General features: G+C 47.5%; 4 protein-coding genes across 15 annotated transcripts in view; 3 read left to right on the forward strand and 1 right to left on the reverse strand.

The window, feature by feature from the left end:
* Positions 1–6,047, forward strand: part of PNLIP (pancreatic lipase) — a 17,810-nt gene extending 11,763 nt beyond the window's left edge. Inside the window, exon 13 of the mRNA XM_072129278.1 lies at positions 5,946–6,047. Coding sequence (XP_071985379.1) covers positions 5,946–6,009 — 64 coding nt within the window. The 3' untranslated portion in view covers positions 6,010–6,047. The remainder of the gene's footprint in view (positions 1–5,945) is intronic.
* Positions 6,048–25,277: 19,230 nt separating this feature from the next.
* On the forward strand, positions 25,278–137,890 carry LOC140105763 (alpha-2-macroglobulin-like protein 1). Of its 7 annotated transcripts, none has more exons than XM_072129833.1 (39): positions 25,278–25,324; positions 28,592–28,667; positions 46,593–46,776; positions 46,968–47,133; positions 48,633–48,685; positions 49,693–49,713; positions 50,420–50,573; positions 52,412–52,496; positions 52,671–52,812; positions 53,705–53,819; positions 55,207–55,319; positions 55,926–56,093; positions 57,049–57,267; positions 57,566–57,623; positions 57,718–57,860; positions 58,210–58,359; positions 59,207–59,389; positions 64,814–64,877; positions 66,318–66,383; positions 81,721–81,777; positions 82,971–83,064; positions 83,362–83,587; positions 88,740–88,866; positions 90,034–90,155; positions 110,701–110,752; positions 114,013–114,096; positions 114,599–114,775; positions 114,895–114,976; positions 115,646–115,802; positions 118,036–118,110; positions 118,197–118,359; positions 121,337–121,548; positions 121,705–121,920; positions 131,823–131,932; positions 133,315–133,405; positions 133,855–133,923; positions 134,031–134,133; positions 137,322–137,360; positions 137,524–137,890. In XM_072129833.1, exons 1-38 carry the CDS (start codon positions 25,315–25,317, stop codon positions 137,357–137,359), a joined length of 4,425 nt encoding a protein of 1,474 aa, XP_071985934.1. In that variant the 5' UTR covers positions 25,278–25,314; the 3' UTR covers position 137,360; positions 137,524–137,890. The 7 variants fall into 7 exon arrangements, with proteins under 7 accessions (XP_071985934.1, XP_071985931.1, XP_071985932.1 ...); XM_072129830.1 differs by lacking the exon at positions 66,318–66,383 and adding an exon at positions 75,150–75,230; XM_072129831.1 differs by lacking the exon at positions 66,318–66,383 and adding an exon at positions 75,150–75,230 and having other exon boundaries at positions 137,531–137,890.
* Positions 137,891–139,534: 1,644 nt separating this feature from the next.
* Positions 139,535–227,932, reverse strand: LOC140105956 (pancreatic triacylglycerol lipase-like). 6 transcript variants are annotated; one of them, XM_072130084.1, is made up of 14 exons: positions 227,689–227,932; positions 188,284–188,327; positions 179,431–179,479; positions 175,896–176,044; positions 165,757–165,882; positions 159,891–160,025; positions 159,626–159,734; positions 157,507–157,605; positions 157,143–157,271; positions 153,854–153,972; positions 153,649–153,769; positions 151,875–151,986; positions 141,860–142,021; positions 139,535–139,653 (listed from the first exon to the last, which is right to left on the reverse strand). In XM_072130084.1, exons 1-14 carry the CDS (start codon positions 227,690–227,692, stop codon positions 139,587–139,589), a joined length of 1,425 nt encoding a protein of 474 aa, XP_071986185.1. In that variant the 5' UTR covers positions 227,693–227,932; the 3' UTR covers positions 139,535–139,586. The 6 variants fall into 6 exon arrangements, with proteins under 6 accessions (XP_071986185.1, XP_071986186.1, XP_071986187.1 ...); XM_072130085.1 differs by lacking the exon at positions 227,689–227,932 and adding an exon at positions 227,510–227,618; XM_072130086.1 differs by lacking the exon at positions 227,689–227,932 and adding an exon at positions 227,510–227,526 and having other exon boundaries at positions 188,284–188,344.
* Positions 227,933–238,975: 11,043 nt separating this feature from the next.
* LOC140106757 (pancreatic lipase-related protein 2-like) lies at positions 238,976–281,301 on the forward strand. Its single transcript, XM_072131373.1, has 13 exons — positions 238,976–239,076; positions 239,725–239,773; positions 239,856–240,007; positions 240,675–240,800; positions 243,969–244,103; positions 246,108–246,216; positions 271,375–271,494; positions 271,568–271,696; positions 272,569–272,687; positions 273,422–273,551; positions 273,718–273,829; positions 276,743–276,910; positions 281,076–281,301. The coding sequence occupies exons 2-13, from the start codon at positions 239,725–239,727 to the stop codon at positions 281,158–281,160; spliced, it is 1,434 nt and encodes a 477-aa protein (XP_071987474.1). The 5' UTR covers positions 238,976–239,076; the 3' UTR covers positions 281,161–281,301.
* The last annotated feature ends 7,057 nt before the right edge of the window (positions 281,302–288,358 follow it).

The following is a 288,358-nucleotide window of genomic DNA, read 5'->3' on the forward strand; positions in this document are numbered from 1 at the left end:
AGGATCAGTTTTAACTTGTTCAATGCCAGCGAAGCGTAGGACCCGTGGGTCTCCTCCATGTTGCCTTCTAACGTGATCGATTAAACGAGGGCAACCCTCCCCCGTAACGATCGATTTGTAATGTTCTCTGAATCTAACATATAGTCTACGTATGGTTTTCCCAATGTAAAAGAAATTGCATGGGCAAAAAATAACATACACTATATACGTGGATTTACATGAGATAAAGTGTTTCACCTTATACGTAATACCTCCCAACTGTATGATTTTGAGTTGGCTGTTAAATTCACAGAATTTACACGAACCGCATTTAAAATTACCTATAGGGGTGCTTTTCTCTAGCCACGTTTGGGACTGTGTGGAAAAGTGACTACGTACCAGCATACCTCGTATTGTGGGGCACCGTCTAAAGGCAACACATGGACGTTTACCAGTAATATCTTTTAATTGGGGATCCCGACTTAGGATACCCCAATTCCTGGAGATTGCTTGACGTATGGCTGGTTCACATGGGCTGAATTCGAAAGAAAAGGTGAACTTGTTACTGTCATCAACGGGTCTGTGGCACCCTGAACTGTTTCTACATCTACGTTTATTCTTAGTGTGTAGCAGTTCTTTTTGAGACAGTGCGGCGACCTTTGTGTAAGCCTCTAGGACGGTCTCGCTAGGGTAGCCCCTCTCCATCAGTCGTTCCCCCAATTCTCTGGCTTGTAAAAAGAACAGAGTGTCCTCGTTGTTAATACGTCTGAGTCTTAGGAACTGAGCATATGGCAGACTTTTTTTCGTATGGAATGGGTGATAGCTGTCAAAGTGTAAGAGCGAATTAGTGGCTGTCTCCTTTCTGAACGCCGAGGTACATAGCTCACCCTGATTCTCAAAAACTTTAACGTCTAAAAAGTCAAGGGTTTTGCCACCATAAACGGCGGTAAAGCTCATATTCATATTATTATTTGTGTTGAGATACTCAACAAATTCAAAAAATTTGGGGCGTGTGCCCTCCCATACAATGAACACGTCATCTACATAACGATGGTAAGCCTTAATGTTCGAGGCGTAAGGGTTGTCCAGAGAGTAGACACAGCGATCCTCGAGAAATGCGAGGAAAAGGTTGGCAAAAGTACAGGCCACAGGAGTGCCCATCGCCGTGCCCACTCTCTGGACAAACCAACGACCATCGAACAAGAAGGCGTTGTGTGACAACACAAACAATAAACCCTCGCAAACAAAATCAATGAATTGGGGGCTCTTATTGGCGTTAGCCAATAAATGACGAATACACTGTACACCCAGATTCTGGGGAATACGAGTGTACAAACTCTCGACGTCAATGGAGGCTAGGGTGTAACACTCTTTCCAACATGTGTCTCTCACCACTCTAAGGAATGAGTTGGTATCTTTTAGATACGATGGTATGTCCCTTAATGTAGCGCGAAGTAGCCAGTCAAGGTACTGTGACAAGGGTTCGGTGAGAGACCCGATCCCAGCCACAATAGGGCGACCGGGGGGACTGATTAACGACTTGTGTACCTTAGGTAGAAAGTACCAGACAGGATGTCTAGGACTTTCGGGAAGTAATTTGATGGCGGTATGTTCAGATAGAAGGCCTAATTCCACATTCTTTCTAAGGAAAGATCGTAACAAGGTTTGGTATCTGAGGGTCGGGTTGCAGGTAAGGGGGGTATAGGTAACAGAATCACCTAATTGTCTGGCCGCTTCCTTCCTGTAGTAATCGCTGGTCGTGATGACCACATTACCCCCCTTGTCCGCCGGCTTCACAACGACATCCTTAAGAGATTGAAGCCAACGTAGGGCCTGTTTTTCGCCCGTTGTTAAATTACTACGGGAAACTGGATAAATAAGGGCCCTAACATCGTCTCTAACACGTTGGCAAAAAATGTCGATAGAGGAACCGGCAGACAAGGGAGGACAGAAAGTGGATCTAACGCCCTGTTTGAAAGCTTCAACTTCCATCTCTAACTCCCCATTACTGTCTACTAATGATGTATCCAGTGACATAGTATTCTCCAGGCTAAGCAAACACTCAATAGCTGGTAGATCCAAATGTGAAGTAACGTTATGGGGGGAGAAACCAAGTGGTCCCACCACCGCTGGGATCTCACCCTCCTTGTAATTTCTTGCGGTTCTCTCGTAGTCCCCGTGATCACCACCCTGAAAGAACTTATACAAGTTTAATTTACGTATGCTTTTAAACAAGTCAACTTCAAATTGTATGGGGTCAAAAGAATTAGTGATAGAAAAATTCAGACCTTTCTTAAGAAGAGACATGCAATCGTTAGACAGGATAAGGTTAGTGAGGTTAACCACGTTACTGGCCCTGACCGCATTGGCAGGTGTAGGGCTATTACTTCCCGACCCAAAGGTGGGGGGAGACTTAAATAATGTAAGGTTAGTCAGATGTTCCGGGCAGTCCAGATGGGCCAACGATATGTTCCCCCGACTGACTGGGTCATCTGTTGCGAGGTTAGACAAGTTAGTAGACACATCAAGAGAGCTGGAAGAGTCACCTACAGGCTTCATCGCCACGAGACCTGCTTCCTTTTCCGATACGGATATCTGTTTCTTTTTCCTCCATCTCCCCCTCCGGATGCGCCTCCTAAAGGGGCCGCCGACATTGTGATATCCATCGTATTGGCTCCGCTACTTGCGGGGGCTGTTGTAATCATCTCTCGGTCTGTGGAACGGTCATCAGACAGACTGGAGTCCGATTCTGTGGTCCAAAATTCGGAATTTTTAGCCTTTCTTTTTCTTTGGTTATTCGTGCCTTTTCTAGGATTAAATCTTTTAATAGGGTTCCATTCAAAGATGGAGCCTTGTTCGAAATCGATTTTGTCACGCACAAATTTATCTCTCTTTTTCTCTTTTATGTCCATTTGCGTGATTACCAACTTCTTTTCCAGTTTTTTTGCAAAAGTAGAAAAAGCATCCTCTCCCAATCTAGTTCTGAGTTCCGTCCTCGCTTTACAGAGTTCGTCGGTAATTGCTGCATATTCCATCTCATTTCTGCTCAACACCAATCGCATCAAGCTTAGGGAATGTTCCAGATGTAGGTCTTTCCATTTTTTAATGAAAACTGGGTCCTCAGCATACTGGGCCGGGGTTTTGTACACTCTTAGGCCTCTTGGCACGCGGTTGCTCTCGCTATAGGACCTCAACGAATGATTGGTCCAAAATAGTCTCACTTCTTTATCGGCCAAGATCAACACCCGGTGTTCCAGAGCTTTAGTGCTCATTATCAGTAGATTGTCCTTATTGTTGCATTCCTTGAAAAAGGCACCCGCATCTTCTCTGCCTGTACTAAGAAGCACCTCTGGCGGTTCCATACCTGTCAAATTTTCCATTTTTGCCGTAGTATAAAATATATATGAATTCACAGTCCCTGGTGTAGGGCAAGTCGGTGTGCTCCAAGACAGCGTACGTAAGGATAGTCAAAAGTTCAATAGACAAGTAGAGCAAGGGTCCGGCACCATCCGACCACTACAGCACAAATCACCAGCGTTTTCCGGCAGGAATACAGGCAGGATATAGTAGCCTTATGACATAAACTCACATCACGGTGGTGCTCAGCAAGAGCGAAGACAATCCAAGTAGTAAAAACAAAGTGTAGCGGCACTCACCAGAATCGTGCGTAAAGTTCAATTTATTGAGGTGCGTACATACAGCAGAGCGGGGCCAGGCGACGGGCCGTTTCGCGCTAGTCCAGCGCTTTCTCAAGCCAAATGACGTCGTCTTCCGGTGCGGCGCACAATATATGCGCCCGAGCCGGTCGGCGTCGTCATAGTGACAAAGATACAACAACGAAACATACATGTGAATGTGAAAGTAAAAACAGTACAGAAGTACAAAGATAAAAACAAATCGGCGAAAAGCGCCAGTACTAGGACCTACTGTGGTAAGTATAGATATAGCACAGGACACAATTTATACATAGCTACTCACATCACATACCCTAAATAACGGACCCAGTTATTAACATGAATCCGACAAGTGCGAATGGATCCAAAAAATATATTGGTAACCGAATTGTTTACAAAAAGCAGCTATAATCATTTCTGTCATTTAGGCCAAGCGTGCCAGTGGCATTAAAGCGAATAATTTGTCTACTCTCCTGCCTAAGCAACTGTTTTTTCCTGTCCCCACCCAAAGGATCAGTTTTAACTTGTTCAATGCCAGCGAAGCGTAGGACCCGTGGGTCTCCTCCATGTTGCCTTCTAACGTGATCGATTAAACGAGGGCAACCCTCCCCCGTAACGATCGATTTGTAATGTTCTCTGAATCTAACATATAGTCTACGTATGGTTTTCCCAATGTAAAAGAAATTGCATGGGCAAAAAATAACATACACTATATACGTGGATTTACATGAGATAAAGTGTTTCACCTTATACGTAATACCTCCCAACTGTATGATTTTGAGTTGGCTGTTAAATTCACAGAATTTACACGAACCGCATTTAAAATTACCTATAGGGGTGCTTTTCTCTAGCCACGTTTGGGACTGTGTGGAAAAGTGACTACGTACCAGCATACCTCGTATTGTGGGGCACCGTCTAAAGGCAACACATGGACGTTTACCAGTAATATCTTTTAATTGGGGATCCCGACTTAGGATACCCCAATTCCTGGAGATTGCTTGACGTATGGCTGGTTCACATGGGCTGAATTCGAAAGAAAAGGTGAACTTGTTACTGTCATCAACGGGTCTGTGGCACCCTGAACTGTTTCTACATCTACGTTTATTCTTAGTGTGTAGCAGTTCTTTTTGAGACAGTGCGGCGACCTTTAGACGGTGCCCCACAATACGAGGTATGCTGGTACGTAGTCACTTTTCCACACAGTCCCAAACGTGGCTAGAGAAAAGCACCCCTATAGGTAATTTTAAATGCGGTTCGTGTAAATTCTGTGAATTTAACAGCCAACTCAAAATCATACAGTTGGGAGGTATTACGTATAAGGTGAAACACTTTATCTCATGTAAATCCACGTATATAGTGTATGTTATTTTTTGCCCATGCAATTTCTTTTACATTGGGAAAACCATACGTAGACTATATGTTAGATTCAGAGAACATTACAAATCGATCGTTACGGGGGAGGGTTGCCCTCGTTTAATCGATCACGTTAGAAGGCAACATGGAGGAGACCCACGGGTCCTACGCTTCGCTGGCATTGAACAAGTTAAAACTGATCCTTTGGGTGGGGACAGGAAAAAACAGTTGCTTAGGCAGGAGAGTAGACAAATTATTCGCTTTAATGCCACTGGCACGCTTGGCCTAAATGACAGAAATGATTATAGCTGCTTTTTGTAAACAATTCGGTTACCAATATATTTTTTGGATCCATTCGCACTTGTCGGATTCATGTTAATAACTGGGTCCGTTATTTAGGGTATGTGATGTGAGTAGCTATGTATAAATTGTGTCCTGTGCTATATCTATACTTACCACAGTAGGTCCTAGTACTGGCGCTTTTCGCCGATTTGTTTTTATCTTTGTACTTCTGTACTGTTTTTACTTTCACATTCACATGTATGTTTCGTTGTTGTATCTTTGTCACTATGACGACGCCGACCGGCTCGGGCGCATATATTGTGCGCCGCACCGGAAGACGACGTCATTTGGCTTGAGAAAGCGCTGGACTAGCGCGAAACGGCCCGTCGCCTGGCCCCGCTCTGCTGTATGTACGCACCTCAATAAATTGAACTTTACGCACGATTCTGGTGAGTGCCGCTACACTTTGTTTTTACTATTTTTTTTAATAACATCCAATTGAAGAAATGTTTATATATGGAAGATTAGTGAAACTGAATGTGAGTGCCCAGACGAGAATACCCCTTTAACTTTGGCAGGGGGGGTACAGTCCCTCACAACCTCCGCAAACACAGAGGTGATGGGGCAGGTTTAACCTTTTGTAACCTTGCCTTACAGATACAGATTCTGCGGCAGCGGCACAGTCCGAGAGGAAATTCTGCAGACTCTCAATCCATGTTAAATCTGATGCTCAGTCCGTGAAATAAAATAAAATCTGCAAATTGTCTCTGTTATTCTTCCATTCAAATTCACCAAAACTATTGCAATCCACTGCAGCAAGATTTAACCTCCGACAAGCAAAGGATGGAAGATAGAACTGCCCCAGGCAACAGAATGTGGGGTTAGTAGTCAGCGATGAGTCTGTACCCCAGTTGTCAGTGTGTCCTGTCCCCCCATATGCACAACCATAGCATCTGTTACAAAACTGGTCCTGATAAATCTCCCCCTACATGTTTGTGCAACATCCCCCACCGGGGAATAGCCTTTTCTTGGGGCCTGGAGGCAGCCGGGGCCCAGAATACCGGAGTGGCTGTCGGTTGCGGCCTAGGCGCGCTGATGTCACGGTGCTTGGTATGGGGACTGGAGGGCTGTCCTACAGCCTGGCAGGTCTCCAGCAGGTGGTGTGTGCAAGAAATATGGAGGGAGAGGCTGATGAAATGGTTTGTTGCCTCCCTGAGGCAACCCCTGTGGTGTCTGGAAGATCAATCCCTGGGTGATGGATGGGGAAGCCCTTGGTGGCAAGCAGCCGTATCCAGGGATCAGACGGAGGCAACATTGTGCAAATCAACAGTTCTTTGTTCGCTCAACATCAGGCAACAGCCAAACGATAGCAGCAGATTTAGAAAGCTGGAGGAGTCATGGAGAGCCGGTCCACATGAAGGTTACACACAGCCTGGTAGTAGCTTTAGGCTGGAATGGTAGAGATGGAGCTGAGTCCGGGTGGTGGATCTCAGTGCGTTAATTTAACGCGAAACACCGGCGGCTCGTTCCCGATCGCAGGCGTTTCCATAGAAACGCTGATGCGATCGGGCCGAGGCCCGCCCCGGTGGGCGCAACTTTGTCTGCGTTTGCAAGCGCAGACAAAAGCCGGCCTAAGAGCTCTTGACACAGAAAGTGCACTATTCGCAACTTCCACCTTGCAGGGGTGTTGCAATTGCACTTGATTTTTTTCCCACATCTCTAAGAGTGCTGACGGTTTTTGCTCTTACTCCGTGTTGATAAACACAAACCTAAACACCACTGATGTAGAACCATCACATATGCAACATCCCCCACCTGGGCCTGACCTCCATTAAGAACTGCAATTTAATCTGGAACTTTTCAGCCACAGGAGCATCCAACCAGGGACCTTGTGACAGATTTGGATTGACATAAATTAAACATGGCACATCCATCCCCACCCACACACAAACAGGAGAGGGTGTCAGGGACGGTATTGGGCCTTCTGGTGCTGTGAACACATGGCCTTGAAGTGACCTGGTTTTCTGCACAGATGACATATATGGGGTTCACCCAATGATGTGGAGGGGGGAGCATGGGCAGGTGCTCCTTGGGGCAGGGATATCAGGTATGGTTTTGGTTTTACCCCCTCTCCAGCCAGTAGGTTTCTTGCGTCCAGTTGCTGCTGTACGCATCGGCCGGGACAGCTGTTTCCAGAGCCTTCTTTGGCTTCTTTGGAGGTGCTGCTATAATTCGTCTGGGCAATTCCACAAAAACTGCTCGATGGTGATTTGCTCCTTCAGCTGTTGGAAGGTGGTAAGTCCCCGTCCTGTGGTCCACTGCTCTGAGGAGGGCCCTCATGTGGTCAGTCCATCTGTCAGCTTTTTCCGGTAGGATTCAGGGATAGGTTCTCTTTAACAAATCTAAGATCCCTCTAGTAGAAGGCAGAACGGCACTGGTCATACGGAAGAGACAGGAAAGTACAGAGGTGTCTTCTGTAAGTCACCACATTGTTACATACTGGGGCACATTTACTTAGCAATCCGCTGGAGTTTACCGAAAGTGTATTCTCCGATGATAACGCACTGTGCCGCGATTCACTAATATCGTGCGCCCAATATCCTGCAGGTGTCGCTTCCCTACTCAGGTCTGGGGAACATGGGGTGCATGTAAGTGCTTGGGCTTGCAACACAATTTGAAAGTTAAATCCCTCGCTCAGTCCGAATCAGTCAGATCGTCTGACGGCCCACCCCCAATTTGTGTCGCATGGAAGCAGTGCAGCCACGCTAAAAAAACGATCGCATGTGCCAAAATCCCACTGCAGACACCTGTAATCCCCGAAAAAGGCGAACTGTCTGACGAAAATGAGCAGCGCAACCCTTAGTAAATGAGCCCCACTATGATTATGAAACGCATATGTGTTTTGGCCAAGGCCTATCCCTGTACAAACGCAGAGCTAGCGGTAGGCGTGACCGCACCGTCAGATTGGAACTTGTACAAGTACTTGTAGAAGGAAAAGCCTGGTCTGGGGAATCTGATTTAGACATGTCTTTGGCTAAAATGTGGGATTCCAACGGTGGAATCATCTTGGAAGCCAGGGCTTTTTGGTCCAACACAGCCTGCTTATCCAGTCTCCCAAGGGCGAACATCGGGCACTCTTGCTTTTTCGGAACAGCTCAATTTAACGGACTGAAAAAGACATTCACAAAAGCACCTGCGGCACAATAATGGATATGTGTGCAAAGACTGGCAAGGATTTGGAAAGTGCACTGACGTCTTGTTCACCAGCGATAATAAATCTGCCCCATTGTCCAAGTTTGTAGGAAATAGTCTGTTGCTGTTTTTGGAAGAAAATAGCCAATCCTGGACCACCCCTTTAATGCCTATACTGTGAGGGGTAATACAATAAGGTCATCAATATTATATCTGCAGGAATCAGAGAAACCAGCAATAGATTTAAGTCTCCATGTCAGGAAATGATGGGAGTTGTAGTATAGTATCAGGATAATTACCTTATCTTTTGCACTGCATTGTATGGATGGCAGATCGCTTACTGACGGAGTGTTGCCCATATGCCAGCGTCTATCGGCAGTGCGTCAGCCGGATTTATAGTTTTCCGGATTTATTGCGTTATCTGGAGAAAATCCAGGTAATTCCTGTGTCCACAATTGTCGTTTACTTTGCGGCTGTGGCAGGAAATCTGCGGCTATTAGTGAGATCTGCAAAAACAGAGGGCTGACAGCTTCTGAATACTGAGCCAAGAGGTTAACCCTGTCACTGCTGTGGACTAACAACGACTCCTAGCATTAATTGGGAGTTGTAGTTTGACAATAGAGATTGTAGGGTTGTAACAATTTACATCAACCGGATTAGTCATAATGAATCTCCCCTACTATTGCCCACATTATATAGTCCCGGGAATAAATGATAGTATCTACAGCTGCCACAACTTATTATATATACCACACCCCCTGATCTATAGGACGCTTCTAATTTATATACATATCCATTTTATTTATATACAGTTCCCCTAATATATTTATAACAGCCCCCATATACATAGTCCCAAATTAAATTACATACAGCACTCCATACAAGGCCATCCCCTATACACAGATTTCCCATAGACAGTATACAGAGGCACACCTCCCCCAGTAGTTACATGTAAACAGCCATAACACCCAGAGAAAAAAAAATATCCGTACTACCAGTGGTGAAGGGTTATGCTTTAAATAGTCCACTTTGGGTGGACTATTTAAAAATAATAGATGTGTCCTCACCACCTCCGTCACTGCTGGTGTCCCCCACCCCGGTCCATGTCATCCAAGCCCCTGCCTATCTCCTAGCTAAGTGGTAAAAGAAAATGTGGCCATAGACCAATAAACCACAACCATTCCTCCCTAGACATACCCTAGGGGGAAAACCACAAAATCTTTTTCATATAGATCCAGCTTCCTGATTTTTCATGCCCATATTTTAAAAGCCACCATTTTTTTGTCCTACTGGCTGTTGCCAAAGAACCCACCATGGGCATGCTGCCCACACACGCACAGAAATACCAGAGGACAGGGAACAGACCACCTTATGTAAAACACCCATTAGGGCACCTTAATAAATATCCAAGAATCAGGCATTTGGTATAGAATCACACAATTGTGAGCCCTGGAAACTGTATGCCCAGCTGGACTCCCAGCTGGCAGGTCGGCCAACCGAGCAAACAACATCTCAAGTCTTCCACCTTTCCGCCTGTTGTAACTTGAAACTAACTATGAAATAGAAAGGAAAAACATTACAAAAACATAATATCTCGTCATAAAGGTAAGCAATAGGGGAGGGGTAAGAGCCCACCAACCCTTTTAAAGTGCAACAGTACCCAAATTTTAAACCATTTTACATCTTAAAATGTCAGCCCCCAGTCAAGGGGTACCTCTGTTAAGCAGTCAGGTGTACCCCACAAATAAGCAACTTTTGAGAGACCAAAGTTAAAGGGGTTATCCGAGTTTAAGAAACGACTTAGGGCTGGGGTGGGCTATTTAAAAAAAATATATGTGTACTTACGTCCTCCGTTGCTGCTGATGTCCCGTGCCGTGGTCTGTCTAATCCGTGCCCCTGTTTGTTTACACCTCCAACCTAGACGAGGCCAATGACCTCTGCACCAAACGCAAACATCGTACCATTCCAGATCCCATAAGTGTCCCTGACACGGCAATGGATTCTTCGCAGCCACAAGGGACACTGTAGCCCGGATTAATGTGATAATATGGGATCATTCTACTGCGTTGCTGATGCCTACAGGAAACCAGCATATATGTTCTAACTTATCAAAAGTTAGAAGAGAGTAAAGAGTTAATGAATCACGTGTTTACACGTCCATATGATGTGTCCCCAAGATATCACCAGCCATGTCTTCATATATGATGCATTAACCGAGGATGATTCCAGGAATATCCCACAGCTGGACTGCTGCCCAGTGCTATGTGCCAGGGGTTCATTTACTTTGGGTCAGAGCTGCAGACAATGTCACCACCCTCCACATAATTCATCATATATTGAATGGAGCATTATTTCTGTTATTAAAACAATGAATAGCATACAGTAAAATATAAAGGTGACGAGTGAATCTAAAATAACCATACACAACACTGAAGATTCATAGTCACGTTGTGTATACGTTATTTATAGATATACTATACCGATTCTGAGTTACATCCTGTAGATCTTTTATTTTATATAAAAATGAAAAACTTTACAATCATAAACGTAAATCAAGCCATAACTCCTGGCAAAATAAAGCAAAAGAATAATACTATAAACTAAAATAGACTTACAAAGACCTTCTGGCCCAGCCACACACACACCACACACTCAGCATGAAAGCAAGCAAAACCTTCACCTTGTCCCACAACCTAAGTTTTTTTTCTTTTTTTTCCCCAATAAATGACTAAACAATACAAAGCACAAAAAGACACAAACATAAATAACAATAAATATAACTAACTAAATCCCCACACCCATCAACCCCAGAAGTTTGCGTTGAGTAGTCCAGACCAGCGCCCAGGATCATAGGGGAAGATTTACTTACCCGGTCCATTCTCGATCCAGCGGCGCGTTCTCTGCGCTGGATTCAGGTCCAGCCGGAATTTATTAAGGTAGTTCCTCCGCCGTCCACCAGGTGGCGTTGCTGCGCTGAAAAGCATCTGAGCGCGCTGGAATTCACCGAGGCCGGCTGAGTGAAGGTAAGCGCATCCCGAGCGACACATTTTCCGTTTTTAAATGCGGCGGTTTCTCCGAATACGTCAGGTTTTCCTTCAGCCACGCCCCCCGATTTCCGTCGCGCGCATGCCGGCGCCGATGTGCCACAATCCGATCACGTGCGCCAAAATCCCGGGGCAATACAGGGGAAATCGGCGCAAATCGGAAATATTCGGGTAACACGTCGGGAAAACGCGAATCGGGCCCTTAGTAAATGACCCCCATAGTGTCCAAATCCCGTCCACGCCCCTTCCCAACCTAATCCCTACACCCCAAACCAACTTACATACACAAATACTATAACAATTTATATAAAACAATACACTATAACACACATCACATCTCTAAACAAATACAAACCACATAAAGCCCAGGTTCGGCGCCTGCAAGCCCCTACATCACTACATGCCCAGAACACAAAACAAAAATCTACTGGGCAGCAACAGCCCAACACCAGGAGCGGAGATAACAGACTAAGGGACACTAAAGGAGAACCCCCTCCAAAGGAGAGAGGCCCTCCCCGTGCCCAGCCTCTCATACTCCAGAGAGCGCACCTTCACCAGGTCACCCAGAATGTTCCTAACCACCTCATCCACCGGGAGGATTTTACGCTGCGTCGATACTAAACACCGTGCGTTCCACGTGTGGTACCTGACCACTAGACTAACTAGGAATAACGTGCAGCGGTCCCGGCCACCCAGGCCTCTGAATGCTCCATAGGCCCACTCCGCATAGGAGAGACCGGCCAACCCGGGCCAATGGATGGAAGCGCCCACCCGGCTGTACACCTCTGTGTTAAAGGGGCACTGAAGCAGGAAGTGGTCCATGCTCTCCAGCAGACCACCGCACTCCTCCTGGGGACAACCCCTTTCCTCAGAGCTCCTACACTTCAGATTGTCCCTCACACACAGCTTTCCATGGAAGCAGCGCCAAGTCAAGTCCCAAAACTTCAAGGGGATCCTGATAGAATTCAAAAGACTTAAACTCACCCCAAGATCCCGACTTGGGCAATCCCTGAGGGCCAGGGGCTTCTAGAATTGGACAAACCGAACCCTCTTGTCAAGAAGTTTCCTCGACATGGTCCTCATCTCCTGGTCATGGTCCTGGTCCACATTCCCAGACCCAAACGACGAATCACCTTCAGAACCGGGGCAGCGTAGGCTGGAAGATGTTCACTTGATCTCATTGTTTTTGATGTATTTTTGTAAGGGAAAAGCTCTCATTTTTAAAAGTCCTTTTGAATAATAACAGTATATTTTGGCAGAGGTTACCTGCATTATTTTAAAAATAGAATTAAAGGTTTATATTTTAATGTATTTCGAGTCCTACTGTGATTATAGGTACATTTAAGAAACATTTGTTCATCACATCTCCCTGACGGATTTATGGTCAGTTACTGTGAATCATTTTTGAGATTTTTGATAATACATTAGATGCAATATTTAGAATACGTGGCTCTCTGAGGCTAATGAGCTATTCTCAGATAGAAGTTTAAGTACTGGGAACAATCTGACTCCATCTCCATCTATAAAAAGACACAGGTAAAACACTTTATCAGTGTTAGAAGGAACATACAAAATCGTGGTGTGAACTTCAATCCCTTAATAATGACATTAAGAATTGTATTGTACCTAGAGGATACAAATGACTCCAGCAGAAATCTTGTTCATATAGATCCAGCTTCCTGCTTTTTCATGCCCATATTTTAAAAGCCACCATTTTTTTGTCCTACTGGCTGTTGCCAAACAACCCGCCATGGGCATGCTGCCCACACACGCACAGAAAGACCAGAGGGCATTGAACAGAACACCTTATGTAAAACACCCATTAGGGCACCTTAATAAATATCCAAGAATCAGGCATTTGGTATAGAATCACACAATTGTGAGCCCTGGAAACTGTATGCCCAGCTGGACTCCCAGCTGGCAGGTCGGCCAACCGAGCAAACAACATCTCAAGTCTTCCACCTTTCCGCCTGTTGTAACTTGAAACTAACTATGAAATAGAAAGGAAAAACATTACAAAAACATAATATCTCGTCATAAAGGTAAGCAATAGGGGAGGGGTAAGAGCCCACCAACCCTTTTAAAGTGCAACAGTACCCAAATTTTAAACCATTTTACATCTTAAAATGTCAGCCCCCAGTCAAGGGGTACCTCTGTTAAGCAGTCAGGTGTACCCCACAAATAAGCAACTTTTGAGAGACCAAAGTTAAAGGGGTTATCCGAGTTTAAGAAACGACTTAGGGCTGCGGTGGGCTATTTAAAAAAAATATATGTGTACTTACGTCCTCCGTTGCTGCTGATGTCCCGTGCCGTGGTCTGTCTAATCCGTGCCCCTGTTTGTTTACACCTCCAACCTAGACGAGGCCAATGACCTCTGCACCAAACGCAAACATCGTACCATTCCAGATCCCATAAGTGTCCCTGACACGGCAATGGATTCTTCGCAGCCACAAGGGACACTGTAGCCCGGATTAATGTGATAACATGGGATAATTCTACTGCGGGGGGCCTGTAATTCTACAGGCCCCCCGATTTCTGTCGCGTGAAAGCCGGCGCCAATGCACCACAATCCGTTCGTGTGTGCCAAAATCCCGGGGCTATTCGGTGCAAATCGGAAATATTCGGGAAACCCGACGAAAGTGCCGCATTCGGACCCTTAGTAAATGAGCCCCATTGAGTGAACAATTGAAGATGTAAAAACATTAATTAAAAAAAGAAATAAATTACACAGGAAAACAAGGCAAAGGAACAAATATACAAAATCAGAATACCAGAAACAAAAACTGAAAAGGGAAGTCCAAGGCCCGGCTGGCAGGAAAGCTGAATTTTGGGTTCTGGGACGAAGATGCTCTGTGAATTTACTAACTCAGTGAGATTTTAATATTATCAGGGTGAGGGAGAGCAGGAGGTATATCTCTAGTGTGTTAAAGTGTTACACTCTTTGAGCGCTCCCTCATCTGTGGTGGCCTCTATATACATATTAGTCGGTTGGGTGACTGGACATACACATACAGCCATACTTCCCCCGATTTGGACCAGATTATTGCACCACACGCACTCCCATATATTCAGCTGGCTATCTATATGCTTCTCATGCCACTAGCTGAACGCTCACTATCTCAAGCATTCATGCCATATTCACAATCTACAGCTTGACAGCATATCGTTCTAATCGCTATTTAACTTGATTATTATTTCAGACCTCTCCCTCACTAATTAAAAAGCCTAACATCGGCATCCCCCTGACATGTTTCACCACCTAACGTGGCGTCATCAGGGGTTTTGGGCAAAGACTACGGTTGGATGCTGAGCAAGAGGTTTTAAAGCCTCTGCTATGATGTCAAAAAGGAGGTGAGTGTATATTATCCAATAGAATCCGTAGGTACGTCACCCCCCCCTCCTATCTGATTGGTCAGACATTTGTGTACCCAAGTACATCGACATATTATGACGCATGCGCCGTCATATTGGCCCGTCATGGCGCATGTGTGAACACTCAGATTTTATGACAATGGGTGTCATAGCGCATGTGTAGGTACTTAGAATCCGTATAAATGAATGTTGTACTTGATTATCCATAGAAGGCCAGTGATCCACTGTACCTTTTAAGAGATATACTAGTATAACTCTCGTACCTAAGACCGTATCCTCCTGTCTACATTAATCCATATGTCTCGTAGGACCCATCATACATGGCCATTAGTAAAACTATACATTTTACCACCAAAAACTGGGAAAACCTATTGACTCAAGTATAAGCCTAGGGTGGGAAATGCATTGGTCACAGACTCCCCAGTATATAGCCGGCCAGCCCCTGTATATTGCCAGCCAGCTCTCAGTAGTATATAGCCAGCCAGCCCTCGGTAGTATATAGCTAGCCAGTCCCCTGTAGTATAAAGCTAGCACCCTGTAGTATACAGCCAGCCCCCTATAGTATATAGCCAGCACCCTGTAGTATATAGCCAGCCCCCTGTAGTATATAGCCAGCCCTCTGTAGTATATAGACAGACAGACCCTGCGGTATATAGCCTGCCAGCCAGCACCTGTAGTATATAGCCTGCCAGCCCCCTTTAGTACATAGCATGCCAGCCCCCTTTAGTATATAGCCTGTCAGGTAGCCCCCTTAAGTATATAGCCAGACACCCCCCTTTAGTATATAGCCTTCCAGACAGCCAAGTGTAGTATATAACTTGCCAGCCCCCAGTATGGCCATCACATAAAAAAAATAAACGGAGTACTCACCATTCCGATGCCCCGGGCAACTCCTCTTCTGTCTTCATGTGCTCGGGTACCGGATCCAGGTCTGCGACAGCTTTGTGCACACGTCAGCTGCTGCTGACATCACAAGGAGCACGAAGCTGCGGCGGACCTGGATCCGGCGCCCGCACACATGAAGACAGAAGAGGAGCTGCCCGGGGCGTCGGAATGGTGAGTACTCTGTTTATATTTTATATGTGTTGGCCATACTGGGGGATGGCTGGTTATATATATTTTTTATATACCTGGGTTATAAGCCGAGTGGGGAGTTTTCAGCACAAAAATGGTGCTGAAAAACTCGGCTTATACTCCAGTATATATTGTATTATGTGTAAACGGGCTGTTTTAGTGTAGCAATTCTTGAGTAAGTGAGGATAGTTTATCTGATATCATGCCAACATGTTTATTGAAAATATCTCTGCCATAAAGAACTTACTTCCTAGATAAATGAATGCATTATGTGTGTGGATACACTACGTGTGGGCTTGTGCAATGTGTGTATTGGATCAGAATATGTTTACTTTAGTATATAATTGCCATAAGGTACATACTGTTTATTTACATTAAATCTTTATATGAGCAGATAATCTCATCCTGTGCAATCCATGCGCGTGACTAGAGTACATCTACCTCAATATACAATATTTCATCATTTTTTAATGCTGGATATATGCAATGGTGGAACTAGATATCTACAATGTGGTTTAGAAACTAAAAGGTGCAACATTCATTCATAAAATTCCGACCCCTTTGAGGTGTACCCAGATTTATGTGTACTGCATATACTCGAGTATAAGCCGACCTGAGTATAAGCCGAGACCCCTAATTTTACCACCAAAAACTCGGAAAACCTATTGACTCGAGTATAAGCTGAGGGTGGGAAATGCATTGGTCACAGTCTCCCAGTATATAGCCAGCAAGCTCCCTGTGGTATATAGATTGCCAGTCCCTTGTAGTATACAGTCAGCAAACCCCACGTAGTATAGAGCCAGCCAGCCCCCATGTATTACACAGCCAGCCCCATGTAGTACACATCCAGCCAGCCCCATGTAGTACACAGCCAGCCTCCATGCAGTATACAGCCAGCCCCATGTAGTATACAGCCAGCCAGCCCCATGTAGTACACAGCCAGCCAGCCCCATGTAGTACACAGCCAGCCAGCCCCCAGTAGTACACAGCCAGCCAGCCCCCTGTAGTATATAGCTTGCCAGCCCCATGTAGTACACAGCCAGCCCCATGTAGTATACAGTCAGCAAGCCCCATGTAGTGTACAGCCAGCCAGCCCCCATGTAGTATACAGCCAGCCAGTCGCATGTAGTATACAGCCAGCCAGCCCCATGTAGTATACAGCCAGCCAGCCCCCATGTAGTATACAGCCAGCCAGCCGCATGTAGTACACAGCTAGCCCCCAGTAGTATATAGTTTGCCAGCCTGATGTAGTATACAGCCAGCCAGCCCGATGTAGTATACAGCCAACCAGCCCCATGTAGTACACAGCCAGCCCCATGTAGTATACAGCCAGCCGCATGTAGCATACAGCCAGCCACCAGTAGTATATAGCTTGCCAGCTGCATGTAGTGTACAGCCAGCCCCATGTAGTATACAGCCAGCCCCCAGTAGTATACATCCAGCCCCATGTAGTATACAGCCAGCCCTATGTAGTATACAGCCAGCCCTATGTAGTATACAGCCAGCCCCATGAAGTACACAGCCAGCCAGCCCCATGTAGTACACAGCCAGCCCCCATGTAATGCACATCCAGCCAGCCCTACGTAATGCACAGCCAGCCCCATATATTATACAGCCAGCCGCATGTAGTATACAGGCAGCCAGCCCCATGTAAAGCAAAGCCAGCCAGCCCCATTAAAGCAAAGCCAGCCAGCCCCCATGTAGTATACAGCCAGCCAGACCCATGTAGTATACAGCCAGCCAGTCCCCTGTAGTATACAGCCAGCAAGTCCCCAGTAATATACAGACAGCCCCATGTAGTATACAGCAAGTCAGCCCTATGTAGTATACAGCCAGCCCCCAGTAGTATACAGCCAGCCCCCATGTATTACACAGCCAGCCAGCCCCATGTAGTACACAGCCAGCCCCATGCAGTACACAGCCAGCCTCCATGCAGTATACAGCCAGCCCCATGTAGTATACAGCCAGCCAGCCCCATGTAGTACACAGCCAGCCAGCCCCCAGTAGTACACAGCCAGCCAGCCCTATGTAGTATATCGCTTGCCAGCCCATGTAGTATACAGCCAGCCAGCCCCATGTAGTATACAGTCAGCCAGTGTACTGCATACACTCGAGTATAAGCCGACCTGAGTATAAGCCGAGACCCCTAATTTTACCACCAAAAACTCGGAAAACCTATTGACTCGAGTATAAGCCAAGGGTGGGAAATGCAATGGTCACAGCCTCCCAGTAAATAGCCAGCAAGCCCCTGTGGTATATAGATTGCCAGCCCCTTGCAGTATACAGTCAGAAAGCCCTATGTAGTATACAGCCAGCCAGCCCCCATGTATTACACAGCCAGCCAACCCCATGTAGTACACAGCCAGTCAGCCCCAGGTAGTACACAGCCAGCCTCCATGCAGTATACAGCCAGCCCCATGTAGTATACAGCCAGCCAGCCCCATGTAGTACACAGCCAGCCAGCCCCCAGAAGTACACAGCCAGCCAGCCCCCAGTAGTACACAGCCAGCCAGCCCCCTGTAGTATATAGCTTGCCAGCCCCATGTAGTACACAGCCAGCCCCATGTAGTATACAGTCAGCCAGCCCCATGTAGTGTACAGCCAGCCAGCCCCCATGTAGTACACAGACGGCCAGCCCCATGCAGTATACAGCCAGCTAGCCCCATGTAGTATACAGCCAGCCCCCATGTAGTAAACAGCCAGCCAGCCACATGTAGTACACAGCTAGCCCCCTGTAGTATATAGCTTGCCAGCCCAATGTAGTATACAACCAGCCAGCCCCATGTAGTACACAGCCAGACAGCTGCATGTAGTATACAGCCAGCCGCATGTAGTATACAGCCAGCCGCCAGTAGTATATAGCTTGCCAGCTGCATGTAGTGTACAGCCAGCCCCATGTAGTATACAGCCAGCCCCCAGTAGTATACATCCAGCCCCATGTAGTATACAGCCAGCCCTATGTACTATACAGCCAGCCCTATGTAGTATACAGCCAGCCCCATGAAGTACACAGCCAGCCAGCCCCATGTAGTACACAGCCAGCCCCCATGTAATGCACATCCAGCCAGCCCTACGTAATGCACAGCCAGCCCCATATATTATACAGCCAGCCGCATGTAGTATACAGGCAGCCAGCCCCATGTAAAGCACAGCCAGCCAGCCCCCATGTAGTATACAGCCAGCCAGACCCATGTAGTATACAGCCAGCCAGTCCCCTGTAGTATACAGCCAGCAAGTCCCCAGTAATATACAGCCAGCCCCATGTAGTATACAGCAAGTCCCCAGTAATATACAGCCAGCCCCATGTAGTATACAGCAAGTCAGCCCTATGTAGTATACAGCCAGCCCCCAGTAGTATACAGCCAGCCCCCATGTATTACACAGCCAGCCAGCCCCATGCAGTACACAGCCAGCCCCATGTAGTACACAGCCAGCCTCCATGCAGTATACAGCCAGCCCCTTGTAGTATACAGCCAGCCCCATGTAGTACACAGCCAGCCAACCCCATGTAGTACACAGCCAGCCAGCCCCCAGTAGTACACAGCCAGCCAGCCCTATGTAGTATATAGCTTGCCAGCCCATGTAGTATACAGCCAGCCAGCCCCATGTAGTATACAGTCAGCCAGTGTACTGCATACACTCGAGTATAAGCCGACCCGAGTATAAGCCGAGACCCCTAATTTTACCACCAAAAACTCGGAAAACCTATTGACTCGAGTATAAGCCAAGGGTGGGAAATGCAATGGTCACAGCCTCCCAGTAAATAGCCAGCAAGCCCCCTGTGGTATATAGATTGCCAGCCCCTTGCAGTATACAGTCAGAAAGCCCTATGTAGTATACAGCCAGCAAGCCCCCATGTATTACACAGCCAGCCAACCCCATGTAGTACACAGCCAGTCAGCCCCAGGTAGTACACAGCCAGCCTCCATGCAGTATACAGCCAGCCCCATGTAGTATACAGCCAGCCAGCCCCATGTAGTACACAGCCAGCCAGCCCCATGTAGTACACAGCCAGCCAGCCCCCAGTAGTACACATCCAGCCAGCCCCCTGTAGTATATAGCTTGCCAGCCCCATGTAGTACACAGCCAGCCCCATGTAGTATACAGTCAGCCAGCCCCATGTAGTGTACAGCCAGCCAGCACCCATGTAGTACACAGACAGCCAGCCCCATGTAGTATACAGCCAGCCAGCCCCATGTAGTATACAGCCAGTCAGCCCCCATGTAGTATACAGCCAGCCGCATGTAGTACACAGCTAGCCCCCTGTAGTATATAGCTTGCCAGCCCGATGTAGTATACAGCCAGCCAGCCCCATGTAGTACACAGCCAGCCAGCCCCATGTAGTATACAGCCAGCCAGCCGCATGTAGTATACAGCCAGCCGCCAGTAGTATATAGCTTGCCAGCTGCATGTAGTGTACAGTCAGCCCCATGTAGTATACAGCCAGCCCCCAGTAGTATACATCCAGCCCCATGTAGTAACCAGCCAGCCCCATGTAGTACACAGCCAGCCCCCATGTAACGCACATCCAGCCAGCCCTATGTAATGCACGCCCAGCACCATGTATTCTACAGCCAGCCGCATGTAGTATACAGGCAGCCAGCCCCATGTAATGCACAGCCAGCCAGCCACATGTAGTATACAGCTAGCAAGTCCCCAGTAATATACAGCCAGCCCCATGTAGTATACAGCAAGTCAGCCAAATGTAGTATACAGCCAGCCCCCAGTAGTATACAGCCAAACAGCCCCCATGTATGACACAGCCAGCCCCATGTAGTACACAGCCAGCCCCATGTAGTACACAGCCAGGCTCCATGCAGTATACAGCCAGCCCCATGTAGTACACAGCCAGCCCACCCCATGTAGTACACAGCCAGCCAGCCCCATGTAGTATACAGCCAGCCAGCCCCCATGTAGTACACAGCCAGCCAGCCCCATGTAGTATACAGCCAGCCAGCCTCCATGTAGTATATTGCCAGCCCCATGTAGTACACAGCCAGCCCCATGTAGTATACAGCCAGCTGCATGTAGTATACAGCCAGCCAGCCTCCATGTAGTACACAGCTAGCCCCCGTCGCATATAGCTTGCCAGCCCGATGTAGTATACAGCCAGCCCCATGTAGTACACAGTCAGCTAGCCCCATGTAGTATACAGCCAGCCAGCCGCATGTAGTATACAGCCAGCCCCATGTAGTATATAACTTGCCAGCCACATGTAGTATAAAGCCAGCCCCATGTAGTATACAGCCAGCCCCATGAAGTACACAGCCAGCCAGCCCCATGTAGTGCACAGCCAGCCCCCATGTAATGCACAACCAGCCCCATGTAATGCACAGCCAGCCCCATGTATTATACAGCCAGCTGCATGTAATGCACAGCCAGCCCCATATAGTATACAGCCAGCTAGCCTCCATGTAGTATACAGCCATCCCCATGTAATATACAGCCAGCCAGCCTCATGTAGTATACAGCCAGCCAGCCCCATGTAGTATAAAGCCAGCTAGCCCCATGTAGTATAAAACCAGTCATCCCCCTGTAGTACACAGCCAGCCAGCCCCATGTAGAATACAGCCATCCAGCCCCCTGTAGTACACAGCCAGCCCCATGTTGTTGTAGACAGCCAGCCCCCAGTACTATACAGCCAGCCATCCCCCGGTAGCATATACGCTGCCAGCCCCATGTAGTATACAGCCAGCCAGCCCCATGTAGTATACAGCACATTAAAAAACATACTTACATACTCACCTTCAGGCAGTCCCGATGCCCGGCGTAGCTCCCCATGCTCCGGTCCTCGCGGCTCCTCTTCTTTCTTCTCTTTGCTGTTACAGCTGGCAGAGAAGCGTCCATGCGATCTGCCGGTCGGCACACATTATGACGTCATCAGCAGCAACAATGCCGCATTATAGTGTGCGCCGGCTGGCAGATCGTGTGGACGCGTCTCTGCCGGCTAATACAGCATCGGGGTTTATTTTTTTTATTGACTTGTGTATAAGCCGAGGTGAGGTTTTTCAAAACATTTTTTGAGCAGAAAAACTCAGCTTATACACAAGTATATACGGTATTTATGGTTTGAGACCTATTTATGTATATTTTTGCATTTCTGGATTTTGACCCCTGAAGAGCTGATAATTGTTTGGCGGAATGTGTAGGGTCTTATTTTCTAAGTCTGGATTACCAGTGAGGGGTTTTTTTTTAAAATGTTCACCTGGTCTCATTGGTTTTGATGCATTGTTGGAAGGGAAAGGACCTTTATATAGGCCTTTTGAATAAAAGGGACACCATAATAGTATATTTTGGCAGAGTTTATCTGCTTTATTTAAACTATAGAATTAAAGAAAATCTAACATTTGCTTTATGCATTATGAACTAAACATAGCTGGAGAATGCTGTAGTTACACTGATGTAGAAACATATCTTGTCATCTTGTTTAATCCCTGAATTGAGTGGTTTTGCTGAAAAAATTATTCTAAAATTTTGGTGCTTCTGTGGCTGGCTCGGCGCTTCTCCTCTTACCCTATGCACTGGTTCAGATAATGATGTAATCACTGTGTTGTCCCTGACAGGCAGAAGTAATCAATCGCTGCACCATCCCCCAGCTGCTGTGTATGAGTCATCCAGCTCAGGTTGATTAGATCTGTCTGGACAGTACTGGAGGCTCTGTATGTACTGTGTTTATTGTTTTTTGAACAAAACCACTTGGATCAGGGACTAAACAAGATATGTTTCTGCATCAGTGTAGCATTCTCAAGGTGTGTTTGGTTCACAATGCATACAAACAAATAGAAAATTTCCTCTAGAGGTTTATCTTTTAATATGTTTCTAGTTCTTCTGTGAATATAGGTTTTTAAGAAACGTTTGTATCACATCTCCCTGTTGGATTTATGGTCAGTTACTCTTAATCCCATTCCTAGAAGAAAGGCCAGAACCATCCCCTTCATGAGTTTACCCAAGGAAGAGCCCTCTATTCACTAGGAATACCACAGGGTTGACCATACACAACCCTCCTTGTCTCCTCGTGCGGTAAGTAACCTCCCTCTTGATTAGGTTCAGCTTATTCCCCCATAACAGCTGGAAGAACAGACTATACACCCAAGTCCAGAGGGGTTCCGGCAAGATGCACACACTGCCCAGATATATAAGCAGCGGAAAAGGTAGTTTTTGATCAGGTTCACCCTTTCCCTGAGGTTCAAGAACCAACCCTTCCGCTGGTCCGTCTTCTGAGCGGCGATCTTAAGCCCTATTACACTTAGCCCGTTTGATCTTGGACCCAGAAGCCTCTGAGTAGCGGTGACATCATCGGCATACGCTACAACCCTTAGAGTGCCTTCCGGTGCCGCCTGGCCCATCCCGACACCCACCGATGGCCCATGATCAACCCTCCTTAGGAATGGGTGGATCGCAAACACGTGGAGCAGTGGGTTTGAAGGAAAACCTTGGGGAACACCAAACCCAACCTCAAAAGAGCAGCCAATTCAACCGCTCACAAGCAGGAAACTCTCTGAACCAACGTACAAAACATTTAGCTAATTGACAAACTCGCATACCTCAGGCCATACCTCAGAAGGACAGACCAGAGGTACTCATGGGTATCCCGATCAAACGCTTTTGCATGATCCAAGAACAGCAAGTTCTTCCCATGACCCGCCCCGCCTTGCTCCACTGCCTCCCGGACACAAATCTCAGCACTAAATGTACTGCGGCCTGGAACAGAGCAGTGCTTTTTGGCGCCACGCTTAGGCTTTTCCTGAAGCCATGCTCTATTATCCTCAAGAGTCAGGAGTCTGAGGATATGGCTCCTTCCTCTCTCTCAATCCTCCTGACCTTCTCATCCAGTAGATCATTCTGTTTAATACTCCAGTGCTGCACTCACTATTCTGCTGCTGGTGCAGTCACTGGGGCTCATTTACTAAGGGTCCACGGAGCGCATTTTCGTTGGGTTTCCTGACGATTTCCATTTTGCGCTGAATTCCCCCGGGATTTTTGTTGCACACGATCGGATTTTGGTGCATTGGCGCCGGCTTGCATGCGACAGAAATCGGGGGCGGGCCATCAGAGAACCCGACGGATTCGGACAACGCGCGGGATTTGACATTTAGAAATGTGTCGCAAGACAGGCACTTACAAGCACCGGGAAGAAGCAGGTGAACCTCGGCGCAGAAGCGACGGATGCAGGAACTCGGGCGCACAAGCTTAGTGAATCAGGGCAGACCCGAATCCTCGTCGGACAATGCACCGCGGGATCGTGACAGAACCGGGTAAGTAAATCTGCCCCTAGTGTACATACATGACATTACTTATCCTGTACTGATTCTGAGTTACATCCAGTATTATACTCCAGAGCTGCACTCACTATTCTGCTGCTGGTGCAGTCACTGTGTACATACATGACATTACTTACCCTGTACTGATCCTGAGTTACATCCTGTATTATACTCCAGAGCTGCACTCACTATTCTGCTGCTGGTGCAGTCACTGTGTACATACATGACATTACTTACCCTGTACTGATCCTGAGTTACATCCTGTATTATACTCCAGAGCTGCACTCACTATTCTGCTGCTGGTGTAGTCACTGTGTACATACTTATCCTGTACTGATCCTGAGTTACATCCGATATTATACTCCAGCGTGCAGGATACATGAGGGGGATACGTATATAGAATGATGAGCTCCAGCGACTATTCAGCTGGAGAGCAGAATGACCTAATTGCAGAAAATCAGGAAATTATTGGTGGACATCCCCTTTAAAGGAAACCTACCACTTCTGAAGGTAGGTATGAGATGTAAACACCGGGCACCAGCTCAGGGTGAGCTGGTGCCGGAGCTTACCTTAGCTAGTGTTTTAAACCGCAATATCGCGGTTTAAACACATTTTGATCTACAGCCCCGAGGTAGCTTCGGCGCTGCGCGCGTCCATGCGCGCCCCCATAGGAAGTGCCGGAGCCATCAGTCGCGCACGGCCGCGCGCAGCGCCTAAGCTACCTCGGGGCTGTAAATCAAAATGTGTTTAAACCGCGATATAGCGGTTTAAAACACTAGCTAAGGTAAGCTCCGGCACCAGCTCACCCTGAGCTGGTGCCCGGTGTTTACATCTCATACCTACCATCAGAAGTGGTAGGTTTCCTTTAAGCTCTAAACTTTTTAGATCCCTTACAGTCATTGTGTGACACCAGGGTAGGTGAAACATAGGAACAGGTGATCTGAGGGCACAGAGTTGCATTCGAGCCAAGTTTTTAATAAAAAGTGGTGACTAGGGAGGAGCTTTCATGTCATCACTGTCCTGACAAACAATGAATCTTAAAACCCCGGAGAACAGGACAAAGTAGACAGACGAGGAGAAGACATGCAGCAAGGTGAGGAGGACACAGGGATCCTGAGGGTCTGGAGTAGAGGCGGGTCATGTAGCATGGAAAATGATTCTGTACACATCATAATTTTAAGAAAACTTCTCCAACTTTATGGCTATTTTTAACATTTTCAATATTATATTATATTCATTAAAAAAATCTCTAGTCAAAATTTTTTGACGTTTGATGTGAGATGTATCATGAAGGTTCACACTGATGAGGCTTCACAGGGTCAACCCCTATACGTCACTGACTTTGAACTTTGACCCAATTGCTTGGTCTTCTTAAATAACGAGAGGTCCACAATATTGTATAGATTATTAGTTGATGCACCCTCAGGACGGACCTCACATACCAGAACCTTAAAGGAAGTTTAACCTCTACAAGAACGCAAAACATATCCTGACCCTTTACAAGACTCCAAAACAAATACAGATACCCCAGAATACATACAGGGCCCATACTAGACCCCTTATATAAAAACAATCCACAACCTGACTTATAAATCTTTATGTTGACCAAAACTAGGCAGCAAATAAAATGGTTATCCCATGATCTAGTTCCATTAGATTGTGTTCTTACATATTTTTGTGTACCGTAATCTCTGATTGTTTTCTGTTTTCCACAATGTATTGCACAATAGAGTTTTGAAGTTTGCAGATAATATCAAGATCTGTAAAGAAAGTAAAACACTGGGTCATTGCATAATATTACAGAGGAGGATAGTATGATATTACAGAGGGATTTGTGGAAGCTGGAGAATTGGGCAGAGAAATGGCTGATAAAGTTTAATTAAGGTAAATGAAAGGTTAAGCACTTGGGACATGGAAACAAAGATTAGAATTGTGTTCAGTCAATTGCTGGATAAAACTGCAACAGAAGAAGACTTGGGGGTATTGGTGGATGGTAAGTGACCATTGCCTGGTAGCTGCTTATAAAGCAAATACAATTATGGGAGGGGGAGAGGAATACATTCTCATGATAAGGACATGAGAATACAAGGTACATGCCCTTGTAGATATCACTGGTCAGACCACACATGGAACAGTTTTGGGAAACAGTGTATATAAAGAGAACTGGAACTGGTGCAGCGGAGAGCAACCAAGATTATTTGGGGAATGGGGGGACTACAATATAATAATGCATTACTAAACTTGGCTGAAGGGAAACCTCCTTACAATGTACAAATATTGAAACGGTCGGTACAAGGATCTTTCCAAAGATCTTTTTCCTCATAGAGGAGAGGAGGTTCTACCATCACCATAGACAGGGGGCATCCTCTACACCTAGAGGAGAGGAGGATCTACCATCACCATAGACAGGGGGCATCCTCTAAACCTATAGAAGAGGCGGTTCTACCATCACCATAGACAGGAGGCATTCTCTACGCCTAGAGGAGGTTCTACCATCACCATAGACAGGGGGCATCCTCTACACCTAGAGGAGAGGCGATTCTACCATCACCATAGACAGGGGGCATCCTCTAAACCTAAAGGAGAGGAGGTTCTACCATCACCATAGACAGGGGGCATCCTCTAAACCTATAGAAGAGGCGGTTCTACCATCACCATAGACAGGGGGAATCCTCTAAACCTATAAAAGAGGTGGTTCTACCATAGCCAATGGGCATCCTCTACACATAGAGGAGAGGCTTTACCATCACCATGGACAGAAGGGCATCTTCTTCACCTAGAGAAGAGGCGATTCTACCATCACCATAGACAGGGGGCATCCTCTACACCTAGAGGAGAGGCTATTCTACCATCACCATAGGCAGGGGGCATCCTCTACACCTAGAGGAGAGGAGGTTCTACCATCACTATAGGCAGGGGGCATCCTCTACACCTAGAGGAGAGGAGGTTCTACCATCACCATAGACAGGGGGCATCCTCTACACCTAGAGGAGAGGAGGTTCTACCATCACCATAGACAGGGGGCATCCTGTACACCTAGAGGAGAGGAGGTTCTACCATCACCATAGACAGGGGGCATCCTCTACACCAAGAGGAGAGGAGGTTCTACCATCACCATAGACATGGGGCATCCTCTACACCTAGAGGAGAGGAGGTTCTACCATCACTATAGACAGGGGACATCCTCTACACCTAGAGGAGAGGAGGTTCTACCATCACCATAGAGATGGGGCATCCTCTACACCTAGAGGAGAGGTGGTTCTACCATCACCATAGACAGGGGGAATCCTCTAAACCTATAAAAGAGGTGGTTCTACCATAGCCAATGGGCATCCGCTACACATAGAGGAGAGGCTTTACCATCACCATGGACAGGGGGCATCCTCTACACCTAGAGGAGAGGTGGTTCTACCATCGCCATAGACAGGGGGCATCCTCTACACCTAGAGGAGAGGAGGTTCTACCATCACCATAGACAGGGGGCATCCTCTACACCTAGAGGAGAGGCGATTCTACCATCACCATAGACAGGGGGCATCCTCTAAACCTAAAGGAGAGGAGGTTCTACCATCACCATAGACAGGGGGCATCCTCTAAACCTATAGAAGAGGCGGTTCTACCATCACCATAGACAGGGGGAATCCTCTAAACCTATAAAAGAGGTGGTTCTACCATAGCCAATGGGCATCCTCTACACATAGAGGAGAGGCTTTACCATCACCATGGACAGGGGGGCATCTTCTTCACCTAGAGGAGAGGCGATTCTACCATCACCATAGGCAGGGGGCATCCTCTACACCTAGAGGAGAGGAGGTTCTACCATCAGCATAGGCAGGGGGCATCCTCTACACCCAGAGGAGAGGCGATTCTACCATCACCATAGACAGGGGGCATCCTCTACACCTAGAGGAGAGGAGGTTCTACCATCACCATAGACAGGGGGCATCCTCTACACCTAGAGGAGAGGCGGTTCTACCCTCACCATAGACAGGGGGGATCCTCTACACCTAGAGGAGAGGAGGTTCTACCATCACCATAGACAGGGGGCATTTTCTACACCTAGAGGAGAGGAGGTTCTATCATCACCACAGACAGGGAGCATCATCTACACCTAGAGGAGAGGAGGTTCTACCATCACCATAGACTGGGGCCATCTTCTTCACCTAGATGAGAAGCAGCTCTACCATCACTATTCTATTCTAGCAAACATTGCATCATATTGTGATCTGTCCATAATCTCTCTAGGTGGGTCAGATGGTGCCCCTTGTGTATCCATATGCCATCAGCTGTGCCACCTCTAATACACCATCCGAATAAGGTACCTGCCATTTACGTCCTCTTACATATCTTTCATTTCCAGGTATGGGCTCCAACATGCGGCTGCTGTGTCTGTTTCTCTCCATCGGAATTAACCTGGTTTATTCTAACAAAATCCCGTAAGTACATCTAGTGGCAACACCCAGAGGAACCTGGTCGATGGTGGAGAGATATGGCTGGGTGTAAGATTATGCAGGGGCCAATGGATGGTGCAGAGATATGGCTGGGTGTAAGGGACTACATAGGAGCCGCTGGATGGTGTAGGGATATGGCTGGCTGTAAGGGACTACATAGGAGCCGGTGGATGGTGCAGAGATATGGCTGGGTGTAAGGCTCTGCAGGGGCTGGTGGATGGGACAGGGATGTGGCTGGGCGTAAGGCTCTGCAGGGGCTGGTGAATGGTGCAGGGATATGGCTGGGTGTAAGGCTGTGCAGGGGCTGGTGGATGGTGCAGGGATATGGCTGGGTGTAAGGCTCTGCAGGGGCTGGTGGATGGTGCAGGGATATGGCTGGGTGTAAGGCTCTGCAGGGGCTGGTGGATGGTGCTAGGATATGGCTGGGTGTAAGGCTCTGCAGGGGCTGGTGGATGATGCAGGGATATGGCTGGTTGTAAGGCTCTGCATTGGCTGGTGGATGGTGCAGGGTTATGGCTGGGTGTAAGGCTCTGCGGGGGCTGGTAGATGGTGCAGGGATATGGCTGGGTGTAAAGCCCTGGCAGAGCCATTGCATGGTGCAGGGATATGGCTGGGTGTAAGGCTCTGCAGGGGCTGGTGAATGGTGCTGGGATATGGCTGGGTGTAAGGCTCTGGCAGAGCCATTGTATGGTGCAGGGATATGGCTGGGTGTAAGGCTCTGCAGGGGCTGGTGAATGGTGCTGGGATATGGCTGGGTGTAAGGCTCTGCAGGGGCTGGTGTATGGTGCAGGGATATGGCTGGGTGTAAGGCTCTGCAGGGGCTGGTGGATGGTGCAGGGATATGGCTGGGTGTAAGGCTCTGCAGGGGCTGGTGGATGGTGCAGGGATATGGCTGGGTGTAAGGCTCTGCAGGGGCTGGTGGGTGGTGCAGGGATATGGCTGGGTGTAAGGCTCTGCAGGGGCTGGTGGATGGTGCAGGGATATGGCTGGGTGTAAGGCTGTGCAGGGGCTGGTGGATGGTGCAGGGATATGGCTGGGTGTAAGGCTGTGCAGGGGCTGGTGAATGGTGCAGGGATATGGCTGGGTGTAAGGCTGTGCAGGGGCTGGTGGATGGTGCAGGGATAAGGCTGGGTGTAAGGCTCTGCAGGGGCTGTTGAATGGTGCAGGGATATGGCTGGGTGTAAGGCTCTGAAGTGGCAGTTGAATGGTGCAGGGATATGGCTGGGTGTAAGGCTCTGCAGGGGCTGGTGGATGGTGCAGGGATATGGCTGGGTGTAAGGCTCTGCAGTGGCTGTTGAATGGTGCAGGGATATGGCTGGGTGTAAGGCTCTGCAGGGGCTGGTGGATGGTGCAGGGATTTGGCTGGGTGTAAGGCTCTGCAGTGGCTGTTGAATGGTGCAGGGATATGGCTGGGTGTAAGGCTCTGCAGGGGCTGGTGAATGTTGCAGGGATATGGCTGGGTGTAAGGCTCTGCAGGGGCTGGTGGATGGTGCAGGGATATGGCTGGTTGTAAGGCTCTGCATTGGCTGTTGGATGGTGCAGGGATATGGCTGGGTATAAGGCTCTGCAGGGGCTGGTGGATGGTGCAGGGATATGACTGGGTGTAAGGATCTGCAGGGGCTGGTGAATGGTGCAGGGATATGGCTGGGTGTAAGGCTCTGCAGGGGCTGGTGGATGGTGCAGGGATATGACTGGGTGTAAGGATCTGCAGGGGCTGGTGAATGGCGCAGGGATATGGCTGGGTGTAAGGCTCTGCAGGGGTTGGTGGATGGCGCAGGGATATGGCTGGGTGTAAGGCTCTGCAGGGGCTGGTGGATGGTACAGGGATATGGCTGGTGTAAGGCTCTGCAGGGGCTGGTGGATGGTGCAGGGATATGGCTGGGTGTAAGGCTCTGCAGGGGCTGGTGAATGGTTCAGGGATATGGCTGGGTGTTAGGCTCTGCAGGGGCTGGTGGATGGTGCAGGGATATGGCTGGGTGTAAGGCTCTGCAGGGGCTGGTGGGTGGTGCAGGGATATGGCTGGGTGTAAGGCTCTGCAGGGGCTGGTGGATGGCGCAGGGATATGGCTGGGTGTAAGGCTCTGCAGGGGTTGGTGGATGGCGCAGGGATATGGCTGGGTGTAAGGCTCTGCAGGGGCTGGTGGATGGTACAGGGATATGGCTGGTGTAAGGCTCTGCAGGGGCTGGTGGATGGTGCAGGGATATGGCTGGGTGTAAGGCTCTGCAGGGGCTGGTGAATGGTTCAGGGATATGGCTGGGTGTTAGGCTCTGCAGGGGCTGGTGGATGGTGCAGGGATATGGCTGGGTGTAAGGCTCTGCAGGGGCTGGTGGATGGTGCAGGGATATGGCTGGGTGTAAGGCTCTGCAGGGGCTGGTGGATGATGCAGGGATATGGCTGGGTATAAGGCTCTGCAGGGGCTGGTGGATGGTGCAGGGATATGGCTGGTGTAAGGCTCTGCAGGGGCTGGTGGATGGTGCAGGGATATGGCTGGGTGTAAGGCTCTGCAGGGGCTGGTGAATGGTTCAGGGATATGGCTGGGTGTTAGGCTCTGCAGGGGCTGGTGGATGGTGCAGGGATATGGCTGGGTGTAAGGCTCTGCAGGGGCTGGTGGATGGTGCAGGGATATGGCTGGGTGTAAGGCTCTGCTGGGGCTGGTGGATGATGCAGGGATATGGCTGGGTATAAGGCTCTGCAGGGGCTGGTGGATGGTGCAGGGATATGACTGGGTGTAAGGATCTGCAGGGGCTGGTGAATGGCGCAGGGATATGGCTGGGTGTAAGGCTCTGCAGGGGTTGGTGGATGGCGCAGGGATATGGCTGGGTGTAAGGCTCTGCAGGGGCTGGTGGATGGTACAGGGATATGGCTGGTGTAAGGCTCTGCAGGGGCTGGTGGATGGTGCAGGGATATGGCTGGGTGTAAGGCTCTGCAGGGGCTGCTGAATGGTTCAGGGATATGGCTGGGTGTTAGGCTCTGCAGGGGCTGGTGGATGGTGCAGGGATATGGCTGGGTGTAAGGCTCTGCAGGGGCTGGTGGATGGTGCAGGGATATGACTGGGTGTAAGGATCTGCAGGGGCTGGTGAATGGCGCAGGGATATGGCTGGGTGTAAGGCTCTGCAGGGGTTGGTGGATGGCGCAGGGATATGGCTGGGTGTAAGGCTCTGCAGGGGCTGGTGGATGGCGCAGGGATATGGCTGGGTGTAAGGCTCTGCAGGGGCTGGTGTATGGTACAGGGATATGGCTGGTGTAAGGCTCTGCAGGGGCTGGTGGATGGTGCAGGGATATGGCTGGGTGTAAGGCTCTGCAGGGGCTGGTGGATGGTGCTGGGATATGGCTGGGTGTAAGGCTCTGCAGGGGCTGGTGAATGGTTCAGGGATATGGCTGGGTGTTAGGCTCTGCAGGGGCTGGTGGATGGTGCAGGGATATGGCTGGGTGTAAGGCTCTGCAGGGGCTGGTGGGTGGTGCAGGGATATGGCTGGGTGTAAGGCTCTGCAGGGGTTGGTGGATGGCGCAGGGATATGGCTGGGTGTAAGGCTCTGCAGGGGCTGGTGGATGGTACAGGGATATGGCTGGTGTAAGGCTCTGCAGGGGCTGGTGGATGGTGCAGGGATATGGCTGGGTGTAAGGCTCTGCAGGGGCTGGTGAATGGTTCAGGGATATGGCTGGGTGTTAGGCTCTGCAGGGGCTGGTGGATGGTGCAGGGATATGGCTGGGTGTAAGGCTCTGCAGGGGCTGGTGGATGGTGCAGGGATATGGCTGGGTGTAAGGCTCTGCAGGGGCTGGTGGATGATGCAGGGATATGGCTGGGTATAAGGCTCTGCAGGGGCTGGTGGATGGTGCAGGGATATGGCTGGTGTAAGGCTCTGCAGGGGCTGGTGGATGGTGCAGGGATATGGCTGGGTGTAAGGCTCTGCAGGGGCTGGTGAATGGTTCAGGGATATGGCTGGGTGTTAGGCTCTGCAGGGGCTGGTGGATGGTGCAGGGATATGGCTGGGTGTAAGGCTCTGCAGGGGCTGGTGGATGGTGCAGGGATATGGCTGGGTGTAAGGCTCTGCAGGGGCTGGTGGATGATGCAGGGATATGGCTGGGTATAAGGCTCTGCAGGGGCTGGTGGATGGTGCAGGGATATGACTGGGTGTAAGGATCTGCAGGGGCTGGTGAATGGCGCAGGGATATGGCTGGGTGTAAGGCTCTGCAGGGGTTGGTGGATGGCGCAGGGATATGGCTGGGTGTAAGGCTCTGCAGGGGCTGGTGGATGGTACAGGGATATGGCTGGTGTAAGGCTCTGCAGGGGCTGGTGGATGGTGCAGGGATATGGCTGGGTGTAAGGCTCTGCAGGGGCTGGTGAATGGTTCAGGGATATGGCTGGGTGTTAGGCTCTGCAGGGGCTGGTGGATGGTGCAGGGATATGGCTGGGTGTAAGGCTCTGCAGGGGCTGGTGGGTGGTGCAGGGATATGGCTGGGTGTAAGGCTCTGCAGGGGCTGGTGGATGGTGCAGGGATATGGCTGGGTGTAAGGCTCTGCAGGGGTTGGTGGATGGCGCAGGGATATGGCTGGGTGTAAGGCTCTGCAGGGGCTGGTGGATGGTACAGGGATATGGCTGGTGTAAGGCTCTGCAGGGGCTGGTGGATGGTGCAGGGATATGGCTGGGTGTAAGGCTCTGCAGGGGCTGGTGAATGGTTCAGGGATATGGCTGGGTGTTAGGCTCTGCAGGGGCTGGTGGATGGTGCAGGGATATGGCTGGGTATAAGGCTCTGCAGGGGCTGGTGGATGGTGCAGGGATATGGCTGGGTGTAAGGCTCTGCAGGGGCTGGTGGATGATGCAGGGATATGGCTGGGTGTAAGGCTCTGCAAGGGCTGGTGGATGGTGCTGGGATATGGCTGGGTGTAAGGCTCTGCAGGGGCTGGTGGATGATGCAGGGATATGGCTGGGTGTAAGGCTCTGCAGGGGCTGGTGGATGATGCAGGGATATGGCTGGGTGTAAGGCTCTGCAGGGGCTGGTGGATGGTGCAGGGATATGGCTGGGTGTAAGGCTCTGCAGGGGCTGGTGGATGGTGCTGGGATATGGCTGGGTGTAAGGCTCTGCAGGGGCTGGTGGATGGTGCTGGGATATGGCTGGGTGTAAGGCTCTGCAGGGGCTGGTGGATGGTGCTGGGATATGGCTGGGTGTAAGGCTCTGCAGGGGCTGGTGGATGGTGCAGGGATATGGCTGGGTGTAAGGCTCTGCAGGGGCTGGTGGATGATGCAGGGTTATGGCTGGGTGTAAGGCTCTGCAGGGGCTGGTGGATGGTGCTGGGATATGGCTGGGTGTAAGGCTCTGCAGGGGCTGGTGGATGGTGCAGTGATATAGCTGGGTGTAAGGCTCTGCATTGGCTGGTGGATGGTGCAGGGATATGGCTGGGTGTAAGGCTCTGCATGGCCTGGTGGATGGTGCAGGGATATAGCTGGGTGTAAGGCTCTGCAGGGGCTGGTGGATGGTGCAGGGATATGGCTGGGTGTAAGGCTCTGCAGGGGCTGGTGGATGGTGCAGGGATATGGCTGGGTGTAAGGCTCTGCAGGGGCTGGTGGATGGTGCAGGGATATGGCTGGGTGTAAGGCTCTGCAGGGGCTGGTGGATGGTGCTGGGATATGGCTGGGTGTAAGGCTCTGCAGGGGCTGGTGGATGATGCAGGGATATGGCTGGGTGTAAGGCTCTGCAGGGGCTGGTGGATGATGCAGGGATATGGCTGTGTGTAAGGCTCTGCAGGGGCTGGTGGATGGTGCAGGGATATGGCTGGGTGTAAGGCTCTGCAGGGGCTGGTGGATGGTGCTGGGATATGGCTGGGTGTAAGGCTCTGCAGGGGCTGGTGGATGGTGCTGGGATATGGCTGGGTGTAAGGCTCTGCAGGGGCTGGTGGATGGTGCAGGGATATGGCTGGGTGTAAGGCTCTGCAGGGGCTGGTGGATGGTGCAGGGATATGGCTGGGTGTAAGGCTCTGCAGGGGCTGGTGGATGATGCAGGGATATGGCTGGGTGTAAGGCTCTGCAGGGGCTGGTGGATGGTGCTGGGATATGGCTGGGTGTAAGGCTCTGCAGGGGCTGGTGGATGGTGCAGTGATATAGCTGGGTGTAAGGATCTGCATTGGCTGGTGGATGGTGCAGGGATATGGCTGGGTGTAAGGCTCTGCATGGCCTGGTGGATGGTGCAGGGATATAGCTGGGTGTAAGGCTCTGCAGGGGCTGGTGGATGGTGCAGGGATATGGCTGGGTGTAAGGCTCTGCAGGGGCTGGTGGATGGTGCAGGGATATGGCCGGGTGTAAGGCTCTGCAGGGGCTGGTGGATGGTGCAGGGATATGGCCGGGTGTAAGGCTCTGCAGGGGCTGGTGGGTGGTGCAGGGATATGGCTGGGTGTAAGGCTCTGCAGGGGCTGGTGGATGGTGCAGGGATATGGCTGGGTGTAAGGCTCTGCAGGGGCTGGTGGATGGTGCAGGGATATGGCTGGGTGTAAGGCTCTGTGGGGGCTGGTGGATGGTGCAGGGATATGGCTGGGTGTAAGGCTCTGCAGGGGCTGGTGGATGATGCAGGGATATCGCTGGGTGTAAGGCTCTGCAGGGGCTGGTGGATGGTGCAGGGATATGGCTGGGTGTAAGGCTCTGCAGGAGCTGGTGGATGGTGCAGGGATATGGCTGGGTGTAAGGCTCTGCAGGGGCTGGTGGATGGTGCAGGGATATGGCTGGGTGTAAGGCTCTGCAGGAGCTGGTGGATGGTGCAGGGATATGGCTGGGTGTAAGGCTCTGCAGGGGCTGGTGGATGGTGCAGGGATATGGCTGGGTATAAGGCTCTGCAGGGGCTGGTGGATGGTGCAGGGATATGGCTGGTGTAAGGCTCTGCAGGGGCTGGTGGATGGTGCAGGGATATAGCTGGGTGTAAGGCTCTGCAGGGGCTGGTGAATGGTTCAGGGATATGGCTGGGTGTTAGGCTCTGCAGGGGCTGGTGGATGGTGCAGGGATATGGCTGGGTGTAAGGCTCTGCAGGGGCTGGTGGATGGTGCAGGGATATGGCTGGGTGTAAGGCTCTGCAGGGGCTGGTGGATGATGCAGGGATATGGCTGGGTATAAGGCTCTGCAGGGGCTGGTGGATGGTGCAGGGATATGACTGGGTGTAAGGATCTGCAGGGGCTGGTGAATGGCGCAGGGATATGGCTGGGTGTAAGGCTCTGCAGGGGTTGGTGGATGGCGCAGGGATATGGCTGGGTGTAAGCCTCTGCAGGGGCTGGTGGATGGTACAGGGATATGGCTGGTGTAAGGCTCTGCAAGGGCTGGTGGATGGTGCAGGGATATGGCTGGGTGTAAGGCTCTGCAGGGGCTGGTGAATGGTTCAGGGATATGGCTGGGTGTTAGGCTCTGCAGGGGCTGGTGGATGGTGCAGGGATATGGCTGGGTGTAAGGCTCTGCAGGGGCTGGTGGGTGGTGCAGGGATATGGCTGGGTGTAAGGCTCTGCAGGGGCTGGTGGATGGTGCAGGGATATGGCTGGGTGTAAGGCTCTGCAGGGGTTGGTGGATGGCGCAGGGATATGGCTGGGTGTAAGGCTCTGCAGGGGCTGGTGGATGGTACAGGGATATGGCTGGTGTAAGGCTCTGCAGGGGCTGGTGGATGGTGCAGGGATATGGCTGGGTGTAAGGCTCTGGAGGGGCTGGTGAATGGTTCAGGGATATGGCTGGGTGTTAGGCTCTGCAGGGGCTGGTGGATGGTGCAGGGATATGGCTGGGTGTAAGGCTCTGCAGGGGCTGGTGGATGGTGCAGGGATATGGCTGGGTGTAAGGCTCTGCAGGGGCTGGTGGATGATGCAGGGATATGGCTGGGTGTAAGGCTCTGCAGGGGCTGGTGGATGGTGCTGGGATATGGCTGGGTGTAAGGCTCTGCAGGGGCTGGTGGATGATGCAGGGATATGGCTGGGGGTAAGGCTCTGCAGGGGCTGGTGGATGATGCAGGGATATGGCTGGGTGTAAGGCTCTGCAGGGGCTGGTGGATGGTGCAGGGATATGGCTGGGTGTAAGGCTCTGCAGGGGCTGGTGGATGGTGCTGGGATATGGCTGGGTGTAAGGCTCTGCAGGGGCTGGTGGATGGTGCTGGGATATGGCTGGGTGTAAGGCTCTGCAGGGGCTGGTGGATGGTGCTGGGATATGGCTGGGTGTAAGGCTCTGCAGGGGCTGGTGGATGGTGCAGGGATATGGCTGGGTGTAAGGCTCTGCAGGGGCTGGTGGATGATGCAGGGTTATGGCTGGGTGTAAGGCTCTGCAGGGGCTGGTGGATGGTGCTGGGATATGGCTGGGTGTAAGGCTCTGCAGGGGCTGGTGGATGGTGCAGTGATATAGCTGGGTGTAAGGCTCTGCATTGGCTGGTGGATGGTGCAGGGATATGGCTGGGTGTAAGGCTCTGCATGGCCTGGTGGATGGTGCAGGGATATAGCTGGGTGTAAGGCTCTGCAGGGGCTGGTGGATGGTGCAGGGATATGGCTGGGTGTAAGGCTCTGCAGGGGCTGGTGGATGGTGCAGGGATATGGCTGGGTGTAAGGCTCTGCAGGGGCTGGTGGATGGTGCAGGGATATGGCTGGGTGTAAGGCTCTGCAGGGGCTGGTGGATGGTGCTGGGATATGGCTGGGTGTAAGGCTCTGCAGGGGCTGGTGGATGATGCAGGGATATGGCTGGGTGTAAGGCTCTGCAGGGGCTGGTGGATGATGCAGGGATATGGCTGGGTGTAAGGCTCTGCAGGGGCTGGTGGATGATGCAGGGATATGGCTGGGTGTAAGGCTCTGCAGGGGCTGGTGGATGGTGCAGGGATATGGCTGGGTGTAAGGCTCTGCAGGGGCTGGTGGATGGTGCTGGGATATGGCTGGGTGTAAGGCTCTGCAGGGGCTGGTGGATGGTGCAGGGATATGGCTGGGTGTAAGGCTCTGCAGGGGCTGGTGGATGGTGCAGGGATATGGCTGGGTGTAAGGCTCTGCAGGGGCTGGTGGATGATGCAGGGATATGGCTGGGTGTAAGGCTCTGCAGGGGCTGGTGGATGGTGCTGGGATATGGCTGGGTGTAAGGCTCTGCAGGGGCTGGTGGATGGTGCTGGGATATGGCTGGGTGTAAGGCTCTGCAGGGGCTGGTGGATGGTGCAGTGATATAGCTGGGTGTAAGGCTCTGCATTGGCTGGTGGATGGTGCAGGGATATGGCTGGGTGTAAGGCTCTGCATGGCCTGGTGGATGGTGCAGGGATATAGCTGGGTGTAAGGCTCTGCAGGGGCTGGTGGATGGTGCAGGGATATGGCTGGGTGTAAGGCTCTGCAGGGGCTGGTGGATGGTGCAGGGATATGGCTGGGTGTAAGGCTCTGCAGGGGCTGGTGGATGGTGCAGGGATATGGCTGGGTGTAAGGCTCTGCAGGGGCTGGTGGGTGGTGCAGGGATATGGCTGGGTGTAAGGCTCTGCAGGGGCTGGTGGATGGTGCAGGGATATAGCTGGGTGTAAGGCTCTGCATGGCCTGGTGGATGGTGCAGGGATATGGCTGGGTGTAAGGCTCTGCAGGGGCTGGTGGATGGTGCAGGGATATGGCTGGGTGTAAGGCTCTGCAGGGGCTGGTGGATGGTGCAGGGATATGGCTGGATGTAAGGCTCTGCAGGGGCTGGTGGATGGTGCAGGGATATGGCTGGGTGTAAGGCTCTGCAGGGGCTGGTGGGTGGTGCAGGGATATGGCTGGGTGTAAGGCTCTGCAGGGGCTGGTGGGTGGTGCAGGGATATGGCTGGGTGTAAGGCTCTGCAGGGGCTGGTGGATGGTGCTGGGATATGGCTGGGTGTAAGGCTCTGCAGGGGCTGGTGGATGGTGCAGGGATATGGCTGGGTGTAAGGCTCTGCAGGGGCTGGTGGATGGTGCAGGGATATGGCTGGGTGTAAGGCTCTGCGGGGGCTGGTGGATGGTGCAGGGATATGGCTGGGTGTAAGGCTCTGCGGGGGCTGGTGGATGGTGCAGGGATATGGCTGGGTGTAAGGCTCTGCGGGGGCTGGTGGATGGTGCAGGGATATGGCTGGGTGTAAGGCTCTGCAGGGGCTGGTGGATGATGCAGGGATATCGCTGGGTGTAAGGCTCTGCAGGGGCTGGTGGATGGTGCAGGGATATGGCTGGGTGTAAGGCTCTGCAGGGGCTGGTGGATGGTGCAGGGATATAGCTGGGTGTAAGGCTCTGCAGGGGCTGGTGGATGGTGCAGGGAAATGGCTGGGTGTAAGGCTCTGCAGGGGCTGGTGGATGGTGCAGGGATATGGCTGGGTGTAAGGCTCTGCAGGGGCTGGTGGATGATGCAGGGATATCGCTGGGTTTAAGGCTCTGCAGGGGCTGGTGGATGGTGCAGGGATATGGCTGGGTGTAAGGCTCTGCAGGGGCTGGTGGGTGGTGCAGGGATATGGCTGGTTGTAAGGCTCTGCGGGGGCTGGTGGATGGTGCAGGGATATGGCTGGGTGTAAGGCTCTGCAGGGGCTGTTGGATGGTGCTGGGATATGGCTGGGTGTAAGGCTCTGCGGGGGCTGGTGGATGGTGCAGGGATATGGCTGGGTGTAAGGCTCTGCAGTGGCTGGTGGATGATGCAGGGATATCGCTGGGTGTAAGGCTCTGCAGGGGCTGGTGGATGGTGCAGGGATATGGCTGGGTGTAAGGCTCTGCAGGAGCTGGTGGATGGTGCAGGGATATGGCTGGGTGTAAGGCTCTGCAGTGGCTGGTGGATGATGCAGGGATATCGCTGGGTGTAAGGCTCTGCAGGGGCTGGTGGATGGTGCAGGGATATGGCTGGGTGTAAGGCTCTGCAGGGGCTGGTGGATGGTGCAGGGATATGGCTGGGTGTAAGGCTCTGCAGGGGCTGGTGGATGGTGCAGGGATATGGCTGGGTGTAAGGCTCTGCAGGGGCTGGTGGATGGTGCTGGGATATGGCTGGGTGTAAGGCTCTGCAGGGGCTGGTGGATGATGCAGGGATATGGCTGGGTGTAAGGCTCTGCAGGGGCTGGTGGATGATGCAGGGATATGGCTGGGTGTAAGGCTCTGCAGGGGCTGGTGGATGATGCAGGGATATGGCTGGGTGTAAGGCTCTGCAGGGGCTGGTGGATGGTGCAGGGATATGGCTGGGTGTAAGGCTCTGCAGGGGCTGGTGGATGGTGCTGGGATATGGCTGGGTGTAAGGCTCTGCAGGGGCTGGTGGATGGTGCAGGGATATGGCTGGGTGTAAGGCTCTGCAGGGGCTGGTGGATGGTGCAGGGATATGGCTGGGTGTAAGGCTCTGCAGGGGCTGGTGGATGGTGCTGGGATATGGCTGGGTGTAAGGCTCTGCAGGGGCTGGTGGATGGTGCAGTGATATAGCTGGGTGTAAGGCTCTGCATTGGCTGGTGGATGGTGCAGGGATATGGCTGGGTGTAAGGCTCTGCATGGCCTGGTGGATGGTGCAGGGATATAGCTGGGTGTAAGGCTCTGCAGGGGCTGGTGGATGGTGCAGGGATATGGCTGGGTGTAAGGCTCTGCAGGGGCTGGTGGATGGTGCAGGGATATGGCTGGGTGTAAGGCTCTGCAGGGGCTGGTGGATGGTGCAGGGATATGGCTGGGTGTAAGGCTCTGCAGGGGCTGGTGGGTGGTGCAGGGATATGGCTGGGTGTAAGGCTGTGCAGGGGCTGGTGGATGGTGCAGGGATATAGCTGGGTGTAAGGCTCTGCATGGCCTGGTGGATGGTGCAGGGATATGGCTGGGTGTAAGGCTCTGCAGGGGCTGGTGGATGGTGCAGGGATATGGCTGGGTGTAAGGCTCTGCAGGGGCTGGTGGATGGTGCAGGGATATGGCTGGGTGTAAGGCTCTGCAGGGGCTGGTGGATGGTGCAGGGATATGGCTGGGTGTAAGGCTCTGCAGGGGCTGGTGGGTGGTGCAGGGATATGGCTGGGTGTAAGGCTCTGCAGGGGCTGGTGGGTGGTGCAGGGATATGGCTGGGTGTAAGGCTCTGCAGGGGCTGGTGGATGGTGCTGGGATATGGCTGGGTGTAAGGCTCTGCAGGGGCTGGTGGATGGTGCAGGGATATGGCTGGGTGTAAGGCTCTGCAGGGGCTGGTGGATGGTGCAGGGATATGGCTGGGTGTAAGGCTCTGCAGGGGCTGGTAGATGGTGCAGGGATATGGCTGGGTGTAAGGCTCTGCGGGGGCTGGTGGATGGTGCAGGGATATGGCTGGGTGTAAGGCTCTGCGGGGGCTGGTGGATGGTGCAGGGATATGGCTGGGTGTAAGGCTCTGCAGGGGCTGGTGGATGATGCAGGGATATCGCTGGGTGTAAGGCTCTGCAGGGGCTGGTGGATGGTGCAGGGATATGGCTGGGTGTAAGGCTCTGCAGGAGCTGGTGGATGGTGCAGGGATATGGCTGGGTGTAAGGCTCTGCAGGGGCTGGTGGATGGTGCAGGGATATGGCTGGGTGTAAGGCTCTGCAGGGGCTGGTGGATGATGCAGGGATATCGCTGGGTTTAAGGCTCTGCAGGGGCTGGTGGATGGTGCAGGGATATGGCTGGGTGTAAGGCTCTGCAGGGGCTGGTGGATGGTGCAGGGATATAGCTGGGTGTAAGGCTCTGCAGGGGCTGGTGGATGGTGCAGGGATATGGCTGGGTGTAAGGCTCTGCAGGGGCTGGTGGATGGTGCAGGGATATGGCTGGGTGTAAGGCTCTGCAGGGGCTGGTGGATGATGCAGGGATATCGCTGGGTTTAAGGCTCTGCAGGGGCTGGTGGATGGTGCAGGGATATGGCTGGGTGTAAGGCTCTGCAGGGGCTGGTGGGTGGTGCAGGGATATGGCTGGTTGTAAGGCTCTGCGGGGGCTGGTGGATGGTGCAGGGATATGGCTGGGTGTAAGGCTCTGCAGGGGCTGTTGGATGGTGCTGGGATATGGCTGGGTGTAAGGCTCTGCGGGGGCTGGTGTATGGTGCAGGGATATGGCTGGGTGTAAGGCTCTGCAGTGGCTGGTGGATGATGCAGGGATATCGCTGGGTGTAAGGCTCTGCAGGGGCTGGTGGATGGTGCAGGGATATGGCTGGGTGTAAGGCTCTGCAGGAGCTGGTGGATGGTGCAGGGATATGGCTGGGTGTAAGGCTCTGCAGTGGCTGGTGGATGATGCAGGGATATCGCTGGGTGTAAGGCTCTGCAGGGGCTGGTGGATGGTGCAGGGATATGGCTGGGTGTAAGGCTCTGCAGGGGCTGGTGGATGGTGCAGGGATATGGCTGGGTGTAAGGCTCTGCAGGGGCTGGTGGATGGTGCAGGGATATGGCTGGGTGTAAGGCTCTGCAGGGGCTGGTGGATGGTGCTGGGATATGGCTGGGTGTAAGGCTCTGCAGGGGCTGGTGGATGATGCAGGGATATGGCTGGGTGTAAGGCTCTGCAGGGGCTGGTGGATGATGCAGGGATATGGCTGGGTGTAAGGCTCTGCAGGGGCTGGTGGATGATGCAGGGATATGGCTGGGTGTAAGGCTCTGCAGGGGCTGGTGGATGGTGCAGGGATATGGCTGGGTGTAAGGCTCTGCAGGGGCTGGTGGATGGTGCTGGGATATGGCTGGGTGTAAGGCTCTGCAGGGGCTGGTGGATGGTGCAGGGATATGGCTGGGTGTAAGGCTCTGCAGGGGCTGGTGGATGGTGCAGGGATATGGCTGGGTGTAAGGCTCTGCAGGGGCTGGTGGATGGTGCTGGGATATGGCTGGGTGTAAGGCTCTGCAGGGGCTGGTGGATGGTGCAGTGATATAGCTGGGTGTAAGGCTCTGCATTGGCTGGTGGATGGTGCAGGGATATGGCTGGGTGTAAGGCTCTGCATGGCCTGGTGGATGGTGCAGGGATATAGCTGGGTGTAAGGCTCTGCAGGGGCTGGTGGATGGTGCAGGGATATGGCTGGGTGTAAGGCTCTGCAGGGGCTGGTGGATGGTGCAGGGATATGGCTGGGTGTAAGGCTCTGCAGGGGCTGGTGGATGGTGCAGGGATATGGCTGGGTGTAAGGCTCTGCAGGGGCTGGTGGGTGGTGCAGGGATATGGCTGGGTGTAAGGCTGTGCAGGGGCTGGTGGATGGTGCAGGGATATAGCTGGGTGTAAGGCTCTGCATGGCCTGGTGGATGGTGCAGGGATATGGCTGGGTGTAAGGCTCTGCAGGGGCTGGTGGATGGTGCAGGGATATGGCTGGGTGTAAGGCTCTGCAGGGGCTGGTGGATGGTGCAGGGATATGGCTGGGTGTAAGGCTCTGCAGGGGCTGGTGGATGGTGCAGGGATATGGCTGGGTGTAAGGCTCTGCAGGGGCTGGTGGGTGGTGCAGGGATATGGCTGGGTGTAAGGCTCTGCAGGGGCTGGTGGGTGGTGCAGGGATATGGCTGGGTGTAAGGCTCTGCAGGGGCTGGTGGATGGTGCTGGGATATGGCTGGGTGTAAGGCTCTGCAGGGGCTGGTGGATGGTGCAGGGATATGGCTGGGTGTAAGGCTCTGCAGGGGCTGGTGGATGGTGCAGGGATATGGCTGGGTGTAAGGCTCTGCAGGGGCTGGTAGATGGTGCAGGGATATGGCTGGGTGTAAGGCTCTGCGGGGGCTGGTGGATGGTGCAGGGATATGGCTGGGTGTAAGGCTCTGCGGGGGCTGGTGGATGGTGCAGGGATATGGCTGGGTGTAAGGCTCTGCAGGGGCTGGTGGATGATGCAGGGATATCGCTGGGTGTAAGGCTCTGCAGGGGCTGGTGGATGGTGCAGGGATATGGCTGGGTGTAAGGCTCTGCAGGAGCTGGTGGATGGTGCAGGGATATGGCTGGGTGTAAGGCTCTGCAGGGGCTGGTGGATGGTGCAGGGATATGGCTGGGTGTAAGGCTCTGCAGGGGCTGGTGGATGATGCAGGGATATCGCTGGGTTTAAGGCTCTGCAGGGGCTGGTGGATGGTGCAGGGATATGGCTGGGTGTAAGGCTCTGCAGGGGCTGGTGGGTGGTGCAGGGATATGGCTGGTTGTAAGGCTCTGCAGGGGCTGGTGGATGGTGCAGGGATATGGCTGGGTGTAAGGCTCTGCAGGGGCTGTTGGATGGTGCTGGGATATGGCTGGGTGTAAGGCTCTGCGGGGGCTGGTGGATGGTGCAGGGATATGGCTGGGTGTAAGGCTCTGCATTGGCTGGTGGATGATGCAGGGATATCGCTGGGTGTAAGGCTCTGCAGGGGCTGGTGGATGGTGCAGGGATATGGCTGGGTGTAAGGCTCTGCAGGAGCTGGTGGATGGTGCAGGGATATGGCTGGGTGTAAGGCTCTGCAGTGGCTGGTGGATGATGCAGGGATATCGCTGGGTGTAAGGCTCTGCAGGGGCTGGTGGATGGTGCAGGGATATGGCTGGGTGTAAGGCTCTGCAGGAGCTGGTGGATGGTGCAGGGATATGGCTGGGTGTAAGGCTCTGCAGGGGCTGGTGGATGGTGCAGGGATATGGCTGGGTGTAAGGCTCTGCAGGGGCTGGTGAATGGTTCAGGGATATGGCTGGGTGTAAGGCTCTGCAGGGGCTGGTGGATGGTGCAGGGATATGGCTGGTGTAAGGCTCTGCAGGGGCTGGTGGATGGTGCAGGGATATGGCTGGGTGTAAGTCTCTGCAGGGGCTGGTGAATGGTTCAGGGATATGGCTGGGTGTTAGGCTCTGCAGGGGCTGGTGGATGGTGCAGGGATATGGCTGGGTGTAAGGCTCTGCAGGGGCTGGTGGATGGTGCAGGGATATGGCTGGGTGTAAGGCTCTGCAGGGGCTGGTGGATGATGCAGGGATATGGCTGGGGGTAAGGCTCTGCAGGGGCTGGTGGATGGTGCAGGGATATGGCTGGGTGTAAGGCTCTGCAGGGGCTGGTGGATGGTGCAGGGATATGGCTGGGTATAAGGCTCTGCAGGGGCTGGTGGATGGTGCAGGGATATGGCTGGGTGTAAGGCTCTGCAGGGGCTGGTGGATGGTGCAGGGATATGGCTGGGTGTAAGGCTCTGCAGGGGCTGGTGGATGGTGCAGGGATATGGCTGGGTGTAAGGCTCTGCAGGGGCTGGTGGATGATGCAGGGATATCGCTGGGTGTAAGGCTCTGCAGGGGCTGGTGGATGGTGCAGGGATATGGCTGGGTGTAAGGCTCTGCAGGAGCTGGTGGATGGTGCAGGGATATGGCTGGGTGTAAGGCTCTGCAGGGGCTGGTGGATGGTGCAGGGATATGGCTGGGTGTAAGGCTCTGCAGGGGCTGGTGGATGATGCAGGGATATCGCTGGGTTTAAGGCTCTGCAGGGGCTGGTGGATGGTGCAGGGATATGGCTGGGTGTAAGGCTCTGCAGGGGCTGGTGGGTGGTGCAGGGATATGGCTGGGTGTAAGGCTCTGCAGGGGCTGGTGGATGGTGCAGGGATATGGCTGGGTGTAAGGCTCTGCGGGGGCTGTTGGATGGTGCTGGGATATGGCTGGGTGTAAGGCTCTGCGGGGGCTGGTGGATGGTGCAGGGATATGGCTGGGTGTAAGGCTCTGCAGTGGCTGGTGGATGATGCAGGGATATCGCTGGGTGTAAGGCTCTGCAGGGGCTGGTGGATGGTGCAGGGATATGGCTGGGTGTAAGGCTCTGCAGGAGCTGGTGGATGGTGCAGGGATATGGCTGGGTGTAAGGCTCTGCAGTGGCTGGTGGATGATGCAGGGATATCGCTGGGTGTAAGGCTCTGCAGGGGCTGGTGGATGGTGCAGGGATATGGCTGGGTGTAAGGCTCTGCAGGAGCTGGTGGATGGTGCAGGGATATGGCTGGGTGTAAGGCTCTGCAGGGGCTGGTGGATGGTGCAGGGATATGGCTGGGTGTAAGGCTCTGCAGGGGCTGGTGGATGGTGCAGGGATATGGCTGGGTGTAAGGCTCTGCAGGGGCTGGTGGATGGTGCAGGGATATGGCTGGGTGTAAGGCTCTGCAGGGGCTGGTGGATGGTGCAGGGATATGGCTGGGTGTAAGGCTCTGCAGGGGCTGGTGGATGGTGCAGGGATATGGCTGGGTGTAAGGCTCTGCAGGGGCTGGTGGATGATGCAGGGATATCGCTGGGTGTAAGGCTCTGCAGGGGCTGGTGGATGGTGCAGGGATATGGCTGGGTGTAAGGCTCTGCAGGGGCTGGTGGATGGTGCAGGGATATGGCTGGGTGTAAGGCTCTGCAGTGGCTGGTGGATGATGCAGGGATATCGCTGGGTGTAAGGCTCTGCAGGGGCTGGTGGATGGTGCAGGGATATGGCTGGGTGTAAGGCTCTGCAGGAGCTGGTGGATGGTGCAGGGATATGGCTGGGTGTAAGGCTCTGCAGTGGCTGGTGGATGATGCAGGGATATCGCTGGGTGTAAGGCTCTGCAGGGGCTGGTGGATGGTGCAGGGATATGGCTGGGTGTAAGGCTCTGCAGGAGCTGGTGGATGGTGCAGGGATATGGCTGGGTGTAAGGCTCTGCAGGGGCTGGTGGATGGTGCAGGGATATGGCTGGGTGTAAGGCTCTGCAGGGGCTGGTGGATGGTGCAGGGATATGGCTGGGTGTAAGGCTCTGCAGGGGCTGGTGGATGGTGCAGGGATATGGCTGGGTGTAAGGCTCTGCAGGGGCTGGTGGATGGTGCAGGGATATGGCTGGGTGTAAGGCTCTGCAGGGGCTGGTGGATGGTGCAGGGATATGGCTGGGTGTAAGGCTCTGCAGGGGCTGGTGGATGATGCAGGGATATCGCTGGGTGTAAGGCTCTGCAGGGGCTGATGGATGGTGCAGGGATATGGCTGGGTGTAAGGCTCTGCAGGGGCTGGTGGATGGTGCAGGGATATGGCTGGGTGTAAGGCTCTGCAGGGGCAGGTGGATGGTGAAGGGGCCATAGGGGAGGTCAGTGTAAACTGCGTCTTTTTTCCCAGGTGATTGTACCAATTTTTTGTTGTTGCAGGAAGTTTGGACTCTTCATCACCCCGGACCTTTATTTCCCCTCCACGGACAAATTCTGCCTGCTCTCCACCCAGGACCTACAGGAATACTCACATATATCTGTGGATCTGAAGACCTCATCTGGAAGTGTGACCCTGTATACGGTGCAGCCAGACAGCCCCACATGGCACTGCCAGTCATTCCAGGTGCTGACCCCTGACCTTGTGTCCCCCCTATACTATGATACAATGTAACACATACTCCATAGGTATCCAGCAGCTGTACAAGGAGTCTCATCCACTCCTTTACCAGTATCACACCTACAGATACATGTATACAGCTAGGACCCTTCATCAGATGTGTACTATGAATTAAGTAACACCACTCTGTTTCCCAGGTTCCTGAACCATCATTCGCCTCTGAGAAAGTCACCATCTCCGTCCAAGGACAGAAGAAGGAGGGCAGCAAGATTGAGTTCAGCTCCAAGGAACTGACCATGAGGAAGAAGAGCACCGGGACCCTCATCCAGACCGACAAGTCCATCTACAAACAGGGGCAAAAAGGTGAGCAGCAAGATACTATATGTATATGGGAGACAGAGGTCTATACCAGCAGCAAGATACTATATGTATATGGGAGACAGAGGTCTATAACAGCAGCAAGATACTATATGTATATGGGAGACAGAGGTCTATACCAGCAGCAAGATACTATACATATATGGGAGACAGAGGTCTATAACAGCAGCAAGATACTATACATATATGGGAGTCAGAGGTCTATACCAGCGGCAAGATACTATACGTATATGGGAGACAGAGGTCTATACCAACAGCGAGATACTATACCTATATGGGAGACAGAGGTATATACCAGAAGCAAGATACTATATGTATATGGGAGACCGAGGTCTATACCAACAGCGAGATACTATACCTATATGGGAGACAGAGGTATATACCAGAAGCAAGATACTATATATATATGGGAGACAGAGGTCTATACCAGAAGCAAGATACTATACGTATATGGGAGACAGAGGTCTATACCAACAGCGAGATACTATACCTATATGGGAGACAGAGGTATATACCAGAAGCAAGATACTATACATATATGGGAGACAGAGGTATATACCAGAAGCAAGATACTATACATATATGGGAGACAGAGGTCTATACCAACAGCGAGATACTATACCTATATGGGAGACAGAGGTATATACCAGAAGCAAGATACTATACATATATGGGAGACAGAGGTATATACCAGAAGCAAGATACTATACATATATGGGAGACAGAGGTATATACCAGAAGCAAGATACTATACGTATATGGGAGACAGAGGTCAACAGCGAGATACTATACATATATGGGAGACAGAGATCTATACCAGAAGCAAGATACTATACCTATATGGGAGACAGAGGTCTATACCAGAAGCAAGATACTATACATATATGGGAGACAGAGGTCTATACCAGAAGCAAGATACTATACATATATGGGAGACAGAGGTATATACCAGAAGCAAGATACTATACATATATGGGAGACAGAGGTATATACCAGAAGCAAGATACTATACATATATGGGAGACAGAGGTCTATACCAGAAGCAAGATACTATACGTATATGGGAGACAGAGGTATATACCAGAAGCAAGATACTATACGTATATGGGAGACAGAGGTCTATACCAGGGAACTTTCTAGGTTGTTTAGCCAACAGGGCGAACCTCAATATTTTGCACTCCAAATAAATAAAACCATTATATACAGATCTCTTGAATAATGTCCTTATATAACGTAGACATGGACGCTGTCATACTCACATGCAGCACACACATGGACGCTTTCATACATATATACACAACACACATGGACCCTTTCCTACACACAATCAGTACACATATGGACGCTGTTATACGCACTGTTATAGACACTCACACAGACTATTATCTCCATCCCACACCGCTTGCCACCAATGTGAAGGAAAACGTGACGTTTCAGACCCCCTGATTTTACCCATAATGCATCATTTACAATCTTTCCCCCAGTCATGTTTCGTATGGTTACCCTGAATCAGGACCTGGAGGTGCTCAATAAATCAGTAAGTGCAATGTATATCATATTATATCACAAGATATTATATTATATTACATCAGAATAATTAGTCAGCTGAAGGGGCTTTTTCCAAAATCAGGTGACCACCTCTATCTTAACAATGGCCCACTTACCAGGCTGCAGGCAAGGTTCTAGATGTAGGCCCACATACAGTATATTAGATACTTGTGGCTTATTCTTAGAATTTGCCTGAAATGTGTAAAAGTTGTGGGGGTGACTGCCTCTGAATAAAGAAGGGAGGGAGCACGGTGTGAGTGCTGAAACGAGACTGGCCACCTGTACAGAAGGGTGAAGTAGCAGTGCGAGAGTGTTGAGAGGAGATTGTCCCTGGATAGAGAAGGGAGGGGGAGCAGTTGAGAGTGCTGAGAGGAGACTGTCCCTGGATAGAGAAGGGAGGGGGTGCAGTGTGAGAGTGCTGAGAGGAGACTGTCCCTGGATATAGAAGAGAGGGGGTGCAGTGTGAAAGTGCAGAGAGTAGACTGGCCCTGGGTACAGAAGAGAGTTGGAGCAGTGTGAAAGTGATGAGAGGAGACTGACCACCTGTACAGAAGGGAGAGGGATCAGTGCGAGAGTGCAAAAAGGAGACTGTCCCTGGGTACAGAAAAGAGGAGGAGTAGTGTGAAAGTGCTGAGAGGAGACTGTCCCTGGTTAAAGCAGGGAGAGGGAGCATTGTGAGAGTGCTGAGAGGAGATTGTCCCCTGACAAAGCAGGTAGAGGGAGCAGAGTGAGAGTGCTTAGAGGAGACTGTCCCTATAGAAATATGGGAGGGAAAAAATCTTCCTGTTCATGAAAAAGCAGAAAAATTCAAGATATCACAAAGTTTAATTGAATTATATGAGAAAAGTGTTCATAAGGCCATGTAATAAAGTCTGGAAGTTATTACCGTCTGGATGTAAAAGAGGTTTGATTTGAACTGAATGTCAGACGTTCTACTGGGTGGTTTGATCATGTTGCATAAATTATATGGTCTCTCCTGTTCTTTTCTCTTCTTAGTACCCTCTGGTCGAGCTGCAGGTGAGAATCTTCTCTTATTATTAGTGCAGTCCTTGTTCCTTCAAGAGACATACACAAGACACGGCGGAGGGGCCCTAGAAGGGGATCTTACAATAATAGGGGCCATTATTAAGATGACAGACCTCACAGAAAGGGACCTAGTAACTCAATCATAGCAGCCCCCAGTGAGGAGACCGATACATCACATAGGGGTTCCCCATCATAGACACAGACATCACACTCTGGTGGCATCTTAGGCTCCCACTTAGGCAGCACAGACAACAATTTTGGAGGCCCCCATTTAGGAGACACAAACAACAATGAGTTACCTGCCAAGTGATATCAACCTCACAGACAGGGCAAATTTATCTTTAGAGGGGACCCCCACTCAGTACACACTGACATCATAGAGGGGACCCCCACTCTGGACACACTGACATCATAGAGGGGACCCCCACTCTGGACACACTGACATCATAGAGGGGACCCCCACTCTGGACACACTGACATCATAGAGGGGACCCCCACTTGGTACACTCTGACATCATAAAGAAGGCAACACAGCCAAGCAGTGAGCTGATTAAGCAGCTCATCTAGTGATGGTGCAGCTTGTGCTGGGATTTACTGCTGTGAGAGAGAACCAGCTCCTGGGGCTGAGAGCCGTTTCTTTAGACTCAATTCAGCGGATGTGTAGGCAGTTCATCCATTTTATAATTCTGACCCACAGGATTCTCAGAAAAACCGTGTGGCCCAATGGAAGGACGTTCATGCCAAATCACAGATTGCAGAACTTTCTTACGAGATGCCCCATGATGCAGCGCTGGGAACCTACAGTATACAGACCGAGGATGCAAAAGTTTACTTCATTGTGGCCGAATATGGTAATGTAGATGCATTGGGGCACATTTACTAAGGGCTTTGCGCCGCACTTTTGTCGGACTGTGCACGTTCTTCTAGGCTAAAATGTCTGCGCCGCTATTGTGTCGCACGCAACGCTTTTTAGGGGGCGTGATGTTGGTCGGTCCATCTGATTCGGACTGAGGGCTTGCAAATTGTGTTGCACGCTCTATGTGCACCACAAAAAAAGATGGTGAACTCTGTCGGACCAGTGTGGGGAAGCGACAGATTCATGATTTCTGGCACACGTTCTTAGTGATTCGCCGCACCCAACATTATACACGGAAATACATTATACACATTATACACGGAAACTTTTAGTGCATTTTTGAACTTTCTAAGTAAATGTGCCCCATTGATGTATCAGTGCTGAACACACAGTGATAACTCTCTAAGTACAGATCATGTAGCAGATATGTCCTGCAGTCCTATGTAACACCACAGATAACACAGTGATATCCCTGAGTACAGATCATGTAGTAGATGTGTCCTGCAGTCCTATGTAACACTACAGATAACACAGTGATATCTCTCTGACTACAGATCATGTAGTATATGTGTCCTGCAGTCCTATGTAACACCACAGATAACACAGTGATATCTCTCTGAGTACAGATCATGTAGTAGATGTGACCTGCAGTCCTATGTAACACCACAAATAACACAGTGATATCTCTGAGTACAGATCATGTAGTAGATGTGACCTGCAGTCCTATGTAACACCACAGATAACACAGTGAGATCTCTGAGTACAGATCATGTAGTAGATGTGACCTGCAGTCCTATGTAACACCACAGATAACACAGTGATATCTCTGAGTACAGATCATGTAGTAGATGTGTCCTGCAGTCCTATGTAACATCACAGATAAGACAGTGATATCTCTCTGAGTACAGATCATGTAGTAGATGTGTCCTGCAGTCCTATGTAACACCACAGATAACACAGTGATATCTCTGAGTACAGATCATGTAGTAGATGTGACCTGCAGTCCTATGTAACACCACAGATAACACAGTGATATCTCTGAGTACAGATCATGTAGTAGATGTGACCTGCAGTCCTATGTAGTAACACCACAGATAACACAGTGATATCTCTGAGTACAGATCATGTAGTAGATGTGCCCTGCAGTCCTATGTAACACCACAGATAACACAGTGATATCTCTGAGTACAGATCATGTAGTAGATGTGACCTGCAGTCCTATGTAACACCACAGATAACACAGTGATATCTCTGAGTACAGATCATGTAGTAGATGTGACCTGCAGTCCTATGTAGTAACACCACAGATAACACAGTGATAACACCACAGATAACACAGTGAGATCTCTGAGTACAGATCATGTAGTAGATGTATCCTGCAGTCCTATGTAACACCACAGATAACACAGTGATATCTCTGAGTACAGATCATGTAGTAGATGTGACCTGCAGTCCTATGTAACACCACAGATAACACAGTGATATCTCTGAGTACAGATCATGTACTAGATGTGACCTGCACCCAATATGTAGCCTGGGATTGGGGTAGACATGATCTCCTGTTAGTACCACCTCAGAGGTCACCACCACCAGTCAGCGTCTTCCCGCCACAGTGGACAGGGCAATTTGTTGAATGTAAAAATATTTAGACAAAAGGTCGGGATAATTCAGAGAAGGACTGTATGATTTTGGGAGGATTTGAGATGACCTTGTTCACATTGTACATATCACAGTAATATCAGGACCGGTTCTTCTCCAGCGATGCCTTGCTATGTTATCATGATTTGTCCATTGGTGGCTTCATATGTGCATCTCTCTTGTGTGTCACCTTAGTTCTTCCAAAGTTTGATATAGTTATCGATGCTCCACGTTCCATCTCGATAAAGGACAACAAAGTCTCCATGTCAGCATCAGGCGTGTAAGTTCCCTTTCAGTGAATTTCAGTACACAAACATTTGAGGTCCTTATCTCCTGGTAGTCCTCCTGTATATTTACTGTCTTGTGTTGGGACTCTGTACTACTTTGTCTTCATTCATGTTGGTACTTTGTCTTCATTCTTGATGCTGATTCTTTCCTTTCTGCTACATTGTAGATACACACATGGGGGAAAAGTGCACGGAAACGTCACCCTTAAAGTTTGTCAAAAGAAGAGGCCGAGATACTGGTACTGGTGGAGATCCAACGAGAAAGATGAAGATCAGACCAAGGACCACTGTTACATTCACAATGCCAAGGTAACGGGCAAGGAGCAGTGAAGAGGCACAAAGCCAAAACGGGATCCGGTTCTCTAGAATAGAAAACTCTTTTAAACCTGAGGGTCCCCTGAAAGATCAGATGGAGAAGGACCCTGTCATTGGATGTTAGTTGTTGTTACTAATGGACACCAATCATTAGGTGACCCCAGGGTTGGGATCCTTATAGGTCCTTAATCTCCTTAATATTTCAGCTATTTAAGATCTTTTTCATGTCAACTTTTTAAAAATATATTCTCCAAATAAAATTTGTGAATAGAAATGATTACGGTACCTCTATAAGGGGTTATTAATGGGGCAGAGCTTCACAGATGCAGGTGGTCCCTGACTTACAGACGACCCTGAGTTACATACAGACCCCGCTGCCCGTGGTGACTTCTGGTGACTGCCCGTGGTGACTTCTGGTGAACTCTCTGGATGCTGATCCTTTATCGATCTTTGGCCCCAGCCTGCAGTGATCATCTGTAAGAATTATCGAAAGGGTTTGCAGTGAAGCTTTATTGTTAATCCCTGTTCCCATGACAGCCCAAAATTTTGTAAAAATTGTCACAGGGATAAAAAAAAAAAACCTTTGTCTGGAGTTACAATGATAAAATATTCCAGTTTCAACTTACATACAAATTCAACTAAAGAACAAATATACATATACTGATGATTTTGCTTTTATTTGACTTTTTTTTACCCCTTTATGTCAGAAAAGAGAATGTTGTGTCCTTTTAAAGGTAAAGAAGAGACTTTACCACTGGCAGGGCCATGCTGGGTCTAGGTTGTCGGGTCACATGACCAGGGTGGTGGCACCTCTATAACTCCACGACTTGGTGCTGCTGATGGATCCTCACCAGGAAGTCTCTCTCAAACTAAATTCTCTTCACAGACCGACAGCTCCGGGAAATTGACATCAGAGATGGATTTATCTCAGTTCCGTTTACACGATTCTGACTACGAGAGAAAACTGGAGGTGGAGGCATCACTGGAAGAAGAAGGGACAGGTAATACATTGTACAATTGATTGTCACTGCCAGGATCAGCTCCAGGTGTCAGTAGACCCCTGGGCGACAGAACCTCAATGGGCTTCTTTGCTGTGACCTCACATGGCAGCATTCAAATACTCAGAAACTAAAACAGTCCCCTGCTCCCCAAAATATCCCTAGTTTATTATACAAAACAGCCCCCTCATGGGTATTTTATATAAAGCCCCCCTCGCCCACTATGGATTCATTAGATACTGCTCCCTTCCCCCCTATGGATACCTTTTGTACAGCCTTATGTGGCTCCCCCCCAACAGTTTGGGGCCCCAGCACTTGCCCGAGTATGCCCCGTGCTGGAGCCAGCCCTGGTCACTTCATCATCTCTCCTACAATTGGTCACTGTTACTGTTTTAAATCAAATCAAGGTAGGGGCTCACTTAAAGAAACCCTACCACAAAATTATATCAAAAGGGCTCAAAGTCTGAGGTTTCAACACACAATCCCCATCTTTCCAGGTCTGTGTAGGCCTTGGTATGGTAAAACATTGTTGATTATTGATGAGAACATGCGGCATCCGGACCCTTAGTAAAGGAGCCTTATTGATTATGGATCTTCTGGAACTTCCTAATCCTGTACTTTTATGGTGGACTAAGTATATACTCAATGTCATAGTAATATAGTCATAGTAGTATACTGATATTGTACAAGCTGGAGACTTGCCCACGCCACCACAGTATAACAGTGTAACATTTCATAGGTCTATCCGGTATAGTGAATGTCACTAACAAATATTAATTTGAAATAGAAAAGTTATAATTTAATATTAAATAAAGAAAAATCCTAAAGGCTGTGTCCTAATAAGAGCGCAAGGTTTCCTTATCTGCTCATCCTCCTCCTGCATTTTTACATTGAAATTTTACCTTACTTCCATCTTGCAAACAGGACAGACAGAAGCTAAATGAGGTGTCAGACTACACAGAAGTCTTTGGGAAGGGGAGGGGGGAGCAGCAAGTCACAGAAGCTAGGACTCCCAGCAGCTACATCACAGGCAGACACTATATAGATGAAAGCGGCCGGAGAATAATGATTACATAATGTCCAAAATAAAGAGACACAGACTAATTGATGGTCATCATGAGTTTTCAGAGCATAATAAGTTTTTATTTCTAAAATTTTTTCTTAATTTTAATACAAAACTATAACATAGCAAATCAACAGACTACGGCACAGCATGATATCAAAAGACAGCAACTTCCTTCCTTATTTGTCTGCAGCAGAGATCTTGAAAATGGTTAGAAATTGTATTATATCTGCAGGTGTAATAGACAGGAGTTGGATGTTGGAGACACCATCATCTTCTTATAAAGGTTTTGGTCCTATCATCACACTTTTTCTCTCATTTTCTCAGATGTAAAATCAAGTGCTCCAAAAATGACCATCAACCTTGAGTCCCAGCTTACCAAACTGTCATTCAAAGAGACCAAGAGATATTTCCATCCCGGTGCACCTTACAGAGGAAAGGTGAGTGGCACACATGAGAAACTGTGGCTTAGGAGGACCCAACCTGTCCTATAACTCAATAATGTGAATGGATGCCATGTAATGCCTCATTTCTCCAGTGGTGGCACTGTTAATTCAACAGCAGATTATCACTAATCAATGGGGCCCAGATGGAAGATTATGGGGCACATTTACTTACCCGTCCCGCCGCGATCCCTGCTGTGCGTTGTCCGACGAGGATTCGGAGCTGCCGCGATTCACTAAGATCGTGCGTCCAATTTCCTGCATGTGTCACTTCCCCGCTGAGGTCCGCCGGAGTTCACCATCTTCTTCCTGGTGCATGTAAGTGCTGATCTTGCGACACAATTTTTAAATTCCGCGGTTTGTCCGAATCAGTCGGGTTGTCTGACGGCCCACCCCCCGATTTGTGTCACATGCAAGCTGGCGCCGATGCGCCACAATCCGATTGCGTGTGCCAAAAACCCGAGCCAATTCGGCGCAAAAAGGAAATATTCATGGAACTCGACAGAATCGCGGTCCGCGGACCCTTAGTAAATCTGCCCCTATGTATTAATAGGTGTAGAGGAAATCTCCTCTGTGAGAATTTGTGTATTTTCTTGCCCTCAGTTGGTACTGGAGTCTTATGATGGAAAACGTCTCAGTGATCAGAAGGTCCATCTCAGCATCAGAGCTAAAGGACAGACAATGAAAGAGACCTACGTGACTGACTCAGCGGGGGAGGTCTCATTTCAGCTGCCCACCTCAAAATGGGGCAAAGGCTCTGTCTCACTAGAGGTAAGTGAGGAGATCCACCTACCAACCCTAATCTGTGACCCACTACAAGGAGAAATAAAGGAGGTTCTGCCAGGGTTATTCAGGTGGTTCCTCCTTAAAAGGAGACAATTGTTGACTATAGCATGGTAAGGCCCGCAGAAGCCTAGAAGTTAGATGAGGCACAAAAATACTAGGTATCCGGCACAGGTATTGCTCCCCGTTACATAAATTGGCACTCTAATAGTGATGGACATTCTGCCTCTTTAGCTGGATGTTAGGCCCCACTCAACGAAAAGAGATGGCTCTTCTGTCTCCTTAATGGCTCCCTATTAAGTGTAATATAGGGAGTCTTTGTTAAGGGGCAGAATCAGTCATTAAGGGGCAAGGTTAACCGAGCCAATGGGTTCCTTGACCGGATCGGTTCTCCGATGGGAGCCGGCTCCCATTATTCACTGAAAAGAGTCGTCTCGGTCGTGAAAGACCGATCACTACACTTAAATCTTACAAACCTGACGGAGACCTCCACAAGATGGATGTGTATCTGTCGATGAAAAGAATAAGGGCAAAGAGATTCCAGCACAGAAAAGTTGTGTCCATTCAGTCAGGTAGAACGACCCTAACCCTATATAGCAGGTGGATCAGAACTTGATCACTGGCGCATTTACAAAGCTAAATACAAAATAATGGAGGGGACGATTGTTCACATTCCTTCATAATCAGGGTCATGAAGAACTAAAGAAGTAACAAATTATCTGACAAACCAATGTATTATCAATGTGTGTAAAGAGCCCTTCATCTTGTACACCGGACCTGGACTTGGTCCAATACGTCAAATATTGTTTCCTGTGTTCCATACCTTCTACCCTCCTCTCAGGAGACTTGCTAACACTAGTATTCCAATGGGCTCACACCATCACTCAACTCTATAACCCCATATAATGTAAATTTTTGACATTTTTTAACTTCCTTATTTCAGGCCTCGACTGATGAGAAGAATGAACCCTATGTCTCCGGCAAGGTGTCTGTCCGCCATGGCAGAGCCTATCTGTACCTTAATGACATCCATACAACGGCCGCTAGCTCGGTATACATCCAGCCAGTTAAGAACCCGGCAAAGAGTGAAGAGAACGTCATGGTGACCGTCGATTTCACCCTAGGGGAGGATGAGAAGGACGAAGTTGACTTTTACTATTTGGTGAGAAAAGCTGAAATAAATTCAATTATAACTCTGATATTCAAACTTTAAGACCCCAAAGTAGAACTTTGTGTGTACAACAATTGTAACAAACTCTCTGTGTGTTCAGGAATAGGTTGGTTGTACATTTCCTGATTTCAATCATGCAGTATATTATGAAGAAATATGGGACTTTCAATTATACATGATCCATAGGACCGGTGTGACTAGAGCAGATGTTTGACAGCAAGTGACTGACGTCTAGAATTTGTCCTCATCCTTGTCCTCCTCAGTATCTTAAGCTTTCCTTCTCTTTTAGGGTCTTGCCGACAACAGAGTGACCCTCGGAGGCCAAAAGACAGTGAAGAAGTCAGACTGTATGTCATCTCCCCTGCAGATCCCTGTCTTCTGTAGTCCACTGTCATGGTTCCATTCATGAGTTTGATTTCTGTATTTTTTCCCATTTTCCAGCTCCCTCTGGATCCTTCCAGTTAGCTCTCCCAGTTGTGGACATTTCTCCGTCTGGAAAGTTACTGGTTTTCATGGTCTCCCAGTCTGGTGGAATCGCTTTAGATACGTCAGAAGTCCAGATCACAGCTCCTTTGAAGCATAAGGTGAGTGTCTCTTCAAGGCACTACAAGTCACTATTCGAGGAGAGGTATGAAATTTGTTCTTCATGTTGGGAGTAGACACTGGAAAATACAATTTGTAGGAACTTCTGGTTGTTTCATAAGGCATAGTCCCCAAATTTCAAGCTTGTCTTGATGTCTGGGTCTATGAGTAAGTGTCCAAGGCAATGAAAGGTTCCCTATGGTAGCCCACGGCAATGGGACATCCTCACATGTCTTGTTGTTACTGGAGGATAGACGTTATTCCTGGATGGGGATAGTTGTCTGAAATCCTCCACATGATGAGGGTCTACATTTTCTGTATTATAATGTGTCCCTTGTTTGTCACCTGCAGGTCAGTCTGAAATTCTCAGAGGATGAAGTTCTACCTGGATCAGATGTTCAGCTTCATCTCCAGGCCAATGGTGGCTCCATGTGTGCTGTGAGGGCTGTGGATAAGAGCGTAGTCATGATGAAACCTGAAGCTGAACTGACGGAGAGCAAGGTACTGGTGACATCCACATTGTACCAGAAAACTCACATTAGGGTGAATCTCAAGAATGTAAAATATTATGGAAAAAAGGAGGGATAAAAATCTAATATAGTGATAGTAATATATATATATATATATATATATATATACACATTACTAGGACCAATTTAACTAAAAACATACAGTACCAGAACCAAGATAAAGACATACATACAGAGCTGGAACTTAAGAAGCATGAGCGCCACATTTATCAGAGTGGGGCACATTTACTTACCCGTCCGGAGGAGTTCACAGAAAGTGCATTGTCAGACGATAATGCAATTTGCTGCGATTCACCAAGATCGTGCGCCCGATATCCTGCACGTGCCTCTTCCCCGCTCAGGTCTGACGGAGTTCACCTTCTTCTTCCTGGTGCATCTAAGTGCTTGACCTTGTGACACAATTTGAGTAGCCTCTTACATTTTCTTCTTCTACTTGGTCGCCATGTAGCTTCTTCCAGCCACAACACGTGGCTTATATATATTTGGCAACATAACTTTAGGTTCCTCACTTTATCAATATCTCCTCAAGCAGGGATGAAGGGGGCACTAAAGGCTGAGCTGTTGGACCCCATTGAACTTTTTTTGGTCTATTATATAGGGTGAGGTGATGTGATGTTTCAGTTTTATATATTTATATGTAAATCTTGAGAAGGGTAGTTTAATATTTGCCTCAATGGATAAGTAATTGATTGTAATGATCCAGTTCCATTCACTCTTATCGGTTTTCCTTTATACTGCCTAACTCCATGTAAAAGGAATAAGAATTGTCCCTATAGATGTATATGACAATATAACAAGGATGACTTCTCTCCTCACAGATAAAGAACCTGGTGCCGGTACAAAAGACCCGGATATATTCACAGGGTCTGGACTACAAGTACTGCAGAGATAAAAAACAGGAGGCCAAAAACAGTGAGGACTCTGACACATCAGATGACTGGGGCTGGTGGGGAGGATATTCATACCCAGAGAAGAAGAAGGACTTCATGAATGTCATCGAGGTCAGTCTCACACAATGGGGCACATTTATTGGAGCCCCTGTGCCAGTTTTTCTCTGACTTTCCACGTTCTTTTTAGTGGAAACTGCTTGCACTTGTATTTATAAAGTGTCTGCACACATCTGTGTCGTGGCTGCTCTATACCAGACGCAACACAAATTCCGCACTGGAGGGGCGTTCTGGTGCAGACAGTGCGACACATTTATCATGCAAAGGCCGACACAAGTGTGTCACGCGTCTTGTGTTAGAGGTGCACCAAAAGAAAAGTTGGTGCACTCTGTTGGATCAATGCAGGGGGCGCCACAAATCATGAATCTGGTGCCCCCTGCAGACATCACAGGCAAACTGCACATGGTACAGTTTGTGCGGTTTTTGATAAATGTGGTCCAAGGTCTACAAAGATACTTTGTATATGATGTATTGGAAGTGCACAGTACCCCTTCTCCTGTATATATATATATGAACAGTGCACAGTACCCCTTCTCCTGTATATATATATATATATGGACAGTGCACAGTACCACTTCTCCTGTATATATATGGACAGTGCACAGTACTACTTCTCCTGTATATATATGGACAGTGCACAGTACTACTTCTCCTGTATATATATGGACAGTGCACAGTACCACTTCTCCTGTATATATATGGACAGTGCACAGTACCACTTCTCCTGTATATATATGGACAGTGCACAGTACCACTTCTCCTGTATATATATGGACAGTGCACAGTACTACTTCTCCTGTATATAAATGGACAGTGCACAGTACCACTTCTCCTGTATATATATATATGGACAGTGCACAGTACCACTTCTCCTGTGTATATATATATATATATATGGACAGTGCACAGTACCACTTCTCCTGTATATATATATATATGGACAGTGCACAGTACCACTTCTCCTGTATATATATATGGACAGTGCACAGTACCACTTCTACTGTATATATATGGACAGTGCACAGTACCACTTCTCCTGTATATATATGGACAGTGCACAGTACCACTTATCCTGTATATATATGGACAGTGCACAGTACCACTTCTCCTGTATATATATGGACAGTGCACAGTACCACTTCTCCTGTATATATATGGACAGTGCACAGTACTACTTCTCCTGTATATAAATGGACAGTGCACAGTACTACTTCTCCTGTATATATATGGACAGTGCACAGTACCACTTCTCCTGTATATATATATATATGGACAGTGCACAGTACTACTTCTCCTGTATATATATATATGGACAGTGCACAGTACCACTTCTCCTGTATATATATGGACAGTGCACAGTACCACTTCTCCTGTATATATATGGACAGTGCACAGTACCACTTCTCCTGTATATATATATGGACAGTGCACAGTACTACTTCTCCTGTATATATATATATATATATGGACAGTGCACAGTACTACTTCTCCTGTATATATATATGGACAGTGCACAGTACTACTTCTCCTGTATATATATATATATATGGACAGTGCACAGTACTACTTCTCCTGTATATATATGGACAGTGCACAGTACCACTTCTCCTGTATATATATATGGACAGTGCACAGTACTACTTCTCCTGTATATATATATGGACAGTGCACAGTACTACTTCTCCTGTATATATAGATGGACAGTGCACAGTACTACTTCTCCTGTATATATATATATATATGGACAGTGCACAGTACTACTTCTCCTGTATATATATGGACAGTGCACAGTACTACTTCTCCTGTATATAAATGGACAGTGCACAGTACTACTTCTCCTGTATATATATGGACAGTGCACAGTACCACTTCTCCTGTATATATATATATGAACAGTGCACAGTACCCCTTCTCCTGTATATATATATATATGGACAGTGCACAGTACCACTTCTCCTGTATATATATGGACAGTGCACAGTACTACTTCTCCTGTATATATATGGACAGTGCACAGTACCACTTCTCCTGTATATATATGGACAGTGCACAGTACCACTTCTCCTGTATATATATGGACAGTGCACAGTACTACCTCTCCTGTATGTATATGAACAGTGCACAGTACTACTTCTCCTGTATATATATATGGACAGTGCACAGTACTACTTCTCCTGTATATATATGGACAGTGCACAGTACTACTTCTCCTGTATATATATGGACAGTGCACAGTACCACTTCTCCTGTATATATATGGACAGTGCACAGTACCACTTCTCCTGTATATATATATGGACAGTGCACAGTACCACTTCTCCAGCATATATATAGACAGTGCACAGTACTACCTCTCCTGTATATATATGGAAAGTGCACAGTACCACTTTTCCTGTGTATATATATATATATGGACAGTGTGCAGTACTACTTCTCCTGTATATATGGACAGTGCACAGTACCACTTCTCCTGTATATATATATGGACAGTGCACAGTACTACTTCTCCTGTATATATATGGACAGTGCACAGTACTACTTCTCCTGTATATATATGGACAGTGCACAGTACTACTTCTCCTGTATATAAATGGACAGTGCACAGTACTACTTCTCCTGTATATATATGGACAGTGCACAGTACTACTTCTCCTGTATTTATATGGACAGTGCACAGTACTACTTCTCCTGTATATATACATGGACAGTGCACAGTACTACTTCTCCTGTATATATATGAACAGTGCACGGTACGACTTCTCCTGTATATATATGGACAGTGCGCAGTACTACTTCTCCTGTATATATATGGACAGTGCACAGTACTACTTCTCCTGTATATATATATATGGACAGTGCACCGTACTACTTCTCCTGTATATATATGGACAGTGCACAGTACTACTTCTCCTGTATATATATGGACAGTGCACAGTACTACTTCTCCTGTATATATATGGACAGTGCACAGTACTACTTCTCCTGTATATATATGGACAGTGCACAGTACTACTTCTCCTGTATATATATGGACAGTGCACAGTACCACTTCTCCTGTATATATATGCACAGTGCACAGTACTACTTCTCCTGTATATATATGGACAGTGCACAGTACTACTTCTCCTGTATATATATATATATGGACAGTGCACAGTACTACTTCTCCTGTATATATATGTACAGTGCACAGTATCACGTCTCCTGTATATATATGGACAGTGCACAGTACTACTTCTCCTGTATATATATGGACAGTGCACAGTGCTACTTCTCCTGTATATAAATGGACAGTGCACAGTACCACTTCTCCTGTATATATATGGACAGTGCACAGTACTACTTCTCCTGTATATATATGGACAGTGCACAGTATCACGTCTCCTGTATATATATGGACAGTGCACAGTACTACTTCTCCTGTATATATATGGACAGTGCACAGTGCTACTTCTCCTGTATATAAATGGACAGTGCACAGTACCACTTCTCCTGTATATATATGGACAGTGCACAGTACCACTTCTCCTGTATATATATGGACAGTGCACAGTACTACTTCTCCTGTATATATATGGACAGTGCACAGTACCACTTCTCCTGTATATATATGGACAGTGCACAGTACCACTTCTCCTGTATATATATGGACAGTGCACAGTACTACCTCTCCTGTATGTATATGAACAGTGCACAGTACTACTTCTCCTGTATATATATATGGACAGTGCACAGTACTACTTCTCCTGTATATAAATGGACAGTGCACAGTACTACTTCTCCTGTATATATATGGACAGTGCACAGTACCACTTCTCCTGTATATATATGGACAGTGCACAGTACCACTTCTCCTGTATATATATATGGACAGTGCACAGTACCACTTCTCCAGCATATATATGGACAGTGTGCAGTACTACTTCTCCTGTATATATGGACAGTGCACAGTACCACTTCTCCTGTATATATATATGGACAGTGCACAGTACTACTTCTCCTGTATATATATGGACAGTGCACAGTACTACTTCTCCTGTATATAAATGGACAGTGCACAGTACTACTTCTCCTGTATATATATGGACAGTGCACAGTACTACTTCTCCTGTATTTATATGGACAGTGCACAGTACTACTTCTCCTGTATATATACATGGACAGTGCACAGTACTACTTCTCCTGTATATATATGAACAGTGCACGGTACGACTTCTCCTGTATATATATGGACAGTGCGCAGTACTACTTCTCCTGTATATATATGGACAGTGCACAGTACTACTTCTCCTGTATATATATATGGACAGTGCACCGTACTACTTCTCCTGTATATATATGGACAGTGCACAGTACTACTTCTCCTGTATATATATGGACAGTGCACAGTACTACTTCTCCTGTATATATATGGACAGTGCACAGTACTACTTCTCCTGTATATATATGGACAGTGCACAGTACTACTTCTCCTGTATATATATGGACAGTGCACAGTACCACTTCTCCTGTATATATATGGACAGTGCACAGTACTACTTCTCCTGTATATATATGGGCAGTGCACAGTACTACTTCTCCTATATATATATGGACAGTGCACAGTACCACTTCTCCTGTATATATATGGACAGTGCACAGTACCACTTCTCCTGTATATATGGACAGTGCACAGTACCACTTCTCCTGTATATATAAGGACAGTGCACAGTACTACTTCTCCTGTATATATATGGACAGTGCACAGTACCACTTCTCCTGTATATATGGACAGTGCACAGTACTACTTCTCCTGTATATATATGGACAGTGCACAGTACTACTTCTCCTGTATATATATATATATATATGGACAGTGCACAGTACTACTTCTCCTGTATATATATTGGCAGTGCACAGTATTACTTCTCATGTATATATATGGACAGTGCACAGTACCACTTCTCCTGTATATATATGGACAGTGCACAGTACCACTTCTCCTGTATATATGGACAGTGCACAGTACCACTTCTCCTGTATATATAAGGACAGTGCACAGTACTACTTCTCCTGTATATATATGGACAGTGCACAGTACCACTTCTCCTGTATATATGGACAGTGCACAGTACTACTTCTCCTGTATATATATGGACAGTGCACAGTACTACTTCTCCTGTATATATATATATATGGACAGTGCACAGTACTACTTCTCCTGTATATATATTGGCAGTGCACAGTATTACTTCTCATGTATATATATGGACAGTGCACAGTACCACTTCTCCTGTATATATATGGACAGTGCACAGTACCACTTCTCCTGTATATATATATGGACAGTGCACAGTACCACTTCTCCTGTATATATATGGACAGTGCACAGTACCACTTCTCCTGTATATATATATGGACAGTGCACAGTACCACTTCTCCTGTGTATATAGACTATGCACAGTACCACTTCTTATGATTGTGATGTCTTCTCTCCAGGATTTTGGTTGCTATTTTCTGACCAGTTTGGATGTTGTTGCCCCGACCACCTGCAGATGGCAGAGTAAGTAGCCTTTTATATCACAATGTATTGATGGCGTCACCTCTGCCTGTGACTCCGATGGTGACACTATGGGGTAGGCAGGATCCTTCCCCCGTCATTATGAGGTGAGTTTCATATATACATGTGATGGTTGGACAATGTGACCTGATGCTGGATTATTGAATTGTATATGACTGTGGTCTCCTATATTACCCCCTATATGGCTAATGCCAGTGAGCGCCCCCCTGTTACCCCCCGGTGGGGTATGAACATAACTGCCCTTCATATCAAGCCTCATCCCCTCTGCCCTTACATGTATAATACGGTGAACCCCAGTTTTGAAAAATATGGGGGTCTACGCACTGTCATGCCACATAATTAGGGGTGTAGCCAACACTGACATTAGCTTTGTCTTCCTGAATTCTCTGGATATGAAAAATTTGGGGTAGCAATGTATGGACTATATATATATGTATGGATTGTCTGGAGATCACAATGCAGCAGCTCTACAGCCCCCCATATCTAAGCCCCTTGGAGTATGAGTGTGGGGACCCTAACATAACGTAAGATTATTGGTGGTCCAGCAGTCCAGGGTCAGACATTGTTAGTCATTATAGAATCCATACTGGGCGCTAAGACTGTGATCAGATCAACACCAGCCCCAGGAGGTAATAACATAGCGACTGCCCAAATATGACCGTCATACAATGAGAATTACAAAATAATAATAATAATAAAAACACATAAATTATTGATTAACATTGACTAACTCTTTGTGGTAATTATGGAAGGAAAGCAGCTACTCACATGTTATAGTAAGCAGCGGCGATCACTGGACGGCACCGGCACCACACTGTGGATAGAGCTGTGAGGGGGCTTGTTTATTGCAGGATGAGATGTAGTTTATATTTTACTTTTCAGCTGATTCTGGGTATCAGAATATCACTTTGTGTCACCTTTTAAAGGTGAAAAATACAACTTTTAGTATGAAGATATACTGAGAATCACAACTTTTTGATTTTTTTTTGCCAATGGAGCTGCGTGAGGGCTTGGTTTTTGCAGACTGGCTGCTCTGTTGGTAATATATTAGCAGAACGTAATAGACTCTTATGATATCGGGTTTGTGTTAACCTGGTGGCTACCCATAATAGTGTCACAGCAGTCCAGAAAAAGGGAGAGAGATGTCGTGTAAACTAAGAAAATGAAGGACTGAAAGCCAAGATGGCAACAAGAGTATAACAATGAATACATGGAAAGTGTCATATCAGTAATTGTACTGGTTAGGTTCAATGGGCGCATGCAGGTATACGGGACACATCTATAGTAAGTATACACCATATATACATGAACTGGTCTATCAATTTGTCAGGACCTATATGACCACTATATGACTATATACGACCCATAATATATCCTTCACACTACACTCTATATATTAACCCCTTATTTATTCTCCACTAGGAGAAATAACGATGTTAAAGGATATGACAATGAATAAACCGGCCATGACAAGACCAACACCGAGAGGTTTATAAATATTCACCCTATATCCAACCCTACATTCTGTATACTGACCCCTCCTCATATATTCCCCACATTACATTCTATGCTGACCCCCCTCATATATCCTCCACACTACATTCTATATACTGACCCCCTCATATATCCTCCACACTACATTCTATATACTGACCCCCTCATATATCCTCCACACTACATTCTATATACTGACCCCCTCATATATCCTCCACACTACATTCTATATACTGACCCCTCATATATCCTCCACACTACATTCTATATACTGACCCCCTCATATATCCTCCACACCAGGGCCGATTCTAGCATATTTGCTGCCTGAGGCGAATATTAAAATGCTGCCCCCCCCCGTTAAGTAAATCCTAAAACTTTACTAACAACCCTACAGGCAGCTCCCTGACACTGTGTGACTGACTACAGGATCTGAGAGGCATTAGTGGCATCTAGTACCTTATAGATGACAATCCCTTCCATCAGGAGGACTTTATTCCGGGTTCTCCAATCCATGACGTATCACGGCCAGATATCTTCAGCTCCGTGCAGCATCTCCACCCGGCGTCCCTAAAAATACCACAGTCACTTACAGTATAAAGTCTCCTGGATAACAACACTGCGCTCCTAAATAATATATACCCCTCACAACACAACTGACCGCACTCTCCCCACATATAACACATCCCTTCATTATCCCTGCTGTCATATATTTAAAGGCCTCGTTATTCACCACCCAATTAAATTATATACAGATCCCCTACAGCTTAAATAAAATCTTGCCCCACATATACATCCCCCAGCTTAGTAATATACTGTATCCCATATACATCCCCCCAGCTTAGTAATATACTGTATCCCATATACAGTCCCCCCCCAGCTTAGTAATATACTGTACCCGATATACAGCTCCCCCAGCTTAGTAATATACTGTATCCCATATACAGCCCCCCCAGCTTAGTAATATACTGTATCCCATATACATCCCCCCAGCTTAGTAATATACTGTATCCCATATACATCCCCCAGCTTAGTAATATACTGTATCCCATATACATCCCCCCAGCTTAGTAATATACTGCACCCCATATACAGCCCCCCAGCTTAGTAATATACTGTATCCCATATACATCCCCCCAGCTTAGTAATATACTGTATCCCATATACAGTCCCCCCCAGCTTAGTAATATACTGTACCCGATATACAGCCCCTCCAGCTTAGTAATATACTGTATCCCATATACAGCCCCCAGCTTAGTAATATACTGTATCCCATATACATCCCCCCAGCTTAGTAATATACTGTATCCCATATACATCCCCCCAGCTTAGTAATATACTGTATCCCATATACAGTCCCCCCCCAGCTTAGTAATATACTGTACCCGATATACAGCCCCCCCAGCTTAGTAATATACTGTATCCCATATACAGCCCCTGCAGCTTAGTAATATACTGCACCCCATATACAGCCCCCCAGCTTAGTAATATACTGTATCCCATATACATCCCCCTCCCAGCTTAGTAATATACTGTATCCCATATACAGCCCCAGCTTAGTAATATACTGTACCCCATATACAGCCCCCCCAGCTTAGTAATATACTGTATCCCATATACAGCCCCAGCTTAGTAATATACCGTACCCCATATACAGCCCCCCAGCTTAGTAATATACTGTATCCCATATACATCCCCCAGCTTAGTAATATACTGTACCCCATATACAGCCCCAGCTTAGTAATATACTGTACCCCATATACAGCCCCAGCTTAGTAATATACTGTACCCCATATACAGCCCCCCCAGCTTAGTAATATACTGTATCCCATATACAGCCCCCCAGCTTAGTAATATACTGTATCCCATATACAGTTCCCCAGCTTAGTAATATACTGTATCCCATATACAGTTCCCCAGCTTAGTAATATACTGTATCCCATATACAGCCCCCCAGCTTAGTAATATACTGTATCTTATATACATCCCCCCAGCTTAGTAATATACTGTATCCCATATACAGCCCCCCAGCTTAGTAATATACTGTATCCCATATACATCCCCCCAGCTTAGTAATATACTGTATCCCATACACAGCTCCCCAGCTTAGTAATATACTGTACCCCATAGACAGCCCCCCAGCTTAGTAATATACTGTATCCCATATACTGCTCCCCAGCTTAGTAATATACTGTATCCCATATACATCCCCCAGCTTAGTAATATACTGTACCCCATATACAGCCCCCCAGCTTAGTAATTTACTGTATCCCATATACAGCCCCCCAGCTTAGTAATATACTGTACCCCATATACAGCCCCCCCAGCTTAGTAATATACTGTATCCCATATACAGCCCCCCAGCTTAGTAATATACTGTATCCCATATACAGCCCCCCAGCTTATTAATATACTGTATCCCATATACAGCCCCCCAGCTTATTAATATACTGTATCCCATATACAGCCCCCCAGCTTATTAATATACTGTATCCCATATACAGCCCCCCAGCTTAGTAATATACTGTATCCCATATACAGCCCCCAGCTTAGTAATATACTGTATCCCATATACAGCCTCCCAGCTTAGTAATATACTGTATCCCATGTACAGCCCCCCAGCTTAGTAATATACTGTATCCCATATACATCCCCCCAGCTTAGTAATATACTGTATCCCATATACAGCCCCCAGCTTAGTGATATATAATATATAGCATCCCCCCAGTATAAAATAATTATAGCCCCAAATCCCCAAATAAAATATAGCATCCCCTCCCCCTAGTATAAAATAATTATGGCCCCAAATAATATATATAGCATCCCCCCCCCCTAGTATAAAATAATTATGGCCCCAAATAATATATATAGCATCCCCCCCAGTATAAAATAATTATGGCCCCAAATAATACATATAGCACCCCCCCCCCCTAGTATAAGATAATTATGGCCCCAAATAATACATATAGCACCCCCCCCTAGTATAAGATAATTATGGCCCCAAATAATACATATAGCATCCCCCCCCCCCCAGTATAAGATAAGTATGGCCCCAAATAATACATATAGCATCCCCCCCTTAGTATAAGATAATTATGGCCCCAAATAATACATATAGCACCCCCCCCTTAGTATAAGATAATTATGGCCCCAAATAATACATATAGCACCCCCCCCCCTAGTATAAGATAATTATGGCCCCAAATAATACATATAGCACCCCCCCCTAGTATAAGATAAGTATGGCCCAAAATAATACATATAGCATCCCCCCCCCCAGTATAAGATAAGTATGGCCCCAAATAATACATATAGCACCCCCCCCCAGTATAAGATAATTATGGCCCCAAATAATACATATAGCACCCCCCCCCCCTAGTATAAGATAATTATGGCCCCAAATAATACATATAGCACCCCCCCCTTAGTATAAAATAATTATGGCCCCATATGATATCTATAGCGTCCCCCCCTCCCCCAGTATTAAACGTTTTCTAGCCCTGTATAGTACCCCCCCCCCCTCCCAGTATAACATAAAACCTCCCCACATTTAATTAAAGTACTCGAAAAATAATAAAATCATACTCACCTGCAGGCAGCTGCTCCCTCGGCGCGGCTCCGGTCTTCACGCGGCCTTCACTCCGGTCTTCCTGCGTGCCGCGGCTCCGCACAGTGACACAGGCGCATGACGTCATGACGCTTGTGTCACTGCTTAGGACGGAGCGCGCAGCTGCCGGAAAGGCGCTGCGTCACTCCGCATATAAATCGCGCCTGTGTCTTAAAGAGACAGGCGCGATTTATTTAGCTGGTGGGCGATTCGGGCGTTAATGGACGCCCGAATCGCCCACTTTAGAGCGGCAAATTTCGCCGCCCTTTACAGGGACCCGCATTCTGCCGCCTGAGGCGAGATTTTCATCTCGCCTCATGGCAGATGCGGCCCTGCTCCACACTACATTCTATATACTAACCCCCTCATATATCCTCCACACTACATTCTTTATACTGACCCCCTCATATACCCCCCACACTACATTCTATATACTGACCCCCCTCATATATCCTCCACACTACATTCTATATACTGACCCCCTCATATATCCCCCACACTACATTCTATATACTGACCCCCCATATATCCTCCACACTACATTCTATATACTGAACCCCCTCATATATCCTCCACACTACATTCTATATACTGACCCCCTCATATATCCTCCACACTACATTCTATATACTGACCCCCCTCATATATCCTCCACACTACATTCTATATACTGACCCCCCTCATATATCCTCCACACTACATTCTATATACTGACCCCCTCATATATCCTCCACACTACATTCTATATACTGACCCCCCTGATATATCCTCCACACTACATTCTATATACTGACCCCCTCATATATCCTCCACACTACATTCTTTATACTGACCTCCCTCATATATCCTCCACACTACATTCTATATACTGACCCCTCATATATCCTCCACACTACATTCTATATACTAACCCCCTCATATATCCTCCACACTACATTCTATATACTGACCCCCCTCATATATCCTCCACACTACATTCTATATACTGACCTCTCTCATATATCCTCCACACTACATTCTATATACTGACCCCTCATATATCCTCCACACTACATTCTATATACTGACCTCTCTCATATATCCTCCACACTACATTCTATATACTGACCCCTCATATATCCTCCACACTACATTCTATATACTGACCTCTCTCATATATCCTCCACACTACATTCTATATACTGACCCCCTCATATATCCTCCACACTACATTCTATATACTGACCCCCTCATATATCCTCCACACTACATTCTATATACTGACCCCCTCATATATCCTCCACACTACATTCTATATACTGACCCCCTCATATATCCTCCACACTACATTCTATATACTGACCCCCCTCATATATCCTCCACACTACATTCTATATACTGACCCCCCTCATATATCCTCCACACTACATACTATATACTGACCCCCCTCATATATCCTCCACACTACATTCTATATACTGACCCCTCATATATCCTCCACATCACATTCTATATACTGACCCCCCTCATATATCCTCCACACTACATTCTATATACTGACCCCCCTCATATATCCTCCACACTACATTCTATATACTGACCCCCCATATATCCTCCACACTACATTCTATATACTGACCCCTCATATATCCTCCACACTACATTCTATATACTGACCCCTCCTCATATATCCTCCACACTACATTCTATATACTGACCCCTCCTCATATAACCTCCACACTACATTCTATATACTGACCCCCTCATATATCCTCCACACTACATTCTATATACTGACCCCCTCATATATCCTCCACACAACATTCTATATACGGACCCCCTCATATATCCCCCACACTACATTCTATATACTGACCCCCTCATATATCCTCCACACAACATTCTATATATGGACCCCCTCATATATCCCCCACACTACATTCTATATACTGACCCCCCTCATATATCCTCCACACAACATTCTATATACTGACCCCTTCTCATATATCCTCCACACTACATTCTATATACTGACCCCCTCATATATCCTCCACACTACATTCTATATACTGACCCCCTCATATATCCTCCACACTACATTCTATATACTGACCTCTCTCATATATCCTCCACACTACATTCTATATACTGACCCCTCATATATCCTCCACACTACATTCTATATACTGACCCCTCATATATCCTCCACACTACATTCTATATACTGACCCCTCATATATCCTCCACACTACATTCTATATACTGACCCCCTCATATATCCTCCACACTACATTCTATATACTGACCCCCTCATATATCCTCCACACAACATTCTATATACGGACCCCCTCATATATCCCCCACACTACATTCTATATACTGACCCCCTCATATATCCTCCACACAACATTCTATATATGGACCCCCTCATATATCCCCCACACTACATTCTATATACTGACCCCCCTCATATATCCTCCACACAACATTCTATATACTGACCCCTTCTCATATATCCTCCACACTACATTCTATATACTGACCCCCCTCATATATCCTCCACACAACATTCTATATACGGACCCCCTCATATATCCCCCACACTACATTCTATATACTGACCCCCTCATATATCCTCCACACAACATTCTATATACTGACCCCCTCATATATCCTCCACACTACATTCTATATACTGACCTCTCTCATATATCCTCCACACTACATTCTATATACTGACCCCTCATATATCCTCCACACTACATTCTATATACTGACCCCCTCATATATCCTCCACACTACATTCTATATACTGACCCCCTCATATATCCTCCACACTGTATGCTATATACTGCCCCCTCATATATCCTCCACACTACATTCTATATACTGACCTCTCATATATCCTCCACACTACATTCTATATACTGACCCCTCATATATCCTCCACACTACATTCTATATACTGACCCCCTCATATAACCTCCACACTACATTCTATATACTGACCCCTCATATATCCTCCACACTACATTCTATATACTGACCCCCTCATATAACCTCCACACTACATTCTATATACTGACCTCTCTCATATATCCTCCACACTACATTCTATATACTGACCCCTCCTCATATATCCTCCACACTTTATTCTATATACTGACCCCCCTCATATATCCCCCACACTACATTCTATATACTGACCCCTCCTCATATATCCTCCACACTTTATTCTATATACTGATCCCCCTCATATATCCCCCACACTACATTCTATATACTGACCCCCCATATATCCTCCACACTACATTCTATATACTGACCTCCCTCATATATCCTCCACACTACATTCTATATACTGACCCCCTCATATATCCCCCACACTACATTCTATATACTGACCCCTCATATATCCTCCACACTACATTCTATATACTGACCCCCTCATATATCCCCCACACTACATTCTATATACTGACCCCATCTCATATATCCTCCACACTACATTCTATATACTGACCCCCTCATATATCCTCCACACTACATTATACTGCCCCCCTCATATATCCTCCACACTACATTCTATATACTGCCCCCTCATATATCCTCCACACTACATTTTATATACTGACCCCCCTCATATATCCTCCACACTACATTCTATATACTGACCTCCTCATATATCCTCCACACTACATTCTATATACTGACCCCCCTCATATATCCTCCACACTACATTCTATATACTGACCCCCTCATATATCCTCCACACTACATTCTATATACTGACCCCCTCATATATATCCTCCACACTACATTCTATATACTGCCCCCCTCATATATCCTCCACACTACATTCTATATACTGACCTCTCTCATATATCCTCCACACTACATTCTATATACTGACCCCTCATATATCCTCCACACTACATTCTATATACTGACCTCCCTCATATATCCTCCACACTACATTTTATATACTGACCTCTCTCATATATCCTCCACACTACATTCTATATACTGACCCCTCATATATCCTCCACACTACATTCTATATACTGACCCCCTCATATATCCTCCACACTGTATGCTATATACTGCCCCCCTCATATATCCTCCACACTGTATGCTATATACTGCCCCCTCATATATCCTCCACACTACATTCTATATACTGATCCCTCATATATCCTCCACACTACATTCTATATACTGATCCCTCATATATCCTCCACACTACATTCTATATACTGACCCCCTCATATATCCCCCACACTACATTCTATATACTGACCCCCTCATATATCCCCCACACTACATTCTATATACTGACCCCCTCATATATCCTCCACACAACATTCTATATACTGACCGTCTCATATATCCTCCACACAACATTCTATATACTGACACTGCGACACAGACGTGCGACACAATTTGCAAGTTAAATACGGCGTGCGGTCCAAATCAGTCGGACCGACCGCCGGCATGCCCCCTAATTTGTGTCTCAAGGGACTGACACTTGAGAAAGTGTACACATCAGGTGTTTTTGATGACTTATGGGCCAGGTCCGGTCAGACAAAGGGATAAGGTCCAGATTACAGTAAAATCAAAGCGGTTCATAATAACAGAAATCTAGAAGCCACTGCAGAGGTATAATGTAACTCATGAGGGGGCTGTATATGAGTAAACTATGAGGGGTCTGTCTGGGATGCAAAGTCTGTCGCACGCCCCATTGTTAAAGGTGCACCACAAAAAAGTTGGTGAACTCTGTCGGGCCTGAGCGGGGGAGTGACACATTCATGATTTCTGGCGCACGATCTTAGTGAATCGCTGCACGCAGCATTATAGACGGGCAGAGCGCTTTTAGTGAAGTTTTAGTGAAATTTTTTGTTAACCCTTTCTGTTTCATTATAACTAAGAACAATTATTTACTATCCCGGGAAATGGCAGGAGCTACAGCTAGTAGCTAAAGTTCAGGTCTTTTCAGTCTTTTCTTAAACCCAACCACAAGCCGCCATGATGAAGCGCTGGATTTCTGAAGGAGCGTGCACTGACCACCGCTCTGTACTGATATTAAGGACAATCCTTGCAGATTTGGAAATGTTAACACCTATGTGTCAGCTGTATGTGTCTGTCTTTTATAAAATGTTATTATATTCCTCTATTAGGTATAATGCCGAGAGGGAAGATTCCCATGGCTGCACCAGGATTAACAACCAATGCAGTGGGATCAATATTGGGTTCACCAGGTGTCTGATATCCTGTATATACCAAGCCCCCCATAAACCCCCAACTACATTCTATATACTGACCCCCCTAATATATCCTCCACACTACATTCTATATACTGACCCCCCTAATATATCCTCCACTCTACATTCTATATACTGACCCCCCTCATATATCCTCCACACTACATTCTATATACTGACCCCTCATATATCCTCCACACTACATTCTATATACTGACCCCCCTCATATATCCTCCACACTACATTCTATATACTGAGCCCCATATGTCCCCCATACTACATTGTATATACTGACCCCCCTCATATATCCTCCACACTACATTCTATATACTGACCCCTCATATATCCTCCACACTACATTCTATATACTGACCCCCCTCATATATCCTCCACACTACATTCTATATACTGACCCCCCTCATATATCCTCCACACTACATTCTATATACTGAGCCCCCTCATATATCCTCCACACTACATTCTATATACTGACCCCTCATATATCCTCCACACTACATTCTATATACTGAGCCCCATATGTCCCCCATACTACATTGTATAAACTCACCCTTATATATCCCTCACTCTATTCTATATACTGACCCTCCTATATCCCCCACACTACATTGTATATACCAACCCCCATATACCCCTCAATCTACATTCTATATACCCCCTACTACATTCCATATATTGACCCTTATATATCCCCAACTCTACATTCTATACACTGAAGCCCCCCAAATATTGTTAATTGGAACAAAACTTATTGGATATTTTAAACTTAAATAATAAACTGAAAAGTTGGGGGTGTAATATTATTCGGCCCATTTACCTCCAGTGCAGCATACTCCCTCCAGAAGTTCAGTCTCTGATCTCTGAATGATCCATTGTCGTCCTAAATGACTGATGAGGAGAAATATAATCCCCCTGTGTGTAATCAGGTCTCCGTATAAATCCACCTGCTCTGTCATAGTCTCAGGTTCTGCATCATGAAGGAACCCACCAGGCAGGAAGTTTAGAGTCGGATTTGGATCCAAAAGATTTCACAAACTTCAAACAACCTAAGGAGCCGTGTGCAAGTGTCATATTGTAACGGAAGAAGTATCAGACCCTGCAGATCTACTAAGACCCGGCCGTCACTCTAAACCTTATTCTCTTATAAGGAGAAGACTGATCAGAGATGCAGCCAAGAGGTCCACGATCCCCCTGGATGAGCTGCAGAGATCTACAGCCGAGGTGGGAGAGTCCGTCCATAGGACAAGAATCAGTCACTGCACAAATCTGCCCTTTATGGAAGAGCAACAAGAAGAAGCCATTTCTCACAGATATCCAGAAAAAGACACTGGGGAGTCACCAAACATGTGGAAGAAAGTGCTCTGCTCAGAGGAAACCAAAATCAAACTTTTTTGCCACAGCCAAACAATATGGCAACACAGCTCATCCTACTGAAAACCCCATCCCCACTGTCACACATGGCAGGGGCACCATCCCCACTGTCACACATGGCGGGAGCACCATCTCCACTGTCACACATGGCGGGGGCACCATCCCCACTGTCACACATGGCGGAGGGCACCATCCCCACTGTCACACATGGCGGATGGCACCATCCCCACAGTCACACATGGCGGGGGCACCATCCCCACTGTCACACATGGTGGGGGCACCATCCCCACTGTCACACATGGCGGATGGCACCATCCCCACTGTCACACATGGCGGGGGCACCATCCCCACTGTCACACATGGCGGGGGCACCATCCCCACTGTCACACATGGCGGGGGCACCATCCCCACTGTCACACATGGCGGTGGCACCATCCCCACTGTCACACATGGTGGGGGCACCATCCCCACTGTCACACATGGTGGGGGCACCATCCCCACTGTCACACATGGTGGTGGCACCATCCCCACTGTCACACATGGTGGGGGCACCATCCCCACTGTCACACATGGTGGGGGCACCATCCCCACTGTCACACATGGTGGGGGCACCATCCCCACTGTCACACATGGTGGGGGCACCATCCCCACTGTCACATATGGTGGGGGCACCATCCCCACTGTCACATATGGTGGGGGCACCATCCCCACTGTCACACATGGCGGTGGCACCATCCCCACTGTCACACATGGTGGGGGCACCATCCCCACTGTCACACATGGTGGGGGCACCATCCCCACTGTCACACATGGTGGGGGCACCATCCCCACTGTCACACATGGTGGGGGCACCATCCCCACTGTCACACATGGTGGGGGCACCATCCCCACTGTCACATATGGTGGGGGCACCATCCCCACTGTCACACATGGTGGGGGCACCATCCCCACTGTCACATATGGTGGGGGCACCATCCCCACTGTCACACATGGCGGGGGCACCATCCCCACTGTCACACATGGTGGGGGCACCATCCCCACTGTCACACATGGCGGTGGCACCATCCCCACTGTCACACATGGCGGGGGCACCATCTCCACTGTCACACATGGTGGTGGCACCATCCCCACTGTCACACATGGTGGTGGCACCATCCCCACTGTCACACATGGCGGTGGCACCATCCCCACTGTCACACATGGCGGGGGCACCATCCCCACTGTCACACATGGCGGGGACACCATCTCCACTGTCACACATGGCGGTGGCACCATCCCCACTGTCACACATGGTGGTGGCACCATCCCCACTGTCACACATGGCGGTGGCACCATCCCCACTGTCACACATGGTGGGGGCACCATCCCCACTGTCACACATGGCGGGGGCACCATCCCCACTGTCACACATGGCGGGGGCACCATCCCCACTGTCACACATGGCGGGGGCACCATCCCCTCTGTCACACATGGCGGGAGCACCATCTCCACTGTCACACATGGTGGGGGCACCATCCCCACTGTCACACATGGTGGCGGCACCATCCCCACTGTCACACATGGCGGGGGCACCATCCCCACTGTCACACATGGTGGGGGCACCATCCCCACTGTCACACATGGTGGTGGCACCATCCCCACTGTCACACATGGTGGTGGCACCATCCCCACTGTCACACATGGTGGTGGCACCATCCCCACTGTCACACATGGCGGTGGCACCATCCCCACTGTCACACATGGCGGGGGCACCATCCCCACTGTCACAAATGGCGGGGGCACCATCCCCACTGTCACACATGGCGGGGGCACCATCCCCACTGTCACACATGGCGGGGGCATCATCTCCACTGTCACACATGGCGGGGGCACCATCTCCACTGTCACACATGGTGGTGGCGACATCTCCAGTCACACATGGTGGTGGCGACATCTCCACTGTCACACATGGTGGGGGCACCATCCCCACTGTCACACATGGTGGTGGCGACATCCCCACTGTCACACATGGTTGTGGCACCATCCCCACTGTCACACATGGTGGTGGCACCATCCCCACTGTCACACATGGTGGGAGCACCATCTCCACTGTCACACATGGTGGGGGGCAGCATCATGGTTTGGGCTTTTCTTCAGCAGGGACAGAGAAGATGGTTAAAATTGATTGGAAAATGGAGCCAAATACAGGACTATTCTGGAAGAGAACCTGTTGGTGTCTGCAAAGGACCCGAGACTGGGACGGAGATTAAACTTCCAACAAGACAATGATCCCAAACATAAAGCAAAATCTACAATGGAAGTTCAAAATATCCAATAAATTTCATTCCACTTGTTGATTCTTCACCAAAAAATTTAAATTTTATATCTTTATGTGGCAAAAGGTAGAAAAGATTAAGAAGGCTGACGACCTTTGTAAGTCCCTGTAACACAGAATGTATATGCAGCTCTGGAAGTGCTGCTGAGGGAACAGAATGTTAGGGGGATCAGAGACAAAACTCCAAGTCCAATAGTTCTGAGATGAGAATCTCATTTATTGTATGAAGCACATATCAGGTACCTCCATTTAGTTGGTACAACACAAAGCAAGTCAGTTGTGGGAGCAAGTAAACTGTGCAAAGATGGAGCTGCTATGACCTGTGGAACAATCTATGGGCCCTGTGGTCAGAGTGTCAGTAATGGGGTGACCACCCTGGTGGCATCCATACATTCTCTGCGTGCCTCTCTCTATATGTGACCTAGTGCCATGAATGTATACGGCCAGTAATGATAGTGGTTGGAATATAATCTACAACTGAACTTTAATGTCACTCTACTCACCAGGACGCCGCGTGTATAAAGCGAAGAGGCCTCAGGGAGTAGCACCCGGAGCAACTATGGAAGCTTCTGCAGAAGAAGGTCCAAGCCTGATAACATTTACTAGATACATGAGACCTCCACATGACATTCTATATACTGACCCCCCTCATATATCCTCCACACTACATTCTATATACTGACCCCCCTCATATATCCTCCACACTACATTCTATATACTGACCCCCCTGATATATCCTCCACACTACATTTTATAAACTGCCCCCCCCCTCATATATCCTCCACACTACATTCTATATACACCCCCCTCATATATCCTCCACACTACATTCTATATACTGACCCCCTCATATATCCATCACACTACATTCTATATACTGACCCCCCTCATATATCCTCCACACTACATTCTATATACTGACCCCCCTCATATATCCTCCACACTACATTCTATATACTGACCCCCCTCATATATCCATCACACTACATTCTATATACTGCCCCCCTCATATATCCTCCACACTACATTCTATATACTGACCCCCCTCATATATCCTCCACACTACATTCTATATACTGACCCCCCTCATATATCCTCCACACTACATTCTATATACTGCCCCCCTCATATATCCTCCACACTACATTCTATATACTGACCCCCCTCATATATCCTCCACACTACATTCTATATACTGACCCCCCTCATATATCCTCCACACTACATTCTATATACTGACCCCCCTCATATATCCTCCACACTACATTCTATATACTGACCCCCTCATATATCCTCCACACTACATTCTATATACTGACCCCCTCATATATCCTCCACACTACATTCTATATACTGACTTCTCTCATATATCCTCCACACTGCATTCTATATACTGACCCCCCTCATATATCCTCCACACTACATTCTATATACTGACCCCCCTCATATATCCTCCACACTACATTCTATATACTGACCCCCCTCATATATCCATCACACTACATTCTATATACTGCCCCCCTCATATATCCTCCACACTACATTCTATATACTGACCCCCCTCATATATCCTCCACACTACATTCTATATACTGACCCCCCTCATATATCCTCCACACTACATTCTATATACTGACCCCCCTCATATATCCTCCACACTACATTCTATATACTGACCCCCCTCATATATCCTCCACACTACATTCTATATACTGACCCCCCTCATATATCCTCCACACTACATTCTATATACTGACCCCCCTCATATATCCGTCACACTACATTCTATATACTGACCCCCCTAATATATCCTCCACACTACATTTTATATACTGACCCCCCTCATATATCCTCCACACTACATTTTATATACTGACCCCCTCATATATCCTCCACACTACATTTTATATACTGCCCCCCTCATACATCCTCCACACTAAATTCTATATATGACCCCCCTCATATATCATCCACACTACATTCTATATACTGACCCCCTCATATATCCTTCACACTACATTTTATATACTGCCCCCCCTCATATATCCTCCACACTACATTCTATATACTGACCCCTCCTCATATATCCTCCACACTACATTCTATATACTGACCTCCCTCATATATCCTCCACACTACATTCTATATACTGACCCCCTCATATATCCTCCACACTACATTCTATATACTGACCCCCTCATATATCCCCCACACTACATTCTATATACTGACCCCCTCATATATCCCCCACACTACATTCTATATACTGACCCCCTCATATATCCTCCACACTACATTTTATATACTGTCCCCCCTCATATATCCTCCACACTACATTTTATATACTGACCCCTTATATATCCTCCACACTACATTTTATATACTGACTCCCTCATATATCCTCCACACTACATTCTATATACTGACCCCCTCATATATCCCCCACACTACATTCTATATACTGACCCCCTCATATATCCCCCACACTACATTCTATATACTGACCCCCTCATATATCCTCCACACTACATTTTATATACTGCCCCCCCTCATATATCCTCCACACTACATTTTATATACTGACCCCTTATATATCCTCCACACTACATTCTATATACTGACCCCCTCATATATCCATCACACTACAGTCTATATACTGACCCCCCTCATATATCCTCCACACTACTATATATATATACACACACACACATCTTTCATATATCCATTAGCTGTGTATGTGATGTAAATGTTCTATTTATATTCTGTTCTACTATATCCATATAGGAAGTATTGTTATGGATTCTGAAGCAACATCTGGAGGGAGCCCAATGAGTGAAAAAGGTCTGTATATTCTAACCCTGCCCCATCACATATATATTTCCTCCACACTACATTCTATATACTGACCCCCTCATATATCCTCCACACTACATACTATATACTGACCCCCCTGATATATCCTCCACACTACATTCTATATACTGACCCCTCATATATCCTCCACACTACATTCTATATACTGACCCCTCATATATCCTCCACACTACATTCTATATACTGACCCCCCTCATATATCCTCCACACTACATTCTATATACTGACCCCCCTCATATATCCTCCACACTACATTCTATATACTGACCCCCCTCATATATATCCTCCACACTACATTCTATATACTGACCCCCCTCCTATATATCCTCCACACTACATTCTATATACTGACCTCCTCATATATCCTCCACACTACATTCTATATACTGACCTCCTCATATATCCTCCACACTACATTCTATATACTGACCTCCTCATATATCCTCCACACTACATTCTATATACTGACCCCCTCATATATCCTCCACACTACATTCTATATACACCCCCCTCATATATCCTCCACACTACATTCTATATACTGACCCCCTCATATATCCTCCAGACTACATTCTATATACTGCCCCCCTCATATATCCTCCACACTACATTCTATATACTGACCCCCCTCATATATCCTCCACACTACATTCTATATACTGACCCCCTCATATATCCCCCACACTACATTCTATATACTGCCCCCCCATATATCCTCCACACGACATTCTATATACTGACCCCCTCATATATTCTCCACACTACATTCTATATACTGACCCCCTCATATATCCCCCACACTACATTCTATATACTGACCCCCTCATATATCCCCCACACTACATTCTATATACTGACCCCCTCATATATCCTCTACACTACATTCTATATACTGACCTCCCTCATATATCCTCCATACTACATTCTATATACCGACCCCCTCATATATCCTCCACACTACATTCTACATACTGACCCCTCCTCATATATCCCCCACACTACATTCTATTTACTGACCCCCCTCATATATCCTCCACACTACATTCTATATACTGACCCCCTCATATATCCTCCACACTACATTCTATATACTGCCCCCCCCCCCCCCCCCATATATCCTTGTGGTGAGTGAAGCCTCTTCTCTCCTCCTCCCTCATTAGACTTTGATGCTGATGATGTTGATGATGGTGGGAGCAGTTCTGGGCCTCGCGTCTTATTCCCGGCCACTTGGCTGTGGGAGCTGAAGGAAGTGCCGTAAGTCTTTTTGTCCTGATCATTTCACTCTCGAATTAGATACTTTACTTTGCTCGTCCCATTGAATCCTGTCAGATATAGTCAGTTATGATCCAGCCACTGCTCCTTGTAGCATATCTATCGAGCATTCATCCTGCAGACTTGTCTGCTCGCTCCAAAATTACTCTATAAACGCTCTATTTTTCCTTATTGATCCCCAATCGAGGAACAGTGTACATTGATTGTGTCTCATTAATCCTGAAAAAACCAGAGGGTCTTCATGTTCTCATATTGCCTCCCTTCCTTCATTGTCCACAGTAAATCTGGTTCTGCTGAGATGAAAGTGTCTGTCCCAGATACTATGACGGAGTGGAGCACCCAGATGCTCTGTGCTGGACCTGGAGGTCTAGGTCTCTCTCCAACTGTTCACCTCAAAAGCTTCCAGCCCTTCTTTATAGATCTCACCCTACCTTACTCAGTGAAGAGAGGAGAAAGCTTCCCACTCAGAGCCTCAGTCTTCAACTACCTGAGTCATCCTATGATGGTAAGTGTTCTCCTGGTGTGTGCCCTGGACCCCTCCAAAAAAAACCTCGACCACCTCTAGAATGTAACTAGAGCAGCCCAAAATCCCATGTGATGCCACAAGTAACCGTGATACGACCCAGTAGTGGTGTTTTGTCTAAATGTGTCACCTGCTCCTAACTGCACCCTGACGCAATAAAGAAAGATGTGAGGTAGGTAGGAATGAGGATACATTGTACATAAACAATCAAAGCCATTTACTTAATCAAACAGTTGAAATTTCACGCAGTACCTTCAGAACTGTGCTAGGTATAGGATAGTGTGCCCACCCCAATATGCCATAGTTGATAAGGTTGAAAAAAGACGCACGTCCAAACAAATGTTTTTTTTCCATAACCCTTGATATTTTTGTTCTCAAGAAAGACATTCAGCCCTCTCTCCAAAATGTACAAAGAATCCGTGATAACAACCTCCTGCGGCAGAGAGTTCCATTAACTCACTACTCTTATAGTAAAGAATCCCTGTTTATGGCAATGGTAGAACCTCCTCTCCACTAGGTGTAGATGATGCCCCCTGTCTATGGTGACGGTAGAGCCTCCTCTCCTCTAGGTGTAGATGATGCCCCCTGTCTATGGTGATGGTAGAACCTCCTCTCCTCTAGGTGTAGGGGATGCCCCCTGTATATGGTGATGGTAGAACCACCTCTCCTCTAAGTGTAGAGGATGCCCCCTGTCTATGGTGATTGTAGAATATCCTCTCCTCTAGGTGTAGAGGATGCCCCATGTCTATGGTGATGGTAGATCCTTCTCTCCTCTAGGCGTAGAGGATGCCCCCTGTCTATGGTGATGGTACAACCACCTCTCTAGGTGTAGAGGATGTCCCCTGTCTATGGTGATGGTAGAACCTCCTCTCCTCCAGGTGTAGAGGATGCCCCCTGTCTATGGTGATGGTAGAACCTCTTCTCCTCTAGGTGTAGAGGAGGCCCCCTGTCTATGGTGATGGTAGAACCTCTTCTCCTCTAGGTGTGGAGGATGCCCCCTGTCTATGGTGATGGTAGAACCTCCTCTCCTCCAGGTGTAGAGGATGCCCCCTGTCTATGGTGATGGTAGAACCTCCTTTCCTCTAGGTGTAGATGATGCCCCCTGTCTATGGTGATGGTAGAACCTCCTTTCCTCTAGGTGTAGAGGATGCCCCCTGTCTATGGTGATGGTAGAACTGCCTCTCCTCTTGGTGTAGAGGATGCCCCCTGTCTATGGTGATGGTAGATCCTCCTCTCTTCTAGGTGTAGAGGATGCCCCCTGTCTATGGTGATGGTAGAACCTCCTCTCCTCTAGGTGTAGATGATGCCCCCTGTCTATGGTGATGGTAGAACCTCCTCTCCTTTAGGTGTAGAGGATGCCCCCTGTCTGGTGATGATAGAGCCTCCTCTCCTCTAGGTGTAGAGGATGCTCTCTGGCTATGATGATGGTAGTACCTCCTCTCCTCTAGGTGTAGAGGATGCCCCCTGTCTATGGTGATGGTAGAACCATCTCTCCTCTCGTTGTAGAGGATGTCCCTGTCTATGCTTATGCTAGAACCTCCTCTCCTCTAGGTGTAGAGGATGCCCACTGTCTATGGTGATGGTAGAACCTCCTCTCCTCTAGGTGTAGAGGATGCCCCTGTCTATGGTGATGGTAGAAGCGCCTCTCATCTAGATGTTGAGGATGCCCCTGCCTATGGTAGGTGTTAGAACCGCCTCTCCTCTAGGTGTAGAGGATGCCCCCTGTCTATGGTGCTGGTAGAACCGCCTCTCCTCTAGGTGTAGAGGAGGCCCCCTGTCTATGGTGCTGGTAGATCCTTCTCTCCTCTAGGTGTAGAGGATGCCCCCTGTCTATGGTGATGATAGAACCTCCTCTCCTCTAGGTGTAGAGGATGTCCCTGTCTATGGTTATGGTGGAACCTCCTCTCCTTTAGGTGTAGAGGATGCCCCCTGTCTATGGTGATGGTACAACTGCCTCTCCTCTAGGTGTAGAGGATGCCCCCTTTCTGTGGCGATGGAAGAACCTCCTCTCCTCTAGGTGTAGAGGATGCTCCCTGTCTATGGTGATGGTAGAACCTCCTCTCCTCTAGGTGTAGAGGATGCTCCCTGTCTATGGTGATGGTAGAACCTCCTCTCCTCTAGGTGTAGAGGATATCCCCTGTCTATGGTGATGGTAGAACCTCCTCTCCTCTAGGTGTAGAGGATGCCCCCTGTCTATGGTGATGGTAGATCCTCCTTTCCTCTAGGTGTAGAGGATGCCCCTGTCTATGGTGATGCTAGAACCTCCTCTCCTCTAGGTGTAGAGGATGCCCCCTTTCTATGGTGATGTTAGGACCTCCTCTCCTCTAGGTGTAGAGGATGTCCCCTGTCTATGGTGATGGAAGAACCTCCTCTCCTCTAGGTGTAGAGGATGCCCCCTGTCTATGGTGATGGTAGAACCTCCTCTCCTCTAGGTGTAGAGGATGCCCCCTTTCTATGGTGATGGTAGAATCTCCTCTCCTCTAGCTGTAGAGGATGCCCCCTGTCTATGGTGATGGTAGAACCTCCTCTCCTTTAGGTGTAGAGGATGCCCCCTGTCTATGGTGATGGTAGAACCTCCTCTCCTCTAGGTGTAGAGGATGCCCCTGTCTATGGTGATGGTAGAAGCACCTCTCATCTAAATGTTGAGGATGCCCCTGCCTATGGTAGGTGTTAGAACCGCCTCTCCTCTAGGTGTAGAGGATGCCCCCTGTCTATGGTGCTGGTAGAACCGCCTCTCCTCTAGGTGTAGAGGAGGCCCCCTGTCTATGGTGATGGTAGATCCTTCTCTCCTCTAGGTGTAGAGGATGCCCCCTGTCTATGGTGATGATAGAACCTCCTCTCCTCTAGGTGTAGAGGATGCCCCTGTCTATGGTGATGGTAGAACCTCCTCTTCTTTAGGTGTAGAGGATGCCCCCTGTCTATGGTGATGGTAGAACCTCCTCTCATCTAGTTGTAGAGGATGCCCCCTGTCTATGGTGATGGTACAACTGCCTCTCCTCTAGGTGTAGAGGATGCCCCCTTTCTATGGTGACGGAAGAATCTCTAGGTGTAGAGGATGCCCTCTGTCTATGGTGATGGTAGAACCTCCTCTCCTCTAGGTGTAGAGGATATCCCCTGTCTATGGTGATGGTAGAACCTCCTCTCCTCTAGGTGTAGAGGATGCCCCCTGTCTATGGTGATGGTAGAACCTCCTCTCCTCTAGGTGTAGAGGATATCCCCTGTCTATGGTGATGGTAGAACCTCCTCTCCTCTAGGTGTAGAGGATGCCCCCTGTCTATGGTGATGGTAGAACCTCCTCTCCTCTAGGTGTAGAGGATGCCCCCTGTCTATGGTGATGGTAGAACCTCCTCTCCTCTAGGTGTAGAGGATGCCCCTGTCTATGGTGATGGTAGAACCTCCTCTTCTCTAGGTGTAGAGGATGCCCCCTGTCTATGGTGATGGTAGGACCTCCTCTCCTCTAGGTGTAGAGGATGTCCCCTGTCTATGGTGATGGAAGAACCTCCTCTCCTCTAGGTGTAGAGGATGCCCCCTGTCTATGGTGATGGTAGAACCTCCTCTCTTCTAGGTGTAGAGGAGGCCCCCTGTCTATGGTGATGGTACAACTGCCTCTCCTCTAGGTGTACAGGATGCCCCCTGTCTATGGTGATGGTAGAACCTCCTCTCCTCTAGGTGTAGAGGATGCCCCCTGTCTATGGTGATGGTAGAACCTCCTCTCCTTTAGGTGTAGAGGATGCCCCCTGTCTATGGTGATGGTAGAACCTCCTCTCCTCTAGGTGTAGAGGATGTCCCCTGTCTATGGTTATAGTAGAACCTCCTCTCCTCTAGGTGTAGAGGTTGCCCCTTGTCTATGGTGATGGTAGAACAATCTGAGAATGTGCCATTAAGGACACTAAACCAATTTCTAACCCAAATACACAGCTTTTCCTATACCAACCTTTTATGGAAATTTATCAAATGCCTTAAAAAAGTCCAGGTACAGAATTTCTACAGCCTCCCCCAGGTTCACTCTAGAAGGCGATCAGATTAGTCTGACAGGACAGATCCCTTATACACCGATACTGATGCTGGGTTATAAGGTTATGTACAGTGAGATACTTCATGATAGCATCACTAAAAAACCCCTCAAATATTTTCCCCACAACCAATGTTAAACTTACAGGCCTGAAGTTTCACTTTCCTATGCACCGGTCCAGTGGGACAGAACCTGGGCCTAGCAATTTGTCTATCTTAGTGGTTTTGAGGCAGTGCCGCACTTTTCCTGGGTTCATCTGATGACATTTAAAACAGAATTAAAGTCATGTGACCAGGATGACATCATCTAAGGCTCCGCTACAACATGGATAGGCCCCGGTAGGTGGATGTTGCACTTTTAAAAGGTTTAGGTGCCGAATAAGCTGCTCCTTGCTCAGCTACAAAATCTATGGCTGCAAAACCTAGTGCATAATAGTCATCGTACTGCGCCCCCTACTGGATCCAAAATAGAATTCATCATACCATGCCCCCCTACAGGACCACACCCCAGAATAGAACCATTGGGGCACATTTACTTACCCGGTCCAGCCGCGATCCAGCGGCGGATTCTCCGACGCTGATTCGGGTCTGTCCGGGATTCACTAAGGTAGTACACCCGATGTCCACCAGGTGTCGCTGCTGCGCTGAAGTCCGTCGGAGTTCACGATCCTATCCTGGGTGCAGGTAAGCGCGTGTCAAGACACATTTTTTAAAAAAATTTGGCGTTTTTTCCAAATCCTTTGGGTTTTCCGGCGGCCATGCCCCTGATTTCCGTTGCATGCATGCCAACATGCCACAATTCGATCGCGTGCGCCAAAAACCCGGGGCAATTCAGAGAAGAACGGTGCAAATCGGTAATATTCGGCTAACCCGACGAAAAATAGCGATTTGGTCCCTTAGTAAATGACCCCCATTATACTGGACCACCCCATAACAGTACTCATACTACTGTGTCCGCTACTGGACCACCCCTTTTAGTAGAACTCATTATACTGGGCCCTACTGGACCAACCCCCCAAAATAGAACTCATCATATTACGCACCCTATTGGACCCAGCCACCAGAAAAGAACTGATAATTTTACACCATGTTTCTATATTTCAGTTTCTTATTTGGTTCACAGATCTCCGCTTCTCTACCGTCCTCGGATCAGTTTGAAATGAAGAATAGCGAAACAACAACAAAAATCTTCTGCCTCCCCGCAGGGGTGAAAAAGACCATTTCATGGGAGGTGACTCCAACTGTCATAGGTAAAGTGCAGGAACATCATCTATTACTGCTGAAAATCATCTGTCTGTCTGCCTGTATATCATGTGCAAGAGGTAGTCACTGCCCCACCCCCTGCTTGTATAGCCTGTGTGAGAGGTAGTCACAGCCCCACCCCCTGCTTGTATAGCCTGTGTGAGAGGTAGTCACAGCCCGCCCCCTGCTTGTATAGCCTGTGTGAGAGGTAGTCACAGCCCCGCCCCCTGCCTGTATATCATGTGCAAGAGGTAGTCACAGCCCCGCCCCCTGGCTGTATATCCTGTGTGAGAGGTAGTCACAGCTCCACCCCCTGCCTGTGTATCCTGTGTGAGAGGTAGTCACAGCCCCGCCCCCTGGCTGTATATCCTGTGTGAGAGGTAGTCACAGCTCCACCCCCTGCCTGTGTATCCTGTGTGAGAGGTAGTCACAGCCCCGCCCCCTGCCTGTATATCCTGTGTGAGAGATAGTCACAGCCCCGCCCCCTGCCTGTATATCCTGTGTGAGAGGTAGTCACAGCTCCACCCCCTGCCTTTATATCCTGTGTGAGAGATAGTCACAGCCCCGCCCCCTGCCTGTATATCCTGTGTGAGAGGTAGTCACAGCCCCGCCCCCTGCCTGTATATCCTGTGTGAGAGGCAGTCACAGCCCCGCCCCCTGCCTGTATATCCTGTGTGAGAGGTAGTCACAGCCCCGCCCCCTGCCTGTATATCCTGTGTGAGAGGTAGTCACAGCGCCGCCCCCTGCCTGTATATCCTGTGTGAGAGGTAGTCACAGCCCCCCCCTGCCTGTATATCCTGTGTGAGAGGCAGTCACAGCCCCACCCCCTGCCTGTATATCCTGTGTGAGAGGTAGTCACAGCGCCGCCCCCTGCCTGTATATCCTGTGTGAGAGGCAGTCACAGCCCCACCCCCTGCCTGTATATCCTGTGTGAGAGGTAGTCACAGCCCCGCCCCCTGCCTGTATATCCTGTGTGAGAGGTAGTCACAGCCCCGCCCCCTGGCTGTATATCCTGTGTGAGAGGCAGTCACAGCCCCCCCCCCCCTGCCTGTATATCCTGTGTGAGAGGCAGTCACAGCCCCGCCCCCTGCCTGTATATCCTGTGTGAGAGGTAGTCATAGCCCCACCCGTTCAGTGTTTGATATGTTTATATACGTGTGATTTCTATGTTCCAGGGCAGATGAATGCTACGGTCATTGCTGAAGCTATTAAGAGCGGAGAACAATGTGGGGAGCAGAAAACCTTGATCCCCAAAAGAGGCAGCAGAGATGTAGTAATCCATTCTGTGCGAGTGGTGGTGAGTGCTGGGGGTGGACTGGTCTCATACTCAGGGGTGTAACCAGCAGAGGCTGGGCCCCATAGCAGACCTTTGAATGGGGCCCCCTTTCACATACACATACACAATCACAATAAATTTTACACTCATACACTTGTCTACACATTCATACATATGCAACATCCCCCACCGGGGCCTAGCCTTTTCTCGGGGCCTGGAGTCAGCCGGGGCCCGCAGTACCTGAGTGGCTGGCGGTTGCGGCCTAAGCACGCTTGTGTCTCGGTGCTTGGTATGGGGAACCGGAGGGCTGTCCTACAGCCTGGCAGGTCTCCAGCAGGGTGGTGTTGGCAAGAAATGATGAGGGAGAGGCTGCTATAGCGGATCTCCCTGGGGCAACCCCTTAATGTCCCGAGTGTGAGTCTCTGGGTGATGGACAGGGTGCCGGTGATGAAGGCAGCCGTATTAGCAGGGACCAGACAGAGACAGAAGTTGAAGAAAACAACTTACAGTTCTTTATTTGAACCGGCAGGAACCGCAGCAACGTGCCTTTAACAGGTAGATGGAGTGCTGAGATGTGAGTTGGAGGGAGCCTCAGGAGATAGTTCACCAGCCTGAATGTAGAGGGCAGGCTGGGAGGCAGCTGTGTCCTGGTAGGAAGCTTCAGCTTGTCCTGTAGGGCTTCAGGTATCACCTTTAAAGGTAAGATGATACCCCTTTTCCTCACTACACTAACTCTAGTCTGATGCTCCACTCTTCAGAGGCAGGGGCTAGGCTCTTCCTGCTCTGGTATGGGCTAGACAGAGATTACTCACTCACTCACTGATCTCTAGGATTCTCCTACAACAGAATCTCTCTGAAAAGATCCAAAATCCTCCAGAACATTCCTGGCCAGGGGGTTTTATTACCTTCCTTTGGTCAGGTGGTGGCTGCTCCTCCAATCACATCTCAGCTTACAGAGCACAGGATGTAACACAGATCATTGGACAATAGCATCTGGCATCATACAAAATACTTAACCTCTGCCTTGCCAGGCAGGATTCACCACTACAATATCCCCTATGTCCTGTCAGGACCATGTAGTGTAATGTGGATACATGCAGGTGGGACGTATTCGCAAACACTCCTTCGCCATTGCATCGGCGAGGGTGTTGCATACCCCGGGGGCAATTGAAAGAGCCGCCCTCGGCTCGACTACAGATGGCTTGAGGGGGCAGAGGTGGATAAGGGCACTTCTGGGAAGTGCAGGCTATGTGAGGTGTAGGGACAAACCGCCCATGGTCCTGGAGACAGGCACCTGGGTTGGTGTCGGACTAAGACAAAACATGTAAGTGCTTGACAGTTGGTCGCTGACGCCATTAAACCGAACTGTACAGTAGGAAAGGTGTGGTGTCATGTCCTGTAATCCACTCCTTGCACCAAGGCCTGTATATTTGTTATATCAACACTTCTTCCCTGGCGGCAATTATATAGTGTGTATATCTGCATTGCGTTAGCATATGCGACACGAGTACCTCCTGACTGACATCCTTACCCACAGTATGGGTGGCATCCAGGTGCTAACTCTGTAACACCCCCGGTCCCCGAAGGACCCGCAGTTTACGGACTACCCCCACGTGCAAACCTCGGTTTGAGGGATAAGGTAGCGGTCAGTGTTTTACAAAAAGACGGTCCGACACAGCCACACTACAACCTGTAAAGCCTATGAAAGGGTTAATGCAGACTACTGGCATATCTTCTGACAGTGTGCAAACAGGTTAATTCACATTGGCTTAGAAGCCCAATGGGTACACATCTTGAAACGTTACAAACGTTACAGAGGTAGATAGGCTACTCAGGGTAGCAAGATAGTAAATGTCTCTTTACCTGAAAAGGAAAGGCATAAAGAAGTGCAAACATAATGTCCGTACCTAAAAGGAAAGGCATTAAGTGCAAAATAAGTAGTCAATAGCAGTAGCAACTTTTCCTTGGAGTTGGCAAAAGTCTCACAGAAGGTCTCTAGTAACAAAGTCCATCTTCTGGGTACAGCCCTTGAGGTGGGGAAAAGTGCACTGAGAAGCAAAGGGTCTCCTCTTTGTGTAGAGGGACAGAGTCATTTGGTAGAAATCTCTGCTGTGGCAGAGGAAGGGGTGCTATCATAGCACATGACAATAATCAGTTCAAGGTATGTCTCTTGACTGAGATAAATAGGGATGAGAGTCTCAGGAAAGTCTCTGTCTCTTTAGGGAAAATGGAGATAAATACACAATATATACACATGGTATAGTACCTGAAGTGGGCTACAGCCCTTCAGGGGTTAGTCAGATGCACCTTCGCTGGGTTCAGCAGGGACAGGATCCAGCTCCAGCAAGGAATCCTGTGCGTCCACAGCGGGAGTAGGTGCCGGCTGGGGACACCCGGTGGCAGTAGCGGGTACTGCAGATGCAGCAACATCCTCCGGACCTTCAGGGGGAGGAGCGCTGTCGCCCGGGGTGTCGGCTGTTCCAGCCGGGGGCTCAACTGAGCCAGGGACCACGGAGGGGTCCAGAAGAAAATAAACAGGAACCCGCGGCAGCGCCGCAGCTCCTTCCAGCTCCGGTTCTTCTGGGGCCGGGACATCACCCCACTGGTAACCGGCAAGTGGAGAAGTAGGCCTCGTTGGAACCTCCGGACAAGGTTCACTAGCCGGGATGTCTTCTCCCACAGAAGAGTCGTGGGACCTGGCAATGCTCCCGGCAGGGAAGACGGTGGGGGTGGCGCCCTGGATCATGCCCGGCCCATGGATGGAAATGGGACCCGTACTCACGATTACCGTGGATGGAGCATTCACGTGGGTCACCGCCCGGGGACTCGCAGCCGAGGAAGAAGAGGTGTTCGGGGACTCCGGCCACTTGTCGTCCTCATACAGCTCATCGCACGATGGGTAGCGGTCCTCATCGGAGTCCGGGATCCGGATCACACCAGCCGCCCATGGTCCTCGGGGCCCCTCCTGCAGGGAGAACTCAATGCACTCGCCTGGCTTCAGATTGTGCAGGTTTTCCGGAAGGTCAGGCCTCTTGACAGACCGGCGGGGAATAAATACCTCCCGTCCGGTGTAGTCCTGGGTGGCGAAGCCATAGCCACGCTGCCGGTCGAAGAACCGGACCATGCCGGTGGTGCGGTTTTGCTTCACCCAGGCTCCCTCTTTAGACCGGCCGGCCATGTAGCGCTGGGCCTCCTTCTCTCGGCGTCGCTGTTCCGAGACAGCGTCTCGGAGTCGCCGGCGGAGGGCCTTACCTCGGCCTTGAGGCTGCGGAGGTGCCGGTGCTGGAGGAGGTCGCTCCGGTGTAGGCTCGGGTCTCTCAGGTTGTCGGGCAGGTGCCGGAACTGGAGTCGGAGCAGCCGGAGGGTCAGGAACCACCACAGCAGGGCTGGCAGGCTGGTCGGCAGGAGCGGTGGGCCTCGGTGCAGGTCGCACGGCAGCAGTAGGCCCAGGCATTGGCTCGACGGGAGTCGGGGCCTCCCCACGTGGCGCCTCCACGTGGGTCCGTGGTACCAGCATGGTAGCCGGGAGAGGCACGAGGAACCGCCCGGGTGGTACCTGGTGCTGCGTCACCGTTTGGAAATACGTCCTGGTGAAGGGGGGAATGGCAGAGGACCCCACATGGTGCTGACCTCACTCTCCAAGATCAGCACGAGTTCTGGCGTTTCGTTGAGGCGGGGCAGGAAGTCCGCCTCAAGCCAGTGGGAGGAGTCCAAGTCCTTCCTGCCAAGAGCTGTGGCGGGCTCTAATTTTTCCTGCGCCACAGGAGGCGGGGTTCGCGCCATTCGCGCGTGGGCGGAGTTTGGTGAGTCATCTGGGTTTCCCGCCAGTGAAGGTTTTGGCGGGCTGGAATTGCTTGCTGCGCCACAGTTTCTGAGGTAAAAATCTTCAGGCGCGGCAGCGCCGGATGTAGCAGAGCTGGTACAGTTCTTGCAGGGATTAACCTCTTGAGTGCTGGAGCGGTGCTCGACAGCACGTGGCAGCATTAACACAGTTCAATCCAGAAATACACAATCACTTGGGCCTAAACCCGGATGGCAGCAGGGTTAGGCAGCACAGTCTTTTCAATAAAGGAAAGTCTTTAATGCCGTAATAAGGCACAGAAGTATCAATCCTGTTCGTGACGCCACTTGCAACATCCCCCACCGGGGCCTAGCCTTTTCTCGGGGCCTGGAGTCAGCCGGGGCCCGCAGTACCTGAGTGGCTGGCGGTTGCGGCCTAAGCACGCTTGTGTCACGGTGCTTGGTATGGGGAACCGGAGGGCTGTCCTACAGCCTGGCAGGTCTCCAGCAGGGTGGTGTTGGCAAGAAATGATGAGGGAGAGGCTGCTATAGCGGATCTCCCTGGGGCAACCCCTTAATGTCCCGAGTGTGAGTCTCTGGGTGATGGACAGGGTGCCGGTGATGAAGGCAGCCGTATTAGCAGGGACCAGACGGAGACAGAAGTTGAAGAAAACAACTTACAGTTCTTTATTTGAACCGGCAGGAACCGCAGCAACGTGCCTTTAACAGGTAGATGGAGTGCTGAGATGTGAGTTGGAGGGAGCCTCAGGAGATAGTTCACCAGCCTGGATGTAGAGGGCAGGCTGGGAGGCAGCTGTGTCCTGGTAGGAAGCTTCAGCTTGTCCTGTAGGGCTTCAGGTATCACCTTTAAAGGTAAGATGATACCCCTTTTCCTCACTACACTAACTCTAGTCTGATGCTCCACTCTTCAGAGGCAGGGGCTAGGCTCTTCCTGCTCTGGTATGGGCTAGACAGAGATTACTCACTCACTCACTGATCTCTAGGATTCTCCTACAACAGAATCTCTCTGAAAAGATCCAAAATCCTCCAGAACATTCCTGGCCAGGGGGTTTTATTACCTTCCTTTGGTCAGGTGGTGGCTGCTCCTCCAATCACATCTCAGCTTACAGAGCACAGGATGTAACACAGATCATTGGACAATAGCATCTGGCATCATACAAAATACTTAACCTCTGCCTTGCCAGGCAGGATTCACCACTGCAATATCCCCTATGTCCTGTCAGGACCATGTAGTGTAATGTGGATACATGCAGGTGGGACGTATTCGCAAACACTCCTTCGCCATTGCATCGGCGAGGGTGTTGCATACCCCGGGGGCAATTGAAAGAGCCGCCCTCGGCTCGACTACAGATGGCTTGAGGGGGCAGAGGTGGATAAGGGCACTTCTGGGAAGTGCAGACTATGTGAGGTGTAGGGACAAACCGCCCATGGTCCTGGAGACAGGCACCTGGGTTGGTGTCGGACTAAGACAAAACATGTAAGTGCTTGACAGTTGGTCGCTGACGCCATTAAACCGAACTGTACAGTAGGAAAGGTGTGGTGTCATGTCCTGTAATCCACTCCTTGCACCAAGGCCTGTATATTTGTTATATCAACACTTCTTCCCTGGCGGCAATTATATAGTGTGTATATCTGCATTGCGTTAGCATATGCGACACGAGTACCTCCTGACTGACATCCTTACCCACAGTATGGGTGGCATCCAGGTGCTAACTCTGTAACACCCCCGGTCCCCGAAGGACCCGCAGTTTACGGACTACCCCCACGTGCAAACCTCGGTTTGAGGGATAAGGTAGCGGTCAGTGTTTTACAAAAAGACGGTCCGACACAGCCACACTACAACCTGTAAAGCCTATGAAAGGGTTAATGCAGACTACTGGCATATCTTCTGACAGTGTGCAAACAGGTTAATTCACATTGGCTTAGAAGCCCAATGGGTACACATCTTGAAACGTTACAAACGTTACAGAGGTAGATAGGCTACTCAGGGTAGCAAGATAGTAAATGTCTCTTTACCTGAAAAGGAAAGGCATAAAGAAGTGCAAACATAATGTCCGTACCTAAAAGGAAAGGCATTAAGTGCAAAATAAGTAGTCAATAGCAGTAGCAACTTTTCCTTGGAGTTGGCAAAAGTCTCACAGAAGGTCTCTAGTAACAAAGTCCATCTTCTGGGTACAGCCCTTGAGGTGGGGAAAAGTGCACTGAGAAGCAAAGGGTCTCCTCTTTGTGTAGAGGGACAGAGTCATTTGGTAGAAATCTCTGCTGTGGCAGAGGAAGGGGTGCTATCATAGCACATGACAATAATCAGTTCAAGGTATGTCTCTTGACTGAGTTAAATAGGGATGAGAGTCTCAGGAAAGTCTCTGTCTCTTTAGGGAAAATGGAGATAAATACACAATATATACACATGGTATAGTACCTGAAGTGGGCTACAGCCCTTCAGGGGTTAGTCAGATGCACCTTCGCTGGGTTCAGCAGGGACAGGATCCAGCTCCAGCAAGGAATCCTGTGCGTCCACAGCGGGAGTAGGTGCCGGCTGGGGACACCCGGTGGCAGTAGCGGGTACTGCAGATGCAGCAACATCCTCCGGACCTTCAGGGGGAGGAGCGCTGTCGCCCGGGGTGTCGGCTGTTCCAGCCGGGGGCTCAACTGAGCCAGGGACCACGGAGGGGTCCAGAAGAAAATAAACAGGAACCCGCGGCAGCGCCGCAGCTCCTTCCAGCTCCGGTTCTTCTGGGGCCGGGACATCACCCCACTGGTAACCGGCAAGTGGAGAAGTAGGCCTCGTTGGAACCTCCGGACAAGGTTCACTAGCCGGGATGTCTTCTCCCACAGAAGAGTCGTGGGACCTGGCAATGCTCCCGGCAGGGGAGACGGTGGGGGTGGCGCCCTGGATCATGCCCGGCCCATGGATGGAAATGGGACCCGTACTCACGATTACCGTGGATGGAGCATTCACGTGGGTCACCGCCCGGGGACTCGCAGCCGAGGAAGAAGAGGTGTTCGGGGACTCCGGCCACTTGTCGTCCTCATACAGCTCATCGCACGATGGGTAGCGGTCCTCATCCGAGTCCGGGATCCGGATCACACCAGCCGCCCATGGTCCTCGGGGCCCCTCCTGCAGGGAGAACTCAATGCACTCGCCTGGCTTCAGATTGTGCAGGTTTTCCGGAAGGTCAGGCCTCTTGACAGACCGGCGGGGAATAAATACCTCCCGTCCGGTGTAGTCCTGGGTGGCGAAGCCATAGCCACGCTGCCGGTCGAAGAACCGGACCATGCCGGTGGTGCGGTTTTGCTTCACCCAGGCTCCCTCTTTAGACCGGCCGGCCATGTAGCGCTGGGCCTCCTTCTCTCGGCGTCGCTGTTCCGAGACAGCGTCTCGGAGTCGCCGGCGGAGGGCCTTACCTCGGCCTTGAGGCTGCGGAGGTGCCGGTGCTGGAGGAGGTCGCTCCGGTGTAGGCTCGGGTCTCTCAGGTTGTCGGGCAGGTGCCGGAACTGGAGTCGGAGCAGCCGGAGGGTCAGGAACCACCACAGCAGGGCTGGCAGGCTGGTCGGCAGGAGCGGTGGGCCTCGGTGCAGGTCGCACGGCAGCAGTAGGCCCAGGCATTGGCTCGACGGGAGTCGGGGCCTCCCCACGTGGCGCCTCCACGTGGGTCCGCGGTACCAGCATGGTAGCCGGGAGAGGCACGAGGAACCGCCCGGGTGGTACCTGGTGCTGCGTCACCGTTTGGAAATACGTCCTGGTGAAGGGGGGAATGGCAGAGGACCCCACATGGTGCTGACCTCACTCTCCAAGATCAGCACGAGTTCTGGCGTTTCGTTGAGGCGGGGCAGGAAGTCCGCCTCAAGCCAGTGGGAGGAGTCCAAGTCCTTCCCGCCAAGAGCTGTGGCGGGCTCTAATTTTTCCTGCGCCACAGGAGGCGGGGTTCGCGCCATTCGCGCGTGGGCGGAGTTTGGTGAGTCATCTGGGTTTCCCGCCAGTGAAGGTTTTGGCGGGCTGGAATTGCTTGCTGCGCCACAGTTTCTGAGGTAAAAATCTTCAGGCGCGGCAGCGCCGGATGTAGCAGAGCTGGTACAGTTCTTGCAGGGATTAACCTCTTGAGTGCTGGAGCGGTGCTCGACAGCACGTGGCAGCATTAACACAGTTCAATCCAGAAATACACAATCACTTGGGCCTAAACCCGGATGGCAGCAGGGTTAGGCAGCACAGTCTTTTCAATAAAGGAAAGTCTTTAATGCCGTAATAAGGCACAGAAGTATCAATCCTGTTCGTGACGCCACTTGCAACATCCCCCACCGGGGCCTAGCCTTTTCTCGGGGCCTGGAGTCAGCCGGGGCCCGCAGTACCTGAGTGGCTGGCGGTTGCGGCCTAAGCACGCTTGTGTCACGGTGCTTGGTATGGGGAACCGGAGGGCTGTCCTACAGCCTGGCAGGTCTCCAGCAGGGTGGTGTTGGCAAGAAATGATGAGGGAGAGGCTGCTATAGCGGATCTCCCTGGGGCAACCCCTTAATGTCCCGAGTGTGAGTCTCTGGGTGATGGACAGGGTGCCGGTGATGAAGGCAGCCGTATTAGCAGGGACCAGACGGAGACAGAAGTTGAAGAAAACAACTTACAGTTCTTTATTTGAACCGGCAGGAACCGCAGCAACGTGCCTTTAACAGGTAGATGGAGTGCTGAGATGTGAGTTGGAGGGAGCCTCAGGAGATAGTTCACCAGCCTGGATGTAGAGGGCAGGCTGGGAGGCAGCTGTGTCCTGGTAGGAAGCTTCAGCTTGTCCTGTAGGGCTTCAGGTATCACCTTTAAAGGTAAGATGATACCCCTTTTCCTCACTACACTAACTCTAGTCTGATGCTCCACTCTTCAGAGGCAGGGGCTAGGCTCTTCCTGCTCTGGTATGGGCTAGACAGAGATTACTCACTCACTCACTGATCTCTAGGATTCTCCTACAACAGAATATCTCTGAAAAGATCTCCAAAATCCTCCAGAACATTCCTGGCCAGGGGGTTTTATTACCTTCCTTTGGTCAGGTGGTGGCTGCTCCTCCAATCACATCTCAGCTTACAGAGCACAGGATGTAACACAGATCATTGGACAATAGCATCTGGCATCATACAAAATACTTAACCTCTGCCTTGCCAGGCAGGATTCACCACTGCAATATCCCCTATGTCCTGTCAGGACCATGTAGTGTAATGTGGATACATGCAGGTGGGACGTATTCGCAAACACTCCTTCGCCATTGCATCGGCGAGGGTGTTGCACATATATACACACATAAGTATATACACATCATATACACACATACAGTATATACACATCAACATATACAACATACTCACAGATATGCGCACACATCCTTTATATACACTTATATACAGATATACAGGTGGTCCCCTACTTAAGGACACTCGACATACAGACGGACCCCACTACCCCCTTTGACCTCTGAATGCTTTACTATAGTCCTAGATTGCAATAATCAGCTGTAAAGTCTCTGTACTGAAGCTTTATTGATAATTCTTGGTCCCATTATAGTAAAAAAAATGTAAACTACAATTGTCACTGGGGCAAAAAAAAATTGTCTAGAACTATAATTATAAAATATACAGTTTCGACTTACATACAAATTCAACTTAAGAACAAACCTATGGACCCTATCACATATACAGCATATATACACACATCTAGCATATACAACATACACACACATATACAGCATATATACACACATCCATTATATACACGTACGTAGAGATATACAGCATATATACACACATCCATTATATACACGTACGTAGAGATATACAGCATATATACACACACCCAGTATATACTTGTACATACACATATACAGCATATATACACACACATCCAGTATATACAACATACACACACATATACAGCATATATACACACTCATCCAGTATATACAACATAGACACACATATACAGCATATATATATATATATACACATCCAATATATACAACATACACACACATATACAGCATATATACACACTCATCCAGTATATACAACATAGACACACATATACAGCATATATATATATATATATATATATATATATATATATATATATACACACATACAGTATATACAACATACACACACATATACAGCATATACGTGTATATTAGAGATGAGCGAACATGCTCGTCCGAGCTTGATGCTCGGTCGAGCATTAGGGTACTCGAAACTGCTCGTTACTCGGACGAATACTTCGCCCGCTCGAGAAAATGGCAGCTCCCGCCGTTTTGCTTTTTGGCGGCCAGAAACAGAGCCAATCACAAGCCAGGAGACTCTGCACTCCACCCAGCATGACGTGGTACCCTTACACGTCGATAGCAGTGGTTGGCTGGCCAGATCAGGTGACCCTGGGATAGACTAGCCGCTGGCCGCGCTGCTCGGATCATTCTGTCTCTGGATGCCGCTAGGGAGAGAGCTGCTGCTGCTCAGGGAAAGCGTTAGGGTGTTCTATTAGCTTACTGTTAGGCAGGAGTGATTCTCAAAGAACCCAACAGCCCTTCTTAGGGCTACAATAACGTTCTACTTTTTTTATTTTAATTTGCATCTTTTACCATTTTGTGAGGAATTAGCAGGGGGACTTGCTACCGTTGTGTTTAGCTCTTAGTGGCACACATATCCATAGCAAAGACCGAAGTGGGAAAATTCAGTAGGGGTTGGATTTCTATTAGGCAATAACTCAGTGTCATCTCATCTGGCATAGTACTGTGCTTCCTTTGATACTTGGCTAGAAAATAGCCATAGGAGAATACAAACAGCTTCTTGAAGCCTACAGTAGCGTTCTATATATTTGATTTCTGGTTGATCTGCTGGTGACTGTAGTTTCTGCAGTGCATGTACTTGCCAATTCTGAGCAATTTGTAGTGGGACTTGCGACCGCTGTGTTCTGCGCTTAGTGGCGCACATATCCATAGCAAAGGCTGAAGTGGCAAAATTCAGTAGGGGTTGGATTTCTATTAGGCAATAACTCAGTGTCATCTCATCTGGCATAGTACTGTGCTTCCTTTGATACTTGGCTAGAAAATAGCCATAGGAGAATACAAACAGCTTCTTGAAGCCTACAGTAGCGTTCTATATATTTGATTTCTGGTTGATCTGCTGGTGACTGTAGTTTCTGCAGTGCATGTACTTGCCAATTCTGAGCAATTTGTAGTGAGACTTGCGACCGCTGTGTTCTGCGCTTAGTGGCGCACATATCCATAGCAAAGGCTGAAGTGGCAAAATTCAGTAGGGGTTGGATTTCTATTAGGCAATAACTCAGTGTCATCTCATCTGGCATAGTACTGTGCTTCCTTTGATACTTGGCTAGAAAATAGCCATAGGAGAATACAAACAGCTTCTTGAAGCCTACAGTAGCGTTCTATATATTTGATTTCTGGTTGATCTGCTGGTGACTGTAGTTTCTGCAGTGCATGTACTTGCCAATTCTGAGCAATTTGTAGTGGGACTTGCGACCGCTGTGTTCTGCGCTTAGTGGCGCACATATCCATAGCAAAGGCTGAAGTGGCAAAATTCAGTAGGGGTTGGATTTCTATTAGGCAATAACTCAGTGTCATCTCATCTGGCATAGTACTGTGCTTCCTTTGATACTTGGCTAGAAAATAGCCATAGGAGAATACAAACAGCTTCTTGAAGCCTACAGTAGCGTTCTATATATTTGATTTCTGGTTGATCTGCTGGTGACTGTAGTTTCTGCAGTGCATGTACTTGCCAATTCTGAGCAATTTGTAGTGAGACTTGCGACCGCTGTGTTCTGCGCTTAGTGGCGCACATATCCATAGCAAAGGCTGAAGTGGCAAAATTCAGTAGGGGTTGGATTTCTATTAGGCAATAACTCAGTGTCATCTCATCTGGCATAGTACTGTGCTTCCTTTGATACTTGGCTAGAAAATAGCCATAGGAGAATACAAACAGCTTCTTGAAGCCTACAGTAGCGTTCTATATATTTGATTTCTGGTTGATCTGCTGGTGACTGTAGTTTCTGCAGTGCATGTACTTGCCAATTCTGAGCAATTTGTAGTGGGACTTGCGACCGCTGTGTTCTGCGCTTAGTGGCGCACATATCCATAGCAAAGGCTGAAGTGGCAAAATTCAGTAGGGGTTGGATTTCTATTAGGCAATAACTCAGTGTCATCTCATCTGGCATAGTACTGTGCTTCCTTTGATACTTGGCTAGAAAATAGCCATAGGAGAATACAAACAGCTTCTTGAAGCCTACAGTAGCGTTCTATATATTTGATTTCTGGTTGATCTGCTGGTGACTGTAGTTTCTGCAGTGCATGTACTTGCCAATTCTGAGCAATTTGTAGTGAGACTTGCGACCGCTGTGTTCTGCGCTTAGTGGCGCACATATCCATAGCAAAGGCTGAAGTGGCAAAATTCAGTAGGGGTTGGATTTCTATTAGGCAATAACTCAGTGTCATCTCATCTGGCATAGTACTGTGCTTCCTTTGATACTTGGCTAGAAAATAGCCATAGGAGAATACAAACAGCTTCTTGAAGCCTACAGTAGCGTTCTATATATTTGATTTCTGGTTGATCTGCTGGTGACTGTAGTTTCTGCAGTGCATGTACTTGCCAATTCTGAGCAATTTGTAGTGGGACTTGCGACCGCTGTGTTCTGCGCTTAGTGGCGCACATATCCATAGCAAAGGCTGAAGTGGCAAAATTCAGTAGGGGTTGGATTTCTATTAGGCAATAACTCAGTGTCATCTCATCTGGCATAGTACTGTGCTTCCTTTGATACTTGGCTAGAAAATAGCCATAGGAGAATACAAACAGCTTCTTGAAGCCTACAGTAGCGTTCTATATATTTGATTTCTGGTTGATCTGCTGGTGACTGTAGTTTCTGCAGTGCATGTACTTGCCAATTCTGAGCAATTTGTAGTGAGACTTGCGACCGCTGTGTTCTGCGCTTAGTGGCGCACATATCCATAGCAAAGGCTGAAGTGGCAAAATTCAGTAGGGGTTGGATTTCTATTAGGCAATAACTCAGTGTCATCTCATCTGGCATAGTACTGTGCTTCCTTTGATACTTGGCTAGAAAATAGCCATAGGAGAATACAAACAGCTTCTTGAAGCCTACAGTAGCGTTCTATATATTTGATTTCTGGTTGATCTGCTGGTGACTGTAGTTTCTGCAGTGCATGTACTTGCCAATTCTGAGCAATTTGTAGTGGGACTTGCGACCGCTGTGTTCTGCGCTTAGTGGCGCACATATCCATAGCAAAGGCCGAAGTGGCAAAATTCAGTAGGGGTTGGATTTCTATTAGGCAATAACTCAGTGTCATCTCATCTGGCATAGTACTGTGCTTCCTTTGATACTTGGCTAGAAAATAGCCATAGCAATAGGATAGCATTGTTTGGTTTTAAAAACTCAAAAAAAAACAAAAAACACAAAAAAAAAAAAAAAAAACACAAAAAAAAACAAAAAAAAGTAAAAAAAAAAATAAAGTTATAACTCTCATTTTAAAAATGTTTAACCCGAGGGCTAGGGGTAGAGGACGAGGGCGGGGACGTGGGCGTCCAACTACTGCAGGGGTCAGAGGCCGTGGTCCTGGGCGGGGTGAGACACCACCTGCTGATGAGGGAGCAGGGGAACGCCGCAGAGCTACACTCCCTAGGTTCATGTCTGAAGTTACTGGGACTCGTGGTAGAGCACTGTTGAGGCCAGAACAGTGCGAACAGGTGATGTCGTGGATTGCTGACAATGCTTCGAGCAATTTGTCCACCACCAGTCAGTCTTCCACGCAGTCCACCCATGTCACCGAAATCGCCACTCCTCCAGCTCCTGCACCTCAGCCTCCTCCCCCCCAGTCTGCCCCCTCCCAGGAAAATTTGGCATTTGAACCGGCATACTCTGAGGAACTGTTTTCTGGACCCTTCCCACAGTCACAAACCACTTGTCCGGTTGCTGCTGAGCAATTTTCCGATGCCCAGGTTTTCCACCAGTCACAGTCTGTGGGTGATGATGACCTTCTTGACGTAGTGGAAGTGTGTAAAGAGGTGTCCGACGATGAGGAGACACGGTTGTCAGACAGTGGGGAAGTTGTTGTCAGGGCAGGAAGTCCGAGGGGGGAGCAGACTGAGGGATCGGAGGATGATGAGGTGACAGACCCAAGCTGGGTTGAGAGGCCGGGTGAACACAGTGCTTCTGAGACGGAGGAGAGTCCTCGACCTGAACAGGTTGGAAGAGGCAGTGGTGGGGCCAGACGGAGAGGCAGGGCCAGAGCTGGTGCATCAGCGCCACTGTCAACTAGTGAAGCTCCCGTGGTGAGGGCTCTTGCGGCGAGGGCTAGATCTTCAGAAGTGTGGAGGTTCTTTAAGGAAACACCGGATGACCGACGGACTGTGGTGTGCAACATTTGCCAAACCAGGCTCAGCAGGGGTTCCACCACTACTAGCTTAACTACCACCAGTATGCGCAGGCATATGAATGCTAAGCACCCCACTCAGTGGCAACAAGCCCGTTCACCTCCGGCCGTGCACACCACTGCTCCTTCCCCTGTGTCAGCTGCTAGTCAGCCCCCTGCCCAGGACCCTGCCACAAAAACCCCATCGTCGCCTCCACGATCCTCCACAGCATCCACCAGCGTTCAGCTCTCCATACCCCAGACGCTGGAGCGGAAACGCAAATATAGTGCAACCCACCCGCACGCCCAAGCCCTTAATGTGCACATCTCCAGATTGCTTAGCCTGGAGATGCTGCCCTATAGGCTAGTAGAGACCGAGGCCTTTCGCAACCTCATGGCGGCGGCCGCCCCTCGGTATTCGGTCCCCAGCCGCCACTACTTTTCCCGATGTGCCGTCCCAGCCCTGCACCAGCACGTGTCAGACAACATCATCCGTGCCCTGACCAACGCCGTTTCTGACAAGGTCCACCTGACCACGGACACGTGGACGAGTGCTGCCGGGCAGGGCCACTATATATCGCTGACGGCACATTGGGTTAACTTGGTGGAGGCTGGGACCGAGTCTGACCCTGGGGCTGCTCATATACTGCCGACGCCGAGGATTGCGGGGCCTACCTCGGTCCAGGTGTTTCAGGCCTACTATGCCTCCTCCTCCTCCCACCCCTCCTCCACCTCCTCCTCCGAACTACCATCCGTGGGCACGGCGCCATCAGTCGGTAGCTCTAGGCACAGCAGCAGTGCCGTCGCTAAGCGACAGCAGGCGGTGCTCAAACTGCTGAGCCTAGGCGACAAAAGGCACACCGCCCAAGAGCTATTACAGGGCATCACGGCGCAGACTGATCTGTGGCTGGCACCGCTGAACCTCAAGCCGGGAATGGTTGTGTGTGACAACGGCCGTAACCTGGTGGCGGCTCTGCAACTCGGCAGACTGACACATGTGCCATGCCTGGCCCATGTGTTAAATCTGATAGTGCAGCGTTTCCTCAAGACATACCCCAATCTGTCTGATTTGCTCACGAAGGTGCGCCGCATCTGTGCGCATTTCAGGAAGTCCAGCCCAGATGCTGCCACTCTCAGGGCAGCGCAGCGCCGCCTCCAACTGCCCGCTCACCGACTGTTGTGCGACGTGCCCACGAGGTGGAATTCAACACTGACCATGTTATCCAGAGTTTACCAGCAGCGCAGAGCGATTGTAGACTGCCAGATGTCAACTTCCACCAGAACTGGTAGTCAGGTCAGTCAGCTTCCTCAAGTCTACAATGAGGAGTGGACGTGGATGTCTGATATCTGTCAGGTGCTGAGTAACTTTGAGGAGTCAACACAGATGGTCAGTGGCGATGCCGCCATCATCAGCCTCACCATCCCGCTGCTTGGCCTGTTGAAAAACTCTCTGGTCAGCATGAAGTCGGAAGCTTTTCGCTCGTCACAAGAGACGGGGGAAGAATATTCCCTTGTTGATAGCCAAAGCACCCTGAGGTCTGTTTCTCAGCGCATATCGGAGGAGGTGGAGGTGGAGGAGGATGAGGAGGAGAATGTTGGCGAGACACAAGAGGGGACCATTGTTGAGTCCTTCACTGTTCAGCGTGTATGGGCAGAAGAAGAGGAGTTGGAGGAGTTGGAGGAGGAGGAAATGGACAGTCAGGCCAGTGAGGGGAGTGAATTCTTACGCGTTGGTACTCTGGCGCATATGGCAGATTTCATGCTAGGCTGCCTATCCCGTGACCCTCGCGTTCAAAGAATTTATTCCAGCACCGATTACTGGGTGTTCACTCTCCTGGACCCACGGTACAAGCAAAATCTTCCCACTCTCATCCCTGGAGAGGAAAGGAGTGTGAGAATGCATGAATACCAGCAGGCCCTGGTGCACAAGCTGAAACAGTATTTCCCTTCTGACAGCGCTAGCGGCAGAGTGCGTAGTTCTGCGGGACAAGTAGCGAGGGAGAGTAGGCGAGCAGGCAGCTTGTCCAGCACTGGCAAGGGTACGCTTTACAAGGCTTTTGCCAGCTTTATGTCACCCCAGCAAGACACTGTCACCTGTCCCCAGTCTCGGCAGAGTAGGGCTGATCTTTACAGAAAGATGGTGAGGGAGTACGTAGCTGACCATACCATCGTCCTAAATGATCACACAGCTCCCTACAACTACTGGGTTTCAAAGCTGGACATGTGGCACGAACTGGCGCTGTACGCCTTGGAGGTTCTTGCCTGCCCTGCCGCTAGCGTCTTGTCCGAGCGGGTTTTCAGTGCAGCTGGTGGCATCATCACCGATAAGCGTACACGCCTGTCGACTGACAGCGCTGACAGGCTGACGCTTATTAAAATGAATAAAGGCTGGATTTCTCAGAATTTCCAATCTCCACCAGGTGAAGGAAGCTCAACCTGAATAATTGATCCACTCCTCCTCCTCCTCCTCATTTTCCTCCTTCTCCTCCTCTTTGTACAGTAAAGCAGAGGAAAATGGCTATTTTTTGACAGGGCCCACTGGCTCTTGCTATAGTACTTCATGCATTTAATTTTTCTGGAGGGCCACCTACCCGGTCCTCTGTTTGAAACAATTTTTGTGAGTGCCACATACAGGCACTCAATCTATTCCATTTTTCTGGAGGGCCACCTACCCGGTCCTCTGTTTTAAAAAATTTTTGGGACTGCCACATACAGGCACTCAATCTATTCCATTTTACTGCAGGGCCACCTACCTGCTCCTCTGGTTTGAACAATTTTTGGGACTGCCACATACAGGCACTCAATCTATTCCATTTTACTGGAGGGCCACCTACCTGCTCCTCTGGTTTGAAACATTTTTGGGACTGCCACATACAGGCACTCAATCTATTCCATTTTACTGCAGGGCCACCTACCTGCTCCTCTGGTTTGAAACATTTTTGGGACTGCCACATACAGGCACTCAATCTATTCCATTTTACTGGAGGGCCACCTACCTGCTCCTCTGGTTTGAAACATTTTTGGGACTGCCACATACAGGCACTCAATCTATTCCATTTTACTGCAGGGCCACCTACCTGCTCCTCTGGTTTGAACAATTTTTGGGACTGCCACATACAGGCACTCAATCTATTCCATTTTACTGCAGGGCCACCTACCTGCTCCTCTGGTTTGAACAATTTTTGGGACTGCCACATACAGGCACTCAATCTATTCCATTTTACTGGAGGGCCACCTACCTGCTCCTCTGGTTTGAAACATTTTTGGGACTGCCACATACAGGCACTCAATCTATTCCATTTTACTGCAGGGCCACCTACCTGCTCCTCTGGTTTGAAACATTTTTGGGACTGCCACATACAGGCACTCAATCTATTCCATTTTACTGGAGGGCCACCTACCTGCTCCTCTGGTTTGAAACATTTTTGGGACTGCCACATACAGGCACTCAATCTATTCCATTTTACTGCAGGGCCACCTACCTGCTCCTCTGGTTTGAACAATTTTTGGGACTGCCACATACAGGCACTCAATCTATTCCATTTTACTGCAGGGCCACCTACCTGCTCCTCTGGTTTGAACAATTTTTGGGACTGCCACATACAGGCACTCAATCTATTCCATTTTACTGGAGGGCCACCTACCTGCTCCTCTGGTTTGAAACATTTTTGGGACTGCCACATACAGGCACTCAATCTATTCCATTTTACTGCAGGGCCACCTACCTGCTCCTCTGGTTTGAAACATTTTTGGGACTGCCACATACAGGCACTCAATCTATTCCATTTTACTGGAGGGCCACCTACCTGCTCCTCTGGTTTGAAACATTTTTGGGACTGCCACATACAGGCACTCAATCTATTCCATTTTACTGCAGGGCCACCTACCTGCTCCTCTGGTTTGAACAATTTTTGGGACTGCCACATACAGGCACTCAATCTATTCCATTTTACTGCAGGGCCACCTACCTGCTCCTCTGGTTTGAACAATTTTTGGGACTGCCACATACAGGCACTCAATCTATTCCATTTTACTGGAGGGCCACCTACCTGCTCCTCTGGTTTGAAACATTTTTGGGACTGCCACATACAGGCACTCAATCTATCCCATTTTACTGGAGGGCCACCTACCTGCTCCTCTGGTTTGAAAAATGTTTGGGACTGCCACATACAGGCACTATCCAAATTAAATTGTCTCCATAGCAGCCTCCACACGTTGTCTCCATTGCTACCTCCAAAAGTCGTCCATATAGCTGCCTCCATACATCGTCCCTTTATCAAACGAGGTGTGTCAGGCAGAAATTTGGGTTGTTTTCATGGATTCCACATCAAAGTTGTTAACTTTGTCGCCACCCTGCTGTGTAATCCCCAAAATATACTGGCAAACTTTTACCATTTAGGGATATTATTTCAGCGCTTCTTGCGCATCTGTTTACATTCCCCTCACCCGGCATATCCTAAACTTATAAGAACGCTACTACACTTGATCTTATACAAAAGGTTCTTAGAAGTGCTGTTTGGGGAGTAGCCTAGAGACAGGGGCTTGGATTGGCGAAAGCTCGCCTGGCAGCGGAACGCCAGCTCCATGCGCATCATGCGCTTCTTGCGCATCTGTTTACATTCCCCTCACCCGCCATATCCCAAACTTATAAGAACGCTACTACACTTAACTTGGTGCAGGCTGGGACCGAGTCTGACCCTGGGGCTGGTCATATACTGCCGACGCAGAGAATTGCGGGGCCTACCTCGGTCCAGGTCTCAAAGGCCTACTATACCTCCTCCCACCCCTCCTCCTCCTCCGAATTACCATCCGTGGGCATGGCGCCATCAGTCGGTAGCTCTAGGCACAGCAGCAGTGCCATCGCTAAGCGACAGCAGGCGGTGCTGAAACTGCTGAGCCTAGGCGATAAAAGGCACACCGCCCAAGAGCTATTACAGGGCATTCCACATCAAAGTTGTTAACTTTGTCGCCACCCTGCTGTGTAATCCCCAAAATATACTTGCAAACTTTTACCATTTAGGGATATTATTTCAGCGCTTCTTGCGCATCTGTTTACATTCCCCTCACCCGGCATATCCTAAACTTATAAGAACGCTACTACACTTGATCTTATACAAAAGGTTCTTAGAAGTGCTGTTTGGGGAGTAGCCTAGAGACAGGGGCTTGGATTGGCGAAAGCTCGCCTGGCAGCGGAGCGCCAGCTCCATGCCAAGATCCAACTAACATAGTTTTAACTGCAGCACCTTTAATCTACTACTAGTTCACTGCCTCCATACATGGTCCCCTTATCAAACGAGCTGTGTCAGGCAGAATTTTGGGTTGTTTTCATGGCTTCCATGTTAACTTTGTCGCCACCCTGCTGTGTAATCCACAAAATATACTGGCAAACTTTTATCATGTACCGATATTATTTGAGCGCTTCTTGCTCACCTCCTTTGGTTCCTCTCTGCTACCCATTGGTTTGAAGCCTGAGTCCATTTAGGGTATGTTGCCATGCCTGCCGCTGCTGCCGCTGCCTCTGCATGCCGTCCCCTATAGTGTCAGGGTCAATTATTGGATGTTTTAGATGCTATCTAGCTTCATTCTGTCACTCTGTCATGGCCATGCTGTTGCCCATAATTTTGGCATAATGGTGCGATTATGCAGCCTCAGAGGCATCCATGCATGCTGCCCCTGCTGTTTCCTGTCCATTTCCGTGGTGTTTCCATCCTTTTCTGAGGTTCCCAGGTGTTTGGCCAAGCTTCTCTGTGCAGAGCCTTGGTCCCCTTGAAAAATGCTCGAGTCTCCCATTGACTTCAATGGGGTTCGTTATTCGAGACGAGCACTCGAGCATCGGGAAAAGTTCGTCTCGAATAACGAGTACCCGAGCATTTTAGTGTTCGCTCATCTCTAGTGTATATACATACACATCCAGTCAGCAGCAGTCAGGAGATGGACAGCCGAATTATACTTCGATAATGATGTGCCCCCTGGCTCGTCCCACTACCTCTCTGTCCCCCTCATATGCTGCGGCCTGGGGGCACATCATTAACAAATTATAATTTGTCTGTACGTCCTGGGCCTGGGGCCACTCTGGCTTCACAGTTAATAAATGGTACCTCGCCCGTCCATCGCGGGCCCCCTGCTCCCTGGCCCCTCACAGAGACTCCTAGATTCATAAATCTGTAGTCATCATCTCTGTCACCATACTGACTGTCAGATATGACTTATATTCTTTGTAGGTTGTCACTTTGGAACAGATAGAAGAGGATGATGAAGTGACAGCTGTGCCTACACAAGGGGCAACCAATATGGCCGCTCCTCCACCTGTAATGTTCACAGCAACAAATATATAACTGACGGCCATTTATTTTACATTTTCCTTTCAGCCCGAGGGGACATTAGAGGAGCAGACACACAACTCACTGCTGATAAGTAATGGTAATCCTCCAGATGTCTCTTCTTACAGTGCAGTCTCTACTTCCCTGTGCAGTCCCTTCCTTCAGTAGATATCCTTCCCTGTACTGTCTTTTTCTCCTGTGCAGTCTCTTCCTGTGCACTGCCTTCTGTGCAGTCCATTTCTCCCATGCATTCTCTTCCTCCCGAGCAGTCTCTATTTTTCCTGAGTGGTCTCTCCATCAGTGCAGTCCTTTTCTCTAGTACATCTCCTTCCCTGTGCGGCCTCTTCCTCCTGTGCAGTCCTTTCTTCCTAAACAGTCCTTTCCCTCCTGTGCAGTCTCTTCCTCCTGTGCAGTCTCTTCCTCCTGTGTAGTCTTTTCCTCCTGTGCAGTCTCTTCCTCCTGTGCAGTGTCCCCTACTCCCATGAAGTCTCTTTCTCTGGGCACCTCTTTCCTCATTTGCATTTCCCTCCTCTTCTTCACCATTTCTCTGGTGTAGTCTCTTCGTCCAGGACAGTGGGGCTCATTCACTAAGGGTCTGAATCGCGAATATTTCCGATTTGCGCCGAATTGCCCCGGGATTTTGGCGCACGTCATCGGATTGTCATCGGCGCCGGCTTTCACGCGACAGAAATTGGGGGGCGTTGACATTGGACAACCCGATGGATTCGGAAAAAACGCAGAATTAAAAAAAAAATTGTGTTGCAAGAATAGCACTAACATACATCGCGGCGAAAAAGGTGAACTCTGGAGGACTTCAGCGCAGCAGCGACACCTGCTGGATATCGGGCGCACGACCTTAGTGAATCCCGGCAGACCCGAATCAACATCGGACAACGCGCCGCGGGATCGCGAATGGACCGGGTAAGTGAATGAGCCCCATTATTTCCTTGTTTGCAGTCTTTTGCTCCTGAGCAGTCCATTTCTTTTGTGCTGTTACTTTTGTCCTGCTTTGCCTGAGGTGTCTCTTCATCCATTATTTACCAAAAAAGGCATATAGAGTCTCACCGCAACTCATTAGTCAAATTAAAACTTCACTTTTATTAAATTCTTTTAAGAACAATTTATTCTTTCCCAAATATTGTATGCACAAATTGTATTAAAATACACCTAGGTCGTTGTGGAAACTTTAATGTGTGGTATGGAGTGTTTTTTCGACAGCTATCGTGTGCACCACAATCCCGGGGCAATTCAGTGCAAAACGGAAATATTTGGGAAACCCGACGAAAGTGCGGCGTTCGGACCCTTAGTAAATGAGCCCCAATCTCTTTCTCCTTTGCATTCCCATCCTCCTTTGCAGTTCCTTCCTACTATGCAGTCTCTACCTAGTTTGCATTCTCTTTCTTATGTGCAGTCTCATCTTCCTGTGTATTCTCTTCCTTCTGAGCAGTCTCTGCTTTTCATGAGTGGTCTCTTCTCTTCTCCTCTCTTCAGTTTCTTCCTCCAGTACATCTCCTTCCCTGCATAGTCCTTTCTTCCTGTGCCGTCTCCCATACAGTATTTTCCTCCTGTGCAATCTCTCTCTCCAGTACATCTCCTTCCCAGTGCCGTCTCTTCCGCCTGCGTAATTTCTTCCTACTATCAAGACTCTTATGACTTTGCAGTTTCTTCTTTCCGTGCAGTTTCTGCCTCCAAAGCAGTCTCTTCCTTGTGTGCAATACTTTACCCCCGTACCCCCGATCCTAAAGGTAGAAATGAAATTCCCCCGCCCCATAAGAAAGAAACTGGCCAACAGCTATGGAAACATCTACAATTAGGCCTAGCCGGGAATATAGTTTAAAAAACAAAAATATGTCCCTCCAGTGAAAATACCTGCGATGCGTATACCAAAAATATAAACCTGCCAAGAATGTAGCATAAATATATCCCAGTAGTGTATAGCCTGCTTCCCCATATAGTGTATAGCCTGCTCCCCCCTGTAGTATATAGCCTGTCCCCCCTGTAGTGTATAGCCTGCTCCCCCCTGTAGTGTATAGCCTGCTCCCCCATGTAGTGTATAGCCTGCTCCCCCATGTAGTGTATAGCCTGCTCCCCCTGTAGTGTATAGCCTGCTCCCCCTGTAGTGTATAGCTTGCTTCCCCATATAGTGTATAGTCTGCTCCCCCCTGTAGTATATAGCCTGCCCCCCTGTAGTGTGTAGCCTGCTCCCCCCTGTGGTGTATATAGACAGCCAGCCCCCCCCTGTAGTGTATAGCAAGTCTTCCACCCCTGTAGTATATAGCCAGCCTACCACCCCTGTAGTATATAGCCAGCTTGCCCCCTCTGTTGAATATAGCCATCCCGTTTGTAGTATATAGCCAGCTTGCCGCCCCTGGATTATTAAGCTAGCCAGCCCCCCTGTAATGTTTAGCCTGCTCCCCCATGTAGTGTATTGCCTGCTCCCCCCTGTAGTGTATAGCCTGCTCCCAGCTGCAGTATATAGCCAGCTCTCTTCTTTAGTACATAGCCAGTCTGTACCCTGTAGTGTATATAACCAGCCTGCCCTTCCTCTAGTATATAGCCAGCCTGCCCCCTGTAGTGTATGTAGCCAGCATAGCCGCCTGTAGTGTATATAACCAGCCTGCCCTTCCTCTAGTATATAGCCAGCCTGCCCCCTGTAGTGTATATAGCCAGCCAGCCCCCATGTAGTGTATAGCCAGCCTTACCTCTGTAGTATATAGCCATCCTGCCCCCTGTAGTACATAGCCATCCTGCCCCCTGTAGTGTCTATAGCCAGCCAGCAGCCAGCCCCTCCTCAAGTATATAGACAGCCTGCCCCCCCCTGTAGTATATAGCCAACCAGCCCCTCTGTAGTGTATAGCCAGTCTGTCCCCTCTGTTGTGTATATAACCTGCCCCCCTGTAGTATATAGCCAGCCTCCCCCCCCCTGTAGTGTATATAGCCAGCCTGTCCTCTCCGTAGTATATAGCCAGTCAGCTGCTCTGTAGTGTATATAGCCAGCCATCCCCCTGTACTGTATATAGCCAGCCCCCTGTAGTTTATAGCAAGCCTGCCCCCCCCTGTAGTGTATATAGCCAGCCCCCCTGTAGTGTATAGTCAGCCAGCCCCCTGTAGTATATAACTAGCCTGCCCCCCCCCCCAGGGTGGGAGGGGAGGGTAGCCAACCCCTCATCCCAGCCCTAGCCTTCATTATCAGTTGTCCCATTGATAGAACCTATTATGAGACCTCAGTATTCACCATCATTTGTTCCATCCATCATCCATAGATCCTGATGTTAGACCCAAGCCTTCACCTCAGCTTTCATTGTCCAGTCAGACTAGATCCGCTGGGAATGCGACCTAGTAATTCTGTTTTTCTTTAAGGAAATCCTGTATCAGAGACAGTGAAGTTTGAGCTTCCATCCTCCTACGTTCCGGGATCGGAGAAAGCCGTCATTAGTATTTGCGGTAAGCAGAAAATAGTAACATGAAAATATTGAGGGTGTTCTCTGATAGGACCACAGAAATCATCTGTGATCTGTGGAGCATGGTGGCACTTAGTGCATAATTTTTCCCCCATAGCGCCCTCACAAGGGAAATCAGGAACTACTATGTTCTATGTAGCTCCTTTCCTCTGAGCGTTATTTATCCACGATCCCTCTCCACCACCAATCAGGTGGATAACACTGTGACCTACCTAGACATGGTTCAGACCAACTTTCTCCATCATAGCAGTGGTGTCCGCTTGGCCTCTCATCTTATGCCCCAACCAGTCGGTGTGACTTGTGCAGTCCATGCCTCAATGGTTTAGACCTACAGTATCTTTGGGGTGTTCTACACAAGGTTGTGAATATGACCTGCATGTCTTTGACCCATTCTATAACATTATTCTGCTATTTTTATGCCTTCGCCCCAAGGGGAAACACAATAAATCTCTAAGAGCTTTATCCATCTCTTTTCCCTGGATCAGGAGACATCATGGGACCATCCATGAATAACATTGCTGACCTCTTGGCCATGTCGTACGGCTGCGGTGAGCAGAATATGGTTCTTTTTGCCCCCAATATCTACATCCTTAAGTATTTGACGATGTCAAATCAATTGAACCCTACTGTGCTGTCAAAAGGAAAGGACATGTTGGAAAAGGGTGAGTGCACATTGTCTTCTATGGAGACATTGACTATGAGACATATGAGGTAGTAAAACCATAGGTCTATATGGGCTCCATATATGGTCTGGATATATTTCACTTCCTGTATCTTTCAGGTCACGCACGACAACTTAAGTATATGCGATCTGATGGGTCATTTAGCGCCTTCGGTTTGAGTGATCTAGAGGGCAGCACATGGTGAGTATGAAGAGTTTCAATGATTTAGTCCTTATTGGCTTCTCCACTGTAAACAATCGTCTATGGGATCTAAGGGTTTAGCGTTGACCAAGATGAGTCCTCCTGCTGGACTCCCAGCCATCTGCTGTAGCCTGTGGGGAAACCCTAGCAGGAAGTGCAATTTTTCCCTGCAGTGCCCCCACAGGGGAAATCAAGCATTGCAGAATGTCCAGTCACCTCAATGGGCTGTCTCTCCACAATGAGAGGGACTCTATGTAACTTCTCTGCACAGATTAGGATCCTGAAAAGGGGACCCCAATCTTTTACCCCACAATTCCTACAACTAAATCTGAAGGGAGAAAAATGATCACCCAAGATTTGGAATTCCAATGATCACCTAGTCCTACGGTATCTGCTCATTGAGGCACCATATCTCTCCTGGTCCACCTATTGGCTACCACTGGAGACGTCCCTTCCACCTCCGAGGAACTAAGCATATTGTTCCCATCCATCCCCCAGAGCATGTGACCCTTCTCTCCTGTACAAATTAACATGGAAGATTTATGGGTAATGGATCCTTCTTTCCTGGGGTGCTTCTTTAAAGTGGAACCCCAGACAGTTGTGAATGGGATGTCATCTCTTGTGTAGCTTTCCATGGCTCTGCTTTAACCCTACGTGTGACATCTCCAGGCTCACGGCTTTTGTAACGAAGACTTTAAGCCAGGCCAGAAATTTAACCTTCATTGATGAGGACAATGTCAAACGAAGCATGGACTGGCTGAAGACACAGCAGAAGCCCGATGGTTGCTTCAAGGCGACAGGTCGGCTCCTTAACAATGGGATGAAGGTCAGTGATGTTGTGTATGTAGCTTAGAGAGTCACCTGTATAGCAGAACCTCACACTATGACCACCTGGTCACTGGAGGCACATTGTAAGCAGAGGTCCAATGCTGCAGCTTTCAGGAATAAAATAATTTATTTCAGCATATTTCTCCCTGTGTTCTGTGACTTCTGCTGAGAGAGAGAGAGGAGGAGGAGCTGCAGCATATCTCTCCCTGTGTTCTGTGACTTCTGCTGACAGAGAGAGGATGAGATGCAGCTTTATTCTCCCTGTGTACTGTGACTTCTGCTGAGAGAAAGGAGCATGAGCTCCAGCTTATCTCTCCCTGTGAACTGTAACTTCTGCTGACAGAGAAGAGGAGGAGCTGTAGAATAGGTCTCTCTTTGACTTCTTCTGAGAGGTGAGGAGGACCTGCAGCATATCTCTACCTGTGTACTGTGACTTCTCCTGAGAGAGAGGAGGAGGAGCTGCATCATATCTCTCCCTGTGTACTATTACTTCTGCTGATAGAGGGGAGGATGGGCTGCAGCATATCTCTCCCTGTGTACTCTGAATTTTCCTGAGAGAGAGGAAGATGAGCTGCAGCATATCTCTCTCTATGTGTACTGTGACTTCTGTTAAGAGAGGAAAATAGAAAGAAAGAGACACGGGCGGCGCCCCTAGTGCAATATGATACTTAGAGAGGAATAATTGAAGTTTGTGAAATCTGCTCACCTGGTGACACCTTGTGTCTAGTGCGTTGGAGCAGAGGTTGGAGATATGGTAGAGTGGGTATGCAGCGTTTAACCGGGTTCCGGTACTGGGTGGTGCCGGATGGTACAGTGTATAAAGGTAGGGTGGCGAAAGTGCCGGTTTGTTGTAGGACGCGCTTCCCAAAATTAGAAAGGATCCGATATCAACTGCTTGGTTTTGATGAGGTTTTTATTCGGTTTATAAAATTGGACTACGCGTTTCGGGGGAGGTCTACCCCCTTCATCAGGTCCGTAAGATTTACTAAACAGAAATAAAATGGGACGTATATATACACATGTAGATAAAAATAGTGATAAAGTAATAAAGTAGGTGTCAGTACATGGTAAAGCGAATCAATAGATACATAAATGGATAGATAAATAAATAAAAAGAATATAAAATATATATAAACATATATGTAAATATTATATAAACATTGCATGGAGAATAGATGTTTAATTTGTATGGATTGAGGGATATGGGGAGTATAGCTGTGCGAAAAAATTGTCAATCTGGTGGAGGTATAAATGATTGGAGGCAGATGTGCTTGTTGTGGGGATAGATGGATATGAACAGATATGAATGAGTGGACAGATAGATGGACAGATATGGGATAGATACATGTAAAAAGGAGAGATATAAAAACATGGGGAATTACCTGTAGGGTAAAGTTGTTAGGAAAAGCTGATGGGATAATTAGTGGTCCAACAGGGGTAAGCTATTAAGGGAAATGGAGGGGAAAGGGTTAGAGTCTGAGACAAATAATGGCAGAGTGGGGGATTGCTGGGGAACTTACTTGGTCCAGAGTATGCTGGAGTATTTACCATGTACTGACACCTACTTTATTACTTTATCACTATTTATATCTACATGTGTATATATACGTCCCATTTTATTTCTGTTTAGTAAATCTTACGGACCTGATGAAGGGGGTAGACCACCCCCGAAACGCGTAGTCCAATTTTATAAACCAAATAAAAACCTCATCAAAACCAAGCAGTTGATATTGGATCCTTTCTAATTTTGGGAAGCGCGTCCTACAACAAACCGGCACTTTCTGTTAAGAGAGGGAGGAGGAGATGCATCATATCTCTCCCTGTGTGCTATGACTTCTGCTGAGAGAGGGAAGGATGAGCTGAATCTTATTTCTCCCTGTGTACTGTAACTACTGGTGAGGGAGGAGAAGGAGCTGCATCATATCTTTCACTCTGTTCTGTGATTTCTGCTGAGAGAGAGGAGTAGGAGCTGCAGCATATCTCTCGCTGTATGTGAACATCACACCACATTTTTGATTCCTCACCTTCAATGTGGATCTGCAGCTGCAGGAGGAGGGAGATTGATAGTTTTTATCACTTACAATCCAATTTTTATTCCCAGCAGTTCTAATGCTCGATTCCTTTCCTCATCTGCGTGTTTGTGGTTGGGGAGTTCTGCTCTTACTGTGAGGATTCCCTCCCTGTGTGGCTCACAGTTTGTATTCTTTACTCTTATCATGTGTCTTCCTCAGGGCGGGGTGAATGATGAGATTACTCTGACTGCGTATATTATTATTGCCTTATTGGAGTACCCCCTGGAGTTCAATGTAAGTGACACCCATTCTTCTAGAAGGTTTTGGGGGTGATAACCTGCGCCATCTCCTCACCGGGAACTCCTCTAATTCTGCTGCAGGATCCTGTAGTGATGAAGGCCCAGGAGTGCATTGCCGCTGAGTCTCTAGATTCTGCCAGCCTCTACAAAATGTCTCTGAAGTCCTATGCATTCACCCTGGCCGGGGATATGGAGAAAAGAGCAGCCACCCTGGAAAAACTGGAGGAAAAAGCCCAAAAGACAGGTAAAGACCACACAAAGCCACAAGCATCTCCTCTCTGTATCACCGATGTATCTACAGCAGCATCACATGTATCACTGATGTATCTACAGCAGCATCACATGTATCACTGATGTATCTACTGCAGCATCACATGTATCACTGATGTATCTACTGCAGCATCACATGTATCACCGATGTATCTACCGCAGCATCACATGTATCACTGATGTATCTACTGCAGCATCACATGTATCACTGATGTATCTAGTGCAGCATCACATGTATCACTGATGTATCTACTGCAGTATCACATGTATCACTGATGTATCTACTGCAGTATCACATGTATCACTGATGTATCTACAGCAGCATCACATGTATCACTGATGTATCTACTGCAGCATCACATGTATCACTGATGTATCTACTGCAGTATCACATGTATCACTGATGTATCTACTGCAGCATCACATGTATCACTGATTTATCTACTGCAGCATCACATGTATCACTGATGTATCTACTGCAGTATCACATGTATCACCAATGTATCTACTGCAGCATCACATGTATCACCGATGTATCTACTGCAGCATCACATGTATCACTGATGTATCTACTGCAGAATCACATGTATCACTGATGTATCTACTGTAGTATCACATGTATCACTGATTTATCTACTGCAGCATCACATGTATCACTGATGTATCTACTGCAGCATCACATGTATCACTGATGTATCTACTGCAGCATCACATGTATCACTGATGTATCTAGTGCAGCATCACATGTATCACTGATGTATCTACTGCAGCATCACATGTATCACTGATGTATCTACTGCAGCATCACATGTATCACTGATGTATCTACTGCAGTATCACATGTATCACCAATGTATCTACTGCAGCATCACATGTATCACCAATGTATCTAGTGCAGCATCACATGTATCACTGATGTATCTACTGCAGCATCACATGTATCACTGATGTATCTACTGCAGCATCACATGTATCACTGATGTATCTACTGTAGTATCACATGTATCACTGATGTATCTACTGCAGTATCACATGTATCACTGATGTATCTACTGCAGTATCACATGTATCACTGATGTATCTACAGCAGCATCACATGTATCACTGATGTATCTACTGCAGTATCACATGTATCACTGATTTATCTACTGCAGCATCACATGTATCACCAATGTATCTAGTGCAGCATCACATGTATCACTGATGTATCTACTGCAGCATCACATGTATCACTGATGTATCTACTGCAGCATCACATGTATCACTGATTTATCTACTGCAGCATCACATGTATCACTGATGTATCTACTGCAGTATCACATGTATCACCGATGTATCTACTGCAGCATCACATGTATCACTGATGTATCTACTGTAGTATCACATGTATCACTGATGTATCTACTGCAGTATCACATGTATCACTGATCTATCTACTGCAGCATCACATGTATCACCGATGTATCTACCGCAGTATTGCATGTATCACTGATGTATCTACTGCAGTATCACATGTATCATTGATGTATCTACTGCAGCATCACATGTATCACTGATTTATCTACTGCAGTATCACATGTATCACTGATGTATCTACTGCAGCATCACATGTATCACCGATGTATCTACTGCAGTATCACATGTATCACTGATGTATCTACTGCAGTATCACATGTATCACTGATGTATCTACTGCAGTATCACATGTATCACTGATGTATCTACTGCAGTATCACATGTATCACCGATGTATCTACTGCAGTATCACATGTATCACCGATGTATCTACTGCAGCATCACATGTATCACTGATGTATCTACTGCAGTATCACATGTATCACTGATGTATCTACTGCAGTATCACATGTATCACTGATGTATCTACTGCAGAATCACATGTATCACTGATGTATCTACTGCAGTATCACATGTATCACTGATGTATCTACTGCAGTATCACATGTATCACTGATGTATCTACTGCAGTATCACATGTATCACTGATGTATCTACTGCAGCATCACATGTATCACTGATGTATCTACTGCAGCATCACATGTATCACTGATGTATCTACTGCAGTATCACATGTATCACTGATGTATCTACTGCAGTATCACATGTATCACTGATGTATCTACTGCAGTATCACATGTATCACTGATGTATCTACTGCAGCATCACATGTATCACTGATGTATCTACTGCAGCATCACATGTATCACTGATGTATCTACTGCAGCATCACATGTATCACTGATGTATCTAGTGCAGCATCACATGTATCACCGATGTATCTACTGCAGCATCACTGCAGCATCACATCACCTGTATCACTGATGTATCTACTGCAGCATCACATGTATCACTGATGTATCTACTGCAGCATCACATTTATCACTGATGTATCTACTGCAGTATCACATGTATCACTGATGTATCTACTGCAGTATCACATGTATCACTGATGTATCTACTGCAGTATCACATGTATCACTGATGTATCTACTGCAGTATCACATGTATCACTGATGTATCTACTGCAGCATCACATGTATCACCAATGTATCTACAGCAGCATCACATGTATCACTGATGTATCTACTGCAGTATCACATGTATCACTGATGTATCTACTGCAGTATCACATGTATCACTGATGTATCTACTGCAGTATCACATGTATCACTGATGTATCTACTGCAGTATCACATGTATCACTGATGTATCTACTGCAGCATCACATGTATCACTGATGTATCTACAGCAGCATCACATGTATCACCAATGTATCTACTGCAGTATCACATGTATCACTGATGTATCTACTGCAGTATCACATGTATCACTGATGTATCTACTGCAGTATCACATGTATCACTGATGTATCTACTGCAGTATCACATGTATCACTGATGTATCTACCACATTTTTTTGATTCCCCTTTGCAGGTGGGTTAATGTACTGGACTCAGGAGACTAAACCCCAATCCGAATCCTATTGGTCAAAGCCGAATTCAGTGAATGTGGAGATGACGTCGTACGTCCTACTGGCCCTGGCATCTTCTAAAAACCCAACAAAGAAAGATCTGGGGAATATGGGGGCAATTGTGCGCTGGTTATCGAAGCAGCAGAATCCTAAGGGCGGCTTCAGCTCCACGCAGGTAAGTGGCCTCATGTATGTACAGCAGGAGCTGCTTCCAGTCAAGCTCTTCTACACATAGTACCTTCTCTGGAGGACCAATGTCTTCTCATGTCATGCACTTGGGTGTGTGGAGTAACATGCACACCCCCTCACCTTGTGTTTCTCTCCTCCTCAGGACACGGTGGTCGCCCTTCAAGCTTTGTCGCTGTATTCTAGTAAAACATACAGCAAAGCAGGAGAAATGACCGTAGATGTCACCACAAAGAAAGGCTTCCACCACCGCTTCCACGTGGATAGTGGCAACCGCCTGCTCCTGCAGAAGAAGCAGCTCCCTGAGGTCCCAGGGGAATACACGGTGACCGTGTCTGGAAATGGGACCATAATGATGCAGGTATGAAGGAAGGGCTCCGGGGAGGACTGGGTCCTTTCACATATAGATCTTGCTTTTAGGGGCCTCTGCTCAAATTAAGTTTTTACAAGTAACCGGGACCTGCGTACTGCAGCATCTAGGAACCAGGCATCCCTGGATATGGGGTTGATGTATAGAGCATGCTCGTATATATTGGGTGACATGCAATGTCCTCCTACTAGGGCCTGACCTAATGGCTTGGGGGCACCTGGATTCCCCTGGTACCAGAGTGGCCGGCTTTAGCATGACCTAGCGATTGACTGGTCATGGTGACTTGGTCCCGGTGGAACAGGCCTTGTCCACACAAGGCAGGTCCAGCAAGAAAAGGTAGAGGCCCTCGATGTTAGTGGCAGCCAGGGATTATACGTAGAGACGATAAAGAACATCAACTTAAAGTTCTTCTATTCCAGAACTTCAAAACAGCAACAATAACAGGCTCTGGTAGAGGTCCTGTATGTCAATTTCGGAGGAAGCTGGTTGGTGTGGTGTGGTCTGGTAGAAAAAGCTCACAGCTAAGATTCGGAAACTTGGGGCTAGAGAAGATAGAAGCTGCCTTGTCAGCAATGATGGAGCTGGCTCTGGAAGGTAGATTCCTGCGGCAGGCCTGATGGGGTGGGATTTCCTTCAGATATAAGATGGCTGTAGCAGGATTATTGTCTACTGGCCGTGTGTCCTGTAGCAAGATTCACTAAGAACTATCTGGAACCCTAGCCGTAGGGTGTATTCATCAACTTCCAGGAACGTCCAGGAATCCACCAATCCGCAAAACTTGAGGCAGATCAAAGATTCACATTAATCACTCAACAGTTCTGATTGGTTAACAATCAAAGCCTCCCTTCCCAGGCAGATATTATACAGCTGCATTACCAGGTATAGACAGTAGATGGCGCACAGAGGTGATCAGGCTCTATGGACAGATACCAATCTAATAGGATTTCATATTGCCAGAGCTATTACACAGGCATCTCTGCATACGCATATGAGAATACTGGGGTGATGAATAGAGCGACATCTCAGGACCAGGAATCCCTGGATATTGGGGTGATGTATAGAGCAGCATCTCAGGACCAGGAATCCCTGGATATTGGGGTGATGTATAGAGCAGCATCTCAGGACCAGGAATCCCTGGACATTGGGGTGATGTATAGAGCAGCATCTCAGGACCAGGAATCCCTGGACATTGGGGTGATGTATAGAGCAGCATCTCAGGACCAGGAATCCCTGGATATTGGGGTGATGTATAGAGCACCATCTCAGGACCAGGAATCCCTGGATATTGGAGTGATGTATAGAGCAGCATCTCAGGACCAGGAATCCCTGGATATTGGAGTGATGTATAGAGCAGCATCTCAGGACCAGGAATCCCTGGATATTGGGGTGATGTATAATGTGGCAGGTTGTAATTTGGGGGTGATATATAATGTGACACGTTGTAATTTGGGGGTGATATATACTGTGACACGTTGTGATTTGGGGGTGATATATAGTGTGACACGTTGTGATTTGGGGGTGATATGTAGAGATGAGCGAGCACTAAAATGCTCGGGTACTCGTTATTCGAGACGAACTTTTCCCGATGCTCGAGTGCTCGTCTCGAATAACGAGCCCCATTGAAGTCAATGGGAGACTCGAGCATTTTTCAAGGGGACCAAGGCTCTGCACAGGGAAGCTTGGCCAAACACCTGGGAACCTCAGAAAAGGATGGAAATACCATGGAAATGGACAGGAAACAGCAGGGGCAGCATGCATGGATGCCTCTGAGGCTGCTTAATCGCACCATAATGCCAAAATTATGGGCAACAGCATGGCCATGACAGAGTGACAGAATGAAGCTAGATAGCATCTAAAACATCCAATAATTGACCCTGACACTATAGGGGACGGCATGCAGAGGCAGCGGTAGCAGCGGAAGGCTAGAGAGTGGCATGGCGACATACCCTAAATGGACTCAGGCTTCAAACCAATGGGTGGCAGAGAGGAACTAAAGGAGGTGAGCAAGAAGCGCTCAAATAATGTCGGTACATGATAAAAGTTTGCCAGTATATTTTGTGGATTACACAGCAGGGTGGCGACAAAGTTAACATGGAAGCCATGAAAACAACCCAAAATTCTGCCTGACACAGCTCGTTTGATAAGGGGACCATGTATGGAGGCAGTGAACTAGTAGTAGATTAAAGGTACTGCAGTTAAAACTATGTTAGTTGGATCTTGGCATGGAGCTGGCGCTCCGCTGCCAGGCGAGCTTTCGCCAATCCAAGCCCCTGTCTCTAGGCTACTCCCCAAACAGCACTTCTAAGAACCTTTTGTATAAGATCAAGTGTAGTAGCGTTCTTATAAGTTTGGGATATGGCGGGTGAGGGGAATGTAAACAGATGCGCAAGAAGCGCTGAAATAATATTGGTAAATGATAAAAGTTTGCCAGTATATTTTGTGGATTACACAGCAGGGTGGCGACAAAGTTAACAAGTTTGTTGTGGAAGCCATGAAAACAACCCAAAATTCTGCCTGACACAGCTCGTTTGATAAGGGGACCATGTATGGAGGCAGTGAACTAGTAGTAGATTAAAGGTACTGCAGTTAAAACTATGTTAGTTGGATCTTGGCATGGAGCTGGCGCTCCGCTGCCAGGCAAGCTTTCACCAATCCAAGCCCCTGTCTCTAGGCTACTCCCCAAACAGCACTTCTAAGAACCTTTTGTATAAGATCAAGTGTAGTAGCGTTCTTATAAGTTTAGGATATGGCGGGTGAGGGGAATGTAAACAGATGCGCAAGAAGCGCTGAAATAATATTGGTAAATGATAAAAGTTTGCCAGTATATTTTGTGGATTACACAGCAGGGTGGAGACAAAGTTAACATGGAAGCCATGAAAACAACCCAAAATTCTGCCTGACACAGCTCGTTTGATAAGGGGACCATGTATGCCTACAGTTCATGCCAGTCGCTGCACTGGCTGCCAGTCTCCTTTCGAATACAGTTTAAAATAATAACCCTCATCCATAAAGCTCTGTATAATGCTGCACCCCCCTACCTCTCCTCTCTTATCTCAGTCTATCGCCCAACCCGTGCTCTTAGATCCGCCAGTGATCTTAGATCAACCTCTACCCTAGTGCGGACCTCCCACTCGCGTCTCCAAGACTTCTCTAGAGCTGCACCAATTCTATGGAATGCTCTGCCCCGGACTATCAGACTAATACCTAACCTCCAAAGTTTCAAACGTGCTCTTAAAACCCATTTCTTTAGGCAAGCCTATAACACTCATTAACTGCATGAAGTTTTAACTCTTCTACTAACCCGTCCTGTGTCGTCCTCCCATCTGTTATCCAGCAACCAACAGGCACCAGACTTCTCTGCAGTCCCATTCACCCTGGACCTGGTATATAAGATGACGGCTGAGTGGTTCAAGCGACAGCAATTCCATTTATTATATTTTGTTCTATTCCCTAAGAAGAATGGCTTGACCATTAAAAATTCTTTTACCTCGTGTTACCCCATCATCTTCATAAACTGTAAGCTCTGGCGAGCAGGGACCTCACTCCTGTTGTTCCATACAAATGTTGTGCTCTGTTACATTACATTTGTATTTGTTTCCTATGATTTGTAAAGCGCTACGGAATATGATGGCGCTATATAAATAAAGATTATTATTATTATTATTATGGAGGCAGTGAACTAGTAGTAGATTAAAGGTGCTGCAGTTAAAACTATGTTAGTTGGATCTTGGGATGGAGCTGGCGCTCCGCTTCCAGGCGAGCTTTCGCCAATCCAAGCCCCTGTCTCTAGGCTACTCCCCAAACAGCACTTCTAAGAACCTTTTGTATAAGATCAAGTGTAGTAGCGTTCTTATAAGTTTGGGATATGGCGGGTGAGGGGAATGTAAACAGATGCGCAAGAAGCGCTGAAATAATATCGGTAAATGATAAAAGTTTGCCAGTATATTTTGTGGATTACACAGCAGGGTGGCGACAAAGTTAACAAGTTTGATGTGGAATGGCCTGTAATAGCTCTTGGGCGGTGTGCCTTTTATCGCCTAGGCTCAGCAGTTTGAGCACCGCCTGCTGTCGCTTAGCGACGGCACTGCTGCTGTGCCTAGAGCTACCGACTGATGGCGCCATGGCCACGGATGGTAATTCGGAGGAGGAGGAGGTGGAGGAGGGGTGAGAGGAGGAGGAGGTATAGTAGGCCTTTGAGACCTGGACCGAGGTAGGCCCCGCAATCCTCTGCGTCGGCAGTATATGACCAGCCCCAGGGTCAGACTCGGTCCCAGCCTGCACCAAGTTAAGTGTAGTAGCGTTCTTATAAGTTTGGGATATGGCGGGTGAGGGGAATGTAAACAGATGCGCAAGAAGCGCTGAAATAATATCCGTAAATGGTAAAAGTTTGCCAGTATATTTTGTGGATAACACAGCAGGGTGGCGACAAAGTTAACAACTTTGATGTGGAATCCATGAAAACAACCCAAATTTCGGCCTGACACACCTCGTTTGATAAGGGGACGATGTATGGGGCAGCTATATGGACAACTTTTGGAGGTAGCAATGGAGACAACGTGTGGAGGCTGCTATGGAGACAATTTAATTTGGATAGTGCCTGTATGTGGCAGTCCAAAAAAGTTTTCAAACCAGAGGAGCAGGTAGGTGGCCCTCCAGAAAAATGAAATAGATTGAGTGCCTGTATGTGGCAGTCCAAAAAAGTTTTCAAACCAGAGGAGCAGGTAGGTGGCCCTCCAGAAAAATTGAATAGATTGAGTGCCTGTATGTGGCACTCCCAAAAATTGTTTAAAACAGAGGACCGGGTAGGTGGCCCTCCAGAAAAATTAAATGCATAAAGTACTATAGCTAGAGCCAGTGGGCCCTGTCAAAAAATAGCCAGTTTCCTCTGCTTTAGTGTACAAAGAGGAGGAGAAGGAGGAAAATGAGGAGGAGGAGGAGTGGATAAATTATTCAGGTTGAGCTTCCTTCACCTGGTGGAGATTGGAAATTATGAGAAATCCAGGCTTTATTCATCTTAATAAGCGTCAGCCTGTCAGCGCTGTCAGTCGACAGGCGTGTACGCTTATCGGTGATGATGCCACCAGCTGCACTGAAAACCCGCTCGGACAACACGCTAGCGGCAGGGCAGGCAAGAACCTCCAAGGCGTACAGCGCCAGTTCGTGCCACATGTCCAGCTTTGAAACCCAGTAGTTGTAGGGAGCTGTGTGATCATTTAGGACGATGGTATGGTCAGCTACGTACTCCCTCACCATCTTTCTGTAAAGATCAGCCCTACTCTGCCGAGACTGGGGACAGGTGACAGTGTCTTGCTGGGGTGACATAAAGCTGGCAAAAGCTTTGTAAAGCGTACCCTTGCCAGTGCTGGACAAGCTGCCTGCTCGCCTACTCTCCCTCGCTACTTGTCCCGCAGAACTACGCACTCTGCCGCTAGCGCTGTCAGAAGGGAAATACTGTTTCAGCTTGTGCACCAGGGCCTGCTGGTATTCATGCATTCTCACACTCCTTTCCTCTCCAGGGATGAGAGTGGAAAGATTTTGCTTGTACCGTGGGTCCAGGAGAGTGAATACCCAGCAATCGGTGCTGGAATAAATTCTTTGAACGCGAGGGTCACGGGATAGGCAGCCTAGCATGAAATCTGCCATATGCGCCAGAGTACCAACGCGTAAGAATTCACTCCCCTCACTGGCCTGACTGTCCATTTCCTCCTCCTCCAACTCCTCCAACTCCTCTTCTTCTGCCCATACACGCTGAACAGTGAAGGACTCAACAATGGTCCCCTCTAGTGTCTCGCCAACATTCTCCTCCTCATCCTCCTCCACCTCCTCCGATATGCGCTGAGAAACAGACCTGAGGGTGCTTTGGCTATCAACAAGGGAATCTTCTTCCCCCGTCTCTTGTGACGAGCGCAAAGCTTCCGACTTCATGCTGATCAGAGAGTTTTTCAACAGGCCAAGCAGCGGGATGGTGAGGCTGATGATGGCGGCATCGCCACTGACCATCTGTGTTGACTCCTCAAAGTTACTCAGCACCTGACAGATATCAGACATCCACGTCCACTCCTCATTGTAGACTTGAGGAAGCTGACTGACCTGACTACCAGTTCTGGTGGAAGTTGACATCTGGCAGTCTACAATCGCTCTGCGCTGCTGGTAAACTCTGGATAACATGGTTAATGTTGAATTCCACCTCGTGGGCACGTCGCACAACAGTCGGTGAGCGGGCAGTTGGAGGCGGCGCTGCGCTGCCCTGAGAGTGGCAGCATCTGTGCTGGACTTCCTGAAATGCGCACAGATGCGGCGCACCTTCGTGAGCAAATCAGACAGATTGGGGTATGTCTTGAGGAAACGCTGAACTATCAGATTTAACACATGGGCCAGGCATGGCACATGTGTCAGTCTGCCGAGTTGCCGAGCCGCCACCAGGTTACGGCCGTTGTCACACACAACCATGCCTGGCTTCAGGTTCAGCGGTGCCAGCCACAGATCAGTCTGCGCCGTGATGCCCTGTAATAGCTCTTGGGCGGTGTGCCTTTTATCGCCTAGGCTCAGCAGTTGGAGCACCGCCTGCTGTCGCTTAGCGACGGCACTGCTGCTGTGCCTAGAGCTACCGACTGATGGCGCCATGCCCACGGATGGTAGTTCGGAGGAGGAGGTGGAGGAGGGGTGGGAGGAGGAGGAGGCATAGTAGGCCTGAAAGACCTGGACTGAGGTAGGCCCCGCAATCCTCGGCGTCGGCAGTATATGACCAGCCGCAGGGTCAGACTCGGTCCCAGCCTCCACCAAGTTAACCCAATGTGCCGTCAGCGATATATAGTGGCCCTGCCCGGCAGCACTCGTCCACGTGTCCGTGGTCAGGTGGACCTTGTCAGAAACGGCGTTGGTCAGGGCACGGATGATGTTGTCTGACACATGCTGGTGCAGGGCTGGGACGGCACATCGGGAAAAGTAGTGGCGGCTGGGGACCGAATACCGAGGGGCGGCCGCCGCCATGAGGTTGCGAAAGGCCTCGGTCTCTACTAGCCTATAGGGCAGCATCTCCAGGCTAAGCAATCTGGAGATGTGGACATTAAGGGCTTGGGCGTGCGGGTGGGTTGCACTATATTTCCGTTTCCGCTCCAGCGTCTGGGGTATGGAGAGCTGAACGCTGGTGGATGCTGTGGAGGATCGTGGAGGCGACAATGGGGTTTTTGTGCCAGGGTCCTGGGCAGGGGGCTGACTATCAGCTGACACAGGGGAAGGAGCAGTGGTGTGCACGGCCGGAGGTGAACGGGCTTGGTGCCACTGAGTGGGGTGTTTAGCATTCATATGCCTGCGCATACTGGTGGTAGTTAAGCTAGTAGTGGTGGAACCTCTGCTGATCCTGGTTTGGCAAAGGTTGCACACCACAGTCCGTCGGTCATCCGGTGTTTCCTTAAAGAACCTCCAGACTTCTGAAAATCTAGCCCTCGCCGCGGGAGCCCTCGCCACGGGAGCTTCACTACGTGACACATTTGGCGCTGATGCACCTGCTCTGGCCCTGCCTCTCCGTCTGGCCCCACCACTGCCTCTTCCAACCTGTTCTGGTCGAGGACTCTCCTCCGTCTCAGAAGCACTGTGTTCACCCAGCCTCTCAACCCAGCTTGGGTCTGTCACCTCATCATCCTCCGATCCCTAAGTCTGCTCCCCCCTCGGACTTCCTGCCCTGACAACAACTTCACCACTGTCTGACAACCGTGTCTCCTCATCGTCGGACACCTCTTTACACACTTCTTCCACTACGTCAAGAAGGTCATCATCACCCACAGACTGCGACTGGTGGAAAACCTGGGCATCGGAAAATTGCTCAGCAGCAACCGGACAAGTGGTTTGTGACTGTGGGAAGGGTCCAGAAAAAAGTTCCTCAGAGTATGCCGGTTCAAATGCCAAATTTTCATGGGAGGAAGCAGACTGGGGGGGAGGAGGCTGAGGTGCAGGAGCTGGAGGAGTGCCGATTTCGGTGACATGGGTGGACTGCGTGGAAGACTGACTGGTGGACAAATTGCTCGAAGCATTGTCGGCAATCCACGACATCACCTGTTCTCACTGTTCTGGCCTCAACAGTGCTCTACCACGAGTCCCAGTAACTTCAGACATGAACCTAGGGAGTGTAGCTCTGCGGCGTTCCCCTGCTCCCTCATCAGCAGGTGGTGTCTCACCCCACCCAGGACCACGGCCTCTGACCCCTGCAGTAGTTGGACGCCCACGTCCCCGCCCTCGTCCTCGTCCTCTACCCCTAGCCCTCGGGTTAAACATTTTGAAAATGAAAGTTAAAACTTTAATTTTTTTTTAACTTTTTTTTGTGTTTTTTTGTGTTTTTTAGTTTTTAAAACCAAACAATGCTATCCTATTGCTATGGCTATTTTCTAGCCAAGTATGAAAGCACACTGCTATGCCAGATGAGATGACGCTGAGTTATGAAAAAATAAACGTAAAATAAAAAGGAAATGGCAGACTGTGCCTAATTGAAATCCAACCCCTAATAAATTTTCCCACTTCGGTCTTTGCGATGGATATGTGCGTCACTAAGCGCTAAACACAGCGGTCGCAAGTCTCACTCCAAATTCCTCACAATTGGCTAGTATATGCACTGCAGCAAGGACAGCCACCAGCAGATCAACCAGAAATAAAATATATATAACGCTATTGTAGGCGTAAGTAAGCCGTTTGGATTCTCCTTTGGCTATTTTCTAGCCAAGTATGAAAGCACACTGCTATGCCGGATGAGTTATGAAAAAATAAACGTAAAATAAAAAGTAAATGGCAGACTGTGCCTAATTGAAATCAAACCCCTAATAAATTTTCCCACTTTGGTGTTTGAGGTGGATATGTGTGTCACTAAGAGCTAAACACAACGGTAGCAAGTCCCCCTGCAAATTCCTCACAATATGGTACTAGCTGCACTACTAGTGCCAGCAAGCCCAGCCACAAGCAAACAAAAAAAAAAAAGTATAACGTTATTGTAGCCCTAAGAAGGGCTGTTGGGTTCTTGTAGAATCACTCCTGCCTAACAGTAAGCTAATAGAACACCCTAACGCTTTCCCTGACCAGCAGCAGCTCTCTCCCTAGCGGCATCCAGACACAGAATGATCCGAGCAGCGCGGGCAGCGGCTAGTCTATCCCAGGGTCACCTGATCTGGCCAGCCAACCACTGCTATCGACGTGTAAGGGTACCACGTCATGCTGGGTGGAGTGCAGAGTCTCCTGGCTTGTGATTGGCTCTGTTTCTGGCCGCCAAAAAGCAAAACGGCGGGAGCTGCCATTTTCTCGAGCGGGCGAAGTATTCGTCCGAGCAACGAGCAGTTTCGAGTACGCTAATGCTCGAACGAGCATCAAGCTCGAACGAGTATGTTCGCTCATCTCTAGTGATATGTACTGTGGCATGTCATGATTTGTCGGTGATATATACTGGGGCACGTTGTGATTTGGGGGTTATATATTGTGGCACGTTGTGATTTGGAGGTGATATGTACTGGGGCACCACAGGATATGGAGGTGATGTGGGGGAGAGGTCTGGATTTTGTGATTCAGGAGGAGGAAAGAAAGTTCAGAGGCCGGCACTGCTCGCACCAGAGTACATAAATGAACACCTTCTGTAGACCAAAGGCAGGAGACTGGGCATTAGGGAAAACAAAGCAGTCCAGGGTGCACGTCCAATATATGCAGACAGATAAGGCGAAACAAAAGAGGGAAATGCGGCACTCACCGGAATGATGAAAAAGCGCTTTCTTTATTATTGCTGTAGAGGTGCAGAGCAGAATGAGGAGCTGCCTCGCCAAGGCGACGGGCCGTTTCGCGTGCAAACACGCTTTCTCAAGCCTTCCTGGATTTTGTGACCTGTCTGTAAGCTCTCTGGTGCCTTCTTGTTTTCTGCACAGGCCGTCCAGAGCCATAATGTAAATCCTAAAGCCGGAGAAGACGCTTTTGAGATGTCAGCAGAACTTTCATGTGTGAATAGCAACTTACTGCAGATCTCCGTGGGGTTCAGGTAAGAGATTGCATGTCTACAGTGATATCGATTACCCAATTAACCTGTCTGTAATAGTCTTCTATACAGTAGAGGCACACTTCATTTGTAGTTCACAGTCTCAGGTCCTTCATGTACTGGAGTGCTAGCTCAGTTAGTACACATTTCTAAATCTCCAATATCCAATACCTATAAGTGTCTAGTACCCTGTCAGAACCTCTGAGATCATGAATAAGACATAAAGGGGCTCATTTACTAAGGGTCCGAATCGCTCACTTTCATTGAGTTTTCCGACGATTTCCGATTTGTGCCGGGATTTTGGTGCATGCAATCGGATTGTGGCGCATTGGCTTGCACGCAACAGAAATGGGGGGGAGGGGGCTGGCAGATTCAGAAAAAACGCGGAATTTAAAAATTTTAAATCAGCACTTACATGCACCGAGAAGAAGAAGGTGAACTCCAGCGCACCTTGGCTCAGCAGCGACACCTGGTGGATATTGGGCACACGACCTTAGTGAATCCCGGCATACCCGAATCCTCGTCGAAGAACGCGCCACTGGATCACGACTGGACCGGGTAAATAAATGAGCAGTGTACATTGCATTTGGTGCTGAACTTCTTATAATTAAGGCTGGACTTTTATCACTCAATGAGGTACATTTACTAAGGGTCCGCGGAGCGCATTTTTGTCGGGTTTCCTGACTTCTTCCATTTTGCGACACATTTAACTGGGGTTATTGGGGCACACAATCGGATTTTGGAGCAACTGCACCGACTTTCATCCGACACAAATCCGGGGGCGTTACCTTTGGACAACCCGAATGATTCGGACTGAGTGCGGGATTTAACATTCAAAATTGCACCAGGAAGGTGAACTCCGGCGGACCTGAGCGGGGAAGTGACACATGCAGGATATCGGGCGCACGATCTTAGTGAATCGCGGCAACCCCGAATCCTCGTCGGACAACGCACCTCGGGGATCACGGGTAAATAAATGTGCCCCTATGTCCCATACAGCTATGGTGGAGATCCTGTTTGAAGACTTCAAGGTGGTTTTCCAGAATTTGGTACCTAATGGTAAAATGATCTCATGTTGGTTGCTGTATCTCTCTCTAAAGAGCAACACTGGCCTATCGCCTACTAGGCGATCCCACCCATAGGTCCTTCATGATCTGCAAGTACCTCTGTATAAGGCTACATGCACACTGCCGTTGCCTGCCGTACCGTAGCATGGCGGGCACACGGCAGCACGCGGGGAGAGGAGGAGGAGGTGGCGCACGGCCCCGTAACATGGGAAAAGATAGGACATGTCGCCCATAGAAGTGTATCGTATTTGGCCCTATATACATCCCCCATACATGTGTGTGAATGTAGCCTAACTGTGTATTCTCCTGCCTCTCCAGATATATTGGAAAACGTCCTTCTACCAACATGGTCATTATGGAAATAAACATGTTGTCCGGCTTCCTGCCCCAAACTGAGTCCATAGATAAAGTAAGATTAATAAAAGATTTTATAGCAACTGCTCAGATGCTCTATAACATGCTGCATGCCGATAGGACACTATAAATAACCTGCTCAGCTCCTCCTGCTCTATAACATGCTGCATGCAGATAGGACACTATGTACAATCTGCTCAGCTTCTCCTGCTCTATAACATGCTGCCTGCAGATGGGACACTATAAATAACCTGCTCAGCTCCTCCTGCTCTATAACATGCTGCCTGCAGATAGGACACTATGTACATTCTACTCAGCTCCTCCTGCTCTATAACATACTGCCTGCAGATAGGACACTATATAAAATCTGCTTCGCCTGCTCTATAACATGCTGCCTGCAGATAGGACACTATGTACAATCTACTCAACTCCTTTTGCTCTATAACACATTACCTTTAAGACTACGCATGGACAGAATATAAAGTTGTAGGTCAAATTTTGCAGCTGGAGAAACATCCAATGGTGAAGAGAGTGGAGAAGAGAGAAGATGCTGTGTCCATTTATATAGAAAAGGTGAGAAAACTCTTATAATGCCTGATCCCTGGAGCAAGAGTATGATACTGCACTACGGTATATGTTCTCCGTCCTCCATGCTTAGCGCTGCTCTCCCATCTCCTCAGGTCACCTCTGAGCCACAGACCCTGCAGCTCCAGGCCGAGCAGAACGTCCCAGTGACCGGCCGGAAACCTGCCATCATCAGTATCTACGATTACTACATGCCAGGTGAGGTATATACAGGTGATGTATACACCCAGGCCCCTAGCCGCTGTCTGCTCTGCCTCCATGATGAACACTACAGGTCCATACATGGTGGAGACACCAGCTGAGAACATCACCTGAAGTGGGAAGTATTAAAACTTCTACATTATTTAATGTATATCACTGGTGGCCAATGCAGGGACCATCACATGACTACTGTATCAATGCAAAGTTTTTCCATGGTGAAGGACCTTTGATGATGTCATGTTTTTCCTGCTTATGAAACCTTCCCATATTCTCCTAGAAGGAGGAGAATACATTTTGGATAGGATAAACTGGACCTGGTCCTGGGCTTATGTGGTTGCTACAGATCAGTAAAAGATACCTGTAAGATTGCAAACAGAGCTAGCGTGGACCCTCCGTATGTGATGGGGCAGTGACCAGTGTGGCCCCTCAGTACATGATGGGGCAGTGACCAGTGTGGCCCCTCAGTACATGATGGGGCAGTGACCAGTGTGGCCCCTCAGTACATGATGGAGTAGTAACCAGTGGGGACCCTCAGTATGTGATAATAGAGCAGTGACCAGTGTGGACCCTGAGTACATGATGGAGCAGTGACCAGTGTGGACCCTCAGTACATGAGGGAGAAGTGACCAGTGTGGACCCTCAGTACATGATGGAGCAGTAACCAGTGTGACTCTCAGTACATGATGAAGCAGTGACCAGTTTGGACCCTCAGTACATGATGGAGCAGTGACCAGTGGGGACCCTTAGTACATGATGGAGCAGTGACTAGTGTTGCCCCTCAGTACATGATGGAGCAGTGACTAGTGTGGACCATCGGTACATGATGGAGCAGTGACTAGTGTGGCTCCTCAGTACATGATGGAGATGTGACCAGTGTGGATCCTCAGTACATGATGGAGCAGTGACCAGTGTGGACCATCAATACATGATGGAGCAGTGACCAGTGTGGACCATCAGTACATGATGGAGCAGTGACCAGTGGGGACCCTCAGTACATGATGGAGCAGTGACCAGTGGGGACCCTCAGTACATGATGGAGCAGTGACTAGTGTGGACCCTCAGTACATGATGGAGCAGTGACTAGTGTGGACCCTCAGTACATGATGGAGCAGTGACCAGTGTGGCCCTCAGTACATGATGGAGCAGTGACCAGTGTGGACCCTCAGTACATGATGGAGCAGTGACCATTGTGGACCCTCAGTACATGATGGAGCAGTGACCAGTGTGGACCATAAATTCTCTTCATAATTATTATGAAGGACTGTGAATGAGGGTCTTTGTCAGTCAGATGTCATGGTGATGATGATGATATGGAGGCCACTGGTTGGGTGGAGTGCGGCCATGACTTACAGGTCTGGGAAGGGTGGACCCTCAGTACATGATGGAGCAGTGACCAGTGGGGACCCTCAGTACATGATGGAGCAGTGACCAGTGGGGACCCTCAGTACATGATGGAGCAGTGACCAGTGTGGACCCTCAGTACATGATGGAGCAGTGACCAGTGGGGACCCTCAGTACATGATGGAGCAGTGACCAGTGTGGACCCTCAGTACATGATGGAGCAGTGACTAGTGTGGACCCTCAGTACATGATGGAGCAGTGACCAGTGGGGACCCTCAGTACATGATGGAGCAGTGACCAGTGTGGACCCTCAGTACATGATGGAGCAGTGACTAGTGTGGACCCTCAGTACATGATGGAGCAGTGACTAGTGTGGACCCTCAGTACATGATGGAGCAGTGACCAGTGTGGACCATCAGTACATGATGGAGCAGTGACTAGTGTGGACCCTCAGTACATGATGGAGCAGTGACCAGTGTGGACCCTCAGTACATGATGGAGCAGTGACCAGTGGGGACCCTCAGTACATGATGGAGCAGTGACCAGTGTGGACCATCGGTACATGATGGAGCAGTGACCAGTGGGGACCCTCAGTACATGATGGAGCAGTGACCAGTGGGGACCCTCAGTACATGATGGAGCAGTGACCAGTGGGGACCCTCAGTACATGATGGAGCAGTGACCAGTGTGGACCATCAGTACATGATGGAGCAGTGACCAGTGTGGACCATCAGTACATGATGGAGCAGTGACCAGTGGGGACCCTCAGTACATGATGGAGCAGTGACCAGTGGGGACCCTCAGTACATGATGGAGCAGTGACTAGTGTGGACCCTCAGTACATGATGGAGCAGTGACTAGTGTGGACCCTCAGTACATGATGGAGCAGTGACCAGTGTGGACCCTCAGTACATGATGGAGCAGTGACCAGTGTGGCCCTCAGTACATGATGGAGCAGTGACCAGTGTGGACCCTCAGTACATGATGGAGCAGTGACCAGTGTGGACCCTCAGTACATGATGGAGCAGTGACCAGTGTGGACCCTCAGTACATGATGGAGCAGTGACCAGTGTGGCCCTCAGTACATGATGGAGCAGTGACCAGTGTGGACCCTCAGTACATGATGGAGCAGTGACCATTGTGGACCCTCAGTACATGATGGAGCAGTGACCAGTGGGGACCCTCAGTACATGATGGAGCAGTGACCAGTGTGGACCCTCAGTACATGATGGAGCAGTGACCAGTGTGGCCCTCAGTACATGATGGAGCAGTGACCAGTGTGGACCCTCAGTACATGATGGAGCAGTGACCAGTGTGGACCATCAATTCTCTTCATAATTATTATGAAGGACTGTGAATGAGGGTCTTTGTCAGTCAGATGTCATGGTGATGATGATGACATGGAGGCCACTGGTTGGGTGGAGTGCGGCCATGACTTACAGGTCTGGGAAGGGTTAAGAAAATGGGCAGGCAGTATTTCTAGGTTGGGGGTGGATGAAGTAGCGAAAAGTGATAGGGGGTTTCACATGTAGGGGGAGAAGTTATTGAGGGTTTATATGGTCTGGTAAGGAGGGAACGCCATCTTTTGGCCTAGAAAAATTGTTATTATTTGCTAATTTGGCCTTTTTAGATTTTTCAGACTGTATCTTCAAAAATGTCAATCAAGCTGTGACCATTCCGATTCAACATCCTGTGTCATTGTTGGATTTTAGTTTGGTGGTGGTTAGGCAGTTTTTGCTTCTCCCTTTCAAGGCCCGTTGGCCGTAGGATAGTCATGTTGATGTGGTTGTGCTGTGGCTTCTCTTGTCTTGTTCTCTAACTTGTCTTTTCTTATTGTATTGCAGAGGAAAGGAAGACAATCAGCTACTTGAAGGACTGCTGAGGTGAGAGTGGGATCTTGGGTGCCGGCCCTACTGTGGTGACCACCTCTGGTCTCCTAATCTATAGACTTGTCCTTTCTGTTCATCTTCTCCAATGTCTTCACTCTCCTTCTGTGATAACCTTCTTACATTGTGAGAAGACATCTAACCACTGTTATATCTCCAGCCACCAGCAATGTCCCCAGGATCAACCCACATCCATCCACCCAACTCTTCTTCTCCCTCATGTGATGGCCTATAGTCAGACGGCCTGTACAAAGCCCCTGCTCACAGCTGCGGTTCACTTCATATGAAGAAACATCTCATCACCCTCAGTTTCCAAAGATGGAAAGAAGATGATTTTCCATATGGTGGTTTCCTCTTCCTTCTACTGAGACCTCCAGTGATTGTGATGTTTGAGGGATTCCAGTATGAGATGTTCAGCTCCTCCAGGAACCTTGTGACCTTATCTGACTTTTTAATTTTTTTTACAGGGATGTTTGTGGCTATGGGGTCCATCAATTTCTTCTCTTGAATAAAAATTCAGTGCTTTACCCTCCCATGTGTCTTATTACTCAGGGGACACTCATCATATGTCAGCCTTAAAGGGATCCTCAAGGATTACTAACTTTTTGAGCTGACTGTGAGCTCAGAAAGTTGTCGCACTGTTTTTGAAGGAAAGGCGATATGTTTTTGTAATCCTGAAAAATCCCCTTAACTAAAGAAAAAATAGAGACTTAGATGTGTTATTGATTTATGAGAAAGGTAGACAGGACAGGCAGTTTTAAGAACTTCTTTTGGGGTCTGATCAGCTCAAAGATTTATTTTTAGACAACACCCCCCCCTCCAAAATATTGGTAAAGTTTTGTGTTCATTTGTCAATAAGTGCAGTCGTCAGTTATTATTATGGTATTCAGGCTGGGGGCGGGGCTGTGACCACCTCTCACACAGGATATACAGACAGGGGGCGGGGCTGTGACCACCTCTCACACAGGATATACAGGGAGGGTGTGTGGCTGTGACTGCCTCTCACACAGAATATACAGGCAGGGGGTGTGGCTGTGACTACCTCTCACACAGGATATACAGGGAGGGGGTGTGGCTGTGACCACCTCTCACACAGGATATAAAGACAGGGGGTGTGGCTGTGACTACCTCTCACACAGGATATACAGGGAGGGGGTGTGGCTGTGACCACCTCTCACACAGGATATACAGGCAGGGGGCGGGGCTGTGACTACCTCTCACACAGCATATACAGGCAGGGAGTGGGGCTGTGACTACCTCTCACACAGGATATACAGGCAGGGGGCGGGGCTGTGACTACCTCTCACACAGGATATACAGGCAGGGGGCGGGGCTGTGACTGCCTCTCACACAGAATATACAGGCAGGGGGCGGGGCTGTGACCACCTCTCACACAGGATATACAGGCAGGGGGTGTGGCTGTGACCACCTCTCACACAGGATATAAAGACAGGGGGTGTGGCTGTGACTACCTCTCACACAGGATATACAGGGAGGGGGTGTGGCTGTGACCACCTCTCACACAGGATATAAAGACAGGGGGTGTGGCTGTGACTACCTCTCACACAGGATATACAGGGAGGGGGTGTGGCTGTGACCACCTCTCACACAGGATATACAGGCAGGGGGCGGGGCTGTGACTACCTCTCACACAGCATATACAGGCAGGGAGTGGGGCTGTGACTACCTCTCACACAGGATATATAGGCAGGGGGTGGAGCTTTTACTACCTCTCACACAGGATATACAGGCAGGGCTTTGACTACCTCTCACACAGGATATACAGGCAGGGGGCGGGGCTATGACCACCTCTCACACAGGATATACAGGGAGGGGGTGGGGCTGTGACCACCTCTCACACAGGATATACAGGCAGGGGGCGGGGCTGTGACCACCTCTCACACAGGATATACAGGGAGGGGTGGGGCTGTGACCACCTCTCACACAGGATATACAGGCAGGGCGTGTGGCTGTGACTACCTCTCACACTGGATATACAGGCATGGGGCGGGGCTGTGACTACCTCTCACACAGGATATACAGGCAGGGGGCGGGGCTGTGACCACCTCTCACACAGGATATACAGGCAGGGGGCGGGGCTGTGACTACCTCTCAAATAGGATATACAGGTAAGTGGTCAGAAGCAATAGATAAATAAGACAACAGACAGATGCATGATAATTGTGCGGTTTATTAGTGGTCTCCTCTGTGACGAGCATGGAGTTACTTGCAGGGTCTCAGGGTCTGGGTCCCTCCATATTTTGTGGTTTCGTTCCCGCAGAAGTTGTACCTTGCAGGGGATACAGAAGAGAGATGTGTTACCAGGGCTGAGACAACTTGTAGGCCTCGGGCACCCCCTGGCAAGAGCTGAGAGCGTCGCTCTGTTTATAGTCTATACCCTCAATGTACACACAGCGCCACAAGCCGGGGGGCCCTGGAGAGGAGAGCTACTAGTAAGGAGGAGATGTATATTTTACAGTAAGGAGGAGAAGTATATGGTATAGTATGGAGGAAATCTACTAGTAAGGAGGAGATGTATAATGTATAGTAAGGAGGAGATGTATATGGTATAGTCAAGAGGAGATGTATATGGTATAGTCAAGAGGAGATGTATATTGTATAGTACGGAGGAAATCTACATGTAATACATTGTTACTCTGCATAGATTTTTCTCTAGCTTTGGCCTCATACACATGACCATTTTCTGGGGATGGGGGCTAGCTAGTGTTTCATTGGCGAACACACATCTCCATGAATTCCCTGTGTATGAGCCGACTGCCGCAGATTATGGAGCAGGTCCATGTTTGTGGCTCTTGCCGTCTCTTCTGATGACAAACAAATGGCAAAGAACACACCTCAGGTCCATTATTAGCGGCCAGTGTTACGCATGTATGTTCCGATGGAGGAGGCCTTTGGCTATGGATTCCACATACAAGCAGAGATATACAACAAAATGGCCCACACTTTTTACTATCGTCCCTGCCCGACTTAATTTTTTTAAATAAACACTTCCCTGCTCCACCGCCCTCCTCAGCTGGCCGTCCCAGGCACTGTCCCCAGTGTCTAGTTGTAAAAAAGGCCCTGTGTGTGCAGTATAGTGAATGCAGGTTTATTGATGTGTATGAGATACTGGGAGTACAGGGATAAATGTGTGTGTGAAATAGTGACTGTAGGTAAAAATGTATGTGTCATAGAGACTGTAGGTATACATTTATGTGTGCGTTATAGTGACTGCAGGTACATATTTATGTGTGCGTTATAGTGACTGCAGGTACATATTTATGTGTGCGTTATAGTGACTGTAGGTATACATTTATGTGTGCGTTATAGTGACTGTAGGTATATATTTATGTGTGCGTTATAGTGACTGCAGGTACATATTTATGTGTGCGTTATAGTGACTGCAGGTACATATTTATGTGTGCGTTATAGTGACTGTAGGTATACATTTATGTGTGCGTTATAGTGACTGTAGGTATATATTTGTGTGTGCGTTATAGTGACTGTAGGTATACATTTATGTGTGCGTTATAGTGACTGTAGGTATACATTTATGTGTGCGTTATAGTGACTGTAGGTATATATTTGTGTGTGCGTTATAGTGACTGTAGGTATATATTTATGTGTGCGTTATAGTGACTGTAGGTATATATTTGTGTGTGCGTTATAGTGACTGCAGGTATATATTTGTGTGTGCGTTATAGTGACTGCAGGTATATATTTGTGTGTGCGTTATAGTGACTGTAGGTATATATTTGTGTGTGCGTTATAGTGACTGTAGGTACATATTTATGTGTGCGTTATAGTGACTGTAGGTACATATTTATGTGTGCGTTATAGTGACTGCAGGTACATATTTATGTGTGCGTTATAGTGACTGTAGGTATACATTTATGTGTGCGTTATAGTGACTGTAGGTATATATTTGTGTGTGCGTTATAGTGACTGTAGGTATACATTTATGTGTGCGTTATAGTGACTGTAGGTATACATTTATGTGTGCGTTATAGTGACTAGGTATATATTTGTGTGTGCGTTATAGTGACTGTAGGTATATATTTATGTGTGCGTTATAGTGACTGTAGGTATATATTTGTGTGTGCGTTATAGTGACTGCAGGTATATATTTGTGTGTGCGTGATAGTGACTGTAGGTATATATTTATGTGTGCATTATAGTGACTGTAGGTATATATTTATGTGTGCGTTATAGTGACTGTAGGTATATATTTGTGTGTGCGTTATAGTGACTGTAGGTATATATTAATGTGTGCGTTATGGTGCACATTTTCTTTTTGCCTCATCATAGCCCTTTATGTTACATGTGATTGGCTGAATAATAGGTGTCACTTATCTCATCTCCACGTGTTCAAGAGTAGCACAAAATCTCACCCAATTTCTTAGTAAACCCCCGCCATTAGCAGTGGGATTCTATATGATTAAATAGACACCATATAGTTTCCATTCACACTCCCTATTACAAGACAGGATACATACTGCGATCCGGTGTTCCCAAATATCAGGACCATAAGATTCACTGACAGGTTCTGATTAAGGAGAGAGGACAACAACGGGAGGGTCACTGTGATCCGAGCAATAGGAGGAGGGAAGCGAACGTCTATGAAGGCCGAGTACGTCGCACCACCAGCCACCGTCCCACTGCAAATACAGAAGAGAAGTAGTACTGTGCACTGTCCATATATATACAGGAGAAGTGGTACTGTGCACTGTCCATATATATACAGGAGAAGTAGTACTGTGCACTGTCCATATATATACAGGAGAAGTAGTACTGTGCACTGTACATATATATATACAGGAGAAGTAGTACTGTGCACTGTCCATATATATATACAGGAGAAGTAGTACTGTGCACTGTCCATATATATACAGGAGAAGTGGTACTGTGCACTGTCCATATATATACAGGAGAAGTGGTACTGTACGCTGTCTATATATATACAGGAGAAGTAGTACTGTGCACTGTCCATATATATACAGGAGAAGTAGTACTGTGCACTGTCCATATATATACAGGAGAAGTAGTACTGTGCACTGCCCATATACATATATACAGGAGAAGTAGTACTGTGCACTGTCCATATATATACAGGAGAAGTAGTACTGTGCACTGTCCATATATATACAGGAGAAGTAGTACTGTGCACTGTCCATATATATACAGGAGAAGTGGTACTGTACACTGTCTATATATATACAGGAGAAGTAGTACTGTGCACTGTCCATATATATACAGGAGAAGTAGTACTGTGCACTGTCCATATATATACAGGAGAAGTAGTACTGTGCACTGTACATATATATATACAGGAGAAGTAGTACTGTGCACTGTCCATATATATATACAGGAGAAGTAGTACTGTGCACTGTCCATATATATACAGGAGAAGTGGTACTGTGCACTGTCCATATATATACAGGAGAAGTAGTACTGTGCACTGTCCATATATATATATACAGGAGAAGTAGTACTGTGCACTGTCCATATATATACAGGAGAAGTGGTACTGTGCACTGTCCATATATATACAGGAGAAGTGGTACTGTACACTGTCTATATATATACAGGAGAAGTAGTACTGTGCACTGTCCATATATATACAGGAGAAGTAGTACTGTGCACTGTCCATATATATACAGGAGAAGTAGTACTGTGCACTGTACATATATATATACAGGAGAAGTAGTACTGTGCACTGTCCATATATATATACAGGAGAAGTAGTACTGTGCACTGTCCATATATATACAGGAGAAGTGGTACTGTGCACTGTCCATATATATACAGGAGAAGTGGTACTGTACGCTGTCTATATATATACAGGAGAAGTAGTACTGTGCACTGTCCATATATATACAGGAGAAGTAGTACTGTGCACTGTCCATATATATACAGGAGAAGTAGTACTGTGCACTGCCCATATACATATATACAGGAGAAGTAGTACTGTGCACTGTCCATATATATACAGGAGAAGTAGTACTGTGCACTGTCCATATATATACAGGAGAAGTAGTACTGTGCACTGTCCATATATATACAGGAGAAGTGGTACTGTACACTGTCTATATATATACAGGAGAAGTAGTACTGTGCACTGTCCATATATATACAGGAGAAGTAGTACTGTGCACTGTCCATATATATATACAGGAGAAGTAGTACTGTGCCCTGTCCATATATACAGGAGAAGTGGTACTGTGCACTGTCCAAATATATACAGGAGAAGTAGTACTGTTCACTGCCCATATATATACAGGAGAAGTAGTACTGTGCACTGTCCAAATATATACAGGAGAAGTAGTACTGTGCACTGCCCATATATATACAGGAGAAGTAGTATTGTGCACAGTCCATATATATACAGGAGAAGTAGTACTGTGCACTGTCCATATATATACAGGAGAAGTAGTACTGTGCACTGTCCATATATATATACAGGAGAAGTAGCACTGTGCACTGTCCATATATATACAGGAGAAGTGGTACTGTGCACTGTCCATATATATACAGGAGAGGTGGTACTGTGCACTGTCCATATATATACAGGAGAAGTGGTACTGTGCACTGTCCATATATATATACAGGAGAAGTAGTACTGTGCACTGTCCATATATATACAGGAGAAGTGGTACTGTGCACCACCCATATATATACAGGAGAAGTAGTACTGTGCACTGCTCATATATATATACAGGAGAAGTAGTACTGTGCACTGTCCATATATATACAGGAGAAGTAGTACTGTGCACTGTCCATATATAAACAGGAGAAGTAGTACTGTGCATTGTCCATATATATACAGGAGAAGTAGTACTGTGCACTGTCCATATATATACAGGAGAAGTAGTACTGTGCACTGCTCATATATATACACAGGAGAAGTAGTACTGTGCACTGTCCATATATATACAGGAGAAGTAGTACTGTGCACTGCTCATATATATATACAGGAGAAGTAGTACTGTGCACTGTCCATATATATATACAGGAGAAGTAGTACTGTGCACTGTCCATATATATATACAGGAGAAGTGGTACTGTGCACTGTCCATATATATACAGGAGAAGTAGTACGGTGCACTGTATATATATATATATATATATATATATATATATACAGGAGAAGTAGTACTGTGCACTGTCCATATATATACAGGAGAAGTAGTACTGTGCACTGTCCATATATATACAGGAGAAGTAGTACTGTGCACTGTCCATATATATACAGGAGAAGTAGTACTGTGCACTGTCCATATATATACAGGAGAAGTGGTACTGTGCACTGTCCATATATATACAGGAGAAGTAGTACTGTGCACTGTCCATATATATATACAGGAGAAGTAGTACTGTGCACTGCCCATATATATACAGGAGAAGTAGTACTGTGCACTGTCCATATATATACAGGAGAAGTAGTACTGTGCACTGTCCATATATATACAGGAGAAGTGGTACTGTGCCCAGTCCATATATATACAGGAGAAGTGGTACTGTGCACTGTCCATATATATACAGGAGAAGTAGTACTGTGCACTGTCCATAAATATATACAGGAGAAGTAGTACTGTGCACTGTCCATATATATATATACAGGAGAAGCAGTACTGTGCACTGTCCATATATATACAGGAGAAGTAGTACTGTGCACTGTCCATATATATACAGGAGAAGTAGTACTGTGCACTGTCCATATATATACAGGAGAAGTAGCACTGTGCACTGTCCATATATATACAGGAGAAGTAGTACTGTGCACTGTCCATATATATACAGGAGAAGTGGTACTGTACACTGTCTATATATATACAGGAGAAGTAGTACTGTGCACTGTCCATATATATATATATAGGAGAAGTAGTACTGTGCACTGTCCATATATATACAGGAGAAGTAGTACTGTGCACTGTCCATATATATATATATAGGAGAAGTAGTACTGTGCACTGTCCATATATATACAGGAGAAGTAGTACTGTGCACTGTCCATATATATACAGGAGAAGTAGTACTGTGCACTGTCCATATATATACAGGAGAAGTAGTACTGTGCACTGTCCATATATATACAGGAGAAGTGGTACTGTACGCTGTCTATATATATACAGGAGAAGTAGTACTGTGCACTGTCCAAATATATACAGGAGAAGTAGTACTGTTCACTGCCCATATATATACAGGAGAAGTAGTACTGTGCACTGTCCATATATATATACAGAAGAAGTAGTACTGTGCACTGTCCATATATATACAGGAGAAGTAGTATTGTGCACAGTCCATATATATACAGGAGAAGTAGTACTGTGCACTGTCCATATATATACAGGAGAAGTGGTACTGTGCACTGTCCATATATATACAGGAGAAGTAGTACTGTGCACTGCTCATATATATATACAGGAGAAGTAGTACTGTGCACTGTCCATATATATACAGGAGAAGTGGTACTGTGCACTGTCCATATATATACAGGAGAAGTAGTACTGTGCACTGCTCATATATATACAGGAGAAGTGGTACTGTGCACTGTCCATATATATATACAGGAGAAGTAGTACTGTGCACTGTCCATATATATACAGGAGAAGTAGTACTGTGCACTGTCCATATATATACAGGAGAAGTGGTACTGTGCACTGTCCATATATATACAGGAGAAGTAGTACTGTGCACTGCTCATATATATACAGGAGAAGTGGTACTGTGCACTGTCCATATATATATACAGGAGAAGTAGTACTGTGCACTGTCCATATATATACAGGAGAAGTAGTACTGTGCACTGTCCATATATATACAGGAGAAGTAGTACTGTGCACTGTCCATATATATACAGGAGAAGTGGTACTGTGCACTGTCCATATATATACAGGAGAAGTAGTACTGTGCACTGCCCATATATATACAGGAGAAGTAGTACTGTGCACTGTACAAATATATACAGGAGAAGTGGTACTGTGCACTGTACATATATACAGGAGAAGTGGTACTGTGCACTGTCCATATATATACAGGAGAAGTGGTACTGTACACTGTCTATATATATACAGGAGAAGTAGTACTGTGCACTGTCCATATATATACAGGAGAAGTAGTACTGTGCACTGTCCATATATATACAGGAGAAGTGGTACTGTGCACTGTCCATATATATACAGGAGAAGTGGTACTGTGCACTGTCCATATATATACAGGAGAAGTAGTACTGTGCACTGTCCATATATATATACAGGAGAAGTGGTACTGTACACTGTCTATATATATACAGGAGAAGTAGTACTGTGCACTGTCCATATATATACAGGAGAAGTAGTACTGTGCACTGTCCATATATATACAGGAGAAGTGGTACTGTGCACTTTCCATATATATATATACAGGAGAAGTGGTACTGTGCACTGTCCAAATATATATACAGGAGAAGTAGTACTGTGCACTGCCCATATATATACAGGAGAAGTAGTACTGTGCACTGTCCATATATATACAGGAGAAGTAGTACTGTGCACTGTCCATATATATACAGGAGAAGTGGTACTGTGCACTGTCCATATATATACAGGAGAAGTAGTACTGTGCACTGTCCATATATATATACAGGAGAAGTAGTACTGTGCACTGTCCATATATATACAGGAGAAGTGGTACTGTGCACTGTCCATATATATACAGGAGAAGTAGTACTGTGCACTGCTCATATATATATACAGGAGAAGTAGTACTGTGCACTGTCCATATATATACAGGAGAAGTGGTACTGTGCACTGTCCATATATATACAGGAGAAGTAGTACTGTGCACTGCTCATATATATACAGGAGAAGTGGTACTGTGCACTGTCCATATATATATACAGGAGAAGTAGTACTGTGCACTGTCCATATATATACAGGAGAAGTAGTACTGTGCACTGTCCATATATATACAGGAGAAGTAGTACTGTGCACTGTCCATATATATATACAGGAGAAGTGGTACTGTACACTGTCTATATATATACAGGAGAAGTAGTACTGTGCACTGTCCATATATATACAGGAGAAGTAGTACTGTGCACTGTCCATATATATACAGGAGAAGTGGTACTGTGCACTGTCCATATATATATATACAGGAGAAGTGGTACTGTGCACTGTCCAAATATATATACAGGAGAAGTAGTACTGTGCACTGCCCATATATATACAGGAGAAGTAGTACTGTGCACTGTCCATATATATACAGGAGAAGTAGTACTGTGCACTGTCCATATATATACAGGAGAAGTGGTACTGTGCACTGTCCATATATATACAGGAGAAGTAGTACTGTGCACTGTCCATATATATACAGGAGAAGTAGTACTGTGCACTGTCCATATATATACAGGAGAAGTGGTACTGTGCACTGTCCATATATATACAGGAGAAGTGGTACTGTGCACTGTCCATATATATACAGGAGAAGTGGTACTGTGCACTGTCCATATATATACAGGAGAAGTAGTACTGTGCCCAGTCCATATATATACAGGAGAAGTGGTACTGTGCCCAGTCCATATATATACAGGAGAAGTGGTACTGTGCCCAGTCCATATATATACAGGAGAAGTAGTACTGTGCACTGTCCATATATTTACAGGAGAAGTAGTACTGTGCACTGTCCATATATATATATATACAGGAGAAGCAGTACTGTGCACTGCTCATATATATACAGGAGAAGTGGTACTGTGCACTGTCCATAAATATATATATATATATATATATATATATATATATATATATATACAGGAGAAGTAGTACTGTGCACTGCTCATATATATATAGGAGAAGTGGTACTGTGTACTGTCCATATATATACAGGAGAAATGGTACTGTGCACTGTCCATATATATATATATATATATATATATATATATATATATATATATATATATATATATATATATATACAGGAGAAGTAGTACTGTGCACTGTCCATATATATATACAGGAGAAGTAGTACTGTGCACTGCCCATATATATACAGGAGAAGTAGTACTGTGCACTGTCCATATATATACAGGAGAAGTAGTACTGTGCACTGTCCATATATATACAGGAGAAGTAGTATTGTGCACAGTCCATATATATATACAGGAGAAGTAGTACTGTGCACTGCCCATATATATACAGGAGAAGTGGTACTGTGCACTGTCCATATATATACAGGAGAAGTAGTACTGTGCACTGTCCATATATATACAGAAGAAGTAGTACTGTGCACTGTCCATATATATACAGGAGATGTAGTACTGTGCACTGCTCATATATATACAGGAGAAGTAGTACTGTGCACTGTCCATATATATATAGGAGAAGTGGTACTGTGTACTGTCCATATATATAGGAGAAGTGATACTGTGCACTGTCCATATATATATACAGGAGAAGTAGTACTGTGCACTGTCCATATATATACAGGAGAAGTGGTACTGTGCACTGTCCATATATATACAGGAGAAGTAGTACTGTGCACTGCTCATATATATATACAGGAGAAGTAGTACTGTGCACTGTCCATATATATACAGGAGAAGTAGTACTGTGCACTGTCCATATATATACAGGAGAAGTAGTACTGTGCACTGTCCATATATATATACAGGAGAAGTGGTACTGTACACTGTCTATATATATACAGGAGAAGTAGTACTGTGCACTGTCCATATATATACAGGAGAAGTAGTACTGTGCACTGGCTATATATATACAGGAGAAGTGGTACTGTGCACTGTCCATATATATATATACAGGAGAAGTGGTACTGTGCACTGTCCAAATATATATACAGGAGAAGTAGTACTGTGCACTGCCCATATATATACAGGAGAAGTAGTACTGTGCACTGTCCATATATATACAGGAGAAGTAGTACTGTGCACTGTCCATATATATACAGGAGAAGTGGTACTGTGCCCAGTCCATATATATACAGGAGAAGTGGTACTGTGCCCAGTCCATATATATACAGGAGAAGTGGTACTGTGCCCAGTCCATATATATACAGGAGAAGTAGTACTGTGCACTGTCCATATATTTACAGGAGAAGTAGTACTGTGCACTGTCCATATATATATATACAGGAGAAGCAGTACTGTGCACTGCTCATATATATACAGGAGAAGTGGTACTGTGCACTGTCCATATTTATATATATATATATATATATATATATATATATATATATATATACAGGAGAAGTAGTACTGTGCACTGCTCATATATATATAGGAGAAGTGGTACTGTGTACTGTCCATATATATACAGGAGAAATGGTACTGTGCACTGTCCATATATATATATATATATATATATATATATATATATACAGGAGAAGTGGTACTGTGCACTGTCCATATATATACAGCAGAAGTAGTACTGTGCACTGTCCATATATATACAGGAGAAGTGGTACTGTGCACTGTCCATATATATACAGGAGAAGTGGTACTGTGCACTGTCCATATATATACAGGAGAAGTGGTACTGTGCACTGCCCATATATATACAGGAGAAGTGGTACTGTGCACTGTCCATATATATAGGAGAAGTGATACTGTGTACTGTCCATATATATATATATATATATATATATATATATATATATATACAGGAGAAGTAGTACTGTGCACTGTCCATATATATACAGGAGAAGTAGTACTGTGCACTGTCCATATATATACAGGAGAAGTAGTACTGTGCATTGTCCATATATACAGGAGAAGTGGTACTGTGCACTGTCCATATATATACAGGAGAAGTAGTACTGTGCACTGTCCATATATACACAGGAGAAGTAGTACTGTGCACTGTCCATATATATACAGGAGAAGTAGTACTGTGCACTGTCCATATATATACAGGAGAAGTAGTACTGTGCACTGTCCATATATATACAGGAGAAGTAGTACTGTGCACTGTCCATATATATATATATAGGAGAAGTAGTACTGTGCACTGTCCATATATATACAGGAGAAGTAGTACTGTGCACTGTCCATATATATACAGGAGAAGTGGAACTGTGCACTGTCCATATATATACAGGAGAAGTAGTACTGTGCACTGCCCATATATATACAGGAGAAGTGGTACTGTGCACTGTCTATATATATATAGGAGAAGTAGTACTGTGCATTGCTCATATATATACAGGAGAAGTAGTACTGTGCTCTGTCCATATATATACAGGAGAAGTAGTACTGTGCACTGTCCATATATATACAGGAGAAGTAGTACTGTGCACTGTCCATATATATACAGGAGAAGTGGTACTGTGCACTGTCTATATATATACAGGAGAAGTGGTACTGTGCACTGCTCATATATATACAGGAGAAGTAGTACTGTGCACTGTCCATATATACAGGAGAAGTAGTACTGTGCACTGCCCATATATATATACAGGAGAAGTAGTACTGTGCATAGTCTATATATATACAGGAGAAGTAGTACTGTGCACTGCTCATATATATACAGGAGAAGTAGTACTGTGCACTGTCCATATATATACAGGAGAAGTAGTACTGTGCACTGCTCATATATATACAGGAGAAGTAGTACTGTGCACTGTCCATATATATACAGGAGAAGTAGTACTGTGCACTGTCCATATATATACAGGAGAAGTAGTACTGTGCACTGTCCATATATATACAGGAGAAGTAGTACTGTGCACTGTCCATATATATATATATATACAGGAGAAGTAGTACTGTGCACTGTCCATATATATATACAGGAGAAGTAGTACTGTGCACTGTCCATATATATACAGGAGAAGTGGTACTGTGCACTGTCCATATATACAGGAGAAGTAGTACTATGCACTGTCCATATATATACAGGAGAAGTGGTACTGTGCACTGTCCATATATATACAGGAGAAGTGGTACTGTGCACTGTCCATATATATACAGGAGAAGTGGTACTGTGCACTGTCCATATATATACAGCAGAAGTAGTACTGTGCACTGTCCATATATATACAGGAGAAGTGGTACTGTGCACTGTCCATATATATACAGGAGAAGTGGTACTGTGCACTGTCCATATATATACAGGAGAAGTGGTACTGTGCACTGTCCATATATATACAGGAGAAGTGGTACTGTGCACTGTCCATATATATACAGTAGAAGTGGTACTGTGCACTGTCCATATATATACAGGAGAAGTGGTACTGTGCACTGTCCATATATATACAGGAGAAGTGGTACTGTGCACTGTCCATATATATACAGGAGAAGTGGTACTGTGCACTGCTCATATATATACAGGAGAAGTAGTACTGTGCACTGTCCATATATATATATATACAGGAGAAGTAGTACTGTGCACTGTCCATATATATATACAGGAGAAGTAGTACTGTGCACTGTCCGTACATACAGAATAGAAGAAGATGGTAAAAGGTACAGTCAGCATACAGTGAAATATTACTGAGTGATTATTTTATAGTCACGTGTATATTGTGTGCTCGTGAGAGACATTCGAGGAGTTATATAGGGTGACTTGGATTGATCCGAGGGTTACGGCGTTGCCCTGGGTCTGCACGGTGGCGTTGTATCTCCAGCCTGTAGACATATAGAGCAGCGGTTATGTGACATATGGCGGCAGATTAGGGACAGAACCTGCATGAATAGGACTAAGCAGGAAACTACATAGAGGCATACAGTATGTATATGTAACAGGTTATCCTTTAGAAGACATCTACCACCAGGATGAAGGATTGTAAACCCAGCACACTGGCATACTAGTGTGCGCCCCCTCTGGAACAAACTGCTCTTTTTTAGCTTTTTCTGTCCTGGTTTTTACAAAAAAAGGCTTTTAAAATTATGCAAATGAGTCTAAAGGGCTCCCCATTACATAGGTGTAAATGGAGCCTGGATCCCCTTAGGTTCATTTGCATATCTTCTTAAGACTTTTTTTCTTAAAACCGAGGGCATAGGAAGATTACAGAATAGCAGATCCTGCCAGAGGAGACACTTCAGTATGTCAGTGTGCTTGGTTTACAATCCTTCATCCTGGTGGTAGATCTCTTTTAACATAAATGAAAGAGTCCACAATTCTGTTCATCCTGCTCCTCCTGGTTCATAAATGAAAAGTCAGAACTACTGTACAGTGACAGCACAGCAGGAGCTAGCAAGCATAGGGATAGAGCAAGGTATAACTTCACATCATAGAGTCACTAAATAATGTAAGGGAACTAAAGAAACTCTAATATATCAGAGGAAAGGACTTCTTCCTCCACTTATCAGGCTCCATTCATTGATGACAGATTGCCAGTTCTCTCTGTGCCTGTGTCATCTCTATCCCTTTGTAATCCAGACACTATGGAGAAGTAATGACCTGTACTGATGGGAATAAAGCACATGGGGTGAGATAGAAGCTTCCTATTTTCCCCAGCAGCCTCTGTCTGCTTATGTGTCTCTTCTCTGTCACTAAGATAAAGCAGCAGCAGGATTATAAAGGACATTATATAGAAGTAATGACCTGTACTGATGGGAATAAAGCACATGGGGTGAGATAGAAGCTTCCTAATATCTCCAGCAGACTCTGTCTGCTCATGTGTCTCTTCTCTGTCACTTAGATAAAGCAGCAAGATTATAAAGGACATTATATAGAAGTAATGACCTGTACTGATGGGAATAAACCACATGGGGTGAGATAGAAGCTTCCTAATATCTCCAGCAGACTCTGTCTGCTCATGTGTCTCTTCTCTGTCACTTAGATAAAGCAGCAAGATTATAAAGGACATTATATAGAAGTAATGACCTGTACTGATGGGAATAAAGCACATGGGGTGAGATAGAAGCTTCCTAATATCTCCAGCAGACTCTGTCTGCTCATGTGTCTCTTCTCTGTCACTTAGATAAAGCAGCAAGATTATAAAGGACATTATATAGAAGTAATGACCTGTACTGATGGGAATAAAGCACATGGGGTGAGATACAAGCCTCCTATTTTCTCCAGCAGCCTCTGTCTGCTTATGTGTCTCTTCTCTGTCACTTAGATAAAGCAGCAGGATTATATAGGACATTATAGAGAAGTGATGGGGATAAAGCACATGGGGTGAGATAGAACCTTCCTATTATTAGTGCTGTTTCTCTTTTCTTTATCTCCTCCCATCTCTATAGACCTGAGAAGTGGAATGGAGGCCGAGCCTTCTGGCAGGATGCATGAAATCAATGAGAAGCTTTCAGTTCTTGTGCGTTTGTACTTTGGCGCAGACTTACGTGCGTAATCACCGCGGGGGCCGGTGATCAGGTAATACTTCCTGCAGGATGTGGTGTTCCTGCGCTTGTTGAAGTAGCTCATCAGGGAGCAGGTGTCATTTTGGCAGGGGAATCCAGCGCCCTGGTGGGGAGGGGATTATTAGTGCTGTCCACAATCTGATGATAAATTCCCTGGTGGGGGCTCGGGGCTTTGAGGGGGACTTACCTTCTTGAACGAGTCCTCGTCGTCAGCGCAGTAACCCATGAAGCCGTCGGGGTTGAGAATCGCTGCTATTGAGACCTTGTAACTGAAAACGTGATTACACAGGACAGCGTCTCGAGTAGCTGGTGGGAGACAAGGATGGACCATTCATGGTCAGAGATAGTTGGCAGTAGGAGTTTCCATGTAGATGACCTTCCCTCTCCTAACATTTCCCCATGACTCCCCTCATTAGGTTTCTCTATGCCCAGGGGGGATCCTAGCCTCTCTGCCTGAAGTGAATTATATTAAAGAGCCCCCCCTCCCCCTCGGATAAGGATTTATATACTGGGCTTAATGGAAATAATCAATTGGGGAACCCACGGATCACAAAATTGGTAGAGAAGCCGGTCACCCATGCTCCCTGCCATATAATGTGCCCTTTCCAGCAGCCCCCGGTCTACAATGCCCCCTTTCCTGCAGCTGCCCCCTTTTCTGGGGTCTGTCTTTATAAGAAGGGGCTACAGGACAATATATTGCCCCTTTTTCTATAGCCCCACAAACCTATATTGTCCCCTTGTCTAGGAAAAAATATAAACATATTGTATATACCTAAGTATATTAGCAAAGACACCTAATTTTACCACAAAAAAATGGGATAGCTTATTGGGGCACATTTACTTACCCGTCCCGATCCGGAATGTCCGACGAGGATTCGGGTCTGCCGGGATTCACTAAGGTCGTGCGTCCAATTTCCTGCATGTGTCGCTTCCCCACCGGAGTTCACCTTCTTCTTCCCGGTGCATGTCAGTGCTGATCTTGTGACGACACAATGTAATTTTTAAATTGCGTGGTTTGTCTGAATCAGTCTGATTGTCCGACGGCCACGCCCCCCTGATTTGTGTCGCATGAAAGCTGGCGCCGATGTGCCACAATCTGATCGCGTGCGCAAAAAACCCAGGGGAATTCAGCGCAAAACTAAAAAATTTGGGAAAAAAGACGGAAATGCGTCCAACAGACCCTTAGTAAATGTGCCCCATTGACTCCAGTATAAGCCTAAGGGTCCATTCACATGCGGTATGCCCGCCGTGCGGGCATACCGCCGTGTGCTGGAGTGGAGGAGGAGGTGACCCCTCCTCCCTCCATATAGAATAGCGGCGCACGGCCGTACACACGCCGAAAGATAGAGCATGCTCTATCTTTTTGCAGTGTGCGGCCCGGATCGGTGCCACACATGTGTGGCACCGTATCAGCGCCACGCCGCTATTGCCGTCTATGGGGACGTACATGCGGCCGCAAATTGAAAGGGCCAATGCAGAGCCATCCCTTGCTAATGAATAAATAACAATATGCAACACCCCTGCCAACGTGTAGGCAAGAGAGTAGTTGCGAATAAGGCCCTTTATCCGTCAGGATCCATTTAGTGAGTCTGATTAACTCACCCAGGGATAATGCAGGGAGATTTCAGGTAATAGCAGCTGGGACTCTGCCTGGATAGGCAACAGTTAAGTTGGTATAGAACGTTAACCAATGAGTTGGCTGTATTGTAAAGTGGAGTGTGATTGGAGAGGTGCTACCACCTGACCAGGAGAATAAAACCCCTGTGCAGGGGGAGCACATGGTCCGATTTCAGTCCTAGCTGGTCTTAGTACAGACTCTTGGACCTCATTCTCCTTCTCAGGAACCTGCTCTTTAGAATCTACCAGCAGTTCAGACCACATGGTCTGAGTGAAGAGAGAGTCAGTGCACACCTTCAGTGCTGACACTTATCCTAATCCCAGACCAGAGTCAGGAGTCTCTAACCCAGAGCTGCAGCTTCCACAGTTTGGACACAGATCCATCCCAGGCTGCATCTACTACCAGGCTGGTGCACTATTCCTGAGGACCTCTCTCCACGACCACTCCAGTACCAGGATCTGCTGTTGACCGTTTAGGCCCTTTGCCTGCTGTTTAAAGTTGAATAAAGACTTGTGAGTTGATTTGCACAACGTTGCCTCCGTTTGATCCCTGGATACGGCAGTCACCACCACGGGCTACCCATCCATTACTCAGGGACTTATCTTACAGACACTCAAGGGTTGCCCCAGGGAGAAGCAGTACATCAGCCTTTCCCTCCATATTTCTTGCATTCACCACCCACTGGAGACCTGCCAGGCTGTAGGACAGCCCTCCGGTCCCCATACCAAGCACCCTAGGCTGCAACCGCCAGCCACTCCGGTATTTTTGCCCCGGCTGCCTCCAGGCCCCAAGAAAAGGCTAGGCCCCGGTGGGGGATGTTGCAAAGATATGGATAAATCACCCTAATTCCCCTCCCCCCATTAATGAATTTGTCCTGAGCAGTGCCCCTTACAAAAAACAACAACTCTATACTCCGGCTTCTTCTTCCTGTGGCTTCGTCTTCTCTTACTGCCAGTGCCCACACGCATACACTGCAAACGTCACATGGTCGCGACACTTCATGACATCACTGAAGGGACTATGAGACTTTTGCAAAAGTCCCAAGTCATGACTGGGACATGAGTCATGACTGTTTAAGGCAGATTAATGAAGAGCTGGAAATAGTCCTGTGAGACTTTTTAGCAAAAGTCCTAAAAAACCTAAATGCCACTTTTTGGAGACTTCTTTTAAGCCAAAAAAGCCCAGGAAAACCAGTGATAAATACCCAAAAGAGAATGGAGGCTCACACCACCTAAATGTCGATTTCTTCAACTCCCGCCAGGAGAAATAATGCTAGCAGGGGAGGTTCCACAGGTGAGGTGGGATGCGTGTTACGGGGCCGTATATGAGGTGGGTGGGCGGTCCGGCCCACATGTGAGTTTGGTTGGCCGGTCAGGAGAGGGAAAGATTAATTATAATTTGTTAATGATGTGCCCCTGGGCCCGTCTCCCTAACTCCCCTGACGTGCAGGCTGCAGCATATGAGGTGGTGGGATGGGCACGGGGGCACATCATTAACAAATTATAATTTGTCTGTCTGTCCTCGGCCTGGGGGCCGCTCTGGCTTCAGGGTTTTGGCTTCCTGCTGATGTATGTCATGGGCCCCCTGCTCCCAGGCCCCGTAGCAGTCGCTACAGCTGTTGTTATGCCACTGATTGTACCAACCTCTTACCTGAGAACAGGATCCTGACCGCAGCATCTAGTGGGTTATGTACTGTTATATCGTCTGGTGTGACCCATCGGTGGGGCTGTATGGTGGATTACTGAAGAAATGGGGGCCCCATGCATCAGGACCTCAGCTATTGTCCATTCATGATGCTCTAAGGCCCAGACGAGGCTCCATCCTGTTATCCCTCATTTTCATCACATCGGGCACTTACCTATCAGTAGACCTTTAGTTAAGTCAAAGTCTAAAATCTGGCTCCCATCACACCCCGGCATCTGCTTGCCTCCGTTTGGGAAGAAATCCACGTGACCGACTAAGGTCTGAATCCCGAGGCCCACAGTACCTGAAGTGATAGAGGAAGAGGGGTCATCCGTGACAGTGAGGTATCTGTGGTCCTTCTTAAAGGGGCGGTACAGAGCAACAATCACAAACCTTCTGTTAAATACTCTTTAAATTGTGACAGAAAAACTGCAGAAATGTCAAGAGAAGACAAAGGAAAACTACAAACCCCCTGGGACTGACAGATCAGGTGGTACCACCAAGTATTGGGCAAATACCCCAAGACGCCTATACCCCACCTGTATCTGTGTGAACAGCCATAACAAAGTTGGCATCGCCAGCATCAATGGTAACTTCTTTAGGTTGACCCTGAAACAAGGGACGCGCTGGATCCAGGACTGCACAATAGTAAAAAAAAAAAAAATTAAAATATCACGAAAAACATTGTAATAATAATATACAAATTTCATGTACTGAAAATTAGAATCATAACCCCTGACATTGCAGCATGGAGCAGATCAAGACCTAACAACAGACTTGTGTCATGTGTATTGTGAGGTTCTGCAGGAGCTGAGGTATCTATTGTGCATTTGTAGCAGCTGCTGGTGGGTGTGTTGTGAGATTTTGTTGCAGCTGAGGTGTGTATTGTAACGTTCCCTGGCGTCTGTGGTGCGCATTGTGGGGGTCTGGAGCAGCTGAGGTGTGTATTGTAACGTACCCTAGCATCGGAGGTGTGTATTGTAACGTTCCCTAGCATCTGAGGTGTGTATTGTAACGTTCCCTAGCATCGGAGGTGTGTATTGTGAGGTTTCTTAGCATCTGAGGTGTGTATTGTAACGTTCCCTGGCGTCTGTGGTGCGTATTGTGCGGGTCTGGAGCAGTTGAGGCGCGTATTGTGAGGTTTCTTAGCATCTGAGGTGTGTATTGTAACATTCCCTGGCGTCTGTGGTGCGTACTGTGAGGGTCTGGAGCAGCTGAGGTGTGTATTGTGAGGTTTCTTAGCATCTGAGGTGTGTATTGTAACGTTCCCTGGCATCTGTGGTGTGTATTGTGAGGGTCTGGAGCAGCTGAGGTGTGTATTGTGAGGTTTCTTAGCATCTGAGGTGTGTATTGTGAGGTTTCTTAGCATCAGAGGTGTGTATTGTAACGTTCCCTAGCGTCTGTGGTGTGTATTGTGAGGGTCTGGAGCAGCTGAGGTGTGTATTGTGAGGTTTCTTAGCATCTGAGGTGTGTATTGTAACGTTCCCTGGCGTCTGTGGTGTGTATTGTGAGGGTCTGGAGCAGCTGAGGTGTGTATTGTGAGGTTTCTTAGCATCTGAGGTGTGTATTGTGAGGTTTCTTAGCATCGGAGGTGTGTATTGTGAGGGTCTGCAGCAGCTGAGGCGCGTATTGTAAGGTTTCTTAGCATCTGAGGTGTGTATTGTGAGGTTTCTTAGCATCGGAGGTGTGTATTGTGAGGGTCTGCAGCAGCTGAGGCGCGTATTGTAAGGTTTCTTAGCATCTGAGGCGTGTATTGTAACGTTCCCTGGCGTCTGTGGTGCGTATTGTGAGGGTCTGGAGCAGTTGAGGCGCGTATTGTGAGGTTTCTTAGCATCTGAGGTGTGTATTGTAACGTTCCCTGTCGTCTGTGGTGTGTATTGTGAGGGTCTGGAGCAGCTGAGGTGTGTATTGTGAGGTTTCTTAGCATCTGAGGTGTGTATTGTGAGGTTTCTTAGCATCGGAGGTGTGTATTGTAACGTTCCCTGGCGTCTGTGGTGTGTATTGTGAGGGTCTGGAGCAGCTGAGATGTGTATTGTGAGGTTTCTTAGCATCTGAGGTGTGTATTGTGAGGTTTCTTAGCATCGGAGGTGTGTATTGTGGGGGTCTGCAGCAGCTGAGGCACATATTGTAAGGTTTCTTAGCATCTGAGGCGTGTATTGTAACGTTCCCTGGCGTCTGTGGTGCGTATTGTGAGGGTCTGGAGCAGTTGAGGCGCGTATTGTGAGGTTTCTTAGCATCTGAGGCGTGTATTGTAACGTTCCCTGGCGTCTGTGGTGCGTATTGTGAGGGTCTGGAGCAGCTGAGATGTGTATTGTGAGGTTTCTTAGCATCTGAGGTGTGTATTGTGAGGTTTCTTAGCATCGGAGGTGTGTATTGTGAGGGTCTGCAGCAGCTGAGGCACATATTGTAAGGTTTCTTAGCATCTGAGGCGTGTATTGTAACGTTCCCTGGCGTCTGTGGTGCGTATTGTGAGGGTCTGGAGCAGTTGAGGCGCGTATTGTAAGGTTTCTTAGCATTTGAGGCGTGTATTGTGAGGGTCTGGAGCAGTTGAGGTTTGTATTGTGAGGTTTATTAGCACCTGAGGTGTGTATTTTGAGGGTCTGGAGCAGCTGAGGTGTGTATTTTGAGGGTCTGCAGCAGCTGAGGTGTATATCTCACCTATAATAACAGCAATTCTCGGTCTTCTCTTGCCCGCTTCCGCCACGACCAGGCCTCCGAGACTGTGACCAATCAGTATCATTCTGGAGAGCGAACAGTTAAAATTGTCCTAGAGACAATAGCATGAGATGTGACCAGTGTAAGGACATTATAGGAGGGATTCCTAATAACGGGGCAGGGTAGACTTTATTCTGTCCTGGCAGGCATTGTATATAGTATATAATAGGTGTATGCAGTATCCTGAGCCTTCCCGGCCTCTACTCACTTTAATGATATTGATAAAGTAGCCAATCTCTCCCCCGGCAACCTGGACATTATTTATCGCCTGTAAATAGATGGCGCTGGACCCCCCACTCCAGTCCACACAGATGCAGTTGATGTTCACCACCGCGAGAAGACTCTGAAAACAAGGGGTGCAATACAACATTACCTACAGTATATCAGGACAGGGACCAGAGGGACCAGGGACTGGAGGGGGGAAAGAGGAGTCTGGAGGAGGAAGAGGACAGAGGAGTCTGAAGGAGGAGGACAGAGGGGTCTGGAGGAGGAGGAGGACAGAGGGGTCTGGAGGAGGAGGAGGACAGAGGGGTCTGGAGGAGGACAGAGAAGTCTGGAGGAGGAGGAGGAGGACAGAGGGGTCTGGAGGGGGAAGACAGAGGGGTCTGGAGGAGGAGGAGGACAGAGGGGTCTGGAGGAGGAGGAGAACAGTGGGGTCTGGAGGAGGAGGAGGACAGAGGGGTCTGGAGGAGGAGGAGGAGGACAGAGGAGTCTGGAGGAGGAGGAGTACAGAGGGGTCTGGAGGAGGAGGAGGACAGAGGGGTCTGAAGGAGGAGGACAGAGGAGTCTGGAGGAGGAGGAGGACAGAGGGGTCTGGAGGAGGAGGAGGACAGAGGAGTCTGGAGGAGGAGGAGGACAGAGGGGTCTGAAGGAGGAGGAGGACAGAGAAGTCTGGAGGAGGAAGAGGACAGAGGAGTCTGGAGGAGGAGGATACAGAGAGTCTGGAGGAGGAGGACAGAGGGGTCTGAAGGAGAAGGAGGACAGAGGAGTCTGAAGGAGGAGGACAGAGGAGTCTGAAGGAAGAGGACAGAGGAGTCTGAAGGAAGAGGACAGAGGAGTCTGAAGGAGGAGGACAGAGGAGTCTGAAGGAGGAGGACAGAGGAGTCTGAAGGAGGAGGACAGAGGGGTCTGGAGGAGGAGGACAGAGGGGTCTGGAGGAGGAGGACAGAGGGGTCTGGAGGAGGAGGAGGAGGACAGAGGAGTCTGGAGGAGGAGGAGGACAGAGGGGTCTGGAGGAGGACAGAGGAGTCTGGAGGAGGAGGAGGAGGACAGAGGGGTCTGGAGGAGGAGGACAGAGGGGTCTGGAGGAGGAGGAGGACAGAGGGGTCTGGAGGAGGAGGAGAACAGTGGGGTCTGGAGGAGGAGGAGGACAGAGGGGTCTGGAGGAGGACAGAGGAGTCTGGAGGAGGAGGAGGAGGACAGAGGGGTCTGGAGGAGGAGGACAGAGGGGTCTGGAGGAGGAGGAGGACAGAGGGGTCTGGAGGAGGAGGAGAACAGTGGGGTCTGGAGGAGGAGGAGGACAGAGGGGTCTGGAGGAGGAGGAGGAGGACAGAGGAGTCTGGAGGAGGAGGAGTACAGAGGGGTCTGGAGGAGGAGGAGGACAGAGGGGTCTGGAGGAGGAAGACAGAGGAGTCTGGAGGAGGAGGAGGACAGAGGGGTCTGGAGGAGGAGGAGGACAGAGGAGTCTGGAGGAGGAGGAGGACAGAGGGGTCTGAAGGAGGAGGAGGACAGAGAAGTCTGGAGGAGGAAGAGGACAGAGGAGTCTGGAGGAGGAGGATACAGAGGGGTCTGAAGGAGAAGGAGGACAGAGGGGTCTGAAGGAGAAGGAGGACAGAGGAGTCTGAAGGAGGAGGACAGAGGAGTCTGAAGGAGAAGGAGGACAGAGGAGTCTGAAGGAGGAGGACAGAGGAGTCTGGAGGAGGAGGAGGACAGAGGGGTCTGGAGGAGGAGGAGAACAGTGGGGTCTGGAGGAGGAGGAGGACAGAGGGGTCTGGAGGAGGAGGAGGAGGACAGAGGAGTCTGGAGGAGGAGGAGTACAGAGGGGTCTGGAGGAGGAGGAGGACAGAGGGGTCTGGAGGAGGAAGACAGAGGAGTCTGGAGGAGGAGGAGGACAGAGGGGTCTGGAGGAGGAGGAGGACAGAGGAGTCTGGAGGAGGAGGAGGACAGAGGGGTCTGAAGGAGGAGGAGGACAGAGAAGTCTGGAGGAGGAGGAGGACAGAGGAGTCTGGAGGAGGAGGATACAGAGGGGTCTGAAGGAGAAGGAGGACAGAGGGGTCTGAAGGAGAAGGAGGACAGAGGAGTCTGAAGGAGGAGGACAGAGGAGTCTGAAGGAAGAGGACAGAGGAGTCTGAAGGAGGAGGACAGAGGAGTCTGAAGGAGGAGGACAGAGGAGTCTGAAGGAGGAGGACAGAGGGGTCTGGAGGAGGAGGACAGAGGGGTCTGGAGGAGGAGGACAGAGGGGTCTGGAGGAGGAGGAGGAGGACAGAGGAGTCTGGAGGAGGAGGAGGACAGAGGGGTCTGGAGGAGGACAGAGGAGTCTGGAGGAGGAGGAGGAGGACAGAGGGGTCTGGAGGAGGAGGACAGAGGGGTCTGGAGGAGGAGGAGGACAGAGGGGTCTGGAGGAGGAGGAGAACAGTGGGGTCTGGAGGAGGAGGAGGACAGAGGGGTCTGGAGGAGGAGGAGGAGGACAGAGGAGTCTGGAGGAGGAGGAGTACAGAGGGGTCTGGAGGAGGAGGAGGACAGAGGGGTCTGGAGGAGGAAGACAGAGGAGTCTGGAGGAGGAGGAGGACAGAGGGGTCTGGAGGAGGAGGAGGACAGAGGAGTCTGGAGGAGGAGGAGGACAGAGGGGTCTGAAGGAGGAGGAGGACAGAGAAGTCTGGAGGAGGAAGAGGACAGAGGAGTCTGGAGGAGGAGGATACAGAGGGGTCTGAAGGAGAAGGAGGACAGAGGGGTCTGAAGGAGAAGGAGGACAGAGGAGTCTGAAGGAGGAGGACAGAGGAGTCTGAAGGAAGAGGACAGAGGAGTCTGAAGGAAGAGGACAGAGGAGTCTGAAGGAGGAGGACAGAGGAGTCTGAAGGAGGAGGACAGAGGAGTCTGAAGGAGGAGGACAGAGGGGTCTGGAGGAGGAGGACAGAGGGGTCTGGAGGAGGAGGACAGAGGGGTCTGGAGGAGGAGGAGGAGGACAGAGGAGTCTGGAGGAGGAGGAGGACAGAGGGGTCTGGAGGAGGACAGAGGAGTCTGGAGGAGGAGGAGGAGGACAGAGGGGTCTGGAGGAGGAGGACAGAGGGGTCTGGAGGAGGAGGAGGACAGAGGGGTCTGGAGGAGGAGGAGAACAGTGGGGTCTGGAGGAGGAGGAGGACAGAGGGGTCTGGAGGAGGAGGAGGAGGACAGAGGAGTCTGGAGGAGGAGGAGTACAGAGGGGTCTGGAGGAGGAGGAGGACAGAGGGGTCTGGAGGAGGAAGACAGAGGAGTCTGGAGGAGGAGGAGGACAGAGGGGTCTGGAGGAGGAGGAGGACAGAGGAGTCTGGAGGAGGAGGAGGACAGAGGGGTCTGAAGGAGGAGGAGGACAGAGAAGTCTGGAGGAGGAAGAGGACAGAGGAGTCTGGAGGAGGAGGATACAGAGGGGTCTGAAGGAGAAGGAGGACAGAGGGGTCTGAAGGAGAAGGAGGACAGAGGAGTCTGAAGGAGGAGGACAGAGGAGTCTGAAGGAAGAGGACAGAGGAGTCTGAAGGAAGAGGACAGAGGAGTCTGAAGGAAGAGGACAGAGGAGTCTGAAGGAGGAGGACAGAGGAGTCTGAAGGAGGAGGACAGAGGAGTCTGAAGGAGGAGGACAGAGGGGTCTGGAGGAGGAGGACAGAGGGGTCTGGAGGAGGAGGACAGAGGGGTCTGGAGGAGGAGGACAAAGGGGTCTGGAGGAGGAGGATAAAGGGGTATGGAGGAGGAAGAGGACAGAGGAGTCTGGAGGAGGAGGAGGACAGAGGAGTCTGGAGGAGGAGGAGGACAGAGGAGTCTGGAGGAGGAGGAGGCCAGAGGAGTCTGGAGGAGGAGGAGGACATAGGGGTCTGGAGGAGGACAGAGGGGTCTGGAGGAGGAGGAGCACAGAGGGGCCTGGAGGAGGAGGAGGACAGAGTAGTCTGGAGGAGGAGGAGGACAGAGGGGCCTGGAGGAGGAGGAGGACAGAGGTGTCTGGAGGAGGAGGGGGGCAGAGGGGTCTGGAGGAGGAGGAGGACAGAGGGGCCTGGAGGAGGAGGAGGACATAGGTGTCTGGAGGAGGAGGGGGGCAGAAGGGTCTGGAGGAGGAGGGCGGCTGAGGGGTCTGGAGGAGGAGGAGGGCGCAGGGTTCTGGAGGAGGAGAAGGATGGAGGAGGAGGAGGACAGAGGGGTCTGGAGGAGGAGGACAGAGGAGTCTGGAGGAGGAGGATACAGAGAGTCTGGAGGAGGAGGACAGAGGGGTCTGAAGGAGAAGGAGGACAGAGGAGTCTGAAGGAGGAGGACAGAGGAGTCTGAAGGAAGAGGACAGAGGAGTCTGAAGGAAGAGGACAGAGGAGTCTGAAGGAAGAGGACAGAGGAGTCTGAAGGAGGAGGACAGAGGAGTCTGAAGGAGGAGGACAGAGGAGTCTGAAGGAGGAGGACAGAGGAGTCTGAAGGAGGAGGACAGAGGGGTCTGGAGGAGGAGGACAGAGGGGTCTGGAGGAGGAGGACAGAGGGGTCTGGAGGAGGAGGACAAAGGGGTCTGGAGGAGGAGGACAAAGGGGTATGGAGGAGGAGGAGGACAGAGGGGTCTGGAGGAGGAGGATAGAGGGGTCTGAAAGAGGACAAGGTCAGAGGAGTCTGGAGGAGGACAGAGCAGTCTAGAGGAGGATGAAAGAGGCATATAGAGGAGAAGGATGGCAGAGGGGTCTGGAGAAGGACAGAGGAGTCTGGAGAAGGAGGACAGAGAGAGTCTGGAGAAGGAGGGCAGAGGGGTCTGGAGGAGGACAGAGGGGTCTGGAGAAGGAGGACAGAGGGGTCTGGAGAAGGAGGACAGAGGGGTCTGGAGAAGGAGGACAGAGGGGTCTGGAGGAGGAGGACAGAGGGGTCTGGAGGAGGAGGACAGAGGGGTCTGGAGGAGGAGGACAGAGGGAGTTTGGAGGAGGAGGACAGAGGAGTCTGGAGAAGGAGGACAGAGGGGTCTGGAGGAGGAGGACAGAGGGGTCTGGAGAAGGAGGACAGAGGGGTCTGGAGGAGGAGGACAGAGGGGTCTGGAGGAGGAGGACAGAGGGGTCTGGAGGAGGAGGACAGAGGGAGTCTGGAAAAGGAGGACATAGGGAGTCTGGAGGAGGAGGACAGAGGAGTCTGGAGAAGGAGGACAGAGGGAGTCTGGAGAAGGAGGACAGAGGGGTCTGGAGGAGGAGGAGGACAGAGGGGTCTGGAAAAGGAGGACATAGGGAGTCTGGAGGAGGAGGACATAGGGGTTTGGAGAAGGAGCACAGAGGAGTCTGGAGAAGGAGGACAGAGGGAGTCTGGAGGAGGAGGACAGAGGAGTCTGGAGAAGGAGGACAGAGGGAGTCTGGAGGAGGAGGACAGAGGGGTCTGGAAAAGGAGGACAGAGGGAGTCTGGAAAAGGAGGACATAGGGAGTCTGGAGGAGGAGGACAGAGGGGTTTGGAGAAGGAGGACAGAGGAGTCTGGAGAAGGAGGACAGAGGGGCCTGGAGGAGGAGGACAGAGGGAGTCTGGAGAAGGAGGACAGAGGGATTCTGGAGAAGGAGGACAGAGGGAGTCTGGAGAAGGAGGACAGAGGGATTCTGGAGAAGGAGGACAGAGGGATTCTGGAGAAGGAGGACAGAGGGAGTCTGGAGAAGGAGGACAGAGGGATTCTGGAGAAGGAGGACAGAGGGATTCTGGAGAAGGAGGACAGAGGGAGTCTGGAGGAGGAGGACAGAGGAGTCTGGAGGAGGATGATGGAGGAGTCTGGAGGAGAAGGAGGACAAAGGAGTGTAGAGAAGGACAAAAGGGGTCTTGAGGAGGAGACGGAAAGAGGAGTCTGGAGGAGGAGGAATCTGTTGATCTTTAGTTTATTGTACATCTCAGGTACCTGGCACATTGTCAGCAGCCAGGCGTCACGTCCGGTCTCTATGTATCCATGGACTATGAACACGGTGTCTCTGCTGCAGTTAAAATTGGAATGTCGAATGGAGGAAAGATTCCTGGCGCTGATCACCTGGAAAAAAGAAACCCACATAGAGAGTGACCCCTGTAATATAGAGAGTGACCCCTGTATAGTGAGCTATGACCCCTGTAATATAGACGGTTATGACCCTTATATAGTGAGCTATGACCCCTGTAATAGACAGTTATGACCCCTATATAGTGAGCTATGACCCCAGTATTATAGACAGTTATGACCCTTATATAGTGAGCTATGACCCCTGTAATATAGACAGTTATGACCCCTATATAGTGAGCTATGACCCCAGTATTATAGACAGTTATGACCCTTATATAGTGAGCTATGACCCCTGTAATATAGACAGTTATGACCCCTATATAGTGAGCTATGACCCCAGTATTATAGACAGTTATGACCCTTATATAGTGAGCTATGACCCCTGTAATATAGACAGTTATGACCCCTATATAGTGAGCTATGACCCCAGTATTATAGACAGTTATGACCCTTATATAGTGAGCTATGACCCCTGTAATATAGACAGTTATGACCCCTATATAGTGAGCTATGACCCCAGTATTATAGACAGTTATGACCCCTATATAGTGAGCTATGACCCCTGTAATACAAACAGTTATGACTCCTGTATAGTGAGCTATGACCCCTGTAATATAGACAGTTATGACCCTGTTAGGGATTTTTATGCAGGGCCCCAACAGCCCTCTTGACTTTTGTAAGGTGAGTCCTAATTAACCCTTTGAGGGAGGATGAGATAGCTGCCGGCAGCGAGCTGACAGAGTAAATGAAAGACACAGTCGGTCTTCCGATGCACTCACATCAAACTCTTTATTTCAAACAGATACAGCTGTATTTTAACACATAGAGATCAGCATTTGGGGTGTTGTATGAATGGAGATAAGGCACTTAGATTCTATTGGCCATTATGCTTTTGTACCAGCACATTCTGGGAAAAATGACTAGGCCTTGTTTACAGCCATGCTTATCTACACAATGGCTCCTAGAAGCTTCTTCATAACCAAAATAACTAACAAGAATACAGAGGCCCGAAGGACGGTAAGAAATGCCAAGGATATTGTGAAAAGGCAAACAACAGTTTAAATGAGAAAAATAGCTGAATTAAAACATTTAACTCTATAGCTTCTAAAAGGGAAGCATACCCCCCCCCCCCAAGGTGGTCGCTGTATCTAAGATGGCGGACATTAGTCAAGATGGCGTCCGAAACCAGTGCGACCTCCTTAACACCCCTATATAGTGAGCTATGACCCCTGTAATACAGACAGTTATGACCCCTATATAGAGAGCTATGACCCCTGTAATATAGACGGTTATGACCCCTGTTTATTGAGCTATGACCCCTGTAATATAGACTGTTATGACCCCTATATAGTGATCTATGACCCCTGCAATTTATAAAATTATTACCTCTGTATAGTGAGCTATGACCCCTGTAATATAGACAATTATGACCCCTGTATATTGAGCTATGACCCCTGTAATATAGACGGGTATGACCTCTATATATTGAGCTATGACCCCTGTAATATAGACGGGTATGACCTCTATATATTGAGCTATAACCCCTTTAATATAGACGGTTATAACCTCTGTATAGTGACCTATGACCCCTGTAATATAGACAGTTATGACCCCTGTATAGTGAGCTATGACCCCTGTAATATAGACAGTTATGACCCCTGTATAGTGAGCTATGACCCCTGTATAGTGAGCTATGACCCCTGTAATATAGATGGTTATGACCCCTATATAGTGAGCTATGACCCCTGTAATATAGACAGTTATGACCCCTATATAGTGAGCTATGACCCCTGTAATACAGACAGTTATGACCCCTATATAGGGAGCTATGACCCCTCTAATATAAACGGTTATGACCCCTTGTATAGTGAGCTATGACCCCTGTAATACATACAGTTATGACCCCTATATAGTGAGCTATGACCCCTTTAATATAAATGGTTATGACCCCTATATAGTGAGCTATGACCCCTCTAATATAGACAGCTATGATCCCTATATAGTGAGCTATGACCCCTGTAATATAGACGGTTATGACCTCTGTATAGTGAGCTATGACCCCTGTAATACATACAGTTATGACCCCTATATAGTGAGCTATGACCCCTTTAATATAAACGGTTATGACCCCTATATAGTGAGCTATGACCCCTCTAATATAGACAGCTATGATCCCTATATAGTGAGCTATGACCCCTGTAATATAGACAGTTATGATCCCTATATAGTGAGCTATTACCCCTGTAATATAGATGGTTATGACCCCTATATAGTGAGCTGTGACCCCTGTAATATAGATGGTTATGACCCCTATATAGAGAGCTATGACCCCTGTAATATAGATAGTTATGACCCCTATATAGTGAGCTATTACCCCTGTAATATAGACAGTTATGACCCCTATATAGTGAGCTATGACCCCTGTAATATAGATGGTTATGACCCCTATATAGTGCGCTATGACCCCTGTAATATAGACAGCTATAATCCCTATATAGTGATCTATGACCCCTGTAATATAGACAGTTATGACCCCTATATAGTGAGCTATGACCCCTGTAATATAGATGGTTATGACCCGTATATAGTGCGCTATGACCCCTGTAATATAGACAGCTATGATCCCTATATAGTGATCTATGACCCCTGTAATATAGACAGCTATGATCCCTATATAGTGAGCTATGACCCCTGTAATATAGACAGTTATGACTCCTGTATAGTGATCTATGACCCCTGTAATATAGACAGTTATGATCCCTGTATAGTGAGCTATGACCCCTGTAATATAGACAGTTATGACTCCTGTATAGTGATCTATGACCCCTGTAATATAGACAGCTATGATCCCTATATAGTGAGCTATGACCCCTGTAATATAGACAGTTATGACCCCTGTATAGTGAGCTATGACCCCTGTATTATAGACAGTTATGATCCCTGTATAGTGAGCTATGACCCCTGTAATATAGACAGTTATGACTCCTGTATAGTGATCTATGACCCCTGTAATATAGACAGCTATGATCCCTATATAGTGAGCTATGACCCCTGTAATATAGACAGTTATGACCCCTGTATAGTGAGCTATGACCCCTGTATTATAGACAGTTATGATCCCTGTATAGTGAGCTATGACCCCTGTAATATAGACGGTTGTGACCCTTATATAGTGAGCTATGACCCCTGTAATATAGATGGTTGTGACCCCTATATAGTGAGCTATGACCCCTGTAATATAGATGGTTATGACCCCTATATAGAGAGCTATGACCCCTGTAATATAGATAGTTATGACCCCTATATAGTGAGCTATGACCCCTCTAATATAGACAGTTATGATCCCTATATAGTGAGCTATGACCCCTGTAATATAGACAGTTATGACCCCTATATAGTGAGCTATGACCCCTGTAATATAGATGGTTATGACCCCTATATAGTGCGCTTTGACCCCTGTAATATATACAGTTATGACCCCTATATAGTGAGCTATGACCCCTGTAATATAGATGGTTATGACCCCTATATAGTGCGCTATGACCCCTGTAATATAGACAGTTATGACCCCTATATAGTGAGCTATGACCCCTGTAATATAGATGGTTATGACCCCTATATAGTGAGCTATGACCCCTGTAATATAGATGGTTATGACCCCTATATAGTGAGCTATAACCCCTGTAATATAGAAGGTTATGACCCCTGTATAGTGAGCTATGACCCCTGTAATATAGATGGTTATAACCCCTATATAGTGAGCTATAACCCCTGTAATATAGACAGTTATGACCCCTATATAGTGAGCTATGACCCCTGTAATATAGATGGTTATGACCCCTATATAGTGAGCTATGACCCCTGTAATATAGAAGGTTATGACCCCTGTATAGTGAGCTATGACCCCTGTAATATAGATGGTTATGACCCCTATATAGTGAGCTATAACCCCTGTAATATAGAAAGTTATGACCCCTGTATAGTGAGCTATGACCCCTGTAATATAGATGGTTATGACCCCTATATAGTGAGCTATGACCCCTGTAATATAGATGGTTATGACCCCTATATAGTGAGCTATAACCCCTGTAATATAGAAAGTTATGACCCCTGTATAGTGAGCTATGACCCCTGTAATATAGATGGTTATGACCCCTGTATAGTGAGCTATGACCCCTGTAATACAGACAGTTATGACCCCTGTATAGTGAGCTATGACCCCTGTAATATAGAAGGTTATGACCCCTGTATAGTGAGCTATGACCCCTGTAATATAGATGGTTATGACCCCTATATAGTGAGCTATAACCCCTGTAATATAGACAGTTATGACCCCTGTATAGTGAGCTATGACCCCTGTAATATAGAAGGTTATGACCCCTGTATAGTGAGCTATGACCCCTGTAATATAGATGGTTATGACCCCTATATAGTGAGCTATAACCCCTGTAATATAGATGGTTATGACCCCTATATAGTGAGCTATAACCCCTGTAACATAGACGGATATGACCCCTGTATAGTGAGCTATGACCCCTGTAATATAGAAGGTTATGACCCCTGTATAGTGAGCTATGACCCCTGTAATATAGATGGTTATGACCCCTATATAGTAAACTCTATAACCCCTGTAATATAGATGGTTATGACCCCTATATAGTGAGCTATAACCCCTGTAACATAGACGGTTATGACCCCTGTATAGTGAGCTATGACCCCTGTAATATAGATGGTTATGACCCCTATATAGTGAGCTATGACCCCTGTAATATAGATGGTTATGACCCCTATATAGTGAGCTATAACCCCTGTAACATAGACGGTTATGACCCCTGTATAGTGAGCTATGACCCCTGTAATATAGATGGTTATGACCCCTATATAGTGAGCTATAACCCCTGTAACATAGACGGTTATGACCCCTGTATAGTGAGCTATTACCCCTGTAATATAGACAGTTATGACCCCTATATAGTGAGCTATGACCCCTGTATTATAGACAGTTATGATCCCTGTATAGTGAGCTATGACCCCTGTAATATAGACGGTTGTGACCCTTATATAGTGAGCTATGACCCCTGTAATATAGATGGTTGTGACCCCTATATAGTGAGCTATGACCCCTGTAATATAGATGGTTATGACCCCTATATAGAGAGCTATGACCCCTGTAATATAGATAGTTATGACCCCTATATAGTGAGCTATGACCCCTCTAATATAGACAGTTATGATCCCTATATAGTGAGCTATGACCCCTGTAATATAGACAGTTATGACCCCTATATAGTGAGCTATGACCCCTGTAATATAGATGGTTATGACCCCTATATAGTGCGCTTTGACCCCTGTAATATATACAGTTATGACCCCTATATAGTGAGCTATGACCCCTGTAATATAGATGGTTATGACCCCTATATAGTGCGCTATGACCCCTGTAATATAGACAGTTATGACCCCTATATAGTGAGCTATGACCCCTGTAATATAGATGGTTATGACCCCTATATAGTGAGCTATGACCCCTGTAATATAGATGGTTATGACCCCTATATAGTGAGCTATAACCCCTGTAATATAGAAGGTTATGACCCCTGTATAGTGAGCTATGACCCCTGTAATATAGATGGTTATGACCCCTATATAGTGAGCTATAACCCCTGTAATATAGACAGTTATGACCCCTATATAGTGAGCTATGACCCCTGTAATATAGATGGTTATGACCCCTATATAGTGAGCTATGACCCCTGTAATATAGAAGGTTATGACCCCTGTATAGTGAGCTATGACCCCTGTAATATAGATGGTTATGACCCCTATATAGTGAGCTATAACCCCTGTAATATAGAAAGTTATGACCCCTGTATAGTGAGCTATGACCCCTGTAATATAGATGGTTATGACCCCTATATAGTGAGCTATGACCCCTGTAATATAGATGGTTATGACCCCTATATAGTGAGCTATAACCCCTGTAATATAGAAAGTTATGACCCCTGTATAGTGAGCTATGACCCCTGTAATATAGATGGTTATGACCCCTGTATAGTGAGCTATGACCCCTGTAATACAGACAGTTATGACCCCTGTATAGTGAGCTATGACCCCTGTAATATAGAAGGTTATGACCCCTGTATAGTGAGCTATGACCCCTGTAATATAGATGGTTATGACCCCTATATAGTGAGCTATAACCCCTGTAATATAGACAGTTATGACCCCTGTATAGTGAGCTATGACCCCTGTAATATAGAAGGTTATGACCCCTGTATAGTGAGCTATGACCCCTGTAATATAGATGGTTATGACCCCTATATAGTGAGCTATAACCCCTGTAATATAGATGGTTATGACCCCTATATAGTGAGCTATAACCCCTGTAACATAGACGGATATGACCCCTGTATAGTGAGCTATGACCCCTGTAATATAGAAGGTTATGACCCCTGTATAGTGAGCTATGACCCCTGTAATATAGATGGTTATGACCCCTATATAGTGAGCTATAACCCCTGTAATATAGATGGTTATGACCCCTATATAGTGAGCTATAACCCCTGTAACATAGACGGTTATGACCCCTGTATAGTGAGCTATGACCCCTGTAATATAGATGGTTATGACCCCTATATAGTGAGCTATAACCCCTGTAACATAGACGGTTATGACCCCTGTATAGTGAGCTATTACCCCTGTAATATAGACAGTTATGACCCCTATATAGTGAGCTATGACCCCTGTATTATAGACAGTTATGATCCCTGTATAGTGAGCTATAACCCCTGTAACATAGACGGTTATGACCCCTGTATAGTGAGCTATTACCCCTGTAATATAGACAGTTATGACCCCTATATAGTGAGCTATGACCCCTGTAATATAGATGGTTATGACCCCTATATAGTGCGCTATGACCCCTGTAATATAGACAGCTATAATCCCTATATAGTGATCTATGACCCCTGTAATATAGACAGTTATGACCCCTATATAGTGAGCTATGACCCCTGTAATATAGATGGTTATGACCCGTATATAGTGCGCTATGACCCCTGTAATATAGACAGCTATGATCCCTATATAGTGATCTATGACCCCTGTAATATAGACAGCTATGATCCCTATATAGTGAGCTATGACCCCTGTAATATAGACAGTTATGACTCCTGTATAGTGATCTATGACCCCTGTAATATAGACAGTTATGATCCCTGTATAGTGAGCTATGACCCCTGTAATATAGACAGTTATGACTCCTGTATAGTGATCTATGACCCCTGTAATATAGACAGCTATGATCCCTATATAGTGAGCTATGACCCCTGTAATATAGACAGTTATGACCCCTGTATAGTGAGCTATGACCCCTGTATTATAGACAGTTATGATCCCTGTATAGTGAGCTATGACCCCTGTAATATAGACAGTTATGACTCCTGTATAGTGATCTATGACCCCTGTAATATAGACAGCTATGATCCCTATATAGTGAGCTATGACCCCTGTAATATAGACAGTTATGACCCCTGTATAGTGAGCTATGACCCCTGTATTATAGACAGTTATGATCCCTGTATAGTGAGCTATGACCCCTGTAATATAGACGGTTGTGACCCTTATATAGTGAGCTATGACCCCTGTAATATAGATGGTTGTGACCCCTATATAGTGAGCTATGACCCCTGTAATATAGATGGTTATGACCCCTATATAGAGAGCTATGACCCCTGTAATATAGATAGTTATGACCCCTATATAGTGAGCTATGACCCCTCTAATATAGACAGTTATGATCCCTATATAGTGAGCTATGACCCCTGTAATATAGACAGTTATGACCCCTATATAGTGAGCTATGACCCCTGTAATATAGATGGTTATGACCCCTATATAGTGCGCTATGACCCCTGTAATATAGACAGTTATGACCCCTATATAGTGAGCTATGACCCCTGTAATATAGATGGTTATGACCCCTATATAGTGCGCTATGACCCCTGTAATATAGACAGTTATGACCCCTATATAGTGAGCTATGACCCCTGTAATATAGATGGTTATGACCCCTATATAGTGAGCTATGACCCCTGTAATATAGATGGTTATGACCCCTATATAGTGAGCTATAACCCCTGTAATATAGAAGGTTATGACCCCTGTATAGTGAGCTATGTCCCCTGTAATATAGATGGTTATAACCCCTATATAGTGAGCTATAACCCCTGTAATATAGACAGTTATGACCCCTATATAGTGAGCTATGACCCCTGTAATATAGATGGTTATGACCCCTATATAGTGAGCTATGACCCCTGTAATATAGAAGGTTATGACCCCTGTATAGTGAGCTATGACCCCTGTAATATAGATGGTTATGACCCCTATATAGTGAGCTATAACCCCTGTAATATAGAAAGTTATGACCCCTGTATAGTGAGCTATGACCCCTGTAATATAGATGGTTATGACCCCTATATAGTGAGCTATGACCCCTGTAATATAGATGGTTATGACCCCTATATAGTGAGCTATAACCCCTGTAATATAGAAAGTTATGACCCCTGTATAGTGAGCTATGACCCCTGTAATATAGATGGTTATGACCCCTGTATAGTGAGCTATGACCCCTGTAATACAGACAGTTATGACCCCTGTATAGTGAGCTATGACCCCTGTAATATAGAAGGTTATGACCCCTGTATAGTGAGCTATGACCCCTGTAATATAGATGGTTATGACCCCTATATAGTGAGCTATAACCCCTGTAATATAGACAGTTATGACCCCTGTATAGTGAGCTATGACCCCTGTAATATAGAAGGTTATGACCCCTGTATAGTGAGCTATGACCCCTGTAATATAGACAGTTATGACCCCTGTATAGTGAGCTATGACCCCTGTAATATAGATGGTTATGACCCCTATATAGTGAGCTATAACCCCTGTAATATAGATGGTTATGACCCCTGTATAGTGAGCTATGACCCCTGTAATATAGATGGTTATGACCCCTATATAGTGAGCTATAACCCCTGTAATATAGATGGTTATGACCCCTATATAGTGAGCTATAACCCCTGTAACATAGACGGATATGACCCCTGTATAGTGAGCTATGACCCCTGTAATATAGAAGGTTATGACCCCTGTATAGTGAGCTATGACCCCTGTAATATAGATGGTTATGACCCCTATATAGTGAGCTATAACCCCTGTAATATAGATGGTTATGACCCCTATATAGTGAGCTATAACCCCTGTAACATAGACGGTTATGACCCCTGTATAGTGAGCTATGACCCCTGTAATATAGATGGTTATGACCCCTATATAGTGAGCTATGACCCCTGTAATATAGATGGTTATGACCCCTATATAGTGAGCTATGACCCCTGTAATATAGATGGTTATGACCCCTATATAGTGCGCTATGACCCCTGTAATATAGACAGCTATAATCCCTATATAGTGATCTATGACCCCTGTAATATAGACAGTTATGACCCCTATATAGTGAGCTATAACCCCTGTAACATAGACGGTTATGACCCCTGTATAGTGAGCTATGACCCTGTATTGGTCGGCAAAGTGTATTTAGTGGTACATATAAATCACTGGGTCTGCAAGACGAAAAGACTGAAGAATAGTTTTGTCCCATTTTCTATTACTGAGATGCAGGTAGCAGAGATACTAGTGGATTATTATTATTATTATTATTTATTTTTTGATTCGTTTCTTTTTAGTGTTTAAATAATATTGATGTTATTATTAGGTTTGTGTTGGTTTATGTATGTGTTGTGTGCAGTATTTCCTCTTTGGGGACAATAAAGTCATTATTATTATTATTATTATTATAGTGACTCGTATAGTGAGGAGGAGATAAATAGATGATCCTGGATAAATCAGAGCAGAGGGATCGAAAATAACAAGAGGATATGATAAGCACAGAAAGATTCTAAAGACATTCACTGCAGCACAGAGTATTTAAGGAGGTCACTTACCTGATAGCTGTCGGTGTTATTCACAGTGAGCAGCAGAAACTGAGTGTTAATGGATTCAGGAGATTGTGCAGGGATGGAGGGTCTGGTTAAGCTGAAGTATGGATAATTGCTAAAGACGCATCCAAAATCGTAGCATTTTGGCTCATCGCCTAAACCACAAAAGACGTGTTATACACCATTTATTATTTTGTATAGTATATAAAGGTGTTATCCATATGTGCAGTATCTAGAGGTGTTATCCATATGTGCTGTATATAGAGGTGTTATCCATATGTGCAGTATATAGAGGTGTTATCCATATGTGCAGTATATAGAGGTGTTATCTATATTTGCAGTATATAGAGGTATTTATATGTGCAGTATATAGAGGCGGTATCTATATGTGCAGTATATAGAGGTGTTATCCATATGTGCTGTATAGAGAGGTGTTATCTATATGTGCAGTATATAGAGGTGTTATCTATATGTGCAGTATATAGAAGTGTTATCCATATGTGCAGTATATAGAGGTGTTATCTATATGTGCAGTATATAGAGGTGTTATCCATATGTGCTGTATAGAGAGGTGTTATCCATATGTGCAGTATATAGAGGTATTTATATGTGCAGTATATAGAGGTATTTATATGTGCAGTATATAGAGGTGTTATCTATATGTGCAGTATATAGAAGTGTTATCTATATGTGCAGTATATAGAGGTGTTATCCATATGTGCAGTATATAGAGGTGTTATCCATATGTGCTGTATATAGAGGTGTTATCTATATGTGCAGTATATAGAGGTGTTATCCATATGTGCAGTATATAGAGGCGGTATCTATATGTGCAGTATATAGAGGTGTTATCCATATGTGCTGTATAGAGAGGTGTTATCTATATGTGCAGTATATAGAGGTGTTATCCATATGTGCTGTATAGAGAGGTGTTATCTATATGTGCAGTATATAGAGGTGTTATCCATATGTGCTGTATATAGAGCTGTTATCCATATGGACAGTATATAGATGTGTTATCTATATATGCAGTATATAGAGGTATTGGGGGTCATTTACTAAGGGCCCAATTCGCGTTTTCCCGACGTGTTACCCTAATATTTCCGATTTGCGCCGATTGTACCTTAATTGCCCCGGGATTGTGGCGCACGCGATCGGATTGTGGCGCATCGGCGCCGGCATGCGCGCGACGGAAATCGGGGGGCGTGGCCGAACGAAAACCCGACGTATTCGGAAAAACCGCCGCTTTTAAAAAAAAAGTGTCGCTTGGGAAGCGCTTACCTTCACTTGGTCCGAGCTGGTGTATTCCGGCGCGTTCAGCAGCGCCACCTGGTGGACGGCGGAGGAACTACCTTCATAAATCCCATGCGGACCCGAATCCTGTGCAGAGAGCTGGATCGCGAATGGGCCGGGTAAGTAAATCTGCCCCATTATCTATATGTACAGTATATAGAGGAATTAACTATATGTACAGTATATAGAGGTGTTATCTATATGGACAGTTTATAGAGGTATTATCTATATGTGCAGTATATAGAGGTATAAACTACATGTACAGTATATAGAAGTATTATCTATATGTGCAGTATATAGAGGTATCTATATGTACAGTATATAGAGCTATTATCTATATGCACAGTATATAGAGGTAATATCTATATGTGCAGTATATAGAGGTATAAACTACATGTACAGAATATAGGGGTATTATCTATATGTGCAATAGATAGGTATTATCTATATGTGCAGTATATAGAGGTGCTATCTATATGTGCAGTATATAGAGGTATTATCTATATGTACAGTGTACAGAGTTATCTATATGTACAGTATATAGAGGTAACATCTATATGTGCAGTATATAGAGGTATTATCTATATGTGCAGGATATAGAAGTGGATCTATATATGTGTTATCTGTTATCTACATATATCCATCATATGTATGTGCAGTATATGGAGGTATTATATGTATACAGTATGCAGAGGGTTCTTTCATACCTTCTAAGCCACGCCAATTGCCCCACCCACAAGCATAGTGTAATATCAATCTTAATGGCCCCCTTACTGTGGCCAATCCCCTTTTGGGCCCATATAGTACCTGCTATTGCAATATATAAATCCTCTCTTTAATTTTATCCTCCCTTTACGTCTGTTTTTTTCACTTTTATTTATCTTCCAAAACTTATACATCCTGTCCTCCAGTCTTCTCGTTTCCTCCAGTCTTCTCATTTCCTCCAGCCTTCTCCTGTCCTACAGCCTCCTCCTGTCCTACAGCCTCCTCCTGTCCTACAGCCTCCTCCTGTCCTACAGCCTCCTCCTGTCCTACAGCCTCCTCCTGTCCTACAGCCTCCTCCTGTCCTACAGCCTCCTCCTGTCCTACAGCCTCCTCCTGTCCTACAGCCTCCTCCTGTCCTACAGCCTCCTCCTGTCCTACAGCTTCCTCCTCTCCTACAGTCTTCTCCTGTCCTACAGTCTTCTCCTGTCCTACAGCCTCCTCCTCTCCTACAGTCTTCTCCTGTCCTCCAGCCTCCTCCTGTTCTCCAGTCTTCTCTGTCCTCCAGCCTCCGCCTGTCCTACAGCCTTCTCCTGTCCCCCAGCCTCCTTGTATCTTCCAGTCTTCTCCTATCATCCAGCCTCCTCCTTTCTTCAAGCCTTCTCCTGTCCTCCGGTCTCCTCCTGTCCTCCGGCCTACTACTGTCCTCCGGCCACCTCCTGCCATCCGGCCACCTCCTGCCATCCGGCCACCTCCTTCTGTGTCCTCCAGGCTACTCCTTATTCTGTAGGTCACCTGTCTTCCAGCCTTCTCCTGTAGCCTCATGTCCTCCAGCCTTCTCCTCCTGTGGCCTCTTGTCCTCCAGCCTGCTCCTTCAGCCCCCTGACTTCCAGCCTCCTCCTACTCCACCCTGTCCTCCAGCCTTCTTCTGTTTTCCCCTGTATTCAAGCCTCCTCCTGTGGCCCCCAGCCCTCTATCCTTCTCTTCCTGTCGCCACCTGTGGGTATTAAACAAAAAAACCCTTACCTTCCCTCTTTCCCACACAGCAGTCATCTTCTCTCCAGTCTCTCCTGGGTTCAGAGTGTAACTCCGGGAGGGGCGGGGCCAGTTAAGGGGCAGAGCTACCTTCTCACATGACTCGTGCAGACATCATGTGAGGAGGTAGCAGGGGCTGATCCCACCTCCTCCTAGCCCTGATGCATCGGCTTCTCTGCAGTTGTAATGTACAGGACCAGGAGGAGGAGGGACAATGCGGGAGAGAAGGGCAGCCCGGGACATTCTCCCAGCAGCCCATGACGTCGGGATAGTACCCAAAAACCCAGGACTGTCCCACCGAATCCGGGACTAGTATCCAGGAAGGTATGGATCCTATGACGGGCATTTTGATTTTAATGAATCCGCCCACCCCCAAGGTGTCTAAGCTGAGAGTTGTAGTGATTGTGTGTTGTATACAGTACAGCAGTGATCTCAGGGCATGCTGGGAGTTGTAGTGATTGTTTGTGCTATAGACAGATCTAACAAAGCTCAAGATGATCAGATCTCTTACCACACACAATGGCCACCATAGAGAGGAGCATCAGGAGTCGCCAAATCATCTGGAAGGTAAAACATTGAGGGTCACACACAACACCCAGAGGGGTTTATGGTCTATGAGGTTTTATAGAACTTTGGTTCTTCACTTGTTATGAGTTCATTAGATTTTTGGAGTTTTGTATTTTATGGCTTTTATTGGGTTTTGAAGGTCTTTCAGTTTTCCTATAAAATTCTATAGGGTTTTATATAGTTCGTAGTGGATTATTTGGTTCTGTTGGATTTTATAGGGTTTATTTTTATTTTGCATTTTTGGCATCTTTTGAATCCCTGTCCAGTTTTATGAAAGTTTATTGGCTTTTACAGAATTCTTTAGGTGAAATACTGTTTTTAGTTACATTTATTAGGGTTTCAGTATATTTTATGTGGTTCCACAGAGTTTTAACCCCTTAAGGACGCAGCTAATTTGTAGCTTAAGGCTCAGCCCGATTTTTTGGATTGTGACCTGCGTCGCTTTATAGTTATAACTTTTGAACACTGTTACTTATCTAAACGATTCTGAGATTGTTTTTTCCCCCACATGTTGCAGTTCATTTTATTAGTGGTAAATTTTGGCTGATAAGTTTTGCGTTTATTTACAAAAAGAAAGAAAATATTATGAATTTTTTGAAAAATTTGTCATTTTCTAAATCATTGCGTTTTCAGGCAGATAGATTTACCACCTAAATAAGTTGCTAAATAACATTTCCTATTTGTCTACTTTACATTTTCATAATTTTTTAAATGTCTGGATAATTTATTTTGAGGTCACGCGGCTTACAAATTGAATATCGCTTTTCCGGATTTTCAGAATTGACTATTTTGGGGATAAATACAGTTTGGAATGAAATTTTACATATTTAGCATCAAAACCCCCTATATAACCAAGCCATTTTCAGATCTGCACCCCTCAAACTATCAGAAACAGCATTTACAAAGATTGTTAACCCCTTGATCCTAATTGAATCAAAATGGAGGTGAAATTTAGAATGGTCCAATTTTGTCGGTTATACGTTCATTTAGCCCTAAAATTTACACATTTCCAAAAGATAAAAAGAGAAAACCCACCATACAATTTGCTCTATAATTTCTCCCAAGTGCAGAGACCCCCCACATGTGGCCGTGACTTGTTTTATGGGGGCACAGCGAGGCGCAGAAGGGAAGGAGCGCCCTGCAGCTGCCAGGATTTTAGTTTCCTCATTGGCCCCTTTTGAGGGCTATAAAATTTTTTCTTTTTCGTTATTGGGGCCATATGACGGCATTTGTTTTGCGGGATGAGATGCTTTTTCCAGTGTTACCATTTTGGGGTTGGTATCACCTATTGTTAAAAATTTAGGAACTTTTTTTTGAGGGCAGGAGTAGAAAAGCATCAATTCTGTACTGGATTTTTTACTTTTTTTTTTGGTTTTCCCCATATAAAGTAGCACTAGAAGGGAGTAGGTATAATACAAAGATAAAATCTAACTTTTAATCAAAAACCATTAATATTCCAATAATGTGTCACATGTCTAGTGTCATTTTATATAACACCAATGCCTGTTTGCAGAAGTGCTCCACATAGATAAAAATTACTTACTACGTCCGGGTAAGAAGAATGCAAATCAATCGACCGCTAAGTAAACTGCCCGGAACCCGGCACGTTACTAGTGCGCATGCGCCGGTAAGTGCGGGGAGGTTTCGTTACCAATGCGTTGCCATAGCAGCGCTTTGACGTCCCATCCCTTAGTGGGCGTGTACACCATTTGTGACAGGTAGCCATAGCTGGCTAATGGCAAGACAGCCAATGGGATTCGTTCAATCCACGCCAGGTACAAATAAGGCTGTAGAACAGTTTAACCGAGTTGCGGCGCTGGGATTGTACGATAAGAATCGCCGCTCATGTCTGTAAAAATATGCATAATATCAGATATATATCGCGCTAACTCGCGCCGGACACACCAATGACCGATTATCTGGCGTTTTCACGCCGTGTTGAGCCAAATACAGTGCCCTTGTTAAAGGCTGGCGCCATATGGCTCTTTGGTCTGGATGGGGAATGGCCCTAATGTCGTTCACTACCTGGAGCGGGACCTTTGCCTCCGTTTTAGTTTACAGTAGAGGGAGTAGACCCGTAGTTGTGGGTTCACGTGTCTGGTCCAGAGGGGCCTTGGGTTAATTTGTGAGGCTACCGATTGAAGTTAAAGGAAGGGTGTGAAGATCAATTGATCATTCAGACCCCCCGGGTGGACGGTGTTGAGTGTGAAAATCCACCTTGCCTCTTTCTGGAGAATGATCTTATCCCAATTGCCCCCACGTATCGGGGAGGGACCACCTCAATGCCCATGAAATGCAGTACCGATGCATCGCCATCGTGGTACATTGCCACATGGTTAGACAATGGTTTGTCTAGCCCTGAGGTCATTGGCTTGTCTATGGAACTCACTCAGGGAACTACAATTTCTACGTGCCCGTAAATACTGACCCTTTGGGATTCCCTTCCGTAATGGGAAAGGGTGGTGACTGTCCCATCTAAGCAGCGAATTCGTCGCTGTTGGTTTCCGATAAATAGAGGAATGAAGTGTCCCATCCTGAGATCTTGTAATAAGTACATCCAGAAAGGGAAGGCTGGTAGTGTGGCTTTCACAAGTAAAAGGGAGCCCTATATGATATGATATGGTTAAGGGTTTCCACAAATCTCTCAAATTCAGATGCTTCACCTTTCCAGAGAACGAAGATGTCGTCGATATAACGTAAAAATAGGTCAATTTTTTCTGTTCCTGCAGGTGGACTGTCGCCAAAAACACAGGTGGCCTCCCACCTGCCCAGGAGTAAATTTGCGTATGAGGGAGCGCATGGGCTCCCCATTGCCGTACCCCTGAGCTGGTGGTGGATTAGGCCATCGAACAGGAATACATTTCTAGTGAGTGTGAACTGTAGGAGATCACGGACTAGTGTGCTATGAGCCCGGTACTGAGTACCCCTGGTAGAGAGGAAGTGCTCCACTGCCTCCAAACCCTTGCCATGGGGGATGGAGGAGTAGAGCGCCTCCACATCTATGCTACAGAGTAGGGTATTGGGTTCTGTTGTCATCCCCTCGATATGGCGTAAACGGTCCGCCGTGTCTCTTAGATAGGAAGGTAAAGAGTAGACAAAGGGTTGGAGCACAGTATCAATGTAAATGCCAATGTTTTGACATAGCGAGTTCACTCCTGACACTATTGGTCTTCCTTTTAGGGGTGTTACCCCTTTGTGGACCTTAGGAAGACAATAGAAGGTCGGCATTACCGGTTTGTTGGTAACCATGAACTCGAACTCGTCATCACTGATGAGTCTCTGTGACCTGGCTTCCTCGAGAATACCTCGAAGTTCCATCTGACAATCGTTCAACCGGGTTGGACTTTAAGACTTCATAACCCGACCTATCATTTAGGAGGTCCCTGCACATCTGTGCATAGTCAGGGGTGTCCATTATCACGATATTCCCGCCTTTGTCCGAAGGCTTAATTGTGACAGACCTATCTTTTTCAAGTCTACAGAGAGCCGTCATCTCCTCCTTGGTACAGTTGTATATTTTGTTGGTAGGTTGGATCTTCTTAAGGTCCGAACAAACCAGCTCAACAAACACATCGATGCACGAGATGTCACCCTGGGGAGGCATTTTAGTGCTTTTATTTTTAAGAGTGGTGAATGGACCCTGACCCTCTTCTATAGGGTCCGAGTGTGCCAAACTCTCTAACAGTCTCACATCATCTACCATATCGGGGGGGATGCCCAACTCTCTGCTCGATTTTTCCTTTTTCTTTTTAAAGAATTTTTGCCAGTGAAGTTTGCGGGCGAACAGGTTAACATCCTTCGTCCAGACTAAGTGTGATGCGTAAGCCCCTATGGAGAATGTTATTTTTGAGGTAGTTTTCTAGACTCTGGGCCTCCCACCACGATGTACAGTGATCTTTGTAGAAACGGGTGAGGTCTTTAAAAGCTGTCTGGAAAGAAGGAGTATATTTGTTCTGTATCAGATCCTTCTCCGAAAAGACATCTTTTGCCTCAGAGAGCCATTGCTGTCTGTCAATTCCTGCTGATAGAAAACCTGCCATATCGTGGTAAAAATAAATACAAATATAATAGCAGCCAAATGACCGTTGACTAACTCACCAAACAAAATTCGGATAAAGTAGTGAGTATAATACAAAGATAAAATACAACTTTTAATCAAAAACCATTAAAATTCCAATAATGTGTCACATGTCTAGTGTCATTATATATAACACCAATGCCTGTTTGCAGAAGTGCTCCACATAGGAAAAATCGAGCAGAGAGTTGGGCATCCCCCCCGATATGGTAGATGATGTGAGACTGTTAGAGAGTTTGGCACACTTGGACCCTATAGAAGAGGGTCAGGGTCCATTCACCACTCTTAAAAATAAAAGCATCTCGTGCATCGATGTGCTTGTTGAGCTGGTTAAATCGGACCTTAAGAAGATCCAACCTACCAACAAAATATACAACTGTACCAAGGAGGAGATGACGGCTCTCTGTAGACTTGAAAAAGATAGGCCTTCGGACAAAGGCGGGAATATCGTGATAATGGACACCCCTGACTATGCACAGATGTGCAGGGACCTCCTAAATGATAGGTCGGGTTATGAAGTCTTAAAGTCCAACCCGGTGAACGATTGTCAGATGGAACTTCGAGGTATTCTCGAGGAAGCCAGGTCACAGAGACTCATCAGTGATGACGAGTTCGAGTTCATGGTTACCAACAAACCGGTAATGCCGACCTTCTATTGTCTTCCTAAGGTCCACAAAGGGGTAACACCCCTAAAAGGAAGGCCAATAGTGTCAGGAGTGAACTCGCTATGTCAAAACATTGGCATTTACATTGATACTGTGCTCCGACCCTTTGTCTACTCTTTACCTTCCTATCTAAGAGACACGGCGGACCTTTTACGCCATATCGAGGGGCTGACAACAGAACCCAATACCCTACTCTGTAGCATAGATGTGGAGGCGCTCTACTCCTCCATCCCCCATGGCAAGGGTTTGGAGTCAGTGGAGCACTTCCTCTCTACCAGGGGTACTCAGTACTGGGCTCATAGCACACTAGTCCGTGATCTCCTACAGTTCACACTCACTAGAAATGTATTCCTGTTCGATGGCCTAATCCACCACCAGCTCAGGGGTACGGCAATGGGGAGCCCATGCGCTCCCTCATACGCAAATTTACTCCTGGGCTGGTGGGAGGCCACCTGTGTTTTTGGCGACAGTCCACCTGCAGGAACGGAAAAAATTGACCTATTTTTACGTTATATCGACGACATCTTCGTTCTCTGGAAAGGTGAAGCATCTGAATTTGAGAGATTTGTGGAAACCCTTAACCATAATCATATAGGGCTCCGTTTTAATTGTGAAAGCCACACTACCAGCCTTCCCTTTCTGGATGTACTTATTACAAGATCTCAGGACGGGACACTTCATTCCTCTATTTATCGCAAACCAACAGCGACGAATTCGCTGCTTAGATGGGACAGTCACCACCCTTTCCCATTACGGAAGGGAATCCCAAAGGGTCAGTATTTACAGGCACGTAGAAATTGTAGTTCCCCGAGTGAGTTCCATAGACAAGCCATTGACCTCAGGGCTAGATTCCGTGATCGGGGGTACGCAGATGAGTTCCTAAGGGAAGCTTATCACAGTAGCCTCGGTGCTAACCACACCGATCTCCTACAAGGGTCCTCTAGAGAAAAAAAAGGAGGTGGCTAATAAACTACGAATGGTAGTCACTTTCGATAATGGATCAAAGGAAGCCAGAGCCATTCTAGAAAAACACTGGCCTATCCTAATGATGGATCAAGACATTAGGGATCTGGTGGGACCCTGCCCATTGATCACTTATCGCAAAACACGCTCTATTAGAGACAGAGTGGTGAAGAGCCACTATGAGGCCCCGAAACCCCAGGGGACATGGCTTGACAGTCGACCCTGTGGGAGCTTTCGCTGTGGGGGATGCATCGTCTGCCCCTACATCCAGACAGGAAAATCCTTTAACAGCAATGTCACAGGAAAAACCTTTATCATTAAAGATTACATCAACTGCAAGAGCACCGGTGTTATCTACAAAGTTACCTGCGACTGCGGTTTAGAGTATGTGGGCAAAACCTATAGGGAGTTACGCAGGAGAGTAGGCGAACACCTTGGTGATATTCTACACAAAAGGGACAAACCATTGTCTAACCATGTGGCAATGTACCATGATGGCGATGCATCGGTACTGCATTTCATGGGCATTGAGGTGGTCCCTCCCCGATACGTGGGGGCAATTGGGATAAGATCATTCTCCAGAAAGAGGCAAGGTGGATTTTCACACTCAACACCGTCCACCCGGGGGGTCCTGAATGATCAATTGATTTTCACACCCTTCCTTTAACTTCAATAGGTAGCCTCACAAATTAACCCAAGGCCCCTCTGGACCAGACACGTGAACCCACATTTACTAAGGGTCCGAATTACGCACTTTCGTCGGGTTTCCGAATATTTCCGTTTTGCGCCGAATTGTCCTGGGATTTTGGCGCATGAAATCGGGGGGCGTGGCCGGACATCCCGATGGATTCGGACAAATTGACGGATTCGGACAAACCGTGGAATTTAAAAAAGGATTTGTGTCGCAAGATCAGCAATCACATGCACCGGGAAGAAGAAGGTGAACTCCGGCGGACCTCCACGCAGCAGCGACACAGGAAAGAACTCAGACGCACGATCTTAGTAAATCGCGCCGGACCCGAATCCATGTCGGACAACGCACCGCGACGGGTAAGTAAATGTGCCCCAAAATTTTTTCGCAGCGAATTGTGTAGTAAAATTAGGCTAAAACTAGGTAAAATTGTGTAGTCTTGGCTTATCCTCAAGTATGTATATATATTTTCTGCATTTAAAAGGCCAAAGACAAGGGGACCGTACAGGTACATGTGTGTGCATGTGGGGGTAATATAATGTCCCCTTCTTATAAAGAAAAACAAAAGAAAAAGGAGCACTATTAGGAGGGGGCTACTTAAAACTTGAGTGAAGTTGACCCCCCCACCTTGTTCAAATCAAACAAAATTGGTGTCAAACGTTTGTGCTATGTTTGTGCTGGTTTGTGCAACAGAAATTTTCGTTTGTGCCGCTATCGTTTTTAAGATTTTAATGAAAGTTTCCAGGGGTCGTCAGAGGTCAACCAGCCCCCCCACATTGCCCAAAGCAAACAAAACTGGGTCCGAACATTTCTGCTACGTTTGTGCTGGTTTGTGCTGCTCAAATTTTTGTTTGTGCTGCTTTTGTTTTGAATATATGAACAAAAAAATTAAGTTCAAAAGTTCAACCAGCCCCCCCACATTAACCGAATCAAACAAAACTGGTGTCAAACATTAGTGCAGCAAAAATTTTCGTTTGTGCCGCTATCATTTATAATATATTCATTCTTTTTTGCAGAGGTCATCAGAGTTCATTTCTTCCAAAGTACAATGGGGCAGATTTACTTACCCGGCCCATTCGCGATCCAGCGGCGCGTTCTCTGCGCTGGATTCGGGTCCGGCCGGGATTTATGATGATAGTTCCTCCGCCGTCCACCAGGTGGCGGTGCTGCGCTGAAGTCCGCTAGAATGCCTCGAAATACACCGGCCTATCCTGGATGAAGGTGAGTGAAATTTTCGCGACACAATTTTTTTTTAAATGCAGCGTTTTTTTTCCGAATCCGTCGGGTTTTCGCTCGGCCACGCCCCCCCGATTTCCGTCGCGTGCATGCCGGTGCTGATGCGCCAAAATCCGATCCCGTGCGCCAAAACCCCGGGGCAATACAGGGAAAATCGGCGCAAATCGGAAATATTCGGGTAACACGTCGGGAAAACGCGAATTGGGCCCTTAGTAAATGACCCCCAATGTGTTTGCTAGCTCCCCCTGGTGATCAAGCCAGGGAAGTGTCACTAGGTTTGTTTTTTACCAGTTCATCCTAAACACCTTAAACACCTGAACATACCTTAAAAATGATAGCGGCACAAATGAAAATTTTTGCTGCACAAACCAGCACTAACGTAGCACTAACATTTGACACCAGTTTTGTTCGATTCGGTTAATGTGGGGGGGGCTAGTTGAGCTTTTGAACTTACATTTTTTGTTCATATATTCAAAACAAAAGCAGCATAAACAAAAATTTGAGCAGCACAAGCCAGCACAAACGTAGCAGAATTGTTCGGTCCCAGTTTTGTTTGATTTGGGCAATATGGGGGGGGGGGGGCTGGTTGACCTCTGATGACCTCTGGAATCTTTCATTAAAATCTTAAAAACGAAAGCGGCACAAACGAAAATTTCTGCTGCACAAACCAGCACAAACGTAGCACAAACGTTTGACACCAATTTTGTTTGATTTGAACAAGGTGGGGGGGGGGGGCAACTTCACTCAGGTCTACATAAAATGGGGCACTATAAAGGGGGCTACAGAAAAAAGGCTAAAAGGGAAAGGGGACGTTTTAGATCAGGTTGCAGGAAATTGCACATTATATGGGTTGAGGTTATACATGGAGTATTTGTGGGGCACATCATCTTTTTTCAGGGACCATAGTAAGCTGGTTACTCAACCCTGGAAAAAAAAATTGGGTGCTACCGGTCCCCGCATACAAAGAGGTTGGCGAGGGGTTTCATTTTTTTATAGCGCTCTTTCGCTTTTGGGATTTATTACTGATGAATATCACAGGTTGTTATGTATCTTGTCTGTATCACAAGGTTAAGTAGTAAGAGGAAAATGAATGTACATTATTAGGATTGTACATAACAACGTCCCGTAATATTCACAAGACAATGTGACCACAGCGCAGCACCGTACCGTCATCCGGATACTTCCAAATATCTCACTGGGAAACGTGTCACCTGATGAAGAGAGAAAACTAGAGCCAATCAAAATCTGTCTTATCTCATGTCTATCTATTCATTCATCTTTATCATATCTATCTAATAATGAGGCAGGCAGCAATGTATTATATTTGGGTAATTGGACTTAATTAAGTACCTTGTGTCCATTCCTTAATCACCAATTTGAGAGGATCATATATATATATATATATATACATACACACACACACACACACGATAGGAGCCAAGTGTGAGGATCCTGTATATATACAACAGCAGCCAAGTGTGAGGATCCTGTATATATACGATAGGAGCCAAGTGTGAGGATCCTGTATATATACGATAGATGCCAAGTGTGAGGATCCTGTATATATACGATAGAAGCCAAGTGTGAGGATCCTGTATATATACGATAGGAGCCAAGTGAGAGGATCCTGTATATATACGATAGGAGCCAAGTGAGAGGATCCTGTATATATACGATAGGAGCCAAGTGCGAGGATCCTGTATATATACGATAGGAGCCAAGTGTGAGGATCCTGTATATATACGATAGGAGCCAAGTGCGAGGATCCTGTATATATTGTAGGGGTTCAGCTCAAACGTGGGGGTCGGCAAAGACAAAGCTCTCTTGGACAGCAGGATTAAAGTTGAAACTGTGCATTTATTCCAGCAAAAACAGCAGTAACAAACAAAACATCAAATAAAAATCCTTGCCTGTCCGGCTCTAACTAAACACTTGGCGGCCCTCACTAGCCACTGGAGGGCTTCTCCCTGCCAGCATGAAACATACGTTCAGTAACCCAGTGTCACTCACGTGTGGCTCTCACACAGTCCAGCCTCTGTGTCTTCAGGTAGAGAGCAACTTCTGACTGCTCCACACCCTTCTTTAACCCCTTAACGCTCTGCGCCGTAGCTCTACGGCGCAGAGGTATAAGGGATGTATGAAGAGGGCTCACGGGCTGAGTCCTCTTCATACAGAGGTGGGGGTTTTTGCATTTTGCACAAAACCCCCACCGCTAATAACCGCGGTCGGTGCTAGCACCGATCGCGGCTATTAACCCTCTAAACGCCGCCCGCGTTTAAAAGACGGCGGCGCGCGGGCGCCGCCATCTTTTTTTCGATCGCCACGCCCCCGAACGTCATCGGGGGGCGGCGATTGGTTACCATGGTAGCCTCGGGTCTTCTTTTGACACGAGGCTACATGGTTTATGCAGGTTCGTTACAATGAGCCAGTGGCTCATTGTAATGTAAGACCTGCAAAAACGCCATATATTGCAATACTGTAGTATTGCAGTAGATGGTAGGAGCGATCTGACCATCTAGGGTTAATGTACCCTAGATGGTCTAAAAAATAGTGAAAAAAAAAAGAAAAAAAAAAAGTTTAAAAAATAAAAAAAAATTAATAAAATATTAAAAGTTCAAATCACCCCCCTTTCCCTAGAACGGATATAAAACATAACAAACAGTAAAAATCAGACATATTAGGTATTGCCGCGTCCCAAAATGCCCGATCTATCAAAATATAAAAACGGTTACGGCCGGCGGTGACCTCCGAGGCGGGAAATGGCGCCCAAATGTCCGAAATGCGACTTTTACACCTTTTTACATAACATAAAAAATGAAATAAAAAATGATCAAAATGTCGCACAGACCTCAAAATGGTAGCAATGAAAACGTCGCCTCATTTCGCAAAAAATGACCCCTCACACATTTCCGTGCGCCAAAGTATGAAAAAGTTATTAGCGTCAGAAGATGGCAAAAAATTTTTTTTCTTTTTTGTACACATTCGTTTAATTTTTGAAAATGTATTAAAACACAATAAAACCTATATAAATTTGGTATCACCGCGATCGCACCTAACCAAAGAATAAAGTAGGCATGTTATTTGGAGCGAAGAGTGAAAGTCGTAAAAACTGAGCCCACAAGAACGTGACGCACGTGCGTTTTTTTTTCAATTTTTCCACATTTGGAATTTTTTTTCAGCTTCGCAGTACACGGCATGTTAAAATAAATAACATTACGGGAAAGTAAAATTTGTTACGCACAAAATAAGCCCTCACACAGGTCTGTACACGTAAAAATGAAAAAGTTATGGATTTTTGAAGTTGGAGAGCGAGAAATTAGCCGAAAAACCCTCCCTCCTTAAGGGGTTAAGGGATTGCACACCTGGTGCATTGTTAGACCCATTGCAGTGTGGAAGCTTTGGTCTGGAGCAGTGATCACACTTGTCTCCACTCCAGCAATTAGGGTCCTGTACCAGGTCTTCCCAGAGACCAACACATGGAGAACAGCTTCCAGTTTGACCCAATTCACACTGTGGTCGCTGTAAAACACATAAACCTTTATTTTCTCGCCAATTCAATAGTGACTTTGTCACATATCCCCCCCCTTTGATCACAACCGTAGGTGGGATCACCTGACTACAACCTCCAGGGTCAAATTTTCCAAATTTTAAATGGACATCTTTCTTTTGTAACATGCTCACCCCCTTGTAATAAGGTTTCCTGCGTGGGATGTCGTCCATGTATAATGATGCCTGGACAAAGCAGGTCTCAGGCTCCACATCCTGCACACATATAGATTTTATGGGCAAACAGCTTTTAGAATCAGTCACACTACACTTCAAGCTTTCAAAAGCAACTTTGGACATATCTACTGGCAATATGGACTGTGTAGTTGGTATCACATTAAACGTACAGGATACATGCACACACTCCATAGGTTCCTCATGTGTCTTATAACCATGGTCTGAAGACAATACAATCAACCCAACATCTTCTGAAGTATTTGTTTCAAACTGCATGCAATTGTTCTGATCATCACTCACAATCATCAGTTGTGTATGAGAACAGCCAGTGTCCATGAGCGACATACATGCACCACCACTATCCTCTGTATTGTAATCCTTACCATTCCCAGCATTTATAGACATCTGAAAATCAGAAGTCATTGTAGTAGACACCAGATTCACAGGAATGTCACCACTTTCATCCGAAACACTTCCCTTCACACTGGAAACCAAGGAATCCGCCTCTGTTTTATCACCTGAATGTTCCATCAGGTCAGCAAAGATCACTTGCACACTCGGCTTGTGTATCTCACTCATCACTCACTCACTTTCTACAAAGCAGTCAAGACCCTCATCCTGCTCTGCAGTATAACTCACAGAACCAGGGCTGAAACCCAAATCCATGGCTCCCTTCATCCCTTTCACATGATCAAGCGCTACACAGCAATCACTTTCTCTTTCATTATAACATCCTGCAGGGGGCACAATTTCTAGGGGTGAAATCTTGTCCTCTTGCACACTATTTCTATCACAATCGTGTCTGTCTGTGTCATACTCCATAACATCAGTAATAATGACTTCTAGGGAAGTTATTCCATATTTGTCTGGATTAGTACTGAGCGTTTCAGCACTGACAGGTGCCATATCCACTACAAGTGCACCCACCTCACTGACTCTTCCAACTGGAAACGCACCTGCATCACTTATGGCTTCATTCACACCAGGGCACTTCTCTGAATGCAATGACAGATCTCTGCTGCTTGATTTATTCAGTTCAGTCAAACCTGAGGAGTCCACAGCACAATCAGTCATCTCCACACAGCACTCAGCATCACTTCCACACGTGTTATGTGAGTGGAGGGTTACATGGTCAGTACAAATCTCCCCACCATTTTGTACCTCTGTCTTGTGTGGTCACATTGGAAAATACATTTACCACTACATTTGCTTCCCCCACAGAAATGTCCATCTTATCATTGTTCTCTGTCAGTGTAGGAAAGAATTGGTTGCTATTAGCAAATACATTATTATTGTTTAACACTGGCATAGACATTACATTTTCTGTGTTACCATTGGCAACCACATTGACCTCATGTGATTGCACATTTTTCTCACACAGTGGGGGACATTTACTATGGTGTTTCCGCCAGTTTTGTGGCGCTTTCACCGCATCTTCTGCTCTCCTACCTATTTATTAGCTGTCGGGGACAGAAAAAATGACTTTTTCCGTCTGCTACGACTCTTCTCTGAAAAGGGGCGTGGCTTTGGCGGAGTGGAAACTCAGACACAATTAATATGTGTCACAGCCATTTTTGGGCGCTGTAAACTGGCGGAAAGTAGACCAAAAGAAAACTGGTCTAGCTTTATTATGGTCTCGGGGACAGAAAATGGTCTCGGGGACAGAAAATGGTCTCGGGGACAGAAATGTCTCTGCACAGCTCTACAATATTAAATGTGTGTCTTCTTTCCGAGAGCAGGTCGGTAACAAAGCCAATGCAGACACCGACACTGTAAGTAAATGTCCCCCAGTGAATTTTCACCATCACCAGCCACGACCTCTGGGCGCGCCCTCGAGCACTTAGACACATCTGTGCTTAACAATTCTATGTCATTTTCCATTTCCACAAGCTCTAGAGCACCTACCCCCAAGTCTACAGACTCTGCACTGTGAGGTTGCAGGTGTACACCAGAGGAATACTGGGTGACAGTGTTATCACATATCATGTCATTACACACATTATTATCATCAGGTAAAGGCTCTATGGATGCAGGTTCTTTCTGAGAGATCTCAGCACTTTCTGGGGAATTTGTCTCCTGTGGATAAACACCAGGATTAGCAAGAACATCATTTTCCCCCAGAATTTTCCCACAGAACTTGAAATCTCGGCCTAGCACAATCTCCACATCAATATCATCAGATTTAACAAGTTCATGTTCCACTGTTCCAAACTCAGTCTCAAAGTTTAAAGTCACAGTCTTGTGGGTCTCATGAACAACATCCAGAAACAGTATTAGTTCTGGCCTGATTTTGGAAATCTTTTGGTCTGGAACCAAAACAAACCCCTAATGGGATTCCACCCACCGTACATTCAAATGTCTTTCTTGGATGTTGCACCTGTTGTGTCATCACAGGTTCAGGAGTTTGGTTCCCTCTGACCACATCATACTTCTGATCAGAACCAGCAGAGGGTTTAACCATTAAAGGACAGTCAATGGAAACATGCCCAAGCCTCTGGAAACACGCACACTTCACCAGCCCTTTGGTTAGTCCATAATTATGTACATTTGGCTTTCCCAAGCCCACTGTAACATTATTTTTCACAGTGTTCACACTCCTCCCAGCTCCCTTAAAGCCCCAAACAGTCTTACCAGGAACTCCTGGATATTTCACTTTACCAGGGGTTTGGTATCGGTGCTGGGTTGTAAGTAGCAATTCCTCTGTTGCAGAAAATCGATCCCATGTGTCCATGCGTTTTTGAGGTTGTTTGCTTGTAGCAACAGTATTACTCCTCCTAGATGGCACCTCCAACAAAACACTGGGCCTCTTAGCAACAGGACATCCTTTCATGCAGCGATCCACCTGTAGACATCCCCAACATGGCTCCTGTTGGTTGTCCATAGCAACAATACTCTTACTCTTTGCATCTGGACCTTTAGACGCGAGGCTAGAGGCCAGCATACTATTCTCTGCTCTCAGACGTGCATTCAGGCTTTCCACGCTTTGCTGCCGCACAGTGGTCTGGCGTCGTACTTCTTGATGCGCTTGTCGCACATCAGCCATAAATTGCTCATGTCTCAGGTTAGACTGTCTCAGCTGCTCCATCAGCTCCTCCATTGTCTTGTCTGGACCCTGCAGCACCGCAGCTGCTTTCACACAGGACATAGACTTCTGGCCCTTTAAATTTTCACAAAGTTAAAGTTCATCCGCAGCTTTTGTCATGCAGTTGCTGCTAGCAACCTGCCCATTGCATCCTCCACCAATTGTAGGGGTTCAGCTCAAACGTGGGGATCGGCAAAGACAAAGCTCTCTTGGACAGCAGGATTAAAGTTGAAACTGTGCATTTATTCCAGCAAAAACAGCAGTAACAAACAAAACATCAAATAAAAATCCTTGCCTGTCCGGCTCTAACTAAACACTTGGCGGCCCTCACTAGCCACTGGAGGGCTTCTCCCTGCCAGCATGAAACATACGTTCAGTAACCCAGTGTCACTCACGTGTGGCTCTCACACAGTCCAGCCTCTGTGTCTTCAGGTAGAGAGCAACTTCTGACTGCTCCACACCCTTCTTTAAGGGATTGCACACCTGGTGCATTGTTAGACTCATTGTAGTGTGGAAGCTTTGGTCTGGAGCAGTGATCACACTTGTCTCCACTCCAGCAATTAGGGTCCTGTACCAGGTCTTCCCAGAGACCAACACATGGAGAACAGCTTCCAGTTTGACCCAATTCACACTGTGGTCGCTGTAAAACACATAAACCTTTATTTTCTCGCCAATTCAATAGTGACTTTGTCACAATATACGAAAGGAGCCAAGTGCGAGGATCCTGTATATATACGATAGGAGCCAAGTGCGAGGATCCTGTATATATACAACAGCAGCCAAGTGCGAGGATCCTGTATATATACGAAAGGAGCCAAGTGCCAGGATCCTGTATATATACGATAGGAGCCAAGTGCGAGGATCCTGTATATATACGATAGGAGCCAAGTGCCAGGATCCTGTATATATACGATAGATGCCAAGTGCGAGGATCCTGTATATATACGATAGATGCCAAGTGCGAGGATCCTGTATATATACGATAGATGCCAAGTGCCAGGATCCTGTATATATACGATAGGAGCCAAGTGCGAGGATCCTGTATATATACGATAGGAGCCAAGTGCGAGGATCCTGTATATATACGATAGGAGCCAAGTGAGAGGATCCTGTATATATACGATAGATGCCAAGTGTGAGGATCCTGTATATATACGATAGGAGCCAAGTGCGAGGATCCTGTATATATACGATAGGAGCCAAGTGAGAGGATCCTGTATATATACGAAAGGAGCCAAGTGCGAGGATCCTGTATATATACGATAGGAGCCAAGTGCGAGGATCCTGTATGTATACGATAGGAGCCAAGTGAGAGGATCCTGTATATATACGATAGGAGCCAAGTGCGAGGATCCTGTATATATACGATAGGAGCCAAGTGCGAGGATCCTGTATATATACGATAGGAGCCAAGTGAGAGGATCCTGTATATATACGATAGATGCCAAATGTGAGGATCCTGTATATATACCATAGGAGCCAAGTGCCAGGATCCTGTATATATACGATAGATGCCAAGTGAGAGGATCTTGTATATATACGATAGATGCCAAGTGAGAGGATCCTGTATATATACGATAGATGCCAAGTGAGAGGATCCTGTATATATACGATAGATGCCAAGTGCGAGGATCCTGTATATATACGATAGATGCCAAGTGCGAGGATCCTGTATATATACGATAGATGCCAAGTGCGAGGATCCTGTATATATACGATAGATGCCAAGTGCCAGGATCCTATATATATACGACAGGAGCCAAGTGAGAGGATCCTGTATATATACCATAGGAGCCAAGTGAGAGGATCCTGTATATATACGATAGGAGCCAAGTGAGAGGATCCTGTATATATACGATAGATGCCAAGTGCCAGGATCCTGTATATATACGATAGGAGCCAAGTGCGAGGATCCTGTATATAAACGATAGGAGCCAAGTGCGAGGATCCTGTATATATACGATAGGAGCCAAGTGCCAGGATCCTGTATATATACGATAGGAGCCAAGTGCCAGGATCCTGTATATATACAATAGGAGCCAAGTGCCAGGATCCTGTATATATACTATAGGAGCCAAGTGCGAGGATCCTGTATATATACGATAGGAGCCAAGTGCCAGGATCCTGTATATATACGATAGATGCCAAGTGCGAGGATCCTGTATATATACGATAGGAGCCAAGTGCGAGGATCCTGTATATATACGATAGATGCCAAGTGCGAGGATCCTGTATATATACGATAGATGCCAAGTGTGAGGATCCTGTATATATATGATAGATGCCAAGTGCGAGGATCCTGTATATATACAACAGCAGCCAAGTGTGAGGATCCTGTATATATACGATAGGAGCCAAGTGCGAGGATCCTGTATATATACAACAGCAGCCAAGTGCGAGGATCCTGTATATATACGAAAGGAGCCAAGTGCGAGGATCCTGTATATATACGATAGGAGCCAAGTGCGAGGATCCTGTATATATACGATAGGAGCCAAGTGCGAGGATCCTGTATATATACGATAGGAGCCAAGTGAGAGGATCCTGTATATATACGATAGATGCCAAGTGTGAGGATCCTGTATATATACCATAGGAGCCAAGTGCCAGGATCCTGTATATATACGAAAGGAGCCAAGTGCCAGGATCCTGTATATATGCGATAGGAGCCAAGTGTGAGGATCCTGTATATATACGATAGGAGCCAAGTGCGAGGATCCTGTATATATACGATAGGAGCCAAGTGTGAGGATCCTGTATATATACGAAAGGAGCCAAGTGCCAGGATCCTGTATATATACGAAAGGAGCCAAGTGCCAGGATCCTGTATGTATACGATAGGAGCCAAGTGAGAGGATCCTGTATATATACGATAGGAGCCAAGTGCGAGGATCCTGTATATATACGAAAGGAGCCAAGTGCCAGGATCCTGTATATATACGATAGGAGCCAAGTGCGAGGATCCTGTATATATACGATAGGAGCCAAGTGCGAGGATCCTGTATATATACGATAGGAGCCAAGTGAGAGGATCCTGTATATATACGATAGATGCCAAGTGTGAGGATCCTGTATATATACGATAGGAGCCAAGTGAGAGGATCCTGTATATATACGATAGATGCCAAGTGAGAGGATCCTGTATATATACGATAGATGCCAAGTGCGAGGATCCTGTATATATACGATAGATGCCAAGTGCGAGGATCCTGTATATATACGATAGATGCCAAGTGCGAGGATCCTGTATATATACGATAGATGCCAAGCGCCAGGATCCTGTATATATACGATACGATATATATACAAGTGCAAGGATCCTGTATATATACGATAGATGCCAAGTGCCAGGATCCTGTATATATACGACAGGAGCCAAGTGAGAGGATCCTGTATATATACGATAGGAGCCAAGTGCGAGGATCCTGTATATATACGATAGGAGCCAAGTGCAAAGATCCTGTATATATACGATAGGAGCCAAGTGAGAGGATCCTGTATATATACGATAGATGCCAAGTGCCAGGATCCTGTATATATACGATAGGAGCCAAGTGCGAGGATCCTGTATATATACGATAGGAGCCAAGTGCGAGGATCCTGTATATATACGATAGGAGCCAAGTGCCAGGATCCTGTATATATACGATAGGAGCCAAGTGCCAGGATCCTGTATATATACAATAGGAGCCAAGTGCCAGGATCCTGTATATATACTATAGGAGCCAAGTGTGAGGATCCTGTATATATACGATAGGAGCCAAATGCCAGGATCCTGTATATATACGATAGATGCCAAGTGCGAGGATCCTGTATATATACGATAGGAGCCAAGTGCGAGGATCCTGTATATATACGATAGATGCCAAGTGCGAGGATCCTGTATATATACGATAGATGCCAAGTGTGAGGATCCTGTATATATATGATAGATGCCAAGTGCGAGGATCCTGTATATATACAACAGCAGCCAAGTGTGAGGATCCTGTATATATACGAAAGGAGCCAAGTGCGAGGATCCTGTATATATACGATAGGAGCCAAGTGCGAGGATCCTGTATATATACGATAGGAGCCAAGTGCGAGGATCCTGTATATATACGATAGGAGCCAAGTGAGAGGATCCTGTATATATACGATAGATGCCAAATGTGAGGATCCTGTATATATACCATAGGAGCCAAGTGCCAGGATCCTGTATATATACGATAGATGCCAAGTGAGAGGATCTTGTATATATACGATAGATGCCAAGTGAGAGGATCCTGTATATATACGATAGATGCCAAGTGAGAGGATCCTGTATATATACGATAGATGCCAAGTGCGAGGATCCTGTATATATACGATAGATGCCAAGTGCGAGGATCCTGTATATATACAATAGATGCCAAGTGCGAGGATCCTGTATATATACGATAGATGCCAAGTGCGAGGATCCTGTATATATACGATAGATGCCAAGCGCCAGGATCCTGTATATATACGATAGGAGCCAAGTGAGAGGATCCTGTATATATACGATAGATGCCAAGTGCGAGGATCCTGTATATATACGATAGATGCCAAGTGTGAGGATCCTGTATATATATGATAGATGCCAAGTGCGAGGATCCTGTATATATACAACAGCAGCCAAGTGTGAGGATCCTGTATATATACGAAAGGAGCCAAGTGCGAGGATCCTGTATATATACGATAGGAGCCAAGTGCGAGGATCCTGTATATATACGATAGGAGCCAAGTGCGAGGATCCTGTATATATACGATAGGAGCCAAGTGAGAGGATCCTGTATATATACGATAGATGCCAAATGTGAGGATCCTGTATATATACCATAGGAGCCAAGTGCCAGGATCCTGTATATATACGATAGATGCCAAGTGAGAGGATCCTGTATATATACGATAGATGCCAAGTGAGAGGATCCTGTATATATACGATAGATGCCAAGTGCGAGGATCCTGTATATATACGATAGATGCCAAGTGCGAGGATCCTGTATATATACAATAGATGCCAAGTGCGAGGATCCTGTATATATACGATAGATGCCAAGTGCGAGGATCCTGTATATATACGATAGATGCCAAGTGCGAGGATCCTGTATATATACGATAGATGCCAAGCGCCAGGATCCTGTATATATACGATAGGAGCCAAGTGAGAGGATCCTGTATATATACGATAGATGCCAAGTGCGAGGATCCTGTATATATACGATAGATGCCAAGTGTGAGGATCCTGTATATATATGATAGATGCCAAGTGCGAGGATCCTGTATATATACAACAGCAGCCAAGTGTGAGGATCCTGTATATATACGAAAGGAGCCAAGTGCGAGGATCCTGTATATATACGATAGGAGCCAAGTGCGAGGATCCTGTATATATACGATAGGAGCCAAGTGCGAGGATCCTGTATATATACGATAGGAGCCAAGTGAGAGGATCCTGTATATATACGATAGATGCCAAATGTGAGGATCCTGTATATATACCATAGGAGCCAAGTGCCAGGATCCTGTATATATACGATAGATGCCAAGTGAGAGGATCTTGTATATATACGATAGATGCCAAGTGAGAGGATCCTGTATATATACGATAGATGCCAAGTGAGAGGATCCTGTATATATACGATAGATGCCAAGTGCGAGGATCCTGTATATATACGATAGATGCCAAGTGCGAGGATCCTGTATATATACAATAGATGCCAAGTGCGAGGATCCTGTATATATACGATAGATGCCAAGTGCGAGGATCCTGTATATATACGATAGATGCCAAGTGCGAGGATCCTGTATATATACGATAGATGCCAAGCGCCAGGATCCTGTATATATACGATAGGAGCCAAGTCCAAGGATCCTGTATATATACGATAGATGCCAAGTGCCAGGATCCTGTATATATACGACAGGAGCCAAGTGAGAGGATCCTGTATATATACGATAGGAGCCAAGTGAGAGGATCCTGTATATATACGATAGATGCCAAGTGCAAGGATCCTGTATATATATGATAGATGCCAAGTGCCAGGATCCTGTATATATACGATAGGAGCCAAGTGCGAGGATCCTGTATATATACGATAGATGCCAAGTGCGAGGATCCTGTATATATACGAAAGGAGCCAAGTGAGAGGATCCTGTATATATACGATAGATGCCAAGTGCCAGGATCCTGTATATATACGATAGATGCCAAGTGCAAGGATCCTGTATATATATGATAGATGACAAGTGCCAGGATCCTGTATATATACGATAGATGCCAAGTGCGAGGATCCTGTATATATACGATAGATGCCAAGTGAGAGGATCCTGTATATATACTATAGGAGCCAAGTGCGAGGATCCTGTATATATACGATAGGAGCCAAGTGAGAGGATCCTGTATATATAAGATAGATGCCAAGTGCGAGGATCCTGTATATATACGATAGGAGCCAAGTGAGAGGATCCTGTATATATACGATAGATGCCAAGTGCGAGGATCCTGTATATATACGATAGGAGCCAAGTGAGAGGATCCTGTATATATACGATAGGAGCCAAGTGCCAGGATCCTGTATATATACGATAGATGCCAAGTGCGAGGATCCTGTATATATACGATAGATGCCAAGTGCGAGGATCCTGTATATATACGATAGATGCCAAGTGCGAGGATCCTGTATATATACGATAGATGCCAAGTGCGAGGATCCTGTATATATATGATAGATGCCAAGCGCGAGGATCCTTTATATATACGATAGGAGCCAAGTGCCAGGATCCTGTATATATACGATAGGAGCCAAGTGCAATGATCCTGTATATATACGATAGATGCCAAGTGCCAGGATCCTGTATATATACGACAGGAGCCAAGTGTGAGGATCCTGTATATATATGATAGATGCCAAGTGCGAGGATCCTGTATATATACGATAGATGCCAAGTGCCAGGATCCTGTATATATACGATAGATGCCAAGTGCGAGGATCCTGTATATATACGATAGATGCCAAGTGCCAGGATCCTGTATATATACGATAGATGCCAAGTGCGAGGATCCTGTATATATACGATAGGAGCCAAGTGAGAGGATCCTGTATATATATGATAGATGCCAAGTGCGAGGATCCTGTATATATACGATAGATGCCAAGTGCCAGGATCCTGTATATATACGATAGATGCCAAGTGCGAGGATCCTGTATATATACGATAGATGCCAAGTGCCAGGATCCTGTATATATACGATAGATGCCAAGTGCGAGGATCCTGTATATATACGATAGATGCCAAGTGCGAGGATCCTGTATATATACGATAGGAGCCAAGTGAGAGGATCCTGTATATATACGATAGATGCCAAGTGCGAGGATCCTGTATATATACGATAGGAGCCAAGTGAGAGGATCCTGTATATATACGATAGATGACAAGTGCGAGGATCCTGTATACGATAGGAGCCAAGTGCGAGGATCCTGTATATATACGATAGGAGCCAAGTGCCAGGATCCTGTATATATATGATAGGAGCCAAGTGCCAGGATCCTGTATATATATGATAGGAGCCAAGTGCCAGGATCCTGTATATATACCATAGGAGCCAAGTGCCAGGATCCTGTATATATACGATAGGAGCCAAGTGAGAGGATCCTGTATATATACGATAGATGCCAAGTGAGAGGATCCTGTATATATACGATAGGAACTAAGTGCGAGGATCCTGTATATATACGATAGGAGCTAAGTGCGAGGATCCTGTATATATACGATAGATGCCAAGTGCCAGGATCCTGTATATATACGATAGATGACAAGTGCGAGGATCCTGTATATATACGATAGATGCCAAGTGCGAGGATCCTGTATATATACGATAGGAGCCAAGTGCGAGGATCCTGTATATATACGATAGGAGCCAAGTGCGAGGATCCTGTATATATACGATAGGAGCCAAGTGAGAGGATCCTGTATATATACGATAGATGCCAAGTGTGAGGATCCTGTATATATACGATAGGAGCCAAGTGCGAGGATCCTGTATATATACGATAGGAGCCAAGTGAGAGGATCCTGTATATATACGAAAGGAGCCAAGTGCGAGGATCCTGTATATATACGATAGGAGCCAAGTGCGAGGATCCTGTATGTATACGATAGGAGCCAAGTGAGAGGATCCTGTATATATACGATAGGAGCCAAGTGCGAGGATCCTGTATATATACGATAGGAGCCAAGTGCGAGGATCCTGTATATATACGATAGGAGCCAAGTGAGAGGATCCTGTATATATACGATAGATGCCAAATGTGAGGATCCTGTATATATACCATAGGAGCCAAGTGCCAGGATCCTGTATATATACGATAGATGCCAAGTGAGAGGATCTTGTATATATACGATAGATGCCAAGTGAGAGGATCCTGTATATATACGATAGATGCCAAGTGAGAGGATCCTGTATATATACGATAGATGCCAAGTGCGAGGATCCTGTATATATACGATAGATGCCAAGTGCGAGGATCCTGTATATATACGATAGATGCCAAGTGCGAGGATCCTGTATATATACGATAGATGCCAAGTGCCAGGATCCTGTATATATACGACAGGAGCCAAGTGAGAGGATCCTGTATATATACGATAGGAGCCAAGTGAGAGGATCCTGTATATATACGATAGGAGCCAAGTGAGAGGATCCTGTATATATACGATAGATGCCAAGTGCCAGGATCCTGTATATATACGATAGGAGCCAAGTGCGAGGATCCTGTATATAAACGATAGGAGCCAAGTGCGAGGATCCTGTATATATACGATAGGAGCCAAGTGCCAGGATCCTGTATATATACGATAGGAGCCAAGTGCCAGGATCCTGTATATATACAATAGGAGCCAAGTGCCAGGATCCTGTATATATACTATAGGAGCCAAGTGCGAGGATCCTGTATATATACGATAGGAGCCAAGTGCCAGGATCCTGTATATATACGATAGATGCCAAGTGCGAGGATCCTGTATATATACGATAGGAGCCAAGTGCGAGGATCCTGTATATATACGATAGATGCCAAGTGCGAGGATCCTGTATATATACGATAGATGCCAAGTGTGAGGATCCTGTATATATATGATAGATGCCAAGTGCGAGGATCCTGTATATATACAACAGCAGCCAAGTGTGAGGATCCTGTATATATACGATAGGAGCCAAGTGCGAGGATCCTGTATATATACAACAGCAGCCAAGTGCGAGGATCCTGTATATATACGAAAGGAGCCAAGTGCGAGGATCCTGTATATATACGATAGGAGCCAAGTGCGAGGATCCTGTATATATACGATAGGAGCCAAGTGCGAGGATCCTGTATATATACGATAGGAGCCAAGTGAGAGGATCCTGTATATATACGATAGATGCCAAGTGTGAGGATCCTGTATATATACCATAGGAGCCAAGTGCCAGGATCCTGTATATATACGAAAGGAGCCAAGTGCCAGGATCCTGTATATATGCGATAGGAGCCAAGTGTGAGGATCCTGTATATATACGATAGGAGCCAAGTGCGAGGATCCTGTATATATACGATAGGAGCCAAGTGTGAGGATCCTGTATATATACGAAAGGAGCCAAGTGCCAGGATCCTGTATATATACGAAAGGAGCCAAGTGCCAGGATCCTGTATGTATACGATAGGAGCCAAGTGAGAGGATCCTGTATATATACGATAGGAGCCAAGTGCGAGGATCCTGTATATATACGATAGGAGCCAAGTGCGAGGATCCTGTATATATACGAAAGGAGCCAAGTGCCAGGATCCTGTATATATACGATAGGAGCCAAGTGCGAGGATCCTGTATATATACGATAGGAGCCAAGTGCGAGGATCCTGTATATATACGATAGGAGCCAAGTGAGAGGATCCTGTATATATACGATAGATGCCAAGTGTGAGGATCCTGTATATATACGATAGGAGCCAAGTGAGAGGATCCTGTATATATACGATAGATGCCAAGTGAGAGGATCCTGTATATATACGATAGATGCCAAGTGCGAGGATCCTGTATATATACGATAGATGCCAAGTGCGAGGATCCTGTATATATACGATAGATGCCAAGTGCGAGGATCCTGTATATATACGATAGATGCCAAGCGCCAGGATCCTGTATATATACGATACGATATATATACAAGTGCAAGGATCCTGTATATATACGATAGATGCCAAGTGCCAGGATCCTGTATATATACGACAGGAGCCAAGTGAGAGGATCCTGTATATATACGATAGGAGCCAAGTGCGAGGATCCTGTATATATACGATAGGAGCCAAGTGCGAGGATCCTGTATATATACGATAGGAGCCAAGTGAGAGGATCCTGTATATATACGATAGATGCCAAGTGCCAGGATCCTGTATATATACGATAGGAGCCAAGTGCGAGGATCCTGTATATATACGATAGGAGCCAAGTGCGAGGATCCTGTATATATACGATAGGAGCCAAGTGCCAGGATCCTGTATATATACGATAGGAGCCAAGTGCCAGGATCCTGTATATATACAATAGGAGCCAAGTGCCAGGATCCTGTATATATACTATAGGAGCCAAGTGTGAGGATCCTGTATATATACGATAGGAGCCAAATGCCAGGATCCTGTATATATACGATAGATGCCAAGTGCGAGGATCCTGTATATATACGATAGGAGCCAAGTGCGAGGATCCTGTATATATACGATAGATGCCAAGTGCGAGGATCCTGTATATATACGATAGATGCCAAGTGTGAGGATCCTGTATATATATGATAGATGCCAAGTGCGAGGATCCTGTATATATACAACAGCAGCCAAGTGTGAGGATCCTGTATATATACGAAAGGAGCCAAGTGCGAGGATCCTGTATATATACGATAGGAGCCAAGTGCGAGGATCCTGTATATATACGATAGGAGCCAAGTGCGAGGATCCTGTATATATACGATAGGAGCCAAGTGAGAGGATCCTGTATATATACGATAGATGCCAAATGTGAGGATCCTGTATATATACCATAGGAGCCAAGTGCCAGGATCCTGTATATATACGATAGATGCCAAGTGAGAGGATCTTGTATATATACGATAGATGCCAAGTGAGAGGATCCTGTATATATACGATAGATGCCAAGTGAGAGGATCCTGTATATATACGATAGATGCCAAGTGCGAGGATCCTGTATATATACGATAGATGCCAAGTGCGAGGATCCTGTATATATACAATAGATGCCAAGTGCGAGGATCCTGTATATATACGATAGATGCCAAGTGCGAGGATCCTGTATATATACGATAGATGCCAAGTGCGAGGATCCTGTATATATACGATAGATGCCAAGCGCCAGGATCCTGTATATATACGATAGGAGCCAAGTGAGAGGATCCTGTATATATACGATAGATGCCAAGTGCGAGGATCCTGTATATATACGATAGATGCCAAGTGTGAGGATCCTGTATATATATGATAGATGCCAAGTGCGAGGATCCTGTATATATACAACAGCAGCCAAGTGTGAGGATCCTGTATATATACGAAAGGAGCCAAGTGCGAGGATCCTGTATATATACGATAGGAGCCAAGTGCGAGGATCCTGTATATATACGATAGGAGCCAAGTGCGAGGATCCTGTATATATACGATAGGAGCCAAGTGAGAGGATCCTGTATATATACGATAGATGCCAAATGTGAGGATCCTGTATATATACCATAGGAGCCAAGTGCCAGGATCCTGTATATATACGATAGATGCCAAGTGAGAGGATCTTGTATATATACGATAGATGCCAAGTGAGAGGATCCTGTATATATACGATAGATGCCAAGTGAGAGGATCCTGTATATATACGATAGATGCCAAGTGCGAGGATCCTGTATATATACGATAGATGCCAAGTGCGAGGATCCTGTATATATACAATAGATGCCAAGTGCGAGGATCCTGTATATATACGATAGATGCCAAGTGCGAGGATCCTGTATATATACGATAGATGCCAAGTGCGAGGATCCTGTATATATACGATAGATGCCAAGCGCCAGGATCCTGTATATATACGATAGGAGCCAAGTGAGAGGATCCTGTATATATACGATAGATGCCAAGTGCGAGGATCCTGTATATATACGATAGATGCCAAGTGTGAGGATCCTGTATATATATGATAGATGCCAAGTGCGAGGATCCTGTATATATACAACAGCAGCCAAGTGTGAGGATCCTGTATATATACGAAAGGAGCCAAGTGCGAGGATCCTGTATATATACGATAGGAGCCAAGTGCGAGGATCCTGTATATATACGATAGGAGCCAAGTGCGAGGATCCTGTATATATACGATAGGAGCCAAGTGAGAGGATCCTGTATATATACGATAGATGCCAAATGTGAGGATCCTGTATATATACCATAGGAGCCAAGTGCCAGGATCCTGTATATATACGATAGATGCCAAGTGAGAGGATCTTGTATATATACGATAGATGCCAAGTGAGAGGATCCTGTATATATACGATAGATGCCAAGTGAGAGGATCCTGTATATATACGATAGATGCCAAGTGCGAGGATCCTGTATATATACGATAGATGCCAAGTGCGAGGATCCTGTATATATACAATAGATGCCAAGTGCGAGGATCCTGTATATATACGATAGATGCCAAGTGCGAGGATCCTGTATATATACGATAGATGCCAAGTGCGAGGATCCTGTATATATACGATAGATGCCAAGCGCCAGGATCCTGTATATATACGATAGGAGCCAAGTCCAAGGATCCTGTATATATACGATAGATGCCAAGTGCCAGGATCCTGTATATATACGACAGGAGCCAAGTGAGAGGATCCTGTATATATACGATAGGAGCCAAGTGAGAGGATCCTGTATATATACGATAGATGCCAAGTGCAAGGATCCTGTATATATATGATAGATGCCAAGTGCCAGGATCCTGTATATATACGATAGGAGCCAAGTGCGAGGATCCTGTATATATACGATAGATGCCAAGTGCGAGGATCCTGTATATATACGAAAGGAGCCAAGTGAGAGGATCCTGTATATATACGATAGATGCCAAGTGCCAGGATCCTGTATATATACGATAGATGCCAAGTGCAAGGATCCTGTATATATATGATAGATGACAAGTGCCAGGATCCTGTATATATACGATAGATGCCAAGTGCGAGGATCCTGTATATATACGATAGATGCCAAGTGAGAGGATCCTGTATATATACTATAGGAGCCAAGTGCGAGGATCCTGTATATATACGATAGGAGCCAAGTGAGAGGATCCTGTATATATAAGATAGATGCCAAGTGCGAGGATCCTGTATATATACGATAGGAGCCAAGTGAGAGGATCCTGTATATATACGATAGATGCCAAGTGCGAGGATCCTGTATATATACGATAGGAGCCAAGTGAGAGGATCCTGTATATATACGATAGGAGCCAAGTGCCAGGATCCTGTATATATACGATAGATGCCAAGTGCGAGGATCCTGTATATATACGATAGATGCCAAGTGCGAGGATCCTGTATATATACGATAGATGCCAAGTGCGAGGATCCTGTATATATACGATAGATGCCAAGTGCGAGGATCCTGTATATATATGATAGATGCCAAGCGCGAGGATCCTTTATATATACGATAGGAGCCAAGTGCCAGGATCCTGTATATATACGATAGGAGCCAAGTGCAATGATCCTGTATATATACGATAGATGCCAAGTGCCAGGATCCTGTATATATACGACAGGAGCCAAGTGTGAGGATCCTGTATATATATGATAGATGCCAAGTGCGAGGATCCTGTATATATACGATAGATGCCAAGTGCCAGGATCCTGTATATATACGATAGATGCCAAGTGCGAGGATCCTGTATATATACGATAGATGCCAAGTGCCAGGATCCTGTATATATACGATAGATGCCAAGTGCGAGGATCCTGTATATATACGATAGGAGCCAAGTGAGAGGATCCTGTATATATACGATAGATGCCAAGTGCGAGGATCCTGTATATATACGATAGGAGCCAAGTGAGAGGATCCTGTATATATACGATAGATGACAAGTGCGAGGATCCTGTATACGATAGGAGCCAAGTGCGAGGATCCTGTATATATACGATAGGAGCCAAGTGCCAGGATCCTGTATATATATGATAGGAGCCAAGTGCCAGGATCCTGTATATATATGATAGGAGCCAAGTGCCAGGATCCTGTATATATACCATAGGAGCCAAGTGCCAGGATCCTGTATATATACGATAGGAGCCAAGTGAGAGGATCCTGTATATATACGATAGATGCCAAGTGAGAGGATCCTGTATATATACGATAGGAACTAAGTGCGAGGATCCTGTATATATACGATAGGAGCTAAGTGCGAGGATCCTGTATATATACGATAGATGCCAAGTGCCAGGATCCTGTATATATACGATAGATGACAAGTGCGAGGATCCTGTATATATACGATAGATGCCAAGTGCGAGGATCCTGTATATATACGATAGGAGCCAAGTGCCAGGATCCTGTATATATACGATAGGAGCCAAGTGCCAGGATCCTGTATATATACGATAGGAGCCAAGTGCCAGGATCCTGTATATATACGATAGGCAGGGGTGAACCTAGCCTCTCTGCTGCCTGAGGCGAACTATAGAAAGACGCCCCCCCCCCCATTGGTGCGTTAATTGTATGTTATGCTAATACCATATAAATACACAATAAATACACAATAGGTAGCCAAACGCATAGTAACATTTGAAAACGCATGCGTACTGACACAGCCAAAACAGCACATGTGAACGCACCCTCAGGTGCTCCCGCAAATTGATAACAGCTCTTTGGAGGGAGCCATGGGCAGGGGTCTTAAAGTGGCAGAGATACTAGGTATGGCAATTGGTGTCCAGGAAGAGAGGTGACTTGGGTTTTGTAAGAGAAAGGAGGAAGCAATTTTTAGGGGTGGTGGACACTGCAGAGCTAAAGATATACCAAATAGGTGGCAAGATCTCTGTGCGGTGTAACAGAGACAGTATGGGGCATATTCAGTAGTGTTTGACTATGAAATACAGATGTGTGTTAAGGAGGTCGCACTTGTTTCGGACGCCATCTTGACTACTGTCCGCCATCTTAGATACAGCGGCCATGTTCCCTAACCATTGTCAAGTTAATGTCATGATTCAAACTTCATTTTATGTAACCTGTTTGCTGGCCTGTCAGCTAATACCCTTTGACATTTAATGAGAAGCCAGTCTGTCCTCGAGGCTGCATAATAATATGATTCTGGAGCCACTTATCTTCTTCTTAGTATAAACAATATCTGTGTACAAGGTCTCTGAGAACTGAGCACAATTAATTAACTTTCTTTTCCCAGAATTTGCTGATGACCAATAGCTTTGCAGTATACTATTCACACCCCTTTGATGATTCTTCTGTTTGTTATATATTATGCATTTTGATTATTAAAGGGGAGAAGATCTTGACTAAGAGATTGACATGTCTTGGTCTCTATGTTCAATCATGAAAGGGTTAATTAGGACTCACCTTACAAAAGTCAAGAGGGCTGTTGGGGCCCTGCATAAAAATCCCTAACAATGTGGCAGATTTCTCATACCAGATACTGTGCAGGGAGCAGGACTGACTATATGGTAGCCATCTATAATGCTGTGTAGTTCCACAGGGACTTTTATTATCACATATAGCCAAGATGCAGGAAGTCCTGCTGCTCGCAGGTTGTTTGCTCCTGTAATGTCAACTAAATAAGCCCTAAGTGACAGCCAGGAGGAATAAATTGCAGCAGGGACATTGTGGGGGACTATATTTAGTGGGACACATTGGCCCAGATTTATTGAAGTGTTTGTGCCAGTTTTCTGTCTGACTTTGCACTGAAAAGAACGTGTAAACTGCTTGTACATGTGTTTCAAGTGTCTGCACCAGTTTTGCGTTGTGGCCGTGCTATATGCATTGCAATACAAATCTCTGCACATAAAAGCGGGTGTTCCGTGTCGGACCGTACACCACATCTATCATGCAGAGTCCGACAGAAATGTGTTGCACATTCTATGTTAAAGGGGCACAAAAAAAAGTTGGTGCACTCTGTCTGAGCTGTGTATAGGGCGCCAGATTCATGGAGCACCCTGCATATTTTGGGGAACATCAATTATAGGCTGGCTCTAAATTTACCAGCATATGATGCTGCTCCCATTCCCCAATGCTTGCTGGATCTATCACAAAGCTCCGGACTCCTGATATATTCAGGCCGCCGTAGCTCTTCTACACCAGAGCTGACCTGGTGTAGATATTCCCCATAACCTGCACCGGAACGGCACAGGCTATAGGCAGTGCGTAGGCGAAAGGCAGCATCACCCTTGCCATCCCACTGCACGCTACTCTCAGGCTCTGCATCCTGTACACCTGTTTTCAAGTTTACAAGCTGTGATAAATATCCCCTTCACAGGCAAAGTGCATCTAGTGTAGTTTGCACAGTTTTTGATAAATGTGGGCCAGTGGGTGAGGTGTGCATTAACAGCAGGGCAAGAGTGAATATCAATCCCAGTGATTTTACTGTATCTCCTGCCAGACACAGCTACACATTGTACCTGACCTCCCTTCCCCGTGCACAGGGGCTGCAGCCTCTTATCTCCATAGTCTCCACCGCTCAGCAATGATCGTCCATCAACTCCTGCTCCGTGTTCCCGGGCTTCGGTCTTGTTCAGAGAGGAGGAGGAGGGAGCTATCATGCACTTCATCCAGCAGCAGTGAGAGACTAGCTCATCTCTGTAATCCCCTGCCCCATCCATATATCTTGTGCAGACCAGATCTCCAGACGGAGGTCATCAGGGGGACTGTCAGATGCTGGAGCAGGGAATGGGTGCGTGCCACGGCCTGTGCACCCTGTGATCCTCTGCTTAGACAGACAGTACCTACAGCACAAGCACGCACGCGATGTGGGTGATGGTCGCCGGCACTGCATCAGTCACAGGTCCAGCACTGCACTGAGCAAGGTACATGTCACAGTGGCGCCGCTGCCTGAATGTGATGTGTGAACTACTTGCAGTGGCTGCGCCACTAACTTGTATCGCAGCGAGCAAGACCTACAGTCAGATCATCGACATCTTCATATGGGGACGCCCATATGAAGATCTGACTGCGGCTCCACACTAATCACTTCAGTCTACTGCACCCTCCTCCTGCTGACTGACTTTTAGCCAGGACATGCCGCATTCATGATTATTTTAACGGGGCATGTCCTTGCTTTACCGACCTCAAGTTCCTGCATGATGTCGGCATGCCGCCCCCTCGTTTCCACCAGGGGGCGCCGCCCGAGGCGAGATTCTCAACTCGCCTCATGGGTGGTGCGCCCCTGACGATAGGAGCCAAGTGAGAGGATCCTGTATATATACGATAGATGACAAGTGCGAGGATCCTGTATACGATAGGAGCCAAGTGCGAGGATCCTGTATGTATACGATAGGAGCCAAGTGCGAGGATCCTGTATATATACGATAGGAGCCAAGTGCCAGGATCCTGTATATATATGATAGGAGCCAAGTGCCAGGATCCTGTATATATACAATAGGAGCCAAGTGCCAGGATCCTGTATATATACGATAGATGCCAAGTGCGAGGATCCTGTATATATACGATAGATGCCAAGTGCCAGGATCCTGTATATATACGATAGATGCCAAGTGTGAGGATCCTGTATATATACCATAGGAGCCAAGTGCCAGGATCCTGTATATATACGATAGATGCCAAGTGCGAGGATCCTGTATATATACGATAGATGCCAAGTGCGAGGATCCTGTATATATACGATAAATGCCAAGTGAGAGGATCCTGTATATATACGATAAATGCCAAGTGCCAGGATCCTGTATATATACGACAGGAGCCAAGTGAGAGGATCCTGTATATATACGATAGGAGCCAAGTGAGAGGATCCTGTATATATACGATAGATGCCAAGTGCAAGGATCCTGTATATATATGATAGATGACAAGTGCCAGGATCCTGTATATATACGATAGATGCCTAGTGCCAGGATCCTGTATATATACGATAGATGCCAAGTGCGAGGATCCTGTATATATACGATAGATGCCAAGCGCGAGGATCCTGTATATATACGATAGGAGCCAAGTGAGAGGATCCTGTATATATACGATAGATGCCAAGCGCGAGGATCCTGTATATATACGATAGGAGCCAAGTGCCAGGATCCTGTATATATACGATAGGAGCCAAGTGCAAGGATCCTGTATATATACGATAGATGCCAAGTGCCAGGATCCTGTATATATACGACAAGAGCCAAGTGAGAGGATCCTGTATATATACGATAGGAGCCAAGTGCAAGGATCCTGTATATATACGATAGGAGCCAAGTGCAAGGATCCTGTATATATACGATAGATGCCAAGTGCCAGGATCCTGTATATATACGACAGGAGCCAAGTGAGAGGATCCTGTATATATACGATAGGAGCCAAGTGAGAGGATCCTGTATATATACGATAGATGCCAAGTGAGAGGATCCTGTATATATATGATAGATGCCAAGTGCCAGGATCCTGTATATATACGATAGATGCCAAGTGCGAGGATCCTGTATATATATGATAGGAGCCAAGTGCCAGGATCCTGTATATATACAATAGGAGCCAAGTGCGAGGATCCTGTATATATACGATAGGAGCCAAGTGCCAGGATCCTGTATATATACGATAGATGCCAAGTGCGAGGATCCTGTATATATACGATAGGAGCCAAGTGAGAGGATCCTGTATATATACGATAGATGCCAAGTGCGAGGATCCTGTATATATACGATAGATGCCAAGTGCCAGGATCCTGTATATATACGATAGATGCCAAGTGCGAGGATCCTGTATATATACGATAGGAGCCAAGTGAGAGGATGCTGTATATATACGATAGATGACAAGTGCGAGGATCCTGTATATATACGATAGATGCCAAGTGCGAGGATCCTGTATATATATGATAGGAGCCAAGTGCCAGGATCCTGTATATATACGATAGGAGCCAAGTGAGAGGATCCTGTATATATACGATAGATGACAAGTGCGAGGATCCTGTATATGATAGGAGCCAAGTGCGAGGATCCTGTATGTATACGATAGGAGCCAAGTGCGAGGATCCTGTATATATACGATAGATGACAAGTGTGAGGATCCTGTATATATACGATAGGAGCCAAGTGCCAGGATCCTGTATATATACAATAGGAGCCAAGTGCCAGGATCCTGTATATATACGATAGGAGCCAAGTGCGAGGATCCTGTATATATACGATAGATGCCAAGTGCGAGGATCCTGTATATATACGATAGATGCCAAGTGCGAGGATCCTGTATATATACGATAGATGCCAAGTGCGAGGATCCTGTATATATACGATAGATGCCAAGTGCGAGGATCCTGTATATATACGATAGATGCCAAGTGCCAGGATCCTGTATATATACGATAGGAGCCAAGTGCCAGGATCCTGTATATATACGATAGGAGCTAAGTGCGAGGATCCTGTATATATACAATAGGAGCCAAGTGCCAGGATCCTGTATATATACAATAGGAGCCAAGTGCCAGGATCCTGTATATATACGATAGGAGCCAAGTGAGAGGATCCTGTATATATACAATAGGAGCCAAGTGCCAGGATCCTGTATATATACGATAGGAGCCAAGTGCCAGGATCCTGTATATATACAATAGGAGCCAAGTGCCAGGATCCTGTATATATACAATAGGAGCCAAGTGCCAGGATCCTGTATATATACAATAGGAGCCAAGTGCCAGGATCCTGTATATATACGATAGGAGCCAATTGCCAGGATCCTGTATATATACGACAGGAGCCAAGTGAGAGGATCCAGTATATATACGATAGGAGCCAAGTGCCAGGATCCTGTATATATACGACAGGAGCCAAGTGCAAGGATCCTGTATATATGCGATAGGAGCCAAGTGTGAGGATCCTGTATATATACGATAGGAGCCAAGTGCCAGGATCGTGTATATATACGACAGGAGCCAAGTGAGAGGATCCAGTATATATACGATAGGAGCCAAGTGCGAGGATCCTGTATATATACGATAGGAGCCAAGTGCCGGAATCCTGTATATTTAAGATAGGAGCCAAGTGCGAGGATCCAGTATATATACGACAGGAGCCAAGTATGAGGATCCTATATACGACAGGAGCCAAGTGCCAGGATCCTGTATATGTACATCAGGAGCCAAGTGTGAGGATCCTGTATATATATGACAGGAGCCAAGTGCCAGGATCCTGTATATATACAACAGCAGCCAAGTGTGAGGATCCTGTATATATACGATAGATGCCAAGTGTGAGGATCCTTTATATATACGATAGGAGCCAAGTGAGAGGATCCTGTATATATACGATAGATGCCAAGCGTGAGGATCCTGTATATATACGATAGGAGCCAAGTGCCAGGATCCTGTATATATACGATAGGAGCCAAGTGCAAGGATCCTGTATATATACGATAGATGCCAAGTGCAAGGATCCTGTATATATACGATAGGAGCCAAGTGCCAGGATCCTGTATATATACGATAGGAGCTAAGTGCGAGGATCCTGTATATATATGATAGATGCCAAGCGCGAGGATCCTGTATATATACGATAGATGCCAAGTGCGAGGATCCTGTATATATATGATAGATGCCAAGTGCCAGGATCCTGTATATATACGATAGATGACAAGTGCGAGGATCCTGTATGTATACGATAGATGCCAAGTGCGAGGATCCTGTATATATACGATAGGAGCCAAGTGCCAGGATCCTGTATATATACGATAGGAGCCAAGTGCCAGGATCCTGTATATATACGATAGGAGCCAAGTGCCAGGATCCTGTATATATACAATAGGAGCCAAGTGCCAGGATCCTGTATATATACAATAGGAGCCAAGTGCCAGGATCCTGTATATATACAATAGGAGCCAAGTGCCAGGATCCTGTATATATACGATAGGAGCCAAGTGAGAGGATCCTGTATATATACAATAGGAGCCAAGTGCCAGGATCCTGTATATATACGATAGGAGCCAAGTGCCAGGATCCTGTATATATACAATAGGAGCCAAGTGCCAGGATCCTGTATATGTACGATAGGAGCCAAGTGCCAGGATCCTGTATATATACGATAGGAGCCAAGTGCCGGAATCCTGTATATTTAACCCCTTAACGCTCTGCGCCGTAGCTCTACGGCGCAGAGGTATAAGGGAAGTATGAAGAGGGCTCACGGGCTGAGTCCTCTTCATACAGAGGTGGGGGTTTTTGCATTTTGCACAAAACCCCCACCGCTAATAACCGCGGTCGGTGCTTGCACCGATCGCGGCTATTAACCCTCTAAACGCCGCCCGCAAAGTCGCGGGCGGCGTTTAAAAGACGGCGGCGCGCGGGCGCCGCCATCTTTTTTCCGATCGCCACGCCCCCGAACGTCATCGGGGGGCGGCGATCGGTTACCATGGTAGCCTCGGGTCTTCTCTTGACACGAGGCTACATGGTTTATGCAGGTTCGTTACAATGAGCCAGTGGCTCATTGTAATGTAAGACCTGCAAAAACGCCATATATTGCAATACTGTAGTATTGCAGTATATGGTAGGAGCGATCTGATCATCTAGGGTTATTGTACCCTAGATGGTCTAAAAGATAGTGAAAAAAAAAAGAAAAAAAAAAGTTTAAAAAATAAAAAAAATTAATAAAATATTAAAAGTTCAAATCACCCCCCTTTCCCTAGAACGGATATAAAACATAACAAACAGTAAAAATCACAGACATATTAGGTATCGCCGCGTCCCAAAATGCCCGATCTATCAAAATATAAAAACGGTTACGGCCGGCGGTGACCTCCGAGGCGGGAAATGGCGCCCAAATGTCCGAAATGCGACTTTTACACCTTTTTACATAACATAAAAAATGAAATAAAAAATGATCAAAATGTCGCACAGACCTCAAAATGGTAGCAATGAAAACGTCGCCTCATTTCGCAAAAAATGACCCCTCACACATTTCCGTGCGCCAAAGTATGAAAAAGTTATTAGCGTCAGAAGATGGCAAAAAAATTTTTTTCTTTTTTGTACACATTCGTTTAATTTTTGAAAATGTATTAAAACACAATAAAACCTATATAAATTTGGTATCACCGCGATCGCACCGAACCAAAGAATAAAGTAGGTGTGTTATTTGGAGCGAAGAGTGAAAGTCGTAAAAACTGAGCCCACAAGAACGTGACGCACGTGCGGTTTTTTTTCAATTTTTCCACATTTGGAATTTTTTTTCAGCTTCGCAGTACACGGCATGTTAAAATAAATAACATTACGGGAAAGTAAAATTTGTTACGCACAAAATAAGCCCTCACACAGGTCTGTACACGGAAAAATGAAAAAGTTATGGATTTTTGAAGTTGGAGAGCGAGAAATGAGCCGGAAAACCCTCCGTCCTTAAGGGGTTAAGATAGGAGCCAAGTGCGAGGATCCAGTATATATACGACAGGAGCCAAGTATGAGGATCCTATATACGACAGGAGCCAAGTGCCAGGATCCTGTATATGTACATCAGGAGCCAAGTGTGAGGATACTGTATATATACGACAGGAGCCAAGTGTGAGGATCCGGTATATATACGACAGGAGCCAAGTGCAAGGATCCTGTATATATACAACAGCAGCCAAGTGTGAGGATCCTGTATATATACGATAGATGCCAAGTGCGAGGATCCTGTATATATACGATAGATGCCAAGTGCCAGGATCCTGTATATATACGATAGGAGCCAAGTGCGAGGATCCTGTATATATTCGATAGGAGCCAAGTGCCAGGATCCTGTATATATACGACAGGAGCCAAGTGCCAGGATCCTGTATATATACGATAGATGCCTAGTGCCAGGATCCTGTATATATACGATAGATGCCAAGTGCGAGGATCCTGTATATATACGATAGATGCCAAGTGCGAGGATCCTGTAAATATACGATAGATGCCAAGCGCGAGGATCCTGTATATATACGATAGGAGCCAAGTGAGAGGATCCTGTATATATACGATAGATGCCAAGCGTGAGGATCCTGTATATATACGATAGGAGCCAAGTGCCAGGATCCTGTATATATACGATAGGAGCCAAGTGCCAGGATCCTGTATATATACGATAGATGCCAAGTGCCAGGATCCTGTATATATACGACAGGAGCCAAGTGAGAGGATCCTGTATATATACGATAGGAGCCAAGTGCAAGGATCCTGTATATATACGATAGGAGCCAAGTGCAAGGATCCTGTATATATACGATAGATGCCAAGTGCCAGGATCCTGTATATATACGACAGGAGCCAAGTAAGAGGATCCTGTATATATACGATAGGAGCCGAGTGAGAGGATCCTGTATATATACGATAGATGCCAAGTGAGAGGATCCTGTATATATATGATAGATGCCAAGTGCCAGGATCCTGTATATATACGATAGATGCCAAGTGCGAGGATCCTGTATATATATGATAGATGCCAAGTGCCAGGATCCTGTATATATACGATAGATGCCAAGTGCGAGGATCCTGTATATATACGATAGGAGCCAAGTGAGAGGATCCTGTATATATACGATAGATGCCAAGTGCGAGGATCCTGTATATATACGATAGATGCCAAGTGCCAGGATCCTGTATATATACGATAGATGACAAGTGCGAGGATCCTGTATATATACGATAGATGACAAGTGCGAGGATCCTGTATACGATAGGAGCCAAGTGCGAGGATCCTGTATGTATACGATAGGAGCCAAGTGCGAGGATCCTGTATATATACGATAGGAGCCAAGTGCCAGGATCCTGTATATATATGATAGGAGCCAAGTGCCAGGATCCTGTATATATACAATAGGAGCCAAGTGCCAGGATCCTGTATATATACGATAGGAGCCAAGTGCCAGGATCCTGTATATATACGATAGGAGCCAAGTGCCAGGATCCTGTATATATACGATAGGAGCTAAGTGCCAGGATCCTGTATATATACAATAGGAGCCAAGTGCCAGGATCCTGTATATATACAATAGGAGCCAAGTGCCAGAATACTGTATATATACAATAGGAGCCAAGTGCCAGGATCCTGTATATATACGATAGGAGCCAAGTGAGAGGATCCTGTATATATACAATAGGAGCCAAGTGCCAGGATCCTGTATATATACGATAGGAGCCAAGTGCCAGGATCCTGTATATATACAATAGGAGCCAAGTGCCAGGATCCTGTATATATACAATAGGAGCCAAGTGCCAGGATCCTGTATATATACGATAGGAGCCAATTGCCAGGATCCTGTATATATACGACAGGAGCCAAGTGAGAGGATCCAGTATATATACGATAGGAGCCAAGTGCCAGGATCCTGTATATATATGATAGGAGCCAAGTGAGAGGATCCTGTATATATACGATAGGAGCCAAGTGCCAGGATCCTGTATATATACGACAGGAGCCAAGTGCAAGGATCCTGTATATATACAATAGGAGCCAAGTGCCAGGATCGTGTATATATACGACAGGAGCCAAGTGAGAGGATCCAGTATATATACGATAGGAGCCAAGTGCGAGGATCCTGTATATATACGATAGGAGCCAAGTGCCGGAATCCTGTATATTTACGATAGGAGCCAAGTGCCAGGATCCTGTATATATACGACAGGAGCCAAGTGTGAGGATCCTATATGCGACAGGAGCCAAGTGCCAGGATCCTGTATATGTACATCAGGAGCCAAGTGTGAGGATACTGTATATATACGACAGGAGCCAAGTGTGAGGATCCTGTATATATACGACAGGAGCCAAATGCAAGGATCCTGTATATATATATGACAGGAGCCAAGTGCCAGGATCCTGTATATATATGACAGGAGCGAAGTGCCAGGATCCTGTATATATACGATAGGAGCCAAGTGCCAGGATCCTGTATATATACAACAGCAGCCAAGTGTGAGGATCCTGTATAAGTGTGAGCATCTTGTGTCCTCCTCTCTCTCAGCCTGAATCTCCATGTCTTCCTCTTTTTTCATCTTGAACTCCATGTCCTCCTCTCTCTTCAGCCTGCACCCCATACCCTCCATTTTGTCCAACCTGCACCTCCATGTCTTCCGCTTTTTTCATCTTAAACTCTATGTCCTCTTTTCGCTCCAGGCTGCACCCCATGTCCTCCCCACTCTCCAATCTGCCCCTGAAACCTATGTTCTTCTCTCTCTCCATCCTGCACTCCATGTCCTCCTTTTACTCCAGCCTCCACCCCATGTCCTTCTCCCTCTCCAGCCTCATCTTTCTCCAGGCTGTATCCTATTCCCTCGCCACTCTCTAGCCTGCACCTCCATGTCCTCCTCTTTTTTTGTCTTGAACCCTATGTCCTCCTCTCCCCAACCTGCACCTCAATCTCCTTTTTTTCATCTTGAACCCTATGTCCTCTCTCCAGCCTTTACCCAATGTCTTCCATTTCTCCAGCCTCCACCTGATGGTCCAGCTCTCTCTAGCATGCACCCAATGCCTTCTATTTCTCCAGCCTCCACCCCGACCTCCTGTCTCTCCAGCCTTTACCCGATGTTCTACATTTCTCCAGCCTCCTCTCTCCAGCCTGTATCCTATTCCCTCACCTCTCTCCAGCCTGTATCCTATTCCCTCACCTCTCTCCAGCCTGTACCCTATTCCCTCACCTCTCTCCAGCCCGTATCCTATTCCCCCACCTCTCTCCAGCCCATATCCTATTCCCTCACCTCTCTCCAGCCTGTATCCTATTCCTCCACCTCTCTCCAGCCTGTATCCTATTCCCTCACCGCTCTCCAGCCTGTATCCTATTCCCTCACCTCTCTCCAGCCTGTATCCTATTCCCTCACCTCTCTCCAGCCTGTATCCTATTCCCTCACCTCTCTCCAGCCTGTATCCTATTCCCTCACCGCTCTCCAGCCTGTATCCTATTCCCTCACCTCTCTCCAGCCTGTATACTATTCCCTCACCTCTCTCCAGCCTGTATCCTATTCCCTCACCTCTCTCCAGCCTGTATCCTATTCCCTCACCTCTCTCCAGCCCGTATCCTATTCCCTCACCTCTCTCCAGCCTGTATACTATTCCCTCACCTCTCTCCAGCCTGTATCCTATTCCCTCACCTCTCTCCAGCCTGTATCCTATTCCCTCACCTCTCTCCAGCCTGTATCCTATTCCCTCACCTCTCTCCAGCCTGTATCCTATTCCCCCACCTCTCTCCAGCCTGTATCCTATTCCTCCACCTCTCTCCAGCCTGTATCCTATTCCCTCGCCTCTCTCCAGCCTGTATCCTATTCCCTCACCTCTCTCCAGCCTGTATCCTATTCCCCCACCTCTCTCCAGCCTGTATCCTATTCCACCACCTCTCTCCAGCCTGTATCCTATTCCCTCACCTCTCTCCAGCCTGTATCCTATTCCCTCACCTCTCTCCAGCCTGTATCCTATTCCCTCACCTCTCTCCAGCCTGTATCCTATTCCCTCACCTCTCTCCAGCCTGTATCCTATTCCCCCACCTCTCTCCAGCCTGTATACTATTCCCTCACCACTCTTCAGCCTGTATCCTATTCCCTCACCTCTCTCCAGCCTGTATCCTATTCCCTCACCTCTCTCCAGCCTGTATCCTATTCCCCCGCCTCTCTCCAGCCTGTATCCTATTCCCCCGCCTCTCTCCAGCCTGTATCCTATTCCCCCACCTCTCTCCAGCCTGTATCCTATTCCCCCGCCTCTCTCCAGCCTGTATCCTATTCCCCCACCTCTCTCCAGCCCGTATCCTATTCCCTCACCTCTCTCCAGCCTGTATCCTATTCCCTCACCTCTCTCCAGCCTGTATCCTATTCCCTCACCTCTCTCCAGCCTGTATCCTATTCCCTCACCTCTCTCCAGCCTGTATCCTATTCCCTCACCTCTCTCCAGCCTGTACCCTATTCCCTCACCTCTCTCCAGCCTGTATCCTATTCCCTCACCTCTCTCCAGCCTGTATCCTATTCCTCCACCTCTCTCCAGCCTGTATCCTATTCCCTCACCTCTCTCCAGCCTGTATCCTATTCCCTCACCTCTCTCCAGCCTGTATCCTATTCCCTCACCTCTCTCCAGCCTGTATCCTATTCCCTCACCTCTCTCCAGCCTGTATCCTATTCCCCCACCTCTCTCCAGCCTGTATCCTATTCCTCCACCTCTCTCCAGCCTGTATCCTATTCCCTCGCCTCTCTCCAGCCTGTATCCTATTCCCTCACCTCTCTCCAGCCTGTATCCTATTCCCCCACCTCTCTCCAGCCTGTATCCTATTCCACCACCTCTCTCCAGCCTGTATCCTATTCCCTCACCTCTCTCCAGCCTGTATCCTATTCCCTCACCTCTCTCCAGCCTGTATCCTATTCCCTCACCTCTCTCCAGCCTGTATCCTATTCCCTCACCTCTCTCCAGCCTGTATCCTATTCCCTCACCTCTCTCCAGCCTGTATCCTATTCCCTCACCTCTCTCCAGCCTGTATCCTATTCCCCCACCTCTCTCCAGCCTGTATCCTATTCCCCCGCCTCTCTCCAGCCTGTATCCTATTCCCCCGCCTCTCTCCAGCCTGTATCCTATTCCCCCGCCTCTCTCCAGCCTGTATCCTATTCCCCCACCTCTCTCCAGCCCGTATCCTATTCCCTCACCTCTCTCCAGCCTGTATCCTATTCCCTCACCTCTCTCCAGCCTGTATCCTATTCCCTCACCTCTCTCCAGCCTGTATCCTATTCCCTCACCTCTCTCCAGCCTGTATCCTATTCCCTCACCTCTCTCCAGCCTGTACCCTATTCCCTCACCTCTCTCCAGCCTGTATCCTATTCCCTCACCTCTCTCCAGCCTGTATCCTATTCCTCCACCTCTCTCCAGCCTGTATCCTATTCCCTCACCTCTCTCCAGCCTGTATCCTATTCCCTCACCTCTCTCCAGCCTGTATCCTATTCCCTCACCTCTCTCCAGCCTGTATCCTATTCCCTCACCTCTCTCCAGCCTGTATCCTATTCCCTCACCTCTCTCCAGCCTGTATCCTATTCCCTCACCTCTCTCCAGCCTGTATCCTATTCCTCCACCTCTCTCCAGCCCGTATCCTATTCCCTCACCGCTCTCCAGCCTGTATCCTATTCCCTCACCGCTCTCCAGCCTGTATCCTATTCCCTCACCTCTCTCCAGCCTGTATACTATTCCCTCACCTCTCTCCAGCCTGTATCCTATTCCCTCACCTCTCTCCAGCCTGTATACTATTCCCTCACCTCTCTCCAGCCTGTATCCTATTCCCTCACCTCTCTCCAGCCTGTATCCTATTCCCTCACCTCTCTCCAGCCTGTATCCTATTCCCTCACCTCTCTCCAGCCTGTATCCTATTCCCTCACCTCTCTCCAGCCTGTACCCTATTCCCTCACCTCTCTCCAGCCTGTATCCTATTCCCTCACCTCTCTCCAGCCTGTATCCTATTCCTCCACCTCTCTCCAGCCTGTATCCTATTCCCTCACCTCTCTCCAGCCTGTATCCTATTCCCTCACCTCTCTCCAGCCTGTATCCTATTCCCTCACCTCTCTCCAGCCTGTATCCTATTCCCTCACCTCTCTCCAGCCTGTATCCTATTCCCTCACCTCTCTCCAGCCTGTATCCTATTCCCTCACCTCTCTCCAGCCTGTATCCTATTCCTCCACCTCTCTCCAGCCCGTATCCTATTCCCTCACCTCTCTCCAGCCTGTATCCTATTCCCTCACCTCTCTCCAGCCCGTATCCTATTCCCTCACCTCTCTCCAGCCTGTATCCTATTCCCTCACCTCTCTCCAGCCTGTATCCTATTCCCTCACCTCTCTCCAGCCCGTATCCTATTCCCTCACCTCTCTCCAGCCCGTATCCTATTCCCTCACCTCTCTCCAGCCTGTATCCTATTCCCTCGCCTCTCTCCAGCCTGTATCCTATTCCCTCACCTCTCTCCAGCCTGTATCCTATTCCCTCACCTCTCTCCAGCCTGTACCCTATTCCCTCACCTCTCTCCAGCCTGTATCCTATTCCCTCACCTCTCTCCAGCCTGTATCCTATTCCCTCACCTCTCTCCAGCCTGTATCCTATTCCCTCACCTCTCTCCAGCCTGTATCCTATTCCCTCACCTCTCTCCAGCCTGTATCCTATTCCCTCACCTCTCTCCAGCCTGTATCCTATTCCCTCACCTCTCTCCAGCCTGTATCCTATTCCCCCACCTCTCTCCAGCCTGTATCCTATTCCCTCACCTCTCTCCAGCCTGTATTCTATTCCCTCACCTCTCTCCAGCCTGTATACTATTCCCTCACCTCTCTCCAGCCTGTATCCTATTCCCTCACCTCTCTCCAGCCTGTATCCTATTCCCTCACCTCTCTCCAGCCTGTATCCTATTCCCTCACCTCTCTCCAGCCTGTATCCTATTCCCTCACCTCTCTCCAGCCTGTATCCTATTCCCTCACCTCTCTCCAGCCTGTATCCTATTCCCTCACCTCTCTCCAGCCTGTATCCTATTCCCCCACCTCTCTCCAGCCTGTATCCTATTCCCTCACCTCTCTCCAGCCCGTATCCTATTCCCTCACCTCTCTCCAGCCTGTATCCTATTCCCCCACCTCTCTCCAGCCCGTATTCTATTCCCTCACCTCTCTCCAGCCTGTATCCTATTCCCTCACCTCTCTCCAGCCTGTATCCTATTCCCTCACCTCTCTCCAGCCCGTATCCTATTCCCTCACCTCTCTCCAGCCTGTATCCTATTCCCTCACCGCTCTCCAGCCTGTATCCTATTCCCTCACCGCTCTCCAGCCTGTATCCTATTCCCTCACCTCTCTCCAGCCTGTATCCTATTCCCTCACCTCTCTCCAGCCTGTATCCTATTCCCTCACCTCTCTCCAGCCTGTACCCTATTCCCTCACCTCTCTCCAGCCTGTATCCTATTCCCTCACCTCTCTCCAGCCTGTATCCTATTCCCTCATCTCTCTCCAGCCTGTATCCTATTCCCTCATCTCTCTCCAGCCTGTATCCTATTCCCTCATCTCTCTCCAGCCTGTATCCTATTCCCTCACCTCTCTCCAGCCTGTATCCTATTCCCTCACCTCTCTCCAGCCTGTATCCTATTCCCTCACCTCTCTCCAGCCTGTACCCTATTCCCTCACCTCTCTCCAGCCTGTATCCTATTCCCTCACCTCTCTCCAGCCTGTATCCTATTCCCCCACCTCTCTCCAGCCTGTATCCTATTCCCTCACCTCTCTCCAGCCTGTATCCTATTCCCTCACCTCTCTCCAGCCTGTATCCTATTCCCTCGCCTCTCTCCAGCCTGTATACTATTCCCTCACCTCTCTCCAGCCTGTATCCTATTCCCTCACCTCTCTCCAGCCTGTATCCTATTCCCTCACCTCTCTCCAGCCTGTACCCTATTCCCTCACCTCTCTCCAGCCTGTATCCTATTCCCCCACCTCTCTCCAGCCTGTATCCCATTCCCTCACCTCTCTCCAGCCTGTATCCTATTCCCTCACCTCTCTCCAGCCTGTATCCTATTCCCTCACCTCTCTCCAGCCTGTATCCTATTCCCTCACCTCTCTCCAGCCTGTATCCTATTCCCTCATCTCTCTCCAGCCTGTATCCTATTCCCTCATCTCTCTCCAGCCTGTATCCTATTCCCTCACCTCTCTCCAGCCTGTATCCTATTCCCTCACCTCTCTCCAGCCTGTATCCTATTCCCTCACCTCTCTCCAGCCTGTATCCTATTCCCTCACCTCTCTCCAGCCTGTACCCTATTCCCTCACCTCTCTCCAGCCTGTATCCTATTCCCTCACCTCTCTCCAGCCTGTATCCTATTCCCTCACCTCTCTCCAGCCTGTATCCTATTCCCTCACCTCTCTCCAGCCTGTATCCTATTCCCTCACCTCTCTCCAGCCTGTATCCTATTCCCTCGCCTCTCTCCAGCCTGTATACTATTCCCTCACCTCTCTCCAGCCTGTATCCTATTCCCTCACCTCTCTCCAGCCTGTATCCTATTCCCTCACCTCTCTCCAGCCTGTACCCTATTCCCTCACCTCTCTCCAGCCTGTATCCTATTCCCCCACCTCTCTCCAGCCTGTATCCCATTCCCTCACCTCTCTCCAGCCTGTATCCTATTCCCTCACCTCTCTCCAGCCTGTATCCTATTCCCTCACCTCTCTCCAGCCTGTATCCTATTCCCTCACCTCTCTCCAGCCTGTATCCTATTCCCTCACCTCTCTCCAGCCTGTATCCTATTCCCTCACCTCTCTCCAGCCTGTATCCTATTCCCTCGCCTCTCTCCAGCCTGTATCCTATTCCCTCACCTCTCTCCAGCCTGTATCCTATTCCCTCACCTCTCTCCAGCCTGTATCCTATTCCCTCACCTCTCTCCAGCCTGTATCCTATTCCCTCACCTCTCTCCAGCCTGTATCCTATTCCCTCACCTCTCTCCAGCCTGTATCCTATTCCCTCACCTCTCTCCAGCCTGTATCCTATTCCCTCACCTCTCTCCAGCCTGTATCCTATTCCCTCACCTCTCTCCAGCCTGTATCCTATTCCCTCACCTCTCTCCAGCCTGTATCCTATTCCCTCACCTCTCTCCAGCCTGTACCCTATTCCCTCACCTCTCTCCAGCCTGTATCCTATTCCCTCACCTCTCTCCAGCCTGTATCCTATTCCCTCACCTCTCTCCAGCCTGTATCCTATTCCTCCACCTCTCTCCAGCCTGTACCCTATTCCCTCACCTCTCTCCAGCCTGTATCCTATTCCCTCACCTCTCTCCAGCCTGTATCCTATTCCCTCACCTCTCTCCAGCCTGTATCCTATTCCCTCACCTCTCTCCAGCCTGTATCCTATTCCCCCACCTCTCTCCAGCCTGTATCCTATTCCTCCACCTCTCTCCAGCCTGTATCCTATTCCCTCACCTCTCTCCAGCCTGTATCCTATTCCTCCACCTCTCTCCAGCCTGTATCCTATTCCCTCACCTCTCTCCAGCCTGTATCCTATTCCCTCACCTCTCTCCAGCCTGTATCCTATTCCCTCACCTCTCTCCAGCCTGTATCCTATTCCCTCACCTCTCTCCAGCCTGTATACTATTCCCTCACCTCTCTCCAGCCTGTATCCTATTCCCTCACCTCTCTCCAGCCCGTATCCTATTCCCTCACCTCTCTCCAGCCTGTATCCTATTCCCTCACCTCTCTCCAGCCTGTATCCTATTCCCTCACCTCTCTCCAGCCTGTACCCTATTCCTCCACCTCTCTCCAGCCTGTATCCTATTCCCTCACCTCTCTCCAGCCTGTATCCTATTCCCTCACCTCTCTCCAGCCTGTATCATATTCCCCCACCTCTCTCCAGCCTGTATCCTATTCCCTCACCTCTCTCCAGCCTGTATCCTATTCCCTCACCTCTCTCCAGCCTGTATCCTATTCCCCCATCTCTCTCCAGCCTGTATCCTATTCCCTCGCCTCTCTCCAGCCTGTATCCTATTCCCTCACCTCTCTCCAGCCTGTATCCTATTCCCTCACCTCTCTCCAGCCTGTATCCTATTCCCTCACCTCTCTCCAGCCTGTATCCTATTCCCTCACCTCTCTCCAGCCTGTATCCTATTCCCTCACCTCTCTCCAGCCTGTATCCTATTCCCTCACCTCTCTCCAGCCTGTATCCTATTCCCTCACCTCTCTCCAGCCCGTATCCTATTCCCCCACCTCTCTCCAGCCTGTATCCTATTCCCTCACCTCTCTCCAGCCTGTATCCTATTCCCTCACCTCTCTCCAGCCTGTATCCTATTCCCTCACCTCTCTCCAGCCTGTATCCTATTCCCTCACCTCTCTCCAGCCTGTATCCTATTCCCTCACCTCTCTCCAGCCTGTATCCTATTCCCTCACCTCTCTCCAGCCTGTATCCTATTCCCTCGCCTCTCTCCAGCCTGTATCCTATTCCCTCACCTCTCTCCAGCCTGTATCCTATTCCCTCACCTCTCTCCAGCCCGCACCCTCATGTCCTCCTCTCTCCCCCATGATCCCTCTTTCTCTAACCTCTACCTCCAGGTGTCCCTCTTCTTGCCTGCCCTATGTCTATTTCATCCACTTTCTCCTCCCTTTCAGTTACTCAAAATACATCTCCAACTATAAGCAGATGTAATTCACTGATGTAATTGTATCTACATGTAGACGCTATATTTCCCTGTGTTACAGGACCTGGGCTGATGATGCAATCACAGGTCTTTCTAGCAGAGCAATGCACATAGGTTTCATTGCACTTTATAATTGTGGGAAAAATGGCACAAAGCAGTCCCCTCCCTCTAAATTGAGGAACCATGTCTGGTACCTAGCTATTATTCTGAAAATTATACTGAGTTTATCTAAATATATGTATATATCTAAATATATGTATATGTATAGCGCAGCACTCACCTGGGTCCAGACGGCTGTGGATGCAAAGTGCCACTGACTGGAGGGGCAGAGGCGGCTTATGGACATATTAACTGCCCAGTGTGATGCAATCCGTATACATGTCCAACCAATAATAATATATTATTATGTTCCCAAAGAACAGGGAACCTGTGCTACTTGTATCCATATAAAAGACTTACACATTGCTGCCAAGTTTCTACACAAACATCCGTTGGATGACTACACTAAAACAAAAAGACATATTCATGAGATGAAGAGCCACTTGTTACATGATGGAAGTCTCCTGGTCAGATAGATCTGATCTGTGATCAATGTGCAATCGGTGATCAATGTGCAATATCCCTGCCAATGCGCATGGCAGAGGAGTAGTTGCGAATAAGCCCCTTGTACCATTCAGTACACCAAGAGGTAGTATGCAGTGGTAGATACTGCCAGGATAGGCAAGGGTTAAACTGTTTACTGATATCATCCAATGATGTTTCACCTTTGTAACTGGAGTGTGATTGGAGAGTGAGACCACATGACCAGGAGCTGAGGAGAAGTGAAGGTTGGAGAGTGCCAACAGTCAGTTAGAGGAGTAAGTGCTGACAGGGAGTTAGTGCTGAGCTCTCACCTCATGAGCAGCTCTTGTAACCCAGCTCCTGACAGAGGGGCATATACACTGAGTGATTAGAGCCAGCGTGTGCCTCACACCTCTAGTGAGCTCACACAGAAGAACCAGGACAAAGCTGCAGCTTCCAGCATTGGACACAGCTACATCCCAGCCTGCATCTGCAACCAGATATGACAACCGAAAAAATCTTTAACTGCAGGAATAAATCACTATCTAATCAAATATCTCCGCTCAAAAGAGTAGGAAAGCAAAACATCAAAATAACCCCTATCAAGCTTCCATAGAAGAGCACAAATATGCCTCAATCGATACATAAATCAGAATCTTTATTGTAATTTCAATCGACAGTATATTACAGCATATATACTAAAAAAACCCCATTAAAAAAGGACATCTAAAAACGCAAACGCAGATACAGACAGTGTGGGAAAACTGGAGGGGTACACTATTACATGTATATACAACGCTGGTGTTGGCCTAACACTATCCAGGCCAATGTAACATTATATATGACAGGTACTGCTATTGCGACATGCCCAATTCAGAAAATTAATATTGTACAATGTATTAACACATATGTCACAAACACAAAAGTATTAAACAGTACCCACCAGACGCCATGACAGCCCTACCAGTACACCCTGTCCAACACCCCTCTAGCGAGCTCACACAGAAGACCCAGGAGAAAGCTGCAGCTTCCAGCATTGGACACAGCTACATCCCAGCCTGCATCTGCAACCAGACTGGTGACCAAACTCCTGAGGTTCCCTCTCCAAGATCACTCTCAGTAACCAGACCATTTTGTAAGAAATCATTTGGCACGTTGCATGCTGTTGGTTCGAATAAAGAGCTGTAAGTTATTTTTGCACGACGTTGCCTCCGTCTGGTATCACCATCAAGGGCGCCCCATCTATCATACACGGACTCATACTACAGACACTAAGGGGTTGCCCCAGGGAGTACCAGTACATCAGCCTCTCCCTCTATATCATTTCTTGCATTCACCACCTGCTGGAGACCTGCCAGGCAGTAGGACAGTCCTCCGGTCCCCATACCAAGCACCGTGACACTAGCGTGCCTAGGCCGCAACCGCCAGCCACTCTGGTATTCCGGGCCCTGGCTGCCTCCAGGCCCCAAGAAAAGGCTAGGCCCCGGTGGGGGATGTTGCAAATGTCTATAGGTCAGACAATAATAGGATGAAGCTGTTAAGTGATCAGTGTCTATAGATAAGACACTTATAGGATGAATCTGATATGTGATCTGTGTCTATAGATAAGACACTTATAGGATGAAGCTGATAAGTGATCAGTGTCTATAGATCAGATACAGGTTGGGCTGAGGGAGAGGCTTTTAATTAGGGTTTGGAAGTAAGCTAAAGAGTCGTGGTTTTCCTTATCCCATCCTGGAAAACTGTTTACATATTTTCCCAGAATCCCCTAGTGAATAGATATAGTGGTTTGGTTTTAAAGGGAACCTGTCACCAGGAGAGCCATTTTTAGCACTCCCCCAGTCCCCACAGAGCATAGTACATACACTGCCAAAGTGTTTTTGTATAAAAAATAGGTTTTACAGAAAAAAAGATATGTTATATTGTACTGCTGTGTGACTAGGCAGTTGCCAATTGGGAGGGGCTGGAAAGGAGCAGTTCCCCCCACCCTTGGGAAACAGCTACTCCATGTGACCTTTTCAAATATATGAATAACTCTCCACACTTGGGATTGGATGTAGAGGAGCAGGGGGCGTCACTAAGCCAAGTGATGGGTGTTTTCATATATTTGAAAAGGTCACATGGAGTAGCTGTTTCCCAAGGGTGGGGGGGAACTGCTTCTTTCCAGCCCCTCCCAATTGGCAACTGCCTAGTCACACAGCAGATGCTAATGAAAGGTACAATATAACATATCTTTTTTTCTGTAAAACCAATTTTTAATACAAAAACACTTTGGCAGTGTATGTACTATGCTCTGTGGGGACTGGGGGAGTGCTAAAAATGGGTCTCCTGGTGACAGGTTCCCTTTAATCCCATGTTGTTATGCTTCCTGAAGGTCATGCTTGATGTCAAGGGAGCTGCCTTACAAGGTAGCAAAAAGAGACTTTGTGCCGTCCTATAAACTCATGAAACCTACCAACTTACGGAGACTTACCAAGAACAGTGGATGCCTCTGTCTAGGGATGACCTACCAACAAGTGGCTGAAGCCTTTTAAACATCTTGGAAAGCTCATCAGCAACTTATTCTACCATATCAGGGTGTAGAGGCCTTAGGCAAACTATATAGACCTCCTCTACCTCGTCCAATGATTATATTTCATACTTTTTTGTATACAGCTGGTAGTCCATCAAGTCAGGTGTGAAAAGATTCTGTTGTATGGCAGGATTGCCTAATAAAACCATTCTCCCTTCAGTAATATTGTGCGTAGACTGTTAGTATTAAGTGTCCCGTGTGAGCAGAGGATGGAAACCCTACATGGACAGCATCTGCTCATTGTGGGAACCCTTAAACTAATGTATGTGGATGTATTCCATAGCAGGAGGGACTGGACATGCAGAATGGGGGACCCTTGGAACCAGTGGCAGAATAAGTTTACCATAGACTTTCGGGCTGGTCCCCAATCCTGATCCTGTTGAAACTTTACAAATTGATATATATCTCCTTGTGCAGTTGAGCGTGTGACAGAGTGACAGAATCTGGCAGTAAACCCAACTCTGCGAGCACAAAGACAGAACATTCCGTTCCACACATTTGTCTCCAGGCGAGTCTCCTCTGTGCCTCCTCCTCCTCATGCTTAGAAATACTTTTAAACAGAAGAGCCTGCTATGTACCATCCAACTGCACCCCAGATACTCCAACCCCCCCCCCTTCCTTTCCTGCTGGTGATACTACCGGATGCAATTGTCTCAACTCCCTCGTTTCTTAGACCTAGATGCACCTTCCCAACAACTGGGGACATCTGACCAGAGTAAAGAAAACCTCATAAACAACAGTTGAATTCCTCACCAACTATTGAGTGGGGAACCCCTTTACCAATAACAAAGGGCACCTAACTAACAACTGGAGGAGCCACGTCATCACAAATTACTAGATGACACAACCCCTCAGCATATACTGAAGGGTTTATTATCAACATATGGGGTATCTGACAACAAGGGGAGCCTCACCATAAAACTAAGTATACACTCACCGGCTACTTTATTAGGTACACCATGCTAGTAACAGGTTGGACCCCCTTTTGCCTTCAGAACTGCCTCAATTCTTTGTGGCATAGATTCAACAAGGTGCTGGAAGCATTCCTCAGAGATTTTGGTCCATATTGACATGATGGCATCACACAGTTGCCGCAGATTTGTCGGCTGCACATCCATGATGTGAATCTCCCGTTCCACCACATCCCAAAGACGCTCTATTGGATTGAGATCTGGTGACTGTGGAGGCCATTTGAGTCCAGTGAACTCATTGTCATGTTCAAAAAACCAGTCTGAGCTGATTCCAGCTTTATGACATGGCGCATTATCCTGCTGAAAGTAGCCATCAGATGTTACAGGGTACATTGTGGTCATAAAGGGATGGACATGGTCAGCAACAATACTCAGGTAGGCTGTGGCGTTGTACCAAGGGGTCCAAAGAGTGCCAAGAAAATATTCCCCACACCATGACACCACCACCACCAGCCTGAACCGTTGATACAAGGCAGGATGGATCCATGCTTTCATGTTGTTGACGCCAAATTCTGACCCTACCACCCGAATGTCGCAGCAGAAATCAAGACTCATCAGACCAGGCAACGTTTTTCCAATCTTCTACTGTCCAATTTTGATGAGCTTGTGCAAGTTGTAGCCTCAGTTTCCTGTTCTTAGCTGAAAGGAGTGGCACCTGGTGTGGTCTTCTGCTGCTGTAGCCCATCTGCCTCACAGTTCGACGTACTGTGCATTCAGAGATGCTCTTCTGCCTACCTTGGTTGTAACGGGTGGCGATTTGAGTCACTGTTGCCTTTCTATCAGCTCGAACCAGTCTGCCCATTCTCCTCTGACCTCTGGCATCAACAAGGCATTTCCGCCCACAGAACTGCCGCTCACTGGATGTTTTTTTTTTCCGGACCATTCTCTGTAAACCCTAGAGATGGTTGTGTGTGAAACTCCCAGTAGATCAGCAGTTTCTGAAATACTCAGACCAGCCCTTCTGGCACCAACAACCATGCCACGTTCAAAGGCCTCAAATCACCTTTCTTCCCCATACTGATGCTCGATTTGAACTGCAGGAGTTGCCGCCATGTGATTGGCTGATTAGAAATTAAAGGGGTATTCCAGGAATAAGCATAATTCATATGCAAATGGGTACTCAAGATATAAGCTAATGTGTAATTAGTTGTTATTTAAAATGTTGCTCCCCTTAGCAGAAAATGCTGGTGACATAGACTGTAATGAAGAATTAAAATGCTACTGGCCCTTTAATCAGTCCGTTAATTTCCTCCGCGCGGTCCGTTGCAGGACAGAAGATGGCCGCTGGTCACATGTCCACATCACATGTCCTGCACCTGCCTGGGCAGGTCATGTGATCACCACTAAGTTTGGCTGTAGTCAGTTGGTTGCAGTGCATCCAGTATGGCCAGTGTTGTGTTGATGGCAGTTACACATCATTACTATGGTAACAGAGCAAGAAAAACTGTTACATCATCACTGGGAGCAGAGCATAAGAGGCAGGAGGAGTTACTGAGAACTAAAGGATCATGGAACTTGTAGTTTCCAGTGGCGGCCATCTTAGTGATAACTCCACCTACTTTAGAGAGGCCATAAATTTAGTAAATCATAAAATTAAACTATTTAAGCTCTGTTTTGTGACTAATGACATTGAGTATTGTTGTATTCATTTATTTATATCATCATGGGTTTTTGTGTCAGACATTCATATTCCCGGAATACCCCTTTAAGTGTGAACGAGCAGTTGGACAGGTGTACCTAATAAAGTGGCCGGTGAGTGTTCATCTAAGAGGCCTAACCAATGTCTAGGAACCTAACATCTGTGAGTGTCTCACCATAAACCCAGGGTGTATTATTATGACTGAATAACCTAACAACTATGGGTGCCTCACTGTAAACCTAAGGGGTCTTACTAACAACTAGATACCTACCAACTGTGAGTTCCACACTGTAAGAGATCTAACCACCAACTGGGAACCTAACAACTTAGAGTTATTCATTATAAATCTAAGGAGTCTTACCAACAACTAGTGTACACATATACTCATAATTTATTTTTATTCTTGTCTTTTTGAAGAATATTTAAAATTTTAGGTGAATCTCCATTCCTTCAGTATATCTTTAGGTAACTCTTAGGTTTCAATGTTATTGTCCTGCTACACTGAGAACATGTGCCACCATGAATAGAATTGAGCGGGTTGGTCAAAATTCAGGTTCAATGGGTACCTCCATATTAAGTGAAAATTTGGTTCTGGACCCAGACTTTGGGCCACACTTTGACCTGGTCACAAGTCAAGTCAATGGGCACCTGGATTTTAACAACCAAAAATGGCTGTAAAATATGGCTAGTAAGGGCTATGCTGAAAAATGGTGGATGTAACAAAGCTGTTGAAATAACATATCATTATGGGTTCAGACCCAGTAATTTATGTAGAGGATCTAAGTGCCAATGGAAAAAACATTTCTCCCATTGAAGTCAGAGCCCCTCAGGGTATTTAGACCCAGTTATTCTAATGCAGAATTGAAATATTTTTGAATTTGAAGTTACAAAAAATAAATTTTCAATTACGAAAGTTCCAGTTAATTTCAACTGAAACATTTGAAGTTGACGTCCCGGGAATGTGGAACTGAAAAATTGGAAAGTGATGTTCTTTGAATGGAGAACTAGAAAACATTCTGGAAATTTTAGAACTGAATTAGAAAGTGATGTTCCAGGCATGCAGAACTTATTTAGACACTGTCAAAACTAAGTTGCCTGGGATTCATGCTTTGTTCATCTTAATATATGTTAGGATATCCATGTTTCTTGGTGCTGAACACACACTCTGACAGAACACTAGCCATAGGGCAGGACAGCCCCTGCAAGACATAGAGGGCAAGCTCTCACCACTTGTCCAATTTTCCCACCCAGAAAATGAACAGTAGCAGGAGGAATGTGGACAAATGTGCCTCCTGGTTCTGCATGCCGTATCTGTTTGTGGTAGAGGTTGAGGAGAATTGAAGATGGTGTTCCACATTGTGGCTCACTCTCTGTCCCAAGGTGATGCTAGTGTCCGTGCTGCGTTGGCGACTTCCTCCTCCTTGTGCTGCACAGTCAGATGGGAACTCCGCCAGTAGTGCCTGTGCCAAAGTATGCTTCTACTCTCTCATTTTAGTATCATGCTCTAATATTGGAATAAAGGATCCATGGATCCAACAGGGCGGCCACCCAGTATTCAGCACTGTTGAGTATCTGGACAACACGAGTGTTAATGCACAGACACTAGGGCATATAGTGGGTCATATGGCTTATGCTGCCCAGAGGCAGGGGCAAGTTGTCATTGGTGGGAGGCATCTCTTCCTTCTCTGCATCTCCCAGTCATGCTCCAGTGATGGCTGTAAACTGCTCTGGGTGTCACCCAACTCCTCCTCATTCTCCTGCTCCAAAACTGTTCCATGGCAGGACACTGCAGTACCAAAATAGTGGTCTGGGAACATGCCCTGCGAGCCTTGTGTGGACTGCTCTGGCACCTGTTCCTCTTCTTCTACCTCGTCTGCCATCAATACATTCTTTGTCATGGCCTGAAGAGCTTTTTCTAGCAGACAAAAGATGCGGATGGTAGAGCTAAAGATGGCATCATCGACGCTGACCATATTGGTGGCATATTGGAAGCAGTGCAGCACTGAACATATGTCCCTCGTGGAGGCCCAATTGTTGGTGGTGAAGTGCTACTGGTCACTACTTTGACTCACCTGGATGTTCTGGAATTTTATAGTTTCCCGCTGCTGCCGCCATATCTTTTCCAGCATATGTAAAGTGAAAATCCTAGTCGGTACAGGCCAAAATTTCTTCCAAGTAGGCGAGTAGAAGCAGAACTGTGAACTCCAGAAATGCAAACACATGGCATGCAATGCAGGCAGTAGCTCCACCAGGTCTGTATAGGTGGCCAGGAACCTTTGCACCACCAAGTTGAGCACATGCTCAATACATGGGATGTGCGTCAACTTGGCTCAGCCCCAAGCTGCTACAAGGTTCCGGCCATTGTCACACACCACCTTGCTGGGCTTTATTTTTGTATTAGCAACCACTTATCTTTCTGCTCCTGAGTACCATTCCACTGCTCCCGGGAAGTGTGTGGTCTTTTGCCCAGACAAATTAGTTTTAGCATCACCATTTACCAAGTCCGCACCACTACCCTCATTCTATTACTGCACTTTGCAGAGAGCCATAGCTGTTGGCAGTTGTGTTTTTATCCACCAATAAAAGTTCTTGGAAATTTTGCACCTCTATGTCTGGGACAAAGGCAGGTGGATGGGCCACAGAGTACCAGCTAGGAGAGTCATCAGAAAGCATGCTTGACTCCTCCATGACTTGTGGCTGAAACAGCTTTGCTACTTTGAAGAGGAGGAGTGTGAAGGGGGAGATGGAGGGCTGTGCACTTCCAACTAAGGATGAGCATGGCAAAGATAATCCAACGCAAGTTGATGCATTGTCTACCAAGTAATTGACCAATGCCTCAACTTCTGAGGCCTTTTGGGGCCTATCAGTACTTGCATCAGCGGAACTTGGAGCAGGAAGAGAGGGAACACGTCCTCTCCCTGCACCAGCAGCTCTATCACCACCTCCAGCAGCAGCATGGCCAAGTCCCATGTCCCTTAATTCCTGTTTTTCTCATTTTAAAATACCTTCAGTACCAAACAATACTGTGCCAAACTTTACACTTAAGATATTACTGGACACTAATCAATGACAACAAGACTTTTATGATCCATCTATAATAGTGCAATATTTTCTGACAACAAGACATTTCTGAGCCATGTTTTAGTGTGCGCTATTCCCATCAACCACTCTTTTATGAACCATGTATTAGTGCACGCTATTCTCACTGTTCACACTTTTTGGAACAGCTTTTTAAAGCTTAATATTCTCTGGACAACAAAACACTTTTCTGAACCACTTATTAGAGCATAATATTTTCTGACAAATGACTTATCTGAACCATGTAATGTTGTGGGCTATTCCCACTGACCCAACCTTTTTGAACCACATATTAAAGCACACTATTTTCTGACAACAGGACTTTTCTGAACTAGGTGGGGAAGCTCAATATTCTCTGACAACAGAATTTTCCTGATCTAGGTATAACAGTGCAATATTCTCTGACAACAAGATTTTCAGAACTAGGTATAAAAGTGCAATTTTCCCCGACAACAGGTTTTTTTATGGACTATATAAAAAAGTACAATATTCCCTGACAACAGGACTTTTCTGAACTAGATATAAAAGCGCAATATTCTCTGACAACAAAACACTTTTCTGAACCACATATTTAAGCTCAATATTCTCTCACTACAGGACTTTTCTGAACTAAGTATTAGTGTAATCTATTCTCACTGACCACACTTTTCTAAATTAGGTATTAGAGCACAATATTCTCTGGCAACATGACTTTTCTGAACCATATATTTCAGTCCACATCTTCTCGCTATTACTACAGTCCGAGGAAGCTCAAGATGGGTGAAAATGCCTTAGCACTGGAGAACATGTGTCACCCTAAATTAAGCAATAGAGCTGCACTCTTTTAAATGAGGTTACCACTGTTCCCTATAGCCCACATGCAGACTGATGAGCCACTGAGGACGCCTTCTTGATGTTGGGTCTTATTCATCATCAATATAGGATCATATATACAAACTCCTATTGTTCCATATGTTTGTATGATGTATGATGTATATAACTAAAGATTATTATTATTATTATTATTATTATTATTATTATTATTATTACTATAGAGTAGTACTGACCTATACTGATGAGGATGTGAGACTGATGACAGACTGGAAACAATATAATTTAGAGCAGTGGTCTGTTAATTAGCTGGATATGGTTGTAGTATATCTTCTGCCCAGGACTAGTGGACAGTGTGGCCATAATCAATGTCCTATTTGGAACCAGATGGGCTCTGCTGCATGGGCAGTTAAATTTGGTGCAGGCTTCTGGGTGTCATGAATGATCCTCTAAAACCTAGGGAAAGTCCTTTAGCACAGATACCAAACTGTTTCCTGACAGTAGGTGAGTAATAAACAACCTGTCTCCTGACGGTGAATGGACATAATAAGACCCAGAATTACAGATGGGGCTTAACTTATATACCCTTGGTCCATGGAAACATTCTGGGACAACCAGACAATGAAAACCGTGTATTTATGCAGAAGTAACAAGTTTTGCAGACTTAATGTCAATAGAGAACAATTAACAATTAACGCTTACAGAGTACAAGATAGTACACTTTTCTATCGGGAAAAGTGCTGTTCCACCATTTGAAGGTAGTGTTGTATCACAAGTGGGGCACAGCCCAAAAGGGTCCACTTGCTTGAATGCCAAGTTATTCAGTAATGGCCCAACTCCAGGACATTGTATACTCCTTAGGTGAGAAAACAAACCAGGGTTGGTTCCAGACAAAAATAAAATACAAGACAAGTTGTGGCACAATTGGTGATGGTAATACACTCTTCACCAATTCAACCAAGAGGGAGGTAGGACTGTAGTTCTCCAAAAGAATCAAGGCCTGAATATTTGTTACAAAACAACATTTGTACCAAAACTGAGCCAAAACAATGCAACATCACAGTCAGAATATAGAACTCAGAATCTGATGTAGACTCTCAGCCCATGAGGAGATCAGGACCAGGAACATCACCACTGGGCACGGCTGCCACCAGACAGGGAATTGAGGGACTGCAGTCCTGGGGCCTGGCCTCTAGATGTGGCCCGAGTTACAGTCCAACTCCGAACTCTGACTCAGCTGGTAGGGTACATCCAGATGCTTTCACTGGGGATAGAAAGACTGCTGGGGGTAGGTCATCTACTGGTGGTGTTGTAGGTCCCACAAAGATTTAGAAAGGAACAGTGGATGGAAGCACTTCTCTGACTGACCTTCAGCAGAATTGAGCTCACTGGATCCATCACAGGAGTTGTAGTCCTAGCTGGGGGAATGTCAGCAGCTGTGGATTTTTCCCTATTCCTTATTTTTCCTTATCACTGACCAGTGGTGTAACTTGGCTGCTCTCTGGCTGACCTGCTGCAACTGGGGTCACTGTAGATCTTGCAGTGGCAACCGCTGTAGCTGGCAGATGGGCTCTTTCCCGGACAGTGTGGGCTTCATAGCAGATGGTCCCTGATACTCTGAAGGCTGGTCATCCACTGGTGATGGGGGTTACTTTAAGATAGCCTCCCTGATGGATAAACATTGGTCTCCCTATCTCCTGGACTGTCGGTGGCAGACCCGCTATACAGCAATGTTGCCCTGTCCCCCAGATGGGGCTACTGGAGAGATAGTAAGTGTCACTGATTTGGTGTTGGAGCCATGGGACTCACATTAGAGATGATTCTCCGAAGGATCGGAATCCAAGAGGTCTGATTAACCCCTTCATTGCTAGCTGGATACAGCTTTCTCCAGGGGTTTGCATCCAGTCCCTTCAGGAGGACCTCTGTCGGCATCCTTTGGATTAGTGTGACGATGCTCACTGAATTATTCCTGTGCCTCTGACGTATGTAGCGACTTTTTAAACCAAATGCTAATTTCTACAACTGGACAGGGGAAGGGAACTCAGGGAACACTGCAGAAAAACAAGGGATGGATTTCCGTGTTTATGAGATTTATGAAGATTATCTATGCTCTTTAATGATTAACATATCACCCGGCTGAGACGACACTCAGAATATAAAGGTGACAGCCCTGAGCTTCCGGTACTGCACGGCCCGGAGGTTAGGTCCGCTACAAGGTGAGGAATATAATAGCTGATAACTCACATGTCACAGGACATCTCCGATATAAACTCTGTGTTATCTGTGTCCATCATCTCCTCCATATCTCCCGTATACTCTATGGGGCTCATTTACTAAGGGACCGTCGGATGCATTTTCGGCGTGTTTCAGGCCGATTTCCGTTTTTCGCCGAATTGCCCCGGGATTTTGGCACACGCAATCGGATTTTGCTGCATGGCGCCAGCTTGCGCGCGACAGAAATCAGGGGGGGCGGGCCATCGGACAACCCAACGAATTAAGACAAACCGCAGAATTTAAAAAAGGATTTGTGTCGCAAGATCAAGCACTCACATGCACCAGGAAGAAGCAGGTGAACTCCGGTGGACCTCGGCGCCGCAGCGACACATGCAGAAACTTGGGCCCACGATCTTAGTGAATCGCGCCGGACAACTTTTCGGACAACTAACCACGGGATCGCGATGGGACCGGGTAAGTAAATCTGCCCCTATATGTGATATACAGACTACAAGGCCTTAGAGTGTAACCATATAGACGCATCACTCTGTGCAGGAGCTAAAGACACAAAACAGGATTTAGTTTAAAGTCATGATAAGATGTGGCGCTTGTTGTGCTCCGATTTACCATCTCTCTATGTCTTCCGGCAGATGTTGGACAGGATTCTCCCCGTTCTCTCTGTGTTCTCTGTTATTAATGGTGAGCGATCATTTCTGCATCAGAGTCGTGTGATATATTGTATACATGATGTATGATGCCCCTTGTGTATAATCTGTCTCAGATGAGATCTGCTATGATCGGCTCGGCTGCTTCACAAACCAAGTCCCATGGTCCGGATCTGTGCAGAGGCCGGTCGCCCGAATTCCCTGGGCACCGGAGAAGATTAATACTCGTTTTCTGCTCTTCACCAGGGAAAATCTGGATAACTATCAGGTCACCTCTCCAGGACTGTCATTGTGCCCTTGTCCTCTGCTTCATCTGTCCAATGATGAACTTTATGCTTTAGAATGGTCTATGGGCCAAATTAGGGTTTCTGAACTCTATAAAGGGGGTCTGTAGCGGAGGGGAGCTGTGGTATCGGGGGAAGAGGGAGCTGTGGTAGGGGCAGCTGTGGCATGGAGTAGCGAGGGGAGCTGTGATGGGGTCAGAGGGGAGATGTGGTAGGGGCAGAGGGGAGCTGTGATGGGGGGCAGAGGAGAGCTGTGGTAGGGGCAGAGGAGAGCTGTGATGGGCAGAGGGGACCTGTGATGGGGGAGAGGGGAGCTGTGATGGGGGGCAGAGGGGAGCTGTGCTGGGGGTAGAGGGGAGCTGTGAGGGGGGGCAGAGGGGAGCTGTGATGGGGGGCAGAGGGGAGCTGTGATGGGGGGCAGAGGGGAGTTGTGATGGGGGGCAGAGGGGAGTTGTGATGGGGGGGCAGAGGGGAGTTGTGATGGGGGGGGCAGAGGGGAGTTGTGATGGGGGGCAGAGGGGAGCTGTGCTGGGGGGCAAAGGGGAGCTTTGTTGGGGGAAAGCTGTGGCAAGGGAACAGTGGGGAAGAGGGGGACTGTACTGGGGGGACAGAGGGAACTCTCATTAACCTTACATTAACCCTTTCTTGCAGGAAGTCACTGCTGTCAATCACACAACAATCTCTAACTCCAATTTCAATGTAAATCTGAAATCTCACTTCATTATCCACGGATTCACTGACAGTGGAGAAAAGAGTTGGCTGGTGGACATGTGCCAGGTGGGTGCCAGTGACATGGGAAAAGTAGGGGGAGTGGGCCTGGGCATGACATCCAAACTCACTAGCAGACTATCACATTGTGGTTGTAAAGTGATGGAAACCGCAGTAAAATACTCATGGCAGCGAGAAGAAGTGTGGATCATAATGGACATCAATGAAAAAGATATAGCTTTGAAGACAGAGGAGTCTGGAGGAGGAAGACAGAGGGGTCTGAAGGAGGAGGACAGAGGAGTCTGGACAAGGAATACAGGGGAGGCTGGAGCAGGAGGACAGAGGGGTCTGAAGGAGGAGGATAGAGGACGAGGAGAGAGGAGTCTGGAGCAGGATGACAGAGGGGTCTGGAGGAGGAGGATGACAGAGGGGTCTGGAGGAGGACAGAGGGGCCTGGAGGAGGAGGACAGAGGGGCCTGGAGGAGGAGGACAGAGGGGCCTGGAGGAGGAGGACAGAGGAGTCTGGAGGAGGAGGACAGAGGTGTCTGGAGGAGGAGGACAGAGGTGTCTGGAGGAGGAGGACAGAGGTGTCTGGAGGAGGAGGAGGACAGAGGTGTCTGGAGGAGGAGGAGGACAGAGGTGTCTGGAGGAGGAGGAGGACAGAGGGGTCTGGAGGAGGAGGAGGACAGAGGGGTCTGGAGGAGGAGGACAGAGGAGTCTGGAGGAGGAGGACAGAGGGGTCTGGAGGAGGAGGACAGAGGGGCCTGGAGGAGGAGGACAGAGGGGCCTGGAGAAGGAGGACAGAGGGGCCTGGAGGAGGAGGACAGAGGGGCCTAGAGGAGGAGGACAGAGGGGCCTGGAGGAGGAGGACAGAGGAGTCTGGAGGAGGAGGACAGAGGAGCCTGGAGGAGGAGGAGGAGGACAGAGGAGTCTGGAGGAGGAGGACAGAGGGGCCTGGAGGAGGAGGACAGAGGGGCCTGGAGGAGGAGGACAGAGGGGCCTGGAGGAGGAGGACAGAGGGGCCTGGAGGAGGAGGACAAAGGGGCCTGGAGGAGGAGGACAGAGGGGCCTGGAGGAGGAGGACAGAGGGGCCTGGAGGAGGAGGACAGAGGGGTCTGGAGGAGGAGGACAGAGGGGCCTGGAGGAGGAGGACAGAGGGGCCTGGAGGAGGAGGACAGAGGAGTCTGGAGGAGGAGGACAGAGGAGTCTGGAGGAGGAGGACAGAGGGGCCTGGAGGAGGAGGACAGAGGGGCCTGGAGGAGGAGGACAGAGGGGCCTCGAGGAGGAGGGCAGAGGGGCCTGGAGGAGGAGGACAGAGGGGCCTGGAGGAGGAGGACAGAGGGGTCTGGAGGAGGAGGACAGAGGGGCCTGGAGGAGGAGGACAGAGGGGTCTGGAGGAGGAGGAGGACTGAGGAGTCTGGAGCAGGATGACAGAGGGGTCTGGAGGAGGAGGACAGAGGGGCCTGGAGGAGGAGGACAGAGGGGCCTGGAGGAGGACAGAGGGGCCTGGAGGAGGAGGACAGAGGGGCCTGGAGGAGGAGGACAGAGGGGCCTGGAGGAGGAGGACAGAGGGGCCTGGAGGAGGAGGACAGAGGGGTCTGGAGGAGGAGGACAGAGGGGTCTGGAGGAGGAGGAGGACAGAGGGGTCTGGAGGAGGAGGAGGACAGAGGGGTCTGGAGGAGGAGGAGGACAGAGGGGTCTGGAGGAGGAGGAGGTCAGAGGTGTCTGGAGGAGGAGGAGGACAGAGGGGTCTGGAGGAGGAGGAGGACAGAGGGGTCTGGAGGAGGAGGAGGACAGAGGGGTCTGGAGGAGGAGGACAGAGGGGTCTGGAGGAGGAGGAGGAGGACAGAGGGGTCTGGAGGAGGAGGACAGAGGGGTCTGGAGGAGGAGGACAGAGGGGTCTGGAGGAGGAGGAGGACAGAGGGCACCATCTTTTAATAAAATGAATGAATATACAGTATATTCATAAAAATGTATTTCATAAACAACATTAATAAAATCAATTCTTAGGAATGTTTTGAGGCTCTGTTGCCTCTCGGATGATAAGTAGGTATAAGAGGTTCCTGCATTTGTTTAGTAACGTGTAATTTCCTTTAAAATTATTCTAATGAAAACAGATGAACAAGTTCTTTTGTGGTAAAGTTACATGTTTAGGACATATTCCAATAATCATAAAATATTGATCCTCTGGTGTAGAGGTAATTAGTGATGTGGATGGTACTTGTAGTGCGCCAACATATGCTATATAGGGCGGCACGGTGGCTTAGTGGTTAGAATTACAGCCTTGCAGCGCTGGGGAGGGTCAACACCTGCAAACAGTTTGTATCTTCTCTCCGTGTTTGCGTGGGTTTCCTCCTGGTCCTCCAGTTTCCTCCCACACTCCAAAACATACTGGTAGGTGGATTAGATTGTGAGCCCCATTGGAGACAGGGACTGATTCGGCAAGCTCTGTGCAGCGCTGCGTAATCTGTGTTCGCTATATCAATAAAGGAATCATTATTATTAGTAATTATTATTATGTGTTTCGGAGCTATCCATTTCCTTCTTCTGTAGCAAGATACATTTCTTACAATTTGGTTTTATGAATGTTTTTTCTATGAAATTACCTTTTATGAATTTATTGATGAACATTGATCCAAACATTTAATAAATTCATTTTAGTCCAATAGTAAGGATTGTGCCAGATACATCAGTTGATTTTAGGTGTTTGTCCTTCTTGAGCGGATATAAAGTGTTCAGGAGATGTTTGTGATCTGAGAAGCCATAACTAATACATGAGCCGAATGATAAGAATCGGTGTTAGAAATGTCCCACGTGTTGTCCTGGTGCAAAGTCCTTTCCTCCCAGTGCTCGGAGTCGATGATATCATCCTGACCCAGGATCCAGGTAGCACCCAGAAGCTCATATCTAGATGTTGACAGATCCATGTAATTCCTGGTATCAGTGGTGCTGACTACTGATACCCCTATCAGTAGTCAGCACCACTGATACCAGGAATTACATGGATCTGTCAACATCTAGATATGAGCTTAGGGCCACATATTGTTTACCTAGGAGCAACATCCAGAGAATCCAGGAGCCACATACAGGGGACTCACAACCAGAGAACTCTACAGTTTCTACTTGGAAAAGACTTCCACGAGACCTTAGTATAAGACATGGACCTCATGGTCTTGTGCATTGGCCCCTCAGTTCATTCTGTTATCTTATATTTCACTGGGTCTTCCTCTATTTCAGGCCATGTTAGAGGTGGAGGATGTGAACTGCTTCTGCATAGACTGGAGCAGGGGGTCCCAGACCCTCTACACTCAGGCCGCCAATAATATTCGCGTGGTAGGGGCGGAGGTCGCCTACTTCATCAAGACTCTCCAGGTAAGTGACTAAAAAGTTAATAAAGAGACATTGAGTAGCGCTGCTTTCTGAAGCTTGGTGCAGAACATTTGTAGGTAGGTCCTTCACACATGGAGTGGTGGTAGTGGTCTGTGGTTCACAACAGGGTCAATGCAAAAAACTCTTTAGAAGGATGGAAAATTAAGTTAAAGCACTCACCAATCCTCATGCATCGACTTCCTTTATTGAAAAAAAAACATAAAAAAATAAAATGTGTGGGTAGAGGGGCATATGAGGCCTCGTATAGAGGTGACAGTTTATTGCACACACAATTGGGTGGGTATTAAATTGCCTCTCAGCCAATGACATCGGCCTCCTCATTACTTGGATCTCCCTGTCTATTGGTTGCCTTGATGTCAATATACTTTCCTGCACCTTCTGTTCTTCTCCTGCCATCACACTGTGCCGCCTCTTAAGCTGGTAAGTAATGCACTGCTCCAGTAACCTTGGACAGTAGCCTCCTGGCTGCGCACATGCCCGCCTCATGTACAAGCCTGTGCGACACTCACAGCACTTTACAGGCTTGTATATGAGGAGCAAAGAGTGCAAAGAGATGCTGTGCTATGAAATGCAGTGTGCTGACAATGTGCTTAGATTATCAAGGTACAGGTTGATCTACACTTTTATTTAGCTTCTGAACATTCTATTCAATTCTATTCAATTTACAGAAACGTTAGCCCTCTTTAGGTCAAGGTACCAATATACTTATTTAAAACTGTCCAAAGACAGAAAAAGTCTTATCGGTCAGGCCTAAAACTTAACTTTTATTAATGTTCACCTAATAAAATATACATTGCTGTAATTCACTTGCTGGGGCTGCTGCACTAACAAATCTCATTAGGGGGAATAATTCCCCTCAAACTAGTGTGTTCGATTAGTGTATCTCTGCAGCGATTGACACTATTAAGCAGCCTCTAACAAGACACCTTAACGTCATCAGGGGATCGGAGCTACTGATCAGGTGAACATTTTATTAGGTGAACATTAAAAAAAGTTACGTTTTAGGCCTGACCAATAAGGCTTTTTCTGTCTTAGGACAGTTTATAAATTAGTTCTACTAGAGGGATGAGACTGATCAGAGATGAGATGATGAGATCCATGAGATGTATATTACACATTCTCGGCTTTGCTATCACAGCCATAACATACTCTGCTGCGCCTCCCTCTCCTGGATAAAGATCTTATCTGTCTGTAGCTTGTAGCTATACTTTCCTCATGCTGCTTGGCGGCAGGAAGTCTGTGTGTGTGTGTGTGAGCTCATCTTGGAATGCAGAGGGAAGAGCAGAGAGGAGCTCAGACATGAGAACAAAATGTCCTGCCCTACCGTAGACTTCTGATTTATAGTCGGATCCAGGGAGAAACGAAATTATGTACAGCAGGACTGATAGAGACAGGTTGGAATTATGTCTGTGAAATGCTGTATTTTTGTTAATAACAGTGAATTATAGAATGTGGTAAAACCACAAGCAGTAGCAGTATGAGAGGGGGAGCAGTATGACACTGCTGAGAAGAGATTGTCCTCACTAACAAATGGAGGTGGATCATTGTGAGAGTACTGAGAGGAGACTGTCCCTAGATACAGAAGGGAAGGGGCAGGTTGAGAGTGCTGAAAGGAGACTGTCTCTGTGTACACAAGGCAAGGGAAGCAATATGAGAGTTCTGAGACTGCCCCCTGGTACATAAGGGAGGGGTAGAAGCGAGAGGATACCAGGAAGAGACTGCCCATGGATACAGAGGGGAGGGTACAAAGTGTGGAAGTGCTGAGAGGAGACTGTCCCTGGGTACAGAATTAGAAGACTGAGAAGACATACGCCGGTACTCGAGCACCAGTGTATGATAAATATGCCCATATATGTTTATGTGGGCATCATTTATTATCATTTGAGCAAATATCTTGTATTACTGCTTCTTCTCTCTTTAAACGTAATCTAATTTTTAGATCATTCATTGATGTCCCACCTTGTTGATGGTTCTTTTACTTTACAGGACATATTCCACTACAACCTCAGAAATGTCCACCTAATTGGGCACAGTTTGGGGGCACATGCTGCTGGGGAGGCTGGAAGGAGGCTGCGTGGAATTGGAAGGATAACAGGTGGGTGAGGCTTAGTGGGAAGGGCAGGTAATGGGATATGTCACTGGAAGATGGACACTATAATTACTTCAAATAGCATGAGCTGCTGTGATCTGCTTCTACGTGAAAAGAAGTCGCAGTGTTTGATTTATTTGCACACTGAGGGGAGAAGGATGGGCGAACTGCTCATAACGGTATTGTGGAGTGCTGTAATGATACTGTGCCCACAGACAGGGAGAGAAACCACACAGCAGATAAGTTTATTTGAGGAGAGGATGGGTGTATTGTACTCAGACATTCTAGTTGTGCTGGAGTTTATGGACTGAGCCACATTGCTCGATCTGCTCCATCACGGTCATGCAGGCCTGGCTCTATTTCTTCACCATGGACATGCAGGCCTGGCTCTACTGCTCCACCATAGACATGCAGGCCTGGCTCTACTGCTCCACCATAGTCATGCAGGCCTGGCTCTACTGCTCCACCATAGTCATGCAGGCCTGGCTCTACTGCTCCACCTTAGTCACACAGGCCTGGCTCTACTGCTCCTCCATAGTCATGCAGGCCTGGCTCTACTGCTCCACCATAGTCATGCAGGCCTGGCTCTACTGCTCCACCATAGTCATGCAGCCCTGGCTCTACTGCTCCACCATAGTCATGCAGCCCTGGCTCTACTGCTCCACCATAGTCATGCAGGCCTGGCTCTACTGCTCCACCATAGTCATGCAGGCCTGGCTCTACTGCTCCACCATAGTCATGCAGCCCTGGCTCTACTGCTCCACCATAGTCATGCAGGCCTGGCTCTACTGCTCCACCATAGTCATGCAGGCCTGGCTCTACTGCTCCACCATAGTCATGCAGGCCTGGCTCTACTGCTCCACCATAGTCATGCAGCCCTGGCTCTACTGCTCCACCATAGTCATGCAGGCCTGGCTCTACTGCTCCACCATAGTCATGCAGCCCTGGCTCTACTGCTCCACCATAGTCATGCAGGCCTGACTCTACTGCTCCACCATAGTCATGCAGGCCTGGCTCTACTGCTCCACCATAGTCATGCAGGCCTGGCTCTACTGCTCCACTATAGTCATGCAGGCCTTGCTCTACTGCTCCACCATAGTCATGTAGGCATGGCTCTACTGCTCCACCATAGTCATGCAGGCCTGGCTCTACTGCTCCACCATAGTCATGCAGGCCTGGCTCTACTGCTCCACCATAGTCATGCAGGCCTGACTCTACTGCTCCACCATAGACATGCAGGCCTGACTCTACTGCTCCACCATAGTCATGCAGGCCTGGCTCTACTGCTCCACCATAGTCATGCAGGCCTGGCTCTACTGCTCCACCATAGTCATGCAGGCCTGGCTCTACTGCTACACCATAGTCATGCAGGCCTGGCTCTACTGCTCCACCATAGTCATGCAGGCCTGGCACTACTACTCCACCATAGTCATGCAGGCCTGGCTCTACTGCTCCACCATAGTCACGCAGGCCTTGTTCTACTGCTCCACCATAGTCATGCAGGCCTGGCTCTACTGCTCCACCATAGTCACGCAGGCCTTGTTCTACTGCTCAACCATAGTCATGCAGGCCTGGCTCTACTGCTCCACCATAGTCATGCAGGCCTGGCTCTACTGCTCCACCATAGTCATGCAGGCCTGTCTCTACTGCTCCACCATAGTCATGCAGGCCTGGCTCTACTGCTCCACCATAGTCATGCAGGCCTGGCTCTACTGCTCCACCATAGTCATGCAGGCCTGTCTCTACTGCTCCACCATAGTCATGCAGGCCTGGCTCTACTGCTCCACCATAGTCATGCAGGCCTGGCTCTACTGCTCCACCATAGTCATGTGCAACACCGCTGCATATACAATAGGCAAGGGACAGTTGCGAACAGTGCCCTCTCCTTGTTAGGAACTAACTGAGGGAGTCATGAACCCTCTAGAAAGTTCTGTCACTGGGTTATTAGGTACTTAGCAGCTGTAGATCGTGTCTGAACAGGCAATGGTTAATGGTATGTGAATTCTAACTAATTGTATTCTACCATGTACACTGGAGTGTGATTGGAGAGTTAGCCACCACCTGACCCGGATAACAAAACCCCTGGACAGGGAGGGACTAGGTCTCTTAGGTCAGTCAGTCAGTTCCAGAAAGAACTTAAAGCACATCTTGTCACAGAGTGAAGGGAGGGATAGCCAATCCCAGGACAAGAGATGCAGCATCCACAACTGGACACAACTCCATCAGAGCCTGCACCTGCTACCAGGCTGGCCAATTCCTGAGGACCCTCTCCATGACCACTCCAGTAATCTGAAATCTCCAGTAATCCGGAATCTGTACCGAGATCATTTTGACGTTTGCCTGGAGTTGTTCTAATAAAGAACCGTGAGTTATTTTGCACTACATTGCCTCTGTGTGTCCCCTGGATAAGGCTGTAGCACCACGGGCTTCCCATCCATCACCCAGGGACATATATTACAAACATTAAGGGGTTGCCCTAGGGAGATCCAGTACATCAGCCTCTCCCTCCATATTTCTTGCACACACCACCTGCTGGAGACCTGCTAAGCTGTAGAACAGCCCTCCAGTCCTCATACCAAGCAACATGACATCAGCGAGCCCTAGGCCGCAACCGCCAGCCACTCTGGTATTCTGGGCCCAGGCTGCCTCCGGGCCCCAAGAAAAACCTAAGCCTCGGTTTGGAGTGTTGCTCATGCAGGCCTGGCTCTACTGCTCCCCCGGCTGTATCTACCGGCTGGAGAGGCCGGCTTCCCGGAGGACAACGCCTCTCTCCCTAAGCGTCAGAGGACTCAAGAGGATGCTGAGGAACCTGCAGTTCCTGAAGCTGCCACCGGGTGTCTCCAGCCGGTTCTTGTATCCCCACAGGATCCTGATCTGGTTCCTCCTCCTGCTATTGGTCTTGCAAACAGTGCCCTCTCCTTGTTAGGAACTATCTGAGGGAGTCATGAACCTTCTAGAAAGTTCTAGAACTTGGTTATTAGGTACTTAGCAGCTGTAGATCCTGACTGAACAGGCAATGGTTAATGATATGTGAATTCTAACTAATTGTATTCCACCATGTACACTGGAGTGTGATTGGAGAGTTAGCCACCACCTAACCCGGATAACAAAACCCCTGGACAGGGAGGGACTAGGTCTCTTAGGTCAGTCAGTCAGTTCCAGAAAGAACTTAGAGTACAAGCTCTTACTAGAGAGCACATCTTGTCACAGAGAGACAGTGGGGCAGATTTACTTACCCGGTCCATTCGCGATCCAATGGCGTGTTGAGGATTCAGGTCTTCCGGCGAAGGTAGTGCGCCCGATGTCCACCAGGTATCGCTGCTGCGCTGAAGTCCGCCGGAGTTGGTGAACCAATTCCCGAGGATCCCTCTCCATGACAACTCCAGTAATCCGGAATCTACTGAGATTGTTGTGGCCGTTTGCCTGCAGTTGTTCTAATAAAGAACTGTGAGTTATTTTTCACTACGTTGCCTCTGTCTGTTCTTTAAATAACGCTGTAGCACCAGGGGCTTCCCCATCCATAACCCAGGGACATATATTACAGACATTAAGGGGTTGCACTAGGGAGATCCAGCACATAAGCCTCTGAATCCACAGTTGGAGATTCTGGATTACTGCAGTGGAAATGGAGAGTGATCCTCGGGAGTAGATTCACCTGCCTGGTAGTAGGTGAAGACTGTGAGGTAGCTGTGTCCAGGGGTTTTGTTATTCCCTGGTCAGGTAGTGGCTCACTCTCCAATCACACTCCAGTTTACAGATTGGACTACAATTGGATGACACTAAATCAAAATACATACCCTGTTAACCCTTTCTGTACACGGAGGGTCTACCGCTGCTAATTACCTTACAATGACTGTATTACCCTAAAAGTGAGTTGATCAGACTCCTCTAGAGGGATTTTACAAATAGAGGGCCTTATTCGCAAGCACTCCCTTGCCTATATGTCGGCAGGGATGTTGCATACCTCCTAGGTAATTGAAAGAGCCGCCCACGGCTCGGCTATGGACCAGATGGGTGAAGGGTTACCAATGCTGTCCAGTGGCAGATGGCTTCCCTATGGTCCACGCACAAGACAGCATGTAGGGGTTGCAAAGGTTGCACTTACTAGAAAGTGCTGGCTATGTGCAGTGTAGGGGAGAAACCGCCCATGGTCCTGGCTATAGGTACCTGGGTACGCCCTTAAACCAACTGTTGTGAGGGAAAGGTGTGGTGTCATGTCCTGTATTCCACTACTTGCACCAAGGCCTGACAATTTGTTCGCAAACACTTTGTCCCGTGCGTGTCTTGCGTCACATTTCTAAATGTTAAATCCCGCGTGTTGTCCGAATCCGTCGGGTTGTCTGACAGCCCGCCCTCTGATTTCTGTCGCGTGCAAGCCGGCGTGCCCCAAACTCCCGGGGCAATTTGCCGCAAAACGGAAATCGCCGGGGGGGGGGGCGATCGTTCACAGTTCAAGGAAATTCTTTTTTAAATACAGCGGTTTTTCCGAATCTGCCAACTTTTCCGACGGCCACGCCCTCCCCGATTTCCGTTGCACAATCCGATCCCTGGCCAATGCAGGGACAAATGGCGCAAAACTGTAATATTCGGGAAACCCGGTGATTCGGCCCCTTAGTAAATGAGCTCCAATATATACAATAAGAAAGTACCTGTTAAGGGCTACAGCCCATCAGGGTTATTCCGTATCAGAGTCTTCAATAGCAGTGGCTGCAACATGGACATCAGCCTGGGTGAAGGAAGCAGTGTTGAGATCCGTCACCTGAAGACATCTGGTGGTAGAAACTGGAAGTGCTGACATGGGACACTCAGGAGCTGCAGCTGGAGCAGCAGAGAGGTCATCTGCGGGGATAGGCACCTCAGCAAAGAAAGGAGGCACGCACTTCTCTGACTTACCTTCAGTAGCTGGGGGCGCTGTAGAACGCATGATGATGACCGCAGGAGCTGTAACTTCTCCATTGCTGACAGCTGAAGGATTGTTGTTATTGGACTGACCTGTAGATGGTGGGGGCGCTGTTGCGCTAGCGGTGGCAAACCTCTGTAGCTGGCAGGGCGATCCCACCGGACAGCATGGGCCTCTTGGTGGTCCTGGAAACTCAGCAGGCTGGCCAGCATCGTCAGATAAGGGGTCAGACCCCTTTAAGAGGGTCCCTTATATAGCCGGGCCTCCTATGGGGAGATGTGGGTCCTCTGCAGGGAGGCTGGACCGTACCCCAGCCGGGGCTAAGGGACATATAGTAACAGTCACTGTGATATAGGCCCTGGTACTCGCATCAGCGGTGGTCCTCTGGAGTTCCGGAATCGGAGGAGGCAGCCTCTGTGGAGAATCCGCCATTGGAGACTGCGTGCAGCAGACAGCAGTAAGCGGTGCAGTAGATGAAGGTGCCTGAGGCTCTTGGGCAGACCATGTGACACTTGGTTCCTCATGTTGGCAGCTGTACAGCATGTCGGCAGGACAGGAGACAGCACGTGGAGCCGACTAACCTCTCTTATGCTGGATGGCGGCTGTGCTGGCTATGAGGTACCTTGTGGGCTCTCACTGGCGTTGCAGCGCGGGGGAGTTTCGTGCCAGAGGCCAGGGCTTGAGTCCTTCCTGCCAGGAGCTGCGGCGGGCTGAATTTTCTCCTGTGCCAAAGTGATCTGAAGCAGGATTTGCAGAGCTTATCCCGTGCAGACTGTGGGTTCCCGCCAGTGACTTTTGGCATGCTGGAATTACTTGCTGTGTAGTAGAGAGTTTGCATTGGTTAACCTCTTCAGTGCTGCAGCAGTGGCTCTTTCAGCAAATGTAACAGAGAGTTTTGCAGTGGTTAACCCCTTCAGCGCTGCAGCAGTGGCTCTTTCAACAGATGTAGCAGAGCTGACAAAGTTCTTTGCCGGGATTAACCTCTTGGGTGCTGGAGCAGAGCTCTACAGCACATGGAAGTAATAAAACACAGTCTTTCTTGGAAATCACAATAATTTGGGCCTAATTATGCCTGGCAGCAGGGTTAGGCAGCACAGTCTTTTCAATAAAGGACAGTCTATAGTGCCAGTATAAGGCACAGAAGTCTATATCCTGTTCGTGGCGCCACTTGCAACATCCCCAACTGGGGAATAGCCTTTTCTTCGGGCCTTTAGGCAGCTAGGGCCCAAAATACCGGAGTGGCTGGCGGTTGCGGCCTAGGGCACGCTGATGTTATGGTGCTTGGTATGGGGAGCGGAGGGCTGACCTACAGCCTGGAAGGTCTCCAGCAGGTGGTGTGTGCAAGAAAATGAAGAGGGAGAGGCTAATGTACTGGTTCTCCCTGGGGCACCCTGTAATGTCCGTAGTATGAGTCCCTGGGTGGTGAATGGGGGAGCCCTTGGTGTTACAACTGTATTTAGGTAACAGACGGAGGCAACGTAGTGAAAGAATAACTCATGGCTCTTTATTTGAACAACTGCAGGCAACGAACCAAATAATCTGGTTACAGATGCCGGATTGTTGGAGATTGTTGGAGATGCCCCCATTTCACGTACCCCCGGGGTCTATGCGGAGCTCGACAGGCAGTTAAACGCCTTCCTACAGTTCAACAAATGAGACTGGTTGAAAGTCCGTAGCTTTATTAAACTGATGTAGGATTAGGGTGAAACTTAAGAAAAACAGGAATGTACAAGCTATTAGAATAGTACAATAATATAACAGGAGCATGTTACATACATAAGATTAGCATATAACAGGAAACAAGCTGATACGTATACAGTCTGGGACCAAACACGGCAGACCATGAGGTTGGGCCTATCTGTGCAATTACAGATCTATACATTACACTTCATATAACAAAGTTTATACAGAGTGATCCTATAACTGCTATTAGCTATAGATTCTTATAGACAGCCTCCTTACCGGCTATACTACAACAAGGGTTAAGAAGGATGAATATAGGTCTTCTCTCTGTGTAGACATGAAGGGAACTGCCCTTCTCCTACCCACAATCCTTTGTATCTGCTAGTGGGTGGGGAAAACAGAATGTAAGTAATTATTAATAGAGATGAGCGAACATGCTCGTCCGAGCTTGATGCTCGGTCGAGCATTAGGGTACTCGAAACTGCTCGTTACTCGGACGAATACTTCGCCCGCTCGAGAAAATGGCAGCTCCCGCCGTTTTGCTTTTTGGCGGCCAGAAACAGAGCCAATCACAAGCCAGGAGACTCTGCACTCCACCCAGCATGACGTGGTACCCTTACACGTCGATAGCAGTGGTTGGCTGGCCAGATCAGGTGACCCTGGGATAGACTAGCCGCTGGCCGCGCTGCTCGGATCATTCTGTCTCTGGATGCCGCTAGGGAGAGAGCTGCTGCTGGTCAGGGAAAGCGTTAGGGTGTTCTATTAGCTTACTGTTAGGCAGGAGTGATTCTCAAAGAACCCAACAGCCCTTCTTAGGGCTACAATAACGTTCTACTTTTTTTATTTTAATTTGCATCTTTTACCATTTTGTGAGGAATTAGCAGGGGGACTTGCTACCGTTGTGTTTAGCTCTTAGTGGCACACATATCCATAGCAAAGACCGAAGTGGGAAAATTCAGTAGGGGTTGGATTTCTATTAGGCAATAACTCAGTGTCATCTCATCTGGCATAGTAGTGTGCTTCCTTTGATACTTGGCTAGAAAATAGCCATAGGAGAATACAAACAGCTTCTTGAAGCCTACAGTAGCGTTCTATATATTTGATTTCTGGTTGATCTGCTGGTGGCTGTAGTTTCTGCAGTGCATGTACTTGCCAATTCTGAGCAATTTGTAGTGAGACTTGCGACCGCTGTGTTCTGCGCTTAGTGGCGCACATATCCATAGCAAAGGCCGAAGTGGGAAAATTCAGTAGGGGTTGGATTTCTATTAGGCAATAACTCAGTGTCATCTCATCTGGCATAGTAGTGTGCTTCCTTTGATACTTGGCTAGAAAATAGCCATAGGAGAATACAAACAGCTTCTTGAAGCCTACAGTAGCGTTCTATATATTTGATTTCTGGTTGATCTGCTGGTGGCTGTAGTTTCTGCAGTGCATGTACTTGCCAATTCTGAGCAATTTGTAGTGAGACTTGCGACCGCTGTGTTCTGCGCTTAGTGGCGCACATATCCATAGCAAAGGCCGAAGTGGGAAAATTCAGTAGGGGTTGGATTTCTATTAGGCAATAACTCAGTGTCATCTCATCTGGCATAGTAGTGTGCTTCCTTTGATACTTGGCTAGAAAATAGCCATAGGAGAATACAAACAGCTTCTTGAAGCCTACAGTAGCGTTCTATATATTTGATTTCTGGTTGATCTGCTGGTGGCTGTAGTTTCTGCAGTGCATGTACTTGCCAATTCTGAGCAATTTGTAGTGAGACTTGCGACCGCTGTGTTCTGCGCTTAGTGGCGCACATATCCATAGCAAAGGCCGAAGTGGGAAAATTCAGTAGGGGTTGGATTTCTATTAGGCAATAACTCAGTGTCATCTCATCTGGCATAGTAGTGTGCTTCCTTTGATACTTGGCTAGAAAATAGCCATAGGAGAATACAAACAGCTTCTTGAAGCCTACAGTAGCGTTCTATATATTTGATTTCTGGTTGATCTGCTGGTGGCTGTAGTTTCTGCAGTGCATGTACTTGCCAATTCTGAGCAATTTGTAGTGAGACTTGCGACCGCTGTGTTCTGCGCTTAGTGGCGCACATATCCATAGCAAAGGCCGAAGTGGCAAAATTCAGTAGGGGTTGGATTTCTATTAGGCAATAACTCAGTGTCATCTCATCTGGCATAGTAGTGTGCTTCCTTTGATACTTGGCTAGAAAATAGCCATAGGAGAATACAAACAGCTTCTTGAAGCCTACAGTAGCGTTCTATATATTTGATTTCTGGTTGATCTGCTGGTGGCTGTAGTTTCTGCAGTGCATGTACTTGCCAATTCTGAGCAATTTGTAGTGAGACTTGCGACCGCTGTGTTCTGCGCTTAGTGGCGCACATATCCATAGCAAAGGCCGAAGTGGCAAAATTCAGTAGGGGTTGGATTTCTATTAGGCAATAACTCAGTGTCATCTCATCTGGCATAGTAGTGTGCTTCCTTTGATACTTGGCTAGAAAATAGCCATAGGAGAATACAAACAGCTTCTTGAAGCCTACAGTAGCGTTCTATATATTTGATTTCTGGTTGATCTGCTGGTGGCTGTAGTTTCTGCAGTGCATGTACTTGCCAATTCTGAGCAATTTGTAGTGAGACTTGCGACCGCTGTGTTCTGCGCTTAGTGGCGCACATATCCATAGCAAAGGCCGAAGTGGCAAAATTCAGTAGGGGTTGGATTTCTATTAGGCAATAACTCAGTGTCATCTCATCTGGCATAGTAGTGTGCTTCCTTTGATACTTGGCTAGAAAATAGCCATAGGAGAATACAAACAGCTTCTTGAAGCCTACAGTAGCGTTCTATATATTTGATTTCTGGTTGATCTGCTGGTGGCTGTAGTTTCTGCAGTGCATGTACTTGCCAATTCTGAGCAATTTGTAGTGAGACTTGCGACCGCTGTGTTCTGCGCTTAGTGGCGCACATATCCATAGCAAAGGCCGAAGTGGCAAAATTCAGGAGGGGTTGGATTTCTATTAGGCAATAACTCAGTGTCATCTCATCTGGCATAGTAGTGTGCTTCCTTTGATACTTGGCTAGAAAATAGCCATAGCAATAGGATAGGATTGTTTGGTTTTAAAAACTCAAAAAAAAACAAAAAACACAAAAAAACACCAAAAAAAACAAAAAGAAGTAAAAAAAAAAAAAAAGTTATAACTCTCATTTTAAAAATGTTTAACCCGAGGGCTAGGGGTAGAGAACGAGGGCGGGGACGTGGGCGTCCAACTACTGCAGGGGTCAGAGGCCGTGGTCCTGGGCGGGGTGAGACACCACCTGCTGATGAGGGAGCAGGGGAACGCCGCAGAGCTACACTCCCTAGGTTCATGTCTGAAGTTACTGGGACTCGTGGTAGAGCACTGTTGAGGCCAGAACAGTGCGAACAGGTGATGTCGTGGATTGCTGACAATGCTTCGAGCAATTTGTCCACCACCAGTCAGTCTTCCACGCAGTCCACCCATGTCACCGAAATCCCCACTCCTCCAGCTCCTGCACCTCAGCCTCCTCCCCCCCAGTCTGCCCCCTCCCAGGAAAATTTGGCATTTGAACCGGCATACTCTGAGGAACTGTTTTCTGGACCCTTCCCACAGTCACAAACCACTTGTCCGGTTGCTGCTGAGCAATTTTCCGATGCCCAGGTTTTCCACCAGTCACAGTCTGTGGGTGATGATGACCTTCTTGACGTAGTGGAAGTGTGTAAAGAGGTGTCCGACGATGAGGAGACACGGTTGTCAGACAGTGGGGAAGTTGTTGTCAGGGCAGGAAGTCCGAGGGGGGAGCAGACTGAGGGATCGGAGGATGATGAGGTGACAGACCCAAGCTGGGTTGAGAGGCCGGGTGAACACAGTGCTTCTGAGACGGAGGAGAGTCCTCGACCTGAACAGGTTGGAAGAGGCAGTGGTGGGGCCAGACGGAGAGGCAGGGCCAGAGCTGGTGCATCAGCGCCACTGTCAACTAGTGAAGCTCCCGTGGTGAGGGCTCTTGCGGCGAGGGCTAGATCTTCAGAAGTGTGGAGGTTCTTTAAGGAAACACCGGATGACCGACGGACTGTGGTGTGCAACATTTGCCAAACCAGGCTCAGCAGGGGTTCCACCACTACTAGCTTAACTACCACCAGTATGCGCAGGCATATGAATGCTAAGCACCCCACTCAGTGGCAACAAGCCCGTTCACCTCCGGCCGTGCACACCACTGCTCCTTCCCCTGTGTCAGCTGCTAGTCAGCCCCCTGGCACAAAAACCCCATCGTCGCCTCCACGATCCTCCACAGCATCCACCAGCGTTCAGCTCTCCATACCCCAGACGCTGGAGCGGAAACGCAAATATAGTGCAACCCACCCGCACGCCCAAGCCCTTAATGTGCACATCTCCAGATTGCTTAGCCTGGAGATGCTGCCCTATAGGCTAGTAGAGACCGAGGCCTTTCGCAACCTCATGGCGGCGGCCGCCCCTCGGTATTCGGTCCCCAGCCGCCACTACTTTTCCCGATGTGCCGTCCCAGCCCTGCACCAGCACGTGTCAGACAACATCATCCGTGCCCTGACCAACGCCGTTTCTGACAAGGTCCACCTGACCACGGACACGTGGACGAGTGCTGCCGGGCAGGGCCACTATATATCGCTGACGGCACATTGGGTTAACTTGGTGGAGGCTGGGACCGAGTCTGACACTGGGGCTGCTCATATACTGCCGACGTCGAGGATTGCGGGGCCTACCTCGGTCCAGGTGTTTCAGGCCTACTATGCCTCCTCCTCCTCCCACCCCTCCTCCACCTCCTCCTCCGAACTACCATCCGTGGGCACGGCGCCATCAGTCGGTAGCTCTAGGCACAGCAGCAGTGCCGTCGCTAAGCGACAGCAGGCGGTGCTCAAACTGCTGAGCCTAGGCGACAAAAGGCACACCGCCCAAGAGCTATTACAGGGCATCACGGCGCAGACTGATCTGTGGCTGGCACCGCTGAACCTCAAGCCGGGAATGGTTGTGTGTGACAACGGCCGTAACCTGGTGGCGGCTCTGCAACTCGGCAGACTGACACATGTGCCATGCCTGGCCCATGTGTTAAATCTGATAGTGCAGCGTTTCCTCAAGACATACCCCAATCTGTCTGATTTGCTCACGAAGGTGCGCCGCATCTGTGCGCATTTCAGGAAGTCCAGCCCAGATGCTGCCACTCTCAGGGCAGCGCAGCGCCGCCTCCAACTGCCCGCTCACCGACTGTTGTGCGACGTGCCCACGAGGTGGAATTCAACACTGACCATGTTATCCAGAGTTTACCAGCAGCGCAGAGCGATTGTAGACTGCCAGATGTCAACTTCCACCAGAACTGGTAGTCAGGTCAGTCAGCTTCCTCAAGTCTACAATGAGGAGTGGACGTGGATGTCTGATATCTGTCAGGTGCTGAGTAACTTTGAGGAGTCAACACAGATGGTCAGTGGCGATGCCGCCATCATCAGCCTCACCATCCCGCTGCTTGGCCTGTTGAAAAACTCTCTGGTCAGCATGAAGTCGGAAGCTTTGCGCTCGTCACAAGAGACGGGGGAAGAATATTCCCTTGTTGATAGCCAAAGCACCCTGAGGTCTGTTTCTCAGCGCATATCGGAGGAGGTGGAGGTGGAGGAGGATGAGGAGGAAGAGGAGGAGAATGTTGGCGAGACACAAGAGGGGACCATTGTTGAGTCCTTCACTGTTCAGCGTGTATGGGCAGAAGAAGAGGAGTTGGAGGAGTTGGAGGAGGAGGAAATGGACAGTCAGGCCAGTGAGGGGAGTGAATTCTTACGCGTTGGTACTCTGGCGCATATGGCAGATTTCATGCTAGGCTGCCTATCCCGTGACCCTCGCGTTCAAAGAATTTATTCCAGCACCGATTACTGGGTGTTCACTCTCCTGGACCCACGGTACAAGCAAAATCTTCCCACTCTCATCCCTGGAGAGGAAAGGAGTGTGAGAATGCATGAATACCAGCAGGCCCTGGTGCACAAGCTGAAACAGTATTTCCCTTCTGACAGCGCTAGCGGCAGAGTGCGTAGTTCTGCGGGACAAGTAGCGAGGGAGAGTAGGCGAGCAGGCAGCTTGTCCAGCACTGGCAAGGGTACGCTTTACAAGGCTTTTGCCAGCTTTATGTCACCCCAGCAAGACACTGTCACCTGTCCCCAGTCTCGGCAGAGTAGGGCTGATCTTTACAGAAAGATGGTGAGGGAGTACGTAGCTGACCATACCATCGTCCTAAATGATCACACAGCTCCCTACAACTACTGGGTTTCAAAGCTGGACATGTGGCACGAACTGGCGCTGTACGCCTTGGAGGTTCTTGCCTGCCCTGCCGCTAGCGTCTTGTCCGAGCGGGTTTTCAGTGCAGCTGGTGGCATCATCACCGATAAGCGTACACGCCTGTCGACTGACAGCGCTGACAGGCTGACGCTTATTAAAATGAATAAAGGCTGGATTTCTCAGAATTTCCAATCTCCACCAGGTGAAGGAAGCTCAACCTGAATAATTGATCCACTCCTCCTCCTCCTCCTCATTTTCCTCCTTCTCCTCCTCTTTGTACAGTAAAGCAGAGGAAAATGGCTATTTTTTGACAGGGCCCACTGGCTCTTGCTATAGTACTTCATGCATTTAATTTTTCTGGAGGGCCACCGACCCGGTCCTCTGTTTGAAACAATTTTTGTGAGTGCCACATACAGGCACTCAATCTATTCCATTTTTCTGGAGGGCCACCTACCCGGTCCTCTGTTTTAAAAAATTTTTGGGACTGCCACATACAGGCACTCAATCTATTCCATTTTACTGGAGGGCCACCTACCTGCTCCTCTGGTTTGAACAATTTTTGGGACTGCCACATACAGGCACTCAATCTATTCCATTTCACTGCAGGGCCACCTACCTGCTCCTCTGGTTTGAACAATTTTTGGGACTGCCACATACAGGCACTCAATCTATTCCATTTTACTGGAGGGCCACCTACCTGCTCCTCTGGTTTGAAACATTTTTGGGACTGCCACATACAGGCACTCAATCTATTCCATTTTACTGCAGGGCCACCTACCTGCTCCTCTGGTTTGAACAATTTTTGGGACTGCCACATACAGGCACTCAATCTATTCCATTTTACTGCAGGGCCACCTACCTGCTCCTCTGGTTTGAACAATTTTTGGGACTGCCACATACAGGCACTCAATCTATTCCATTTTACTGGAGGGCCACCTACCTGCTCCTCTGGTTTGAAACATTTTTGGGACTGCCACATACAGGCACTCAATCTATCCCATTTTACTGGAGGGCCACCTACCTGCTCCTCTGGTTTGAAAAATGTTTGGGACTGCCACATACAGGCACTAACCAAATTAAATTGTCTCCATAGCAGCCTCCACACGTTGTCTCCATTGCTACCTCCAAAAGTCGTCCATATAGCTGCCTCCATACATCGTCCCTTTATCAAACGAGGTGTGTCAGGCAGAAATTTGGGTTGTTTTCATGGATTCCACATCAAAGTTGTTAACTTTGTCGCCACCCTGCTGTGTTATCCACAAAATATACTGGCAAACTTTTACCATTTAGGGATATTATTTCAGCGCTTCTTGCGCATCTGTTTACATTCCCCTCACCCGGCATATCCTAAACTTATAAGAACGCTACTACACTTGATCTTATACAAAAGGTTCTTAGAAGTGCTGTTTGGGGAGTAGCCTAGAGACAGGGGCTTGGATTGGCGAAAGCTCGCCTGGCAGCGGAACGCCAGCTCCATGCGCATCATGCGCTTCTTGCGCATCTGTTTACATTCCCCTCACCCGCCATATCCCAAACTTATAAGAACGCTACTACACTTAACTTGGTGCAGGCTGGGACCGAGTCTGACCCTGGGGCTGGTCATATACTGCCGACGCAGAGAATTGCGGGGCCTACCTCGGTCCAGGTCTCAAAGGCCTACTATACCTCCTCCCACCCCTCCTCCACCTCCTCCTCCTCCGAATTACCATCCGTGGGCATGGCGCCATCAGTCGGTAGCTCTAGGCACAGCAGCAGTGCCGTCGCTAAGCGACAGCAGGCGGTGCTGAAACTGCTGAGCCTAGGCGATAAAAGGCACACCGCCCAAGAGCTATTACAGGGCATTCCACATCAAAGTTGTTAACTTTGTCGCCACCCTGCTGTGTAATCCCCAAAATATACTTGCAAACTTTTACCATTTAGGGATATTATTTCAGCGCTTCTTGCGCATCTGTTTACATTCCCCTCACCCGGCATATCCTAAACTTATAAGAACGCTACTACACTTGATCTTATACAAAAGGTTCTTAGAAGTGCTGTTTGGGGAGTAGCCTATAGACAGGGGCTTGGATTGGCGAAAGCTCGCCTGGCAGCGGAGCGCCAGCTCCATGCCAAGATCCAACTAACATAGTTTTAACTGCAGCACCTTTAATCTACTACTAGTTCACTGCCTCCATACATGGTCCCCTTATCAAACGAGCTGTGTCAGGCAGAATTTTGGGTTGTTTTCATGGCTTCCATGTTAACTTTGTCGCCACCCTGCTGTGTAATCCACAAAATATACTGGCAAACTTTTATCATGTACCGATATTATTTGAGCGCTTCTTGCTCACCTCCTTTGGTTCCTCTCTGCCACCCATTGGTTTGAAGCCTGAGTCCATTTAGGGTATGTCGCCATGACACTCTCTAGCCTGCTGCCGCTGCCTCTGCATGCCGTCCCCTATAGTGTCAGGGTCAATTATTGGATGTTTTAGATGCTATCTAGCTTCATTCTGTCACTCTGTCATGGCCATGCTGTTGCCCATAATTTTGGCATAATGCATACCTCCCAACCGTCCCGTTTTGGGCGGGACAGTCCCGTTTTTTAACCCTTGTCCCGCCTGCACGGACCGTTAAGTGAAAGTCCCGGTTTTTTTGCGGTTTCACGGATTTTTCCGTTTTGTCCCGCCCCCGAGTCCCGCCCCCCCCGAGTCCCGCCCCCGAGTCCCGCCCCCGTCCTGCTCAGGATACAGAGAAGCCAGGGGGCGGGGTACAGCGTCCTCCTCCTCTCCAGCTCCCGGGCTGTCTGCTGCAGAGCCGGCACCTCCCCCATCCCCTCCCCTGGGAGGCAGAGCCCTCCCTGTCCTCAGGCTGCCACTTGCAGGCACATGGATGGATGGATGGATGGAGCAGTGCAGAGTGTCCTATTCTCTGCACTGCCCCTGCACAGCAGCCCCAGGGGATCATCCTCCGTGCAGGCAGGAACTCTCCAGCACTGCTACATCAATGGCTCCCTGCCCCCACCTCCTCCTCCTGCTCCTCACTGAAGTTCGTCTGATGAAGCAGAGCCGAGTGTGTGCAGCTGCTGCAGTGTGATAACAGGTACTCTACAGTGACTGCAGGCAGCAGCTAAAGGGTTAAACACTTTCCTCCATAGACCCCCTGCCCCCACCCCTAACCCCCCCAGTGCCCTTCTATTCTGCTTTTATTGTACCATATACTTAATCCCTTAACCCCTTAAGGACGCAGGGTTTTTCTCTCATTTCTCGCTCTCCAACTTCAAAAATCCATAACTTTTTCATTTTTCCGTGTACAGAGCTGTGTGAGGGCTTATTTTGTGCGTAACAAATTTTACTTTCCCGTAATGTTATTTATTTTAACATGCCGTGTACTGCGAAGCTGCAAAAAATTCCAAATGTGGAAAAAAAATTTTAAAAAACCGCACATGTCACGTTCTTGTGGGCTCAGTTTTTTCGACTTTGACTGTGCACTCAAAATAACACCTCAGCTTTATTCTTTGGTTCGGTGCGATCGCGGTGATACCGGATTTATAGGTTTTATTGTGTTTTAATACATTTTCAAAAATTAAACGCATGTGTGCAAAAAAAAAAAAATTTTTGCCATCTTCTGACGCTAATAACTTTTTCATATTTCGGTGCACGGAGCTGGGGGTGGGGTCATTTTTGGCGAAATGAGCCGACGTTTTCATTGCTACCATTTTGAGGTCTGTGCGACATTTTGATCATTTTTAATTTCATTTTTTATGTGATGTAAAAAGGTGTAAAAGTCGCATTTCGGACATTTGGGCGCCATTTCCCGCCTCGGAGGTCACCGCCGCCCGTAACCGTTTTTATATTTTGATAGATCGGGCATTTTGGGACGCGGCGATACCTAATATGTCTGTGATCTTTACTGTTTATTATGTTTTATATCCGTTCTAGGGAAAGGGAGGTGATTAGAATTTTTAATATTTTATAAATTTTTTTTATTTTTAAAACCTGTTTTTTCTTTTTTTTCCACTATTTCTTAGACCATCTACGGTACATTAACCCTAGATGGTCAGATCGCTCCTACCATATACTGCAATACTTCTGGCTCATTGTAACGAACCTGCAGAAGCCATGTAGCCTCGTGTCAAAAGAAGACCCGAGGCTACCACGGCAAACGATCGCCGCCCCCGATGACGTTCGGGGGCACAGCGATCGTAAAAAAGACTTTGCCGGCGACAATGACCGACTGCGGTTATTAGCGGTGGGGGTTTTCTGCAACATGCAAAACCCCCCACCTTGTATGAAGAAGACTCAGCCCGTGAGCCCTCTTCATACACTCCTTATACTCTCTGCGTCGTAGAGCTACGGCGCAGAGCGTTAAGGGGTTAAAGGGGTTTTCCCACAAATACAAGTTAGGCCCTATCCATAGGACAGGGCTTAACCTGCTGATGTGTGGGGGTTTCAGTGATGTGACCCCCATAGATCATGAAAACAAGGGGTCCATTGGGGTCCACATAAGGTACATGTCATCGCTCTATGACAGTAATGGAGCAGAATGGTCATACACGGCCGGCTGCTCCATTACTCTGACGGAACAATTTTTGCGTTTCCATATTTCACTCCCCACTTTCAAAAATCAATAACTTTTTTATTTTTCCACGTACAGAGCTGTGTGCGGCCTGTTTCTGCGTAACAAATTATACTTCCTAGTGACAGTATTAAATATTCCAGGCCCTGTACTGGGAAGCGGGAAGGAAAATATCAAATGTGTTTTTTATGGCTTTCACTGCGCGCTCAATAGGACCCCTCCCCTTTACTGCGCTCCATAGGACCCCTCCCCTTTACTGCGCTCCATAGGACCCCTCCCCTTTACTGCGCTCCATAGGACCCCTCCCCTTTACTGCGCTCCATAGGACCCCTCCCCTTTACTGCGCTCCATAGGACCCCTCCCCTTTACTGCGCTCCATAGGACCCCTCCCCTTTACTGCGCTCCATAGGACCCCTCCCCTTTACTGCGACAACGAGCATGTCCCCCCCCTAGACAACGAGGATTTCCCCCCCTAGACAACGAGCATTTCCCCCTGCTAGACAACGAGCATGTCTCCCCCTGACCCCTAGACAACGAGCATGTCCCCCCCCAAGACAACGAGCATGCCCCCCCCTAGACAACGAGCATGTCCCCCCCCCCAGACAACGAGCATTCCCCCCCCTAGACAACGAGCATGTCTCCCCCCGACTCCTAGACAACGAGCATGTCCCCCCCCTAGACAACTAGCATTCCCCCCCCCCCTAGACAACGAGCATGTCTACCCCTGACCCCTAGACAACGAGCATGTCCTCCCCTGTGGCTGCGTGCCCTTTTTTGTGTGTTTGTGTTATTTTTGTCTTCCAGGACCGTGCCTGCTGTGGACTGCTTCGGATTCGAAGGATTACGTCTATGACCGACATTTCTAACAAATAAAATGGTCAACGAGGGTGTGTCTGCGTCTTTTGTCAAATAAAATTTTCTGAAAACGGTGTGATTATTTATTTTTTTGCGACACTCTTCATAGTTTGCCGTAGTAGTGGTGCCGGCTAGGTGACGGTGCTTATTACTAAGGGCTGGCCTTAGTGTTTGCCTTAATTTTTTTGGCAAATTCACACTAACGCCCATACCATTACCCCGGTACCCACCGCCACCAGGGGTGCCGGGAAGAGCCGGGTACAAACCAGTACCTGACCGTCTATAGATGGTCAGGTGTTGGGGCGGCCGCAGGCTGTTATTGTTGCGCTGGGATAGCCCCCTAACAGTGGCCTATCCCAGCTCAGTAATGGCAGGCTGCTGCTGCTTTTTTGTATCTGGCTGATTTGAACAATAGGGGCACCCCATGCCGTTTTTCCCCCCCATTTTTTTGTAAAAATGGGGGAAACAGCCTGGGAGCCCCCTTTAAAGGGGGGACCCCACGCATATTTTTGTCAAAAATTTGAAGAAAAAACGGCATGGGGTGCCCCTATTTTTCAAATCAGCCAGATACAAAAAAGCAGCAGCAGCCTGCCATTACTGAGCTGGGATAGGTCACTGTTAGGGGGCTATTCCAGCGCAACAATAACAGCCTGCAGCCGCCCCACTACCTGACCATCTATAGACGGTCAGGTACTGGTTTGTACCCGGCTCTTCCCGGCACCCCTGGTGGCGGTGGGTACCGGGGTAATGGTATGGGCGTTAGTGTGAATTTGCCAAAAAAATTAAGGCAAACACTAAGGCCAGCCCTTAGTAATGAGCACCGTCACCTAGCCGGCACCACTACTACGGCAAACTATGAAGAGTGTCGCAAAAAAATAAATAATCACACCGTTTTCAGAAAATTTTATTGAACAAAAAACGCAGACACACCCTCGTTGACCATTTTATTTGTTAGAACTGTCGGTCATCGATGTAATCCTTCGAATCGGAAGCAGTCCACAGCAGGCACGGTCCTGGAAGACAAAAATAACACAAACACACAAAAAAGGGCACGCAGCCACAGGGGGGGACAGGCTCGTTGTCTAGGTGGGGGACATGCTCGTTGTCTAGGGGGGGGGGACATGCTCGTTGTCTAGGGGGGGACATGGTCGTTGTCTAGGTGGGGGTACATTCTCGTTGTCTAGGTGGGGGTACATGCTCGTTGTCTAGGGGGGGGTACATGCTCGTTGTCTAGGGGGGGGCATGCTCGTTGTCTAGGGGACATGCTCGTTGTCTAGGGGACATGCTCGTTGTCTAGGGGGGGCATGCTTGTTGTCTAGGGGGGGCATGCTCGTTGTCTGGGGGGGACATGCTCGTTGTCTAGGGGGGGGCATGCTCGTTGTCTGGGGGCGGACATGCCCGTTGTCTGGGGGGGACATGCTCGTTGTCTGGGGGGGACATGCTCGTTGTCTAGGGGGGGGCATGCTCGTTGTCTGGGGGCGGACATGCCCGTTGTCTGGGGGGGACATGCTCGTTGTCTAGGGGGGGACATGCTCGTTGTCTAGGGGGGGCATGCTTGTTGTCTAGGGGGGGCATGCTTGTTGTCTGGGGGGGACATGCTCGTTGTCTAGGGGGGGGCATGCTCGTTGTCTGGGGGCGGACATGCCCGTTGTCTGGGGGGGACATGCTCGTTGTCTGGGGGGGACATGCTCGTTGTCTAGGGGGGGGCATGCTCGTTGTCTGGGGGCGGACATGCCCGTTGTCTAGGGGGGGACATGCTCGTTGTCTAGGGGGGGACATGCTCGTTGTCTAGGGGAGGACATGCTCGTTGTCTGGGGGGGGCATGCTCGTTGTCTAGGGGAGGACATGCTCGTTGTCTAGGAGGGCATGCTCGTTGTCTAGGGGGAGTGGAATATGCCCCCCAATTATATACATAAATATACATTGGTGCCAGTGGATGCGTTGAAGGTATGAGCAGTGGCGTGGCCAGGGGGTGTGGTTAGGGGGCGTGGCTAGGGTGTGGCTTCTGTGGGTAAAAAAATCGCCGCGGCGCGCTTCGCGCGCCGCCATTTTGTCCCTCTTTCTCCTCCACAAAAGTTGGGAGGTATGCATAATGGTGCGATTATGCAGCCTCAGAGGCATCCATGCATGCTGCCCCTGCTGTTTCCTGTCCATTTCCGTGGTGTTTCCATCCTTTTCTGAGGTTCCCAGGTGTTTGGCCAAGCTTCCCTGTGCAGAGCCTTGGTCCCCTTGAAAAATGCTCGAGTCTCCCATTGACTTCAATGGGGTTCGTTATTCGAGACGAGCACTCGAGCATCGGGAAAAGTTCGTCTCGAATAACGAGTACCCGAGCATTTTAGTGTTCGCTCATCTCTAATTATTAACTTTGGCCATTAGATGGCGTCTGCAAACAAACATCTGTTACATAATGGACAAAATTATGAACATCATTTAACCTGCTTAACATTTGCCAGTGGGCAGCACTGGAGGTGTGTCCCACTATCTCTCTGGTCACTGACAGTCTGTGCTCTATATTGAGAGCTGAGGCCAAAGAGGCCTGTGGTAAGAGCATGTGCTGGTGTGGATCCTTAGAGGACTTGCCCCTTCCTGTCCAGGTATTTTGTTATTCCCTGGTCAGGTGGTGGCTCACTCTCCTATCACACTCCAGTTTACAGATTGGACTACAATTGGATGACAGTAAATCAAAATACATACCCATAGCTCCCAACCGTCCCGATTTTGCCAGGAAAGTCCAGTTTTTCTTACCTATCTCAGCTATGAGATTGTCACAGATTTTCTTCCCAGGTCCCGCTGTGTCCGCATGGTAAATACTTTGAAAGCCAGAACTGATAGTACAGACTGGCTTCTACAGACATCGGGCAGGGAATCCTTTTCAGAGAAGTGTCGGGTTAGCCGAGAGAGCAGGGACCACGTCATCAGGTTCAGATCAGCATCTGTCCATATATGGTCTCCGGGGCTTCCCAGACACAAGCTCTTTATTTAATTAAATTAGATAAAGTTTTGCCCAGGCTGAGATTCGAACCTGGGACCCTCTGCACTGTAGACAGGAGCCTCAACTGAGCTACAAGCCCAGTGATACAGAGCTGAGGATTTCTGGTAACTAAGAAGTGTTATCTGCCACTGTTACACTGTGACACAGACTTAATGCACTGATATATAGAGAGGGATCTTCTCAGAGGTTATTATTGTAATTATTGAGACTACTATTATTATTATTATTATTATTATAAATTTTATTATTTTTATTATTATGGAGATGATTATTAATAATAGTAAAAATAATAATAATCATCTCAATAATAATAATAATTATCATCTCAATAATAATAATAATAATCTCCATAATAATAATAGTCTCAATAATTACAATAATCTCTGAAAAGATCCCTCCCTATATACCAAGGCATTAAATCTGTGTCACAGTGTAACAGTAGTCATAGTTCTTAGTTACCGAAATTCTAAACCTTGATAATCACAGAGGTTATAGCTCAGTGGGTTGGGCACTGTGACATTATAGTACATGGACACTGCAGGTTCTGGGTTCAAAGCCCAATGAGGATAATATTTTTTTTTTTTATTGAGATGATTTTTATTATTATAATATGGCTAAAATTTGGGGCGTGGCCAGGGAGTGATTGGGGGTGTGGCTTAGGGGATCGCCACGGCACGCTACGCGTGGCGGCATTTTGCCCCTCTTTCCCTTTGACAAATGTTGGGAGGTATGCACATTACCTGTTAACCCTTTTTGTACACGGAGGGTCTGCCGCTGCTAATTACCTTACAGTGACTGTATTACCCTAAAAGTGAGTTGATCAGACTCCTCTAGAGGGATCCTACAGATAGAGGGCCCTAATCGCAAGCACTCCCTTGGCTATACGTTACACATGCAGGCCTGGCTCAACTGCTTCACCATAGTCACGCAGGCCTGGCTCTACTGCTCCACCATAGTCATGCAGGCCTGGCGCTACTGCTCCAATATAGTCACGCAGGCCTGGCTCTACTGCACCACCATAGTCATGCAGGCCTGGCTCTACTGCTTCACCATAGACATGCAGGCCTGGCTCTACTGCTTCACCATAGTCATGCAGGCCTAGCTCTACTGCTTCACCATAGTCATGCAGGCCTGGCTCTACTGCTTCACCATAGTCATGCAGGCCTAGCTCTACTGCTTCACCATAGTCATGCAGGCCTGGCTCTACTGCTCCACCATAGTCATGCAGGCCTGGCTCTACTGCACCACCATAGTCATGCAGGCCTGGCTCTGCTGCACCACCATAGTCATGCAGGCCTGGCTCTACTGCTCCACCATAGTCATGCAGGCCTGGCTCTACTGCACCACCATAGTCATGCAGGCCTGGCGCTACTGCTCCACCATAGTCACGCAGGCCTGGCTCTACTGCACCACCATAGTCACGCAGGCCTGGCTCTACTGCTTCACCATAGACATGCAGGCCTGGCTCTACTGCTTCACCATAGTCATGCAGGCCTAGCTCTACTGCTTCACCATAGTCATGCAGGCCTGGATCTACTGCTCCACCATAGTCATGCAGGCCTGGCTATACTGCTCCTCCATAGTCATGCAGGCCTGGCTCTACTGCTCCACCATAGTCATGCAGGCCTGGCTCTACTGCTCCACCATAGTCACACAGGCCTGGCTCTACTGCACCACCATAGTCATGCAGGCCTGGCGCTACTGCTCCACCATAGTCATGCAGGCCTGGCTCTGCTGCACCACCATAGTCATGCAGGCCTTGCTCTACTACTCCACCATAGTCATTCAGGTCTGGCTCTACTGCTCCACCATTGTCATGCAGGCCTGGCTCTACTGCTCCACCATAGTCATGCAGGCCTGACTCTACTGCTCCACCATAGACATGCAGGCCTTGTTCTACTACTCCACCATAGACATGCAGGCCTGGCTCTACTGCTCCACCATAGTCATGCAGCCTTGTTCTACTGCTCCACCATAGTCACAGAGGCCTGGCTCTACTGCTCCACCATAGTCATGCAGGCCTGGCTCTACTGCTCCACCATAGTCATGCAGGCCTGGCTCTACTGCTCCACCATAGTCATGCAGGCCTGGCTCTACTGCTCCACCATAGTCATGCAGGCCTGGTGCTACTGCTCCACCATAGTCATGCAGGCCTGGCTCTACTGCTCCACCATAGTCATGCAGGCCTGGCTCTATTGCTCCACCATAGTCATGCAGGCCTGGCTCTACTGCTCCACCATAGTCATGCAGGTCTGGCTCTACTGCTCCACCATAGTCATGCAGGCCTGGCTCTACTGCTCCACCATAGTCATGCAGGCCTGGCTCTACTGCTCCACCATAGTCATGCAGGCGTGGCTCTACTGCTCCACCATAGTCATGCAGGCATGGCTCTACTGCTCCACCATAGTCATGCAGGCCTGGCTCTACTGCTTCACCATAGTCATGCAGGCCTGGCTCTACTGCTTCAACATAGTCATGCAGGCCTGGCTCTACTTATTCTTCACAGACAAATACATACCTCCAAACTTTTGCACTAGAGAAAAGGGACAAAAAGCCCCCTTATTTCTAAACCACGCCCATTGACTCACCCACAAGCATAGTATAATATCGACCTTGATGGTCCCCACATAGTACAATGCCCCTTACTTTGGCCACCCACCCCTATGGACCCGTATAATACCCCCTAATGCAACATATAAAACCCCTCTTTAATTTTATCTTCCCTTTATATTTGGCTTTCCACTTTTATTTATCTCCCCAAACTTACACAAAACACTTTCTGTACTCCTGCCTATACCCCTCCTCACATGGTGTGGCCCCTGTTCTCTATCCTACTCATACTATGGCTTCCTGTCCTCCAGCCTCCTGTAGCTCCTGTCCTCTATCCTCCTCCTATGGCCTCCTGTCCCCCAGCCTCCTCCAGCATCCTCCTTCTGTCCCGCAGCAGCCTCCTCCTGTCCTCCAGCCTTCTCCAGCCCTTCAGCCTTCTCCTCCTGTCCCCTAGCCTCCTCCTATCCTCCAGCCACCCCTGTCCTCTATCCTCCTCCTGTTCCCCTATCCTCCTCCTGTTCCCCAGCCTCCTCCTGTGCCCCGGCCCCCTCCTGTCCTATACCCCCCTGTCCTCTATCCTCCTCCTGTCCTCCGGCCTCCTCCTTTCCTATGCCCCCCTGTCCTCTATCCTCCTCCTGTCCCTCAGCCTTCCCCATCCTCCTGTTGCTTCCAGCCCCCCCCCCCCTGTCCTCTATCTCCCTCCAGCAGCCCCCTGTCCTCCTCTTCCTGTGGCCCCTCGTCCCCTGGTGTTAAAAAAAACTGTCAGCCGGGGGCGGGCTCCTCCTTCTTCCGATGATTCGTCTGCTCTGCAGATCGAATGTACAGGACCAGGAGGAGGCGGGACAAACCGGGGGAGGTTTGGGTTACCCGGGACATTCTCCCAGCCTCTCTTGATGGTTGGACAGAGCCCAAAGATCAGGAGGGTTGGGAGGTATGCAAATATACCTAGCTGTGCTGCTCCACCTTAGACAGGCACTCCTGGTGCTGATGCCTCACCATGGACATGCATACCTGGCTGGGCTGCTCCACCATGGACATACACATTCTTATTTGCTGCCCATCCGTATTTTCACTGGATGATATCTCCAGCCATGTTTATTCTCCTAGATGAAGAAAGTATTGGGGATGCTGGTTGTCTTTTGTGGACATTCATTAGATTCACCTAGAAATCAGTGGTTTTTATCCTACGCTATGACATGGTTGGAAATGATATTGTGAGCCCTGACAACAAGACAGAAATATTTGCTAAAAAATGTGGAGGTTTGATGACATCCCTCCTGAAGCCCCTTATGCTACATGTGCAGCGGAGAGCATGTCAACCCATTAATGTTTACTACACACAGGTCTGGACCCGGCACAGCCGTACTTTAAGAACACCCCCCCTGAGGTCAGGCTGGATCCTAGCGATGCTCTCCTTGTTGATGCCATCCACACTGATACAACTTCCACCATAGCCAACCTAGGTAATATGATAGTGATAACGGTGGTGGGCGAGCGGGCTCGCCATGGACTTCTCACGGTGCTCCTTTTTCACAGGTAGCGGAGGGTATGGGATCAGTCACACGGTCGGTCATCTCGATTTCTTTCCAAATGGAGGAAAACAAATGCCAGGATGTAAAAGGAATGAACTCATAAGTCATGTGAACCCTGATGACATCACATCTAGTAAATATTACATCACCCCATTGTTTCTCTGCACAAAAATGTATATAAGTAGTGTGTCATATTGGATTATATCTGTAGTGTAAATCATAGCGTTATGTAAAGTGTGGAGGAGGCATCCTTACATATGGGGGTGTCCTGTAGGGTGGAGGACATCTGGGGCATATGAATGTTAAATGTTGGCTGTAGAGATGAATTTGGAGGAAATGGTGAATGAGATGTAGGTGCATGGAGGTGATGGAAGATAACAAATTTGGGATTATATGGAATTTGTGGTATGATATGGAGGGCATGAAATATGGACATGGAGGATATGTGAAGTCATCTAGATTATGAGATAACCAGGAGGAGATGAAACATGGGGGAAGTGGAGTGACATGGAGGAGATGGGATATTAAAGTAGTGGGATGACAGGGAGTTTTGGGAACATGAAGGAAAAGGGAATGGCATGGAGAAGATGGGACATGGATGAAGTGGGATAACCTGGAGGAGATGGACATGGAGGACGTGGGATGACATGGAGAAGATGGAACATGGAGGACATGGGATGACATGGAGAAGGTGGAACGTGGAGGACGTAGGATGATATGGAGGAGGTGGGGCATGGAGGATGTTGTATGACATGGAGGAGATGGACATGGAATGATATGGAGGAAGTGGGACACAGAGGACGTGGGATGACATGGAGAAGATGGAACATGGAGGACGTGGGATGACATGGAGGAGGTGGACATGGAATGATATGGAGGAGGTAGGACATGGAATATGTGGGATGACATGAAAGTTTTGGGTCAACATTGTTATCTTTTACATTGGATTTATAAATCTAATTTTGTATTTTTTAATTACATTTTTATTTCATTTTGCATCTTCAGCTATGAATGAGTTGGTGGCCTGCAATCACCTGAGGAGCTACCAGTATTACACAGAGAGTATCCTCCACCCCGATGGCTTCATTGGATACCGCAGTTCCTCCTACGATGCATTTCTAGGTGTAAGTGTTAGAAATCTAGAAATACTGGGTCTGATTTATTAAAAGTTGTGCAATCTGTACAATCAAAAGTGTATATGCACTTCTCAATTTATTTTCACTTACAGTGGAGCTCTATAACACGGTTTAAGACTGATCCCATCATGTCCATGCAAAAAATCCATAAAGTAGAGGATAAACCTCCAAACTGTGGCTCAACACGTCAAATTATTCCAAAATGTTTGTAGTTACAAAAAGGGAGGATTTCAGAACCAGGTTCGTGTAGTGAAACTAGGCCACCAATCAGACTCCTCCGTTATGTGTCTCCTCCACTTACCCATATATAGTGGTAGCTTCTAAAGGGAATCACAACAGGAACATAGCAAAGCCTGCAGTGCAAAAACATTTATTCTTTATTGTACTTTACTCACAAATTCCTTATTAAAACAATTTCAATATTCCATAAACATCTCTCAACATGTTCATATTTCGCAAATAAATTACACTCCGAACGTCAATTCAATATTGGTTTTTAGTGGGAGAGTATAAGAATATAGTAGGAAGTGACGGTAGCCGTGCCCCGGATGAAGTGAAGGAATTTGTGACTAAACTACAATAAATGTCTTTCTCCAGCCGCTCCTCTTCATGAGCTCTACATCATAGGACTTTGCTGGGCCTCCATATCAGACCACAGATGGTAGTGGTGAGGTCATCATGTATATTCAGGGGATTTACTGCCATTGTCTGGATGTCCTCAGGGTGAAGGCTTCCCATGTCCGGCAGATGGCTGCCCATCGATGGGGCACTATGCATCTAAATACCAGGGAATCACGTCCAACACCCAGATATTCTACCTAAATACCAGAGGCCAGGACAACAAGTTAGCTAGTAAGTTGTGTTACATTTTTTTTTAGATCTGTTTGGATAACAGTGTGTAATTCACAGATCCCCCCCCCCATAACACTGTCATCTACACATCTCCCCATAACAGGGTCACATACACATCCCCCCATAACAGTGTGTCATTCACAGAACCCCAATTGTTGTCTTGCAGGCTGGAGATACAAGATTGCCGTCCATATAGCGGGGGACACCACTGTTCTGGGGAATATTGCTGTGTCTCTACAAGGATCTAAAGAGAGGACTGCGCAGTACACAATATACCGGTACAGTTATGTAATCACTACACCACACAATTAGCACCACATTATACTGCACTCTTATGCTACAGTTCTTATATTGGCTGGAACTATAGAACTTCTAGAGAAACCCTGGGCCTGGTTCATGCTCTTGTGTGATAGATTGCTATAATGAAGCCAGAGATTAGCTGCCGGCTCCTTGATAGAAATGGACAATGAGCCTCTCAAAACCCTTCTGCAGCTTTGGCTTTCTGGGCTTCGGTTTGGGCATTGCGGCACCACATGTTCATGGAATGCTCTGCACAAAGGGAGGGTGGCCACCGGATCCTGTATGTAGGTGGCATGCTCTTCACAAGGGGAGGGTGGCCACCAGATACTGTATGTACTGTATATGGGCGGCATGCTCTTTACAAGGAGAAGGTGGCCACTGGATTCCGTATGTGGGTGGTATGATCTGCACAAGGGGAGGGTGGCCACTGACTCCTCTGTGAAGGTGGCATGCTCTTCACAAGCGGAGGGTGGCCACCTTATACTGTATGTTCTGTATGTGGGCGGCATGCTCTTTACAAGGAGAAGGTGGCCACCGGATACTGTATGTGGGTAGCATTCTCTGCACGAGGGGAGGGTGTCCAGAGGATCAAATATGTGGGTGGCATGCTCTGCACTAGGGGAGGGTGGCCATCAGATCCTGTATGTGGGTGGCATGCTCTGCACAAGGGGAGGGTGGCCACCAGATCCTGTATGTGGGTGGCATGTTCTGCACGAGGGGATGGCGATCCCTGAAAATGTTTGTGGGGGACGCCTGTACAGATGGAGGGTGGTTCCCAATATCCATTCTACGTGGGAATGCTCACCACGAGGAGAGGGGGGCCTGCATATGCTATGTGTGTATTGAATGTGTTGAGGTACAAGTGTTTGTACTTTGGCCAAAGGCTGTGATTGTCTGTAAATATGTTCTATATATTTAACCTATGAGATGGTTCCATACAGAAATGGTCTGGAAAAGAAACCTCCTCCAATTAACTGGAAATGACATAAAGTCTCTTCAAATCCATTTGGTGCATTGGCTTCTGGGCCACCGGTCAGGCCTGAGACAACGATCACATTGGGAGACAAGGGGGCAACAAGCTACAACATCAGCTATAAAGTGTGGGCCCATTATCCAGTGACAATATTCTAGAGGAACTACTCCCATCCTCCTACCTTACATGTGGTGTAGAGGGGGGGGGAATCCGAAATCTTTTATGTAGGGAAATGCTACTACAGGGAGGGTGGTACAGGGAGCGGGTGTACTGGATATTGTATGTAGGTGGTGTGATGAAGGGGTATGTATGGTCAGCTTTTCATAACTTTCACATACACCTCTTGGACACATTGGCTAACAGTGCACAAGAAGTGAGGGGCAAGTATGGCTCACATGTCCTCTGACATGGCAGGAACACTCACACCATTAAAATGCTGCAAAGTTCCACGTTCCGATATATATGCCCAGTCCATAGGATTATATCTGGCAAGAAAGTAACCCAAGCATATAAATATATCCATTTTATATTTAAATTAATACTCAGACATGCAAAATATAGACGACGGTTCAAGAAGCTTCAGCAATAAATAGAAAGGTCAGTTGCACGGACCTACAGGAGTACTTAATCCCACTGTTCAGAAGAAGTGGATGCAATGCGTTTCCCACAAATTTTCTCTCTGTCTACTTTCTGACTGTGCGCTAAATCGTAAGAAACAACTGGGTGATGGCCCCTACTCAAGACAGAAAGGCAAACAAACTAGAGAGACAGACAAATAGTAAAGTCAGGCAAGATGCAGGCAAGGTACAAAATGCAAAGGTAATTGTAATAGTCAAAAGTACAAGCAAAGGGTCATATACACAGGAAATGCCCAAAGAGTATACAGATGACCAGAGCAAAAAAAAATCCTGTCTAACAAGCAAATAATAATCATCACTTCTGCTACGGCAGTTGTATACACTTGAGTGTGGCACTCATCTAGCTGAACTCAGAATGCTTAAATATTACTTGACATCGATGGTTTGATTCTCCCTGTGACCCTATCAAAGGGCCCTGGTTACTGTCTCTTGGGTCAAGTAAATGACATTTCCCAAATCTAGGATACACCAGAACTGGTGCCATTAGACCCAGCTGGGTCCCAGTCACATTTGAAGACCAAACAAATCTCTGCTTATCTGCCCAGCCGAGGGTCCTAGGACAGATTGAGACCAATGTGGGTCTTCATCCCACTACCAAGATCTTGGAAAGTTCCATAACTTTAAAACCCCTTGTTTTAATACGATGCAACCATCTGGCAGGACGGCTTTGAAGTGGGTCTGCTTTTGCCTAGAACTATACTGGTTCCAACTAGATTACTACACAGTGTTAGATTTCCCACTCAGAGCCTTTGAAGCCAGACCACCAACTGAGCCTCATGTCCTTGTCTTCAGCAAGCTGGACAATAAGACCTCATGGGACACATTTACTAAGCGTCCGTCGGTTGCATTGAATTGCCCGGGTTTTTGGCGCACGCGATCGGCTTTCATGCGACACAAATCGGGGGCTTGGTCATCGGACAATCCGACTGATTCGGACAAACCACAGAATTTAACTTTCAAAATTGTGTCGCAAGATCAGCACTTACATGCACCAGGAAGAAGATGGTGAACTCAGGTGAACCTCAGCGGGGGAAGCGACACATGCAGGAAATTGGACGCACAATCTTAGTGAATGGCGACAGCTCCAAATCCTCGTCGGACATTCCGGATCGGCGCCGTCAACAGGACGGGTAAGTAAATGTACCCCTATATGTGGACCTGATATGATATTCTCACAGATGACATACTCTGTATAGGGAGAGGGTGGCTCCTGGATTTTGTATGTTGGTCCATGTTCTGTACAGCTTCTATACTGACCCGGTCCTATCTTTCTTTCTCAGTGGACTGATTCGTCCAGACACAACATTCACATATTTCATTGATGCTGAGTTCTACATCGGATCCTTATCTAAGGTGACCTTCATCTGGAGCAGTGACCTACCCAACATCTTCTACCGTACTGTGACCATCTCCAACATTACTGCACAGTACGGGACGGACGGAGCAGTGTAAGTACCAGGTGTCCATTCATATCAGCAGCTGTGATGGTATTACTAATAGTGCAGTACTATTTTCGAGGTATGTTTCATGTGGGCAGCACGGTATTGTGTTGGCTCGTTATGATCGTGAATGTGTCTGTATTAAATTGGCCATTTTATGTGTTCTGTATATAATAAAGTATAGCATAGAAGAAAAAAGCAGGAAGGTTGTCCCTTTATCCAAGGTTATAATTAGCGTTGATGACCTGACTGAGATGTGAATTCAGGCTTAACTGAAGTTCTCCTGGAGGTCGGCTCCCACCTCACACTTGGTTCTTGTGTGGGGTTTCAGGTGGCTACTAGTTGGGAAAACAAAATTTTTGTTAAAAGAAACTTTTTGATAAAGTATCAGAACACTTACTCCTGAAGATGCATACTTGTAATGGCAGCACCTATCTGTAGTATCTGAAGCACCAACTCTTATTCCTCTGAGGATCTGCAACTGCTGTACCAGAACTTACTCCACTGAGGATCTGTTTCTCTAATCCTGGAGGGATCTATAGCACGGATTATTCCTCACATGGAAAGATCCGATGAGCTGACTTTGTGCAAGACATCTTGAGATATGGGCTCCAATGCAGACATCCCTTCACATTCATCTGATAAAGGAACTTTGGCATCTTGAACTGGAGCAGGAACGTCAGCAGCCTGATGGGAGGAGGAGGTCATGTTCTCACAGGGAACAGGTGCAGCAGCAGGGATGTCGTCAGCTGTAGTCTGGATGCTCAGCAACCCTGGCAGGTGAAGATATGGAAGGAGGGTACCTTCCTGGACCATGCCATAGCAATGGATCACCAGAGGAACCAGGTTCATAACCACTGTTGATTTAAATGTTGGCAATCTGGGGAAACACATGAAAGGGCTTTGAGGATTCACCTTGCGACATCTGGCTACCAGGCAAAACCTCTTTCTCCATGTCTAATGGCCAGGAACTAAGGAATAAGGAATACGAGTAACGCCAGCAGCCCACATTCCACGGGGACCTTCTTGGGACTCTGTAAACTGTAGGTTTTGTAGGCATCTCAGCAGATCTGATGGCTTAACTAAACACTGGGGAATAGAGGTGAAGTCCTCTATGGCACCGCCGTAACCCCAGAATCATAACTGTCTGTTGGCGCAGTTGGGCTGCATCTAGGCACCTTCATTCGAACGGCCAGACAGCAATTGTTAGGCCTCTTGCACACTAGCGTTGCGTTTCACGTCAGGGTGCAATGCGTGAAAAACTGACGTTTTTGGCTGCGTTTTTGTTCCATTTTTCCTTGGAGTAATTAGCGTTTTTCACGCGCGTGTTGTTAGCGTTTTTTTTGCGTTTTCGGAGCATTTTTCACGCGCAAGTCAATGGGAGAATCGAGCATTTTTCAAAGGGACCATGGATTGGGATTAAAATGGGTTATTTAATTAAAAAATAATGTCTTCTGATAAGTTGCAAACATCTGCGATCTATTCTTCACTGTTCCGCGCGTATATTATCTCCCGACAAGTTAGCAGATGTGAAGAACAGTGAAGAATAGAATAAAACCAGTGAACACAGTGAAAACAGTGACCACAGGATCATTTAAGATAAAAACACAGTGCAGAACACAGTGCAGAATAGATTACAGATGTTCGGCACATCTGCTTACTTGTCGGGAGATACGCGCGGAACGGCGCGAACAAAATAGCATGTGAAGAACAATATATATGTGTGAAGAACACATTGCAGATGTTTAAATACATCTGCAATTTGTTCTTCACACACATATATATTGTTCTTCACATGCTATTTTGTTCGCGCCGTTCCGCGCGTATCTCCCGACAAGTAAGCAGATGTGCCGAACATCTGTAATCTATTCTGCACTGTGTTCTGCACTGTGTTTTTATCTTAAATGATCCTGTGGTCACTGTTTTCACTGTGTTCACTGGTTTTATTCTATTCTTCACTGTTCTTCATTGTGTTTTTTTAATTAAATGATCGTTCGCGAGCAGGGGAAATAATGTTATTCTGGTCACCTAGCAACCCTTACGTACAAAACGCATTGCACTCGCATTGCACTTGCAATGATTGCGAGTGCAATGCCTTCTTGATGCATCTCCATAGACTTGAATGGGGCGTGAAAATTGCGCGTGACTCGCAAAAATAGAGCATGCTGCGATTTTGACGCGCGTGCAAACGAACGCAAGCACGCGCGTTGAAAACCACGCAAATGGAGAAAGACCCATTGAATACAATGGGACAGAGTGCAATGCGAGTTCTGAGCGTCAAATGCACGCGCAGAACTCGCGCGTGAAAAACGCCAGTGGAGAAGGGGCCTTAGGCTTCCCTCTCCTGGTGCTATACTGCTCCGTCATACTCTCTCACAGATTGGGGCACATTTACTTACCCGGTCCATTCGCGGTCCAGCGGCGGCTTCTTGGACGAGCGTTCGGGTCTTCCGGCGATTCATGAAGGTCCTGCGCCCGATGTCCACCAGGTGTCGCTGCTGCTCCGAGGTCCGCCGAGTTGCATCGGAGTTCACTGATCTCTTCCTGGCGCGTGCGACCAATTTTTTTTTAAATGTGGCGGTTTTTCCGAATCCGTCGGGTTTTCGTTCGGCCACGCCCCCCGATCTCTGTCGCGTGTATGCCGGCGCCGATGGGCCACAATCTGTTCGTGTGCGCCAAAAACCCGGGGCAATTCAGGGAAAATTGTCGCAAATCGGAAATATTAGGATAACACGTCGGGAAAACGCGAATCGGGCCCTTAGTAAATGACCCCCATTGTGTCCCAACCACAGGAAGGTAATTGCAGTGACACATGCGGTGGCACTTCAGTCACAGGCTCAAGGACAGCAGGAACTTGAACCTGTAACGGATGGCATGCAATGATGGTGGCTAGGTTGCAGGTTTCACAGAAAGTAGCCGTGACTTTTGTTATAGGCCTCATCGATACCCGGGGCTGGCAGGTCAGAAGCAGGAAGGGAACAACTCACAATTCTTTTTATTAGCAGGCTTGTAACCGCAGCAAAACAGCAGGCTGGTGATAACTTCTTCCTTTTAGAGTCTAGCAGGGCTGTAGCTGACTGTGGTAGATAATGATTGTCAGGAATGTCAGTGTGGATAAGCACAGAACAAGGACAGAACACCTTATGTAAACCACCTGTAAGGGCACTTTAATTGATTACCCATTACTCAATTATCAGTGAACTTTAACTATATCAGTAACTTCCAAAATATGACAGACACTTCTTGCTGGGTGGAAAATTAGATCACAGATTTATTTAATTTATATATTAACCCGTAATATCAAAAATCAGGCACTTGGAATAGAATCACACATCTTTGAGCTCTGGAAGCTGTATGCCAGCTGGACTCCCAGCTGCCAAGTCGGCCAACCGAGCAATCACCATCTCAAATCTTCCACCATTCCGCTTGCTGTGACTTGAAATTAACTAAAAATACAAAGGTAAAATATTACAAAATTACAAAACATCTTCATAACATAGGGAGGGAGGGACAGCTTGAGTGTCGCCTAAAAGATGGAGTTATCCATGAGTGACCAGTCATATATATATACCCTCTGGTCCTGTAGGAGGAGAGGACATTATGAGTTAAGCAACAGAGGAGGAGTGAGAACACATCTTAAAGGCACAGATCACCAACCCTATTAAAGTGCTATAGTACCCAAACCTTTACCCCTTCAAATCTCATAACGTCAGCCCCCAGTCTAGGGGTACCTTCCTTAAACAGTCAGGTGTACCCCACAGATTCACTGGGAAGATCTCCTAAGGAGCCAGATGGGCTCTGCTGCATCAGCAGCACAGAATAAAATACAGCAGTTTGGAAGAGTCAGAACTAAATTCAAAAAGGACCAGCCAATCACAGCCTAGTTTTACCTCAGTAAAGACACTTTTAGTATAAACAAAACACTAACCCATTCAGGTCACAAATATACATACACATATTGCACTTAGTATTCAGACTCAAGAAAGTAGGTGGCAGCAAATGGCTCAGCAGGATAGCTAGGCCGATAAGATTAGGAGAGCTTACAAATAATGGGGGAGTTAATAGTGGGGGCACTTAAGAATTTATTAAGGACCTACTTGCGTGTAATTACAGATACACTATTTGGTGGCACATTTTCCTCTACATCAATCACAGATCTGTTCTGTCTTTACAGGAGCGTCTTCTGTGACGGTGGGAAGGCGAAGGATGGCGTCTACCGGACTCTCAGCCCCTGTGCCGCTCCTCCTCCGCTGTCATGATATATCAACAACTCATCACTGCTTCATCTGCCTATGTTATCCATCGCCCTAATCCTGTATATGAATCTTATTGCACTGAATGGAAATAACAAAGTGTCAGTGTTGTGGTTGGTAAATAAGTTGTATACACTAAAAAATATGTAAGGGATTTGGCAAAGTTCACTGTTTCCAATGACAAGCAGCAAGTGACCTCACCAATTCAGTAGGGGGGCCATAAATAATAATCAATAATAATAATACACAGTGTATAGTACACAGATACACTAGAGCCTTACCCCTATATGGAGCAGTTCTACCATTACAGAGAGAAAAGTACACAGATACACTACAGCTGTCCCCCTACAGAGAGAACAATACACTGATCACTATAGCCGTACACCTACATAGAGAAGTTGTACCACTACATGGAGGATAGTACATAGTTACACTACAACAGTATCTCTACAGAGATACCTCCATACTGCACCTCCATAGAGAGAGGACAGTACACAGATACACTACAGCCATACCCCCATAGAGAGAGGACTGTACACAGATACACTACAGCCATACCCCCATAGAGAGAGGACAGTACACAGATACACTACAGCCGTACCCCCATAGAGAGAGGACCGTACACAGATACACTACAGCCATACCCCCATAGAGAGAGGACAGTACACAGATACACTACAGCCATACCTCCATAGAGAGAGGACAGTACACAGAAACACTTCGGCCGTACCCCCATAGAGAGAGGACAGTACACAGATACACTACAGCCGTACCCCCATAGAGAGAGGACCGTACACAGATACACTACAGCCGTAACCCCATAGAGAGAGGACCGTACACAGAAACACTAGAGCCGTACCCCCATACCCCAAAAATCCCGGTGGGCCGACTCCGGGCCGGTCTGACACTGGTGGGGCCGGTGAAAAAAGAAAAAAAAAAACATGAAGTGACAGACTGCGCTGAAGGCCGTAGGAATGTGAGGCCGGGCGCAGCGCTGCAGGGACTTCCCCTGCTGTGTTCCTGTTCTCTGATGCCTGTGTCACGTGACCCGCGTCATGACGTCCCCCGCGCAGGCCGGCATCTCTCCCAGCTAGGTTTGAAGGTCCCGAGCACTGCAATCGCCCATCCCCCCTTTCCTGGATCACAAGAAGTTATCTTACCTCCTCTAAGTCCAGGATGAAGACGAGCTTTGGTAATGAGAAGAGAACTTACAGGGTAAGTGTATAATTTGTATGGCTGGTTTGTATGTTACATGGGACTGCATGGCTGGTTTGTATGTTACATGGGACTGCATGGCTGGTTTGTATGTTACATGGGACTGTATGTAGCGGTGTTACTGGGGGCGAGGCGGCTGTATGTAGCTGTGTTACTGGGGATGAGGCGGCTGTATGTAGTTGTGTTACTGGGGATGAGGCGGCTGTGTGTAACTGTGTTACTGGGGGCAAGGCCGGCTGTATGTAGCTGTGTTCCTGGGGATGAGGCGGCTGTATGTAGCTGTGTTACTGGGGGTGAGGCGGCTGTATGTAGCTGTGTTACTGGGGGTGAGGCGGCTGTATGTAGCTGTGTTACTGGGGGCGAGGCGGCTGTATGTAGCTGTGTTACTGGGGGTGAGGCGGCTGTATGCAGCTGTGTTACTGGGGGTGAGGCGGCTGTATGCAGCTGTGTTACTGGGGGCGAGGTGGCTGTATGTAGCTGTGTTACTGGGGGTGAGGCGGCTGTGTGTAGCGTTGTTACTGGGGGCGAGGCGGCTGTGTGTAGCTGTGTTACTGGGTATGAGGCGGCTGTATGTAGGTGTGTTACTAGGGATGAGGCGGCTGTATGTAGCTGTGTTGTATAGAAGTTTATAGCTTATAATATTATATTCCTGTACATAGAGGGCAGTTTTATAGTAGTTATATCCCTGTACATAGGGGGCAGTATTATAGTAGTTATATTCTTGTACATAGGGGGCAGTATTATAGTAGTTATATTCTTGTACATAGGGGGCAGTATTATAGTAGTTATATTCTTGTACATAGGGGGCAGTATTATAGTAGTTATATTCTTGTACTTAGGGGGCAGTATTATAGTAGTTATATTCCTGTACATAGGGGACAGTATTATAGTAGTTATATTCTTGTACATAGGGGGCAGTATTATAGTAGTTATATTCTTGTACAAAGGGGGCAGTATTATAGTAGTTATATTCTTGTACATAGGGGGCAGTATTATAGTAGTTATATTCTTGTACATAGGAGGCAGTATTATAGCAGTTATATTCTTGTACATAGGGGGCAATTTTTATTAGTAAAAACAGACAAAAAAATATAACAATACATTCTCATCAGAATGACCAAACAATTATTTAACAGAAATCATACATATCAGAATATAATAAATTGATAATAATATTAACTTAAACAAAGTCCATCACTGGTAAGAAGGGAAATTAGGAAATTACATGACATGATCAATTACCCCAGACATATGTTCCTCCATAACTCAACATAATTACCCTTTTTGCTAATCTCTATGGATCGTATCCACCTCAGCTCTGATAGTATTTGGGTTACAGCGTTCATGGGCTGGAAGGACTCGCTGTGTGCAGACACTCTGGTCCTGGTGTGCCAGTGGTAATATTTGAGAATGGTGATGATCAGGTACATGGTCCCTCAGTCTATGCCGGTTACTTGTGGTGTCACCCCATAGATAATCTCCGGGTATTTAAGAGACTGCAGCCTTGGTATTTTCAACCTGCGGGACACCTCCTGCCTTATCTGTCTCCCTCCCTGGCACTCGGTAGTAAAGTGCTCCATGGTCTCCTCCTGTTGACATCCTAAGGGGCACATAGGCTCGGAGACGCTCAGAAACTTTAAATTTCCCCTGACAAAGAGCCTCCCATGCAGAGATAACCAGGCGATGTCATAGAACTTTGCGGGAAGTCTCGGACTATTGAGGAGCTTCAGACTCTCCTGCAGGGTGATCTTTGTGCAGTCCCTCAGAGCTGGCTGAACAGTATAGAAGGTCCTACAGATATTAGTGTACAGCTCCTTCCTGGTCCTACTCTCCAAAAATGCTTTGTCTAGCCTCCACTTTTTCATGCACCTGAGACCATACTCCAGATACTGGGGGAGGAAGCCAGGAGTCCATCGGCCCCTCTTGAGACTGCCGCCTCGCACCCAAGACTCTGCAAAAGGCAATATCCAGTCCCTGACACTACTTACCCACAGGAGACCATTATTTGAGTCCAGGCTACCGAAATTGACTTTCAGAAACATGGAGTCCAGGCTACCTCTCTCCTCTGCAGGTAGGTTATCCCTCTTTTTACTGGGTTCAACCTGTTCCCCCATAAAAGCTGGAAGAACAGGCTAAAGAGCCTAGCGGAGAAAGATTCTGGCAAAGGAAAGACGACAGAGACGTAGAGGAAGACAGGGACCAGGTAAGTCTTCAGCAGAGTAACCCTTTCTCTATAGGTCAGCCTCCAGTTCTTCCATTTCAACTTTTCTTCCCAATTTAGTTTGGCATTATCTTCCCTCCCAAATTTAACCCCAAGGATTTTAATATGGGTGGAGGCCTTGGCGAATTGTGGCAGATCAAAGCAAGGAGCAGTATCCAATGTCCAGAAAGCTTGACTGTTCTCAAGGTTGACCAGAGACCCGGAGGCCTCTGAGTAACTTCTGATGGCTGCAGACAACATCTCCACCTCACGAGGTTCAGATATCACCACAGTCACATCATCCGCGTAGGCGACTACCTTCAAAGGCAAGCAATGTGGGACCGGCACCCCCTGAAAATCACACCGCTGCAGTGATCGCAGAAACAAGTCTATGGCAAACACTTACAGCAGTGGACTCAGGGGGCAGCCCTGTCGCACCCCGGCCTCTACCCTGAAAGTGTCCCACTGCCAACCATTGATCAGAGGAAAGCTCTTTGCCTCTCTGTATAAAGTTCTCAGCCAATCTATAAATTCTCCAGGAATACCGTACTTTGACAAAGTGGCCCATAGATAATCGTGATCAACCCTGTCAAAGGCTTTATCCTGGTCCAGACCTACAACATATCTCCCACACCTCAGGGCTTTACATCTCTCAAACATCTCTCTTATCGAGATGACTGCTCCAGAGATGTTCCGCCCTTTTACTGTGCCGTACTGAGAGCCTGCCAACAGTGCCGGGGACAAACAGACTAACCTAGAAAATAGAATTTTTGCCAGAATCTTCCTGTCGACATTCAAGAGGGCGATCGGCCTCCAGTTCTTGATGTCACTAGGCTCCTTACCTTTGGACAGCAGAATAAGGGAGGACACTCTCATGCATGGAGGCATCAGGTGATTCTCTAGACAGTTAGTAAACACATCCATTAGGATCGTGGCTAAGAGGTCTCTGAACTTCTTATAAAATTCACATGTTATACCATCAGGACCTGGTGCCTTCTTCAGATGTAACTTATCAATGGCCTCTTTAACCTCCTCTTCTGTTATTCCCGCTGTCAAAAGAGAAAAGTCCAAATTTTTAGTGTCAGGACCTGGAGTTGCCTCCAAGAATTGAGCCATTTTCTCTTTATCCAAAACCTTCTTCTGAAATAATTCAGCATAGTAGGATCTCACCACCCCCAGGATACCCTCCCGAGATTCCTGTAAAAGTCCCTGGGAGTCAGTGAGACCTGTGATCGATTTCTTGGCCACACGTTCCCGGCAATTTTCATACGGATCAGGAACTCCCAGTTTTCCGTAATCTCTTTCTATTACCAGGGACGTGTAGCGGCTGTGCTGATACTGCTTTATTTCAGACTTCAGTCGGTCAATTTTATGTTTGTCCCCCCCTCCCGCCGAATACAGTGACTCCAATTCTCTCCGCAGCTTGAGATACTGGCTGTACTTACTCTTACCCTTCTTCACTGACAGTCTCTTTAAGAGGGACCTGATCTCCTCCTTGACGTTCTCCCACCAGTCAGATATGTAGAAGTCTACTCTCTGGAGCTGGTCCTGAAAGAGGGAGTGGATACAATTCTGGACATAGACATCATCCAGGATGCTAGAATTGAGCCTCCATAACCCCCGACCAATATCAGAGCAGTTAGTAGCTCCTATGCAAAACAATAAGGCCAGGAGATCAGAATATGGGACTACTCTCTCGCTCATCCCACTTACATTCTCTGAGGGACTGACAAACGCCATATCAATCCTGCTATGTCTGTCAGCACAGGAGTATGTGTACTTAGGTGTCCTACCACCCAGGGTGAATACATCACATAGATGGGCCTGTGATATGATGCTCTTTAGGACTTTGGAGTCTCTGACCACTGCTCTGCCCGAGGACCTGTCACCTGATGTCAAAGTAACATTAAAGTCGCCCGCCATTACTACAGGGATAGAGGTGAAAAGATATTGCTGCACCTCATTAAACAGCTGGATTCTCTCTGTCACTGTCTGTGGGCCATAGATGTTGATCAGCCGGAGCCGCCTACCATGGATGGTCACTTCTAGCACCAGGCATCTCCCCATAGCGACCTCCGTCAGCCTGTGCACCGTCATGTCTGTGGTGTTAAATAATATGGCGACCCCAGCGTACGGCTCCACAGCCAGTGACCAGTAAGAAGGACCAGACCGCCACTCACGCTCAGCCTCACGGAGATGCCCTAAGGTGGTCAAACAGGTCTCCTGCAGGAAGATGACATCAGCGTCCAGATATCTCAGGTGGTCATACACGGCATGTCTAGTCCTTCTTACTTTAATGCTGTTGACGTTGCAAGAAGCAATTTTTAGAGAGAATCCAGCCATTATAACCAGAAAAAGCAGAGCAGTGACCCCCATCATCATGAGTCAGAGTCAAAGTCCTCCTGTCTTCCACCTGTCTCCATGTCTGAATCCTCAGCGGTCTCTCTACAGGAGGGGGCTTCTTCTTAGTTGGAGGATTCCCTGTGTCCACCTCAGTAAATTCTTTCTAGCTCTTTTTCAAAGTCCCCATCGGACTCTGACAGAGCATCTAACCTGTTGGAGAGGACCATGACCCCGTTATCACCACTGGACTTCCTCCTGGTCTTAGGCTCCGCACTGTACTCCTCAGGCTTACGGGAGGATTTGTCTTTTTTCTTCCTTTTATTCTTTTTCACCTCCTCATATTCAGTGGGTGCTTACAGAGGTGGCGGTTAGAGGTTGGTGTTGGGTTACAACCTTCACACTCCCCTGAACACTGTCTGACTGCTGGTGTTTTGCATCACCTGACCCCTGTACCTCCCGCCTGGTGAGAATTTCCCCTGACACTAAGGCCTCCTCCTCTAAAGCGTCTGCCTCCTGCACCATCTCATCATCAGAGAAGTCCCTGGCGATGTTGTGCCAGGCCTCCGGGCAATCCTTGTGCGGGTGCCCAATCTCTCCGTAAAGGTTACACCTGACCGTCTCACAGGTGGCACTGAGATGACTGACCTCCCCGCACAGGTTGCATTTAACTACCGTACATACTTTGGCCACGTGACCAATCCGACCACATCTAAAGCACTTCCGTGGTTGTCCGGGATAGAAGCAGACGCCCTTTTCTCTACCTATATAGAAGGAGTTGGGGAGGTGCAGAGTAATGTTGTTGTATTGCCTCAGCTTCACCAGCACCTTCCACCCTCCAGTCCATATACCGTCGGCGTCTCTGTTCTTAGTGAGGTCTGACAGCAGATCGCAATGGCGCCTGAGCCACACTAGAATATCCTGAGTGGGAACAGACTCATTCCAGAATATTATATTCAGCGCCACGGTACCTGGCCTGGATATGGGGACAAACATAAACTTACACCAGCCATCGGTGTCCCTGAACCGGGAGAGTTTATCCCAGAACCTATCCAGACTAGACATGAGCTTAAAGCTGACATCATAGCCCTGTCTGTCTGGAAGGTTGATGACCGCCAGGATATCATCTGGTGAGAACCCCATCTGGTGACACAGCAGATCCCGCACCACAAACCTCCTATCTGGGAGATCTTCCTTTGCGCCTTTATTCCTAAAGCGCACCACGTTCCTCCTCTTAAATGCCTGCCCTGAGTAGTGTGCGCCGGAGGTGAAGGAGGGAGCGCCGCGGCTCCAGGCATTTCTGGGAGGTTCCTGACGGGGCTCATTCTGATTACTGGGTGGAGGATCTGATCTTGAGGGACCCGACTCTACTAGGGGGCTCGCTGTTAAAGGGGCGGGGGGGAGTCACAAGCATCATTCTGCACCACCCCCTGCCCCCCATCCACCTCT

This window comes from Engystomops pustulosus, chromosome 11 (assembly GCF_040894005.1).
Source record: "Engystomops pustulosus chromosome 11, aEngPut4.maternal, whole genome shotgun sequence".
NCBI lineage: Eukaryota > Metazoa > Chordata > Amphibia > Anura > Leptodactylidae > Engystomops > Engystomops pustulosus.

Excerpts from the sequence above, each read along its gene's own strand:
- LOC140105763 (XM_072129830.1), top strand. Across the intron at positions 57,268-57,565 it reads AAGTTGACTTTTACTATTTG|GGTCTTGCCGACAACAGAGT; the intron begins GTGAGAAAAGCT and ends CTTCTCTTTTAG. Across the intron at positions 64,878-75,149 it reads GACCACCTGCAGATGGCAGA|GTATAATGCCGAGAGGGAAG; the intron begins GTAAGTAGCCTT and ends TTCCTCTATTAG.
- LOC140106757 (XM_072131373.1), top strand. The coding sequence starts at position 239,725 with ATGTTGGACAGGATTCTCCCCGTTCTCTCTGTGTTCTCTGTTATTAAT. Across the intron at positions 240,801-243,968 it reads GGCTGGTGGACATGTGCCAG|GCCATGTTAGAGGTGGAGGA; the intron begins GTGGGTGCCAGT and ends CCTCTATTTCAG. Across the intron at positions 272,688-273,421 it reads CCTACGATGCATTTCTAGGT|GGTGAAGGCTTCCCATGTCC; the intron begins GTAAGTGTTAGA and ends GGATGTCCTCAG.
- LOC140105956 (XM_072130081.1), bottom strand. The coding sequence starts at position 210,815 with ATGGATGGGGCAGGGGATTACAGAGATGAGCTAGTCTCTCACTGCTGC. Across the intron at positions 153,973-157,142 it reads AACTAAAGGTCTACTGATAG|CTACTCGAGACGCTGTCCTG; the intron begins GTAAGTGCCCGA and ends GTCTCCCACCAG. Across the intron at positions 139,654-141,859 it reads TTTGGGAACACCGGATCGCA|GTACAACTTCTGCGGGAACG; the intron begins GTATGTATCCTG and ends ATCCCCTGCAAG.